General features: G+C 46.1%; 15 protein-coding genes across 24 annotated transcripts; 9 read left to right on the top strand and 6 right to left on the bottom strand.

The window, feature by feature from the left end:
• The first annotated feature begins 10,191 nt into the window (after nt 1-10,191).
• Nucleotides 10,192-35,715, top strand: LOC117895853 (band 7 protein AGAP004871). Its single transcript, XM_034803819.1, has 10 exons — nt 10,192-11,198; nt 13,563-13,598; nt 14,622-14,731; nt 14,856-14,928; nt 15,278-15,360; nt 22,551-22,754; nt 23,832-23,887; nt 25,419-25,599; nt 25,662-25,871; nt 35,692-35,715. Exons 1-10 carry the CDS (start codon nt 10,703-10,705, stop codon nt 35,704-35,706), a joined length of 1,464 nt encoding a protein of 487 aa, XP_034659710.1. The 5' UTR covers nt 10,192-10,702; the 3' UTR covers nt 35,707-35,715.
• On the bottom strand, nt 29,929-34,690 carry LOC117895850 (tyrosine-protein kinase Src64B). 2 transcript variants are annotated; one of them, XM_034803814.1, is made up of 5 exons: nt 33,969-34,690; nt 32,227-32,443; nt 31,913-32,166; nt 31,532-31,842; nt 29,929-31,465 (listed from the first exon to the last, which is right to left on the bottom strand). In XM_034803814.1, the coding sequence occupies exons 1-5, from the start codon at nt 34,228-34,230 to the stop codon at nt 30,851-30,853; spliced, it is 1,659 nt and encodes a 552-aa protein (XP_034659705.1). In that variant the 5' UTR covers nt 34,231-34,690; the 3' UTR covers nt 29,929-30,850. The 2 variants fall into 2 exon arrangements, with proteins under 2 accessions (XP_034659705.1, XP_034659706.1); XM_034803815.1 differs by having other exon boundaries at nt 31,532-31,839; nt 33,969-34,689.
• Nucleotides 35,716-57,553: 21,838 nt separating the features above from the next.
• LOC117895856 (nucleoporin Ndc1) lies at nt 57,554-59,595 on the top strand. Its single transcript, XM_034803822.1, has one exon. The coding sequence runs from the start codon at nt 57,554-57,556 to the stop codon at nt 59,384-59,386; it is 1,833 nt and encodes a 610-aa protein (XP_034659713.1). The 3' UTR covers nt 59,387-59,595.
• Nucleotides 59,596-63,423: 3,828 nt separating this feature from the next.
• On the top strand, nt 63,424-66,181 carry LOC117895851 (histone deacetylase HDAC1). 2 transcript variants are annotated; one of them, XM_034803817.1, is made up of 4 exons: nt 63,424-63,665; nt 64,088-64,200; nt 64,271-65,516; nt 65,586-66,181. In XM_034803817.1, exons 1-4 carry the CDS (start codon nt 63,623-63,625, stop codon nt 65,783-65,785), a joined length of 1,602 nt encoding a protein of 533 aa, XP_034659708.1. In that variant the 5' UTR covers nt 63,424-63,622; the 3' UTR covers nt 65,786-66,181. The 2 variants fall into 2 exon arrangements, with proteins under 2 accessions (XP_034659708.1, XP_034659707.1); XM_034803816.1 differs by having other exon boundaries at nt 65,583-66,181.
• Nucleotides 66,182-66,874: 693 nt separating this feature from the next.
• Nucleotides 66,875-128,690, bottom strand: LOC117895846. 5 transcript variants are annotated; one of them, XM_034803805.1, is made up of 21 exons: nt 128,498-128,690; nt 128,093-128,194; nt 115,613-116,163; nt 115,174-115,444; nt 113,664-113,883; nt 112,560-112,695; nt 110,614-110,898; nt 105,419-105,949; nt 105,159-105,355; nt 98,547-99,412; nt 95,421-95,635; nt 94,955-95,354; nt 89,353-89,600; nt 88,820-89,281; nt 84,991-85,194; nt 83,847-84,467; nt 81,975-82,156; nt 81,541-81,870; nt 81,216-81,477; nt 81,037-81,140; nt 66,875-67,496 (listed from the first exon to the last, which is right to left on the bottom strand). In XM_034803805.1, exons 3-21 carry the CDS (start codon nt 116,133-116,135, stop codon nt 67,065-67,067), a joined length of 6,489 nt encoding a protein of 2,162 aa, XP_034659696.1. In that variant the 5' UTR covers nt 116,136-116,163; nt 128,093-128,194; nt 128,498-128,690; the 3' UTR covers nt 66,875-67,064. The 5 variants fall into 5 exon arrangements, with proteins under 5 accessions (XP_034659696.1, XP_034659695.1, XP_034659698.1 ...); XM_034803804.1 differs by having other exon boundaries at nt 128,093-128,690; XM_034803807.1 differs by having other exon boundaries at nt 67,358-67,630; nt 128,093-128,690.
• LOC117895860 lies at nt 71,091-74,309 on the bottom strand. Its single transcript, XM_034803828.1, has one exon. The coding sequence runs from the start codon at nt 72,264-72,266 to the stop codon at nt 71,892-71,894; it is 375 nt and encodes a 124-aa protein (XP_034659719.1). The 5' UTR covers nt 72,267-74,309; the 3' UTR covers nt 71,091-71,891.
• On the top strand, nt 86,764-88,814 carry LOC117895852 (probable tubulin polyglutamylase TTLL1). The gene has a single exon (XM_034803818.1). The coding sequence runs from the start codon at nt 87,215-87,217 to the stop codon at nt 88,682-88,684; it is 1,470 nt and encodes a 489-aa protein (XP_034659709.1). The 5' UTR covers nt 86,764-87,214; the 3' UTR covers nt 88,685-88,814.
• LOC117895858 (CTD nuclear envelope phosphatase 1-like) lies at nt 103,665-104,619 on the top strand. Its single transcript, XM_034803825.1, has 2 exons — nt 103,665-103,803; nt 103,869-104,619. The coding sequence occupies exons 1-2, from the start codon at nt 103,757-103,759 to the stop codon at nt 104,608-104,610; spliced, it is 789 nt and encodes a 262-aa protein (XP_034659716.1). The 5' UTR covers nt 103,665-103,756; the 3' UTR covers nt 104,611-104,619.
• LOC117895862 lies at nt 117,861-118,335 on the top strand. The gene has a single exon (XM_034803830.1). The coding sequence runs from the start codon at nt 117,897-117,899 to the stop codon at nt 118,197-118,199; it is 303 nt and encodes a 100-aa protein (XP_034659721.1). The 5' UTR covers nt 117,861-117,896; the 3' UTR covers nt 118,200-118,335.
• A 432-nt stretch (nt 128,691-129,122) lies between the features above and the next one.
• Nucleotides 129,123-145,846, bottom strand: LOC117895857 (mitochondrial 2-oxoglutarate/malate carrier protein-like). The gene is made up of 3 exons (XM_034803823.1): nt 145,835-145,846; nt 143,760-143,766; nt 129,123-130,092 (listed from the first exon to the last, which is right to left on the bottom strand). The coding sequence occupies exon 3, from the start codon at nt 130,074-130,076 to the stop codon at nt 129,138-129,140; it is 939 nt and encodes a 312-aa protein (XP_034659714.1). The 5' UTR covers nt 130,077-130,092; nt 143,760-143,766; nt 145,835-145,846; the 3' UTR covers nt 129,123-129,137.
• Nucleotides 133,305-248,566, top strand: LOC117895848 (serine-rich adhesin for platelets). 3 transcript variants are annotated; one of them, XM_034803809.1, is made up of 10 exons: nt 133,305-133,945; nt 149,958-149,989; nt 178,654-178,730; nt 200,692-200,933; nt 213,763-213,895; nt 213,961-216,427; nt 241,401-244,525; nt 244,608-245,003; nt 246,214-246,441; nt 248,069-248,566. In XM_034803809.1, the coding sequence occupies exons 6-10, from the start codon at nt 213,964-213,966 to the stop codon at nt 248,198-248,200; spliced, it is 6,345 nt and encodes a 2,114-aa protein (XP_034659700.1). In that variant the 5' UTR covers nt 133,305-133,945; nt 149,958-149,989; nt 178,654-178,730; nt 200,692-200,933; nt 213,763-213,895; nt 213,961-213,963; the 3' UTR covers nt 248,201-248,566. The 3 variants fall into 3 exon arrangements, with proteins under 3 accessions (XP_034659700.1, XP_034659701.1, XP_034659702.1); XM_034803810.1 differs by lacking the exon at nt 133,305-133,945 and adding an exon at nt 164,921-164,987; XM_034803811.1 differs by lacking the exons at nt 133,305-133,945; nt 149,958-149,989; nt 178,654-178,730 and adding an exon at nt 200,368-200,421.
• Nucleotides 134,645-135,493, bottom strand: LOC117895859. Of its 2 annotated transcripts, none has more exons than XM_034803827.1 (2): nt 135,386-135,493; nt 134,645-135,269 (listed from the first exon to the last, which is right to left on the bottom strand). In XM_034803827.1, exon 2 carries the CDS (start codon nt 135,195-135,197, stop codon nt 134,769-134,771), a length of 429 nt encoding a protein of 142 aa, XP_034659718.1. In that variant the 5' UTR covers nt 135,198-135,269; nt 135,386-135,493; the 3' UTR covers nt 134,645-134,768. The 2 variants fall into 2 exon arrangements, with proteins under 2 accessions (XP_034659718.1, XP_034659717.1); XM_034803826.1 differs by having other exon boundaries at nt 135,339-135,452.
• Nucleotides 138,419-138,829, top strand: LOC117893484. Its single transcript, XM_034800114.1, has one exon. It carries the CDS (start codon nt 138,524-138,526, stop codon nt 138,827-138,829), a length of 306 nt encoding a protein of 101 aa, XP_034656005.1. The 5' UTR covers nt 138,419-138,523.
• Nucleotides 151,251-151,875, bottom strand: LOC117895861. Its single transcript, XM_034803829.1, has one exon. It carries the CDS (start codon nt 151,684-151,686, stop codon nt 151,354-151,356), a length of 333 nt encoding a protein of 110 aa, XP_034659720.1. The 5' UTR covers nt 151,687-151,875; the 3' UTR covers nt 151,251-151,353.
• LOC117893483 lies at nt 194,564-206,073 on the top strand. The gene is made up of 2 exons (XM_034800113.1): nt 194,564-194,629; nt 205,762-206,073. Exons 1-2 carry the CDS (start codon nt 194,564-194,566, stop codon nt 206,071-206,073), a joined length of 378 nt encoding a protein of 125 aa, XP_034656004.1.
• Nucleotides 248,567-250,596: the final 2,030 nt, after the last annotated feature.

Raw genomic sequence — 250,596 nt, 5'->3', positions numbered from 1 at the left:
ACCCGCCTGCTACACCGAATCTTATGGAGGGAGAGAGAGAGAGAGGTAACTCTCCATACACAGCGACAGCTATCCCTGACCCACTGGCTTTGCAGTTGACATACTTAGTTAAATCCCAAGCCAGCATTCCAAACATGCCACCCCACGCCCTCCCCATACCATTTCAGCATCCTTCAATCCGCAGGTTCCAGGAGAAACCCCCAGCCGGGGCAAATAAATAGCGTTTCACATTTCGCTTAACCGTTTTTGCATCCCCCCTACGCCACAGCCATCACCCAGCCCTGTCTTTGCATGCCACACACACACGCACACACACACACACACACGCCTTACTCTTAGCCTAGATTTAAGCCAAGCGTAGATGCAACCGCAATTTCCACAAACACACGGCACACGCTTACACATATTTCTATATATTTATGGGTACATCTATGAAGATTATTAGTCTGTAATTTGTACAACTGCCATGACTAACCGGTTTCTTTTTTTCTTTAAATTATGCATTTACCAACAAATATTATTATCACGTATCATGCTGCTTGTTGCCCAACAAATTCGACGAATCTGTGTACAAATTTTGCATTACGAAAATCGCAAATAATATTCAACCGAAAATCAAACAAAAATCTACCAAAATGAAACGCTAAATTCCAACAAAAATCAACCAAAATGAACCACAAAAATCAACCAAAAATCGATCAAAAATCAACCAAAATGAACCACAAAAATCTCAATCGAAAATCAACCAAAAATGTATCCAAAAATGAACGCTTCTTCTCTCACACATCTCTCCATCAACTGTAGTACGTAGACTTGGTGAGTCAATAGAATCTATAGTACTAACATTTTTGATAACTTTTGCCTCTGCATTTGCATACTTTTATCAGCCACTGTACATACAGCATATAGCATATAGAATTTACATAAATAATTGCTCCATCTAATTGCATTTTGTCGAGTGTGTAAGTATTATTTAATTTGCAATTGAGATTGAGTCTTAGGCGAAAATTCAGTTTTTGAGTGCATTAAAAATGAAATATTTACAAGAGCCCGAATGGCTCTTCAGTGTGCAGCAGGCCGAATGTGCGTATCTCTCTCTCTCTCTCTGTACTTCTGTGTTTGTGTTTGGGTGTGTGTGGCTGTGGGAAATGCATTTGCATTGCACACAGACATTCCATGGCCACAGAGATAGATAGAGAGAGAGGAGTGTGCGGTCCCTGAGCCACAACCAAAAGGAAATGGTCTCTCGGGTGGGTGTGTGTGTGTGTGGGTTTAATATCTGTTATATATGGCATGGAGAGCACATCCTGTGTCTGCTGCTCTGACAACTTCATTTGTGCCCCCCTCTGAGCCAGAGACTCATTAACCATAATGCTGACCTGTGCTGTAAATTACAGCAAAAGGAAAACCCTGCAAAAGGGACAGCCAGCAAAAGGGACAGCATATTTCATCATTAGTTAATTTGGGTTGCTATCTGCTTTCCTTCCTCTCCAATGTTTGTGGCACAAAATTTAGCATAAACTTGGCATTTAGCAGCGGGCCAAGATCCGAGCGAAAACAAAAGTAAGAAACAAATCAGACCCAGACCCAAGCTCAATGACAAAAGGCCAACAGAAAGGCCAACCAAAAGAAATTAAAAATGCCTGAATGAGCGCAGAGACTGTCCCTGTCTGTGTCCCTGCCCCCCTTGGGCATTGCTTGCCAACAAATGCAGCCAGTCTGGAGATTCCACTGGGAATACTCAAGAGCTCTCGGTTCAATGCACTGGCTGCTGCAGCAAAAGTTAAGGAAATCGCCCTCAGACTTCGGAAGACACATGGCAAATATATTATGTTCTTTGGAGAGCAACTTAGAGGAGGATACCAAAAGTTTAGTTATGAGTTTTCTCAGAAATAATACAATAAATGTCTGTGCAATTGTTCGCCTTGGATGGATTCAAATGATACGCAATGAGAGGTTCGTTCTTCCACAACTTTTCCACCGCTTGAAAGTTGAAATTTTAGCCCCAAGTTTGCCCAAGTGTAAGCATTATTGCATATCGATCAGCTGCTCCCATCCATGTGTCCTTTGCTGGCATTTAAATGCTGAATATTTGAGCATTTTCCAACGTTTTTGCTGGCCAAGTTCTTGCCATTGTTCCTCCGAGCGAGGGTCTTAACCCGATTAGAAAAAAACATTAAAAAAATGCCATTAATTAGGACAACATCAGAGAGTCGTTGTGTCGTGTTCCTTTGTTTAACTGCTCGCCAGTTTAGGCTGCCATTAAAGCATAATAATAGCCACTGTCACAGTGTTGCAGCAGAGTCTCCTCAGCCTCTCCCTGTCTGTTTCCCTGTCCCTGTCTGTTTGTTAGTCTCTGGCATCTGGCCAAGCAATGACAATATGCCCAAAGTGGCTTTCTCCTCCTAGTCACTGCCAGTCTGCATATCTCCTCGTGTCTCTCTGTTGCTATACAAAAGGCAGCCCCAGAAAATGACGCATTTGGGGTGCAAGTGCCTCGTGTGGCCTCATGCGGAAGTTGTTAATTTGACGCACAAAAGAGGCACAAATGGCGATGGCGATGGCCAGAACGGGCACAAGTGCTCGCAGGCGTGGGGTTGCTGGTGCAACAGGACGAAACACGTATTTGCCGTAATTACAACCATGACTGGCGGCCATTAGGCAGTCGCTTTAGCTCGTCGAAAGGCTCTAGACTTGCACTCCAAGGCGGCCTCTGCTGTGTGTTGCAACTTTTGCCGTACAACTTGTTGCAAATGCACAACGAGAGCCCAACAAACGGGGTCAGCACTGCCACTAATTGCTGTAATTTAATATCAATTAGAATGCAAGTTTCCACTTCCACTGCACATAATATCGGCCCATTCATTATAATTATGGAATGGAAACTTTCAGGCTACGCCGCAGAGTACACAAAGCAATAAACCCCCCATATAGATTTGCATATTTGAGAGCCCTTTTGTGTGGGCTCAAGTTGAGCTGCAAGTTTAACCCCAATAGGGCGGGGGGCTTATGGCGATACCAATGAGAGCGTCTCACGCCTTTCAAATATTTACAATTCAATTTTACAAGCACAACGATAACGAGAGCCCAAAAGGAGGCAGCAAACTGAACTGAGAACCGAGAACTGAGAACCAAGAACTGAGAAACATATTAAATATTCAGGCTTATGCAAGCATGTAAATGGCAAGAAGGAGCGAAATGTAGAGAGTCCCAGCCAGGAGCAAGCAGTCCTTTCGTGACTTTCACTGCCCACGGGAGCAACCGGTTGAAAGTTGTCGCCGTCAACACAGTTTCAGTTGCTGTCTGTGCCGGCTGGCTGGCTGCCTGTCGTCTAAGAACATGCAAAAATGGCCTACTTGCTGGCCAAAGGCAAGGGAATGTTGCCTAAAAGGGTGAGGCTGGGAACACAAAAGAAAGAGATGCTTGCTTGTCCCTTCCTTTACCTTCTCTTGCATGGGTCTTGGCGCTAAAAAGAGACAGTCAGACAGGCAGGCAGAGAGACAGCGAGCAGCGACAGTTGACTTGAGTCTTGACTCGAGTCTTTGACTTGCCACAGATGCACAGCAGCGGCAGCCAAATGAACAGTGTGGCATAATGAGGCAGCAGACACAGCCATCGCTGTGCATATAATATGCATAAAATATATTATTTTTTTGGGTGCTTTTATCTATTCATAAACTAGTTCGAGGCTGCAGCACACAATGGCTGCACAGTCCGGGAGAACATCTGTCAAGGCATCCGGCGGCAGTGCACATCCTGCATCCTTGTGCTGAAAACCTGAGCGGAAAGCGAAAGCGAAAGCGAAACAAGCAATTCTCGAACTATTAACTTGTCCACTGTCAATGGCAATTAGCATAAATTTACTTGTCTCTCTGTGCTCTCTGCCATTTGCCTGGCTCGACCCTCTGTCATTGTGTGTGCACAGGCAGGCGGGACCCTTGCTAGCAGCACACTCGATAAATACATAAATAAATTAAAAAACCCACGCTGGGCGTTCATCGTTCAGTACAAGTTGGACTATAAACAACGACGGACACACAGTGCCAGCGGAGCGGACAGGAGCAACAAAAAGCGGACAGCAAGCGGCAATCGGCACACCAGAACGTTGCATGTTCGCCCCCAAAGCGTGTGGCCATTAAATTAGTTTTCCGTGTTCTGCGTGTTCAGCATGAGTCCTGTGGAAAGCAGCAGCAACGGCAGCCGGAACGCCATCCTACGTACGGTTCACATCCATCCGTCCAACATCGAGTGTGTGTCCCCAGTCCAGGCTTAACGCTCGTCGCAGTTCCGCTTATTGTTGACGTTGAGCATTTGTGACCGAGTCCCTGACTCTTTCGCTTTGTTGCTGCGGTGGCTTAAGTGTGGAGTGGACTCGTTGAGGCCTGATGCCCCGGCTCTTTGTGGCAAAGTTTTGTGCCCGAAATAAACTTTTTAATAGAGTTTTCTTAGAGCAGAAGGAGCAGCGTCTGTGCGGTCGGGCGAGATTTAAAGCGCAAATTAAATAAAACGAAAACCGAAGGAAAACTTTGTGCACCCCAAAAAGTTGCTGCAGCCAAAAGTAGTCCGCGTGTCCGTCTGTCCGTGTGTCCGCGTGTCCGCTTCCTTGTGCGTGAATTTGTATGCAACTTGTGGCAATTAGCAAGTGGCATACGACCTTCGTTCCGCTCTCTGCACCAGCCAAGGCTCCACCATATCGGACCGCACGGACAGCCTGTGGCAGACGACTGCCAGCAGCATGCAGCAGCAGCAGCCACCGCAGCGACATGCACGACCCGCACCCCAGTACCAGCACCACAACCAGCTGCCGCTGCACCACTCGCAGTCGCAGTCTCAGTCCCAGTCCCAGCACCAGTCCCCGCACCAGCATGCACCACGCACCAACGGACGCCACATAATGCTCGGCGGCAGCAGCCAGAGCAGCCAGCGGGAGGCGAGCGTCTCGCCACGTCGCGTGGCGCTCGACACCACCGCATCGGGCTCCACCAGCGGCTTTGGTTTCAGTCGAGGTAAGCAGCGGCGAATCCTTACTCCCAGGCATTAACCGATGTGAGCTGCTGGCTTGCATTTCCCTTAAGCCTGCAATCTGCGAGCGTAATCCCAGCAGTCTCTTCCTACCTCTTTGAGGCGTCTTTAAATTGCTTGGCTTTTAATTCAATCTCCTTAAGCGACATCCACTCAGCCATCCCGAAAAGCAGGAGGAGCAGCGGCACTGCTGGTGCGCACTCAACTGAAATATGTTTGAAAATTGCCGAGGCGTGTGCGCCGGCGACAAGTGGAAATGGAGGGGAAACGGCAGTGCAATTGGAATTGGAATAAACTCTCGTGTCGTGTGGTGGTGTGGGCGTGGCTGCAGCAGGCACACTTCCGCCACATGCAGCGCCACATCCGTCCGCCATAATTAAGTTTAAAGCGCAATCCAACCCAAACCCAAACCCAAGCCCAAACCCACAAGCTAAAGCCATTGCTGGCCACAGCTCTGTGACAGCCAGTTGCACTTTAATTGATTTCCAAGCGGGATTTTCCGAGCGGGGGCGTTATCAGCGTTTGAACTGTTTGCAGCTGCTGTCGTGTGTTCGTGTGACACGGCTTTGATCGCGTTCTGGCCACACCACACACACACAATGTCCGCCTGTCCGTCTGTCCGTTTGGCTTTAATTAATTCTTGTCTGTGGCAGCAGCGGCAGCTGACCTCAGCAGCAGCTCAAAGCGAAAGCTGAGCCACAAAAGTTATTAATTATGGCAGAGCTGAGCTCCCAATGGGTTCTCTCTACGCTTATCGAAATCAACATGTAAACAGGAGTAATGACCGTACAATGAACTGAAGAGCGAGTGAAAAGTGAGTGAAAAAACCAGGCAGGATCCTGGCTGTGCAAGCTGAAGTTAAACGTGAGAGTTTATGGCCAGTGGCTGGGAAACCTCATTAAAGTTTGGCGTCCAACTTTTAAGCATTAAATTATAAGTTGAACTCTCGACACAAAAAATTGCAATTAAATTCAAGTGAAATTAAAGGACTGGGAGGAAAACTGCATAAACGAATGTAAAACACATGTTTTGTGGTTTACTTCCACTTTGCCATGAAATATTTACCGCAGCAAAAGTCAATTGTTAATTATTAAAAGAGTTTCCCATAAATTACCAACGAAAAGTGCCACAAATGTTTCACTCAATCGAAAAAAAAAACAGATGTGAGCCCAAAGGAAAGTTTACACGATTAAAAATGCAAATGAAAAAGTTAATTTAAATGATTTCCCTTCCCTTCGACTGATTGGAGTGAAGGAAAGCAAATGAAAACCATCCTTCTGGAACGGAAAACATAACTTAACTTTTGGGTAAACTTTTCTTTGATTTAAGCAAAACGAAAAGTCAAGAAATTCCCAAAGCAAAAACAAACTTTAACTTGGCCAAAAGAAACTCAACTAAAACGGAACAGCCGGAAGTCAAAGAAATTGTTTGGCCATGGAAATGAATCCGGGGCATAAAACATTATTCAAGTTTCACTGGAACTTTCACCAAATAAATTGAAAAAAAGACAATTAAATTGGAGTGCTCGGGAGATGACACTGGTCATGCCAGGCATATGTTTGTGTAATAAACTTTACGAGTATGTGACGCGCGTTATATGCCCCCACAGTCCAGCACAAACGAGAAATGAGACTGCGACAGCGAGAGTGACAGAGCAAGAGAGACAAACAGAAAGAGACATCAATATTTCATGGCTCGCTGGAGCAGAGGAGCAGGCGGTGCGGGAGGAGCGACATTATCGGGAAAACGTGGCAAAAGATAGTCGCAAAAATAAACGAGAGAAGGGGCAAAAGGCCGACGGGGAAAAAAATGAGCAAAATGACAGAGGAAAAAGGACAAAATGTTCGACACTCGGACAGGCGAAGAGGCGGCGGCGGAGGCGGAGGCGGAGGCGACACCGACGGCTGGCGCCGCTTGCCATTCATTCATTGTGCCGGCCCGGGGGAGGACCCAGGAGTGGGAGACCAAAAGAGAGCAATGCGATTCATCCATTGATAAAGTCCGACGAAGGAGCAGAAACAGAAACCGAATCGCAGGCAGTAGCCAGGGACGTAGAGCAGCCAGAACATTGAATTATTGGCAAGCATTTTCATTTCGCTTTTCATTTTATTGCCAAGGAATGTCTCCGTCCGTCTGTGCATCGGTGTGTGGTTATGAATTATTGATTGTCCGATAGATTGTCCAGCACTGACAGTCGTCAGTTGAATTACCAACCGAACGACTAGAAGGGAGTTTTCATATCCAGCCAACTAATGAGCGCCATTGATTGGCGGCTAAAAGTGAGCTGCAATTACAGATGGTCCGGGCACGGGCCAAGCCGCAGATATACGGATACCAGCAGTCGAACCAGTGGCCCTTTCCATGCCACATGCAACACACCCACTCGGAGAGGCAGAGACAATGAGGGAGTGAGTGAGGTAGGCCTCGGGGCCAATCAGCTTCATAAACTGAATGTCCATTATTCATTCATTCGTGTCGAATAAATTCTTTTTGGCCCCGGCCATTCATATTTTATGAGCTGGGCCATAATACCAACGAGAATATCCGAGTGGAGGAGTGCAAATACGCTCCTGTCTGTCCGTCCGTCCGTCCAGTCCATCTGGAATTCTGTTTCACTTGGGGGACTGCCTGGCTGCCAAAAAGCGAGCAAATTGATTCCGAGCGGCTTTAACACGATCCGAAGGATGTTTGTCCATGGCCAGTACGCATTCAACAATGCTGCAACAAGCCGCAGCCTACATACGTGCCCCACTTCTAGTTGTGTTTTGTGGCAATGTTCAAGAAAACTTTGCTTAACTTTTGACCCCCGCATGGCAGCAGGCTGCAAACAAACAAAGCGCCAGCCAATGTGTTTGTTTGGTCGAGTGTACAAAAACTTTCACTGCGAGACAGGGACAGTGACCTCATACACACACACACACACCACACACACACACAGGACAATAATTCGAAGCACACATGGGGAGAGAGATAAAGGGAAACCCTGCGAAGCCTATCTCTTCCGCAGGAGCCGGCAAAAGCGCAAACGTCAACAACTGAGAGTGGAGGCAGGAAGAGGCAGCAGACAGCGCCGCAGCGGGTATGAGAAATGGGAGCTGTTAGACAGGGATCTCATAGCTCTACGCCTGCCTGGCCCCTTGCCTTGGGCCACGACAATTGCATGGCTGGGGAGCCCCGTTCTTCCGGGCCTCGCTCTGGACATGCTGCCACACTTCCGTTTGCAGTTAAGTGCGACATATTTGCCTGCCTAATTTCACGCACACATAGAGCAGCTAGAGCAGTGCTGGACCACGTCCGGACACGCATAAATACTCGCAACAGCAACTGGAACTCGAAAGTTCCCAGTGACATCATTCGCTAGTCATTCCTCTGGCATTCCTCCACTCTGCGCTCAGCAATCCTTTACGCCCCGTTTCGCTTGGACAAATTGTGCTTACGCTTTTTGCGGCTTTAGGCATTCAGTTTAGGCTTTCAACGGGTAGATATCGGGGGAGTGTGTGGACTCTGCCTGCCCGCTTTTTATGTTTGTCTATAAAAATTGCCTATGGGGGGGCGTGACACACTTAAACTACAGTCATTTGGCTATGCGGCAAAGGGAGCTCAGAGCTGCTACAAGCTAAACTCCTGCTGCTCCCGCTCTAATGGCATATTTAACCTTTAACCTGAGGGTACTACACACGCGCTGAGCACCGAGCACATTGCGATTACAATCTAGGCCCTAATGTGTGTGTTTGCACGTGTGCCACACAGGCGCACACCTCGTGCCTCGTGCCTCGTAGCCATAATCCCAGACCGCACTGATTGCCCCATAATAAAGTAGCAGCACCGCCACGGAGTGCTGCTATTTGTCTTGGATTGGATTGGGGCAGGCTTATGCTAGCTGGCTGGCACTCTGGGCCATACCCAAATCAATTCGCACATTAATCAGCTGCCAGAGAGATTAATTAACTGAAGGGGGGAGCACACGAGAGTGGCCATTGTGTAGAGTGCTCCGAATGAATGTCAAACATAATGACAAACACTCAGGCGACGAACGACGAACGAGGAACGAGGAACGAGGAACGCAGTGTGGTGCGACATTTGACACGGGAGCCTCTGCTCCTCTAGGGGAACGAAAGAACTTCCCATCTCTCCCTCTTCGTTTTTCCTGCCGCTGCCTAATGAAGCGTAAATGGTAATTGACAGCTCAAAGCAAAGCTCAGGCGCTGCAGTTTGACCTGAAATGCTCGACAGTTCGACAGGCATCGAGCTTCGTTTCGAGCAGGGAAAGTTCATTAGAGATTCGCATCCAAGCATGCCACAAGCAGACACACACACAGCAGAGAGAGAGAGAGAGAGAGAGAGAGAGAGAGAGTCAGGATGTGCATGAATAGGCGGCTCATATCATTCCACGCCAGTTGGCAAACACAAAAAAACACCAAAAGTGGAAGAGAGTCTCTTGTCTGACTACAATCGGTGGGTGGGCACTTGGGTGTTGTGTTCTGTGTGTGAGCCACGACTGTTGCTCGTTGATGGTGTCATAAATTAGGTTTGTCACCTGTACACCTGCCTGCCTCCACCTACCTGTGGGGGGAAGGTGGCAAATGGCAGCTCGAACACTCATCGACAGTCGTTGGGCTGCTCGGCACGAATGGCTTCCACTCTTTGGCTTTTTAGTACAGTTGCTCTCAGGCGAACTAAAACTCTCGCTCTCTGAGCTGCTCTCTCCCGCTCTCTCTCTTGCACGCAGTTCCCCTGCGTAAAAGCTTCGCCCCCCAGTCGCAGCGTGAAAGCTTCTTCGTTCCTGAAGTTCCTGCCGGGATGTCCCAATGTGGCGCACAATGCGCAAGGTCAGTGCAAGCTGGAAAAGCTGAAAGCTGGCGGGGAAGCAGCCAGCCACGAGGACACGAACTGCATCTGGGAGAGTGGATGCTGGCGGCTGCCTGCTGCCTGCTGCAGCCGAATGGAAAGCTCTTTGATCGTTTCGGATTCGCACGTAGAGTAATGAGGCATCGACACCCGCCTGATAAGAAAGTTGCTCCGGTTGGTCCAGCGCGTACGCTCTCCGCTCTCCGCTCTCCCCGCCGCTGCGTGCGAAAGAGCTTTGGACAGGCCTCCTGTGCTGGCTGCCTTGTATATAAAAGGATGCTCGCTGGCGGCGCACTTTCAGTTGGATTCTGAGCGAGGCCCAGGCGGCAGCAACACTTCGAACAGCAGCCAAGCAGCAAAGGAAAACCAGGAATCAAAGCAGCGACAGAGACTCAGAAGCAGCGCAACGGCAGAAGGGAAATGGACCCAGCAGCAGCAGCGGCAGCAGCAGCAGCAGCAGTTGAGAGTGTGAAGAAAGTGCTAGGGCAACTAGCTCTCCTCTCAGTGGTGTGTGAATTTATGTATTCGTGTTAGTGCCAGTGCCAGTGCCAGTGAGTGTGTCCCTGTGTGTGGCTGTGTACATATAGTTGTGGTTGCTCCCAAGGAAAAGCATCGCCGGGATGGCGAGGATGTCGATGCTGATGATAATGATGATGCTGCCCGCCACTACCAGACTCATTTAGTGTGTTCAAATGGAAGACTGACCTCAGCAGGAGTAGGAGCACGAGTACGAGGAGTACGAGCAGCCAAGTGGCAAGAAATCGCACTGATTGACGCACAGCAGCAGCCAGAACCAGCCGCCGCACTGGCGTCGTTTTGCGAACGCGGCCTGATGCCCGACTCGATGATGGACATGGACCATCATCAGCAGCAGCAGCAGCAGCGACACCAGCAGCCGCCGCGCATGACGATGACGGCGAGCACGAGCACCTTTGCCCCACCGGCACCGCCAGCCGCCGCAGCTCCACCGCCCATCGATCAGCGGGATCGGGATAGGGATCGGGATCGGGATCGGGATCAGCTGCATCAGCAGCACAATCACCATCAGGCCTCGTCCCCATCCACGGGCCCCATGATGCAACACCCAACGCAGCCGCCACCGCAGCAGCAGCAGCAGCAGCAGTCCAGCATGCAGCAGCAGCAGCCGCAGATACGGGAGCGGGAGAACCACCAACAGCAGCAGCAGGCACCACAGCAGCAGCAGCAGCAGCAACAGCAGCAAATTCAAGTGCAACAGCAGCAGCAGTTGCAGCTGCCCGTCGGACATCATGCGCTGATGCAGCAATCGCAGCAGCAGCAGGCCATCCATCGGGCCGAGGCGCGACGAGGTGAGCATCTGGGAGTTTCGCACACAGTTCGCATAGGAACTTGGTGTTGCACATACTGACATATAGCCTGAGAGAGGGAAAACTGAGCGTTGGCTGAACTTGTTGCACGGTCACCCCGACACCCGCGGCGGTGCCGATCCAGGCCACATTTTTCATTCAACAAACTGCAAAGAAAAAATATATATTTTAAGGCCAACAAAATTCACTTAGAGCCGCCACAAAAATCTCAAAACTAAAATCTTAAATCGAAAATCGAAAATCTAAAATCAAATCTCTGCTTCTGCATCGCTCCGCAGGCTCATCGCTTGTGAATGTTACATCTATTTTACATCTATTTTTGTTTCCAAATATTCACCCACAAAAAAACGATCGAAACGGATTTCTTCAGCTCTTTTTTTTTAGTTCACAAAATTCTGACTGAGAGAGAGAGAGAGAATGATTGTGATTGTGTGCCTGATTGCTTGTGTGTGTATCTAGCAGCATTTTTATATATATGCCAGGAGAAAATATACAGCCAGGTTGGAGCTGTACATATAGCCCCGCTGACGTTCGTAATCTCTTCATTAGTCGCCGCTGCCAGCACATAATCTGCCAGCTTAAAAAAGCGTTAGGGCCTCCGCTCGCTGCTTGCTGCCTGTGCTCTGCGCATTTCGCATGCAAAATTCAATCAAAAATTACTTAAACATATAAAGAAAGGAAACAGCAGCAGCAGTGGCAGTGGCAGTCCTACAAGCAGATCCAGACACCAGAAACAGGACTCACAGTGGCTCTGTGCCCTGCCCGTTCCCCCAGCAACAGCAGTTTGACCCATTTTCCGAGCAAAGCTTTTGCCAGGGGCTGCTGCTGGCTGGCTGCTGCTGACGTATGCGTTGATATTGTTCGGTCTGTGAGGGTGGAAAAAGGGGTCGAGGAGGCAGAGAGAGGGAGTCGGAGAGAGAGAGCGAGTGTTGAGCTGGTAGAGGTAGAGAACTGCTGTCCAACAGCCGTTGGCAGGTCATTAAAAAATTATGACCACACATTGTTTTCCCGCCGCCACCCCCCCACACAGATTCCAGGCATATATTTAGCACTCTTTTCTGTGTTGTGCTGTCCTGTAACAACAATTCATTAAAAGCAGAGAAAATCAAGCCTCAAGCAAGCAAATAAAACACGCAAATACTCCGGGGGCAGGCAGAAAGACAACTTGCTTCAATTATTAATGGTTGATTCAATCCACAGAGGAATCAGGTCAGGCAGCGAGGCACAGGCACAGGCACGGACTCAGCTCGGTCCCGGGCCGGGCAGCAGGTGAAAATAATTAATTCCACAGCCATTGCTTCCATTCACCTAATTGCAGCAGCAGTCCGAGTCCGTGCTCTCGGCTATCTTCAGCATCGCTCGCCATCTGAGTGGCTGCCAATTTCCATTTCTCTCTTTTAATGGAGCGCAATTTAGCTATAAATCTATTAAGGTGCCGCCTCAAGGCGACTCCTCTGCCTTCTCCTACGCAGGGCACATCTCAATCGCAATTATTTCGAAATCAATTCCAATATAAAAGTTTTTTTCCCTTGCTGCTGCTGCGGCTGCTGCTGCTGCTGCTCTGTGGCTGTGGCTAAGAGGTTGTTTGGCAGCTTGTTGGCTTAGCCAGCGGTTCCATTCCGTTTTGCCTCGAAACTTTTTCCTTTTACCAGTGTCGCCTTTTCATGTCCATGACTGTGTGGGTGTGCATATCTGTGTGTGTGTGTGTGTGTGTGTGTGTGCCTGTGTGTGGCAGCTCGTTAAAAACACTTTGCTGACGTCGTTGTGGCGGCTGGCTGGGTGTTGGCATTGTGGCAACTTTGCGATGAACTGTAATTGAAACTGAAACTGAAAATGCAAAAGCAAAAGCAAACCGCGCTCCGCTAATTGCCAGCGTTGCAGCGTGTGGCATGCCCCCCAATGCTGCAGTGGCACTGACAGTAAATACCATTTAAATGTGTGGCATGAATAATTTATGATTTTACGCCTTTGGTTGTAGTTTTGTGTCTTTCTTTTGAGTTGCGTTTAGTTTGTGCATGAACCCCATACCCCAGCCCACCCCACCCCAACCCACACCCACACCCACAACCCGCTGCATGTCTGGCATGTAACCTTCTATGGCTATGTAGATCGCAGGATCACTTCTCAGTACACTCTCAACACTGAAACGAAATAAGGGGAGCGACACCAAGAACCAAGAACCAAGAACCAACCAATCAGTCAGTCAATCAACCAATCAAACAATCAGCTCCCAGCGACAGCGACAAATCCCACAACGAATTGGTGCTCTGAGCTGAGGAGCTGCGATCCAGCCAACCGACTCCCGATTAATTACTCTTTGTTATTCGATTTATCGTATTCTTGCAGATACACAAGCAAAACATTCCCACGGATTTCTCTATTGTAAGTCGCACAAATTTGGACATGAAAAAACCCAAAGAACCAAGTTCCAACCCCCAAAGCAACAGAAAAACCAAACAAAAAAAATAAAACAAAAATGAAAAAAATTTGAAAAAGAACAAAAAAAGATTCCCACATATTCCCACATACACAGACACACACCTACACACACACACACACACAGCAATTGTTCCATCTTCTACTATAACTTCTAAACTTCCAACTATCTATAACTAAAAACAACAACTAAAAACTATCTATGACTAATATTTGATAGCAAAACATTTCATTTTATTATATCTATAATTGTTATAATAATCGTACATCTCTCTCTAACTCTAACTCTAACTATCTCTCTCCTTGTTTGTGTTTGTGCTTCGATGTATTTTTCAATGTTTTTTTAACCCCCTCCCCCTCTATGGGCCGCCCCCCAAGTATGCTTAAAATATATATGTATGAATATATCCTTCCTGCCACACAACATTTTTGGACTTTTACGAGCAGGCGAGGCGTGGAGGTGCGCGGGGCCTCAAGTATCAATAGGCAGAATGGGCGACTTGTTGCCAAACACAACAACCACAATTCTCACATCTCTGGACACAGACTACAAACTACAAAACTCTATTTTTTGGCTTCAACTTTAAGGCAGGCGAACCACTCCCCCATACCCACCCACTCTCTGTATTTTTCCACCGACATTCAGTCTGCGATTTTTGTATGCGCCACGCGGACGCTTGTCTCCCTTTTTGTTGAGAATAAAACACATTTTATGCATTACTCATGCAAAAGAATAAAAACAGCAACAGCAACAAACAAAGAAAAACGAAAAACGAAAAACGAATGGAACGAATTGTGAAACGAAACGAAATTTGTGAACTTAAGCCTTAATTTGCAGCATTTGCTTTGAGCACTTGATGCCAATGTTGCCCAGCCCCACCCCCCACGAGTACCCGCTGTGTGTATATCCATCCATACCCCCCGAGTATACCGAGTTTAAGTGCAATTTCTTTTCACGTTCTCTCACAGCGGATGAGGAGATCAGCGACAAGGCCTCAACATGCGGCAAGCTTCTCATCTTTCTCTCCGTGGCATTGGTGATAATGACGCTGCCCTTCAGCCTCTTCGTTTGCTTCAAGGTAAGTGCCGAGTTCTGCTGCCAGATTTCGATTTAGATTCTGTAAATTTCTATATTTCACGACCTTCTCTGCTGCTCTGACACTTTCCATTTGTTTTACTTCACACTCCACATCCACGTTGCAGGTGGTGCAGGAGTACGAGCGGGCGGTTATCTTCCGTTTGGGTCGTCTCATGCAGGGCGGTGCCAAGGGTCCAGGTGAGTGCAGCTGCCGCAGAAAGGAAGGCAGTGTGGGGTAACTGGTGAGTGGGTAACGGGGTAACCGGGTAACGATGCCATGCAAACTTTAGTGCCGACGAATTTGTGTTAATTGCTGCACTTGCTCCAAATTAGCGCCGCCTCTGGGCCGTGTGTGTGTGCTGACTCTTTGCCGTGGCAGCTGCTCGGCTGCCGCATGCTGCTCCCATTCCGTGTGGGTGGAGACAGGCAGGAAGAGATTATGCAAAAGTTTTCCCGTGGCACCCATGGCAGCACCCCGGACACCCTCTCCCACACTGCCTTTCGCCCTCTGTAACAAGCGTTTAATGCATCTTGGCCACAATTGCAGGCATCTTCTTCATCCTGCCCTGCATCGACTCGTATGCACGTGTGGATTTGCGTACCCGCACCTACGATGTGCCCCCACAGGAGGTAAGTGCTGCCCTGCCCTGTCCTGCCCTGCCCCTGTGGCAGTTGCAGCAACCATTTTGCGGCTGCGGCTGCTGCTCTCTTTTTTTTGTGATATTGTTGTTGTCGTTGTTCTTGTGTTGTCCAAGCAATAACGATGCAAATTTTATTTATGTACTTTAAAAACACCCCGAAACCCAAGAACCCCCCAAAAACTACACACACAGACACACACCACACACACTTGACAAGCTAAAACGATGTTAAAAACGAAGTAAAGCAGAAACCAATTAAACTTTTAGCTGCAGCCACAAGTTATTCCAGCAAACACTTTTGTTAACACCAAAAGCACTTTTTCGTTTTTGTTTCTGGTGCAAAAGAGAAAAGACACTCGACACGCACACAGATACAGAACACACACAGATACACACACAGAAAGAGCAGAATCTGTTGGTGGGATCCGCCGCAAGAGCGAGCAGAGCGAGAAGCAGCAACGGAACATGGTCGGAATGTGTTGTGAATTGTTGTGTGGATTCTGCTGACAGCACACAGCACACTAATACACGCTACACCAATGCACACACACACACACACATAAAGAGTCTATGCAACTGGAGCGTGAATTACGCATACGCAACGTTGTTGCTCCGTGTCTCTCTGTGTCTTTCCTTCTTTTGACTATTTCCCCTCCCCCATCCCCCACCACCCTTTCTTTTTGACGTCTTCCTCCCACCCTCTCTCTATCTCTCTCTCTTTCTGGTTGTTGTACACATTGTTGTTGTTGTTCTTGTTGTTGTTGCTGTTGTCGTCGCATGTCACGACGTTTACGTTCGTTTTTTTTGGGTTTTTAACAGTTGGCTTTGGCTTTTTCCCCCTTTTTTCGTTGCGTTTTTCTTCCTGCTGCAGTCTCGCTGTCTCTCTCTCTCTCTCTCTGTCTATTTGTCTTCTTCCTCTCTATGTAAACGTATCTCTATCTACATGTCTAACTACACACATAAATCTACCATCTATATCTCTATCTCTATCTATGTCTATCTTTATCTGTATCTGTTAATGTATCTATGCCCAGCCCCAAACAACCAAACAGAAGCCACTGAGTTTCACCACTTGTATTACCACAACATTTATATCTACATTTTACATACATACTACATACATATTACATACATTTGTATGTATTTTATTCACTTTCTTTGGCTGATAGTTTATTTAATTTGCTCCTTTGCCTTACTCCAAGTTGTAGTCATTTCTCCCTGAGTATTTTTTCGGTTTTCTTTCATTTTGGTTTAATTTTTGTTGTGGCCAGAGGGTGTGCATCCGTCCTAATGGACCACTGCACTGGCAGGCACAACAGAACCACAGCCACCAGCAGCTCACACACATTTATCACACACCAATATACACACCAGCAACTTCCCTCTGTCTCTACGCTACTCTCTCCACTCTCGTTGTTGTTGTTGTTGTTGTTGGTAGTCTTTTGCCATATAAATTCTATATATATTTAAATACTTTTGTATGGTATCAACCCCCACCCCGTACTCGTACAATGTTGCAGATTTTTATTATTATTGCCATGGTAACGGTGCACTCAACCACATGACCACCAGCAACAGCATTTCCACTCCACCCACACAGCATTACCATCAGCACTTACACCACACACACACACACAGCCACACATCCCCCGCCCACCACACACACACACAAAAGATACTCGTGGCTCGCTCCATTTATTTTTGGGGAATTTTTTGCGGGCAGCGAAAGGCTTCCTCCCTTTGGCTTCACTTATTTGATCTCTTATCTGCCACCCCAACAGCCACCCATTCTGCCATCCATTTTTCATATTTTCTGTTACCTGTGTACATATTTCATTGTTGCATAAAGTGAAAGAAGAAAGGCCCCCGAACCCAATATGAAATATATTAACAAAAGAGCAGCAGAAAATTCAGCAGCCAAATGGCAAACTGAATTTAAGATCGATTGCGATGCTGCGATATAGCGGTAACTACTGTTTGGAATTTCAACATCTTTTGCTGACGTCACCCACACACACACACAGACAGACACCCACAAAAATCAAATATTACAATGCAGTTCTTTATTCGTTTTTTTCCTTCTTTGGGTTTTCTTTTTTCCCCCTTTTTGTGTCGGTTCTTTATGCATATTTGCGATTTCCGTCAGCGTTCTCTTGTTCCTCGGTTTTGCAATTTGAGTTTCAGTTTCCGTTTCTGTTCTGCATGAAGGCCACTGCAATGGCCCCTCACGATGGGTTATAGATGTGCCCCACATACCACCCAACCACTGCCCCAAAACACGACACAAATTCACTCAAAACACTCAGCCAAAATCCCACTTTAATGTGTCATTTCATTTCGTTTTATTTGTCCATTTGTTGTGTTCTTTTTGTTGGAATCCTCTTGGTATGGTAATCCGTAAATGTATTTAGTTTTTGATGTCTTTTTGAAGCATTAACTTCAAGTTATTACAATTTGCATAGTTAAAGCTCTGATTGTTTTTGCAATTAGAAATCGAAAAACAACAAACCAAAACCCAACAATAAATATGGCTAAATCAATGTCTAACCAAGCAAAAATATCAAAAAGTATCCAAAAAATCGCCGGAATGCAACTGAAAAATTCTCTAAAACTCTATCTGTCTCTCTCTCTCTCTCTGTCAGTCACATACATAAACATAAACATGTCTACAATAAATAAATACTTATGCAAAAATTGCAAAACGAATTGGCGGGGCGGGTGCGGTGTTCGAAAAAACTCTCAAGAAGGCATTGGCTCTATCTCTCTCTTACACTCACAAAACGAAACAACACACTCCACTAGCTCGCTCTCACTCACTCTCCATCTATCTCTATCTATCCATGTATCTGTCCACTTGTCTGTCAGCGTAACTCAGTCGCAGCTTGTGCCGCGTAAAGTTGCTGTTGAAATGAACGTCAAATGTTTGTTCACTGAACACAGAAGGGTGCAGCACTCACACAAACAAACACACCCAGATATGTACCTCAAACTTACGCACAAACACAAGCATAGAACATAGAGCAGACACACATTCTACCATGCCCCCAAACAGTTACAAATCACATAACTTTAGGTCTTGCTGAAACCCCAGAAAAAACCAAAGATTAACGTTAATTTGCACACCCAAAAACCTATCTATGTGTATCTCTCTCTATCTCTATCTCTCTCTCTCTGTCTAACTGTCTATCTTAATGTCTGTCTTGCTCACTCTTCTGCCACTAGGCAGCCACAAAACTGAACTAAATAACTATCCACATACTCGTACCCCACGCTCTCTCTCTCTACCTGTCTCTCTTTATATATAACTCTATATATACCTGTCTCTATCTCTCTGTCTACCTATCTCTCTCTCTCTCTACCTCTCTCTCTCTCTTTCTATATATATACCACATATATATGTATACTGATTATGTTTTTATGAGCCATGTGTAGATTGTTTTTACCCACAACTCAAAACCAGAACAGATCCCTCAGAACAAAACAGAACAAATATATTCAACAAAATGCACTTATTTGATAAGACCCTCCACTACAAACCCCACCTTAAACCAACCCCCACCCCGTGTTCGGTTAAGTGTTCGAATAATTTTGAGAGCATGCTAAATGAATATACTTACAAAAATATATTTCCATCTAAATGTCTATGCTAAAAAGCTTTCTTAAAACCAACCAAAAACCAAACAAGTACAGAACAAAATCCTCTTAAATGTTGGCCTTAACCCAAGGTTCAAGTAAATCCAAAAGGAGCAAGGAAACCATTCAATTAACAACAACATAAAACACACACAAAACACACAAAGACATAAGCAAAATGGTCACACATTAACACATGAACAGCTTTTAGTTTTGACCCAACAAAAACCAACCCTCAAACCCCTATAAAAAAAGAACAACAACAATTATTGTATTGTAAAATGAACTAATTAAATCGTTAACAATTTGATTTGTTTGAGCACAAGCGAAAGTGGACGCACGCCCCAGTAAAACGCAAACGAGTACAGAAAGAAAATACAGACACTGAATATACCTATATATATCTGGATATATCTGCTGAGCGATGGTATATCCACACATATATATGTGTACGTAGATCTGATACCAGAACACAAAGGGGCCAACTGTCGAGCGAGCCAGCAACCCATGTCGAGTTCATCTATGTGTGTTTTGCGTGGTTTAGGCTGTTGTGAAATGGAATAATGCCACACCCCCGCAAGCAGCTCCGCACGAAGGCTCCTCCACCGAGCAGAATCAAGAGCCAGAACCGTAGAACCGTCACCCGTCCCGCCAAAACGTCGCGCTTAGACACAGTCTAGAGTCAGTCCCAACCCCCCCAGCAACTGTAGACTTGGAGTGCTTAGACTCTGGGCAATAGATGCATCAATTAGTGACAAGAACTAGAACAAAGTCTCTCTCTTAGTCTCTGAATCGCTGTCGTAGTCCGTGCATCAATTACCAAATATTCAAAGAAATCAAAGAACTATTTTCAGTTGATTTCATTTGCAAAAACACAACAGCAAACACCCATTCGAATAGGCTGAAACTGTGCAAATTGTAATACAAATAAATAACTTTGATTATGTTTATTGAAAACTCATTAGTTTAGGCGTTACAGTGTATAAAAATCTCGTTCCATTGTCTATGGAATATTTCATTTCATCTATCGCTATTCTCGCTCTCTTTACATATATAAATATCATCTATCTCTATCTATCTCTCCTCTCTGTCTATTACCGCTCTCATTTCTATGATTTCACCATGAAAATTCCTGTCTTGTGTCTTTTGTGTTCACCCTCTGGCCATGCACAGCAACACCAACACACAGAGAATTCTATTTCTCGGTACAGACTATAAAATGCATTCAATAAGCGCCTTATCCAAGCCAAAACACGCAGACACTCACACAGAGTCACACACACTTTAATCACGTAGCCAACCACCCACTGAGTACCCCACTGAGGCACCCACTGAGCCTACCCACTGACTATTGTTTGCAATAATAAGCCAGTGCATTGTTCTAGCCAAATTGATTTAGAGTTTGTGCACAGACGGTTGCATAGAGGCTTTTGCTTATTCGTTCCTATTCATAGTGGAAGGAACTGTCCGTGATTATGTGCAGGTAGGGCCAGGGTTTTGTTTTGTTTGCTCTGCACAATTGCAGGGAAGATTGAATTTGTCGATGATTTGTTTGTTTGGGGCATATTTAAGGTGCATTCTGCTTAAACCTAATGAAGAAACTTCAAGCAAATGTGCAAACAGCAAAGGGAGATTGCCACTCGGGATATTTGACATAGTTATTATTCGCATTTTGATAAGGGAACTGCCAGAAAACACTGCATAGATTGTTCAATTAACTTTAAGCCTTTGACTCTTAGCTTTGTTATCCCCAGCAGTTTGACTTCTTCTTCCATTTTCTTGGGATTTTCGTGCACACTTCAGTACCATTTGGTGTTGGCTTTCTCCTTAGCAGCAGCTTAAATTCTCATTGAGTGCTGGAACTGCTGGAGCGAAGATTAAATCAAGAAGTTTCCCCCTCAAAGGAGCCAGAACAATGCACATTTAATCTTGGAATTTTCACGTTTATATCTGCTGTTATTTTGGGTAATACCAAAACGTGTTCTCCTCTGTGTTCCTGCTCGAGTTATTTCCCTGATGCACAGCGCAATCTTCTTGATGTTTCACATTAGCATAAGGCATATCTCCTCCACTTTGGCTTCCTCAGCTTCAAAACTTCTCGCATCAAGCATTCGCAGTGTTGCCCAACAAGTCTTCAACTTCTATTGCTGCTGCTGCTGATTTTTATGGCTAAAATGTTGGGAAATTTGCGAGGCCAAAAGTTTGAGGCAAATGGCAGAGCAAAGGAGAGCTCTTAGAGAGAGCTGCTCAAGCACAAGCGATGACACTAAACAACATTGACACCACTAGGCTAGGGGCCTTTTGGAGAGCACCGTAAAAAGCGGTCTAGACTACGCCGAACAATGTTTGGGCAGGTCGTAAAATGTCAAACGCTTTGTCTGTGGAGCGGAAACTTTTCCCCAGCGTATATTTGGGAGTGTGTAAATAGTTTTGGCATAAGTTTAGCCAACTTATGAGCGGGGGAAGGCTGTGCCTGTGCGGCCAAAGAGCCAAAAGAACACGAAAAATGTGAAAATTCGATTTGGGCTTCATGGAGCGCAGCGGACAGACAATGGGTGGAGCCACGGAGGCGAGTCAACTTGCCCTGCGGTGTGGATAACCCTACCCTAAGTGTACATAAACCCACGCCCCTACACCCTGCCGCCCACACGCCCTGCTAGAATTTAAGACAAACATTTTCTGCAAACAATTCCAAGACCTTTCTGATGTTTGAGTTTCGATTCGCTTTTGAGTTTTACTTCTTTTCGGCTTATGATTTGCGCCTGAACCTCCGACACACACACACACACACACGCACACACATGCATAACCCCAACGTGCCGTACAATAACTTTACTTATACACTGTAACTTCAAAGCTCTTGAGTTGCGCTTCACTTTGAGCCGCTATATCGCACATCGCCAGTCGCCCGTCGCCGTCGCCAATTGCAAATTGCTAGGATAACTCGAGGGGCTCTGGATAAAGTTCAACGTTGAATGCAACGACTTTGCACGACTTTTGCCACACACACAAAGCTATAGATACAGATGCAAATACAGCTACAGATATGCAGATGCAAATGCAAATGCAACACAGATGCACATGTCTCATAGATGCAATAATCAAAGTGGAAGCCCGCCCCTCTCCCCCCTGCTTTTGTGTGTGCTTCTGTGTGCCGCGTTTTGGCATTGTCCTGCTCCGAAATGGCAAAAGTTTTTGCACTCCCTGCACTTAGTTCTATTAGAGAAGAGCGGCGGCAGCCGACAACGTTCAAGTCAAGTGCAATTCGCATTCTATTTTATCACTCTCGGGCCCAAGAAGTGCACAATTCTGCACAGATACAGATACAGATACAGATACACCCTAGCGTTAGCCACTCGTTTTGTATCTGTCTGTTGTATATGCAAAGATACTTTTCTCTCTCTTTGTGCATATTTTATTTTGTGTTGTGTTCGGCAACAACCACAATTAACAATAAAACAATAAGAAGAACAAAAACAATAGAGAGAAGAGAAGAGCAAAAGGCTAAAAAAGCAAAACTATGTCCCTACCCACTGCATCTTGTAGGTTCTCACAAAGGATAGCGTTACGGTTTCGGTGGATGCAGTGGTTTACTATCGCGTATCAAATGCAACGGTCTCTATAGCGAACGTGGAGAATGCTCACCATTCGACCAGACTACTGGCACAGACTACTCTACGAAACACAATGGGAACTCGGCATTTGCATGAGATACTCAGCGAGCGTATGACGATTTCCGGCACAATGCAGGTGAGTTCAGACCCCCATGAAGCCCCGCACCAAGTCCACAGCTTGGAGTGCACAAGGAGTGCCAGACCCTACAGCACCGCGGAGCAGCAGCCTTCTTCCTCCACTAATTTACTTAGTGGCCTCCGAAACAGACAAACAGACAAGCAAACAAACAAACAAACGTACAAACTGGGGAAATCCGGCAATGATGGATAAGTGCAGTCAGAGAGGCAGAAAAGTCAGCAGCCAGCCGGGGGAGGAGCAACTCCCAGTGATTCCCTGACAGATGACATTCCACTCGCTGGCTCCTAATTATGCCGCAGAGCAGACAGACTCTGCCTTAAAGCCTTACAGTTTTTCCTCCAGTTAAATATTAATTGCAAAATTCAGCATCTGCCAAGGGCCATGCCACCACGTCGCACCCCGCCTCGCGCCCTCTCTGTAAGTTTTCGTGCCTGGCATACAATAATCTGACTCTAAAGCGCTTTTTCATAGCTGAAAATTGAAAAGTGAGGCTGGAGTGAGGGTTGGGAAGTGCTGCAGGGGATCTGATCCGCATATCTTAGCCGCCAGGCAGCCAGCGGGCACAGATGCCAACTTAACCCAAATTCTATGGCATGCCCTGGCATGCTGGGAGCGGGTGCTGTGGCTGCTTTATTCTCTTTCTCTTTATTTATTTATGCTCCGCGCCATATGAAAAATAGTTCAAAATCAGGCAACATCTCGAGCAGGCAGCCAGCCACGTCGAACATGTGCAAAATGCCAAGTTGCCCCCCAACTCCCTTTGGCTGCAGCTGCCAAGTGCTGCTGCATTTTCAGCTTTTTCCATTTTCCATTTGCCATTTCAAGGATGTGCTGCTGCTGCAGCGACCCACAAACAATGCGCTGAAAAATGCCATGAGGCGGAGGGGGGTGCAAAACCAAAACGAAACGAAACTGTTAACGACCTGAAAAACGCGTGTAAACAAAAACTAATGTATTTTTACTGCTATTTCTCACACGGCTCATCCATCCAACAACCTGCAAACCTGCAACCTGCAACCCAACCCCCAACCAACCAACAACCACCTGGCTCCACCGTCCTCCAATCACAAACAGGTTCAACTCGACGAAGCCACCGATGCCTGGGGCATCAAAGTTGAACGTGTTGAAATGTAAGTAGCACAGCTCCCCTCTCCCCCTCTCTCTTCTGCGCCACAGACCAACCTGAAAAGGTTTCTATGTCAAGCTATGAAAATATAAATAAACTTTTATAAACGTTCTGCCGCACATATATTCGGCCATAGCCGAAGCTGTCACACACTCTAAAGGGGAACTCTGTCCTCAAACTTTTTGCTCATAAGAGTTAAGATAAGAGTTTGGTTTTGAAAGTTAAAAGTGTCACCGCAACGGCAGGGGTTGTGTGTCGAGGACTCACTGTGGTGTTTAGTGTTTATTTTGGTTTCATTCCACTAACCTAGAGCCTGAGGATAGGCGCAAAACTGACACAAATACGAGTATTTGAGGAGCTTTCAAGAAAAAGATTTAACAGTTTGAAGTCGTTTTTTATTGACAACTCTTGGAAAATATATTTAAAATATTTATTAGCTATATTTTAGATACTTAATTGCTACAAAAGAGCTCTCCAGGCACATCATTTCATACCATTAATCAATTATTCCAAAAGTGATTACATTTCAGCTGAAAAGTTATCCAATTTTCACCTCAGGCTCTGCCTTTTTTTCCACCTACCAATCAAAGTTACCGCAAAGTTCACCCTGGGGTTCCTTTCCACATTCCACTCTGCCTATAAGGCATTCATCCAGGAGCAACCGTATTCCATTCCAACGTCAGTTCCATTAGCATTGTCATAGCATCGGCAAGGCCACAACACTCCCATTTTCCAGGCACTTTTCTCTGCTCCTTTATCGCAGTAATGATGGAGAAGCCATAGAGTGGGGGAGTGGGGGAGTGGGCTGTGGGAGCCTGCCACTGCCTGCCCTTTGTCTGCTGTCACAGATGCCCTGTTGTGGCAATTTATTATTTGGCCGCGCGGGGGCCCAAGCCCAGGCCCGGGCCAAGTGGCTACTTTGTCAGCTTCAGCTTTGCGCAGGGGGAAGTGTGACGTGGGGCGGCACGTCAAATGTCTCGTGCATGGAACGAACAACAATATAGCTGCTGGTGGCAACAATACCATGTCTATGCTGGTGTGTTGGCCATGTTACAACAGCTGCAACAACTTGACGCGTTGACGGCTCTCCTGCTGTTGTTGTGGCCATGTTGCGGCTGCTACCTTGCTGGCTCCTCCCCCCCAGCTGTTGTGTCCTACATAAATGGTTTTATTTTATGACAGTTGGTAAATTTTTCATTTAATATCTGTAGGTACCCTCATGGGTATCGGGGCCAAATGTGTTATGACATTAGATCAGCTGCTGGTCCATCATTATCCCAAATGGCCAATAAAATGGGAGTGAAATGGGATGCGGTCCAATCGATTTATAGCAGAGCCAATCCAGCAATCATTAATAACCAAATAAGCGGGAATATTTCAGCGAATATTTAAGATATTTTTCATATAATTTTAATGGCGTTTTCCGAGGACTTTTGAGCCAAGACCGGAAGCATTATAGTTATAAATCGAGCGCACTTGATCCTTCCTGTCTGCTAATCTCGTTTCCTTTTCTCTTGGCTGCTCGAACAATACAGCAAGGACGTGCGTCTGCCCGTGCAACTGCAACGCGCCATGGCCGCTGAGGCGGAGGCTGCCCGTGAGGCACGCGCCAAAGTCATTGCCGCCGAGGGCGAGCAGAAGGCATCGCGGGCGCTGCGTGAGGCATCCGAGGTGATTGGCGACTCGCCGGCTGCCCTTCAGCTTCGGTATCTGCAGGTGAGTGCAGTGATTCGTCTACCCATTGCTATGACTGTCACTTCCGCTCTCTCCTTTGACAGACACTCAACACCATTTCTGCGGAAAAGAACTCGACGATTGTGTTCCCCCTGCCCATCGATTTGATAACGTATTTCCTGAAGACCAATGAAGCCTCCACCCAGCGGAAGGCGGCCAATGCCAGGGATGCCCTCGGCTATACGCCGCCTCCACTGCATCTACCGCCTCAGCAGCAGCAATACCAGCAGCAGCCGATGTACCCACAGCAGCAGCCAATGTACCAGCAGCCTCAAGACCAGCAGATGCAGCAGCAGCAGCAACAAGCGCAGCAACAACAAATGCAACAACCGCAGCAACAGCAGCAGCAGCTGCAGCCGCAACAAACTCCGCCGCTGCAGCAGCAGCAACAGCAGCAGCAGCCGCCAATGCAGCAGCAGCAACCAATGCAGGCCCAGCCGTATCAACAGCAGCAGGAGCCGCAGCAGATATCCTCGGCCATGTAAGACGACTCATGGGTTCCCAGGGAATCAAAATCTAGTTTGTAAGACCCATAAGTGCGTTTAGGGGCTGCTAACCAACAGCAGCAGCAGCAGCCCCCACGAACAGCAGATGTAGTTGCAACATCAAGCAACAGCAACTGCAACAAAACCCAGATCTGCCCCCGACCAACATGTAGCACCAGGAAAGGCCACTCATGGATCTGAGGCTGGACACTGGACGTACATGGGTTCAGGGGGCACTAGTTGTAAGTGTTTTTGAAGCAGATTATTTATATATTGTAACAGGATATTGTAGGGATATCCTAAAACTGGCATAGATTAGCTAAACATTATTATGTATTATGTTTTTCGGTTGTTCGGACTTCAAGGATCTGTACTGGATCTGTGGCCCGCGCTCGTGAGAATTCTAAAACCAACCAGTTCTGAGAATACGGAGAATTTGCTGCAACAAATTTCCGGATAGTTAGAAATGGTTGGTTTGGTTTTGTATTCTCCCAGCCAAGGTCCCCAGTCTCCGCAGGCACCAAAGTCATTCTTAATGTTTCAAACTATTCCAATAACCAATCACAATAGTTGAATTCTTGTATTTAGAATGTACACAACGTGTACGAAAACGAATGGATGGTTGGGTTAGTCCTACGTGCACCTAGGATTATTCCAACCGAAACGAACTCCGATTTGATGTCCATTTTGGATGTCGCATCTGCTCCAGCTGCAGAGGTGGTAGCCATTATGGAGGGACGATCGACAAAACAATAAATAAAAGTAATACGAATTTATTGTACATACAATAAACAATACACCCAAAACTGTTCACCCAGTATACGTAGGGACCTAAACTCTATACACATATTGGACAGTCAGATATCGTTGCTAAATAGCTAATTCATACTCCATAAATACATTCGAGTACCAAATATATACATATTTGTATTAGTAGTAGAATATTGAAATACTATATCGTATCGCACAAAAAATAGACATTTTATTCTGAACAAAACATTCCCTCAAAACATAAAGATCCCAAACGATGTGTTAGACGTACACACAATTAGGAACGTTGTATGTAAAATTGGTGCATATTGTATTTGCATTATTATGGATTCATTACTATTCTTATTAATGAAACAAAGCGAACACCTAATATAACAATAATACATCTATATACAGATATACTATATGGCACATGTCTTACGTACATATTATGTACAATTTTGCCTTTGAACAATTTTTAAACGGAACGATTTCATTATAATATATACAACTATACATATAATAAAATAAACAAAGAAACCGTACAATAAAAAATTTCAACTTTTTTGGTATCCAAAAAAGCAAAAAACCCCAACATTCTGCATGATTTTGTTTTATTTTGGGTCTCTTGCCTGCACATCAGGTATGTTTAAAAAGCACAGCATACTTTTGGGGTTGGGTTAGTTTTAAAGTGGGGCATACTTTCAGGCTGGCACTGTCAGGGTTTCATATTACAAAATAGCTTAAAACGGCTAATCCTTGTGGTCCTTGAAGTCCTTGGAGGACTCAAACGATTCATGGGACTCTTCCGCTCACGAGGACATATAGCACGTCCTGGTCGGATGTGAAATGGCCATAATATAAAAATTATATCCTTAATCCTTGATGTCCTTGATGCCAAAATGATGCAGAAAGATCAGGATAGTTGTCCTGATTACGAAAAGGTGCGGCACGTCCTGATCAGGCAACAAATGGCTAAGATATAGAACAATTACATTTTGAGATTTCAAAAAAACCGCCCAGTTTAATAGCAGCCAGCTCTTGATAGGAAGGAGAAACATAAAACCAGCTACCTGCTGCTGATTTATGTTCGCCTAGTACTCGGTCCGAAAATTGCCATTTGAACGAAGCAATTTCCACAAACAATTAAACAACAAGAACAGTGGCGCCCCCAACCGTTAGCGGGAAATTCTGGAACTACGATTTTTTAGTTCCAGCCGTGGCCGTCATGATCGTGGGGCGCCACTGGTTTTTTCCTTCAACAACTGTTGAAATTGCTTCGCTCAAATGACAATTTTCGGACCGAGTACTAGGCGAACATAAATCAGCAGCAGGTAGCTGGTTTTTATGTTTCTCCTTCCTATCAAGAGCTGGCTGCTATGAAACTGGGCGGTTTTTTTGAAATCTCAAAATGTAATTGTTCTATATCTTGGCCATTTGTTGCCTGATCAGGACGTGCCGCACCTTTTCGTAATCAGGACAACTATCCTGATCTTTCTGCATCATTTTGGCATCAAGGACATCAAGGATCAAGGATATAATTTTTATATTACGGCTATTCCACATCCGACCAGGACGTGCTATATGTCCTCGTGAGCGGAAGAGTCCCATTAATCGTTTGAGACCTCCAAGGACCTCAAGGACCACAAGGATTTGCCGTTTTAAGCTATTTTGTCTAATAATATCTGAAAAAGAATCTTATTCATAATAAATATCTGAATAAAACCATCAAATTAATTTAGTTATTACATATTTTTCCATTTTATTATTTATTATCATTGTTAATTGTATTATTATTATGCATTACACACCAAACCGACTCAACGGACACATTTCTATCATCATTTTACATCAACTAAATTCTTCAGTTTTTATATCATACCTCGCATATTCGCATCGGGAACTCTTCTCGTCTATCCATTATACAAATTAAACGATACTTTCGATTTGTTAGTTCTATAATTATTCATCCTTCATTTGTTATGTGTTGTTTATAATATTATAATGCAATTACTGCATAGCACGCTTGGTCGGGGCGTTGCAGGCGGCACGTCTACCCAGGCAGAGGCTTAACGATTTTGAAAATCTTTCAATTTGATTGCCGCTGTATTTTGTATATAAAAAAATGTTGTGAAATTGTAGTTCTTGTTGATGCCTTGCGTGCCACCTGTACCACCGCCTGCCACCAGCTGCTGCTGTTGCTGCCGTTGCTCTTGCCACATTGTATTATTATGCAATTGAATTTGCCTTTACGTCTACAGTTTATGTCAAGTTTATATACAAAAATTCATCAACTACGCTAAACAATTTCAGTTTTGCCTTTGAATTATAACAATATATTAATTACTCGTAAATTATCTGCAATGATTCCGTTGTGGTTGTGGTTCCTACCTTGAATGCCATTTCATACAATGATTGGTTGTTCTTTTTCTTGTTCTGTGTGTGAAATGCCTCGAGTTCTTTACAAATACATTTATGTATACTTTCAATACGAAATGCTAAACTTTGGTTTTATGCTACAGAATGTGCACACAATGGCCAACACAATATATATATATATATGTATATAGATATGCTAGACGGTAGTCGGTAAACTAAAAAACTATAACAAAAGATATTAAATAAATTAGATCAAGTGCATCCTCAATTCAAGTGCATCCATCTCTGTGTGTGTTTGTTTGATTTGTGTAGCTAAGTGATTGATTGATAGATATTGATATCGATAGAGTAACGCTATCATTTTTGTTGAAACCCTTGAGATAGCAGTTTATCCATATGGCTATTGATCGATCGGTTTGCTGCACACGCAAGGAACAGCGGGTTCTGGACAGAGAGAGAGAGAGAGAGAGAGGAACTAAATGCGGGCCAATGCTGCAGGATTTTGCAGGATCTATGCTACATGGACAGTGCCCAATTATTGCGTGTGTGTTTTTGTGTTTTTGTGTGTTTGTGTGGCTTGTGCTTAAGTATACAAAAACGAAAAGTAATTAATAATTTTGGCATAAACTTAAATGTACTCTATAAACATTCATTGGTTTAATCGCTAGCAACGAATCTGAAATGCGTTTTCCGTTTGTAATGATTTGTACAAAATGCAATTTGTTTTCTTAGCCTCTCAACTACTCGGAGGAAGCAGCAAAATAGTATTCATATTTGTTGTCTGTTTCTTTCATAGATAGATAGGTCTGGTTGACATGGAAGTAGGAGACGGAGACGTGGGGCCGCCTTATAAGTAAATGCCATCATTGGAGTTTCATCATTTAGCAACAATTTCAAAATACACAAGTGTCGTGATTGATTGATTTGAGTTAAATAATACTTGGCTTAGTCGATATAAAGTCGCGTGTACACATGGAAAGTAGAGGGGGAAAAATCTATTCAGCAGAGGGCGGAGTAGCAGGAGTTCCAAAGAGTTTTGAGTTTGATTTGTAGATTGGTTTGGTTTGGTTTTTCCTTTTTTGTTTATACATAAAATGCACCTAAGGACCGTTTAAAGTAGCATTAGCGTTAAATCGTTAGAGGCTGCTGTGTATTCGATAAGAAATTCAATTTTCTTCGGCCCAGCTTCTGCTTTTGCTTCCGCTTCCACTTCTTGTTAAGCTTACAAAACTAGTTAAATACTTGCTATTTCCATAGTACATACATTTAGGTATATAAATTATAAAATAGTTTTGCGTGTAAAATATAAAATTTTGTGGTTTCTTTTTTTGTGTGTTTTTGCCTTTGTTTGGTTTTTCTGTTGGTTGTTTTTCTCAATTGTTGTTTGAATACGCTTAAACACATACATTTAGAGTAGAGTTTCATTTAGTTGCATGTCTGCTGGTTGGTTGGTTGGTATGCAACGATGCCATTTTAAAAAGTCTTACGAATTATAGTAAATATGCATATAAATGTATAATATATGTATAACTTTATGTACTATATATGTGTTGTATGTTTGCGTGTGTGTTTATGTGAAGTGGGGGGTGTGTGTGGTGTGTGGTGTTTGGGTACTCCTCTTAGTCTTGCACCTCTCGATACGGCACCTCGGACGTGACCGAGAACGACTCAAAGTAGTGATTCAAGAACTCAAAGGTCGGCCGCTTCTCGGGCACCGCATCCCAGCACTGCAGCAGCAGCTGGTAGATGTTGTCGGGGAAGTAGTGATTGGTTGGCTTTGGCATACGGAAGCCGCGCTCGATGTTCTCGATCACCTCGCGACTGTGCATGCCCGGATAGGGCACCTGTCCGTACGTGAACAGCTCCATCAGCAGTATGCCGTAGGACCAGACATCCGACTTGATCGAGAACTTGCCGTAGATGATGGCCTCGGGCGCCGTCCACTTGACGGGGAAGCGGGAGCCCTGCTTGGGACAGTACTCGTCGTCGGCAATGACACGCGCCAGTCCGAAATCACAAATCTTCGCCACATTATTATCGGCAATGAGAACATTGCGGGCCGCCAGATCGCGGTGGATGAGCAGCTTGGACTCTAGATACTCCATGCCGCTGGCCACCTGCGTGGCTATATAAATGAGATCCTCAAAATGCAAGTAGCGGCCATCGCCTTCGCGTAGAAAGTCCAGCAGGCTGCCCTTGGACATGTACTCCTGCACAATGTAGATGGGCTCCTCCTGCAAAAGGAATTCGATTCGAGTGTTAGAAAGTTGTTTGAATGGGAATTTAATGAGAGTTCCTACCTGCGAGCAAACTGCGTAGAGTGCCACCAGGCGATTGTGACGAAACTTCTTCATGATGGCCGCCTCCTGGAGGAATGCAGCCGTGGACATGGTTCCCTCGCGCAGCGTCTTGACCGCCACATCGATGCTGTTGCGCCACTTGCCATAGAAGACCTCGCCAAAGTTGCCGCGTCCCAGTTTCCGCAGCAGTTGAATCTCCGATCGTGGTATCTCGTACTTGTCTCGCAGCTCTGGCCCCAGATCCCACATCTGTGGCTGGGGCTTGGGGCAGGGACGCGACAGTATGTGACACAGGCCGAGGGCATTTTCTTCTCAAGAAAGGAAAGCAAACAATCATTAATGACTTCCACTCTTGAATCTCTTATCGAACTCAATACTCACTGCTGTAGGCCATGACCAGAGCCTGGAGCGAGGGAAATGTCTGATTGGTGGCTATGTAGTAGCCGCCATTGTCCAGCGGCTTGATGCGATAGTGCTTCACGTGGTAGCCGCGTCCATCCTCCCAGTCCTTCACCGACAACGAGTAGCCATTGGGATTGTGTTCGGAGGGGCGCACCAGGAATGTGCCACGTGGATTCTCCTCCGCCAGCAGCAGCTTGTCCGCCTCCTTGCGCAGCACGTTCTCAAAGAACCAGCTATAAAGAGGATCAGGATTAGAGGAGTTTACTTTGGAGAGGGGTTTCTCCCATGCTTACTCTTCGCTGTTGACACTCCGCTCTTCGGCCACAAAGTTCAGCGGTATGAGTCCCTCCTGGCGCGTAGTCAAATTGACGACGCGCCACCAATCGGACTCGGTGTCGTCGATGACCTCCATGCGGTCGCCCTTCATGAAGCTCAGGTCGGATTCATCGCGGGACTTGTAGTCGTAGAGGGCCACCACAACGCGCTTCAGGACGACACCAGGCACACCAGCTACGGAGACAGAGAGAGAGAGAGTGGATGGAGCGAGAGTTAGTGGCAATTTTCTGGGTGTCTGGCGTCGGGGTCTGTAAATTTGATTTGCAGCCGTAAATTTGCAATTTATGGCGACAAATTGGGAAAATTCATGCTGCTCTTTTTTACATTTTTGTTGTCCTGCCTGTCGCATCCCATCAAAAGTTAATTACAATTTAGTGAGTTCAAGTAGGGGTTCGTGTTGGGTTTTGGGGCGGCGGACAGGGTGCCAAATGCAAATTGGATAGCATACTTTCTGGGGCCCCGAACAATTTAATTTTGCCGCTGCCAAGCCACAAATTTTGGCACTGACTTGCATTTGGCTAATTGATTTAGGCCCCGAATGCAAGGCGAACGCATAAATAAACTGCAGTTGTCGACATGTACAGACTTTTGTTGCCTTGGCCACTTCGCTGCCTGCCTGCCTGCCCTCCATTGGGCCATGTATTTTCATCCATTCCAATTTTCAATGCTCGTGCTGACAAAGCCAGAGACCCAAAGAGGCAGCACAAATCACTGCCCTGGCCAAGCACTCAACCTCTCTCGGCGCATTTGATGGGTTTACACGACCTAAGCGGCTTTAACGGGGGCCCCGCCTATGCCATGCCATGCCAGGGATAGGAACTGCTGTCAGAGCTAATCGTTTGCATGCGAGGTCTAAGCGGGAGCAGCGAAAAGCCCCATGACAGGTCACATCAAAATAATATGCCATTCAAAAATAAAACGAATGTAGAAACTACTAGCAGTACATTTACCCATAAGATGTCAGTGCATTCCCCAGAGCATTTCTCATCCTCCCGAGTACATATTGTCTGTTGTTATTTAAGTTTTGCATTGGAATGATAACTTTTCCACTTGCTACAGAAGTCATAAAGTCAGACATGGCGCTGTCAAAGGATGGAATTTCTTTCGCTTTACTCTGTTTTTATAATACAATTTCCCCCACTCTATAAAAACCACACAATGTGGTCATGTTTTATGCAATTTCCCACTCTGCAGTGGCATTAATTCAGCACCAGATGCCCCCACCAGCTTATCGTTTGTAACCCTTCGCTCGCTGCTGTGGCACGCACCCTAGAAGCTGGTCAAGGTTAACGACTGTCATCGTATTACCCGTGCAAATATGGGAATTGCGTTGCCACTGCCACTGCCGCATGCCGCAAATGAGTTTCCTTGGGTGGGCCTCCAGAGAGGGAGGGACTGACTCTAATTATGGCTGTTGCAAGTAGATTGCTGTTGGTGTTGGTGTTGCTCCGTTTGGTTGCCAACAAACACATTACGAATAAATACGCAAACACAAGGCCGCAAAAGGTTAAAGCCAATCTCTGTGGCAGGCAAAAAGTCAAATTGCTAATTAAAAGCAGAAATTACCACCTGCCTTCCTATCCGTAAACCCCATCCCCGCCTATCCGATCGGGGAATTAAAGCCCCAAACTAATTACGAATGCATGATAATGCACGAATATTAGATGGGGGCAAAGGTCTCCACTCTACTTCCACTCACTTGGTGTGGTGCGGGTCCTAATGATGTCAACGCCTGCCTTGCCGCCAATTTTCAGTGGCCCACGATGATTGGGATCGGGGGTGTAGCGCGAATCCAGGGAGCCGCCATTGTTGTGCTTCTGAACAAGGCCGCCGGCGCCAACGCCACTGCCGCTGTTGATGTGCGTCTGGCCAAAGGTGTAGTCGGACTTCTTGTAGCCGCCCGTGGGATAGGCCAGAGCCAATTCCTGATCCTGCCGCTTGCTGCAGCACTTGTTGCCCATGATTGTGATGATGGTGATGATGCTTCGATGAGTTGTGATTGCTGTTCCCAACTTTTGAGCCTTCTACTGGGTATAATTCTCAGTATTTCTGTCTCTCGGTCTCTCAGTGTTTCGTGTGTTGTATGTGTTCAGCCTTCACACATATTTGGCATTTGCGGATCGTTGTTGTTTGTTGTTGTTTTTGTTGTTGTTGTTCTTAACAATAATTAAAAGTTGTTTGTGTGTTCTGCCGTATTCCGTGTGGTTTACTTTAGTAGTAGTTTAAACTATCAGTCAAGTGGGTATTCCCGGGGGCCTCTCAGCGGGTGCCGCACGGTTCGCATCAAAAGTTGCAGTTGGAGGGCATTGCCTTGTGTGTGTTTTTGTGTGGACTTGCAGGGGTTTTATCTGTGTGTTGCTATCTGAGTGTCTGCCGATCCGCAAAAACGCATCTCGGGTATAAAAAAGGTTGTGGCTCCGCCTACTGCCGCTGCAACTCCTCGTCGGACATCTGCTGCTGCTGTTGCTTCTGTTGCTGCTGCTGCTGGTTAGTCCTTGCGGTTGTTGGGGACATTGCTGCACCTGCAAAGTAAAGATAAACAAAAGCAAAAGCTGAAATTAGTTAACGTTAATAAATATTCATTAAATGTGCATTTGCCAGACAAAGGATTCCCTTCCACTGCCAGTGCCAGTCACTGACCCATGTCCATTCAGGCAGACAAGCCACAGCCGCAATGGCCAAGCAGCAGTCCTGCAATTGTCCTGCATCCGGTGGGTGCTGTCTAAACGTTTTTGGCACATTATTCCACTTGACTTGGCCCCCAGTGGACGTCCATCGTAGGACAACTACTCTGCAGACAGTAACTCCCCTGCCATCATCCCTGCACTGGACCCTTGTCGGCAGATGCAACAGCAAAACTGAACTCGTGCCAGAGCTTTCGCATAGAGATGCCAAGTTATTTTTGTTTATTATTTGAAATTCCTTTTTTAAGCGACTATTTTGGTCAATTTTCAGCTGAATATTGATTGTTCAGCCCTGCCTCGATCAGCCTGTTAGCGTGTAGCCCTGAACTTGCTAAGCTGTGGGAAAAGGAGTGTGTGCAAAAGGGACAGCTAGTGTTATCATTTCAATGCAAGCAAACTGTTAACTGGCGTCAAACCGTAGAGTAAGAGAAAAGAGAGCACAGCAAGCAGTTCAAAATTAAAAGAGAGCGCAGCACTCAGCAAGCAGTTCAAAATTGAAAGAGAGCGCAACACTCAGCAACGGAAATCACAGTTATCTGCAGTTATCAGCTCTCATCACTCTGCATCAGCCAGGAGGCAAAAACAGTTGCAGTTGCCATACCAGCAACTCGCTCTCAACGATCCCACAATAGCCACAAAACAGCAAATGCAGCAGCAGGCAGCAGCAACAACAACAGTAACTGTAGTGAAAGAGACAGCAGCAACAACAACTGCAATGAGCTGCAGTGGAAGAGACAACAGCAGCAGCAGTAACAACACAACTGCAGTTTGAAATGTTGCCAGCTGGGCAGGCTCAGGCACGGCACTATCCTCTCTCCACTCCACCCCCGCTTCCCATTGCTTTTGTCTATTGACTCAAGCCTGGCAGGCATCTGTTTATTGTTCAATTGGATAATTATGGTCTCCAATGTGCGGAGTGCGAAGAGTAGCAGTGTGGAGTGTGGAGAGTGTAGAGCAGATGAGAGATAAGTACGAGCGATGGAGCTGCAGAGAGGCGTGAGCGAGGCCAAGGCCACAAACTAGCACGAGAGTATGATTATAGCTGCACTTCTCTTTCGCACTCATCCGCTTGGACACTCCCCAGGCAATTTCGATTGTTGTTGCTGCTGTACTGCTGCTGCAGTTTCACATTTTAATTGTTATTGTTGCGCATTTGTTGTGTGTCAGTGTCTGCTGTGTCTGTGTGTGTGCAGCTGCCATGAAATTGTCCCTGTCTGCTGGTAGCTGGCAGCAGGGAAGGATGCATTTTGTGGCATTAGCTAATATCCAGTCATTGTGTCGCTCCGCATGGCAGGGCATCAATTATTAAAGCCATGTTTTAGCCAGAGACTCAAGTGAGGCTCAGCCAACTGTCATGCCGAAAGCCAAACGCAACTAGAATGGCCGAGAAAAGCCATAAAATGCCAATTGAAATGAAAATGGTTAGGAAAATGTCTTTGGCTGCTGTCTAAGCAGTGGCAGAGGCACAGGCACAGTGAAGAGCGGCAACAGTCCCCCGGGTTGAGAATTGTGCCAGGATAGAAACACTCTTTCTTTGGTTACCCGTATGACATTTAGTACGAGCAGTTCACAGAACAATAAATACAAAGTTCATCTACCCAGCCGCAAGCAGTGCTTTATTCTCGATAAGCAGCTCAGCTCACTGCTTGATGTATTGATACACGTGAATGTCCTGCCCCTAAGCAGAACGTCTGCCTTTATTGTCCTCGCTCGCCCTCAACTTGATAAACACAACGTGTAACGCTTTAAAATCCACCGTTACAACAACAGCAATACAAGTTTCGTATGGATTTGGCCATAAAAAAGTCAAAGTTTATTTTTCGGCGAGTTCATGAACCCAGCCACAACAACAGCGAGAAAAGTTTCACGGAGGTCAAGCAACCTTCTCCACGAACGACAGACGAGAGGAGACCAGACGACAGAGAGAGGTACGAATGGAGAGCAGCCAAAAAAGAGAAGCTGGAATGCTTGTTGGGAAATTCTATATCATTATATCTTTATGGTTCTGGTACTGGTACTCGTTTACACATAAAATGTCACTGACTGGATTAGTCCGCTCAGAATAGTAGAGAAAGAGCCATAATAATAGATAGTCTTATGAGAGCATTAAGCTCTGGGATGGTCAAAATCTTTTGATTGTCAAGAGTGTCCACTGCTTGGGAACTAAACTGCTTGCTACAATTTTAGGAGCATTACAAAGAAGTGAAGCTGCAAAGTTTTGTTGGAAATCATATCTGTAACTTTATGATATTTACTCAAAATATCACTGTCTGGGAATCACCAGAGAAGCATCAGCAAGTAGTGTTTGGGCATTATCTACTGTTGAACTTTTTAACTGCTTTTGGTCCATGAACTGCTTGTCACAGTTTAATCTCCCTTGCTTTTACCGAAAGGGTATTCACAGTAGATACGTTCTCTTTTGGTCCTAATCCCACAACTCCTGAGTAATGTTCTTTGGGATTACAGCTTGGCAGCTGTTTTGCTATTTCGCACTGACTGACCGGCCCCTCCTCCGCATGGCCACCTGTGTGTCTGCGCCCCACAGTCGCTGCCAATGACCGAAAGGTGGCGCAGTGTGCCTAGAGAGTAATTTATAACCCTTACACACAAACACAAACACACACACACACACACACACACACGCGCGAAATGTACCGTATCAAAAGCTCAATTTAAATGGAGGATGACGTGTGGGAGACACACAAAAATACGATCCGAATATTTCATAGTTGATGTGTGGCGGAGGAGCATGGAGAGGAGGAGTAACAGTAAAACGTTGCCCAGTGTTACCAATTCTCGGATTCTCTCTCTCTCCTGCTGACGACAAGCGGCACATTGAGAAGGTTTATGGGTGTGTTTGTGTTCTGTGTGACAGATATGGTTCACATGTGTGTGTGTGACATGAAATTGTAATTTTCTATTTCACTTTTTGTGCGGTGGGTGGAATGGGGGGCATAAAAGGAGCTTTACTAACGGGGGTCATATGTGGGAGGGATTTGTTGTTATTCTAGGCAATAGTTATGGTTATTGTTGTTGATGTTGTTGCTGTTTGTCGTTGATGTTGATGTTGTGGCACACACAAGCAATGAATTTCCATTGTTAGAGTTGACAAAACGAAATGAATACTTAATTGGAAATTGCGGCTTTGAATGCGCCTGAAAGACGGCCACACACACACACGAGCGAATGGAAAACCATTTCAAAAGTTATGGACGTGTGTTAAATGGAAAATTCGACTACCATAAACTGTCAAACAACTAATGATGAACTATATGCAAATCAAACAAGGAATGATGACACTGCTCTATAAATTTAAATCAACAGCAGTGGAGGAAAAACCCAATCAAAACAAAGTTCGTTCATTTGACAATCCCTTCAGCATTACTCACACATTTTAAACAATACTCTCTCCTCTCTTTGGCTGTCCCTTTCCACTTAGCACATGAACTACTATTGGCAGATTAACAGACAGTCGTCGTCGTCGTCGTCGTTTTCGTTTTCGTTTTCGTTGTCTGTCCCTAAATAGTTTTGGCCAATGCCTTCTTCCACCCGAATAAAATCAAATTTTATGCTAAAGAATGTGATTCCCCCAGGGGGTGCCCTTCGCCCCCTTGGGCAACCGCATGTCAAGGCAAATCCTCGAGGACATAAAGGCATTAACTGTAAATGCCGTAATGCCGTCATTTCCCGATGACAGCGAGGCTGTCCCCCCACACACACACACACACCGCAAGGGTCGTCCTCCCACACACAGATACAGAATGATATGAAAATGTAGAATGTGGCATACAGGGGCATAAAAACACAATAAATTCTCAATTTATTTATGCCCCAATGGCAGCTTCTTATTACCCAAAGACGGACCCCTAAAGATTAAATAAAACAATTGCCCCCTCCAGAGAATGGACGTTGACATGACAGGCAGCTCTTTGAATTGAATTTTGCTGCATAAAACATTGCATTTAACCTATTTGAGAGATGGATTTCCTTGCTTGAATATTCCATGAGGGAGCGGCAGGGAGCAACGAACGGTGAGAGTGCAATAAATAAATGCACACATAAATACATGAAATATATTTACTTACACAGGTTCTGGGTATGTTTGCAAATGTTCTGTTCATAGCAAATAAATAAATACATTCATATATGAATATCAACGGAAAAATGCACGGAAAAACTCATAAATTATGCATCAAAAACTACAGATATTAAAAATATTAAATTCCTTTTACAGTTAAATAATATTTGATCGAATTCATGAGCTTTCAATTGAAATGTTCTTTTTTATTGCAGAGAGTTGGAGTGGGAGAGTGAAATTGTTTGTATCACATTACAATTTAAATGGAATTTAATAAAAAGTTGAACTGAAAATGGAATTCCAGCCGTAGATACAGTTGTAACATGAAATTCTTCATTGTTATTGGAATGAGAAATGAAATTTCAACGACAAAATATCATAATCTTGCAACTTAATTAGTCAGTTACACAGAATTCCATCTGGAAATTCCGAATTAATTGAAGCAAACCTCCTTAATGAGATTAAAGCCAATGAATGGGGCAACAAAATTAAGCTAATATATTCATTCAATAAGCAAATTGAAAGCTGACAGTTGCAGAGGCGGGGGGATATTTGTATCTATTACCAAACAGCCAGAGCCAGAGATCTGTTTCTGTTTCTGGTTCTGCCCCTGTCTCTGTCCCCTCGGAGACCATTAAACAAACGAACCAAAAGCAATAATCATAATAGCCAAGTGCCTCGGCATGCCGCCGTTCCTCCCCGTTCGACTGTGGGACTATATTGTGCATAGTATACGATATTGACCGACCGACTTCAGGGACACTTTGACAAGTTCATGTGACAAAAATCAATCTCTGGGATGGCGTGTGTGAGCTAGCAGCCGCAGCCATATGGAGATTAAAGTTACTATATATAGGAACGTGCAGAGGGAGGGGGGTAGTTGGGTGCCGGCGGGGCATAAGAGGAGGGAGTACCGGGGCGTACAATTAAAAAATAGTCACGTAGCCAGCAACACACAGCGGGGTGGGAAAGATACAATCGCAGTGGGAGAAAAATGCAAAAATTCACTAGGAAAATAATCAAAATATAACCTTTTTTGTACAGGGGGTGGCAATTGTTGAGTGTACCCTACCAAAGGGAGGGAACTATGGCTTTAAAAAGCCAAGAAAACTTTAATTTATTCCGCTGAATGGATGCTCTTCAATCTCCTTAGATCTTCAAGTGGGAAAGCTGAAATCTCCACTAAAAAAGAGTATGCCCAGAGTCTACTATGCCTTGGTAGGGCATCCCCAATGAGTTGCTCATGATTCAAATTTGCAGTTTCCTTTGTTGCCCCCCTGCTGGTTCACAGCTGGCATCAAGGGGTTAAGAAATGCCGTTGCTGAGGGAGAGAGAGAGTCCAAAGAGTAGACCAAAGAACGTGACCCAACGAGGGGCGAGATTGCTTCTCCTTCTTTTGGGGGCGAGACACGATTGTAACGCACAATTTGACGCCTTTCTTTCTTGCTGTTCCTGTGGTTCCGTTATGGAAAAAGTAGGGCTAGGAAAGCAGAGGCTGCTGCTGCCTCGGGGGCTGTAGGTAGGGGGCGCCCACAAGGACATGGAAATGCTGCGTGATCAGAGGACATAACACTTGCTGCGACTGCCAATGGTGTTGCCACTGATGGTGCCACAGAATCATGATGAGGATGAGGCGTTGGGTAGGATGGGGATGATGCGGTTGGGTTTGTCAACCTCCGCGGGGAGAATGAACAAGCCAAAAGCAAACAGCGAAAAGGAGCGGCAGGCAGGCGGGAAGGCTGGCTGGCAGGCGTTTCAGGCAGGAGGGCGGCGTGTTACAACATCACGAGATGAGCTCATTACTTTAATGGGTTTCTGCCCCCGCAGCAGTCACGCCCCCTTGCCAGGCTTATGCGGTCGCGAGATGCGTTGCCCTGTCAGAGAGACAGACAGACATCCTGTGGCTTATTTGAGTTATTCTAATGAAATTTTTGGATTGCTGCCTGTCTCTGTGTGTGTTCTGGTGTGTGTGTGTGTGTGTGTGGGTTAAAGGTTATCATTTTTATTTGCCCAGAGGCAAAGATAGAGTTTAATGTGGTGGGGTCAGCGGCAAGGCTGCAGCCAAGAGATGTAATTAGCCCATTAAACAAACAAACCAGCAAACTCAAAGGAGTCTCGCTCAAAACGGAACAAGAAACATTAAAAGTAACCCAGAAATCGAATTACCGTGTGAGAGAAACAACAGCAGACGTCGGGGGAGAGAGAGAGCGAGCGAGCGGGGCAGACATCAAATAAAAGCAACAAAAACACAAGGAAACAGGAAGCTCGGCGAAAGCTACAGAGGGGAGAGCGCGTGGAGTAACGTACGTTGCGTGCCAGGAGCAGCACCACCGCCAGAAACGGGAAAAAGAAAACAGCAGAAGCAAAAGAAACGGCGAAACACACGCAAAGAAAAGCAGTATGGCAACAAATTACAAGTTAACGCTAAAAGGGGGCGTACAATGTGTTGAACGATGACGAAATCGAGCTCCATTGGGGGTGGCCAGCGAGCAAACGGACATGCCATGGATGACGTTTCCAAACTGCCCCTCGGGAGACAGCAGCAAGCACGAAAATAAACAATTAAAGTTTCTTAAAACAAAAGGAATCCCGGGGGAAATTATATCAAGGGAATCTAAAAGAAGTTCCACTGTGCGTAACGGCGTACACTCTCGCGCGATCGTCTTTTACTCTCACAACCAAAGCTCTCTCTGAACGCACTCTCTCTCTCTCGTTCTGCTGCACTGCTGCGCAAAGAGCTTGCACTTATTTAACAAATTACATTACGGAGTGGCTGTGATTTTTAGGCGGGAGCATCGACGATGTGCTTGTGATGTGATTATGCGCTACACTGAATAACTCCGCAGGAGAAGCTCCACTGTGTGCAGTGAACACCATTAATCAACACCCAAAACCCACATGAATTCGGAGGAAGTGCAGCTGCTGCAATGTTTAAGAAGTGCTTAAACGAGAACCACTTCAACTCCCACACTCTTAAGCTCTCTCCCACTCTTTCTCTTCTGTTCTGTTCTGTTCTCTGGTAACCCAAGTGCACTGCAGTGTGCTGCAGACTAAAGGAGAGCAACTCTCTACCCATGAATTTTGATGCTGACGAACACTAAAGCGTGCAAGTAACAGAACCCTCAATTGCTGGCTGGCGTCCTTGCACCATTACCACACCCACTCCACTCTGTACCCAGAACCCACCCCCGTTGGGACATGTAATAGTGCTGCAGTTGGTTGGGAGTACAAACAACCGTAATTTTCGTCAACAATGACTCTCCATAGCCAAGAAGAAACTTAATTGCAGGGCTAAGCAGGCAACGGAGGGAGGCAGGGGAATCGGGGAAGCCGGGGGAACGACTAACTAAAGAAAGCGTGAATTATTAAAACAATATTTGTACGCGATTAGATGTCAGCGACAACGACAACGACTCCACCAACCCCACAGGACTCTGGCGAAGTAACAGCAACAGCAGGCAGGAAATTACAACGCTCCGGGAAAATGTCGGAGAAATGGCAATAGACGGGGGCGCCAGGACGACGGCCGACGGCCGACGCCATGAGGTGGCAACATTTACACGCCTTTGTGTATGAGAACCCGTCAGACGACGTCAGCAGTTGTTGGCCGGGCTAAAAGGCCGCCAGTGACCAGTTAAGTGGAACCAAAGGCTGAGTCAAGTCCCGACGACCATGACGTCGCTCAGCGATGATGAGAATGAGCGGAGGAACACAGCACACAATGGGGGCAAGCATTAACGGCTGGATTCCGCCACACGCAATTCCAGGGATGTATGGCATAAAAAACTCAACAAAGAGCTCATAAATTAGCAGCAGAAATGTTTGTGGAAATAATCTATAAGCTGAATGGATATCCTGTTCCGGTTGATCCTGTTGAACTCGCACACGTAGAGTCCACTCCCTCAACCGCTCCTCCTCGCTCTCTCTTTCTCCTCCTGCTGCGGATGAGCTCATTTGGAAGCTTCTCGTGTTCGTGTTTGCTTTCCCAAATGGAAACTATTTATAGATCTGAACGGAATGCGGCGGTTCCAGTATTCCCAATGTGTGTGGGGTCTGCAGCTGGAACTTTAGCTGGAGTGCAGCAATTACTCAAAATGTAACCCAATCGAAATCTTGTGGCCAGCGGCAGGCAGTCAGTCCATTTCTCTTGTGGTTCCCTCTCTCTCTCTCTCCGGACCGCCCTCCAATTGGGTCAAGCGCGGCCTACCGCACCAGAGTGGGGATTTCGACACTCGAGGTGTGGGCACAGAAGGGGAGCTGAGGGAGTTGCACTCCAGCACACTGCCCTGATAAGCCATTAAGACTCCACGCAGCAGCAGCAACAGCAGAACGCACAACAGAAGCAGCAGCAGCAAAGGCAAGGGGCAGAGCCCAGTCGACGGGCTTATCGGACAAAATAAAATTTTCAACGCTGGCGAGTCATTAGGTGACCCGAAAACCCAAAAAAGTGAAATGTACAAATGAATATCGATGGGGTGGAGAGAGCAGCGTGTAAGTGGTGTCGATGGTAGGGGTAGTGGGAGTTGGGGTTTGTCCTCTTATCAGGGTTCGCCTACAGCTCTGGGACTGGGAATTGATAGCCAGTGGAGCTGGAAACTCTCGTGATCTTCGCTTTGCTTAGATTACTCTCTTGGGAGAGCACAAACGAAAGGATTGCTTGAGCTTCTCGTCTTCGTTCTCCTTCTATGTTTCCTTCTGCAGGACAGCAAACTGTTGAGGTGCGCACAACAAATAGAGGGCAGACCTTAATCTTAACTCATTTACTTTTACTGTTCCTTTTATTACTGCTGCACTTCTGTTACTCTCTATGAACTGCCTCTACTTCTCCCCCTCAGTCTTTGTGTTGTTTTTTTCCCTTTCCTTATCTGTTTCTTAAATCTCTAGTTCCCCGCCCCTCTTTAACTTATCGTTCACATTATATCAACCAAGGCACATATTATCGACACAAGAAAAAGTAATGTAACTGAACCTCATTCTTCTCTGTTTCCTCTACCTCTTCTTACCATTGCTAGTGCTCGCCATGTGGCCAGCATGCAAGAGCAGACTGCGATCAACACAGAGAGAGAGAGAAAAAGAGACTCACTGCACCGCAGCACGCCACGCTCTTCCAGCTGCCCTCTGCCTCTGCCTCTGCCGCGGCTGCTGCTCTTCCTCGTGTGAATTGCATTTGCATGCAAAAACACATGACATGCTCCACATTTGCGTGACATTTGTACCAAGTCGGTCGCACAGGGGCAGGGTGTGTGTGGGGCATAGCCAGTGCCCCCTACCAAGTAAAAGTGTAACATGCAACAGCAACAACTGCAACAAAGGGTGTCCAAAAAAAAGAGAACAGAAACGAACAGAACACTGAACAGAGGCGCAGGCAAAAGAGAAACGTGAAATGAGGCTGCAAAGCCTTTTTGCCTTTTATATCGCCTTCCATTGCATTTTTTTGGCGCAGTGGCCACATTGCACACGAGAGGAGGGGGAGGTGAGTAGGTGCAGCAGCAGCAGTATGAAAATTGGGGCAAAAGTGCACCGGCAACAAGCAAGAAACGAGTCAGGGGAGCGCCAGCAGAGGCCAAATGTCATTAAAGCCGCACTAATTGATGAGGGGTGGCCAGGCGCATATCAGAGGGGAGAGAGCAAAGCAGGAGAGGGGAGTGCAGAGAATTGATTATAATTTCAAATTGGCCTAAATATGCAATTAAATGGCCATACAAATTATACACCAATTCCCATGGAAATTTAATGGCTCTTTCGGCGCCAATAAGAGAGCGAGAGAGAAGAGTAGGGAAGAGCGGGAAAGCAACAACAGAAATGGGAGCGATGGGAGCATAAGAGCAGCAACAATTTCTGATTTGAATAAATGGAGAATAACGTACCACAGTTTGGCAAATTTTAACACATTTTCCAAAACGGAAATTTCACCAGCATCCGACTTTGAGTATTTAATTTCCTTACTCAGGGATGCAGCAGGAACAGGCAGCAGGAGCAGCCACCTATCACCTACCACCACCCCCTGCCATGGCAGACTGATGTCATTTCTGTGTACGTGCGTCGACACTGGCAGACACAACAGAAGGAGGCAGGCAGGAGTTGGAGCAGAGCACTGGAGACAGACAGTAGACATTGGCAGACACTTGGGAGGAGTCGAGGCAGCAGCAGCAGCAGGATTCCCAGTCAGGTAACGGTAACACAACATAACAGAAATAGAAAAACATCGCCCACAAAAGCTTGACAACGCGACAAAGTTTCACCCACCACCACCGCACTTTCCCCATCCACATATCACATAGGAGGGGGGGCTACAGGTATGTACATCCTGCAACACTCCAACAGCAACAGCAACAACCAGCAACAACCCCCGCCGCATTTGCATATGCGACAGAAATTATGAATGAAACGAGAGATAACACCAGAAGACGAGAAAGAGGAATAACACAACAGAAGAAGTAGAGACAGAGAAGCACAGCAAGAAAGCAGGCAAAAGAGAAAAGGAGAAAAAGAAAACAAGTGGGAAAGCGCTTTAGACGTTAAATCGACATTAAATGTACCCATTGAGAATATCAGAAATATCATTAAGAATATCCTAAAGAATTCCCTCCTTTTAAATAGAATTCTACTCCTGCTATGCCATATTTTCCGACTTTGTTTCTTCATTTCGGAGTAAAAATGTATACGATCGTTTTGATTTCCGATTGATCGTCAGATAATAGCAGCATCATTTATCATTTTCCAAGTTCTTAGAGTCCCGCTGGAAAACATTCAAAACATAGCAAATCGGCAGATAATAGCAATATTAAAAGTTCTCCCAAGAGTTCCGTTTCAGAACTAATTTGGGTCTCATCTAACGCACATTTTGCCTCTAATTCGGCACTCTTAAGCGCTCTGCCTGTGTCCGCTCTGGCGAGCTTTGACTGTACATCTCCCGCATGTTTTATATGGAAATCTCGCTTGAAACTCTTTCTCTCATTAGCAACAGCGTAGAGCTGCCGCTCCGGCTGCATCTTTTACTTCTTAGTTTTCTAGAGGCGTTTCATGTAGAGAAGGATGGGGGAATAGAAGATGGAGGCCGCAACAAAGTTTGCCACAAAGTTATAATGCCCTCATTAGGCCCGAGGAATATGCAAGGACAGGGATTGAGACTGCCGGGTCTTAGGGGTTTGTTGTGGCAGTCTCAGTCTCTCCTCCTCGCTCTCTCTCTCTTTGGCTTGACAACTTGAAATGCAGCGGGAGCATAGCTGCGGCACTGGCACTGGCAGTGGCAACAGAAACAATGCAACTCAGTTTTAAAAGATTAAAAAATTGTATGATGAGGCACAGCAGAGGAACAGCAGGACTCTATGACAGGATGCAGTCTGGGGGCATGCAACTTTTTAGCACTTTTATTGCAGTTGCTGTTGCTGGTTCTGCCACAACTCTTGCCCCAACAGCATCACCAGAGGCTCGAGACGGGCACAAATTGTCAGGTTGTTGACGAGGCAGGCAGTCAGTCAGCCTGTTGTGTCGGCCTCTGATGATGTTGCAGTTGCAGTTGCATCTTTTCACTCCCGAGTGCAGACATAAACAACAATTTAAGGGAAAACAATAAACAATGGTGCCGTGCATCATCAGCAAATACGGGAATGAAGCTTGTCACCGCCTTCCATCTGCCATTTTCCTTCTTCTATTTTCTATGTTTAGCCTCACAAATGATGTCTCTCTGCCTCTGCCACAGCTCTCCCCCTCTTGCTGCTGCTGCTGCTGCACTTGAACGAAATTAAACTACTCATTTAAGTTGTGATTACCCGTTGCGTTGCGCTGCGTTGCGTTGCCTCAAGTGGCAGCCAGCCAAAGTGTGCTTATCAACACCATACAAGCGAGCCGAGCGGGCGGGGGGGGACAGAGAGTGGGGCAACTCAGGGGGAGTGTGGCCAGAGTGCAAGTTTAAACAAATATTTTATAGAGCATACATGATGGCTGTTGCAGCGGCAGCATCAGAGAGAAGCTCCTTCTCTGTGCGCCATGAATTTCTAGTGTTTTGGGCGGGTGTGTGGGGGTGTGGCTGGGTGCCGGCGTTTCGGGCAGGCTTGACATAGTTTCGAGCGGGGCGCTTAGCTCTGCAGTTATCTAAAGCACAAACAGACGCACACAGCAGCAGCAGCACAGGAGACGACACCACACGGGTGCAGGTGAAGTTGATTTATGCAACAGCTTGCCACAGTTCAAACGATTTGTGCACTGAAAGAAATTTAGGCTAGTATTTAGGAAAGAATTTAAGCCAAAACATGAAAACTTTTGGTTAACTTTTACTGGCTTAAAAAGCTGTCTGGAAAATAAATGCTTTTATCTGTTAAGTCCTTAAATGTTGATGGATTTGTAACTAATCTCATTCAAAATCTAGCAGAAAGTTCTCCCCTTCATTCCTTTCCAAAATCCCCTCCTAAATATCCACATCTTTCCTCTCAGTGCTGAAGCCGCACATTGCCGAGGAGCATAATTTTATAAACTTAAGGCTTTTACACCTATTAAAATGAAAGAGTGTGCCACAAGGCGTTGGGTGTTTGTCTGCGGCTGTGTGTGTGTGTGCCACTCAAAAAACTAGCAACGCAAAATTACATTTTATCCCACAACGAGGCCAACGAGGAAGAAGACAAGCGATGCCAACCGGACCGATCGCCTCTCTCTGTGCCACCGCCGCTGCCGCTGCTGCTGCCTCTGCTGCAGCCGTTGCAATTTCATTAAATTTTCATCAACATTTCATGCTGCAGCTTGCAGCCGTTGCAACGCGCCGTCGGTTGCACTTATGTGCAGCTATTTTATGCATGAAACCAAATAACGATGCTCCCTCCTCAGGCCAACAGCATTCTGGAGGCTTCCCCCTGGAGGGGAGCCAACAGCAGCACCAGTGGCTGCAGCAGTGGCAGTGGCACTGGCAGCTCCATTACTTCATTAATGGCCAAAAAGGCAGAAAAATAACGAACGAGAAATTGGCTGCCGGCCACGCCCCACAGGCTGGCTGTACAGTGAAGCCCGTACTGTAGGGAAAAACAAAAACAAGGCAAAAGATATAATCCCCATAATTTCATGGGAACAGCCGCTTAACCTTCTCGCCTTACCCGTCGCGCTCTTGGCCCTTTGCCTCTTGCCTCATGCCCCAAGCCCCAAGCTCCATGCGTTCGTTGGCGTGTAATTAGTCATGAAATCGGAGACGCCAGACGTGCCGAGGGTTTGGTCTAGGCGGCATTGAAGGGTTGCCTCTCCACTGCGCCCCCTTCCACACCTTCATAACTTGTCGCGTGTGTCATCCACCCCCTCTTACTCCTCCTCCGCCCAGCAGGGGGGGCCAGGTGATTCGAACACGTTCCGACATAAAACAACAAAAGAGTTGCTCGAGAGAGGAGGAATGCATCGATGCAGCTCGCGCGTCTTGGCCTCTGGCAATGCATCACTGCCTCTGCCACGCCTCGAGGGGACAAGCACGAAGCCGGACTTGGCAGCACAGTCAACGGCATACTGCCAGCTGCTGCTGCGTGCGAAGGAGACACACAAAAAACATGGTAATTCAATTTATCTCAGAGAAATCCGTCAGCGGCAAAGCGGACAAAAATGCAAACAGAAAGAAGTCTCTACACAGTTGAGCAATGCAAACTGTGTATTTTCTATGATTATTTGAAGGAGAAGCTATCCATGGAAGACCACTAGTTGATGGGTCAAACAGCGAAGAGGAATAGAAAGATAACTGCATGGAAAACGAAAGAGAAGATTGAGACTAAAAGTCGTACAGTTCAAACTAGAAATAATTGAAAATAAATGTTCTAAATTCGAGGTTCTCTCTGTACTCTCCTTGATAATGATTCTCTATGAGTTTCAATGATTTTTCCGGAATGAATTATCTAAATATTGTAGCTACAAACTCAAGATCTAATCTGCTGTTTATCCACAGAAAAATCTATAAATCTTTTATAGCTTTGGGGTCTCCGTTTTTTATGTTTCCTGTTTTACGGTTGCCATTCTACCATTAGTCGTGGATATTGTCGATTTTTTACAACCATTTAGCAACATGTCAAAGTTATCATGCAAAAATGGTTATACTTTGGACTCCATAATAGGCCTACTACGCTTTTCATTTTCTGGCCCAAAAAGCACAACCAACTTTGGCGCGTATTAGAAACTAGACCTAACTCAACTCTCTCGCATGAAGGGGTTGTCCCCTGGCTGTCCAGCGGGGCTTGGGGCGGTGATTGGGCAAGTGCCGAAAAACTCGTTTTGGACTCCACTTCAAGAACTGGAGCAAACGGCTGCTGCTGCTGCTGCTCGAGTGGTGTCCGCCGCTACCGCTGCTGTTGCTGGTCCCTCTCCTGGGGTCTCCCTCTCCCCTAAGCATCTCTTGTGCTGTGGGCAGGTTTTTTTTTGGAATTGAGCACAGATGTTGGACCAAAAAAAAAAACAAGCAGCACATTTTCGCGTTTTATCTTTGAGTGCAAGCGACAGAAAGAGATGGCTGATGAGAGGAATGAGAGAAGGAAACAGTGAGAGAGCAGCAGGAGTTGGGGGGAAAAGGAGAAAAGGAAACAAGACAAAGAATGAAGAAATAGACTTTTTTGGCAGAGAGCGAGACGCAACGCTGAATGCAAAGATAAAGGCAAACGGACACCAGCAGATGCCACCTTCTTTCCCCTTTCCTTCTCCTGGAGGTCTCCTTTCCACCAAAAGTGGAACAAGTTCAAAAACGCCTGCAGCGGACACACTGTCAGCCAGGCATATGACAAAAAGTTGGCAGTATCAAAGAGTACACCCCGCCCCCTCTCCAGCAAAAAATAGAACAAGTAAAACTGAAATTGGGAAATATTCAAATTTCCATTTCCATTAGTTACCACTTTTCCCCATTTCCATTTGTGTGTGTTTCAGTGTGTCCCCGTGGCACTCACCTTTGATTCGGTTAGAGCTGGTTATCGTTGCCACCTGCAACGAGATAAAGATACAGACAAAATTGTCAATTAGATGATTCAGTTGAGAGAATTAATTGAGAATACATTTGATGGATATTCATAGTGGTTGTAGGGCATAAAAAATAACATTGGACAGAGGAATTCAACCATCAAAAGTACGATTCATAGGGATTTCGGCTAGATTTCTCAATCTTCTTTCTTCAGATTTATTGGTTAATTCTTGTACCCAGAAATTTATGAAGGTTCCCCTTTTCGAGTGACCCCTGTATGAGTATCTAGATAAAATACTCGCGTATGTACTTTTATGAGTGTTAGTAGGCCTCTGCCCCTCCCACTCCTCAAATTTTCCCTGGGTTCCCATATTCACATCCGCATCACAGGGGCCTCCTCTGCCGCTACTCTTTCGCTTATCAGCTGCTGCTGTCTGTGTGCCTGACGGACAGCCCTGACAGAGGGAAAACGGATGGACGGACGAAACGGATAGACCGCTTAAAGCGCAAACAAAAAGAGCAAATAGAAGCCAAAAGAGGAGCAATAAAATGTAGTAATAATAGCAACAACAGCAAAATCAGAGGGGCAAATGCTGAGCGATGACGCTGACGGCGACGCGGCGCAAATATTGATTTTTATGTGTGAATGTGTGAGTGTGTGTGTGAGAGCAGCAGCAACTTCATTTTTATATGTATGCAGCAACAAGAGCAATAGCAACATCAGCAGACGAAGCATAAAGCAAAACAAACCGCTCAAAGAGAGCCTCAAAGCGAGAGCGACCGCGAGCGAGAGAGCGAGATAGCAAGACGACCCAGACCCTGGAGCGCTCTGTTTGTGGCTGTGGTTGTCGGTTCTCTCCCTAGACCACGCTTAAGATAAGTATTTCAAACACGTTGAAACAATTGCCAAGCAGAGCGACAAACGACAATAAAGAAGACGCGTTAAAACAAGACACGACACAAGGCAAAGACAAAACAAAGCAAAGCAGACAAAAAGAATCAAGCAAATTATATGCAAAAGGCAAAGGCAGTTGTTGGAGAAGCAGAAGCAGAGGGAGAGAGAGGAGGAGCAATCACATTTACTGGCCGCGACCCCTACATACGTTTTGCCCCTGGCGCTGCCCTCTGCTGTGATACCTCTGCTTCCTTTGTCAGGCTCTCTCCCCTCCCAGCTGCTTACAGGCTTTTATTTTATTTTTTTCTTCTTCACGTGACCTGCTTACAAAGTCAGAGGGAACGTCTCAGGATGTGTGAGTGTGCGAGTGTGTGTGTGAAGGAGACTGAAGAGTGAGGAGTGAGGGCAGCATGACCCTAAGTCGTTAGAGCAGATGCATCACTTTCAGTTTCCGTCAGTCGCTCAGCTGGCCCGCTGCTCGCTCTCTCTCTCTCTCTTTAGCCGCGCTCACTCTCTTTCCCCCCCCCCGACCCATTTGAAGAGTGTACGCCCCACATAACAATTTGAAGGGTCTGACTGCTGCTCTCCTCTTGTGTTTATTTTAGATCGAGTACTTTTAGATAGCAAAAGAGAGAGCAGGCGTCATATGGCATGGGGACAAATATTTGGCGACTGAATGTCGAGAATGTTTGATGGGAAAATATCATCGAGTGCAAACACTTTGAATGAGCGATAGAAAAGAGCAACCGCTATAAAGTTTTTCAACTTTAATCAAAAGTTGTGTCGCAATTATGACTCAGGGAAGTTCTGCAAAATAAAATACAATTTTAAATATAAATATGAAAGAAATCTCTACAAGTGTGGCTCAAAAACATAGAAAATACTATTACTAATACTTTTATTTGCTCAAGTTTCCATGTCCTGTCTTCTGCGTGTCAGTGCATCTCATTTTCAAAGCACTGAGAACACTCCTCACAAAACCAAAACAACAAATCACAAATGAAACCAAACAGATCTCAAGTGCTGTCCAGATAAGAGACGACGCCGTTGCCTCCAGTCGACGGGGTCTCAAGAGCCCCGTTACATGGCAGCAAAACAACAACAAAATACACTGCCAATAAAACACCGTTTTTTCGTAGTAGTAATTCAGAAAGTATTCAGCGCGCTTTTCCGTCAATCCTTGAGCGCTCCACCCAACTCCCGAGACGAATCCCCCGGCCCCATAAAACACAACAAATGTGCAGCATGTTTAGCTATTTATGTGGCACAGTGGCAACCAGAGCCAGGCAGACATGCAATGTGAACAGTTTTCTGGTTGAACAGCTGCCGCCTGCCTCTTGCCTGCTGCCGACTGCCACTGCCACTGCCGGCTGCCGGCTGCAATCGATGCAAATGTGGGAAAATATTTGCTTGCAAATATTCGAAAATTATCTTTGCCACAAAATAAATTGCAAATTTACGGAAACTATTTGAAGAAATGCCACAAAATTGAAGAATAATGCCAGAGGAAAAGCGTTAGAGAGAGAGAGAAATCTAAGGTGCTTTTCCTGTTTGTTGATTTAACAATTATCTGTAGGTTCCCCGCCCCGTTAGCCGCCTCTGGCTCGTGGCAAAACCATATATTGATTTGCGAAATCTATGTCAAATTGATTACAGAGTTTGCTCCATCACGTAGCCTCCCCGAAACGAATGACTGAATGAATGAATGAACGGCCAACAAATTGGAACAACAATAATCAGCAAAGTGCAATGCGCCTCAAGTAGAGAGGGGAGAAGCACATTCTGGGGAGAGGGAGCTTCAGCATTTGTCTTCAATTCGATTTAGTTTCGGCTTCTGCTGTGTTTCTGCCTGAAGTGGAGCCCCCCCTGCTGTACCCAATAGACACTCCACAGCAACAATTCCAACAACTGCAATGCACTCGAGACAAAAGCATGCAACGCAATGCAGCAAATAGAGAGAGGGAGACACAGAGACAGTCGGAGTGCACTTCTAGCAGCAAAATGAGACTGAGATTTTCGCTATCAGAGCAATCACAGCGTGACATTTACTCACTAGAGCTGGACAATTCAATTGAAGAAGCTACTGCAAAAATACAACGCAAAAAAACTAGAACTCTTTTTGCGACAAATTACACAGCAGACAAAACTCTCCCGAGGGCGGAGACACCACATGGTGGCAGCAAGATAAATTGTAGCTAAAAGAAGATGTACGTTTAAGATTTAAGTTCCAACGCCTAAAGAAACTATTTGTCAAGGGGCGGAGCTGCCCCTGCAGCAATAGAAGAAATGTAGTAGGGAAAACTATAATCTTCAACAAATTCCCATGGAAAATACGCTCATCTTTGCTGTCATACTTTGTGGGGAGAAGCCTCGCCTCTTTCCCTATTTCTGGTGTGGCCCACATGGGGAGTTGGCTCCCTCCCTTTTCCCCTAAATTCTTTCTCCCCCACAAAGCGCATTCGTATAACTCAAGACCTATAAACGATGCGCATGGCATGTCTGAGTTTCTGAGGTTCTCTGGGGGTGATGATATACAACCAATTTATCACGTATTTGTCACGAGGAATTCACGTGCTGGAAATGAAACTGAGAATTAAACGAGAAACTTTATGAATGGGTGGGAATGGAATGAAGGTTTTTGGCACGATAATCATTTTGCTATTACTTAAACGTCAGGAAAGTTCTCAGAAATGTTTACATTAAGTGATTTTTGTATGGGAGTTTCATTAGTAAAGATATTTCAGTTGTGCTACTGCCCTTTCTGCTAGTTTTTCCACTCCCTCCACACATTCATCACTGTTAGGAGTTGAAATTCCTAGCAGTTGTCACTAATTATAAATGTTAGTGGCACCCAGAGGGGCACATCTAACTTTTGCTGGCAACAAAGTGGCCTTCTAATGTCTTAACAGATGCGGAAGAAGATGCCTCAGAATATGCAGCCCCACAGAACAAGTTGCAGAGAATGAAGAGCCCATCTTAGGGATGGAGTGAGCATTTAAGGGTTGGAAGAGGGATTGCACTGACACGCACACACAGAGACACACATTTCTGGTTTAACTTTTTAATTTCATTTGAAGGTTTCGAGTGCCTGTTTGTCTATGACTTCCATCTCCCCCCGTACTCCCCAGAAAATGTGAAGTTTGTCAAGTTCTTCAAGTGTTGGGGGAATTACACAGAGAAAGGCTAGAGCAAGCCAGCTGTAGGGTTGATGCCAAAGGAAATTCCTTTACATTGGATTCAACTCCATCTGTACAGCCCCAAACCCTTCCAGCTTCTGAGGGAAATCCCTCCCATGACAGTTATTGCGGCTCCGGGGTTTGCTTGCTCCACTTTCGTGTTTATATTTATCTGGTTTCCTCCTAGAGCCCTCTTGGAAGCTCTCTTCCTGCCTCTAACCATTTTCACATCCTCCTGCGGCACATTCACACCTTGTCGGGGGAGGCACAGGCAAGGACTCTATCTACATCTCTCGCTCTCTCTCTCCATCTCTCTCTGGGGTTCAATGTACTGAAATTTCATTTGAATATTAGCCTCTCTGCTTTACAGAGATTGCATTTGGAAATCGATTTGCCATTTTGTTGCCACTGTCACAGGCCATAGCCAGAGATCTCCCCTCTGCCCTTTTTCCCCCGCCAACTCTCACACAGCTTTAGCCAAACTTTCTGCCAACATCCAATATCAGCGCAACAGTCCGCACATCCCACTGTCTGTTTTTATTGGCCCTCCCCCTTTTGGTGTCTATATATTTCTCTCATTTTTTGGCAGGGATTAGCCAAACTTTACTTTACCATTAAAAGGCGAAACTTCAACTCGATTTTCTTGTTGTTTCTGCGGGTGTTTTTCCTCATGGATAATAGTTCCAGCAGCTGAGAGTTGGATCTACTAGTTTTATTAGTTTTTGCCACGCTTTTCGTATTTATTTGCAAGAAAATTACACCAGAGCAGGGAGAGAGCTTTTCGCCTCATAAACTTTTATTGTCACTGATCCTTGTAATTAAAAACTTTTCATTAAGTCGACAAGAAGAAGAAGAAATATTATACTTCAGGGTTTCGGTCTTCGTTCTATAAGTTGAGGCACGAAGTGGGTCGCTGGTTGCAGCTGCAGTAAGCTGCTCCAGTATGATGTTTACTTCAAGTTCTTACTGACCAACGCGTCAGGGGATTACTGCTACCAAGAAGCGGCAGGGGACTGGAAGATGAGGAAGTGGGTAATGGTACGAGTAATCCATTCGGAGAAGTAAAAAAATATCTAGTAAAGATACAAATTAAACTGTTCTCCTGCTATTGCTGATCCTAAAATTAATTCACTGCTTTCTAATTGAACTGCTTGCTAATTAACGAAAAAAAGAGTGTCATACAAGCTTTACTTTTTGCTCTTCGGTCGAATGCACTGCTTGTTTGTCGGCTTGTAAGAGAAACTGCTGGCTAATTGGTGCAGAAAATAAATATTTTTCAAGCAATGCTTTGTCGTTTGACGGATATAGAATGAAAACTAAAAAATTTACCCAAAAGGGATAAACATACAGTACATAGAAGGAATTGGAAGCCTGATTGTGTTAAAGTTTAAATCCAATTTATGGAAGCCAAACATAACAGAAAAAGGCTCGGCGCCCATCTGCAGCTGCAACAAAAAACCCAAATTGGAATGCCAAAAATGTACTCTCTTTTGCTCTCTTTTACATGCAAATGAACATGTGTGTGTGTGTGTATGTCGTAGCTCTCTAATTGGAGTAACAGGAGGCGGCAAAAAGTTTTGCCACTGAAATGTGCCTTTGCCTGCCCATAAAAGCTGCTTTATGAAAATCGATAAAATCGAAAACTAGCCAAAAGCAACGACAAAAGCAGCAACAACCACCCCACACAGCAACAGCAACAGAAACAGAGGCGGCGGAAAAAAAAAGAGTCCGGTTGAGAGTCCGGAAATGTGTGCGGCGGCCCAGGAGCACACGCGTCAATGTAGCGGACGGAAGAGGGAAGCCGGAAAGCGAGAGGCAGGAGAGCCAGGAGAGCGGTTAGAGTGTGAGAGAGAGAAAGCGCCAGGAGAGCGGTGGGTAAGGTAAGGAAGGGCCAATGCAAAAGAATGAATGGCAAACCGGAACACGTTGCCGAACAAAGCTTTCGAGTGTGAGTAAGGGAGCGAGAGTGAGAGAGAGAGAGAGAGAGCACCACCACAGACGGCGAAGCCAGCAGCGGCAGCGACTGCATAAAGTGCAAAAGCAAAGTACATTTATATCAAGGTGCGGGCAATCCCCATCTCTCTACTGATTTCCAATCTATATCTCTCGCTTGATCTGTGTGTCTCACCTTGCTTTCCATACACCTTGGGGCTAAAGTAGTCGGCGCGGTTATGGAATGAAACAATGTTTTGCTGCCCAGCGGATGTGCACTCGAGTGCCGGATAAAGTGGAGAGTATGCAGCAGGGGGGCAAACACAGTACAGCAAGTGCAGAGTGTGGAGAGTGGGAGCGTTTGGAGAGTGCGAGCGTGTGTGTGTGTGAGAAGGGAAGTAAGAGCGGAAGAGAGCGGAACAAACAGTGTTCGGGGGGCGGCCTCTGCTCGGCCTGTTTTCGAGGATGTGTGGGGATCCTCTCATCCATTGCCCTGCCTCTGGTTTCCATTTGCACGTTGATTTTTGCCGCCGTAAGCGTGCGAGTGCTTTATAGCCAACGACCTGTGCTAATGCCATAAATCTAATTGGCCCCCGGGCATGCCGCCTGACCGTACCGTGTCCAGTGTGTGGGGCTTTTGGGTTAGCCGGTCATAGAGCAACATCCTCATCCTCATTCTCATTTCTGTGTGTCCATTTTCATTTCCATTCTGCACTGCTCCACTCCTTCTGCCAACCGCTTGACCATTAAAACTGACTACAACAAACTTTTCTTCTTGCCAGGCGTAAAACTTAACGACATAAATTAGAACTTTTTCCCCACAGCAACGTCAGAGTCGTCTCTGAAACGTTTCCACTTCCCCCAAGACAGGTGGAACAGTGGAACCCCATAAAAAGTCACCAAATAAAAACAATTGGAAAATGCAATGTTGCGCCCTGCAGCGGCAAACAAACTTTGTTCCACAGCTGGAATCCAGCAGCGGCCAGTCAGTCACCTGTACAGCGCAGATGTAGTGTCAAAACTAGAACGAAAAAGCTAAACGAATATCAAATGCACTTCAAGATGCAACTAAAACGATTACTAACTACTAAGAAACATTAAAATTCCTATGAATTCCATGCGCCTTCTTAAGATCTATGGCTTAAGCTTGGATTCTTATCGTATTCTGACTGCAAACTCGCTTCAGATCTTCACTCTTTGGCAGTCTCTCGACATATTAAAAAATTCAAATACCTTTTGTCAGGGTATTGCGAAGAGGAAACTTTTAAATTGGCATCAAAAACTTTCAACTTTAAGCAAAGAGCGAGAGCGAAAGAGAGACACAGTGGACAATGGATCTGTTTCTGAGGTCAAACTGCAGAGCAGCAGCCTGGGTCGACTGCATCCATTAAGCAGATTGATGTCCATTCCATTTGGCATTAGAGAACTATGTCAATGGAGACATTACTCGTAATTACTTGGGGGGGCAAATAAATACAGAAAATCAGTTCATAAAATGTTTGACAATTGCTGGGCATCCAAGGGGGCTAAGTTTATGCTTTCAAATACAGAGGCTAGAGCTCAGTCAGTCCCATCAGAGGAGAGCAAGAAAGAGAATAAATTGCAAAGAAAAAATGTTTCGAAATAAAAGTGAATTGAAGTGTCGCCCCCAGTGGCTGCCAAATTATGTTGAGGAAATCCCCGACAAGATCTGGAATCTGCTGCTATCCCGCTACTACACTGCCACGCTGCTGTGCATCTTCTTCGACTTTTTGCTGCTGTTCTACTCGTGTTCCCTGAGCTACCTGCGTGGTTTACCGGAGGGCACACTGCTCGTATTTGTTCCACTGCTGATTGTGGTGCAACCAGGTGTGGCAGCCTATGGACTGCTGCTGTGTCTCATCCACAACAAGCAGCCAATCAGCTATCGGACACGGCTGCAGCGAATGTGTTGCCAGATGCCACTGCGCCTACGACTGCTCGGCATAATCCTCTCCGTGAGTATCCTCACCAGCTGGCTCTACTCTCGCTTCATGAACATCTTTGGCGACTATTGGCCACCCAAATATCTGCTGATCCACGGCTGCTGCTGCGGCTTCGCCTACTTTCTGGCCGAGCATGGGATGCATCTCCGCCGGTTCTCTTTAATCGGTTTGGATGTTGGCCTGCACATTTGGCAATCAATCTACGAGAGCACGTTCACGTCCCATAAAATGCGACTAGTCGTCGTGACAACGTTCGCCTCTGTCCTGATCCAATCATGCTATGGCAACCTAGTGCTAGATGATAACTGGGGACAAGGCTGGAGTGCTGGGAAAATGTTCTGGGCCTGGCTCCTCACCACCCTCGTCTTGAGCAAACTGCACATGATCAAGAATTTGTACGAGATGGTGATGCAGCAGCAATTGCCGCTGAAACTCAAGCCCCGAAAAGAGAACGCGAGCTACATGGAGAGACTCTGGGAGCCCATAGTATTGTGGGTGTGTCGCCAGCAGATGTGCCAAGTGCCGGAGGGCATGACCGAGCTGCAACTGTCATTCTACATGGCACTGGATGTGGAGTGCCTCTTCGGGTTCCGCCTGCTGGCGGCTAGCGAATTCTACGAAGCATCCTACAGTCAAAGCGACCCTCTATGCGCCACCATCTTTTCGCCGATTCAACTGCACACATCCTGGCTGAACTTGCGCGAACTGATAATGGGAATGGTGGACGAGTTCCTGGCCAACATGAAGAACGCATTGGAAGACAATCAGCGACTCGAGAAGACCCCAAAGAATGGACTTAGGGATGCAACAAGGCCCTCAACTACGAAGCGCGCCCAGAATATGCCAAAGTGTCCCCTGTTCCGGGATCAACTGATCCATGGGAATCTAAAGTTTCGATTCCGAACAGTGGGTGCACCCTCTTGCCAGCCCATAAAATTGTGCCCGACCTGTGCGCGACCCTCGGAGCCCATAGAAGGAATCGTTTTGCAGTTGAACGAGATGTGTCAATGCCCAAACGAGCTCCAAATGCTGGTCATCTGGTGCCGTGGAATCTGGGAATGCCTACACGTGCTCCCCGCCACGGTGCACTATTTCTGCGACACGAATCCCATGGAGAAGATTAATCATGTGCTGCGCCATGCGGAGCACCTGGACGATGTGCTGCGCGGTCTCGTACGCATCTGCATTCGCTCGCTGAAGGAGGACAATTGCCGACTGACGGAGCCTGATCTGGGGCGCTTCCTGGAGGCCCTACTCCAGGTGGAGCAGCACCTGTATGCGGCCCGAGATCTGCAGATATCCAGGGGCGGCAGACTGTGTGGAACACATCAGAAGCTGATCGAGGGCATCGAACACTGCATGTTCTCTATGCTACAGAAATTTTCACCCCATCTCGATTTCCTCGTGCAGGACGACGAGTTGCTGAAGATGCTCAAGTGCCGCATGGAAAGCTTGGGCATTCCCCACACTCACCTTCTATGAATCTTAATATCCCCCCAGTCACTCACACGCTCATTCCCGCTATATTCCCATCTATACACTCACGCTCTTCCCGCTACTCACGCTCCCACCACTATCTGCATTTTCCACTTGCCACGCACTTTCAGTTTTTTTTTCTCTCGTCTTTTCTTTTTGTTTCTTCTTCTTTCGTTATCAATAAAACGCGCATTGTTTGCGGGCTAAGTGGACGACACACGCACACCATTGCACTTCCACACACACACTGCACACAGAGAGCACAAAGGAAGAGCAAAAGAGAGCTCCGAACAATTGAATTTTCTACTTGCGCTTGTGCTTGTTCCTCTGCTGACGCCCCTCCCTTCCACTTGTGCTTTGACTACTTTTACAGTTGTTGTTTGGCTACTCCTCTCACCCTCTGCGCTCCTTCTTTTGATTGCCTTTGAAAACGCTTTGTGGGCAAAAAAAAAAAGAAAAAAAGAAGGGAAAGACACAGCAAGCGAAATAGAGAAATGAAAAGATCTCAACAAGTTTGCCGTTGGACGAGTTGAGCAGATTTACTCGTTTCGAGCATTTACGATTGCCATTTTTCAATGATTACCACTGGCAGAGCGGGGCAAAGAGTCGGAGTGAAGCCACAAAGCGAGAAGAGGGCGGAGGCCAAAAAGCATAATTGCCTCCCATTTCACCGCATCGGGGTGCTGCTACGAAGCGGCTGACGAATAAACCCTGAAAGGGTATGCAAAATGATGGCAAACTATTTGCGGGCTTTATCAGCGGCTAGCCACAAAGGGGAAAAGTGAACGAAAAAAAATCCACTCCCAGCCTCCCACACAGCAGTAACACCATAGAGGGAGGGAGGAGACAGACCAAGCTTCAGTGGAGCGAAGATAAGCTACAAAAATAGCTGAAAAATCCAAACAAAATTGTGGCTTGAACTTCAAAGCACAACGGGGATTGAGAGAGCAGTTGAGGGCGGGGTAGGGAACAATAAACAAGACACCAAAAGGTAAATAAATACATGCGGCATGGAGTGGGGGGGCGGCATAGCAGAAGCCGAAAATAGCAAGCAGGCGGCAGGCAGGGCAATGAAGAGAGAGCGAGAAAGAGAGCAGCAGAGCAGCTGCTGCGCCGACGCTGACGCCAGCTGCTGCTGCTGCTACTTCTGCTGGTAGACTATGGAAACAGGCTGCGTCGGGCCTCCCTCTCCAGCTCCACAACTAAATTACAGACAATTACAAAAGCAGCAGTCCCAATAACAAAATGCTCTTTGACTTTTACAGCAGCCTGCAGCGACCGCAGCAGAGCAATAAAAATGGCTTTGCTTTTATCAGCAGAGCAGAGTAGCAGACTGCAGGCAGCAGCGCAGCATAAATATAAACTGCAGCGGGAGAGCAGATCTCTCTCTCTCTCACTCTCTTCTTTGACATGCTAGATCTCTTGATACCCTCGCTTAGGGTATTATTATTTTAGCCAGATGTTTGCATTCCATGTCGTGTCTAAACTAAAGTGTGTTTTTACATGCGTAACTCCAATTGGTTAATCTGAAAGGGTATCAATAACTTCGGGGAGTTCCTTTCCTCTTGTTGTATTAGTTCTGCCTGCCATGTTGTTTACTTATGCTTTTTTGATGCGTTCATTGGCTCTTTAACGGCACTTTGTAATGCAGGCAAAGCAAACGAAAGAGCATAATGCCACTGCGGAGGTGTGAATGAAAAGGAGCGATAACCAGTTTCGTGACCGAAAGAGAAAAACAACTGCAAAAAATAGTGCTCACACTTACCTTTTTTTCTCTCTTTTAATTAGAATAAATCAAAATGGCAATCTTTGGGGGTTTTACTGCTGCTGGCAGCAACTATTAAAAGCAGCCCCGGCTTAGCCGCTAAACTCCGCGAATATTTACAGCTACGGCCATAAACGCGTCGCTCTGTTGCTGTTCTGCTGGCTTTATGTTTTTGCTTATTTTCACGGTCGTTAGGGGGGACTAAGAGCAACAAATACAACTATGATCAAAGTAAATCAAATAGAGTTTTCTCTCTCTCCCTCTCTCTCTCGCTCTCTCTGACACACTATTGAAGTTCAGCTGTGCACCGAAATTCGAGGCACACGGGCCGCTAATTGGAAGAGATATGAATGCGGGAGAGTAGTAAAGAGAGAGAGCAGCGCAGCGAAACTATAATTAAACACGTACGAGTGGGGGAAGGAACACCAAAAATATGTGAACAGGAGAAATATCCTGCGGGCGTTCCGGGTAGGGAATTCACAAAAAAAATGCTGAAGACAGGGAGGCGAAGCACGAAAACAATAAGAAAAGTATATTGAAATGGAGTGGGCACAAGGAAACGACGGCACAAGTATGAAGAAAACGAGTGGGAGTCAGGGAATCACAAAAAAAAAAGGAAAAGAATACGAAAATAGAGTCGCGAAGGAAGCAAAAAGTAACAGAAGTTGCTGGGCAAGGCGTTGGTCTATCGCGAGGGGGGGAAACGAGAGAGAACATAAAATAAAGAATAACTTGCTGGCAAGCGGCTGGAGAAAGAGAGTACAAAGATTGATGGGAGAGAGGAGTGAGAGAGAGCTGCGCAGGATATTTCCCGACTCTGTTAATGCCTTCTTTTAATTCTGATTTATTTTAATTAAATTTCATCAACGGAGTTGCGTTCTTTTCTTGTTACTCCGCTTTGTCACTTTATTTCCATTTTTCCCAATTCTTCTTTAGCTCATTTTCAAGTGTGAGTGCATGTGTGTGAGCGAGTGAGTGTTGCTGTTGGTGTTTCCACTGCAACTCCACTGCTGCCGCTTGGAACTTCTTTCTCTTTTTCACACACACACATGCACACACACACGCACACAAAACACAGTTGGAAACTTACGCGTCGAACTCCGTCTATTAAATTGAAATTTTCACAGCGTTTTCATTCAACTATTTAGCACTTGGTATCTCTGTTTATATCCAACCAGGAAATCACAAAACACCGGACCACGAATAGCCACAAACGCCGTTGGAAAATCTCGCTAAATTCTATTAAAAGCGCCAAACGACTTGATTTCTCTGGCTCTCTTAATATTGCATTATCTGTTTTATCACACGAGGCGCGGAGCCGCTGGGTTCTACCATTTATTTTATTGCATTTTGTGCTTGCAGCGGCGCTCCAACTTTTTCCGATCACACACGCGCGTCTTTTTACCGTAACTTTGATGTTTTGAACAGTGTGACTGCGGTTTTATTGATGGAAAATATCGTGTGACCCACCGAAATATACTGTCTCATCTTCCAACAATACCAAAAATATACTGAGGAACTTAACCCACTTAACCACCTACTATTTGAATGGGCGAATAGATTCCCTCCTCTAACATATCACTTTATTAGAAATATGAATAAATTGTCTAGCAGAATGGCAATTTTTAAGAACTCCTATTTATTGCAATGCTTTTAAAAAAATGTATGCCGAAAGGGTCCGCAATATAATGTCTTTTATCGCAAGCATTAAGCAACACCTCGTCGTCCAGCCACCTTGCTGGCGGATTGCAGGCGTTGCCAGAATTAATTTTAGCACATCGATATTTTTCAATCAAATGTATTTCAATTTTCGAAATTCCCAGTTACTTTTTTACCTTTTGCCTCTAGCATAGAGGCATTGTTGTTGTTTAAATGCGGCTTTAGAAACGAAATTGTAATATAAATTTATAAAAATAGGGCATACAAAGGTTGACAAGCTACAAGTTGTCAAAGGACGTAACATTCCAATCCTACCCATGTATCTTTTAATGCAATGTTTTTGGTTGACCTTTTTAGTTTTAACCTAATTTTGTAAACAATCCAATACAAAAACGTGATGAAAACAAGCCAATCTTTTGGAGAATTGATTATTGAATCGGATAAAATTATAGTTCTAGCGCTGAGAATTATAACTAGTTGTTAATATTAAACAGATGATCAAAGACGAGGAAAATGATTTTAGATGCACGGCATATTTACAGTATATTTTGAAAATTAAAGGGTACATTTCGGTATATTGCCGTGGGTCTGCCGGTATATTTTATCGATAATTCCGCGGTCACACTGGCGGTGCGCGCGAGTGTTTCTTTTGCAAAAAATAATTGTAATAAAAGGCGCCTGCAAAAAGCCGGTGACGCGAGCCTTTTGTGGCATATTTAATTGCAGTTGTGTTAAAGCAAACCAAATTTTAACCAGCGCCTACTGCAACATCAGGGAACTCTCCAGCACCGCCCCAGAGACACCGCAGCCCAACAAAAATGCAATCTCACAGCAAAAAGCGTGTCTGCTACTACTACGACAGTAAGTTTTTGCATAAAATAAGTAAAAATTAACACTTTCCCGCAGATAATTCTGATTCAATGACCTAAACAGTGCTTTTCGGTGCTGGGGGCTAATTTTTCCGGCTCCATTTGTCGGCGGATGATAGCATTTTGTGAATTTCAAGTTTTACGGCGACTGTACAAGCGCGTTTGGCCACAGCGCACTTCTGTGATGACAACCGCAGAGAGATTTTTGGTGGTGTGTGTGTATGCCGAAGTGTGCGTGTATGTACCTGTATGGCGGCTTTGTTCGGCGAAAGTGTATTCCGAACGGTTGTTGAGCGAAAAGTGCGCTGTGCGAGCGAACGCCTCGGCGACGGTGGCCGTAAAATATATTTTCTGCATAGCGTGGCAATTACTTGATTTTTCGCCAATATAACCCTTGGTATTTATGATCTCCAGGTGACATTGGCAACTACTACTATGGCCAGGGACACCCCATGAAGCCCCACCGCATACGCATGACCCACAATCTGCTCCTAAACTACGGTCTATACCGCAAAATGGAGATTTACGTAAGTCCCGAGATTTAGAGCCGCTAATTAAACAGAGAATTATAATATAATAATGTGACAACGCCCGCAGCGACCGCACAAGGCCACTGCCGATGAGATGACCAAGTTCCATTCGGACGAGTACGTCCGGTTCCTGCGTTCCATCCGGCCGGACAACATGACCGAATACAACAAGCAGATGCAGCGCTTCAATGTGGGCGAGGATTGCCCCGTCTTCGATGGTCTCTACGAGTTCTGTCAGCTGTCGGCGGGTGGCTCTGTCGCCGCTGCCGTCAAGCTGAACAAACAGGCCTCCGAGATCTGCATCAACTGGGGCGGCGGACTGCATCATGCCAAGAAGTCGGAGGCCTCCGGCTTCTGCTATGTGAACGACATCGTTCTGGGCATCTTGGAGCTGCTGAAGTACCACCAGCGCGTTCTCTACATCGACATCGATGTGCACCACGGCGACGGCGTCGAGGAGGCCTTCTACACCACGGACCGCGTGATGACTGTCAGCTTCCACAAGTACGGGGAGTACTTCCCGGGCACCGGCGACCTGCGCGACATTGGCGCCGGCAAGGGCAAGTACTATGCCGTCAACATACCCCTGCGCGATGGCATGGACGATGATGCGTACGAGAGCATCTTTGTGCCCATCATTTCAAAGGTAATGGAGACATTCCAGCCGGCGGCAGTGGTGCTGCAATGCGGCGCCGATTCCCTCACTGGCGATCGGCTGGGCTGCTTCAACCTGACGGTGAAGGGGCACGGCAAGTGCGTGGATTTCGTGAAGAAGTACAACCTGCCCTTCCTGATGGTCGGCGGCGGCGGCTACACCATTCGCAATGTCTCGCGCTGCTGGACCTACGAGACGTCCGTGGCCCTGGCCGTGGAGATTGCCAACGAGCTGCCGTACAACGATTACTTCGAGTACTTTGGGCCCGACTTCAAGCTGCACATCAGCCCCAGCAACATGACCAACCAGAACACGTCCGAGTACCTCGAGAAGATCAAGAATCGGCTGTTCGAAAACCTGCGCATGCTGCCACACGCACCGGGCGTGCAGATGCAGCAAATACCCGAGGATGCGATCAACGATGAGTCCGACGACGAGGACAAGGTGGACAAGGATGACCGCATGCCGCAGAGCGACAAGGACAAGCGCATTGTGCCCGAGAACGAGTACTCCGACTCGGAGGACGAAGGCGAGGGCGGACGCCGCGACAATCGTGCGTACAAGGGTCAGCGCAAGCGGCCGCGCCTGGACAAGGACAACAACAGCAACAAGGCCTCGTCGGAGGCGTCCAGCGAGATCAAGGATGAAAAGGAGAAGGGTGAGTGGCGCACGCAGCTCGCTCCCAAAGCATCAAACTTATTTCCTTTGTGTCCTTCCTTTGCAGTAGATGGCGCAGATGGTGAGGAATCGACGGCATCGAATGCGAATAGCAACAGCAACAACAACAGCAGCAGCAACAACAAAAGCGACAACGATTCGAGTGCGCCCGCGGGTGGTGCAGCGACTGGCGGTGGCTCTGGCTCGGGCTCTGGCTCCGGCTCTGGCTCCGGTTCGGGCGCCAAGGCCGCCAAGGAGAACAACATATGACGTGGCGGCCGCAATTGGTTATAGAAGCCAATTAAGCGACCGCCGAAGTACAAGCCGCCGGACTTCACCTAGCATCGTCTCTCCCCCCCGTCCTAGCTTAACATTCATCGCCCACACCACACACCCCAACCCTCACCCATCACCGATCACCGATCATTGCTTGAACCTTAATCTAAGCGCGCGGAGAATGTCGTGTCCCATGTCCTGGTCCACTGCGGACCGCTCCCCCTACTCATCGTAGGCTAAAATACAATTTATGTTGTAGGGCAATCGACTCCAGCTTCCTCATGGATCGAACATCTATAAGCTAGAGATAACAGAAAACGCGAAATATCTAACGCCTGGGCGTAAACCTAATCTAATTCAATAAATATTTATGAATAAGTAACTGCCGTATACGTGTATATGTTTAATTAATGCCTAAATATAGCTAGCTATAAGGTACCAAAAACTGCTCTGTGTGTGTTTGGGTTGCTTCGTAAATTTGGATGGAAATGTGACAAAAGAGTTCAGGGGGAGGCAGAGAATCTGTGCGAACGATGGACAGAGTGTCACTGGAGGTACTCGTTAACCATTAACTGATCTGAGGCTATTCTTAATTTAGACTACGAACCAAATTAGTAAACATTTCAGACGAAATTGCTGGATTCTAGTAGAGCAGCAAACATTTGTCAGCTTTTGCGGCTGCTCTAAGAGTATTTACAATGCGATTTTTAAAGAAGTAATTATTTTATGCGATAAATAAATCAATTTTGTGTCAAATTGCTTACTTTTTCAATGCATAATTGCATGGCATTATTTTTAAACTAATTAAACAAAGACAGTCTTAAAATCCACATGGAATAAATGCTGACTGCTACACGTGCGCCATCTATCGGTATGGCATTTAAACACAAGCCATTGCAGGGTGTATAACCAAGAAAAGGTAGCCAGCTATCGATATGCCAGTAACGATAGCACGATAAGTATCAAAATGAAAACAGTTGAGCGCGCAATTTGAAATGTGAATGAATGTATGGAACATTACTTACGTGCATGAAATGATTTGCTTCAGTTTCTCTGTAATTAAAAATAAACAATTATGAATTATTATCAATAACAATTCCTTTAATTTATAGCAACAATTTGTTCAACATTCGCTAACTATAAAATTGATAAACTAACTAACTAGAGCACTAACTAGCACTAGACTAGAGTTGATACGTAAGTAAGAGGCCGAGGATGCACTTGCCCCCCTCTCTGGTGGAGGTGTGTGCGACTGGCTTGAGTCCCAGCCCAGCTAATCCAGCGATAATATCGACTCGATGCTGTTGCGATTACTGCGCGGCTGCAGTCGCGGTCCACCCAAGTAACTAATTGGATTCGCGAACTGCCGCTGCTGCAGCGCCCCACCCACCAGATAGAGCAGCGGCAGCGCTTTCGTGCGATGTCGTGACGGTGGTGGTGGTGGTGGTGGGGGTAGGACTGGTACGGGTGCTGCTGCTATAGCTGGGGGCATTGTGGACCGCCCTGTGGACTGTGTTGTCGCATTGGCATTTGTGGCATCGACATCAAAGGGATGCCCTGTGTCATCGGGTGCTTTGTGGCGGGATTTTGCTCGTTGCGGCGGCTTCTGCTGCTGTTGCTCCTCTTTATGTTGATGCTCTTCTTGCGGGTCTTCATGTTGCTGCTGTTGCTGCTGCTCTTCATCATGTTGCTCCGCCTGCGCTGACTGCGAGAGATTGGGCATGAAAATGGTCAGGTGGGGGTGTGGCGTGGTGGGACACATACAAATGCGGGTGGGTGGGTGCTGGCACGAAGGGTGGAGGTTAGATCAAATATTTTTCAGGGTTTAATTCTATTTGGCTTTAGTCCAGTCAAAGTGACATTCAATGGACATGGAAATGGAAGCGAAGGACAACGTAGATGCGGTTGTGTGTGTGTGTGTGTGTGTGTCCAGAGAAGAGATAAAGTTTTATAATTATTCAAAGCTTTTGGCAGAAAAAAACGGGTGCAAGGGGGATGAACGGGGTGCAGGTGCTCAAGCTGTTGCTGCTGGCAAAATAGTTGCAGTTTGCTGGTGCTTCTGGATTTTGGCACCTGTCGTGATTTGGCACTTTATGTTGTTAATATAAATGCCAAGCACAAGTCTGTGCATGTGTGCATGTGTGTGGCCCGTGCAGCATCCATTTGGTTGCACTCTAAACCTGCCCCAACAATGGCGCCACATCAGTCGCTGCTGCTGCTGCTGGATGGTGTCTTGGTTACATGAAACCCGCCAGTCACTTCACGAAAACCTCCACTCATGCCCGCTGCCAGTGCCACACCCACTCTCTAACAGCTCCCAAGACAGCTGCTGGATGGCTGGCTGGCAGCATGGCAGGCCCCGAAATCCACTACAAGGCAAGCGGGCTAACGCGTTTCAGTCAAGTGCAAATGTGTTGGCCAGGAGGACATTTACATACAGCCCAAAGATGCACAAAGATGTTGCTGGGGAAAGCACCGACTAGGGACATACACTAACAGCTAAAGAGGAAGAAGTAATTCCAACAAAATCTCTGTGAAAACCCTGTTACCCCACCCTGCCCTAAAGTGTATCAAGAACGCATTTAAAATGTTATTTTTTCCACGCTGTTGGCGCTGCCTTTTGCTTTTCATAGTTTTCCATTTGCACAAGAGAACGGGAGAGAGAGAGGGTGGGAGGGGGAGGAGACCCATTTCAGTTTCATTTCTGTGCAATTTTATTGTTCTTGGCTGAAGGTTACTCGAGGAGCAGCACCGGCAGCGGCACCCAACAATAAGCAAAAACTTGCACTTTCATGCAGCACCAACACTGACACACTTCTGTAATCCCCCTGCTCTACCCCTGTGTCCTTTGGCAGCCATATTAACATTGTTGTTCAGACATTTTTCATTGCAGAACTGCATTTCAAATATTGTAATACTTTGGCCACGTCATCCCGTGCAGAGATCGCAGGGAGAGCGGAAAGCAGAGAAGAGAGAGCAGCGAGCAAAGAGAGAGGAGCGCGAACAGCAGAGCGAAGAGAAGAGCGAGCGAAAAGTAGCGGCATATTCCAATTTATTACCTGCCAGAGAAGCAAAACTTTCAGGCAAACACACACGCAGGCATAGCCCCGCCCCAAACTCCACTGCAACCCAACAAAAGGTACATTCATATAAAGGTAAGGCAAGCAGAAAGGTACGTAAAAGCCACAGACTGCTACCACGCTACCTTCCCACATAATTTACACTTTAACCCAACTTTCCTCACTCTCAACAAAACTACAGACAGGGCACGCATTGTCCTGGCAGTGGGCTGCGGGCCTGCCCCGCGCGTCAGTGGAATATATTTATTACACATGTTGGACATCGTAAGCACACAAGTTCTGATGCTCATTTGGTCTCTCTGCGATGGTCAAACAAGCAAAATGCCTTGTTAACCATTATGGGCCATGTTTTAATGTGGCAACCACACACAAACGACAAACACAAATAACAACAACAGCATCAGCATCAGCAGCAGCAACAACCAAACAGTTACAGCAAAAACAACAATAACTTTTCGCATTAAATGAATGCCAAGTGGCATTGAGACAGAGCGAGATGGAACTAGCTCCTGGCTTCCCGGCTGGAGGGAAAGAGCACGGGCGGCACAAACAAAAGAAAGAAAAACTTTGTTGTTTCTGGTGATGTTTCCTCTTCTTCGTTTTGTTGTTGTTTGTTTTTTTTTGAACTTTTCAACGCGGAAATTAATAACAAATTGCTTTAAGCCACCATGACGATTACGCTCTCTCCGTCCTTCGCTCCGCTCAATGGCCATGGCTACACACACACAATACACTCGGGGACACATGAAGAAGACATTAATGCTCGTCCTACAATGCTGTTAATATTATTATTATGTACATGGAAGCGGAGCGACTCATAAAGAGATTTGAGAAGGGAGAATGATATTTTGTGACTAGGACTTTCCCAGTGGGAATAACAGGTGGTCCATTTTGGTAATGAGGTTATCTTGTCGATGAGCATAGAGATCTAAGCAGGAGCTACGAGCTCTCAGTGCAAATGCTTTCCACTTTGTTCAACTTCAAACAAATTTTCTTCATAATTCAATTAATGTTCCATCAAATTTGATTGGAAATTAATATTCATGATAATATTTTTGATAATTATTGCCTTCCAGTTGTTTCATGATAATTATAAATATTTTCCTATTACCACAGCTCCAATTGATGGGAGTTTTTACTGATGAAAATCTGATTTTAATTATATTAAATGCATAAATGTAAGTCTTTAGATTGGGGAAACATTTCAGTGGTTTAATCATATATTTATCCATCAAATTGTATTGCTAAATGAAACTTAAATGTTAAATAAACTAAAATAGAAAACACCAATAGAAACGTGACCAATTAAAGTTCAATTATAATTAAGTAATCCAAAACTATAAAGTGTCGCTAGCAATTTCTCGCCAATTGTAAATCTACGAAAATCCCTCCGTGCATTTTTCTGGGCGTCTGTTTGTATGTGTTTGCCCTGGCAACGCCTTAAGTGAAGAGAAAGAGCGTGGAATAAACTTTGCCAGGCACAATAAACACTTCATTGCGCTCTTGAGTTAATTTGTCAAGAAAGAACGAGCCAACGAGCAAAGCGAGCGAGCGACTCGGCGCATACATGTTAAAAATTATTGAAAAAGTTTCAAGTGGGCAAATGGCAACGAAAGATATTGTTTGGCCATGATGGTTTTTCATTAAGGGATACCTCTACCCCGTCCTGCCTGCTGGACCATAGTAATTGGTGTAGACAGAGGGAGCGAGAGAGAGAGAGCACATGAATAATGCATGCACGAAAAGTTGTATGAAAATGCACGAAAAACCAGGAAACGCCACAGATTTGAACCCCACCAGAGACCAGTTCCAGCACAGCCCCTTCTGGGGAAACAAACAAAATGCTGGTTCGAAAAAAAGTTCTGGAAAAATAAGCAAAAAATAATAATTAGAGCAAGCTGCTAACCAGCGGAAGGGCAATTGGCTCCGTGTTCGTCTCCAGCAATTTTAGGATTTTTTTTGGGTATATTCATCGTTTGGCAGCAAGGATGATGCGATTTCAGATTGGAATTAGTAGAGGAAGGTACAAGTAAGGGATCAGCGGCGGCTAGAGACTGGCAGTTCTTGGGCGGAACAAGAGCTGCATGAAAGCTGCACGCGACAAACTGTAAATTGTATCCACTAGATAGTGGCTACTCGAAAACATTCCCAAAAGCAGAACAGCAGCAGTGCAGCAGCATTTAGGTTTTGTGCCATCAAGAGTTCTCTTTGCTTTCCACGCTGCTTCTCCCCTTTTGTTTCTATGCTTCGCTTTGGGATGCTCCACTTTGCGCTGCACTTTCCCCTTACACCACTCATCCTTTTGCCCTGCTGCTGTTCAATAAACTGCAATTCGTGCGCCACTTCTCCGTGCATTCATTTGTGGCACTCTCTTCGCTCCGACACTCTCCCAAGCGCTCAAATGCACGCACACAGCCTCACACTTGCAGTCACGGGCAGCGACTACTACTCTACGTTACGTTACGTTACGTACATTGTGCTTGGCATACATGGCGTATGAGTGACATTTAATTAAAATTTATGTAGTCTAAAAAGGCAAAAATTTTGTCTACACCACAGCGAACGACGACGATGAAGCAGAAAGCAGTTGCTGCAAGGAGGAGAGGTGTGGTGGCGCCACCACTCCCTGCCTGTGCACTGCCTGTTCAAATTTATGCAACGCACCATTTTGTTTGAGTTGTATTAAATGTTAGCAGTGTTCTGTTCTGTTCTGTTCTGTTCCGGTAATCATGTGTAAATTTGTTTTTACACCCCACAGAAACTGCATTGTCAGTGCTGGGAAAGGTTATCAAATATTTAAATGGAAAATTGCCACACGGGAAAAAGGCAGATCCAAGCGGATAACAAGTGCAAAATGTTGTCTCTTTTCACTCATGATTGAAGTTTAATTTACGTTTGTTTTGGAAATATCTCTGAGCTTAAACTAAAGTATAATAGTTAGGTGTAAAATGTACAATCTTATAATAGGAATCACTTGTGCTGTTCTATGTCAGACTTTTCCCTCCCATGCAGCACCGCCCTCACTTGCTGTTTGTGCTTTTCAGTTGCCTCTTCAAGCCCATTTCCATGCGGCGGTAGTGCAGGCGACGCTGCAGACTCTTCCGGAAGACGGTCTCCCTGGCCAGGATGGCCAGATCCTCGAAGCTGCATTGTCGTATGTTCTGCTTGGTGCGAGCTATCAGCTCGGTTGTCAAATGAATTTTTGTGATGGAAGCGCGTGCCGTCTGCCCGTTGCGGCGGCGCAGCTCCTCGCGGTGCTTGAACATCACATAGGCGGCGGTGGGGGAGGGCGGCTGCGGCATCGGACTCCCACTCGTCGTCTCAGTTGCCTCCTGTTTCTGTGGCAACTGCTGGGCCGTCGGCTGTGCGTTGTTTTTTTTCTGCATGAGACACATCTTGGTTGCTGAAGTGCTTGAGTGCGTTTGCTGGTTACGTCAATGCTGGCTCCTGAATTTATACACATTCGACGACACCTTTTCTGACCTGCCCGTCCGCCCGTCCATTCATGAGAGGTGCGGCGGCGCAGGTCATTCAAACGCCGCATGACCTGAGCTGCACTTTTTACGAGTCATTCGATTTTTTACAGCTGCCCCGCGTCACAGGGTTGTGGGCACAGTGGATTAAAAAAAAACTGTAATCCCATTCATTACCTAAAAAGTGTCGTAAAGTGTGCCCGAGTACCCTAGCCAAAAGGAGCGCAAAAAACTAGCTCTCTCTCTCTCTCTCACGCTCTTTTGACGCGCTCCGCTAATCCGGATACATAACCGGATTAAGTCAAACGAAACTGTTTATGGGTTCGCAGCAAGTTCTCCTGTTTGTTCTCTGTTCACCATCCATGCACTCATCGATGATGATGTTAATCCTTTGGCTGTGGCTATGGCTCTCTGGCCTCGCAATTAGCATCATAATGCAGCGACAGCTGATGGCGTTCCTTCGAGGTTCGTTCTATATTTTGGGAATTTCACATCAAAATGTCGGCTTGGGTGCGGACAAATGACCAGCTGACCCAAATTTGTAAACATTCAAGACAAATATTTGGCTTTGATCGCCGGCCACAAGCGCCGCAACTTCTTTATTATTCCACGGACGGGTACAGGGCACAGTGGTGTGGGATTTAGGTGTTGGCCGATTCGTAAGCCCATCATGGATTTAAGTAATTTAAATGGCTTTTGTTTTTGCCAGAGAAAGCCTCTGTTGTTCTCTGTTCTCCAGTTTGAGCTTCCGATCTCTTATGCTCCTTCTGTTTTGCAGTTTATGCGCCGTTTTATATCAGCCCCTCTCTTCGCGTTCTCTTTTTTAAAGAGAGCCAAAGAAAGAGTCCGAAGTGCCGCTATGATCAAAGCTCTTCTCTGCATTCTTTTGGTTCACTGAAGAAGAGCTTTGAAGAGGAGGAAAGCTCTTTGCTGCTCTCAACTTATCACATTTTCTTCCCAATGTGCCACGACTATGTGTTGTTTTTTCATAAAATTCCGCTTAAAGGCCAAAAGGGCGCTGTAAACTCATTAAATTGGCTTGACTGCTGCTATCCATCCGTTAGCTCTGGCTATGGCTTTGGCTATTGCTTATTCCATCGCATTTTTCAATAATCTTCAATGTGTGTGTGTGTGTGTGGGATACCAGAGACCCTTCTACCAGACTGGCTTTCATTATGAAAAGGGTTTTTCGGCTACACTATACTATCCTTCGCCGCCGTTGCTCCGATGTGCGAAAATCACAACATTTTAATCTCATAATCTGAATTTATGTGCAGACTCAATTTCGTTATACTTAACGACATTTTATGCGGTTATTTTATGCAGGCAACAGCATAACAGGGCGAAAGCTGAAGGAGCTGGCTGCTGCTGCTGTCCTTTTTTTCACTCCTTTGCTCCCCTTGCGGTCTGGCTGGCACCCTAAATATGGAGAGTAGCAGGAACAGCGAATGTTAAGTGCGCTCCACCCCAGTGTCCATGTGTCAGTGTGCCTGTGTGAGTACTTGAGATTTTCTATGGTCGCACAAAACACATTAGTTAAAAGTACTGACCAGCAAAGCCACTAACAAGCTGTTGGCCGCCTCTGCTGCTCAGTGCCCTCACCGTTACACATGGTATAGTAGCCCCTCACTCTGCACTGTGTTGAGTTCTTGCTGCTCTCTCCCCACATGTTCAACCTGCTCTCTCCCCCACAAGCTCAACCATCTCTGCTCCATCCTTTGCTTGTCCTGCTCTCCCCCACACACTCACATATTGAAGTGCCATTATGTGTGCTTTACTCTGTCCATCTTCTCCTCTCCCGCTGCTGTTGCTGCTGCTGCTGCTGCTGTTTCTCCATCTCCTTCTTCTCTTTCATCTTCTTGCTGTTGTCAATCTGGTTGATGGCTGTGCTTTGCTATACCCTTCCCTGGGGTATTACACGTATTATACTCCACAGAGATTTGCTACGCTGACAAGAAGGTTTATATAATATTTGCAAGACTTTAAAAGCTAATCTAGAAATGACTTAATCAAATAGAAAATCGATTTGCAAGAGTATCCAATGTGTCATTACCCCTCCAATATGTATATATTTTCTTTCTTCTCGCTGTCAGCATTTTTTGTTCGAAACTTTTTTAATAAACGCATTTAAATAAATTGATGTGTGCATGCACGAGTTGTCTTGCGTAATTTCTCATCATTTAATATGAAACAAGTTAAGGTCTCCCCTACAGCCCCTACTACCCACCAGTTCAATCTCAGTTTCTTCCTTGCCAAAGAACTTTTACTTTTATTACCTTCGTATATCACACAGCGAGAAAAATTACAAGAGAAAAACACAAAGAAAATGAAAGAAAAGCGTGCGAAAGTTGTGCAATTCTTAAAACTTAATAGATGCAACTTTGCTTTCACTCTGCTTTCAGTTTTCACAGTTTTTCACAACACAAATTATGCAGCGAGCAATTTCGGAACTTAACTCTAGAGTTATCAGAGATATACCTTAATTACAGTTTATGAGTTTCGAGCACAACGCGAGTTAATTAATAGTTCAATAATTGTTATTGGGCACAACTTTTGGTGGCGGTGAAATCTTCAATTTTATGCAGTTCCATGGAGTCCCTTAAATGAGTTTCGAAAACATTTTGGCACTTTGTTTTCCACGTTTCTTTTTTTGCTTCAATGCCCATTAAACCCTAAGGAATTCTATTCATTCCATTGATTTAATCTCCTACATTGATGCTTTAATTTACTTTAGTTCTTCTAAAATAAAATTCCTAACGTTCAGACGTTCTTTTAACTTAAACTCGTTTCTTCTATCTATCACTTATTCGTACATTTCGTTTTATATTTCATTCGATTGAGTTCCTTTCTTCAGCATCCTTTTCAAAGTCTTTAATTACTTTTCTAAATTTAATTTTTAGCCATTTCTCGACCACATTTATTGACTTTAAAGTTTCATTTAGTTTGAATTTCGTTTGTTTGACCAAGTTTTAGCCAATTTTTAAGAAATATTCATGTCAATTGCCAGACAGCTTTCTTTCTTTATACATGAGAATTCAAGGACTTCCTTCTTTCGCTTGCAATTTGTATTATTTGTTTTGTCTTTGTCTCTGTTTCGGTGCCTCTGTCTCTCTGGCTCTGTGTCTGTTTTTATTTATACAAATTGCTTTTGTTTTTTTGGCTCATCCTCTATCTCCGCTGGCTCTCTCCGAGCTCTCGTGCTTTATTTATTCTGCCTTGTTGTCTTGCCATCCATTCGCCTAAATATTTATGCTTTTATACATCTTTTTTGGCATGTTTTTTTGCATACACTCCGCTCCCTCTGTCTCTGCTCTTCGGTTCGTCAGTTTCTGGTGGTTGTCGCGCGTCTATTGACGCCATGATATCCATTCTGCTTGGCCCCCGTTTTGCGACCCCCATTGCTGTTGCTGCTGCTGCTGTTACTGTTGTTGCCTGTGGCAGCGGCCAAATCTACATCCGTTTCGGCAACGATTGGCGGACCCCAAGACACTTGTCGCCGCACAGTTGGTGGGCCTGAACCAGCTCCTGCGAGCCCTGCTGCTGCTCCTCCTGTTCCGCTTCCGGCTCCGGCTCCAGCTCCAGCTCCGGCTCCGGCACCAACTCCTCCTCCCTGCTTGCGTCGTTTGCTACTCTGCTGCTGAAGTGTAGCCGCTCTTTGTGGCAGTTGTCGTTGTTGCTGCTGCTGTTGTTGTGGCGGCAGCGGCTGCTGCTTTTGACTTTCATGTTGCTGCTGCTGCTGCTGCAGAAATGTTTCGTATTGCTTTTTATTAAAAACTTTTTCATTTCATATTCTTTGTTTTAAAACATTTGCCACTCTTCGCATTCTCTCTTTTGACGGCGACATTCTCTTCTCAAAGATACTCGTATTTTTCGGGATATTCTTTAATTAGTTTTGCTTCATTCTGCTGCTTGATGTGCTGTGTGCTGCGTGCTGTTTGTTGCATGACATGTTTTTGCCGTTGCATGCATTTTAGTCGAGTTTCATGCAGAGGAACAGAACATTTAATTAACGTGCACAGAACGGGAATTTAAAGAACGCGATATTTCCCAGCTGTTGGTACTGTTCTCAATCAAATTAAAGTAAGTCAAGGTTAAGCCCCAGTGCACGCCTTGAATTTCCCAGAATTAAGAGAGCCTGCGCCCATTGAAGTGTCCAAGCCCATGCCCAAGCGCTCTCATTGTGTCCCGTGCTCATTGTTCTCTCTACGCCTGATTGTTCTCCTTCTGCTCACTTTCTTTGTTGCGCCACACAGACTTCTTTTGTGCCGTGACTCGCCAAAGGCTGAATTGTCCAAAGGGAACACAAATCAGGTAAGAATAATCAGCATGAGCCATGTAACTGAGCGAGCGTTAGCATGGGACAGCACTTCAATTAGAGCTTTTAGTAAGAGATAAGCACATGCACATGCACTAAAGAGGGAACATTTCGCTTACAAGAACACACACAGGTAGCCCACAGAAAGCGAAAGCAAAGAGAGAGACTTAATGCAGATCGGTTATAGGATTTTCTCTTAAGTTGCTAATTAAAGAGGAAAGAGAAAGAGGTAAAAGAAAACGGAATTATTCATCCATTAAAATAACCCCTCGCTCTCTCACTCTCTCTCTCTCGTTTGCTCGTATTTGCGTTACAAAACCAAGCGAAATAGTTTTCGCTCATAAACAAACAAAATTGAAATTGATTTCCTTCTTTGAGACAAATTAAAATTGTTTGCTTACCCCACCAATAGCACCCGTTCCGTTCCGTTCCGTTTCGGTTTCTGTTTATTAAATTGTGGCTTGCGTTTTAATTTACACATCATTAGCTCAAGTCGACTCGACTTCTTTGCCTTCATTAAGATTTATAGAAAACTTGGGCAAACAGCAGCACCCACACACAAACACACACAGATAGAGTGAACGGAAGACTGAACGATAGCGGGTGGAGAGCAAAGCTCCCTCTGTGTGCTTTTAAAAGCGACGAAGAGGAAGACGAGGGCAAGGGCAGCGCCAGCGTCAGCGTCAGAGTTTGTTGTTGTTGTTGCTGCTTGGGGTTTCGTTTTTGCATTCTAAGCTCGTAATGAGTTTCACCGCAGCATTGTGGCGGCTGGAAAAGTTAAGTGCGTGCTGCGTTTGCGGCGAGGCCCAAATGAACAGCAACAAAGGGGGGAGGAGGCGAAGTGCACTGCATCAGGGGCAATGGGTGGCTCGGTTTCCAGGGTTGCCTGGCTGCTGCAGCGAAAGATGAAAGAAAAGCGGTAAGACGCCCACAAACATTTCGGAATAAAAAGAAAACTTGGCATGCATGACAGGAGTAACCTCAACCAGTGGTATGGCAGCAGCAGCAGCAGCAGAAGCATCCACCAACAGCAGCTGGGGCACTTGCACTTTTTGCTGCTCCTTAAACAAAAGCCACACACAGCTTCCTTCCACCTATACCAGCTTTCACTCACCCCACGGCCCACGCCCCCCTTTGTAAGCGAAACTTTTTGATTTTGAGGCAGGAAAAAAGTTTCTGAGTGCGCTTCAATTTCGGTTGCTTTGCAATCAGGCTGCAGCGAGGCTAGAGCGCCGCCAGTCAAGTAGAAATGTGAAGGAAGGTTAAGAGAGGGGAGGTGGGCGCTTGGCGTAGACAATGACTCACGCACTTTGCACAGCGTAACTTTTGCTATTTTTCGGGTGTCGCCTGTTCGGAAAAACTAAGAAAATTCGTTGCAAGATTTGAATGTGCATCAGTGTGGCAGGAGGAGCAGCAGCAGCATCAGCGACAGCGACAGCGGGAAAGATTTCACCCGATTGGCCTGAAGGAGATCCCGGGAAATTCAATTTGGTTGCAGCTTAAGCCCCTGACAAAGTACATGCTAAGTAAGCTCAAAAGTAACATGCCCCACGGACCCCCTCCAAGACAGTTTTGCAGCTCGTGCCAGCGCCTCGATAGACACTTTTGCCAGGCTAAAACTACATAAAAGCCAATAAGTTCAATATTTTGCTTTTCCCCCAAATTTTCCGGGGTTCGACGTTCGGGCAGGATTCGGTTCGTCTTCAGTCGAAAGTTTGTTTTGGGCGTGCCGAAAAGTCGATGCAAAAGTTGAAAGTTCTTGCTGCGTTTGTTGCTTAGTTTCGAGGTTTTGTCTTAAGTTTTTCTGCCCAAAAGGAGTTACTCCATGCCCATACTATAAATTTATATATACGTATATAAATCATGGACAGCACTTGATAAGCAAAAAGCAGACTGAAGCGGCAGCAGCCCCATTGTCCCATAAATTGTGGCCCCTGCAACAATTGTTATTCTATTCTTGGACTCAAAAGTTCATTCCTTTGGCAGGCAGAGTTCCCTCACGTTCCCAGTTTGACTGGCTTTTAATACTCTTAAGGAGTGTCAGACGATATGCAGAGCCGATTTGGCCATGTTTGGTTGTTCTTGCTGGAGATAAACAGAACCAAAGAGAACACCTTCAAGTGTATTCCCAACTTCGGTCTCCCAACCCTGAATTTCCTTCTTATTATTTTCCCCGTTGGTACCCGCAACGCATATTCATTTGGCAAATGTCTTTGGGCCCTAACAAAGGAGAGAGAATGCAGTTCAATTTATTTGTGAGGTATTTTAACTTTTGTGCTGCACCGAGCACTTTTTCTATTAAATAACATTTTAGACAATTGGCTGGGCTGCAAAAAAAAAGAGAACGGAGGCTGCTGCTGGCCAGCACGAAGAAATTGCTTAAGAAATTGTTCTGGCCACAACAGCAAAGGCAAGCCAAGTGTTCCAGTTTGAATGTTTTTTTACACAAAGGGAAATGAATTGGCCAATATACAAAATAAATAGGAAAATCGGCAGGGGTACGAGCCAAAAGAACCGAAACCACACACAAAAGTCGTTTGGAAAGTTTTGAAAGGATGCTGAGAGAAAAAAAGAACTATCAAGGAGAACTGTAACCAAAGCAAAACATGTCTAAGCAGCTTACTTCCAGCAAGTGCTATTGTGTGGGTCATACCAAAGTAATTCTTGTGCAGCGATGGAGGAGAGGGGTGTGAAGAGATAGGTTTATGGGATTGTTCCAATGGCAGCTTTATGATATATATGTATAATATGATTTTAGTTAGGTTTATTTTGCTGGAATTTATTTAAGAAAGAAATAATTTTTTATTGGAAGACTTGCAGGTTTCGTATGGGAATAAAATGATGTTGCCTGACCCTAGCGGCTTCTACTCCTCGTTTTCTAGTAAGGGTGAGGACTCCTTGCCAGGTTTTGGCAATTAGTAGCACAGAAAAAACTGAGAAACGGACCAAAAACCCCAACAACACCCGCTACAATGGCCCATCAAGAGTCATGCACCATTTCTTGAGCTTTTAAGTCGAGACTTGAGTAAACAAAAATCCCAGATGTGTTCCAGTTATCCCACAAATCGTTGAAAAATAGCTTCAAGTTTTTACCCCTTAATTTCTCTCCCTCCCTCTTGTTCCCCCTTTCAAGTTCCAATAATAAAACCCACAAATCTATGGCCTACACACTTCGACGGGGTGGTGTGCTGCTCGCTTTCCCAACCATTCATACACCTTGTGGTGGAATTAATGCACTCGACTTGATAGTGCCGTGTGTCCCCCCGTTAATCGGCTTAAACAATAATTGAGAAATAATTGAATTGGCTAAAGCATTGTTCTCCGCCACACACAGGCAGTCAGGCAGTGTTTATTATTGAGCCGGCCAATTGCATCTGGGCAATGAATTAAGGCAATTGTCAATAGTTTTCGTCTTTTGTTTCCACATAATTTGTATTTTTTCGGGTGCGGGTAGCAGTCATTGTTGAATTAAACAGTCATTCAATATCAACAATTAAAGCAGCAACTGGCTGTTTTGCCATTAAATTACGATTATATATTTTTATAATAAATCGGAAATTGTTTGCTGCTGAAGAAACTGCGTACACGATTTACTCCCCCTTCGTATATATATTTTGTTTATTTAGTTAAATTCAATTAAATGCAATTTAATTAAACGGAACAGTACTCGCAAGTGGATGGATGACCACAGGGCAGACAAGGAGAGAGAGGGAGAGTGTGGAAGAGAGACGCACGCACATCTCATGGTCATGTGCCTCACACGGAAAATAAACAAAATTTAAATTCTTTACCCAACAAGTGAGGAAAAACACATCAAACATTAGGAGCAAGAGCAAACATAACAAGTAAATAAAGGGTGGGCGCATTAAAGCATAAATACAGAAATTAAAATATAATATAATATAATGTGTAAATGATTCCACGGAGCTTTCAAGGCTCCATCTTCGCCCGTTGTGTGTGCGTGCCCTTGCTCATTATAATTCATATTATAAACCAGATTTATCCACTTCTATGACCCCAATCTATGACGAATATATATGATACATAATGTATACCTTAAGTACTGCTGCTGACTGTCCAAATAATTGGTTGTCTGTAGGTTGGGTTTTGGGTTGATGCAATTTCATGCCTTTTATGTACTTTTGCCTTACATTATGTAATGACAGACAGCTCTCGTCTCATCCTCTTGTGTTTTAGTATGCCATGCGTGGTGTGGTGTGGTGTGTGTGTGTTGTGGGTGTGTGCTTTGGGTGTTCGTGTTATTTACATGCCAATGCCAAGGCCGCTGCCACATGCCTCATGCAAATTGGTCTCGCTGATTGTGACAAGCGGCGCCATTTTGATAAGATTCTGTGGAGTCTCGTGTCCAGTGCTTACCGGTAATGGTGGGACGACGACCACCTCCACCTCTGCCTCCAGCTGGCCATTTGGCGTGGCGGCAGCAGCAGGCGGCGGCACTGCTGGCGACTCGGCCCCAGACTCTGTTAAGGGACCGTAAAAGAAAGTACAATTTGTTCATATTTTGTGGGATTTTTCAGTGATTTATATGGACGCACCAGTTGGCCCGGCAGTGTCCTCTGGCGTTGGCTCCGCTGTGGCAGTTGCTTCGGCCGCATCCTTCTGTGTCTCCGCTTTCGAGGGCGCGGCGGAGGCGTCCTCTTCATCCTCCTCTTCCTCCTCACGCACCTCATCGATGACGCGCGTGGCAATGTCTCCATTTTTGGTGGCTGTGTCAGGCTGCGAGGCCGTCACACTGCCATTCTTCAAGATGCCCACCAAGGGGGCGCCATTGCCCGGCTTCTTGTCCTCCTGCGGCAGCTGCGGGGCACAGACAGACAGACAGTAAATGCAACGTTAATTCAGCTTGAGGCCATTACTTACCGCCTTGTAGGTATAGGGCGGCAGACCGTTGCCCGAACCGGCTGTAACACCGCCCAGCAGGCCAGCCTTAACACCTGGCGACTCGTGCATTTTGGTTGCCTGCTCCTTTGACCAAATAATATCCTCGTCTGTCTCGCGTTCGATGCGCTTCTTGTAGGCCAAATGGCTGCGATACACCTCGAGCAGGCAGCACACAACAATGATGACAAACACGCTGGTCAACGTGAGGAACACGACCTGTGTGGAGTCCTCCTTCTTGCTCTCGTCGTACACGAATCTGGCTATGTAGGGCACTCGCTGCGGCGGCTCCTCCACCCAAGGCTCAGGTATCTAGAGATGGAGTGTGTGGTCGCATTCATTAGCTCAATTTGTCGCCTGGTTGCTTCAGATAATCCCAGCAGCAGTCCCGCTGCCATTCCCTCGAGTGTACTCACCATGCTCACATTGACCATCGGCTCCTGGGTGGGCTGTTCGCTCACATCGAATTTGGCATTGCATTGGGCACTGCGTACGCCCTGCGGATTGATGACGGTTATGTTGTCCGCACCCGACTTTGTGAACAGCATATACTCCTCGAGTGGCTTCATAACATGCCCGTTCACCTGTATATAGATGTCTGGGGGTAGGCCATGGGCCATAGGCAGAGGCAGAGGCAGGCAGATCCAGGTTTTGGTTTACCCAATTTGCGGTTTCGGGCGAGTATTTTGTGGGGTTGGGTTGGATTGGGTTGGGGAGGTTCAAGCTTTCATTAGTATTGGTCATTAATTCAAATTGAAATGCAAATGTCTCAGTGTGTGTGTGTGTGTGTGTGTGTGTATGCTTTGAGTTCAAGTGGAAATTGGAATTGCGTTTCGGCATCGAGATTCTTGAGTGTGGGAGGCGGTCTAGCTTGACTGAATTTCGATGTTTTCACTAGGCGAAGAGGCAAAGAGGCAAACGGCCGAGTCGTTCATGCGTATTTTATGCGTTTCCCCAAAATTAGCAATAAAAATTTTAATGCCCAACGGTAAACGCCTCTCGACGTTGCTGCTGCCACTTCTATGCATACTCTGATTGTGTTTTAGGGGGGCGTGGCACTGCCTACAGTGTTGGCAAATTAATGGAAACATGAACACTCTCTGGGGAGTGCAGCAGCGGCAGGGGTTACAAAATTGAGTGGAAAATGGGTGGATTGTAATTGGAAACATATGATATATAATTTATACAGGAATAAGGGGTAGGCATATGCCAATTGGAAGTGTTTTAGCTGGAGGAAAAGTGGCAGCAGCATTTGAATAAGTATATTTTAGTAGTTTTTATCTACTTTTTGGGATAGAAAAAGTCACCAATGAGCCCCATTATTACAATTTAAACGCCAATGAGGCCAATCAATGAGAAGTGCTGAGAAGTACAATATTATAGAGCTGTCTACCGCTCACTTATGCTGCCTTTATCCTACAGTACAGATCTTCAGTTCAGAAATCTGTAAACAGATAGCAAAGGATCAGCATTTTCCAGCTAATTTTGTGAAATTTAATTGACTACGAAGTCCAATCATTTCTGTTCCAAATCTGCACTAAAACTTTAAAGAAATTCCGATTAATAATGTCTATAAATATCTCCTGAAATTGCTTTCTCTTCAGTCAACCTGCAGCTACATTTCACACACCTTTCTGCCTGCCCTGCACCACTGTGCCACTGGGCTTGCTCCACCACTTCGGCATGTTTATGGCCCAGAAAAAAGAAACTATCGCATTTCGATGGCTCTTTAATGGTTTGATCAAGTAGCGCAGGATTTAACAGCTTTGCCACATGTGGCCTGGGCGTGGGCGTGTCGCTCAGTGCCCCAACAACAGCTGTTCTGTCAGTTGTGGTGCCTGTCAGTGGGGTTGGCGGAGTGCTTGGCTGAGTGAATTTTTAATCAAAGTGTTGGCCACTGTGCTGCGGTTGCTCGGATGAGTGGGGGGGTGCGGCGTGGTTGGTGCTACAAAGCAGCAATTTAAATATGAGCCACTGTAAATCTTGGGAGCAAAAACTCGACACAATTTATGGCAGCAACGAGAGCGGCGGCCACGGCCAACGGAAATGACTTTTTATGGCGGAGAAATAAATTTAATTTTTTGGTCAACAATGTGAAGCATTTACGCGAGCAACCCCAAAAAAGCCAGCCACTCCCCTTGGGACAGGGACTTGCTTCAGTTCATAAAGTTGCAGCATGCAACAGCGGCAGCCACAGCAGGATAAGGGGGCAAGGAGCAGGGAGCGCGCGCCACTTGATGAGACCAAAAAGAAATTAATGGCGGTACAAGATGAAATTTACGACTCACTCGACAGGCAGCCGCTGTAGCTCTTGAAGACGGCAAACCGCGAGTCCGTGCTGTTGATGCCACCGATCTGTACGCGATTCGCACCCTCCTCGCCGCTGGTCGTCAGCACTCGAGCGGCAAACTCCGTGAGCGGCACCTGCTCGCGATCGATGTAGAGCTGCGCCTGGGTGCCGTTGCGCACGTAGTAGACCGAGTGCCGGGCGCTGTTCAGGAAACTCCGATCGATGCGAGCGCCCACCGTTTGGCCCTGTTCGCGATCCTCCTCCAGCTGCAGGTACCCGTCCGAGGTGATGGCCAGCAGAAGGTAGTAGCTGCGCTCCGCTGCCGTCTGCAGCAGCAGCATAATGCGATTGGCACGCCGCAGGTCGAACGACGAGAAGGCCAGCTGCAGGCGCACATAGTTGACGCGGCCCGAGGCGGGCAGCTCGAACTTGCGCTGCAGCGTGGACTCGCCACTGAAGTCGGCGCCCTTCTCCTCCGAACAGAACTCGCCCAGGAAGCTGGTGTGCTCGCAGTCGCACGTGGAGAGCTGCTCGGCGAAGTGTTCCTGGCAAATGCCGCCGTTCTTGCACGGTTCCGCATCGCATTTGATTTGGCAATTGGGCAGAACACCTTCCTGGACTGCAGCACAAACGCAGAGAGAGAAAGAGTAACGAGTCGTAGGATTAATTGGCAAGGCTAAATCAGTGTTAAGTGCAAGTTCGGGGCTGGCTCTGGTCTGGCTCTGGCTCTGGCTTAATCGCATCAAAGTCAGGTTGCAATTTCCGCGATGCGTGGCCGCATAAATCATACGCCATGTGGGTTGCTCTGTGCCTGTGCTTCGGCCTTATCGCATTGGCATTAATCTTAGCGCGCCCCGAAAGTGGCCAGCTCTACGCTTCATTCCTCTCCATCTACATTTTCGTAGAAGCAGCACTTAACGGAAATTGCATGCATATTAAGTTAGCCAAAGGCCCGGCACAGCCACAGTTGCAACCACACACAACCCACAAGCGAAGGCGTAGACTCATGAATCGTAGAGCGGCAGAGAGCCAGAGCAAACGGCATTAGGCCCACAACCAAACCGAAAATTGCACTCTGTGAAAATTGATTTATACGACGGCGGGGGCCGGGGCCGGGGCTGGGGCCGTGCCCGTGTACTTACTGGGCGCTATATTCCTTTCATTGATTTCCGCCAAGTCGATCAACTGCGTACCAATTTTCAGTCCTCGCACACAGCCAATGTAACCCTCCAGTGGCGGTGCATCCACATTGGTGGGTCGCAGCAAATTCGCTGGATCGTAGCCGCCGACATGGAATTGAAAGTATTCGGTGGGCGGTGCGGGCGGGCGATGCGGCGACAGAACCTCTGCAAATAAACAAAATCAAATGAGTGAGTGGGTCGCTCGGTCGGTCGGTCGGTGTAGGGCTGGTGCCATGGGTATGGCTTCATTTTGGCTTAGCTGCTGGCCTGCCTGCCTGCCTGCTCGACTGGCTCTGGCTCTGGCCTGTCCGACTGGCCTGTCCGGTGCCGTTTGTGTGCGGAAATGAGCCTTCATTGGCATGGCTGGCAGCCCGTTTGAGGTTTAGGCCCATCAATTTCGAGTTTAAGTTTGTCTAATTGAAATGTTTGGCCATCCAAAATGCTATCTGGCATGGCCAGCAGTCACTAAGGGACCCACCCATGGGGAGCTCTGATTAACGCATTTAATTACAAAAGTGCTTATGCGTTATTCTGTATAAAGTACTTTGGACCATGTTTTGCAGCGGCCGACAGACCCCAAAAACGAGGAGTAATTATGATTGATTTGGCTGGGGCAAATCGCTTTGGCATTGAGTTCAGGGCAATTTGATTGATTTTCCACACAACACACACAGAGTCCATCCCTGCCTGCCCTCTTCCCTTCCCTCCAATTGGCAGCTCTCTGTGTATGGAAACTTTTCGCTCAAAATTCAATTGAAAGGTGAGTTACGAAACGAGTTCGAACAGCTCTGAAGTGCATTTCCCCCCACGAAATAGTGTTGCCAAAATGTAACCCAGAGTCATAATTGAAGAGCATTTGAGAGGCTTGAGAGGCTTTCGAAAATTGTCTGGAAATGTGCTGTTGATTTATGGCAATCGAATGACGAACTTAATTGTTTTGGATTTGTGGCTTGCTCAAGTAACATTATGGCTAAAACATTTATGGTTACGAACGCAGAGAAGTGATATTTCAACAATCAGCAATTGAGATTGAGAGATTTATTGATTGGGTCAAGAAATGTTACGGTGGGTTCTTCACAGGCGCTTAAAGTCAATAAAGCAACGAAAAACGAAGAGGAACGTTTGTGCGACGCTTTGTACGCGTCCGAACTTTTATACTCATCAAGACAGACGGACGGACAGACAAAGACTCTGTTTCCTTCCGGGTAAAAAAAAAAAAAATACCTTTCAATTAAGAAATGCTACAAATGTCGGGGCACAACTTAATACGCTTCATAAAATATACAAAGAATTTCCCTTTACACAAATGGCAGCACAAAGCGAGCGCTTTTAACGTTCAGTTTAAAAGAATAAATTATAAAAAAAATATATTGGCTGCATTTTAATGTTAATTTCAAATATAAAACGCGGCTAAACAAACAATTTGGTAAAAGAATCTGTTCGAATGGAAATCAAATATGCTGCCGCGTATGTTTTCCTCTTTTATCAACAGTTTTTCCACCCCACACCCCTTCACTCTATCTTTATCGAAATGCAGTTCCATTTACATATTAAGCGAGCAAAAGAGTTGAGTTGGGCAAGAGAAAATACAGAGAGAATAGAGAGGAGCATAACAAATAGAACAAAATACTTTTGAAATACATTTTCAAATATCTACAAAGCAACTCGTTGTTTTTCTGCCATCTATAGTTATAGTAGAGGGAGGGAAAAAGAGAGAGAGCGGGAAGAGCAAGCGCAAAACTTTATCCATTCACATGGCGTTTCGTTTTTATATTTCAACAGTTTTGAAGCGAGTTTAACGGACACACACACGGACACATATTGCCTGGCTGAAAAGGCAACAGAGAGTAAAAAATTTCAAGTGCACATAATTTGGCCAACACACACACACACGCGCGCACACACGCAGTGTGCACAGATTTTTAGTGCCTGTTTTTGAGGCAACATTTTTGGCATTTTTCGAAGCTTAACTTGCAAAACTATTTGCTGAACATTTTTGCTGTGCAAGGACCACGCTGAAGCCGCTGCCTGGCAACCAGCCGATGACAAAAGCGGAGCCGCCCAACACCACCCCTGCAAGCAAAAGAGTTTTGCCGTTTTTTTGGGCAACAACCTCGACAGAATTTGTTGGTTCAATAACTGCCAGTGCCTGGCCGTCGTGGCAACAGCCAGCCAGCACCCCAAAATGAATACGCCAGGGGATACGCTACTCGGTGACTGGACGCAGGCGTGGCGTGTCGCCAGTCTACAGCCAACGCTCGGCCAGAGCACAGCCACAATGTACGGACGTTTGCCGGGTAACACCAATAACAACAGCAACAACAATGCAGCTGGAGGCGGAGGCAACACTGGAGTTGGCAGCGGTGGCAACGGTGGAGCTGGCACTGGCGGTGGTCAGGGCCATGACAGGCTCAAAATTGGCTTCTGCACGGACCTGGACAAGTCGGTGCTGGTGAATAACTTTGAGAAGCGCGGCTGGCATCAGGTGAACGGCGACGATGATTGGCACTTCTATTGGGCGGGGGTGCAGACCTGTCGCAACATCTTTAGCGTGGACAGTGGCTATCGGATGCACGACAATCAGATGATCAATCACTTTCCCAATCACTACGAGCTGTCGCGCAAGGATTTGCTGGTGAAGAACATCAAGCGGTATCGCAAGGACCTCGAACGCGACGGCAATCCGCTGGCAGAGAAAACCGAGTCCAATAATTCGAGTGGCAATCGTTACCTGTACCTGGACTTTGTGCCCACAACCTTTGTGCTGCCGGCGGACTACAACATGTTCGTGGAGGAGTATCGCAAGTTTCCGCTGAGCACGTGGATTATGAAGCCCTGCGGCAAGTCCCAGGGCGCCGGCATTTTTCTCATCAACAAACTGTCAAAGCTGAAGAAGTGGTCGCGCGAGGCGAAGGGTCCGTTTCATCCGCAGATTGCCAAGGAGTCGTATGTCATATCCAGATACATCGACAATCCCCTGCTGATTGGCGGCAAGAAGTTTGACCTGCGGCTGTATGTCCTCGTCGCCTCATTCCGTCCCCTCAAGGCGTACCTCTTCAAGCAGGGCTTCTGCCGCTTCTGCACTGTCAAGTACGACACGAGTGTCACCGAACTGGACAACATGTACGTCCACCTGACCAACGTCAGTGTCCAGAAGCATGGCGGCGAGTACAACACGCTGCACGGCGGCAAATGGTCCGTCCAGAATCTGGCACTCTTCCTCGAGGGTACGCGCGGCAAGGAGGTCACAGATCGTCTCTTTGGCGCCATCTCCTGGCTGATTGTGCACTCGCTACGCGCCGTGGCACCCGTGATGGCCAGCGATAGGCACTGCTTCGAGTGCTACGGCTACGACATCATCATCGACAATGCTCTGAAGCCCTGGCTGGTGGAGGTCAATGCCTCGCCATCGCTCACCTCCACCACGGTCAACGATCGCATTCTCAAATACAAACTGATTGACAACATTCTCTCCGTGGTGCTGCCACCCGATGGAGTGCCCGATGTGCGCTGGAACAAAGTGCCCAGTGCCGATGCCTTGGGCAACTTTGATTTGCTCATTGACGAGGAGCTGGCGGCACAGGATGAGGCACAAAACAGCAGCACATCCACGACACACGCTAAGGCCTCGAAAATGGGCAGCCGCTGGAAGTGACGAAGGTAGAACTGGCCAAAGGATCAGTTAAAACGAACCGAAATCAACTTTGGCTAAGACTTTGCAGCAGAAACTTGTGTAAAATTAGTTAGTAGAAAGGCAAAATTAAACTTAAAGTTCCCATTTCCCACTCACCCTTTTCTGGGTTGCTCCAGGGCTTGTTGGCATACTCATCCAGCAGCAGCGTGCCCCGATCGATGCTCACACTCCGCTGATTCACATGCATGCGTGTCTCCTGCTCGCCGCGTATGATGGCCACCTGGATGCTCTTCAGGCTCTTCGAGGCCATCAGCGTATCGTCGAGTAGTGTCAGATTCACAATCTCGTCGCCGTAGTTGTAGAGGAAGACAATCTCCCGATACTGACTGATGTACAAATGCACAAAATTGTTGTAGTGATCGTTGGCATAGACAACCAGCGCGTTGGAGTCGTAGGTGCGTAGATTGATGAGCAAATTCTGATTTAGTATGCCCTTGAGTACATCCCGTTCGCCCTCGAGGCCGTGCATAAGTATGGCCGGTGTGGCGCCCACACTCAGGTAGTTGCGCATTAAAAAGGATTCCCTGTTGATGAAGGTCAGCGCCTTCTCGTTGATGTCTGCACAGGGGATAGAAAGAGAGTCTCGGATTAGTTGTAGAAATGATTAAGTAAAAGTCAGTCGCACTCACTTGTCTCACAGAACTCTCCGATGTGTGCCCAGGGATTGTTGCAAACACACTTGAAGCTGCTCCACAGCTCCTTGCACTGGGCACCGTTGCGGCAGGGCGATGGCACACAGGATGGCTTGCAGTCCTTAATAATCTCCGACAGATGCACTGACATGTAGCTGTAGATGTCGAGTATCTCACCGTTGACCACCAAGCCACGGAAGCAGCCAATAAGGCCAGCCTTAACGGACAGCTTCTTGAGCAGGTCGCTGCGGGGAAGAAAAGGGAAGAGCAGAGCAGAACAGACGGCAATCGGTTGGGGGATTACTTTATATTATGACTTGTCATAACTATTCAATAAGTTTGCCACTCCCCAGCTAAGCTGCAGCTGCAGCAGTTCGACTCCACTTGCACCAAAACGACAAACATAAAATAGCATCAGCAAATCGCAAGCCAATGGCAGATTCTCCTGCCCGATTCCATCACTGACTTTATTCAAATAAATCGCGACCCTGGCACTTTTGAGCTTTAAAGTTGCCAAGCTGAAAATCGAAGTGACGTTCCCCACCACGAACCGGAAAGGGGGACACCGAAGAGCCTCAAGCGGACAGCTGTGGCAAAAGTTTTTCGTGCGGCATTTTCTTTCTACACCCAACTCTACACTCACTTTTTGCACTTTTTTTTTAGGTGATGCCTTTTGTTGAGGGTAAATCTGTTTTGGCGCCGGGTTGGTGAGGCCCAAAAGGAAGCTTAGATTTGGCATCTCCTTTGAATAACTTCTGCTGTAACGTTTTTTTTTATATGATTTAAAAATCAGACAAGATAGTGCTTCAAGGTTGGGCATTTGGGCATCGAATCACCTTCTAATTACCTTCCGTAATTGCACTTTTATCAGCCAAAACTATACCTATTTAGCTCTAGTTTGATTAGCAGTTCGATGACTTTAATTGCAAGATAATCCCCAGTGGAGTTCCCTTAGGAATGTGTAAGAGCAGCGCACTTTCCGCTTCAATTTTTGCCCAATTTTTGCTTTAATTAAAGCATTAATGAACTTGTTCGTACAATTGGAATAGTTCAAACTAAATTATGAGAATATTATTAATATTATTATTATTATTATTATTATTATTATATTATTACTTTGCATTGCTTTCGAGGTTAAGTCAAGCTGGGTACTTGGGACTAGTCCAAGAGCTTGGATTGAAGAAATCTTATGCAAAAAACATCCACATTGATGTAAACAATCATTTAGGAACATATAAGTAAAAGTATTATAAAACAAACATGAACCGACTTATCTTTGACCAAAAAATAACCCAATTCCATGTGATTCCTAATTCTGCAGCGCATTGCCAAGTCGTTTCAGCTGAGCTTAACTTTTTCAGCTACTCCTTTACAACGATTTGACTGTTTTTTTTCTCGTTCTTTTCAAACATTCTCTGTAAGTTTTTCTCGAAAAACTGCAATCCCTGGGTCTGGCCAACTTCAATGGCCATTTTCCACGCTTTCCCTTTCGCTTTAGCGCCACCCCACCCCACCCTACGTTCATTTCAGTAGCCCAACAATGAATTGGCCAATAAAATCTCAAGTGTAAGCTTTTGAAAATTAAAGTGGCGGAAATGTCTTGTTTATACGCGTGCAGGCGGCGGCGAGGCGACCAAAAAGAAAGAAAGTTGCTCCGAATGTCCTTCTAAATTATGTAAATTTCATTACCAGAGACATTTCCCGCACTCACCCATTGCAAAGACCCCGAGACCGTGGTGTTGTCTCAAAGCAAAATTAAAATTCTTCACAAAAAAAAAAAGAAAAACCGAGAAGAAATTTCGCTCACTTTTGGGGTTTTTCTGTGTGCTGTGTCCACTGTCCACTGTCCCCTTTATCCGTATTTATTACGATTTTCTTGCACTTTTCTTACGTTTTTTTGCTTTTGCTTTTCTTTCGTTGCTTTTCCTCTGGGTAATTGTTTGCCAGCCAGAGAGTTTGCGTAATTGTTATTTAAGCGCAAAAGTTATTGAATGCCGTCAAACGAATTGGCCATAATCGGGTAAGTGGCACGATTTGCATTTGTTGCAGACAGCTTCACCCACTTCCAGCCACACTTCTGGGGCAGCCAGGGGGTGGAGCATATGTGTTTGTCCTTGCCACAAGCCTGGCGCAGCTATTAAGTCATTAGTTTTTGCAACGTGTGCTGCATTTCTTTTCCGCCGAGCATGTCACAAATGCATTTTTAATTTTTGTTCTTCCCTTTTTTTCTGTGATACGTCAACGGCCGCAGACGGAGGAGAGGACACGCCGCTGACGCGCTGCCTGGCGCTGTAACGAGGCCGGGACATGGTCGCGGGTCGTATGCAAAAATGAAATTTAGCGCTTTGCCTTGCAAATGATGTGCCGCCGGATGGTCTGACACTTGGCTAAAAGGATTTATACAACAGAAACAAAACCAAAAAAAAAAAAACCAGAAAAGTCGGGAGAATATTCCACGGAAATTAACGGCAATAAAACACACGAAAGGAAAGAAGTTTTTCGGCTGAATGTCAGAGGACACGGACCGGGCAGCAGGCTGGTAGCCAAAAGCCAGCGGGATCGCCCGCGATGTGCACATCCTGAACAAAATGCAGTCGTCGACGGTCGACGGGCGACGGGCAGGAAATCCTATTAACGTTGCAAACGCGCAAAGTGCGAAGCAATTAAGAATTTATTTAACGCCGTCACAAGCAATTAAGCACTTTTCATTCATTCATGGCCGCCGCCGCTGTGAGACAGGCGACAGCAGCAACACATTCTACCGGACCCAAAAGCGAACGAACAGAACACCCTGTCCAGTGTCGAACCATTTCGATGTCCCTCCCCCCGCCATTGGCAATGCCCAATGACGTTGTCCTGTTTCCTGCAGCGTGGAAAATAATTCGCATATTTGGCACGCCAGTTGAACGTGTTTTTACCCCTCATCACGCCATGTGGTGCAGTATCTGTGCTGGTAGCAATCGATGGTCGGTAAGGCAGGAGCAGGAAGAGCAGCGGCAGCAGTAGCAAGAATCTCTGGTGACACCAGCAGATGCTGTCGCTGCTGCTGCCACTGCCACTGCTGCTGTTGCTGTTGCCTCTAAACATGTCATGTTGTGGCACGGGCATGGGGCATACCGCATGCAAAAACCGATTACAACAATCATTAGCCGCATCAGCCATTGTAATTTTCCACCGACTTTGCCTACATTTTCCCGCACACACACAACACATCCTTTGACAGGAACAGGAACAGCTTTACCAGCAGCTTGAACTCGCGTTTAATGCGAGAAATAGTTTGGGAAATATTTAATAGGTTTTTATGTGGCAATTTTTGGAGGGATATTCAGGCAAGTAAATGCTTACAGAACCCGTAGGGCAATGCCAATTCAGAAAATAGCAATTCTGGGAAATTTAAGCTCTGCTTTATCGCTCCTTTGTTTTTGTTTCTTCATTAACACAAAATTAATCACTTTTTCCGCAAAGCAAGCGCACTCGAGTGGCATTAATGCAGCATTCACTTTATGGTTTAATACATTTCTTCAGCCGTGTTTCTCTTGGCTTCTCCGAGCGAACTGTCTCGGCCACGTCTCGCCGTGTCTCTGTCAATATGTTGATTAACTCGTTTATTTATGATTGCTGCCAGTGTGTGCCGGTGCCAGTGCCACTGATTTCTGCTTATTGGCTTACGCTGCATATACTTATAGGTCTGAGTGCAGGGCTGGGGCTTTCCCCAAGTGCATCAATATTACATTTTCCCCCCTCATATTACTTGTATGTTTTACAGCGCGCCTGCCTTTGCCGTATAAATAAATTGCAAAAAAAAATTGGAGCAGCGCAGTTCGAAAATGGGCTGGGAAATGGGATTGAGATGGGTGCTTGTACGCTGGATTGGGGCTTTATAAAGCACTGCACTTTACCGTTAATTACTCTGCGTGTTTACCGCTCATCGAAATTTTATGAATGGTTTCGTTGGTCGCTTACAGGTTGCTTTTTGCTTTTGCTTTTTTTTCGGGCTTAAGTGCAAATGTGCACACATTTTCCCAATCCAACCCCAATCCAAGTCCCTTCCGCACATATTTCAATTTGATTTTTACACATTTAGCAATAATTAAAAAAGAGAATAACCCAAGTGGCACACACACACACACATTCGAATGATTATGTGCACTCATAAACCCCTCAAAAGCTTTACCCACATTATCCTATCTATCTCGACATGAGCATTCCCCAGGAGCACTCCAAACGCCTCCTCCTGCTTCGTGTGTGTGTGTGGGTAAAAAAAAACTTTATAAATTATGCCAATCAAGAATAAGCGCGTTTTAAGTGCGCCAGAACTTCCACAGGGCGAGCGAGTGAGTTATTTGTACACACAGAAAAAAAATACCAGAGGGGAAATCCGCAGCCAGTCGCAGAACCAGTGAGTGGGTGGGTGGGGGCGGTTTACACTCGCTACTCTGACGCTTTGGCTTGATTATTGATAATGACTTTGAAATGAATTTTCCAGCAGCGGGGAAGTTAATTTAATTATGGCAATTCTTTTTGTGCCCTTGCCTTGGGGGCGGGGGCCAAAGGATTGTGTGTGTGTTCCCCATAAATATTAAAGGAAATGCGGTGGCGGTAGAGCCGCTGGCTGGCATGCCACTTGGGCATACAAATTATACTTTTGATTAAGCGAAACTTTTGTGCGCAAAAAACCATCAGAAAATAAATGTTAAATTATGAAGTAAAAGTTACGAGTGGGCGAAAGCGGCAAACATAAAATAGATGCTAAAATAGATTTACATTTTGCGGTAAATAAAAGTTGATGAAATGCAAAAATAAATGCAATAAAATGAATTAGAAGGCAGCGCATGGACGTTTGCTGGTGCTTAAGTAGTTTTAGAGGGGAAGCAGTGTAAGCAGTGCAAGCGGTTAAAGCAGTGATGTGCTCCAATTTACAGCTGCTCTCTTTCTATAAACTCCAGCAAACGCTTTAAAGAGAATCAAAGCAGTGCAAGCAGCGCTATGCTCCAATTTACATCTGCTCTCTGCTGTTCTGCTTCTATCAACTGCTTCAAAGACAATTGAAGAGACAGACAATCAGAAACTTGAGTTTTGTTTCGCTTCAGGTTATGTGCGTAGTTATCGCATTTCGCAAATGACATGGCGAATAGCGAATGAATGCCATCAATCTGTAATTATCTTCATAAGAGACGACACGCCCCGCCCCAATTATCAATCGAACTGTATCGCTCAGCGGTGCGTGGCCGCAGCAGCACCCCTCCCATCGCCCCCCAGTACAGCCACTCCGCGCGATTGGATTCCTTTGGCTGCACGCGGACGTACGGACGGAGGGACAAAAGTGTCATTGTTAGGGCTGCTTGGCAGCTAGTCGGGCGTTTATAATTAAAACGTAATTGCCGCAATAAATTGCACAAACCGCAAACTGCCAGTGGACAATGGCCAGAGGTGGGGTAGAGGCAAAGGCAGCAGCAGCAGCAGCAGCAACAAGCGACTGCAACCATTCCTCCTCCAATGGCGTTTTTCCACAGCGATTATTATTACAGCTGTTCCTGCTGCTGCTGCAGTTGGCCATAAAAACCAATGTCTGATTACCACCCTGCCCCATGCTACTCACAATGTGGCGCCGCCAATGTACATGCTGCCCTCGAATGGACCAAACTCCTCCTCGGGCAGCAAATCGAGCATCTGGTAATCGGTGTTTATCATGAAGCGCACATGATACTGGTTGTAGTCGATCCATATTTTATGCCATTCGCCGCCATTCAGCCGGCGGTGCGAGTTAATGACCAGCTCCCGCGTCGTGCCCGTGCTCAGCGTAAAGGTGAACGTGAGCTGGTCATCGCCAGTGAGGGCCACCATGAACGATGGATAGTGGGCACGTATCGGTGGCTGGAACAGCAGTATGGCCTTCTCGCCGGTGGTGCGAAACGAGAAGGCAATGTCGCCCTTGCGCCAGCCCGGCACCTCGATATACGACTGCGATGTGGTGAAGGTGACCACGTATTTCTGTGTATCTGTCGGGTATGGGAACATTAATTGTTAGTTATTAATAGCAGAGAGTGCAGCCCTCCAGTGCTCACTTGTCTCTACACATTCCAGTGGTCCGAGCGTGATGCGTCCCTGGGAGTCATCGTCCAGATCCTTTTGCTGCAGGAAGTACATATTGGTGATGCCCAAACTGGGCGGATCCTGATAGTAGCCCTCATCCGAATTCCATTTGTTCTCCTTCACATCGCAGTTGCATGATTGATTCGGATCCACGCACGTCTTGTTAACCGAGCAAGGGCAGGCGCCTCTACAAAGCCAGAGCAAAAAAAAGAAAGGTGAAAGGTATTAGAAAAAGTTTGCATACATTTGCATACATTTCAAATGGGAGAGTCGCAGCCAGAGCCGGCACCAGTGGCCGCAGTGGTATGTGGAATTCCTGCCGGCAATTTGACGAACCCGTTGAGTGAGCCTCCCCAACGACTGACTGCCCGACTGACTGTCCGACTGACCCTCCCAACATTCCACCCATCTCTGCCCCGCTGTTGGCTTTTTGTTACACCATTTATGCAAAAATGTTTCGTTGGGGCATCCAACAATTTTTGGGTTCGGTATCTGTGACAGGCAATTGCTGTGCGCATTCAAATCAAATTCAATTATTATGCCAGTGATGGGCAGGGCAGTGCCAACCCATAAGTAAATGTTATTACTTTCATTTGCAGCAAGTAAATTCGTCCCTTTATCAAGGGTTTCTCTATCTGTTGGCTTCTGTTCTTGCGGCTGGCCGCCACTCTATTCCACTGTTTGGGCTGCGGTTTGTGCCGCATCCGTTTCCGCCTCAACGTTGCAAGTTGCGAAACGAAGCGAAGCCGCAACAGGAGCAGGAGCAGCAGCAGCAAACAAACAAACGATGCTGTCAAATTTTGAATGAGTAAAGACCAAACGACGAGCCCCAATGATGGATAGCTCAATGGTTCTTCTGCGCCGGCAAAGAGAAGTTAACTCGTTTTTTCTTCGCATTTCTCTCTCTGGTTTTTGTAAACCAGAACGGGTGAGGGGCAGAAAAAGAAAAACCAAAGTCGAGCGCTGTTCAGGTTTTTTTGGGAATTGATTTAGTGAAAGCGGAAATTAGTGACGCAGGCTGGCAAAACCCGAAAGAAGAGGAGGCAAAAGCCAGGCAACAAGCGACTGGAAATTGCTTGCCACCAGATGTTGCCTACTTTGCTGCGCATGATGTATTGTCAAAGGGTTGCCCCCAACGCAACGCAGGAACCCCCAAGTCATGTGAATGAGTTTTTCAAGCGGCAAAGAAATTAGGCGTAAAGACTAAATTTGTGTGCCTCTCGCAGAGCCATTCGTTTTCAAACAGCAACACAAAAAGGTCTCCGTGCCTGCCATAAGAAGAAAAATTACCCATGGAAAAACTTGCAACAGCACAAAAAGAAAGGCAAAAAGAGTTGTTCGACAATCTGGCGGCACTGATGTGAAGATATATGTGTGGGTCTTCGCTCATAAACCTTATTAGCGCTCAGCCGGAAACATATTTGCCTGACACATAAATACCACCCACAAAAAGGGAAGCTCGACTCCTTTTGTTTTGCACTTTTGCAATTTTCCAAAGCGTATTTGTGGCGCAGCCATCCTCCTTCGGGTAGCTGCGTTGCCACAGCCCGTTTGTTCCCATTTGGACAGCCCAAAAAGGGCATTCTGGAGGAAGACTTTGCTTTGGTTTTTGCCTTTCGGCACCATAAAATTTCATGCACCAATGCCTGGCCAACAAATGCCGCAAATATAACTTGGCTAAAAGGGCACAGAACAGGCACAAACAGGCAGATGCTGGCAGGCAGACAAACATACTCCTGCACAGACAGAGGCACATGTGAAAAATCAAATTTGAAGAGCTAAACCAACACTAGATGCTGGCCATAGTTGACCAACAAGATGGAGCCATAGATGGCTGCTCAGTAGGCCCAGGCCCAAACGAAATCCATGACAAATTATGCAACAAGACACACAGACACAGACACAGACACAGCAGCAACGAGCAGATAGCCAGACAGATGGCTACCAAGTAGAGTGAACGACAGCTGGACTGGACTGGAGTTAGAGTGAGAGTCCAGTGCTCCAGTGGCATGGAAATCGATGCGTTATGCTTCATGAAAGTGAACGTTGCAACAACAGGAAGAGGCGGAACACATCACACATGGAGTCTGCCTGTGTGTGCATCTGGGAGTGATGCATCCCCCGTGTGGGTAAATATGTCAGTTAGCATTAAGCGCAGGTTCCTGCCTGGCATTTATATTATGCATGTTCGAGCAATTAATTTAAGTTTCGTTTACAATTGAAATGCCAGGCACCAAGACAATGCCAACACCAACAACTCTCTTCCCTCGCTCTCTGGCAATTTCTGGATTTATACGAGCATTGTTGGATTACCGCACGTGCAGAATCCACTGAAGCAGAACACACACAGACGCACATCCATGCATCCTGCTGCAGTGGGTGGACACGGAAGGGATGCTGGCTGGCTGGCGGGCTGGCTGGATGGCTGCACTGCCTGCCTGGGGGCAACAACAAGTTAAGCAAATAGACTGCAACATTAATTGTGTGGCCAGCGATGGACCGAAATCACCCGCCAGCCAGCATGTGCATAGCCCAGGACTAAGCCCAGCTACAGTGGCATCAAATCAGTGCAGAAAATGTCAAGATAATTATCGAAATAAAGGTGCAAGGAGCACCTATCTGAAGCTCTTTGCTTGTGCTCAAAGTACAACTAAATCAAAGCTTCAACAGACATTCTTTTGGTACTCAAAACTTTACTCTAAAATACTTTATAATTATTATATTTCTGCCATCGCCTTGCTCCTGTCACCTGTCACTTTTATCACACAACTAAAGCAGAACCTCCTCTATGCCACATTCATTAAAAATGCCCGTAAATATCTCCATTCCAATTAAAGTAAATAAACCTAATGAATGTCTCTTTACATAACCAAAACTTCAGCCACAAAATCCCATCAAATAATCTCCAGGCTGCCCACATTTGGCAACCACTGTGCTGCCATGTGCTGTCGTGTCTGCTGCCTGCTCTTGTCATCCAATTTTGTGTTGTTTGCGGTGACGTGGTGACGTGGCGGCACGTAAATCACAAATACCCCCTAAAGACCCACAGGCAGAAGCGAACTGACCTGAGCTACACATCCATCCATCCAACCACTTACCTCTTCACATTGCCAAGGAAATCCACAGTGAGATTCTTGGCCGAGGACGTGAACCAGGTGGCCGAATGCAGCTCCAGCTGGGCCCGATAGCAGTCGTATTTGATGTACTGCGTGCAGTAGAGCGAGTGCGAGATGAGCTCCTGCAGCATATGCGGCGAGAACTCGCGGTAGCGAATGTTAAAGCTAAAGTCCGACTCCCGGGCAGACCGCACATCCACCTGGCTGGGCAGATTATGCTCGACAATTGTCTTGGTGGCATTCTCCAGGCTCTGAAAATCACACTTGACATGCGCCGGCGGGAACACCCCATTGCCATCGATGTCAATGAGGTAGACATCCGATTTGGTGAAGCCGAGCAGCGCCAGCTCCTCGCAGGTCTTGCGGTACTTCGTAAAGTGACAATTCTTGCCGATGTAGCCCGTGTGCTTGCAGTCGCAGGTGACGCGATCGTCCTTGACGAAACACTTGCCCCCGTGCTCACAGGTGTTGGGCCGCTTGCAGGGATCAATGTAGTTGCAATTGTCCAGCGCCACCTCGCCCACCACACGCTCCGTCTTGACCACATGCCGTGGCTCAATCAGATGGCCATTGATCTCAATGTCACGTATGCAGCCCACCAGGCCCATGGCCGCTGACTTCAAGCTGCTGCCAATGATGAGTTTGTCGCCAATGTTAAAGGTCAGCCCGAACATCTGGCTGAGGGTGTGCCGATAGTCCACCGTGAACCGGATCTCGCCCAGCTTATAGTCCACCTCGACGCTGTGCCAGGAGGTGGCGCGATTGATTTTGATGGTCGTCGAATGGGTCACATTGTTGTTCACGTCGGGCACCAGATCGAAGCTTAGTTTGTCCGATGTGAGACGTATCTATGGGGATGGGTGGGGGCCGTTTTGTAATTTCCGTTAGTTTTACATTTCCGGTAGTTTCCATTGAGTTATCGTTTGTTGGGCGTTAGGATTCGCAGTACGGTTTGGGGACGTGTTTTATCAGGTCATTGTCGTCGTTGCACGTTCCAGCATCCAAAAACCAGAACCCGCGCGCATTAGCGTATTTCCAAATATTAGTTTTTGTCATCGTCGTCGGGCATCAGCGTTGCACATGTAAAAAGCGAGAGAGAGAGGGGGAGAAAAATCATAGAAAAATAGAAAATTCTGTTAGCATTTTGGGAGTTTCAATGGCGCTTTTGGGGTTTTCTCTAACTGGTGTGTGGAACGGGGGACGGAAAATAAATCAAAATTGCGAAAATGCCTAAAATGCAGCAATTCCCAAACAGCCAGCCGCACAGGCAAACATTCATCCACTCATCCAGCCCCCTCCAGCAGACACACATAGATACACACACACCCATTTCAATTTAAATGCCTTTGTGCATTAGCTGCGCTTAAATCATATTACGCATACGCCACGTGGCCACGTTCGGCTCCCAGCATCTGCCGAATCAATCTGCCAGCTCGTCCGGGTCTCTCTCGTTCTCTCTCTCTCTCGACGCTGTGGAAATTGTTGCCCATTAATTTGCAGCAAATCGTTGCAGCCATAAAAAGGGGGAGTGGGGCGGGTGGTGGGTTGGATATTATCCCACGATTGTCTCTCACTCTCTCTCTCTCTCTCTAGTATTTATTTGTTGCTGTCTCTATGTGCATGTCTGTTTGTCTTTTCATCCATTTAGCTATGCTCTAAGCTTGTTGTCATATGGGGGACTATAATTATTATTGGAATAAAGTTGAAATGTGTATGGGGATGTGTGGCTTTGATGCTGAGCTGCAGGAACTAGTTCTTTGAATGGGTTTTGAGATTATCTATTAACATTGATAAACGATATTTATCTTCTCTCTGTGATTGTTTATGGAATTGAAAGTCTGGAAATCTGACAAAATACAAACCAAATGTAGGAATATCTCTCAAATCGAACACCTGTTAAGGAACATACTGTTAAGAGACCCACTGTTAAGCCGCCTACTGTCAAGGAACCACTTCTCCTGTTAAGGGTTATCTTTAGCTCCCAAAAAACACAAATCTGAGTACAAAAATTCGCTAAAACTTCTCACAGAACCCATTCAAAATGATCGATGGCACACCATAAATACACAAAAATATTTATGCACAAACAACATTTCGCTTCTCTATCATAATCCAACTAATTTGACATCCATACATTGGTTTTTCACGCTGTTTGCTGTGCAGTCTATTATTATTGCAAATCGAAAAAAAAAAAAGAAATTGCTCAACATTTATGGAAATTTCATGAACTTTCTCGCTGGGTTTTCGGCTCAATGCAGCATCAATTTTTAAACTGAATGGAACATGGATACATACATATATGCACATGTAGTGGTAGATATGCTAATGTATTTGTGTATGTGTGTGTGCGTGTGCCATCCATTTATCTATGCTCATTGCGAATTGCGCTTTTGCGCCGCTTATGTGAAATGACAAACACTCAAATTTTATTGCATATTTCATTAGATTTTTGTCACTGAGCAAGCGTTATGTTTAAAGGCAAACACAGTTTTCACACACCCACACAACAAACCATCCACCATGCATGCACACAGATACACTAACACATCTACATTGTATACTGTGACAATATTTCAAATGATTTTTATTCGTTCTACGCCCGCGACTGTGACTGCGGCTGGTGCCGCGGAGTGTGTTTGTGTGTGTGCTGTTTGTTGCCTATTTCGACCATTTGCGCGCTGTCAATAAATTCGATTTTCGATTTGTGATTCGCGATTTATGCGGGCGCATAGTTTTTATGGCCCCAGCCCACCTCGCCCCCCCTCAGGCTATTCCCTTGTCACGCATGTGACATGACATTCCATGCTGTGTTGCATGCACTTGTTTGGCTGTTCATTCTGTACGGTACTGTACGGGGTATATGTACGGGAGAGCGGGGTATGTTGTCTACAGGTGACTGTTAAGAGAGAGAGAAATTAAAACCCCATTTACGGTTTAAATTGAAGCCGAATCCCAGCCGTAGAGCGAAGCGCAAGATCTCTCTTCTTGCAGTTCGTTCTCATGCTCTTTGGGGTTGTTCTGGTATTCATCTCACTCGCTCTTCTTTTTGCACAATAACAACACTGCACAACACTGGCGCTTTACCTTACTCTTCTGTGGTTCACTCTCTTCTTCTGTTCCTCTCTTCATACTGATCTAAGTGATTGACGAAAGGATTTTATGTAGTCTGTTAAATGCCATAAATCCAATCTACAGGGTACTCCACAATTCTAAAAACCAATTAAAACCTTACTGCACGTTTTTTACGCTAGCGAGCGAGAGAACACGCGACACAAAAAGACAGAGACACACCTACACATAGACAGATATCGCCTGCTGGCAATTTATTAGTTTGTTGAGAGCGTCAAAACGCGGCACGCAGGTGGCAATTTTGTGGCCGGTGTCCGACGGGGCAAAACAGTAAATAAATAAAATCTCTCGTAACTGATGCGTTTTTGAAGTGCCAACGCCAATGCAGATACACAGATAGCATGTGTGTAGTTAACAAATAGCTAGATAGTACCTCTGACTAACTGTGATGTTATTTAACTTAAAAAGGTACAAAATGTACGAGTGGTGCGGCGGCGTGTCGGTCAGTCATATTATAAAAACCTGACACAATCAATTTAGTATTAATTTGGGTGTCGCATAAATCGTGGCATGGCAGTGTCAAATAAGCCCTACGGGGCTCTCTCTCTCTCTCTCTCTCTAGATGCTAAATGGGCATAAATATTCATTGGGCATTACAGTAGCATTTTATTGCAATGCCAATAAGTCAGGTTCTGCAGCAGTTTATTTTGGACAGCCCAGAGTGAGAGGGAGGCAAGTCTTGCAATCAAAAGGAACAAAATCAACAATAAAATGCAAATAAATACACATCTCTCTCTCTCTCTATGCATATGTATGCATATGTACATATGCATGTATGTTTGTTTGCTTACATTCGAGTGTGTGTGTGTGCATATTCCCTTTTAGTGCATTTCCAAAATGCCAAGTAACCAAATAAACGTTTTCGGCCAGGCCAAGACGAGGTTTATTTGTTTAAATACAGATAAATGCTACGGACATTCATAGAAACATCAACACACACAGAGAGAGAGAGAGATGCGGGCGAAGAAGTCAAAGCACACTGAGCAAAAACATTTTATGCATTAAGCGTAAGGTTTTGCAATACTTTAGGCTTTTTTTGGTAATTTTTTCCACTGTGCATCCCACACACATGCTGGCATTAAAGTCAATTCTAAGAGTGGGAGCGGCGGAGAGCTTGCAGGGAGTAACTGGACACTGTACCCTAACAGGCCTTAAACTGTTGAATTGTTTTTGTGATCGATTGCACGCACTTTTATGCTTGGGCCCCAATCTGTTTTATTCTCCTCGCTTACCCTCCCACCCTCCCTCGCTGACGCCATTTTGGCTCTCTTTTTGGAAATTGCTCTCTGGTTATAAATTGTCATTTCATGGCAGCATTTAACTTGCTTTCAATTGTTATGCGGCGGCAATGACATAAATCTACAAAAATTGTTATTTCAAATAAATTGCCCGGGCTGGACGACATTCACAGAGGACAGAAACAATTTCGAGGCTATTCTGGTTAATATCCTGATGGACGTTCGTTTTTTCATTCGTTCTCTTCTCTTCTTTTTGTGGTGCAATCACTTAGATCTAGGCAAAAAAGGAGAAAGAGAAAGATGTAACCACAGAGAATGGCGGGGCATGCCGAAAAAGAGTAAGATAAAGCTGCAGCTGCAGTGTGTGAGTTATCTGCAGTCCAGTCTGCCATGGCTGTGTGTGCAAAGCAAAGAGCGCACAAGATAAGACTCCAAAGAGAATCAGCAAATATGGGAAGAGAGAGGGAGAAAGATCTTGCAAAAAGTACAGGCAAAGCCTACACCCACAGAAAAATGGCAGTACACATCGGGTTTTGGGTATAAAAATGTTGAAATTACATGAAAAATATTTTTGTAGCAAATATTTTAATTTTCTCTTGTTGCAAAACGATTGGAATACATTTTTAAATACAAGTGCAACCATTCGATTCTGTGTTTTTTTCGCTGGGTGTAAGCTAACACATGGGCTGCTATGCCGACTATTTGCTGAGAATGGGGGTTGCAGTTTGGGAATATCAAATACTGGATCTAGTTGGCTTTACTTTTACACGTTTAAATTAAATCTGCCATTTCTGCCATTAACTATTACAAATCCAATTCTAAAATATGTTTAAAACGATTTCCTCTCATGATTTCTCATGGTTTTTCTTTATGTAAGTAAACATTAACTTAAACATCACACATACTCATTTACACATGATGTTTCTCATATTTCTAGCTTCGGCACAAAGCCCACATGGCTTGCCCTGGGTCTTTTGTTTCTTGGAACGCTTGTGAGACCTTATGCAGAGGCACCTTTCCAGTGCTTGCTCCATATGATTTTTAAAACAGTTTGCAAAATGATGATCAAATATTTCGACTACAATCCGGTGAAACCAAAGCGTCGACTCTTGCACGTAAACAAGAAGATATTGGTAGTGGATTTGAGGGCATTAGTACATCTCGAATTCGTACGTTGTACATGCAAGCCACGGGAGAGTGGCTTGTGCGGTGTGCCCTTTGACTTTGAGATCGAAGTACCCGACTACCAGTTCACATTGCAAGTCTACAAGCGTCCCTTTCTCGATCACTTTCTAGAGAGTGTTGCCAAAATGTACTCGCTCGTCATATACACCGAAGAGAGGAGCAGCTATGCAACGACCGTTCTTGACTATTTGGATGCCGATCGACACATACTGGAGCGACGCTTGTTGTGTTATCGCATCTCACTTCTGTACTCTGGACCAAAATCTGTGTACATTTCGATGGGTTTTCCACATTTAAAAGAATTTTTAATGGTAGATGCCACCACCCTCGGCTGTTGCAATCATATTTATATCAAGAAATACACCGTCGGCGAATGGGATATGCGTTTACGGTACCTATTGATCGTCTTGGACTGCCTGCGCTTTGTCCAGGATGTGGATGCTGTCTTGAAAAGTAGCAAATTATTGGCATGGTGCCTCAAGTGCCTCAAATAAAGGGAAAGTTTATGTCCCGACTAAGCCTCATTGTAGTTTTCCCATTCAGAGAGTCAAATTTCACTCAGCCACGCTTAAATTTAATTGCATTCTCCACATGCCTTCGTATTTTTGGTTACAAATGCTCCTTGACTCTGTGTGTGTATCGCCCCCGCAATGGTGCGGGCAGAGAGAGAGGTTAAATATTGAGCAGGCATGCGATGCACTCACACACACACTGCACAGACATGCACACACACACATTTGATTTGCATTTCATTTGCCATTGCTTCGGTGGCTGGCTCGACCTACGTCCAAGGTGTAATTGTATTAAGGTAAGGCTTTGAGCTCTGCAGAAGTCACTCTCTGGTGGCCACTGCCTCACCTTGCCCAAGCCACTTCCCTGCCATTTATCTTGCCCTTTTGCTAGGTCCCGTCTTAAGCAGCATGTCAGCGTCAGCCATGTCCTGAGCTGAGTTCATAAGCTCAAGCAATGTTGCACGTACATTTGTGTACGGCTGTGTGTGTGTCTGCATCATGTATGGTTGAATGCTTGAACGAACACTTACCTCCCAGAAGCCATTTCCGGCACTGGTCGTTACGTCACTGTAGGCCAGCACAGCGCCTGGCCGACTGCTGCGGAAATCGAATTTAATATTAAATTCTTCGGCGTGATTTATGGGCCACCAAATGTGTGATGTCGCAAAGGGATATGTTATGGGTATGACATTCACTTCATTCTCCAGAAACTCTGCCTCCAGCACACCTGCAAATCAAAAGCAAATAAGTGAGTGCCACTGGCACACACACAAATATCTCCAAGACTCACCATGATAATGCATCTTGGGATTGCCTCGCTGCAGCTCGTACAGTATGGAAATGTCATTGTAGTAGACATACTTCATGCTGCCCACAAAATTGTTGTGCGATGCCAAACCCTTCTTCTTGTGCAGCTCGGGCCCGCCGCCAAAGTAGATCTCCGGATCGAAGAGCAAATTGCCGCTGGTCGTGGCCGGCAGCTCGAGCACCTTCTGCTGCTGATCGAGGATAATGCTCACCGTGCGCTGCTCATGCAGAATGGTCAGATTGTGCCAGTAGCCGCGCGTCAGATCATCCGTGAGCACTGTGGCCATCACATGGTCACCAAAGTCCATTTCCACGTGTATGGACTGATTCTTGATGGCCGCCGCTATATACTGATGCTTCAGCGACTCCCCGCTGGCATAGAACAACGCGGAGTCGTCAAAGTTTGTGCGAAACATCAGGCTGATGCGCATCGTGGAGGAGTGCACGCGATCCTTCCAGTCGTAGATACGATAGGACACATAGCTGGCACCACGCAACGTGATGATGGTGGCCGCTGAAAGAGTCGAAACGAGAATCGATTACATTACATAAGGCAAGTGTAAAGCTCTTATACGAAATCCAGTCAGAGAGAGTTAAACGTAATTCAACCTTTAGCATATTTGCAGCCAGCTTTACATTTTGTGCAGCTTACTCCATAAAAGAAAGAGCAAATTTAAACAACTTTTCAGTCGCTTAAAATACACTACAAGTGGAATTATGGAAAGGGCAGTTCAGAGTAGACTTTGGGGTGAAGATTGAGCAAGTTTTTGGTTGAATTTTAGTTGTACTTTAGCATAGATCTCTCTTTTGGCTGCAAATCGAAGCTCTGGCATCGAAATACTTTTACAATCTGCAGCTTTAATCGCTCCCCAAACCAATTTTACAGTACAAAATATCTTCCTCCAACAAACAAACATTTCCTTGCAGTGTATTAGCAGCTACGACCTGCATGGCAACCTTTCCTTCTACATGTTTTTTGATCCCCCGTGCCACTGGTGCATTATCTGCCAGCCACACACAAACTCCCACACACGCGGCTTGAAAAAGTGAACGGGGAAAAAAGAAACGTCCGAGTTGCACACCCACAAAAATAGATTATATTGTTTGGTCTATGGCAGCGGCCTTTGGGCATACGCCTGATGCTCTTGTCGTGGTCCTCTCGTGCTCGTCCTGCTGCAAAATGTGCAAAATCGTGTTACTCGCCATTTTCATTCATTCTGGCTGCAGTTTTTTTCGCCGCCGCCGCTGCAGATTCTGGGTGGAAAGCGACAGCAGCCGCGTGTTGGCCGGCTTATCTGACACGGCACACGTGGGCTACGTTTGGGCCACGCCCTCGTGATAACGACACACACACAGCAGAGATAAATGTACATCCACTTCATAATTTGTATTTGCATTTTGTTGGAGTAGCGAGAGAGAGAGAGATTTTGTGTCGCAGTGTGATAAAAACCGCTTCACCTTTATGCTAATAGCTGCAAAAGGATAATGAGGCAACTCCTCCTGGGACTCCCATTAGAGCAATCCACACTGTGCGATGGTCACATGACTCTTGGGCTTGCCGTTCTTCGTGCCATATGCCTGGCACAACTGCAGCACTCGCTGACCGCCAAAAACGCGACCAAAGACGATACGCTGCAGCGAGACCACAGCCAGGGGCTTGAAGCTAATGCTGTAGTTGAGCAAACCCTGGGGAAAGTGATGGTGATAGTCCCACGCATAGGAGAGGAAACCCGTCTGTCGTGTGTAGTCCAGCTGCGACTCACGCTTGATGCTGTGATGATGGCGCAGTGCATCCCGGGAGCCCAGCACCAGCTCTCCCTCCATCCAAAGTTCGGCAAAGATGCGCAGAAAGCGATGGCCCTGCACATCGTTGTAGGTGGCCAGACGCACAAATTCCAGCACCACCTCCGGACTGACCTCCGTGTACAGCTGTATGCTGAGGCGGCCCAGCGGCTGATTGTCGCCCACCACCAGATCGTAGTAGAGCACGGGTCGCAGCAGCGCCTGGGGATCAATCTGTCCAGTCTGCGGTGAGGGGATGAACGGCGTGTACTCGACCAATGTCTGCTGCGAGGCCTTCAGCTCGATGGGCGGCAGTGGCGGCACCCACGGATTGTGGCAATCCACTTTAGACTTGGCCATGGCCAAACGACAGCCCAGATCCCTGTTGTCGCGACTCAGCCGCTCCGCTTTGACACGTTCCCGATGCCGACTCGACGGCCCACGCTCGTACGTCGTATTGAAGCAATCGACAATGCCGTGGAGCCGCTGGCTCCTATTGATGCGACTTAGCAGCTGCAGATTGTGCCGAAAGATTTCCTGTTTCTTCTGCAGATCCTCCAGCACCGATGTACGCTCCAGTATGAGACTATTATTAGCAATCGGCTGCCGCGTATTGATGGTGGCCTTGATGCTCTTGCGATGCTTGCGATCCAACTGCGCCTGCCGCATCTCCACCAGCTTGTTGTAGATGCTCACCATATTGGCCAGCGGCTGTCCCGTGGCATCTCTGGACGCGCGACGATCCAAATACACTGCCTTCATGAGACGCCGAAACTCTGGATAGCTGGGCATTCGTCGCTTTGGCAGCAACTTGCGCGCCTTCCTGCTGGACAGCAGCACCTTGGCCACGTTCTGCGACTGCATGCGGGTCATGAAACTTGTGGGGGCGATCCGCCTGACCTCCGCAAAGGACGTGGCACGGCTCATGATGATTAATTACTCGTAAAATTTAAGTGAAATTCTATTCTAAGCAATTTAAACTGTGAAGATACACTACAAATATGATTTAAAAGTGTTTCAGAGAGTGGAAAAGAATATTTAGAAGCTACTGGGATGTCCGAAATACTGCTTGGAATATCTTTAAAGTTGTATTCCACTGCCAGCTTCCATTTCCAACCAAAATCTAACATTTTCTGCACTGCAGCGCTGCCTGTGCTGTCCATCCATTCAGCTGACAACTCCCCAACTGAGCTAAGCACGAGGCCACATCACAACTGACAGCACAGCACAGCACAGGCAGGACTCGGGTCTCTCCCCTCTCTGCTGCTGTCTGTTTGCCTGTCCTTTTCATGGTTGGGATTTCATTTCATTTATGCCGGAAGAAGCCCCAAAAATCTTGTAGTCCGAGTTTTGTGCTGGGGCTAATGATTTCCCTGCCAAAACCCAAAAAGCCTGGCCCAAACGCATTTCGTTGACACTTTTCGCACGAAAAATGTTCAATGGAAATGAGGGGAAAGTGCCGGATGCTGTTGCCTCTCTCTACAGGTCCTTCCTTTCCACTGGCAGTTGTCATTTTAGTTATTGCATTACAAAAGCGCCTGCGTTTGATTATGTTCCCCAATTCGTGTTCCGCCAGGACCTTCGTCTTTGCTCTGTGTCTGTGTTTGTGTGCGCTCTTAATGGCCTGACACTGTTTCCGTTCGCAGCAGCAACTGCCGGGGTTCGTCGTCAAACTACATCTGTGTAATTTGCTTGCACTTGCCATTCGGCGTTCGTTACGTAATTGTGATCGGTTGCAGCTGCAACACCAGCTTTGCCACTGCTACTGCCACTGCCACTGGCACTGGCACTGCCTGTAAATGCTCGACAAACTCGCACGTCACGCCGCTCGCTCTTTGTCCTTGACAGACGCCATTTAGACAGTCAGACAGAGAGTGAGAGCGAGAGAGTGCGAGAGCCAACGCTGTCCTGTGCTGCCCGTTAGCTCTCATTTTTTTTTTTTCTACCGTGCAATTTGCAGCTGTCGATTGCATCAATAGCTGGGTGTCCTGCCCCGGTACTTCACATCAAAGCCACTACACTCCCCACTCCACTGCCTCCTTCCTCCTCCTGCTGGTAAATTCACTGCCTCCTTCCTCCTCCTGCTGGTAAATCCACTTCATTTCAATCCGCTTCCACCCGCAAAGTCTGGATTTTGTTGGGTTTTTTCTCTCTCTCTCTCTCTCTCTCTCTGCGTGCGTGTGTGTGGGTGTAATTTGCATGCAAATTTTTAGCAAACATTGCGAACGATTGCAAAATTGTTCTCTAAATCTGTGGAGAATGCATGTTCCACGATGCTTTTTAACTGGCTATGGGACTATAATGTTATAATGAAGACGGTGTGGCAAAGTAAAAAGAAAAATAGATTGAAAGACTGGGATTGCAGCAAGTGATCTTGGACAGAGCTTGGTCTGTGGATGAAAGATCGATTTTTGATGCATGAAAAGTGACTGAAAAACTGAGACAGATCTGTGGAATGAATCATTTGGAAGATTGCACATTGAAAGCATTGCTGAATGCGATTATATGTACTCTGGGAGTGTAATATCATCGTGAAGTGATCAATTAGGAGCTTGCCAAGGCTATAAGCATATTTTCTACAGCTATACCTCAACAACTGAGCAAATATTATGAACAATTCCTGACATTAAGCACTGTAGTTGCTTATATGAACAACTTAATCAAGCCCTCAGTCTCTAGCTAAATCAATAAAGTCTCAACAAAGTAACATCTTCATAGAACCCTCCCACTCTTCGCACACCTGTCGAAAAGGGTAAACAAACTTCGCTTTCAAAGAGTACAAAATCAACGCCCAGCTACGTGCCTGCAACTGCAACCTGCCCCTTGTCGTGATTTTCGCATTTTACAATGTCAAAAAACATAAACGAGCTGCTCAATTTTTAATGGGCAATGCCCATATAATGGTCTCGCGTGACTTAATTGGGATTATGGCGGCCTGGAATTGGCTTTATGTCATTAACTAAATGTCGGATGTTGTTGAAGGCATCGAAATGGGTTGAAAGTAGGCGCTGCTGGGATGTGGATACTGGATATATATCGGAGCTTAACAAACTAATTTGGCGCACATTCTGCCCAGTCCCTGGGCATAGTCTGACGCTGAATCTGAGCACCACACGAACAGGAGGGCCCGGACCGGGCTGGGCAGTCAAAAAGTCAAACACTATTTTGCATAATTTATGGTCAGGTCATTAGCGTGTTTAAAACTGTAGCCAGAGCAGAGAGAGAGAGAGAGAGAGAGAAGCGGGTAAGCCATGGGCAGTGCCAGTGGCTAACCGCAAGGCAAACAAACATAGTTTATAATTAAAACAAAATGTCGCCCCTAGGGGCACACACACACGCTCAGACAGATACGAGCACAGAGATGGATGGCATAGCGATATGTACATGGATACTCACTGTAGATGTCACAGTGTTCGCCCTCGTAGTGGGTGCCAAAGCAGTCGCAGGAGATGCCACCGTAGTGGTTGATGCAACGGGAGCCAACAAAGCACAAATTGTGGCGAGAGTCGCACATATCGAAGCATCCCTCGTTGACGTTCTCATGCTTGGTGGCCACCAGCGGGGCAATGGGCAGCAGATCAGAGGCCGCCTTGCCAGAGCTCAGCACCACGTTGCGTATGCAGCCCACAAAGGATTCCGTAATGTACTTTACGCCGTGCAGTTTCTCCTCCGACGAAAGGCCTAAAGGGACAGAGAGAGAGAGAGAGAGAGAGATGTTGAGTGCTTGAGATTGTCTTTAGATTAATTAACATGCTGAATATTTGGCAATGGATTTTGTGGCTACATCTGAGCGTGGTTGCAGGGGGTTTGTGTGCTGGCTGGGGTTGTGTTTGCTTGTGTAGGGGCTGGATATGGTTGCCATTTCTGGACAGAGCCATAACATAATTCTCTTGTTTACAGTTGCAAAGTTTTGATGGGATTTTTGGCCGGGTGCTGCTGAGATTTAAATATTGCTTAATTAAAAAAGTTGTCTCCATTCGGTTGTTTGGTTTCCGCCCCAGCAAAAGAACAGTCTAAATAAATATGCTACACTGAAAGCGGCTTCCGAAACAGCAAGAAAAAGGGGAAACACGCAACTTTAGTTTCATTTGCGGCATGGATAAGGGAGCACACATTTGTGATTATGGTTCATAAATTCCTATGGACATGCTATGCCATGTTAAAAGAATTTCAGTTAATTTTTATGCACACTTCAAGCTGAGTTCTTATGTTACGTTAAGGAAATGCGGAATAGTTGTTCGGAGTTAATTGTGGCTTAAAATATTGCTTCATTTAACTTTACAACTAAATTTTGCAGAAAGTTGAGTAGATTTTTGTGCAAGAAAATGCATAAAAGCAGTCGAAATGCTGGACCCTTCTATATATCATACAAAAAGCGTTCTAGATCTCACATTAGTAGTGCTCCAAGGTGCCAAATCACAGTAAAATTTACGCTACAATTTCTTTTGTTCATTCTGGCTACAATGATTCTGTTGAAACGAGTTTTTTTCTGGATTATTCCTTAGTTTTACATGAATTTAATGTACCCCCGCACTCTTTTCTCTACTGGGTACAGCAATCACCTTGCAACTCATTTTTAAACACATTTTATTCCACACAAAACTGGGACTATCGATTATTGATTTGATCCAGAAATACTTTCAATGTTTTTCCATTCATTTTCTTTGTCCTTCGGGAAACCTTGTGGCATTCATGTTGCGGCTGGCCTCTTTCTTGGCCTCGCATTCAACTTTAAACACACGCAGCGGCTGCGGGGGGAAAACTAGAACGCACTTTCAGTCAGTGTATATGAACCCCGCCGGCACCCCATCACTCTGGCACCGCAATCAATGGCCCATTCTGTGTCCATACACGGCGCACAGTTTTTCCTGGGGTTTCAGATTTCGTTTCAGTTTTTTTTCTGTGTGTGTGTTGGTTGCTTGCTGGCAACGGTGAAATAATTAAATTTCCAAATAACGCACCAAAAGCACCTTTCAAAGTCATACAGAGTGGGAGAGAGCGTGGGGGAGGCCATGCCGTGGCACACACTAAATAAAGCAGCCCAGAATTCAATGGAAAATGAGCAAAAGTGTGTGCTGCAAATTCGATTTTCCATTTTCAGTTGCACATTTTCCAGCGATTTTTACCATTTCTATATATGTATGTACATATTTTTGGACCGATGTTTGGCTGGAGGATCCTGCTCCTCCTGCGCGTTGGTTTTTGTGTAAAAATCGTTGCATACATTCGGGCGTTGCCTTTAATATGATTGATTGTACCATACAGGTGTGCGAGAGCGTGGCTTATGAAGGAGGGGGGCACATGCACAGATAGACACACACACAATTGATTTGGACACTCACCTCCAACGAGCACAACCGACGGCAGATTCGTGGAGACGCCATAGTTATACTCGTGATTCAGTCCTTTCAGATAGACCTCCTCCTGACTATTGTCGACGCGTGCAATTAATCTTGCCCCATGGACATCGATGCGCACCTGTGCAACAGACACGATGCAGGGAGAGAGAAGGAGGGAGATAGGTTAGAGAAGCGAAACCAATAAACCCAAAGCTAGACTAAAGCAGGATGCGGGTGGCATGGCCATACACACACACGGAGCACACAGACAAATGATAAAAATTTATGAATTTATGCGTTTTGGCCAACGAGTTGAAGTTGCAAGTTTTTGCCAGCGATAAATTTGTTGCTGCTGCATGATGCTACTGCTGCTGCTGCTGGTGCTGCTTCTGCCTGCCTGCCTGTTGGGATCAGCTGAAATTCATTAGGAATTTGCGTGTTATTTATGAGTGCCTGTCTGTGTGGGGCTCGGGCACACATATCTCTGCATTCGTGCATTCCTGCGTTGTGCTGTAAGGGTGTGATTAGTAGTGGGGAATAATGTTTGTTTTTAAATATGGAACATACGTGAACCAACACTGGGCTGCAGTCTGCCTGCCTGCCTGCGCTGCTGCCTCCTGTTATTGATGATGATGATGCTGACGATGCTTGGAGGGTTTCGGTGTGTCTGTGGGGCATCCTACCATCATTCCGCATGTCCGAGGTGAGTTAACAAAGTTGGGAGCGTTCATAAATCAACTTGCTCGCTTTGTTATAAAAGTTTGATAAAGCGTTTTACACAGAGAGCAAGTCCTAGAGCATGCAGGGGGAGTGGAGGAGGGAAACACACACATTCCGCATTGCAATCTTGCTAATTGCTTGCTGAACGCATGGCCATGCTAATGTTGGCCAACAGCAGCAGCAGAATCCCAACAGCAGCAGCATTCACACGAATCCTGTATACCCTGACACTCTCATAAAGAGCTTAACTGCTCATCTGGTCATGGCAACCCCTTGGGGAGCTGGAGGAGTCGCATGCAACAGGAACTGAAACTGCATTCATAGTTTTCCCCTGGCAAAATGATATTCCCCACAGACTTGACCTGGTTTTTCGGGGGAGAGACTCACCATCACACTGTGCCATTCATCTCGATTCAGACTCTCGCCCACAGTGACACTCGTTGAATGCTTGCCAAAGACATGGACCACCTTCAGCTGGCCCTTCTCCACAATCACATAGAGTGCATAGGGGTCCAAATTAATGCGATCCGGATTCTTAACGTTGTGATAGACGAGCAGGCCGTGCGGTAGTCGAGTGCGGAATTGAAATGAAATCTCACGGCAAAGTCTGTGAAGAGAGAGAGAAATAAAGAGAGAGAGTGAGTCCACTGGGGGAATTGTTGCATTAGCATATGTGTGTGTGTGTGGGTGTGGGTTTGTGTGTGTGTGCGCCTGACAGAGTTGAAAATTTATTTGTTCTTTGCTCTTGAATGCGCCTGGTCCATCCTGCCGCTCCTGCTGTTGTGTTCCTGTCTGCTGGGAGCAACATGAGCTACAATTAAAACTACAACACAAATTGCCAACTTGGTCAAGTACTTTGCAGTAGCCAACTGGCCAGCAGCAGGCCACACTAACAACGATAGCAAATGCCACATGCCACTGGTACGTAGTATTTTTCGGGCCAAGTCATGTTTAATTTTATTTGCCTCCTCCTTCCTGCCTGCATGTTTGTCCAACGAACGGCTGGGCTGGCCTGGCCTGACTTCGCTCCTTGCTGCATGTGCCACACATTTAAATAATATTTTTTATCTTAATTTAATATGCAAATGTCACAATGTGCTTTGGCCCCACAAATTGAATTTTAAATTCTACATTCTCTGACCCAAGAAGTAGCCAGAAAGTCATTTTCTTTGGGCAAAGGTCGGTCGGTCGGTCGGTCTCTCTGCAATTGAGCAGAAAATTAACTTTCGGCTGCCGGCACCCCTCAAAATGTTTTTGTTTGCCTCCATCGATAGGGCGACCTTTTTGTACCTCAAGCAGAAAATCAATTTCGAGAAACTATGTCAGTTTTTGGCTAATTGTACTTGCAACAGCTTTTTGGACAACGTTTTAACCCCACAGGGAGCGGCAGATTTATTACTTTTTTGGCAGGGTAATTGTTGGGATTAAAATGTAAGCTTTGGGGATGGGAAAACACTCAGAACTAATCAACAGTAAGGTTTGCTGGAAGGAAGTGTTCTTTGAGAGGTTGGAAATAGCTCTTGAATCATGGATTTTATCTATCTGCTTCTTGGATAGCAATGGAGGAGTTTTTGTGTACTCAGCTCTTAGAAACTTGTTTAAAAAATGCCTACAAAAAGTAATTGCTCACTAAATCTTTCCTTAAATAACATTTCTACACACAAAAACCGCCTAAATCTTTCCTTTTATAACTCCTAAACCCATATAATCCATGCAACTCCAATCCTACCCTCACTGCCTTCCTAGGGTTAAAGCGAAAATCAAGTCCAGCTTTGAGCCAAAAGTCCAACAATCCGCCAAATGACGCGCTGATGTTGCATGCAACGTGTGCAGTGCAAAACGAGTGAAATATGCAAAGGAGTTATGGCGGGGGCATCCGTCGTGTGCATCCACTCACCTTAATTGAAATGTCTGTATGATGTCGCCGTCCATTTGGATGAACGTGTTGTTCTTGGCAAAAACGAAAGTTTTGCCTTGGCCTGTCTCGGCGAACGTCAGCTCAGGGCCGCGCTGCTCAATGGGCACCGGGGTGGTGCCATCGCCCGTTCTGCCATCCTCATCCAGCGCCGCCTGTGCCGGACTCTGGGTGTACACTGAGCCAATGAGCTGCGAATTCTCTGTGGTGCTGGGCTCGCGTGTGGTTGACTGCAGAAAAGGTGGCAATGTGTCTGCAAAAAAAAGAGATATTGTCAATAGGGAGAAGAACATGTGGGGGAAGTGCAGAAGAGCAGGGAGAAAGAGAGCGATCCACGGGGAATGCATAAATCTGGATAATGGTAAGCAAAATCTTTCTCTCTTCTCCTCCTGCTGCTGCCCTGAATCTCTATGATTCTTACGCGGTCCTCCAATGCAGTGAAACAAACACTCTGCCTCGGTGCTAAAACGATTCTGTGGATTGCCATCGCAGCCGCCCCAAATGAAGTTGGTGCACTCGTTGGTCGTTGGCTCGTAGCGCCACTTGTAGATGTACTGCTTGCATGGCCCCGGATCTCCGGGACCCGTACACTTCTCGTACAGCTTCTCCTTGGGCGCCTGCACCATCGCAGAGTTGTTGCCGCTGCCGCTGAGGCCGCCGCTACTGCTGCCGCCGCTGCTGCCACCCACTTGGCTGCCACCCAAGCTGGTGGCTCCCGCGCCCGTTTCAGCTGCGGCAGGCATGCCCACTGCCAGGCCGCCAACGCCGCCGATCAGGCTGCTGTTGCTGCCACTGGTGCTGGGGCTCACAACCAGTGGGGGCAGTATCAAACCTCCAATAGCGGCAGCCTCTGACGCTGTGATGTTGGGCAGACTCAAGGCGTAGGCGCCGGAGCAGCTGTAGCAGAGCAGCACTAGGAGGACTGGGGAATGTCGATGTCCCATCTTGAGTATCTGTTATTGTTGTAGGTAACTGCAAGTGCAAAAAAAAGAAGAAAAACGACAGTTAGTAGCTGTAACTAAAGCACTTAATTCTACCCGAACAACCCAGCAGACAGCTCCACAAATTTAGTGCCTGTGCCGCTGTCTGTTCTCCTTTCGCTGCCTTTTTTCTGGAATAAAAATCTATTCATTAGATTTCCTTGTAATTGCACAATAAATTCAGCGAGGCAATTTACGTGCCGAGAGAAAAAACGCCAGAGAGACCGAAGCGGAACAGAGCTATCACAGCTTATGATTGGGCGGCGACAAAGAAGAAGTTTACTATTGTCATGTGGCGGGGACTGTGGCGGGGTTGCCGCACTAAAATCCCATTTACATCATCGTGCCTCATCATCATCAGTCAATGTCTTTGGCTCCTTCAGCTTGAAGCTGGGCTGCTGGAAGTCTTCGCTGGGAATGAAGCGACGATGCTGCATTTCTTGATGGCATTTAGCGTAAACGAGAATGAAACGAAACGAACTTTTCTGCTTACACTTCCGCCGGAAATGTGACACACACACACAAGAAAATTCTTGCTCTAGAGCGGAGGAAGACACATGAGCTGCAAAGTTGATTTACAAGTAGCCTAGCACCCCCACCCCCCACAACCATCAAGCGAAAAAAGTGTCAAAAATTTCAAAATAATGATGCGCACAGTTTACACTAAATGGCCAAAAAGAAAGTGGGAGAAAGCTTGGCTTGGGCTTGGCTAGTGCCAAGCGGAAACTAAAAAGGAAATAGGAAATTAAGTTTTGCCTTTGGAGAAAACTTTTGCGGGGTTTTCTTCCATAGCTTATGGCTTAGTCTGGGCAGGGCCTCCCCGTCCAGAAGTTTTGGCTCGCTTCCATCATCAGTGGCAGCAGCATCATCAGGATCTCCGCCTTTCCTTTCTAGTTTTCATTTTTTTTTTTTTCTGCCATTTCCGTTCATAAGCAATTTTTAATTGTGGCTTTCGGTTGCCCTGGCAGCATGAAAAATGAGCGCCATAGCCCGGACCCAGAGTTCATGCAAATTAATAAACCTCAGAGTGTGGAGTGTGTGGGGGTGTGGTCGAGGGGGTGTCCTGGCTGCAGGTCAAGTCGCATGCTGGCACAAAATTATTGATGCATATGCCATGGGGCCTGGGCAGGACGTGCGTGCTATCCTGTCGTTGAGTGGGTCGTAGGGTGCTGGCTGCCTGGATGGATGGATGGCCCCCAAAATTGCATTGGATTTTTGGCCGAGAAGTTGCCTAGATGTTGCCGCCCCCAAACGCCCTCTATCGTGTGTGTGGTGGTGTGTGTGTGTGTGGCAGAGTGTCTTCTCCTTCCTTTATGGGGTCAGTCGAGCGGCAAAGTTTACCTAACTTTTCTGTGGCATGGCGGAAAGGAAAGGAAAGCCCCTCAACGCCGTATGCCAAGGATTTTGGCCCAAAGTGCATTAATGGAACAACACGTAGTGTGTGGATGTGCGGAAAAGTTTGGCCTGAAACGCGGAAACAGATAAACCATCCGTTACCTGCGTGGGACGCTAAGTCGGCTGGCAGGCAGGGCAGCAGTCAGGTAACGACACCCCAAAGGATTGGCCTGCAAGGAAAAATCACAGGGCCAGGCCAACAGGCAACCAAAAAAAGGAGATAAACAAGTCCATGCATGCATAACACATGGATGGCCTAAGCCCAGGGAAAGGCCAGACCAGAACAGGACATGGCCATGGGGTCCTTTAAAAACGCATGCCACCCCGGACATGGCAGACACTCAACAGTCAACCGGCAGCATGGCATCATCCAGCGGTACCGCCTACGCTCTGTTTTTGCATCGCCAGGAACTGCAACGTCGCCAGTTGCTATACACTAAGGTTTCCAGGACCAAAATACAGCTGACAAAGGAGCTGATAGCCAAGCAGAAGCAACGTTTGGGCAGCTGCAGCAACGAGGATCTGGAGATCCTCAACCGGGAGACACAGTTCAAGCGAACGCTACAGCAAAAGCTGAAGCATCGCAGCAAGCAGCTGAAAGCGATTGCCAGGCAACAGGAGAGACTTAGTTGACTTTTGGGGATTTCCCCATTTTCTTAATCAGTTATTTGTAGGTTTACCCACTCTAGACTTCCGGGGGAGGGAGTACAAGTTTAATTAGTTTTACCTTAACGTAAATGATGTGTGCTTTTCCATGGTTTAACTTAGCTTAGAGCTCAAAAGAAATAAAATTTCCTATGCAAATCAAGTCAAGTTGTCTTTCAAAGATGCCCTCTAAAATGGTAAGGGTATATGGGTTTCCCTAAACACCTCAAAAAACCCATTAAACATTCATTAATTGAGGAATTTTTCATTAATTTATGTACTATTTATTCATACATGCTGCATGAATTCATTCATACACGAATGCATCCATTCACATTGATCGTACACAGATTCACTCTGGTTCGTTCATTCATTCATATCAATTCCCACATGCATTCCACACCCATTCAACCATTCATCCACTTCAATTTTCGCCGAAAAAAGTTTATTCCAATTCCCCTTTCAAGGGTATTCCTTGATCGATGCACTCCTCATCGCGTCGCGTCGCTCTCGCTCTCGTTCTCATTCTCCTTTCCAGCTCCGTCTCCTTTTACCGTTTTCACAGCAAACGCAAAACGTTTTAAATTGAGCTCGCGTACGTTGTGCGCGCTACAGCAACAGCAAAGAGTACGAAACGGGAAGGGGAATGCGAACAACAACCAACTAAGTAATAACAGCAGCCTGAAGGAATACTCCTGCGCCCGCTCTCTTTACCCCTCTCCCTCTCCTTCGCACCACCCACTAAATTACACGTTTTGTGCTCAGGCGTCGACGCCTCTCGCGCTATAGTGGAAAAAAAGAAAGAAAAACGAAAGAGACAGAGACGGAGAACGAGCTAAAGAAAGCGCAGAAAAAGAATGCCAAGGCAAGGCAAGGCACGGTACCGGCACAAGGCAAAGTGAAGGAGTGAGGGAAGGATGGGGGGCGAGGGCAAATGAAAGCAAAGTGAAGTCAAATTAAATTAAATGACAGATGTCTGACATTTTGATAGTCGTGCGTGAGTCTTTTCTATAGATATGCATGTGGGTGTATCGTATCTGTGTGTAGTTATTTGCATGTGTTTATATTACATTCAAACACACACACACACACATATGGAAGCTTTTTTGTAATGTCAAGTGTCGCAAGGCAAATGCACATGCATGCAGGACAGCCATTAAGACGACACACCAGACAAAATGAAACGGGAATGCATTCGTTTTCGAAGATTTTTCGATGTTTTTGTGGGTTGGTAATTTATAGAGAAAACGCCACTACGTAGTATAGAAATACTTGCAAAAATATACTATTAAAGGTAATTTCTTTAAATTTATCTATCGAGTATAAAGAAAGTTTAAGGAACCTATTAAAGACTCAAGAGAATGCTTTCTACCGACCTGTGCTCGTACTTTCCATGTGATTAACTTTGATGTTACTCTTTAATTATTGTTTGTAATGACTATAAAATTACCATAAAATAAACAAATCCCGAGAAACTATCGTAAAACTCCAAAACAAACATATGCAGGCTGCTCCGCCTGGTGGTGGGACCAGGGCAATTGCCTCAGAGGAGTAACTGTTCTTCCAACTTGCATATACACGTGTGTGTATGAGTGCAGTGCAGTGTCGTGTTTGTATGCATGTCTCCCAAGTGTTGGTCGCGTAAGGGTAATGAATTAAAATAACTTGATTGCATGAAATTGAACGAATTGTTGCCCTGCCGAAGGAGGCGGCGGCACTGAAGGAACAACCATTGCGCTGTGTAAGCAACGGAGGGGGGCTGTGTGGGGGCGGCGGGCAGAGAGGGAAGTCGTGCTGCCATGACATGGGCCCGACAGCTTGAAGCGAGTGCAATGCGCGGAAATTGCAGTCCCCTCTTCCTTATGGGTACCTCTCTCACACACACACACACACACACACACACACACACTCTCTTTCTCTTTTGCTCTGTGTTTCTGTGTGTGGTGGGTGTGCAAAAATATTTACTGAAATTTGTATATTAAGTGACGACGACGACAATGGCAGAGAGCACACACAGCACAACAACAATGGCAAAGGCGAATGCCATTGTTGTTTTAGTATTTGATGCTGTTGGCAATGCCGTTGCCGTCACGGTCGCGTACGCGTATGTACAAGTGTGAACTTATGCCCCCACACACACACACACTAGCATACATGTACATGTGTGATATAATAGAAATCAGGATGCATGAATGAGCGCTCAGCAGCGCTGCTAACTGAGTGGGCGCCAAGAGGGGGGTGCAGAATAAACGGAGACAGAGCGTAAGAGTGGAGAGTAAAGGAAGGCGCAGGCATTTTACTGTTGTCTTCTGCTTCACTAGACACCAAAGCTGCTCTACAGTGGGGATTAGGTAATGCAGAAATACTGCACCGAACTTTAACTATGAATAACTTTTTGATATCCCTGAATAAGTTTAAATTCAGACTCAGAAGGCAGCTTTTAGTACCCTGTAAAGTTTATAGTTGATCTTAAATAGAATCATCAAGGGGTGAAATTTTATTTAAATTAGACTCATGTGTGAGAGTATACTTATGGTGCAGGAATAACCTTAATTAAAATTCAAACATTGGGATCCATCTATCCTTCCTTAATGTTTCCATTCCCTCACCTCCACTTTAGCCAATATTCACAGTACCCTTAGACAAAAGCTAAAGACAAGAATAGTCCTGTCATTTTCGTGCTGGCAAATTTAATTATTTTTTGCAAGCACTTTAAAAATGATTTAATGCCTGTCCCGTCCATCGCTATCCGAAACTCTAAGCCATTAAATGGAACTATAAATGTTTGCATTTAGCCAGAGTTTATGTCACACGACCAAAAACCCACTCGAATCCACAACACAATTTCCCAGTTACATTGCAGTTGTTCTCGGGCTTAGAATATTAAACGAAATTTACACGCCTCGTTGGCTTCGAGTCGAGTTTTCGGGGTAGTGGCTGTGTCTGTCGGACGGACAGCTGGATTGCTTCATATGTGTTATAATTGTCTGCTATTTGCCCATTGTATAAATAATTATTATTTAATTTGCTTGCACTTGCTGTGACAGCAATCAAGTTCTTTGTTAGTTGTTTCTTTGTTTGACAGGGCGCAGCGAAGTGCATTGGCCCTCAAACGTCAACGCCGAGAAATTATGCAAATTTCCGGATACGATACCGAAGCGCTTTTTAATGACCCATGGAGCGTGCCAGGCATTTTAAGTGGTAAGACTCGAGACTCGTGTTTACACACAAGCGTTTGATTCGTATAAATATATGCAACAATTAATGAACACATTACCCCGACGTCATGTCATAAAGTGAACATGGCCAATATTTTGCTCGGCTGCAACTTCTTTTCAATTTTTATGGATTTCCTGAGTTTAATGGAGTTGCTGTTTTGTTTCTTTTAATTTTGGTTGTTAAACATTGGTTATTTCTATATTTTTTGGTATTTTTATTTTATTTATCTCTGTGTATTTAGCTCGATTTATTTAAATCTTGCTGTAGAATTCGGGCACATTTTTTGTTTGGTTTGTTTGGATATTTATTTCGTCCTAACAGAAGAAATCGACCATTTTACGTTCACATTTTTCAAACACCGCAAACCAATTTAAACCTTTAATTTCATTGATTGGAAAAAAGTGAACTTTCCCACGGAAACATAGCCACAAATTGGCATCATTTGCACAATTTCCTTGTACTTTCTATAAACATTATTGCACGACCGAACGGGGTTTTTATTGCATATTTATTTAATAATATTTATTTAAGTGAATTTCCGCACCTGCACTTAACACATTTATTAGCTAAAATGAGCATGTTAATTATACTATTCTCGTATTCCGATTAAAAATATCATCTCCATCGTTTAAAAGATGATTTTTTTTTAATATAATTTTTGTATTTTGTAGCACTTTGCAATAACCGCATTAATTGAATTAAATGCGCTTTCAGTTATGCATTTTTATTAACTCTCCAAAAATGGCTTAATTACTTGCAATTTATACGAAAATTAAGTGGCTAACGAGTATGGCGGAACAATTTCAATAGATTTCAATCCTGCGGTTGGTGGGGCATACACGAATTTTGCAGGAGAATAAAACCCCCACGGGGGTGTTGCAATCTGCAGCACGAATACTGTTTTAAGCTACGATGGAGAGCAAGAGAGAGAGAGTGGGGGGAGATATCCAAACTTATTGATTTCATTTGCTTCCTGTTAAATGCATGTTTGTTCATGTTTGTGCCACTAACACGCTGAAATCATTATGGGAGAAAAAAACGAGAAAAACTCTCGAGAGCAAACACACGTCGAACACTGGGACGTGCCCGCTTTGGGGGCAGGGGGGGAGGTAGAGCTGCTGTTTGTGTGTGTGGGAGGACACACACTCGAGCGTAAAACCATTGCCGTTGCCCAAAATGAGGTCAAAGTGCGCTCGCGTTGGTGTTTTGCGTGACTGAGCGCGTGTGTGTGAGAGAGCTTCAAGGATATGTCGCTGCATTGGTATTGTGCTTTATTTTTTCACTATTTTATTTTCTGCTGACGCATACGAAAACAGCACCAAAATGGTACGATAGCTCTCCACATCCATGCACAGCAAAAAAATTGCTCAAAATTATCTAGATAATCTACAGGTTGTCATCGATTTTTGTTCAGTTTTTTAACACACAAAAAATATATAACAGAACCTCTGGATGAGCTCTTTATTGAAAAATTTCACATTTCTTTCAGTGCATGAAAGTTTGGATGAGTGTGTGCGAGTATTTGTTTGTTCATGTCCTGCGGCCTGATGAATCAACTTTTGACTTTACTCAAGTCACGAAACACAAACCAACGACTGAATCACACCGAAAAGAACGGCGCAAGGTACCAAAATCAAGAAGCAACCATAGTCCGGTACGGAAATCGGGGAGGGGCCAGGGGTCAGGACCGAAATCAAGTAGCAGCCGGAGCCGGTGTCCAGGATTATATTTGCGTGAAAATCAGAGACAATTGAACACACAGCCAACGTATCGACTGGCCAGGCGGCAGGGCCCGACGACACCCACAAAACAGGATACCGGATACCGGGGCCCCGGAGCTCGAACCGTTCCGTACCGAACGAAACCCGTAAACGACTTGATTAAACGAGAATTCTCTGGGGTGCGGCGGAGTGGTGCTGGTGGGGTCAACGAATCGTATGAGCAGTCAAAGAGGGAATCCTTTGAGACGGCATTGACCCTTTTTCGGTGACGTGCTAATTGCTTGTCCCAGGATAATGAATACTTCATTGGCCGTGGCCGGACAACAAGTAGGACTCCCTACGACGGGAACTAGGAGTGGGAGTGGGTAAACCGTTCTACCGATGCCATTTAATCCACTTGCTTTGACCTACGCGGTGCGACTAATTCCAGCGACGAATTACTAAAGCCACCGCCTAGCACTCCCGTTGGCCGTTCGTTAGCGTGCTAATAAGAATAAGAAGAAAACAGACACACAAACACGCACGCACACACGCATGCATGCAGTTGGGCACAAGGTATATTTAACTGTAGGTAAGGCGCAAATCACTAAATCATGCATAGGCATTAGGTACACGGAGACTGTCGCACCCTCAAATTAATATGCCTTGGCTGTGGAGAACACAACACACTGACATACACTGACACACATACACACGGATGGTTGAAGAGCCAGAGCAAAAGAGAGGGAGCAGCGAGATGCGAGACATGAACGGACATGTCGTGCGGTCTTGTAGCGGTTTTGTAGTGGGTGCCAGAGCAGGCCGGCTTTGTAGTGGTCACAGATGAGGGGCAGGGGAGGGCGACTGCAGGTTAGAAGACACTTTGTGGGATTGCGGGGAGGGTGCGATTTGCTGCGGCTTAGCCATTAAACTGTGCACATTATTAGTTTAAGTTTAGTGTGGACTTGGGTCACTGCTACGATTAACCGTAATAGGCGTCAATTGGAAAATTACCGTTGATGTGCTGCCTGCCACAAGTCGGCCGCCCGGCCGGCCGGCATGTCTCCCCTGTGGCTGTGTTGCGGGTGCTCCTGTGTCCATGTGTGTGCGCGTCGCTTCGCGTTGGAAAACAACAGGGGCCCTGACACTGCCTTTGTCCACGATTTTTCCTTGTTCTTGCGGTCATACTCTCTTGTTTACGTTGGGTAAATGTGGTTTTTGACAATTTAATTGTTTAAACTTGTTGAATGTCACTGTTACACGAGTTTTTTCTTTTGTTCTTTTCTTTTTTCGCGCGAAGTTTCGCAATAATGGCGGCAACGCAGCGTCCGATTTTGCAGTAGTGGTGAGAGTGGATCATCGATATCAAGAAATTTCACTAATCGATATTCAAGAGATGCGGTGATCGATGGTTCGTTTTGTGAAAATAAGCTATAATTCTGCTTGCACTGCCTCGGTAAAATCAGGCTTATTTTTGTATAGTTTCTGGGGATCTAATCTTATCCTCCGTTCTATTTAAAATCCATTTCTGGCATTCAAGTTCATATCGATGTCCAGATACACCTTGATCGATACACGGATCTGCTTGTTTCCCATCGCTACTCGTCGTATTTTGCCACCAAAAACGAAAAATTGCGCGACTTAATAAAATTTCTTATTTGAAGAGCATCTTGCAAGTCTGATGTCTAAATATTTGATGAAAATTGCTGCCCTGGATTGTGTGCCTCATTTAAAATTCAATTTATATTCGGGACAGCGGCAGAGAAGAACAGGACACAAAAAACAACGGAAGAAAAACGTGAGTCTAAAAATTTGCATTACTTTTGGCATTGATTTTTGCACACCAAAAAGAAAAAAGAGATAAAATTGAGACAAATGTCTTGGGTCGCCGCATCTATCCGGGGGCATCTTGGTCTCCATAATTCGTGTGGCAATTGTCTTAATTCGAAAATTGCAACTCTCGCCGGTTCGCCCGTAGACAAATTGTGGCCATGCACGAGTGTGTACGCATCCATCTGGGATCATCATGGGCATCATGATAATGATTGAGCTTTAAGATGTCGCATCACATGACAACAACAATGTGTTTATAATGCTTGGTAATGGTTAGGGTATGCAAGTGTACAGTGAGTGTGTGTGGGAAAGGTGGCGAAGAAAAAAGAGGAGAACTAATGGCTACCCTGTTGCTGGTAGAGTATGAGAACTAGAGCAAGCAACTACGCTGCGAGGCCGGATTTGTCGATGGATGACTAATATGTTTAATATTAAAGTGTATTTTCAAGACTAATATAACGCTCTCATGTATTTTTACGTTGTTTTCCCCATTTATGTATCTTATTTTAATGCACGAAACATGCATAAATCAAAGGAGAGGGTATCCGTTCGTTGTGACACCGCTCTCATATGTTTGCTCAGCACTGTCATGGCGGGGGTGAAGCCCATATTCACAGTTGTTTATCTCTCGCGCTCCTTCTGTTTTTCTCTCTCTTTTCCATCATGCCCGATGATATGTGAAATTTGCGGCGCGCCGGTTCACCGAGAAGAAAAAAAAAGAGGAATATTGGCGCTCGACCTTTGACCCTTGCGTTCGCGTGCGTTCTTAAAGATGGCCTTTTTTATTATTATTAATTCGACTGGAGCATTTGGTCATTTGCTTATTTGTTAATTGCATTTAATGTTCCTCGAAAAAAAAACACACAAAACATACAGAAAAGGCCAACAGCTCTGCTGCTGCCGCTGTCATGTGATCAAAGCGCGCTGGCAGAGCCAGCTGGCGGCGACGCGCGTCTGTGTCTGCGTCTGCGGCGATGACAGGCGACAGATCGGTGCTTATTAAACCAGTTATGGATGCAATTGTATGTGTGTGTGGGTGTTAGATCACGTGCGGATTTGTCTGCCAGTTAGGAGGCTATGACATGCCCCTGGTAATGACACTATTCGACATTTGTTATTTCAATTTGCAAAACAAAAGGCAACAAAAAACAAATTAAAAGTGTAAATTTGAGCACAATTACTTTGACAAGGCATATGGCATGCATGGAGTCATCCAAGCTTTGGATAAACATGATTTAGTTCCACTTAATTAGATATTATGTGAATGCCAAAATGTGTTTGAACTGATTCCAGCAATTAATTTTATCTGCTCCACTTGCTAGTATATTTGAGTAAAAACATTGACTGTAAAGGGTATTCCCATTAAGCGTTTAAGGTGGTTTTTTTCACAACTGGTTCGATAAGCAAATATATTTATGCACAAAAGTTATTTAATTCATTAAGCACGGGGATCTACTAGACATAATGTGAGCTTTTAGCTTATTTATGGAATTATTCATTTATGGAAAGAGATCAAATCAAAGACTAGGAGCCCCTAAAACTAATACAAAATCAAATAGCTTGTAGATTTTATAATTATTTTATGGCAATTTAGTCTTTCTGGGAAATGTAGGAAGTCTTCAAAGTCACCTACAGTTGTACCCATCTTATAGAACAATATTACAACAATTTCCTATATACTTTCCAGAGTATCCACCACTTCGACGCAAGCCTTTTTCTCCCTGTCCAACTCATCTTATTTGACTTGTATGCATAATTAAATTTTTCACTATTTATTCGTTATATTTTGCGTAAATATATTGTCACATTGTCCGAGCCGGACCGCGTTCAGTTTTTTGTTGACACACATCTCGGTTTGCCTTACCAATTGTCCGCTCATTAATCGCTCTAACCAAACATTAACTACATTATTGAGTTGCCATTTAGGAGGGGTAGAATGGATGGAAGAAATGGCATTTTAATTTGATTTTTGCCGCTTGATTTCCAATTAAAATTTCAACAATCAAAAGCCAAGCGATGCGTGTTAGTGCGAGAGGAAGTCATTGTCACATTGTTTGTTTTTCACTCGTTCGTTGACAAATTAATATTCCATTCCGACAACATGGGAACTAATTAGAATTTCTAGTTCAAATAACCCGACAAATCGTTCTGTTCAAACTGTCTTTGCACGGGGTGGAAAAACGCAAAAATTCCAAATGAAAATCAAACTTCAAACGCGAGAAAAAGCAATTACATTCAAGCATTGAGGCATTTTAATTAAATTTAAATTTAATTTGTATTTGAATTTTTCTGTTCGCTCTGCTGGAAATCTCCGCTCATCTCATCTCACTCGAACTGGTTGTGTTTTAACCAAATGTTGAAAAATCTCCCAGCAAATACTCGGGAAAAAACTCTGTGCCGCTATTTGCGTTTTGGCTTTACTTTAATCAAGCCGTGGGTCCGTGGGTGGAGATAACAATACCAAAAATTAAACGTGGCAAACAAAAGGCTACTTTTAATTGCCCTAAGAAGAATCAACAGAAAATAATTAAATAGAAACTGGAGCAAAAAGAGCTTTGTGCGCTTTTTATGATCGCTCTTATCTAGAGGCAAATATTACGGCGAGATTTTTTCTGTACTGTCAGTGGGATGGGGGCGAAATGCACCGATAAATTACACCACAGCCCCACAATTATCTAGAGCAGTGGCAGCCAGTAATCGAAGTGTCAAAAATGGGCGAGATCACAGTTTACTGCGAACTTTGAACCCTAATTAGCCGAGCAATCAGACAAGGCGCCAATTCATCTGCATATACCCGAGGAAATTTATGATCTAATTGAAATAAAGCATAGACGGGGTTTCCAACCTTCAATCTCTATAAACTTTATGACAAATTGTTGTGCATGCCGTGCCCCACACCTCCACTTGTCAATCAATGGAACGCTTGTAAATTACTTATAAGAGTGTCGAGTTGATCAATCGATCAGCGGCGTCAGCGATAGAGTTGCGCCTTATCAAAATAATCTGTAGAAGTGGCCCACTGTGCCATAATAAAAAAAAAAACAACGGGCAGGGTGCCGGTCGGTGTGCGGGGGCCATAAAGAGTGCATGCCCGGCGACAGATTTTGATTCTTATCTGAAGAAACTCACCTGAGTGCGACCTGGAGGCAGGCACTGTCGAGCAGCGATTTTCAGCGATTTACAACACGTCGCAGATAGAGATTTGTCAATGCCTCCGCCGTCTAATTCACACTATAAATAATTATCACTTGATTATTGATTTATTTATATTCATTGACATATTTTTGTGTATCACAAAAAACACCACAGAGACACACGATTTATTGTGTACAACGGAAACACTTTCAGACAGTAGTTGGAAGACACAAAAAATGTGTGGAGCCGTAGGTTATATATCTCTCTATATGTCGTCTTTGGACTTTAAATTAACACTTCCGCGGCCGCTAGGTTGATTCATGCCCGAAGCCTCAAGCCCGTTGTGTGCTCTGTGCTCTCGAGAGATTTTCTTTCAGAGATCCCCCGTTTGCGGCTTACTTAAGTGGCTTCAATTTAGAGACGCCGCCTCAGCCTCAACCTCAGCCTCACTTCAGATTCCAAACGAAACACACATAGGAATCCCAAACCCCAAAACGCAATCCCTGGCGCGGTAGCCGCAACCGCAAACCAACAAAATCGTAGCCGCTAAACTTTTGCCAAACGAACCGCTCGATCGTAATGTAGAAACGCAACTGACTCGGATCGGGCACTGGACCGGCTGATGGAGTCAATTTGATAAGCGGCCCCCACAGTCCCAGACCCCGACGGTGATGATCAACAAAGCAACAGCTGAGCGGCAGCCGGCATAAAGCTGAGAGAGAGAGAGAGAGAGAGAGATCTACGATCGTGTAATGCGAAAAATTAGGGAACTTTGTAGGTGGGAAATTATTGCAAAATGCCAGACATGCAACAAGAGCGGAGTGGGGTGCTTTGAGGATCATTGGATGAGAGCTTTGGGGGTTTATTTTTAAAGGAAACTTCATTCCAGCTCTTCCGAGTACAAACCAATGGAAAACCCACCCCTAAAACAACTCTGGTAATGTAATAAAGTGTCAAAATTGTAATTTAATTTGTAGTCCCATTTGTGTATCAGTTATTCGTAGTGCTCTTGGGATTTTGGATACATTGAACAATCCAATCAAATGCCCGGCCCATAGCTGGACTGGCCGAGCACAAACTTGTAGTACGCTTTGTTCAGCTGCTCGAGAAAGACAAAGGCAAAGACCGTGTGCGGACCAAGGCGGCAGAGATAGGGTGTAAAGCCCTTCCACATGGAGAAGAAACCCTCGTTGCGTGTCACCTTGTAGAGAACATCGAGAGTGCCGCGATATTCGCCCTTGCCGTCGATCACCTTTTGGTTCTGAATGCGCGTCTTGGCCATGTCCAGCGGCATGGAGGCGATGGTCGTCAGCAAGCCAGACATCATGCTGGCAGCCAGATGGAGCAGAAAGCCCTCGTTGATGTACTGATGAAAGTAGCCCTTGAGCTGCGAATACGATGCCAATTGGACCATGTTGACCACCATGGCACGTCCCACGGTGGGCATGCAGCCGCGCCACAGCGCAAACAATCCCTCCTCCTTGGTGATGCGGATGAAGGCATCGATGACGTTCTTGTAGTTGCGTCGCTGCGCCTCCGGCACCGACCTATCCGCCATCATGCGGATGAGTGAGACCTCGGCGGGATTGCCGAACATGGCACCAAAGGCGCCCGCCAGGATGCCCATGCCCATGCTGGCATAGACGGGCGGCGCATGATCCAGTTTATTGCGATATGCCTCCACCTCCATCTGATAGAAACCCATGCGCGCTGTCGTATAGGTGGCCTGCCGCATCAGACCCGCGCTCAGGCCATTGTAGAAGGCCAGGATGCCCTCGGCCTTGAACACTTTGGCAATGCAGTCGAAGGAGTTCTTGAACTCGCGCTTACCACTCGCCCCGGAGATTTGCATGCGTGTCTTGACCAGATCCAGGGGCTGCACAATGCAAGTGCCCATCATGCCGGCCGTGCCGCCAATGACGTACTTCATGTAGTTGGGAATTGTCTTCTTATCCTCCACACCGTAAACGACGACCATGATGAGGCTGACCAAAACGATTTTCAAATTTCAATTTCGAATTCCTTTGCTGTTTGATTTTTGAAAGGGGAATGACAACTGCAGGGCTGCTGCTCTGTGTGTGGAATCGATAGGCAAAGCGCCTATTGCCTTGTGCCGGATTTAGGTCGCTGTGGCATTGATTTTAATTGTGGCAGTTAACAGGCCAACACCTACCTTAGCTACGTACATTCAGCGCCAATTAACGGCCCTCTATAATTTTCTTCACATGCCAGATAATTTGTGCAACTTTTGGGCCACCCACAAATTAACGACACCCTGGCAAGCGGCTTATTATCTCTGCGCAGCCCAAGCCCAGGCCTAGCCCTCCAGCGTAACAGCAGAGTCGTCCCCCCTTGCTGCCATGAGTACACACAAAATTGTTTGGCATCGCTTGAAATGCAATTAGAGACACAAACTCAAACCGAAAGAACACTTTCCTCTCTGCCTGTGTGTGTGTGTGTGGATGCGCCCTCTCTGCCCCGTAATTAGACAAGCCAAAATTGTTATGTCAGTAGTGTGGAGCTGAGGGTGGAGGGTAGGTAGGGAGTGGGTGGGAAATCCAAACGTAAACCTAAAATTCATGTACTGCCAAATGCTCGTATCGACGACTCATGGCTGGCTAATTAGGAACTCATGTGGCTAAGAAAAGCATGAAAATGTGCACAAGGAAAGCTAGGGAAAAATCAAATAGCAGAGCTAGCTATATATTTATGTTAGTCGATGCAGGATAAAGGTTACAGGATACAGAGAGTCCTCCAAGGATGCAGTTTTATCGTTTCCAGGGGAGCTTTTATGGGCATAATTATGTGAAGGGATTTTTCAGACATGTTGGAGTATTGCAAAGAGTTTTCTTGGACTAGAATTTGTAAAGTTTGAACGTTTTTCCACCAGCTTTTGCTCTATTGATTGTTCATAAACTTCACAAAACGCCTGCAGACAGCTTCCAATGTAGTACCAATATTTCAGCCACCACTGTCGTGACACATAAAAACTTGCATGCGATAATTCAATACAAAATAAATATCATGTTTGCATGCCGTAAAGTATGCAGCATGAAATCTTCAACCGTGTACTGCGTAAATTGGCCGCAATGTGTAGGAGGGGCGCCACACGACAAGTTCCTTGACTGTTTTTGCCAATCCTTGAGTTGATTCCTGGAGTTCCTCGACCTAGCCTCAATGTCTTCCATTCAACAGTCCGCCTCTCTCTCTGCCATAATAAATTAAGAAGCTTTTGGGGCCACCCCGTGAACCTTGGGGCACACACTTTGGGCAAACTTGGCTAACGATGCAAATGCTGTTATCAGACTGCAGTGGATCGGGGGCGAAGGCAACATAAACAGCCTAATTATTTATGTGCATAAGTAAAAGTGGGCCAAACAGTCGAGAGAGCTGCTGCAGCAGCCACAGTGGCAACAGCAACAGTAGCAGCAACAGCAACAGCAACAATGCAATCAAACAATCAGAGAGACAAGCTCGCTGAACTGAAATGCCAATTGTGAAAATTGTAAATAAATATTTTAACAGACGACGACGACGGCGACGGCGGGGACTACAATAGCAACAACAAGACGGGAAAACTACAATAAATCAGATCATATCGGCAGCCGGCTGCTGCGGTGCGGTCTCTGTTTGCGGTTTTGGGGCAGGGCAGGAGGAGGGTGCGGCAAGCAAGGCTGAGGCGGCATCAACAGAATTGTGGCATCGACAGCGTAGCGTAAAGTAGAGGCAGCAACAGAAAGGAGGCAGCAGCCAGAGCGGAGGCCCTACAAGCGTGAATGGCATGGAAAATCCAGGGTGTGTGGCTCGATAAGGTAGGGCAGAGAAGGCAGACCAATTGGTGCACTACTAGGAAGAAACGGATCGAGAGAGAGGTGAAGAGGCAGTCAGACAGTAAGAGAGAGCCTCACCTTTTATTAACACACCTTGGAGGCAGGCCGGCAGCAGCTGAGCAGAGCGAGGCCCTACAAGCGTGGACGAACATCATGGGAAAACTAACCGAAAGAAAAACGCAAAAAAAAAGTTAAAAGCAACAGCGATAACAATAAGGAGAACGAGCAAGTCGATGACAATGAAGATAGCAAAGGAGAAAAGCAAAGGAAGGAAAGGAAGACAGCCGAAGAGCAGGAAAGCTAGCAGGAAAGATAGCCCAAAAGCAGGAGAGCCCAAAGAAGGAGGAGAGGAGGGAAGTGGTAGAGCGAGAGAGCACACAAAGAATCGCATGAAAACCGCAGAAAATTTACGCTCAGGCGAACTCTCGAACTCGAGCGGCTGAGGTGAAGCTTCTGGCTAAAAGAAAAATGACAATAACAGCTGCAATTTCAAGGGGGTAACAAGGGGGATGTGATGGCCCTCTGTGAGAGCCGAAGCGAGCGACAAAAAAGTTAACTACACGAAAACAACAACAACAAAAACGAAAAACGAGGCATTAAGTGGCGAACCGTTAAGAAGTCATTCGAAGTTGAGTTTAGACTAAACAAAAAAGACAAAAACAAAACCTGAAACCTGGCCCAGCCGAGCGCCCTGGGAGTGAGTGAAGCAGCCTTATGGTGCGGTAATTTGCGGAGTAAACAGAGCAAGAGCAAACGAAACAGAAACACAGAAACCAAAGCAGAGCAAGAGCAACCGAAATAGAGCTAGAGGGGAGTCAGAGAGGGGAGCTAGAGCTAAAGCTAGAGCCAGCGCCAGAGCGAGAGAGCGAGTTTCAGTGAGAGCGAGATTCGTAATTGCGCCAAGCCTGAGAGTAAAAGTCTTCTTGAGCAAATGAGAGCGGCAGCGAAAGTTAATGCAGATCAGAGAGCGAGCGGGTAAAGATCCACAAATAGATTAACACTTGACAGATAAGCAAAATTTAAATAAACAGAAGTCACGAGGGAATAAAAGTTTCTTAAAATATGTGTGTCATTCGATAGTTGCTGGAGTCCAAAAATATAATTTCTCTCGCTCTGTCTGGCAGTAAAAATTAACGCACAATGCTAAAGCACAGTTATTGTTAGACAATAAATCAATGCCCACAAAATTCTAAACGAAAGACTTGAACGATACAAACTTGCGATCATTTTTCTCTTGCGTTCGCTCTCGCTCTCTCTCCCTAGCGCCGTCGTAGCGCGCCGCTCTCTCTTGCAGTTGCTCGATTTTCGAACAGCAGCAAGCTTTTCGAACTTGCGGCTGCTGTCCAAGCGCGGCTCAAAGCCGCAACCGAAACTTGGGGGCCATTCATTCGTCTTTCATTCGTCGGGCGCGATCGTTCGCGTCGTTGTGCAGAAGAGAGTATTAGAGCAAGAAAGAGAGCAGAGCAGAGCAAAGCGTCTTCTTCTTTGCCGAAGAATGAACGTTTTTCCAAGCCGCAGCAGTATCTCCCGGTCCCGGTAGCTGCATCCCCCCCTGCCCAACGATCCGCGTGTGTGCGTGTTGTACCATTTGCATTTCAAAGTTTTGCGTTTTTCGTTCCATTTCGCTGTGTCCAAATTGACGCCGCGTTTGCATTGCACTGTGGATTGCATATCTCGGTGCGGTACGGTTTTCGTACGGCCTTAAAAATAGCCTTTTACAGTAATTACTGGGCGCAAAAAAAAAAATAGCCGCCAGAAACGTGTTTTTTGTGAACGAGTTACAGTTACAGCTGCATCTGAAGAAAAATATAAGAAAAATTTCACTCAAAAGTGTATTGCCGAAAAATAAATAATAATAAATTGTGTTTGAAGCAAAGAAGAAAATCTTCTACCGAGCAACGTCTACTATTTGTTCCATCTGTTAACATTGTGCTCATAATTTATCGTACAACAAATATGCAAATAGAAAGCAACAAATTTGTACAGCAAGTGGAATATTTCAAAGCTTAAAGAAAAGGTAAAGAAAAAAATAAACCAATGCATTTCTAACACACAAAAAAACAAGCCATAAAAAATGAACCTTGGGGGGAGCACACAAAAAAGAGCACGAAAACAACCTGCTAATGAGGCAAATTGTGAAAACCGTCAGAAGCCCGAACTGATTCTGAACTTGATGTTTTGGTTAATATATTCATTAGTAAGCATTTCTCTGTGGGACAGCTGACTGACGATTTGCATAACGGTTCAACCGAGTTGAAGAAAGCTTTTTTTGTTAGATCATCTCCAAGGGAGAATATCATCACGTTTTTTAATAGATCTCCCAATGATCTATCGATCTTAAATAGCACTTGCTGCACGATTGAACTTTAAACCGCATTCTTGGCTGTCTCTCCCTCCCTCGCTCTGTCTGCATTGGACGCATCTATCAGTGATCGCAGGGGAGAGTGGAGTGTGTGCGGGGCAGAGCTAGCCAATTTTCAATGGATCGCAGCCAGTCTTCGTGGGAACTCTTGACTCTTTCGGGGCAACTTTGTGGCATTTTGCTAGCCATCGCGGTTCGCGGTTCGGGCACAGATTTTGTTAGCCCTGGCCAAAAAAAAAGAAACAGGCTTACAGAACAGGAATTTCCACTCCTACAACAAACCAACCGACAATTGACATTTTTGTGTAATTGCCAAAAGAGCTATGGAAAAGAGTATCTGTTTTTGTGGAGTTTTTTTTTTGGTTTTATTCAACATCATTTTCTTTGATTTTTAATCGTCAACAATTAAGGTCAAACATTAATCGAACTAAGGAACTTTTAAACACTAAAATATTACACTTAAATGAACTCGAAAATGTTAGACAAATATCTCGGGTCCAAAGATGGACACCTTGGAGGTCTGAGCCTCGCCCTGCGGACGCGGCTTGGGCGGTGTCCTTGGTGGCTTTGCCATCGGAGCTGGGGAACTGTTTCGGCTGCTGCTGCTGCTGCTGCTGCTGCTGTTGCTGGCCGTGCGGCGCCTCCGCACGCCCTTGAGCTGTTCCCGGAGCTGCTCCTTGTAGACCAACTCACGCTTGCAGGCCTGCAGCTCCTCCACGCTGCAGTGCTTCAGATGGCGTATGGTGCGGGACACCAGGCCATCGATAATGTTGATCTTGGTGCGGGACAGCCGCGTGGGCTCCGCATGGCGTCGGGTCAGCTCGCTCTGGTACTGGAACAGCAGATATCCCACACTGGGACGGGCTCCGCGACGATGATTGAAACGCTGCTGCTGCTGGCTTTCCATTTTTGCAAGTTTCTTTCGAAATTCCTCGGAGTACGACGGCGATGCGGATGTGGTGCTGCTTGGCAGTTTGAGCTGTGAATGATGTCCTGTTGTACTTTACCAGGATTATTTATATCTGGGGGCGCTTAGACACTGGACTACCTGTTGCACTGTCCCACACCCCATGACCTGCTGACTTGTGTGTTTACCTGAAATCTTTATCACGGGTAAAACCACTCTCTGTCTCTCTTATTTGTTGATCCGCATCCGTAATAAAGTTATTAAATGTTTGACATTTCATGCAAATGCTGCTCTCTACCTCTCTATGTTTCCTTTGCTTCCCTTTTTCCCTTTTATGGTTTGACCTTTCGCCTCAAGATGTTGCAGCTAGGCAGCGCCTCATGTCTGTGGCTACTGTATAAGTGTGTGGTGGCCGGACTACTGCGCTGTAGGGGATAAGACTTGGCTTAAACGGCGACTAAGTGGCTCAGGATTTCGCATGCTTGACGGAAATTTTTCAATGGTTTTAAGACAGAGATTAACTAGCCGCCAAATATGGACAGTGAAAATTTATCAATGAATCTTTGGTGTTTTGTAAGGAATTATTTATGTAGATTTCCATGTAGGAAGTTTTTGGACATTAGTTATGAATATGTAATAATTAATGTGGGTTATAATGATTATAATAAAATCTGCTACAGCATTTATAAATGGAAAAAATCCATAAAAAGAAAATTACACCTTAAAATTGAACCAAAGTTATCAAAAGATTATAAAATCTACCAAATTGAGGGGATTATTCCATAAAACATCAATTTCTTATTACACTCTGTAATCCCAGCCCATATTTGATCTGCAGAATTAATAAATTTAAAATAAATAAATGGCAGAAAACCAGAAACAACAAAAAGGTCACCCAGCTGCTCATTTTGCAGCCAAAAATATGCCTCTCAAAAGTGTATTCTCTTCTGGCACACATTCTGGCTCTAAGAACGAAGCGTTCTGAATATAATTCTGCAATCTAATACGTAGATCTGATAGTTCTTCACTCTCCTACAGGCGCTTCCCTCTAGCCTGTTGCATAAATCTAACACAAAAAGGCCAAAATCAAACCCCTAAATCTTTGCTCTTGTCTAATGTTTATTTTTATCTCCAAAATCCCTGACAAGCTACGATTAAAACCACATTTCAAGCACCCATTGATAAGCCTATACATTTTTTCTGAGAACTTTTCTAGTATATTTAGCCTCAAACTTGAACCAGTTTTTGCCCACTCGAAAATCCACAATAAGTTGAACTGCAAATAAATGCTGTGCTAACTCCTGTGCCTTAGCCTGTGCCTGAAAACACACTTTTCCGTAATGAATTTTCCTTGAAGTGATAAATATATAAAGCCACTACGAAGGTCCATCCCTTGTCCATTCTTAACTGAAGGACGGACTGCTCTCCGGCTGTGTGTTAAATATTTATTTATGAAACGGCTGCCCGGCTCACAAATTGTGACCTTGTGCCCCACACCCACTGTGTCCAGCAAAACCCCATTTGAATGTGGGTTAGAAGTGGGTTTTAAAAATGCTTTTCATGTAATTGTAATTCCGCTTAATGTAATTGACACGCGGCAGAGGTCCAAGCCCAAGCCCCACTCCCTGCGCGAGTTAATTTCTACTTAATTATGGCCTAAATATATTTGTGGGGGAAAAGGAAAGGGAGGGAGCCGCTTTAAAGCTAAGTAAAATTTATGAATCTTTTGCTGCTGCACAAAAAGAATAATAATAATGGGTAATAATGCTAGCCATAATGTTAATAGCAACAACAATGACCAGTGAAAGTTTCCTTTTCGTTTATGTTAATTCTTCGCGTATGATTCAATGCTCTGTTTCGTTGCTAAATGCAGGGCCCACAAATCAGTGGCCGTGATGTTGATGGTGATGATGCCCAGCCATCATTAAAGCTGCCTGCTTGGGGTCTTAGCGCGGAAGGTGTATGCACAATGTAGCTGCCACGACACGCAACCAAGGCCCAGACCCAACTGCAGCTCCATTTCCATGCCCTGCTCGGGTCTGCTCTGCTCTGCTCTGCCGTTCATTGAGCGCGTTGAATTGGAAGCTGTCGACGGGCTGTCAAAACCAGAGCAAATGGCCAACAACCCGCATGGCTCTGTTAGCCTCTGGGCCAGGCTTTGACCTTAGCTACCTACCTGTACACTTCGAGTACCCTTCAGCTTGTAGCTGACAGTCCCCTTGAGGCCATTTTGTGTGCCATAAAACGCTGATGCACCGCATTTGCTTAAGCCCGGCGCGTGGTCTTTCCCAAAGTTCTTAATCCGGTTGCCAAAATCCTTTTGTTTTCGCTACATTTGCAGCTACTAAGTGCAATTATAAAAGGATTATGCGACAGCGACCCGAGCCCATGGACGTCTCTCTCGCTTCTTCCAGAAGGCACCTTGCATACATTTCATTATGACACATAATTTTTAATGAATTACCTGGAAGTGGCTTCTCTCTGCTCTCCTCTCCTCTCTGCATTTATGCTAATGATGCAGCTACCAGTGAAGATCTGTCCCACAGGTCATATACATATTTATAGACAAATCTCTTTCGGTTCCCATGCAAATGCAGCAGCCAGCACACACACACACATGTGTGTGTAGATTGACGTACTTTACGTGCATGTAGATGTCACTCAGGTGTGCTGCTCGCTTACTGGGAACTGCGTGGTGGAATGCATCTAAGAACAGCACAAAATTCTGTGGAATAGTCACACGATTGTTGTTGGTGAAAGGTTTTCTCTGCGCTTTTTTTGTGTGCCATGCAAATTTGAGTTTTTCTTTGCTTAGTTTAGGGTTTATTTTCAGCATTTATTTACACATTCTCAGTGCTAAATTTCATTAAAATATCTGTCATTATTCATACCTTTAAGCCACGAACTCCCTTCCAGAACTTTCTCTGTTAATTCACAGCAGATCTGTCACCTGCCTTAGATCGCTCTCCCACTCTCTCTGCCTCAAAACTGTGCCACAGACGTGCACGTTCTTGCCTCTTAGCTGCCCGCAACTAATGTCTAATAATGGGATGGTAAACCAAAGGCTTAAGCCTTTTGGGCAGCCAAAGTGGGTCGTTGGATTAGTCCTGGATTAAGCTATGAAATATTTTTGCACAAATATTGACAGAGAAAGAGCGCCAGAAAGGGGTTCCCTGACCTGCCACAGGTAAACCCATGATTACAGGTAACCGCGGGCCCAAATATAAGCACGTGTCCCCTGCCACAGTAGCATCAGTTGGCCTAGTGCTGTCCCGGCGAGCGGTTACTCCACTTTCACTTTGAGAAAAAAATAGCAACAGAACGCAATGGACCACGACAGATTTTACAAGCCCACTGTCACCTATCATCTGTTCCTGTATCGTGCGGAGCTGGCACGCCGCAATGCCCGCCAGCTGCGACTGTCCCGCACCAAGATCGAGATCACGGACGAGCTGATCTCGGAGACGGTGCGCAATCTGAAGACCTGCAGCATGGATGACCTGAAGGCGGTCAATCGAGAGCTGCTCTTCAAGCGGAAACTGCGCCACAATGTCTCCAAACTGAACAAAGAGGCCAAGCGGCAGCGACAGCAGCAGCAGCAGCAGCAATCTCAGAGCCAGTTGCAGCAGTAAAAAAATAGAAATAGCAGCCATCCAGCACGATTGATTTATTGTAAATATAGCTCCGTCCTCCTCTGTAAATAAAGATATATTTGATAAGTTTGTTTGTTGCATTGAAATTGCCTTGGAAACTTGTTTGAGACAAAAACTGGTAGCTGATTCAGACCAAAGCCGACAAGCTTTGCATTGGCTAACGGCACAGACCAACCTCTGAACCTGCACGGAGGACAAGCGGGGACGTTAACCAGTTGCAAATTTGTACGATTTTGGCCACCAAACTAATTAGAAATTGCAAATGCAATTAACAAAAGGCAACACAACAAAACAAAGGCTGCTCAAAATGCCAATGTTTTAATAAAAATTTAATTTGTTGCTGTTGCTTCCCTCTGACACTGAAAGCCAAACGAAACTGGTTCGCTGCATAAATTAGCAAAAAAAAAAAGCCAAGAGCCAAGAAACCAAAGACCAGATCGGAGCAGCAGGAGCTACGGCAGAAGTATGGGCAGCAGGGAGGTGTAGCGGTGTGTGGGTCAGTGCGGGGGAGAACAAATAAAAATAAAAATAAACAAAAAAGAAGTTAGCAACTTTTGCTAAAAACTCTAACGAAATAAATACAAATCAGCCAACAGTTAACAGCTTGAAAAGCGTTTGGGGGAAGCTTTTGGCTTTTGCCTTCTGCCTTTTGCCTTTGTTTCCCCGACAAGCGAACTGGCTCGGGGTCTGGTCTGTAAATTTATTTCGTGTCACTGTTCGATTTATGTGACTACAGGAAGGTTGTAATAAAACACAAACCCCAACCCCCTATGGATGTAGATTTCAGAATATATGTGGCCAGACCTCTTAAGATATTTATCTGCCAGATTTTGTGTGTCGAAATAAGTGCCCGAACATGACGGATTTCTTTCATGTATCATGGAAACTATGAAAAAGGGAAATAAAGATGCAATTGGTTTCGTTTCTGATATGAATATATAATTTGATCGATTTAATGGGAGCTTCTTATTGTTTATAATCATTTGTGCTTACAATTTTGAATAGCCATAAAAGATATTTGAGTTGGATGTGAGTTTTAATGCTTGGGGAATATTATTTGCTTGTTTCTTTGTTTCTTATTTAATTGGAAAGTTGATTTTATCAGATATTTATTGCCACACCTTCCAGTCCCCCAAATCGCGAAATTCTGAGAAGTTTATAATTTGTAATATTCTAGAAAAGTGTCAATGAAGAGGAATAAATAACCAAAACACCTGTCGCTTTTACTTGTAAAAAAACATCCCCAGATCCAGCTGTTTATTAACTTTCCTTACAACAATTTTAAATATTTATTAAATCCATAAATCCCTAAACTCCGTTCCACTTAAACTTGTATAACCCCTGGAAAAGCCTGCCCCACACCCGCTCGCTGTCTCGCTTTATGTTTTGATTGGAATTCTGTTTCTCTTTCTCTGTCTGAATCTCAATCTTTTGACTTCAATAATTCATTGTTTTGGCCGCCATGTTATGCTTTTGGCAAAGACTATTTGAAGGACAGGCAGGCTTAGAGCCGTAGACAGCAGACAGGCGGACAGATAGACGGACAGACCAGAGGTTACTGTTCTACTTGACAAATGGTTTTTGTGTGTGGCCTGACCCACAGCAGATACAATAACAACAGCAACAAAGACAAGCAACAAAAGCAATCGGCGACTACAACCAGCCACAGTAAAAATCATCGAATCACGACTTTGAGCTCTTTTGATTGACATGCACAAAAAGGAGCAACAACAAACACAAACGTTCACAGAACATTGTCTGATTGTTCATAATTAAAGCCAAAAAAGAGACACCCGAGGCCCACCGAATGACGACAGAAAAATAAAACGTTTCGCAATAATTCTTGGCGTCGCCAGTTGCCAGTCTCGAGGTGACACGAGACAACGACAACGACAAAGAATGGGGCTGCAAAAATGTAACCAAGAAATTATCTCATAGAGCCCCGTAGAATACCCCATGGAATACGCCCCGTTGGATACCAGTACGAGTGCTTATTAACGCATAATTAGCATGCTTAGAACAGCTCGGAGACTGGATACCCTCTGAGCTACACGCCATAGTGACACACACCACAGCTTGTGGTCACACCACAAACCAATTGACCAACCCACCAAGATGCCGTGGCAGCCTCCTCCTCCTCCTCCTCCTCCTCCTTCGTTCCTGCTCTGTTCGTGCTGTGCTTCAGCGTGTACCGTTCACTTTGGACCGGGCCACAACTATAGCAACAATTGTGTCGCTTTTGACATTTAGCCACAATTACCTTTGTTTTTTTTGTTGCTTATATTTGGTATGACTCGTTCGCTGGATATATCTCTTTTTTGCATCTACTATATAGTATGTGCGAGTATCTCCTTACCTCTCCTTACCCGCTTTGCATTTCCATAGCGCGAAACTTGTTATAATTAAAATATGCGCACTCTTTTAAGCCCCCTCTCCGTTAGCTTTTATATTTTCAAGGTGTTTTTGCAGGCAATTAAATGGTGACAAAAAAGTTTTCAATCGGGAAAAACAGGTGACTGAAATCGGTAATTGGCGTTGGAGCTTTGAAACTAGGGCTATTTTTAGAAAGTAGATCAAGATTTGGTTTACATGTTGTGGGGAAAGGAAACGTTTTTTACCATAAAGACAATATTTGAACAAATGGAATGTCCTGAAATGGGCTCCTGAATTCATATATTTCTTATTCGTTTCTTGCAAAAATGTACATTTATTTTGCAAAATGCTCAAAATTCCAATAAAAATATGATCCCTCATCTATGTATAAGAAAACACACCCAATCACAGACATAAATTCTAACTTATCGCACCAGAGATCTAGCATCTCTTCATTAGCCCATTAAAATTATCCCTCTCTAGTTGGTGGCTGTTTCTTCTCGAACTCTGTGCTGCCGCTGCAACCTGATGCCCCTGTGACTCTTATTGTTGCTGTGGCAAGGTGTGGCCATTGCACTTTTCTGCACTGTGCCTGTGCTTGTGCTGTGGGCGTAAGCGCTTGGCTTGCCGTTGACGTGGCCTGGACTGGAACTGAAACTGGAATTGTCTGCATGTTTCTGATGGGAGGCAGGCTGCTACGTCCCCAGTGCACTGCACCGCCTTTTATAACTTTTGGCATTTACAATATTTAATCATATTTCGTGAGGAGCGCAAAACAACGAGAAATGTCGTTCGGAGCGTAACTTATGGGTACTTTTGGGGGTACCCGTGCGCCCGAGACAATAAGAAATAAATGAAGGCGTAGTCGAAGTCGTAGATACACTTGCCTTGGCCTTTAGAATTGCCTAAAAAAATGAAAAGATTTACCGTATGAAGAGCTATGTAGGAAATATGCCAGATCCCGTCTTCTCTTCGCTCTTAATACCCTTCTCTTCTTGTTCGTGTCTTCGCCGCTCTCTTTCTCTTTGCATCTTTGCCCTCTGCTCTTTTTCTTTTCCACTGCTTGCATCTCTTTCGGTGCATTGCTGGGAGCAATTTAACCGTTTTCATTTTTTATGCATGTGCATTGCATTTGTGGCTCATTTGCATTTGTGGTTTTTTCTTGGTGTTGCCCCTCTGCCACTGCCGCTGCCTCTGCTGCCGCTGCCTCTGCTGCCGCTGGGTGGGTTGGCGATCCTTGTGTCGGTTGTGTCGGGTGGGTGGATGTCTGTAATGCAATTTGCTGCAAAAATGAAACTGAACGAATGCCGAGAGTCCGGGCATCGCGTCGAGCATTTGCCAGCATTAAATTTAATTTTATTAAAAAAAACTTTTTTTCTGTTGCTCTCCATGTGTCTTTTCCTCTCTCTCTGTGTTTTTGTGTGTGTGTGGGTGCTGCCTGGGAATTGTACAATTGACAACAGGCGCAAGTTGGCCATAGCCGCCTGCCGTTTGCTGCAGTTGAAGCTGTTGCCGCCGCTGTTGTCGTCGCCGCCGCATGTTGTTGACGTGCTTGTAGCTGCTGTTTGTCGTTGCATGTACTCCCCACTCCCACAGCCGCTCTCCTCTCCGCCTCTCTTCCTTATTCCCTCACACTTTTTGTTTTATGGCTGCTGCGGCTGTGTTTGTGTGTGTCTGAAAGAGAAGTTCAATGAAGTTTTGCATTGTGTGGGGTGGGTTGGGGTTGGTGGGAGTAGCGGAACGATAAACCCAACGAGATTGAAATTGTTGTAGTTACGTGTACAGTGGTATTTGTGTAAGTGGAACTATTAATGGGGATTACTGAGAGTTTTAGAGAAGGTTTCGTTTCACTTGGAAGGAGATTGGAACTTTAATGGAAGACCATACCTAAAAGGTATTAAATTTATTCGAATTACACAAAGTTTATTAGAGGCAATTACCACTTTATTCACTCTTGTTGCTCCTTGCACTTTCCCAATGCCGTTTGTTGTTCCTGTTGTTGTGGCGGCTTTTGTGGGTAATCTGCTGTCGGCATCAGCCATTGTCCAGGATTGTTACCAATTCTTTGTAACTACACTCACCCCACTTCACCTTTCTCCATATGAGCATGCTCGTATGTTCGCTTTTGCATATTCATTTGACGCCCAAGGACAGCAGTCATCAGCAGAAGCCGCAGCAGATGTAGCAAAGAGCAGCAGCAACAGTAATGGCAGAGGTAAAGCACAGAGAGCAGCGATGGTAAAGCAGCAGAGAACATTAATGGCAGGAGCTAAAGCGCAGAGAGCAGCAATGGTAAAGCAGAGCTCAAAGCAGTAGAAGCAGTGGAGAAGCAGCAGCGAAAGGCAGAGGTACAGAACCGAACAGCAGAGAACAATTGCTGTGGCAGCAGCGCTAGGGCAGAGGCCGTGGCAGAGCTAAAGAGCTTAAGCAGAAGCAGAAGCACCGGCAGAGAGACAGCCCAGCGACTATATCGAAATGCTTCTCATCATCATTTGCATATGTTACAGTTTATTTATTGTTGCGGTTGTTTGCTGCCGCTGCTGCTGTCTGCTGCCTGCTTGTTGTTGGCTCGCTCTGTGTTATTCGCGCGCATTGCATTACAACACAAACAGCGAAGGCAGAGAGAGAGAGAAAGAGAGCGTGGAGTGTGCAGAGTGGAGTGGGTGTGATGTGTGGACAGGAGTCTTAACCTCGCTCTTTCCTGCTCATGCATTTGCATTGTTTCACCCTCAAATGATAAACAGTTCGATTGTGTGTGGAGTGCGGTGTGGAGTGGAAGGAGGGACCAGAAAATATAACTCATACGCAATGCTCACCTCGCTCTTTGCTTTGTCTCTGTCTCTCTATCACTATCTCGCTTTCACGCTTTGCCATATTTATGGCAGTTACGTGAGACTTTGTTTCATGCGACAATTGCTCTTTGTTTCACAGTTCGTTCGGTTTTTGGCATAAATATTTATTTGTTTTTTGGTTATTTTTCACCTCCCTCCTTGGTTTTGTTATAATTTTTTGCAGCCTGATAATTTATGTTTCTTCGATTGTGCAAGAATTGTGCAGACATTCGATGGGCACCGTCACGAGCGAGCGAGCGGAGCGGAGCGCAGCGCTCTCTCACTCTTACGCCTTTAAAGTTTTCGCTGTAAGGTAGAGTTGATTAATTCTCTCAGCGAAAGTTGCTTCCTACAACGTTGATTTGAGAGGGGAACTTTTTAGCCTTTAACAGGGAGATTTCTGCCTGTATTATTAACGAATATTATCACAAATTTCACTGTTTTCCAATCGAAATCGCAAAAACAATAAAAATATTTAATCGGAATGTTTACAGCAACAAATAGTGAACCTTTTGCCATACTTTATATTATCATAAAGTGCATTCTTCTATTTGTGTTACGCACATCCACGCGAATACAATATGTGTGCATATCCCATCGCCCCACAAGTACCGGAGGTATCATAATACAATAGATTCTGCTGTTCATTATTGGTCAACAATGAGTGCCGGTGGTGTGCGCCCCTCTGCTGCGGGGGCATATCATTTTCGCATTTTGATGTCCGATTACCGGGCAGCAGCCATAACTAGAGCACAGCAACAATAGAAAAAGGTACAAAGGCAGCAGCAGCAGCAACAACTATTATGACAGCGAGTAGCTAGAGCAAAAGCAATTTGTTGCACTCACTCAGACAGGCACACACACAGACACAGCTCAGATAGAATTGTATCTATGTGAGACAACTCAATGCGTTGGGCACTGCCTCTGCCTCTGCCTCGCTCGCTCCTTCGCTCGCAAAGTTGTCGGCTATGAAAAATGGATCTGCTCCAGAAGATTTCAGTAATCTCGTTCGTCACACTTGGCCGCTCAAGTACAAATTTATGAAGACTCCAAAGCTAACGACCACTTCGTGCCCGCCTGCTCGTCCCCCCCTTCCGTTCGTCTCGATCTTCCCAACCCTTTTTTGAACCAGAGCGTAGGGCCATGTCCGAGCTTCTTTTATTAACTTGTAATGCTTGTTTCGTTTCGTTTCGTTCCCTGCGCTCTTCATTCTGCCAGAGATGCACTCAAGAATGTCATGGAAGAGTGGCCAAAGTGTCAGTTCGGCTGGGTTTGTAGCAGCATTCCCCCAGTGCCGCCGGTTATGATGTAAGTTCAATAAATCTGCCGCTGCAACAATGCTAGTTTTGTAGTAGACAATCGGTGGCTGTTGCCTCAGGCTCATTTGCATCGCGCGGCAATGGCAATCTTTTTGCGAAATCCCCGCGCCAAATGACTTGCGGGGCAAAGACTGTCTCCCTCTCTGGCTATAAAGAAAAGTGGGCGTCGGCGGGCAACACCAAATGTTGAAAGGCGGCCCCAGCGAAACAATTAATGTGACTACCGCGAATGGGCTTAATGAACCTTTTTGCACAAGAAACGAAGAAAAAACGCAAACAAACAGTGGAAATACGAAAGGGAAACCTGGCAATTGCCTTTGTTTGTCGCCCGCACCCACACCCCTTGCGATCATTATCCCTTTCACATTCGATTTAGCATTTAACGATGCACAAAATCATGCTCTTTCACTATGTGGCAGAGTCATTTCCACAGTCATTTCCATTCCGATTTCCACACAGACACAGCTACAGCCAGCCAGCCAGTCAGCCAGCCAGCCACACACATTTTTCAATTAATTAAACCAAAAATATTTTTCTTGTTTCTCCTGTCCTGTCCTGTTGCGTTCCTCTCTGCACTGCACTGTCCTGTCCCATTGTACAATTGACGTAAAATATAATTAAAAACTGTTCATGTCAATACGCAAAAGCGGGATCAGAGCAGCGCACAGAACTGGGTAACTGTGTGGCACTATGTGGGGGTGCAACACAAAAAAAAAATGGAAAATCGACACCAGGCGATGCATTCAATCAATGCATGGCAGACAAAATGCAAAATGCACTTTTATTGTGTTTTAAAACAAATTGAAAAGCCAACAATTCGCAGCAAAGCAAGAACACAACAAAAAAAATGATATTTGGAGCACAGCAATGGATTTGATGCTCTATCGATAAATGGAGAATAAAACCATTAGAAATTTATCTTTCAATTCAATTTTTATGAACAGATTCTGTTGTATAATCCCCTGACAACATGTAAAATTATTCCTTACATCTTTTTTTGTGTTCTAAAAAGTATACTCCAATATTAACAACCTAATTATCCCCCACTTTTAATTGAACTATTCCAAAACCCAAACTTTAAACACTAATTATGGCCTTCAGCAGACAACAGCCATCTACCATCTCTCGAGTTTCCACCTAATTACTATATTTCAACACAATAAAAACCCAAAAATATGACCAGCAATACCCAAACATCTCTCTCTCTCTCTTTCATCTCCCCAAACATGTTTAGATTGATCTTGGAGAATGTTTTCCATGGCCTCGATCCCCCCCATTCATGTTTATCATAATCCAAATTTATGGCTTAACAGAGCGGTAATACCCGCAGTATTCCCCCCACTGCCATATTTATGGCTTGAGCACAAAGCTCATCGGTGTATCGGCTTATGGCTGTTGGTTGGGTAAGGGTATATAACAGAATATTAACACAAAAAGGAAATTCGCATTGCTGTGTAATAATAAATATTGGTTTTGACTTTTTGTTTTTGTATTGGTTTTTGCTCTCTATCTCTCTCTCTCTTTCTGTTGATTGTTTTTTGCATTTAATCTTGCATTACTTTTGTTTCAAGCTTTGATTTCTGTCATGCAAATGGGCTAAGGGCGTGCCGTGCCATGGCTGTGGCTGTGGCTGTGGCTGTCGTCATGTCTGAACATGTTTATGCATGCATAGAGTTTTGTGTTTGCAGTTTTTACTTTCACTGAACGCAACACACACAGAAAAAACCGAAACGAAAATTGTTCACCAAAGTGCAACAAATGTGCGGGGGGTGGGGGAGAGAGTGGGCAATAATCGACCCCCCAGCTGTGATTAATGTCGAGCATTTGCCGAGTGTCACACTGGAGGTCTCCAGGGGGCAGGCAGCCGCTGGGCACATCTTTCACCTGCCTAACGATACGGCGCGAGGAGCGCTGCCACAAAATGCAGCATCAACGAACATCATTATGGTCGTTGTTGCAGGTTGATTTCTTTTGACGAAAGCGCAAACATTTTCCTAATGATGCCGGTGCAAATTTTCCAGGCTGCAACTAACTGTTCGCCGTGCAACCTCCACACCCACGACCCACCTCCGTTGGCTGTAATCTGGTCATGGCCAACGTGGATGATTGTTGACTTTTATGATTTCCATTTCATAGCATTATTATGGACGTGTGGCAAATCAACAACAGCAAATAGAAAACACCAGCAGCAGCAGCAGCAGCAACAGCGAGAAAATCAATAGAAAATACCCAATCGCCAGTGCACAAACTGAAAACGGATGAAACCGATGGACGGACAGTGTTACTCAACTAAGGGAAACTCTTTGTAAATCGAATTTAATTGGATGGGGGAAAAGGGAAATTCTCTTTTACGAAGTAGATCTTCTTCAGCGCCCACACCTATCGCTGTTTCCTTATCCCAATCCTTTTCTTTCTCTATTCTCTGGCTGTATTTGTGGTGTTGTTGTTGTCTCTGGAATGGTGTAGTACTGTACCTCTGGGGATGTGGCTGGTGCTGGTGCTGGTGCCGGTCGGGTCTGTTCATCTGTTGTGCGTATGCCATAAATCGTAACAATAACTACTTGCCACTTGGCCAGACAACGAGCAGACATCAAGTTGTAGCTGGTGTTTGGTATTGGGATTGAAGTTGGAGCTGGGGCTGGGGCTGGGGCTGGGGCTGGTTGCAGAAGGCGGCATACGGCATACGATTTCACTTGACTGACTGACGGACAGACAGACAGCCAGGGAGACATAAGCAAAGTGTTTGTGTTGGCTTGTAGCTGTTGTCCATATCCCTCAAGTGACTTTCTAAGCGTTGTCTGAATGCGCGCTGGCAACATGAAAAATGTGGAGCTCAAGCAGTGATGCAGTGGCAAGTGGCAGTAGCACACAAGCAGAGCGCCAGTTCGATTCCACTATCAGCGGCAATGGCATCAAATCCCCATTTATTTGATATGGGCCCTGCCCCCTCCACCATCCACAACATCTTCTTCTTCGACGACCATGACCATGTCCAGTGCTGTGTTCTGCTCACACAAATATTGTCGCACACACACACACACACACACAGAATGATAGAAACACAACTCATAAAAAGCCCATTTATAACTGTTAACTTGTACAAAAGTATTTACAGACGATTTAGCAGCTCAGAGAATTACGAGTAGGACAGCCAACGCGTACACAAACACAGCCAGACGCACACACAATTGCAATTGTTTATTTGTGTTAACTGCTCTGCCACCTCCTTCTATCCATAGACCACTTCCTATACACTTTGTCGAAAATATATTCTATACAAGGTATGGACTGTCACTCCCAATTACTCACAAGCGCTGTACAGGCTCTCTCCAGGTCCAGGCTGCGTGACTATAAATGAGATGCAAATAAATTGTCTCAAGTGTGGCTCCGTTCTCCCGCGCTGCCTTACCCTATATTTCCCATGCCTTGGCTGCCACCCTTTTAACGTTCTTCTTCAATTGCTCTGCCCACTCCACTACATCTCCCATTGGCAGCAATAAAAAGTGTTGTTATTTGTACAATGTTGTTTGTTTCTCTCTCTCTATGTTTGTGTGTTTTGTTTGCTATTATTGTTGCTATTATTACAGTTGTTTTTGTTTAGTGGCCAACACAGCTGCTGGATTCCCCCTTCTCTTCCCCCCTAACATTGCTGCTGACACGCAGAATTCAATGCAACACAGAGAAGCAGGAACAAAAAGTAACGGTTGTCCAAGTGCAAAACAAAAGCAAATATGTACAGCAGCGGCAGCAGCACTAGCAAAAATCATGGAGAGCGCAAAGTTCGTCTTCCATGGCTGAATGCAAGCAGAAGAGTTAGAGAGAGCGCAAAGTAAATGAGAGGGAACTGTATGAGCACAAAGGAGATGCAAGTACACGCTGAAAAAACGCGGGAGAACACAAGTAGCGGGATCCTATGAGAGGGAGACGGAGCAGCGAAAATATTTTGAGCGCGGGTGCCAGAGAGCGTATGTAAGTAAAGAGAGCAGCAGCCATAGAGATAGTTGAGAAGGTGGAGTGTGAGAAGGTCAAGGGTGCTCTCAGAAGTAAGGAAATATGACAGCAAAGTTATTATTAATGACTCAACATATCCTGCTAGACGAACTCTATCTTAGATTAGCAACTTCGTACGTGGTACTTAACCCTTTCCATTTCACTTCTTTGAGCAAAGTCAATGACGTCACAAGTTTGGCAACCTTCAAAACTTTAACTGCGCAGCCCTGAAAAAGATCAGTTGCGTGCCAGCCCTCGTTATTTTCTGCGAGAGCAAAAAGAGTGGAGAAAAGAAGATGCGGAGAAGAAGAACAGTTTTCATATTTTTTGGCTGGCGTCGGAAGCAATTACTGGGGCAAAAATTGTAAAAAACTAGTTTAAAGTAAAGAAAAATATAAAAACTGTGCCCAACAGAGTGCGGCAACATTTATAGGAAAATGGGTTATGAAGAACAATTTGAAAAGGTATAAAATTGATGTCAGTTCTCCCCCGCATCAACCCACCGGTGGCCATAAAATATTATGTTCAGTGGAGCCTCCGTATTGATTTTGCTTACAAATAATAAAATATTATTTTTTTTTCTGTCTCTTGCAGTGGAGCGTTTTGTGGCTGACGGATAGAGTAAGGTAAGTGCAACAAAAACGAAAAGGAGGCTGTTTTTATAGCTGCGCTTATTAAAAATAGCTGTAGAAACTAAACCGCTTGGACACTCACACAGCCAAACACACAGGCTTGTGTAGAGTGTGATGGAGAGAGAAACGAGACGAGGCCACGCTTGTTGTAGCATTTTTCAAGAATTGGGACAACAAGGCGCATAAATAACCGACATGCCACAACAAAAACGAAAAAAAAAAACTAAGCGAAACGCGGCAAGATACTGCACTTAGAATAGTAAAGAAGAAAAACACCAAAGGAGTGCGAGAGAGTGAGAGGGAAGGCTAAATGTGTGGTGAGAAGGGGGATAACCAGTGTGTGTAAGTGTGGGAGATGAACAACTGCGTGAGTGTGGTAGATGCTGTGTAGTTGGGGGAGAGGAGGATAACAGCGTGTGTGATCCAGTCTATGAGTGAGTAGGAGAGGAATACCTGCGTGTGTGTAAAGGAATTGAAACTAAATACGAAAGCGCGCGCTTCTCTCTGTTCTAAGAAGAGATGCAATGCGCTGTGTCATCTCTCTCTCACACTCCTTCCCCCTCGCTCAACCCACAGTGGACACAAAAAGAAAGCGTACACCGAGAGATACCGGTTTCCCATGGCCCAGAGGGGGGGACAGGTTTATTTTCCCGTTGGGACTGTGTGACAAATCAAGCGAGAAGCGAGAGCGAAGACACACAGCAACCTCCCGGCTTCTCCTCCAATTCTGCCTTCTCCACCACCTGCTCCCTGGTGCTAGAACAGTGCGCGCAAAACGTCAATGGCCCAGTGAAAAAGTGCAGCAGTGGCAGAGGAGGGGTGCAGACTGCAACAGCTGCGAAGCTACGCGTAATGGCAGCAGGAAATTGAAAAAAAAAACTTGCCGCGCGCTTACCTTTGGGCTGCTGCTGCCGCTGCCGCTGCGCTGCCTCTGTTGCATTTCCTTTTGCTTGCTCTTGGCGTTCTGACACTTTTCTTATACCCTGTAGGGGTAGACCGATTTTCAAAAGATCCGCGCTGTGTATGGAAATGTACTCTGATTTTATTCCTTTTCCTTAGCAAATCTACTTTAATTTTTGTTCTTCCCAGGGTAACCCTTTTGTCGATATTTCTACAAATTTGTTGCCTGCCTGACAGTTGCAAAATGCCTCTCCACTGGCTGCCCCCCTCGGGAGAGAGTGTCAAAAGTCAAACACTTTGGCCCGGCATTTCCCTGCGCTCTCCCGCTTTTTCGTGTGCTTCCCGACACGAATTCTTTTGATGATTTATGCCGCTTTATTGCTTATCACTTAAACTGCCTTAAAGTCCCTGGGACTAACCTTAAACCTATGAATGTATGTACATATCTGGCAGATATTCTATAGCTTTCCCATTTGCTGGAGCTTCGCCCGCCGGCGATGCTGCTGCTTTTCGAGCTGTCGCTTCATGTTGCTCCACAGCCTGTCGCGGTATATGCTCTCCCGATTCAGGGCACACCTCTGCTGGTAGCTGAGCTCCGCCGGACTATCGCCCGCCTCCCACTGACGCCGCTGCTGCAGGAGGATGAGCTCGTTTGTCAGTTGCAGCTTGGTGCCGGCAATGCGCATCAGACGACGCTTGGGGCGTCCCAGTTCCTGGCGGTGCAAGTACAGGGCATAGCTCACGGTCTCCTCACGTGGGGTGGCAGTTGGGCTTCTCGTATTGTCTGACATTGTTCTGGCCGTGGGATTGGATTGCTGCTCGATGCTCGTTGCTATGCAAATCGAAACGCTGTTCTAATGTTCTCTCGTCTTCCGTCTCTTGTCAGAGGCCAAATGATGCAATCAGTGCGTGTGCAGGAGACTTTTAAGGCAGGAGAGACTGACGCAGATGGCAGGTAGATTGATGCACACACATCTCCAGGTAGAGCTTCTCGGTTTGGCGAATTTATTGAACGAAGAGGCTCAGTGAAAGTAACTTCGAGAGCTCAATTAGCTCTTGGGTTGCCGGTCGGTCGGTCGGTCGTTTACCTGTAGCTAATCTCCCGGCGCGACTTGAACTGATTAAATTTTCCCATTTTCCAGCGTTGTTTCTCTTCCGTTGTCAAACGGCACGGGGCACCGGGCACTGGGCATGCTGCAGATGCAGACGCAAATGCGCTTTGCATGTTACCCGCTAATTGGCAACAGTTGTCGATGGTTCTTTTTTGCCACTCTCTGCCACTTATCCCTCCCGGTCTGCTGCAATTTTCTGCTACAGTTTTCCGCGTGTGTTTGCCTGTGTTTGGTTCTCCATTCTGCCACATGGCCTGGCCTGTCCTGGCCTGCATGATTAATGAACGCCGTTATGCTTTTACGATTCGATGCGAGGGGGCCCCGGCCGGCCATCTGCCAGGGCAGGGCTCACTGTACGCATGCGCCGCTGGCTGGCTGGCCGCAGTCAGATGTTGCATAAGTGTCTGCCGGTGCCATAAAAACCAAAAACAAAAAACAATAAAACACCAGCAAATTAGAAATTACTTTTGTGTGCAATATAAAATAACAAAAAAGCAGAAAAACAGAAAGAAAATGGTAACAAATTTACACACAATGGGCCGTTAGGCAGGAGGGGGGCAATGCCTCCGAGGCCCAGTGCGTGGCATTACATCAGCATTTGGCCAAGAGTCTATGCTACAAGCAAAAGGCCCCCTGCCACTGCGACGGCCTCATTAAGGCAGGTTAAATCGGAACTGTGTTTTCCAAGGCAGTGCGGAAATTCAAATGATGTTACACACACGTTTCTTTCATACATAATGTGCGTATGCTGTGGATCCAAATGAGTTATCTGCAAGTGATTTCCCTTTACTTAATGGTAAGCAGCTCAAAGCACAGAGATATAGAAGGGGGGGCAAGTGGAAGTGGTTGGAAAAACTGTTGCTAATTAACCCACATGGAAAATGGTGTGAAGTGGAAACTCTGTTTTGCAGCTCTCTTTGGGTCCACACAGCACACACAAAAAAAGAACTTTTCGTTGCAGCTGCATTACAATGTTATCCAAAATGACAATACGCAAAATGCTGCCAGTCCCCCAGTCCCCCAGTCCCTCCTTTTTTTACATGAAACTTTTCTTTTGCACAGACAAAAAAAAAACAACAACCAGTCGGAAGTGTGGAGCACATGAATCGACAGCAAGATGCCCTTTGTTCAGTTTATATTTGAGGGAATTTTAGCTGTATTCTTCTAGGGTTCAGGAGCCAAATTTGTTACTTCTAGCTACAAAATTATCCCATTGTAACCAGAGTCTGCAAGCCAGTAGATAGGATCACTCTTTATGATTCTGCATTTGCCGTTTTCTGGCAGCCAAAATATTTATATGGAAACGATTACCTCCAGCGCATATACCCCTTAACCCCCTGACTATCGGCGGCATAAAAAGAGACAAATTTTCAACTAGCAAAACTACATGCAACATGCCACAAAAAAAACGAAAGAAATAAAATATATAACAAAACGAATGGAAAAAAAAGGGAAAGGAAAATAAAGAAAAACATGAAAATGTTTTCCACATCAAAATGCACATAAATAATAAATGGAACAGGAACCCCGGACACACACACACACACACACACAGGGAGAGAGAAACAAAAGCGAATCGAGATGGGAGAGAGCGAAGAGAAAGGGGAATGGGGAAGCGGGCAAAATGCAGAACTGAGAAAACTGAGGAAAAACGGAAAATGTTGGCCAAAAACATAAAGAGCTTTTGTTTTATTTCGGACGACGACATCTTCTTTCTCGCTCTCGACAACTGTTAATAATAAAAAGCTGGGGCACACAGAAATTATGAAATTAATTTTGAAATTTTAATTATGCAACAGTAGTTGCAGTTGCAGCAACTGTGGCAGCCAGCTTTCCCCAGTTCTTGTAACATGCAAATTGACTGTTGCCGCACACACACATAGGCCACAGAGTGTGTCCCTATTGTGGTGCTGCCCTACTCCACAGTGGATTAGCACTGACCAAACGACCACAAACTCCTCCACGCCACTCGATGCTTTGATGCTGCAGCAGCACAGACCCAAAACCAATGCCCCCATTCCACTCGCCTTCAACAATTCAATTGAGGCACACACACACGAATTAGTGAGGGTTCTCGTGCCAGTCTCTGTTCAACTTTGATTAGAGTTAAGCCCTAAATTAGTTGCCGCCGCTGGCCCTGGCCCTGCGGCTCGTTGGCGACCTTTAGGCCGCGTTTTGGACTGACTTTGGGAAAGGTTTTGACTGCGGAAATTGGCTCGGTCTGTGGGCTCCATTGGTGATCTCATCAGATTGGTAACAGATGGCTGGAATATATATTTAGTTATTGCAATTATGCGGAGATTAGTTACCAAAGGAATTATTTATGGAGTAAATTATCAAATTGGAGGGGTTGGAAGATATTTACTATTTATTTATGATTAAAATCAATCGTTAAAGATGTTTTAACAGAGAAAAATCCCTTGATCCATCGAATAAGATCATTAGTAACTCTCATAGATGTGCTGTTTAAAGAGTAAATCAGTTCTTAAGGATATATCCTACACTTCCACATACTTATCCTATCTTCTACCCCATTGGTATCTCAATTTCCGCAGTGTTAACTTCCCTTAATTGTAGAGTGAACCTGAGGGGGGAACACAGATTGTGATGTCGTTAAGGCCACATATCACGCCGCAAACAATCGCAAGTGTTAATCGTTTTGATTCCGCCCAGATGTCAGCCAGAAGTGACTACCAGAGGGAAAGCAAAGGACAAAGTCGAGAACAAGCGTAACAGGAGCTGGGCCGGGGGGGCTGCTTCCCTTCGAAACTTGGTGGAATGCTGCACGCCGCCAACTTATTAGCGAACACAGTTTAATGGCTCCAATTAATGTCAACCCAAGTTGGTGATGGCCTGATGCTGCCACCGCTTGACTCTGCCGTTGCCACTGCCACTGACTCTGCCTCTGCTGCTGCCTTTGGGCCCAGAGTGAAATTTACTTGAAACGAAAGTTTTTTGCTGCCGGCCATTGATTGGGTCCGCTTCGCTGCACGCGAAAACTTTTTCGGATTGAACATTTGTAGAAATGCATAAAAATTAATTAACAAGCAGATGCCGAACTGAGCTTTTTGGCCAGAAATTATTATTAGCCAAAAGCTAAAGGCAGCAGCAGCAGCAGAGGAAGCAGCAGCCAGCAGCAGCAACAGGAAAAAGCAGCAAAAAAAATGCAAAGCAAAAAAGCATACGAATTTTTAATTGGCTTTTGTTGCTGCTGCTGCTGCTTCTGTTTTTTGTGTTTTTGTTGTTGTTGCTGTTGCTGCTGTTGTAGTACATATTTCCTACTCAATGCCGTCCATCGTCATCGTCGACTTCTCGCACATTTAAGCCTAATTAACTTTCTACTTAGAGCCCACTTTTGTTGCTGCTGCTGTTGTTGCTGCTGTCGAGAGTGGATCTACGTCTAGTGCTTCTCATTCTTCTTCGTCTCTGTCTCGGCCTCAGCCCCTCAGCTTCCCCCTGCAGCAAGCAGGCAGGCAGCAGCTTCTTTTTCTTTTGGTTTATTGTGTGTGTGTGTGTGTGCATTTTGCATTGTTTTGTTATACCCTGTAGCAATCGTGTGGTGTAAGGGTATGCTGGAAATGGCAGAGAATGAAATTAGGGAACTGCTGGATCTTGGCTTCTATGAGAAGCTCCTTCCCGAAAAGTCTACTTATTTCTTTTTAGACTCTTTCTACTACAAAAATATCTGCTTAGGGGGTATCATCCATGGGTTTCTTCCTCATTTCTTGGTGCCTTATTGTCTTGGCTTTTCCTTTGCTGACTTTGCTGCCTCCTCCTCCTGCATGTTGTTTTTATTTCTTCTACTTTTGCTGTTGCTTCTCCTGTCCTGCTGCTGCTTCTTTTCCCTCTTTGTTGCTTCTCCTACTCTTTCTGTTGCTTCCTCTGCCTCTCTCATTATTTTCTTCAACATCTCCTGCTTCTACACTGTCTGTGCCTTCTATTTCCTATCCTGCACCTCTTACTCATCTCGCACTGCGTCAACTTCTAATTTCATTTGAAGCCTCTCTGCTGTGTGCTTTGAAGCCAGGGCCAAGCGCAGCGCTGCAGCTTTTTAGACGTGGCCAAAAAGCAGGAGAAGATGCAGCAACACCAACAGGAGTGGTAGTGGCAGTGGCAGAGACGACAGCAGCGTCGGCTAACAAGGTGAAAAGTAGGTGAATGTTAAGCAGTCGCCTGCCAGCCAGCAACAACAACAACAGCAACAACAATGTTGGGAAAAAACAAGAGAAAAATGGCAACAAAACACACCGAACAATGACAAAAGAGTAAAGAACATTTAGCGCAAAGAAAACAACAACAGAAAACGTGCCAAAAAAGGGTTAAAGTCGAAAAGCAAAACACAAAAAAAAGCAAAAGAGAAACAAACAAACATATTAACGTGAAATGTTGTTGCCCCTTCTTTGGGTGTTGTTATCGCTGTTGCCCCTTCTGCATCGCTGCTGCTGCTAGTCGTTGTTGCTGCCACCTTCTGATGGCGCTGATAAGTTGCTGCCTTCTGCTCTGCTGCGGTCCCTCTCCGGCACAGCGTCTTCAGCTCCCTTTGGAGTGGCATCGTTGGAGTTGTTCTTGCTCACCCTCTGCATCTCTCTCTCTCTCTCTCTGTCTTTGCCTGCCCCTCTTACCGGAAGTGCACATTAAGCGTTTTTAATTTCCAGTTTCGCGCAACTTGAAAACTCTGTTTGCCGAGCATCGTGCGAAAAGAGAAAGGCGTGCGGGTGTTGGCATGGCTTGGCACGGCGGACTGCCTGCTCTTGGCCTCGGGGCACAAATCATTTGGGAGCCCCGTTCCGTTCTTGGCGCTGGCTGTCCACGCGCGGTTGATGCATAACTTTTGGCAGCAGAGGGGCAGAGTTGGAGGAGCAGCAGCATATGCCTTGCGATGATATAAACAGCGAACGTCTGTCGGAGGACCCGGATGGAGTGTGGGTGTGGGCAGCTGGAATGGAAAGTGTTGACCTTGAAGATGATGAAGTTAATGATAATGATGATGATAATATCTGGTGTGGAAATCGCGTGCAGTTTCGTGTTGGCTTTTGTTTGCTTTTACAGTGATTGCTGTGCATTGTGTCTTCCTGCAGCTGCTCACTGCTGAATCTCTGAAGAAAAGATGAATCAATATTCGTATTTTATTTGTTGCAACTCAAAAACAATGTGTGGCATATGTGCAAATACTTCACGCGGCGTCTCTTAACCATTTTGTAGCTGTTGCAATATTTTCTTTATGGTTTTTTCCCTTTTATTTCTGCATTTTTCGTGTGAATAATTTCGATTAAACCTTCGCTGTTCGCTTGCAGAACCTCATTTGGTGTTTATTTTTTTACATAATGGATACAGATTTAGCAAAAATTTAATTACTATTTTTTGTTGAGTCTCTGTCGTGGCAGCGACTTTGACATTAATCATCTTTTTGCAGTCCCCGCGTCTCCGTCTCTTGCCGCTCGTCTGCCTGATGGATGAGTGGCCGCCACTAACGGACATTAGCGTTCGCGACGAGCAAACAGATTTAAAAACTATTTACCCAGTAAATGTGCAACTAACTGCATTTGCTGAATGCTCCCTGAATTATTCAACGCATGAGGCAGGCTGCCTGGCTGCCTGCCTGCCACAGGAGAGGTGTAAAGGCGGGGCGCAGGCGGACTCGCCTGTGTTCTGTAAGTGGAGTACTCCTCACCGCCAACGGTGGAGTAGCTAGCACCCGGCGTATAAACGCTTTTCCAATTTTAACGATTCAGTGAAAATGTCACATAGATTACGTGACTTTGATGCGATTGACATAGTGGCGAGATTTATGCGTGTGCCACAGCGATGGGGATGGGCCAGTGGTTCAGGGGGTGCTCTTGGTGTTTGTGGGATATGGGTTTGGGCCCTACGATACGTGCGCTGCCAGCAATTAGAAAAAAAAAAAGAAACAAGAGAGAAATGTTCAACAAACAACGAAGACAGCGATGCGGCAGCGGCGCTCCCCCTCACAACTAATTTGTATGTCGCCGCCGCTGACGTGAGTGTGATCAGGCCAGACAGTTAGACGCATCGCTGCGCACTCGAAGAGAGGGTGTAGTGAAGAGAGGGCGTAATAAAGAGAGGGCAGCAAGAGAGCGAGCGTAAGAGGAGTAAGCTCTAGGCGTGTACCTGAGCAGAAGCGGGATGACACGTGTGTGTGTGTGGGTGGGTGAGCGTGCGAGTGCAAATGTTATTGCGAGTGAGTGAAAGATCACGACCAAAAAGTTGGCACCGAAAGGTGGCCTGGCCTGGCCTGGCCTCATCGTTTGCGACGGCGTTGGCGGTCCCCGGCGGCGGCGGCGACACATGAAAGTTTACGACCAACGCGACGACGCATAAACAAAATGGCAAAAAAATGTTTTGCCACATTGTTGCTGTTGTGTTGTTTTATTACCTTGGAAATAGAAAAGCGAAATTGAAGAAGAAAGAAAGAAAAAAGTGAAAACCCTAAGTGGGTGCGGGCTCCAAAGAATTCTTTAAGCGGTGCGCTCAAAAGTTCATTTCGTGTGGGGGTTAAGTGGAAGCAATCAGAGAGAAAGGGAGAGAACTTTCGATCTTAAGTGTTTTGCTACTTGTACTTTCTTTATGCAAAATCTTATAGGCATGGTGGATCTCGTTGGTTGAATTTTGCTTACTTTTATACGCTCTTTCATCATCAGCTTAACGCTTTTTGAATCGAAAGAACTTTAACAGAAGAAACACAATCGAATCTTCAATTTCCATACACAATTCCCACAGAAAGAGCAGCAGCAGCAACTCGAGTGTAAAACCGAGTTCAAATAGAAAGTCCAATACCTGGCGTTCTACTATCAAAATTTGAGCCATAATTAAATTTATAATTGTGTGGAGCTAAACTCTGGCTCTTAAAATGCCTGCCTGCCTGCCTACCTGCCTGCCTTTCTCGCACAAACGCAATTGAATTAATTTAATGTGAATTTAAGCAACAAACCAACTAATTTTCTGAAGGAAATGGCAGGCATCAACTCGGCAAAATGCCGAGACAATGAGAGGAGCACTGGAGCAATGCTCAGCGCTGCTCTTGGCTGATGGCCTACCAAAAGCATTATCGGCTTTTGTTTGGTCTTCTGCTGCCATTTCCATCCTCATTCTTTTTAATTTCGTTAATGGATTTTCTTGCTCTTTGTTTTGCTGTTCGACTCCAAAGTGAAATGTGTATTAATAATAGAAATAATATTCGTGTCAGTGCCTAACACGGTAGTATTTATTTATTGCTCTTTGTATTTTTGGGGTTAATGTGCAGTCGTACTCTAGTTACAGCTACTAAAGTATCTTTTGTGTCTTGCGCTGCAACACAGCGGCCTTTGAGACTTGGCCTAGTTGATATGGCCATTTCTTTGTGTTTCTTTGGCCAGGCACTGCACTGCGTGCGGCATGTGAGGCATCGAATGATATATAATTAGGGAAACAAAAAGCCAAATTGGCTGACCTGACCAATGACCAATGGCCATAGGGTTCACCCTTTACATTTCCCCCAGCCATAATGTTGGAAACAAATTGCAGACTAATTTGGTGGAGGGGCCGCGCCGACACTTGCTGAGAGGCACACACACGGACACATAGCACATTTCCTTTTGAAAAGTTATTAGCGTGTTGAGCGCCATTTTGTTGTATACAAGCTCGGGCTTTTCTTTTTGATTTAGCATTCGTTTTACGAGTTTATGTTTTTATTTGTGCTCCACAATTTTCATTAAAAGACATAAATTGTGCAGAAAAATGCTCTCCGCTCGCTCCTTCAACGCCAAAGAATGTCTGTGGCTGTAGCTGTAGCCGTATCTCTGGTCTGTGTATCTGCATCTATGGTCTGTCTGTGTCTGTGGCTGTGTCTGCGTCTGGTTCGAGGTCTGTGTCTACCAAAGGCGTAACCCCTCGCCGTATGTGCACGGTATGCTGTCTGAAGAGTGTTTTATTTTTCCAGCCTTTGCGCTTTTTATTTACAATTTTTTTCATTTTGTTCCCCCCCTGCTTTTCCATGCATTTTCCAGTGCATGCGGCGGGGCGGCAACATAGCCGTTTTGTATGAATGAAAGTTGCACGAGTGTTTGAACGTGGCCTGGCTGCCAACGAACGAATGAATGAATGAATGAGTAAGTTAATGCGAGTGGGGGTTGGGGCTGGGGCTGGGGCTGCGTTCCCTACAAGAATGTGTTGCAAATGGCTCAACAAAACGCAGCATATTAAAACATTTGGTGCTGCCTCCCTGCTGGCGGGGCATAATGCATTGCAATTGGTTTGTGTTTGCGTTTGCCTTTGCCTTTGCGTGCGCTGCTCGACATTTGCAATTCTTTGCATTACGCAAAAAGGAAATTAGACAAATGCCAGCGACAAATTGAAAAGCGTAAGGAAAATGGAATACAAATACACGCGGCTGCTGCTGCTGCTGCTGCTCAGTGGAAGAAAGAACAAAAGGATGGAAGGAAAGAAGCCTTAAGGCTGTAGCCAGTAATGGAATACATTACAATAATAATGCCTCAGCTTAGTGTGCACCTTGTGGGATTAACAGGTGGAGCAAAAGGTATCGATTACCGCAAAGACAGCTGGGGGACAGCTTAAGCTGCACTCCCAAGGGCTGACAGGAAGGGATAGAAAGATAAGAAACTGCACATGGAAGGCACCAACTCTCTGCCCACTTTGTAATTGTGTAATCTTTGCCCATAACTTTGACTTTTTAAGCTCTTTTCCCCACTATCTATAAGCCCACATCTGCCTCTCTCTTTCATTGTATGACTCACAAACGCTTGCGCCTATCGGTGTTTTACGATCATTTATGTAATCGATGGGCCATGTCGATACATTTACACAAAAAAACTCATAAAAAGCAACTTTCAAAGGTCAGCAAAAGAGCAACAAACATGAAAAAACTTTGCACAAAAATAATTGAACGAACAAAAGCGAAAAACTTAAAGCGGAAGCCAAGAAACCAGAAACCAAAAATGTCTCAAATTTCAATTGAAATTCAATCGACTAAAAGTGCAGCCTCACTCGAAGTGAATCGATCTATTTTTAGGTGGAAACAACACCTCTTGTACTGTACGAATTTAAACGGTGGGGTCAGTAGACCCCGGACCCCGAATTGAGTGAGACAGTGAGAAGTCAACAAGCTGCTCCGCTGCTTGATGCTGTCGTCGTCGTCATCTTTTTATAGCCATTGGATGGGGTCTTGGCTCTTGGCAGTTGGCTCTTGTGGGTCTCTCCATAACAATTAAAGACCTCTGCCTGACATTGATATTCCACTGTGATTGTCTATGCATTTCTTGTATGGATTGTGGATTGTGTGGTGTGTGTTGTGCTGTGTGTGTGTTTGCCTCATAATTGTGTATTTTGTGGCAGTTGTTATTTAAAGCTTTTGTGCCCAGAGAAGTGGACTTTGTGGTTTGGCTATGGCTGTAGCAGACAAATAATAGTGATCTCCGGTACGAAATTGTATCTGTTGCTCGATTTCAGCCTTGACTCTTTGAGCTGTCGGTTCAGCTACGTCTCTCTCTCTCGCTCACTCTTGCTGGCTTTTGTTTGGGCTCTCTATCTGCCTCTCTTTCTGTCTTTTGTTTGGTTATTGATTTTGAACAACAGGCAACAGCAGCAGCAAAAAAATGCGCAACAATGTGAAATAATTGATCACGTTCATGGTCCAATTTAGCCCATGAATGGGCAGGGGGTAGTGGTGGGCAGCGGGCGCCTGTTTTCAGGGTTGCCAAATGGCAACATTTTGCGGATAAATAAGTTTTCGACAAGGCCTCAAGGAGAGAAGGTCCCAGAACTTTGTTCGTGGATGTGTGTGTGTGCGCTCTCACACTCTTAAGTGCTGCTCTCCCTCTCTCTCTCTCTCTTTTGTTTGCTGTTTGTGTGTGTTTGCTTCAGCAATTAAGAGAGCTTAAAAGGAGCAACAAGCAGCAGCAGCTGGAGCCTCATCAATGTCTGAAACTTCATCCATGGCCCCTGGGCCTTCAATAAACATGTGTGTGTGTGTGGCATACTCCCACCCTGCCCGCCTCCCCTCCCTCCCACTCTTCTGGAGCGGACAGCTTCCGCATATGCTTCATAAACTGCTGCTTGTCTGCCTGCTTGGCCTGGCCATCATCTTGCATTTGGCCTATAAACCGAAAGTAAGACAAACAACTGACATTGCAGCAGCAAGCAAACACCACTCCATGCAACAGAATGATGTACCACAACTCTCACACACGCAACGTTATGATGCACATTGTAACCGCTCTTCCTCTACCTTTCCCTCTCTCTCTTTCTCTTCTTTGGCAGGCGTTGAATGTGTAAAAAAAATATTTGACCTACATCAAGTTTTCAAGTTGCTTGTTTTGTCGTCTCTTCTTTTGCTGCTTGCTCTGCCGCTCCCCTGCTTCTACGTCTTCTACTGCTTGCTGTTGTTGTTGCGCCTCTTCTTCTGCTTGCTGTTGTTGTTGCTCGTCTTCTGCCGTCGCTTGTTGCCGTTGCTCATCTTTTTCTCCTGCTTGTTGGTGTTGCTTCTTTTTCTTATTTTTGTTGTAGTCACAGCTTCTTTGCCATCAATGTTCATCATCATCTTTATCGCCTCCATCATCATCATCATCGGCTGCTACGCTTTATTTCTCTGCCTTCTTTTTTGTCTTTCTTCTTCTCAAACCACATTTGCGGATACTCTTTGGTCAACTGCTGCAATGTCTCCGCACTTCTCTCTCTCTTTCTCTGTACTCTTTTCAGCCTCTGTAACCATCTGTCTCTGTCTTTCCTCTTCCTCTTTCCTCTACGTGTCTTGATTGTTTTCAATTTTGTTCAGCATTTTCATTAATTTTTCAACCTCCTATCCACCTACCTATCGCCCCTCTGTCTCTCCGTCTGTCCTTCAGTCTGTCTTGTGTGTGTGTCAGTGTGTCGATACGTCTCGCCTTGCCCCACAGCGCCCACGCATCTGAAATATTGAAAGACTTTTTGGACCGACGCTGACCAGGCGAAGGCGAGGCGAGGCGTGTGTGGGTCTACGTCACAATCGACTAAATATTGCTCTCCCTGTCCTAGTCTCTTTCTATCTCTGTCTTTCTCTCTAAGTCACGCACTTTTTTCTCTTCTCTCCCACGTGCACAGCACAGCACAACACAGCACACACACACACACACACACACACACGCATCTTTCCTCCACTGATTCATAAAAAAATTTGAATTTATTTTCGGGTTTTACATTTTTTGTGGGTTCTCTTTTTTGTAAGTCTCGTGTTTTGGCTTTGCTGTTGGATGGAAATTTGCATATTGGACAGCGCAGAGACTGGCAGAGTGGTGTGGGGAGGGGGCGGCCGGACTGCTGCAGGGCGGGCGGCTGTCAGGGCTACTGAAAATGTTGTCACAATGAATTTGATATTTGTTGCAGGCAGGGGGGTAAACATTTTTTAAAGATTCAAATTGAAACTGTGGATAATGTGGGATAATGTCAGGGGTTTAATGTTGCTTCTCTCTGTCTTTTTTTTGTAGATTTTTCTCGTAGAATTTGCAACTTTCAATGAGATTTAAGTTTATTTTTGGGTGATTTTTTGTGTCGAATGACAAATAGAGGCAACTAGCAAGAAACTCAATTGAAATGTAGCAGAAAATGTTTTAAATCTTGTTCCTACTTGATTTTTAAATAAATAAATAAACTTAAGAATGGCTTTCCCGCTTTCGCTTAAAATATAATCTAAAAGTAGTTTTAAATCTGTATTTTATACAGATAAATACAGTCAATGCAATCGTTATGCCAAGAGTTAGGTTTCCAATTGAATTTCCCTTTTCTTGTTGCTGTTGTTGTGGCACTTACGAGCAAATAAACCACAATTTACAGTTACTTAAGTGTTTGGAGGGGCAACAAGCAGTTTCCGCTTTTAAAGTGTTTGCCCTGCAGCTTTTTCTTGGCTTGAATTTATTGTACATGCCCCGGAGACAAACGTGCAGCAGCCGCCGCCACACGCTGCTCTGCTCTGCGTTCGCTCTTGGGTGTGGGTGTGGGACTGTCGGGCGCTGCATCGTGTAACCAACAGGCAGAGAGTGCAAAACGGGGGAATGCGCTCCACTGCACACAGAGGTCCAAACAATTTTAGCCATGTTTCGATGCAAATAGCTTGCGAAAGGCCTCAAGAGAGTGAGAGGGAGTCGGTTGGCTTGCCTCATGCAAATGAGCGCAAAATTAAATAATTAAACCAACGCCAGTCAGGGCAGGCAAAACGACCAGCAGACAGACAGAGACACAGACAGACAGACAACAGGCATGACTCGTAGCCACTGCAGCGGCAGCGGCAGCAGTGTGGTTTTTGCTTGCTGCTGCTTGTTGTTTGCTGTTTGCTGTTGCACAAACCCGAAACTGGCACAGCAACTTTTTCTTTGAGCTCGGACTCTGAATCCGAGTCCGAGTCCGAGTCCGAGTCCGGACTTGTAACCGTTTCTTTCGTATGTGGAGCGTTAATGAATTGCCATAGCCAATAGCTCTTTAGCTCTCTGCAACTGTAGCAGAAGTTGGATGGAGGATGGCTTGAATCCGCTGCAGTGTGTGGGGCATGCGGTGTAAGTGGCCACATTAGGGTGCCGTAGCGTGGCCGGTGTTACCCGCTTACCGGATGGGAACGCAATTGGAGAGACTTGCTTGCTTGGCAATTAAAAGCGGCCAATTGTCGCCTAAGTTGGCCACTGTCCAGCACAAGCAAACGACAAGAAAAGTCTTGCAAAATGCCACAGAGACACAGATTGCAAATCATTAATACATATATTAGCATTAAATGCTGACTGCTCCACTTGGGTGTCATTCAACCACATGACTCACCCAACGCCACCCCACGACAGACTTACTTTTCGCACTCGAGTGCTAACAACAGAAAAAAAACAACAACAAAAACTTTTGACTTTGCACTCAATCTATAAACAATTTCTCTCTTGTTTTTCAGGTTAGTGGGCTACAACACATTTCGCTTTGGCAGCACACAAACTTTGACTTGGGTTCACGTTGCGGAGGTAATTGTTTATAATTGGAATTATACAGCGAGCAAGCAGGCGAGCGAGCGAGCGATTTACTGTGAAATTTAGTTCGAGTTTTCAGTTTAAAAGACAAGCAAATTACCAACAGAACCAACTAAAGCCACAAAACAACCAACAACAACGAGCTGAATGCTGTGCTAGTTTTTATGGGCTAGAGAAAAAAAAAAGTGCCGGAAATAATTGTCTTAAGTAGTTTGAACTTTGCGCATAAAACAAGCTATAGAGTGGATGCCACTGCAGAGAGGAGGAAGCGGGAGACAAGCGACCGGCTAACAACTAAATGAGAGTCGCTTTCAATGTTCTTCTGTCTGCAAGTCGAGCACAGTTCCAGCCAGCCAGCCACCACCTCGTTTCCCCATCTGAGCTCTAGGCTATAGATTGCGAGGTCAAACTAAAGAACTAAAACACATTTAACGCTCTTCGAAATGGTGCTGCGAGTATTCCCACGTAGAAACCCCAGGCCCACGTTGTAGGCCTAAAAAATGCTTTGGCTAATGAGTTATTCGTGGAATGTTTGAAGTTTTTAGAGATCATTTCCATATGAAATATAGCTGGGAATAAGATTTAAGCAAGGCTTGGAAGTTTTAGTGTTAATTAATTTAGATTAGGTCTGAAATTTTTGCAGTTTTATAGCAGAAAAACTTCCGGAAAGCTTTATTTTCCTTTGATGATCAAAATTTGCCCATAAAGTTACCAAGTTTTTGCACTCTTTAAGCCTCAAGGCAGGTTTATTAGCCTGAAAATAGTTTACTTCATAATATTTATATCTATAACAATTAAAGGCCTGAATAATTGTTTATTTTAATTGAATATTAATGAAAATATTGCCCCAAAACTAGCTACAAATTTCCTAGAAACAGCACGGGGGGGCATGGCAATCCCTTCCCTAGCTGAGAGTTATCTCTCTGACTGATCATATTTCTGGGGAAATACTCGCATTATGATAATTAGAAATGAAAGTAAAAATTGTGTTGTGTCTCCCTGTGCGTGGGGCCATGACCAGGCACAATGGCAACATACTCCGCCAGCAGCAGCTACCCAGACCACTTCATGGATTGGCCATGATTGAGCAGAAAAAAAACGGCAAGCAAGCAAGCAAACAAAAATGTTAAAAATATAAATAAACAAATCAGTGACAGAGAGGGGGCAATATTTTTAAGAGCATTTTCGAGAGCGTTCTTGAAATTTCAATGCAGTGAATTGTCGATTTTGCACAGTAGCCCCAAATAGATACGGCAACAGATACAGATACAGATACAGATACAGCTGCATAGACACAGATACACAGACAGACAGATATTCACAGATATGCAAAATATGTTTATGTTCAAAGTCATAATCGATGACTCCCCTGAAATTGTGCGCAGAGCAGAGCAGAGCTGCGAGCAGACCAACTTCGGGCTTCACTTCACTTTCTAAAAATGATTTCAGTTCAATAACAATTTTTTGTTCGCCGCTTGACAGATGGAAAATATTTTTGGCTTTTGATAAATGATGTTGTGGCGCAGCAGCATATGAAAAATCAACCAGACGCATATTAATACCCGTTACAAGGAGGGTAGATAGCAGACAGATGGAGGCGTTTATGCCTCATAAAATATATAATTTATTTCCACAACAAATGCAGAATTATAGGGAATTGTTAGGGCAAATTAAGCTCATTTTAATAGCCAGATTTTTCGATTTATCTAAAATTATATAAAATTATTACTGGATATTTAAGTGTCGACTCCAAACTTGTTCCTTTAGTTTGATATATTTTATATTGAAGACTCCACCCAGTTGGGGGTGGGGTATCTGTGCTGCTCTATCAAAATTGATTGCAAACAATTAAAAGTTAAATATTGAAAATTAAAAAGCGAGTGTCAAACGCTGGCAAAAAACGCTCTGGCCATACAAATGTATGCATATTTTTTTCGAATATATATCATAATTTTTTATTGTAATAGCTCGTTAATTTATTTGTAGCAATTATTAATGCAAACACGGACGTAGTGAAAATATTTATACTTTTATTTGTGCATACAATACTCGTATGTATTTATATTTTGCATTTTTCATATATTTTCCTCGCATTGTAGAACGCGAAATATTTCGTTTATTGTGTCCTGTGTCCCATCGTATCTTTTGGGGGCTGCTTTCTGGCTTTTGCGCTTATATCATGCATAAATCATGTCCTTAACGCATTTTTTTTTTGTCATCGAACACTATTATAATTACATTTTAATTTATGCAAATATGTGTATGAAAAATTAGCAACAGCTACGTGGAAAAACCTTTTGCTTTTTTTTTGTGTGCACTTTGTGCGCCTTTTTTGTGTGTGAATATTTGCTAAAACTAATGACAAAGTGCAAACAAAAAGCAAGTAAACAAATTTTAAACAATTTTTAAAACGTTTAGGGCTTAAAAAATTGCCAACCAAACAATGGAAAATGAATTGAAAAATTCATAAAAAATGTGCCAGGCACTAAGCCAAAGGTTATTCAGCAGAAATGAGAAACGAAAACATGTTGCAGAATTTGTTTGATAAATTCATAGAAATTGTGTGGCATTATTGTCACAGTAGCTGCAATAATAAGACTGTAAAAAAATATAAAAATTACAATAGCAAGAGGTTCAGAGGAAGAGCAATGGATGATCATTGAAACATGTGAGGAAATTTAAAGAACTCAGCTTAAGTTCCAAAGAAACCCAAAAAAAGAACTCAACTAGCATAAAAAATCATCCCAAAAGTCACATTCAACCTCTAAAAGCAGCTAGAATATTGTCTGTGCCAATAAGAGCTTTCCCTGGAATTCAATTGGTGTTAAATGCCGCAAGCAGAGGCTCAGCCACAAACTCCTGCCGCGCCATGTGTGCAGAATGACGCTGAAAACGGTGAAAACTGTGGCAGGGCCTTCAAACCACTTGAGACAAGAATTATTCCACTCAAGCGGCTGTCAGAGGAAGAGCAAGAGTGGGCCAACAGATTTCAGACAGAAAGCAGCAGCAGCGGCAGCGGCAGCAGCATGTTGAGGCAATTGTTAGAATTCAATTTGAGGCTTCTCTTCCTGTTACACGTCAAAATGTGCTGAAAAGGAAAACTTTTGTGGCCAAACAAGCTGCCAAGTGATGACCTTGTGGTGTGCTCAACCAGATGCAGAGCCACACAAGATACACAGACACAGACACAGATACAGATACACAGATATGTACATGTGTAAAGAGGAAGACGATTGCGAATGCTCGTATATCAGCAGCGCTTATCGAAGCGGTAGAATCAGAGTCAGAGTTTTGTGTGTGTGGCCATAAAAAACGTTTTGCACTTCCGTTTGCGCTGTACTGCTGTCAAAAAGTGCCAAAGTTCGTAAATTCGTATCTCAAATAGCGAACAAAGCTATCAAGTAACGGCCAACACCTGCCAGAACGACTCGAATTACAATTTTTCATATCATATTTCATAATCGATGCTGCATATACAAATATGTAGAAATATGTGTACACATCCAACCGTTCGAACCTGTCTCAATTCATAAGGCATAATGCTCGTACTCGGCATTCTGTCATTTTTGCGCACAATTAGCGATGATTTTCAATAGCAACCACAGGAATCAGAACAGTTTGTGGGGAAGAGAGAGGGAAATACTTTGTACATGTCTGTCTGTCCGCCTGTCAATATGGATTTATGTTTGTCCGTCACTTTGCTTCACCTCCTTCTTCGCTCTCCTTCTCTGTCTCTTTCTTTCCGCACTAATTGTCGTTAATGATGAAATTACGGGATGCCAGATATCCGACAATAAGATCAATAAAGTGCCAAATAGAGCGAGCAGACAAAAAAAGATAGATACAATCCAGCAAGCATGAGAGACCCCCACAATCGACTTGTCAATCACAAAATTTGATCAATGAGCCTCCATTTGAGCGAGTTTTCTGTGTGGTGTTTGTTGCGAGTGGGCGTCGGAGTGGAGTGTTTGTGTTGTGTTGTGTTTTGTGTGGGGCAAGGCTATGTGCGAGTTTTGTAATGCAAATCACTTTCAGTTTTTCAATTCCCTCTCGAAATAGTTTAGGCCTCGAAGTGCTGCGTGAGAAAGAGTGAGAGAGAGAAAAAAGTGAGAGAACTCAATCAATATTGTATTTGTAAAGCCAGGAAATAAGGTTAATGTAATTATAAGCGCATACGCAATCATGGGATTATTCACTCAGTCAGTCAGTTGCTGCAGGCAAGGGCAAATAGTGGGTGGAATGAAAGAGAAGGTTTTATTTTACGCTTACAGCCGGAACTCAATTATGCAAGCCCAAGTTGAAGACCAATTCTCTTTCTTTGATACTCTTTTACGCCGTCATGCACCCCACTCTCTTTACATTTGATCAACTGTTTGTGCGTAGGTTGCGTTCTCTCTTCTAGTAGACTAAGCACCATTGCATCACTCTCTTCCTTGCCCTCTCCTCTGCCCAAGCGCTCTCTTTTCTTTTTGGGAGCAGCGATGCAGCAAGCTAAAACGGGACAGCCTTCCCATAGGGGTCCCTTTCCCACAGCTTTGAGTGGGAGAAACTTGCATAGCGGAATTTTGAGAGCAAGACACCGCTTTATAGCCTTCTCTGTCTGCTCAAGATACAGAGTTTCGTGTCGTTATTTTTCGCATTTTCGATTCAGCTCGAATCGGTTTGAACCAGTTCTGAGTCATCCAACCGGCTTTTGGCAAATATTTTTATGGCTAGGCTGCACGCGTCGCTCAATTTAATTGCCGCCGACTAAACAAAACAAAAAGTGCAAAAATTTAAATTTTTTTATAAAATTTACATTGCTCCCTTCCCACCACTGCCCTCTCTCCGCTCTTCCTGTGTCCGTGTGGCTCTGTTTGCATTTGTTGTTTTCGCTTTCAGCTTTGTTTCGCTTAATGTGTTTTCTGGCGCTGTTGTTGGTTTAAGATTTATTTAAATGCATTAAACTTTAGAGGTCAACTTCCTTTCACTGGCGACGACGAACGACACGACGACGACGACGTGGCGTTGGCAGAGCAGAGCGAACACGAGATAACGGCCTCAGCCTCTGTCTCGTCTCCAGCAGTCTCGTCTCCCTTTTCATCTCCTGCTTCATCCACCGTTCCCCACATACCGTTCATTGAATACGAAAAAAAGTGAGGGCACAAGAACAGAAGGGTTTAGCGACCATTTTGATACCTTTTAATATAGTTAATTGATTTATTTAATGGTTTATTTAATGTAAAGGAAAGAGAAAAGACAACCAAACATATGGAAAGTGTTGACAAAACTTCAAAAGAGAGTTTCGGATACAACAGCATCGAAAAGGAACAAGATCATCTTCGAGATTCCCTTACTTAATGTCTGTCTGGTAATGCTCCCATTCCCTGCTGCAACCCCCGCATCGATATACTCAAAATCAGCCACAAAATGTGACATGTGACAAGTTGTTGGCTGTATTTCAATGTCGTTGAGCCTTTTTTGTTTTGTTTCAACATATTTTTCATGCCTTTCAACATGATGTTGTTGCTGCTGGCAACCGTAATTTTCCATCCATGCATATGACCTGCCCAAAAATTATTGAATGTGTAGCAGAATAAAAAGCTCATCTGGAGGTTCATTTAAATTGAAATCCTCAACATCAGATAACCGAAACCCAAGCCCAAAATGCGTGGGCTGTGCAGGGGGAGAGGGGGGGCTGTACATATCCACTCCACACATATTTACATTGTCGTTGTCAATTTTATGACTGGGAAAAAAAGGAAAATAAAGGAAAAGAGAAGCCCAGTGAATGAAACGAAAAGAAAAGAAAGTGAACAAGGAAGCATGTCAAAAAGTAACTGCATAAAAGTTCCTTGTAAATTTAATAAACTTTTATAGATGTGTCTGAAGGGAAAGCAGCGGGCGGCGGGAAGCTGCGGAGCAGCAGCTGCCGTTTATGCGTGCGAGTATATGTGTGTGTGTGTGAGCGGGAATCCTTGTTGCCCCTAACCAATATTGTTGTTGCCCTGCTGACTGTGCTGCCTCGGCATCGAGTGATTGCTCCATGGGGTGCACTTTAGCGTTGCCAGCCATGACAAAAAAAAAACAACCAAAATCAAGTGAAGAGCAGCGTCGCGAAAGGAGTGAGAGTGTGGGAGAAGAGTAGGTGTAAGAGTAGGAGAGAGCGAAGAAGAGTCAGTGGAGCAGAAGAACGTGACGACGGGTGATAGAACGAGCAGAGGCAAGGTGTGTGTTTTATGAGGTGAGGAACTGATGGAAAGAACTCTCTGCTGATATTTGTTTATTTTTAGCATGCGATCTGCATTGTGAGTGACAACAAGATAGCGAGAGAGCGGGTAACCAAAGCGTTAATGCCTTCCTCACACACACACACCTTGAGCGGGAGTACCGCAAAGCAGCAGAACCGTAGAGCGGGAGTACCGCAAAGCAGGAGATGGAGAGCGGAGGTGCAAAGCAGAGTGGGAGTGAGCGTAGAAGGAGCTTTCGCTCAAGAGAAAGAGCGGACTGAAGGGCCGCAGTGCAGTCTCACACACACAAACACTAGCAAAATAAACTTTTATTGTATCCGCATTTCAGTGTCACACGACGACATCCGACGACATTTTGCTTTTCTTTCGTTGTTGCCTTTCCTTTTTCTTTTGTGAGTCTTTCTCTTTTGCACTGCAGACAACCAGCCAGCCGTCGCTGCTCCGCTCCGCTCTCTTTCAGTTTTCGGTTCAATTTCAGTTCAACTTTTGCCGCATGCCCAGAGATTGATACTTGCGGCGAAAGTGATTTATGGACTGGCCTTCTCTCCCTCACGCTCTCTTACACCGCCACCCCAACCCTTTCTCTGGCTACGCAACCGAAAGATCCATGACGTAAATTGAGCCAAACGTCTGGCTCATGACAATTTGATAATAAAGCTGTCAGCTGTTCTGGGTTCTTCCTGAACATGGGAACTTTTGTTGTTGCAGCCACCATCCACATCCTTGGCTGAAAGTGCATTCACACGTTCCCCGCTTCCGCTGACAGCCGAAAACTAAATGTGCATCGCTTTTTGGTTCGTTCCGCACATATGTGACCCCCCGTAATGCCATGTGCTGTGCTCCTCCAGATATTGATATTGTCTTTTGGCTATAAAAATAATAAATTACAAGTGATGAGAGTGGGAGGTGGAATTGAACCTTCAGTGGGAACAAGAAAGATTCAAGTAAAATGGCAACGAATGGGCAAATACACTAAGAAGGAGACTTTAGTGTTCTCTCCATCAAATATAAGGGTTGAAAATGCTTTTAGAAAGTTTCTTCCAGCTGTAAACGAAGTCGAAAGACTTTTCGAGACCATCAGAGACTCCATTCCATGTACAGACCCATGGGAACACCTTTATAACATCTCTGAAAAGAAAATCCTCTGCCCGCGTTGCCTGCCAAGCGGTTTGGTTATATCTACAATACCCCACCTCATCTACTTGCCCCCAAAAAGGGTACACAAATAGCTGCACTCGTACTCGTAACTACATGCAACAGCAACTACAATATCCAATGTTGCAATTGTTGGAAATGCCAGAGCTAAAAGGAGCGAGAAACTGAAACCAGTTTGCCTTTGTGTCCGCCACAACAGAGCAGATCCCAGGCTTCCAGTAACGGTTGAGTAGGGTAGGGGGAGGGGGGCGGGCTTACGGGGGTGCCATGGGGAGAGACCTGCTCTATACTAATGTAATGCAAAATTATCGTGGCCATTGTGTGCGGCGGCGGCGGCGGCAAAGGCAAAGGCAAAACGAATGCAGTGCAACAAACGAAAATGACCCAAACGCAAAAAACTCGACCAACAAAAAGAGGGGGAAAAAAGCGAAGCCAAGAAAACACAACAGAGGAGTGCAACAAAAAGCGGCAGGCAGGCAGAGCAACAAGAGCTGCAAAGAGATGCTGCTGCCACGTTTCCACGGGCAATTGAAAGCTAAAATTGCATTTTGTGACTGCAGAGCAGAGGGGAAAGCCTCAAGAAGCTGACTCTGTAAATACAGTAAAAGCACCCGCAGGCGAACACCCAAAGGGAGGATAATTGCTGCCACAACAGAACTCTTAGAAGAAGCAACAACAGCAAAAGGAGAATGATTATAAAAGCCACAGGGAATGAGTTCTAAATTGTAAGCCCATGTAGAACCCATTCTAAATGCCTAAGTTTATGCCGGAAGCTCAGCCAATCAATGATCGTTAATGGAGGAATAATACTTGGCTCATAAAATGGAAGATTTCCTAATAGATCAAAGCTTATGCAAATTATAAATCAATGCAGCTAGCAGCTATGAGCTCTCAGCTATGATCTCTCAGGCATCTTCGAGATCTGCCCTGCCAGTAGGTGTCCGTTAACCAGAGCTTGTACGTTACCCGTCGGTGGGGGGTTTCTTTTTGCTGCTGCTGCAGCTTCAGGGCCTTGGATTGTGGCATCTCCAGTGGCGGATAGAGTTACCCCACGGCTTTGTGTGTGTCTGGCCTTCTGGCTGGCTGTTGGAGAATGGCATTAAAACTGGAGCCATGCAATTTGCATAGTACCCCCACAGAGGGCGGGAGCAGGGCCGGCACGTACACATAAATCAATCGCAAAAATGTTGGAATTGTATTCTATATTTCATTTCATTCCATCAACATTTTCTTGCAAAGTCTATGGTGGGCTTTTTTGTTCCCTTCCGTTGATTCATGCCAAACAATCCGCGAAAGTCCTGTGCCTGTGTGCCTGTGTGGCTGTAGCTTTTGTCGCCTTTTGTTGGGGCTTCAGTTTGGTTCGGTCTGTCCTCAAATTGCTGCCAATTTGTTTGCGGCCAGGGCTAGCTGCTGCCGCTACCCATTTTTGGGTCGTTTCTTTGCCACTGTCCATCTAGGGGTTTTGCAGTTTTTTATGCCCATTGGCAATGCATTTTGTATGCTGCTGTTCCAGGGCTTTCTGGCTCCGTGGCTCCTGGATTCACATGGGGGAGCCCTGACTCCTGGATACGCCGGGGCGGGAGCTCTGGGGCTCCTCTGCCTGTCGCTGTCGTTGTCATTTGAGGTCAGTTTTAAATGGTTTCCTGTCAGTTGTGGTCTTTGGTTTACCAGAAAACGGGACAACCAGCAGCAGCAGCAGCAGCAGCAGCAGCAGCAGCACAAATATTCAATAAAGTATTTATTCATATTCCGTACTTTCTTTTTTGTTGACTTTTCCGACTGTCTGCGGCCATAACTCTTGCGAGTTATCATCATCGATGATGATGCTGATGTTGCTGGCATTTTTCATACAACTTTTCCATGGAATATTTTTGCGTTTAAAGCGTTGTGGCTGCTGCACGCTCCAGTTGCACAAAAGAGACGTCTTGTGGCCTCCAAAAACTATGCAAGAGCCGAAGGACGCATAATTAAGCGCATTTTTCTGAATGTGGCATGAAAATGAACACCTCAAGGTGTTGTTGCAGTTGCTGTTGCATTGAATTCAATACGACAGTGTGGGGCACAAACGAGATTGCATCGTGCTGCCACGGCTGCCACGACTGCTGCTGCTCATTTACGTTTTATTTTATGCCACAAAAAACGACCACAAGAATTGCAACATCCGAGAGCTTTGCCACTGAATGGGACTCCAACTCTGACTCTGCTGCTGCTGCTGCTGCTTGCCACTGAATGTGACTCCTCTGACTGTGACTGACTGGCGGCGACGAATGTGACACCACACACCAGACCAGAGCACACGGCGGACCGAAGCGGAGCGGACCAGCTCAAGTGGAAATGCAACAGCAGCAGCAGCAGAAGCCCTATGCATTTTGTGCCACTCGCTTTTCTTGCTTTGGTTTTGGTTTTCTGTCTTTTTTTTGGGGCCAGGCACTTGAACATGATAGCAGCAGCAGCGCTTGGCCAAGAAGTCACTGATGGCGGCGGCAGCGGAGTTTTGTGGCAGCCAAACACGTAAGTGGCACATGCGCGGCGTAAAATTGCAAATGCCAGAAGCAGCAGCCAGCAGCAGCCAGCAGCAGCGTTAATAATACGCCTGTCTGGAGGTAGAGCTAGTTGAGAACCCCCAAAACCCAGAACCCAGCACCCAAAACCATAGACCTCGTACGTGAAGCGCTTGACTTTTTGTCTGTTCTGGACTGGATAGCCGTGCCCCGTCCCGTCCCATGTGGCGTATGCGTATTTTCTGTCCAGACATGTGACATGGCGCCGCACAGTCCCCTCCCCTACGGTTAGATCCACTTTCCGGTGGATTATTAAGCTCGTCTTTCGGGTCAGGGCCAGCCAGGAAAATGGACAAGGATGAGCAGCATTCTCCTGAGCATTCATTGATTTTTGATTGATGGCAAAGCAATTATCGTATTGAGAGTGGGAGTGGGAGGCGGGGCGGGGCATGTTTGCAATGATTTTACAGACGATATTTGGAGCAGACAGCACTAAAGAGAGCTTAGTAGTGGATTTGGGCGAACAAAATGCGGAGAGTGGGGGGAATGTGAAGTAAAATTGAGTTAAGAGCAACGAAGCGCAGATGCACTTTTAGTTAGAGGTAATTTAAGGTAATATTTGGCTTCTAAAAGATGGAAAAAGGTGCGCTAAAACTAACTTAAAATATAAAAGTAATTCCTTTAGATTAAAAGTACATTTCCTGAGTATTTTTTTGTCTAATTTATGTCTGGATCCATACAATTTGTTCGTATTTTAATTGACCAAACGCTGTAAAACTTCTCAAAAGCTTTGCTTGAATTTTTTTTGGCATCAGAAATAATTTTCTAATCAAAAATAAATATTAATCTGTTTTATTTCATGAAGATATATTTTTATTTAATTTTTTATAGCTAAAGTATCACTTAAGAGTCAATTTGAATTCAGCATCTAATTATCCAACAGGGTCAAAGAGTGAGAGTGCGAGTGAAATGTCATTCATTTTGTAGCTTGTCATGGCCCACAATCATTATTTGATTTCCATTTATCAGCTCTGGCTGCTGCTCCTCTGGCACACTCCTTGGGCTTCTATGCTGCTGCTGCTGCTGCTGCTCCCCACTCACTCACTTATTCTCTGCCATGATTAATCAATATTCCATTCAAAATTATATCCTTCTGGCCGGACGCCTCCACGTGTCAGCTAATGTTGCCAGATCTAAATGGTTGGGTCTGCCGCTGACAGGATGGTGGCACGGTAACGGTAATGGGAACGGGAGCAGGGGCCAAGGCCTCCTCCTCGTTATGGTGCTCGTCCGAAGAGCATAAACAGAATGACATGGCAGCCAATTAATGTCCTACCATGTCTTGGGTTTGCACTCTGTGTGCACTGCTTCCTCTGCACCTCTGCACCTCTACTGCTTGCTGCTCCTCCTCCTGCTACTGCTTCTTCTAGTGGACTGCTTGCTCCCCCTCTGCTACTGCTTCTCCTAGTGGTCTGCCTGCTCCCCTCTCTCTCCTCTCTTCTGATCATCACCGTCTGCTGTGGCAAATGGGCAATTTGTTGTCGTTTATATAAGGCGCATTCTGTGCATTTTCATTGTTATTATTGCGCCTGTCCCTGGCTCTTACTCTGCCACATTCTCTGTTCCATTTCCCATCTCTCTCCCTGTCCCTTGCCCCGTCCCTTGCCTTGCCTTGCCCCCCACTTCGGTGTCTCTTTCTGTGGCTACTGCCATCTTTCTTGCACTTCCTGCCACTGTGTGCCACTTGTGTGCCTCGTTCTGCAGTTGTGTATATTAATTCTGATGCTGCACATTTACATGCAAAGCGGCATTTGTAATTTGTGGACTCCTCTTGTGCCTCCTGCCTCATGCCTTCTGCCCCATTCTGTGGGAGTCGTTCCGTAATTGAGTTCACGTCATGTGCCTGTCGATGGGTGGGGCGGGGCGTACCGCTGCACTTTCTCGTTTGCTCCTCCGTTGCTTTTCTCTCGCTCAGTCTCTCAGTCTACCGTGAAAACTTTTGCTGAGCGTTGCACTTAAAATAATGTTGCACCATTCAAAAAAACAAAACCAACGCGGAATATCCCCGCGGGGGGCAAGCTTAGAGACAGACAGAGGCAAACACAAACAAAAAGGAAAAGATTTCTATAAATCCGCACTTATTCCCAAAACAATAAAACGCGCAACAATTGCGACCATTTGGTCTTAACTATGCAACAGCGGAGGGGGAAGAACTTAGGGGAGGACTGGACTGCAGCAACAGCTACTATCCTCCATATTAGGGAATGCCATAATTCAGCTGAGAGCCAAAGGAGCGGCGGCAGGCTTCTCCACCAGTCCACAGTCCTCCTGCTAAGCCTGCACTCTTGTAGTCATTTGCCTGGGACCCAGCGGCAGTGGCAGCAACAGTGGCATGCAACAGCAAGCAGTGTGTATGCCAACAATTTAGACAACTTCGTTGGCGAGCAAGCAGCGCGCTCACTCCGTTTGGCTAAATTATCAACAAAAATACAGAAAAAAAGACTAGGAAAATAGGGGAAATACCCCGAAAAAAAGACAAAAGGAAGCGATAACTTGCAGCGTGGACCTGGTGGGGGTGGGGCTAGTTTTTGGAGGCGTGGGCGTCTCTCACACACACAAACACAATAAAACTTATTTACGAGTCACGACGGGGCACGGCGGGGCTCGGTCGGGGTGTGTACTGTGTGAGTCCAGGGCACCAACGTAGTTCATTGTAATGCACTTAAGGGGTCGGAGTGGGGCGGCAGGAAGAGCAAGAGGAACCTCCTAGAAAATTTGGTCGGAGATGCGCGCAAATGATATGCAAAAATGATGCAAGCATGGGCAGGCTGAGGGGCAAGTTGAACGTTTCGGTAAAAGGGTAAATGAGTGCGCAGCATGCGGCAGGCAGAGGCAGGCAGGCACATGAATGAAAGCGCCCCGAAAGAAGGCCAACAGTCAAGCGAGGGGTGGGTTGGGTTGTGGCAGTGGAGTGGTTGAATGAGGGGCAGTGGCAGTGCTCTGGCGGCAGAGGTTCCTGGGTAATATAAATGAAAGCAACAAGGGGCAAGCCCCCAAAGAGCAAAAGCAACAGCAACAATAATAACACAGCAGGCAGACAGAAGACACAGCAGACCGGGCAGGCAAGGGCACAGCGAACACTGAAAGAAACCACAAATTCCCCCCCATCCTTTTGCAAAAGAACGGTAATTATCAATAGCAGGGGAAATTATATTGCACATGTAAATTATCAACAGAAATTCCACACACAGGAAATTGCATGGAGTGTTTTTAATGTGAAGTCAGAGATCAACCAGAATTATAAATTGTATTAGATATTTGTGCAAATAAAATCAGCGGGAGAGTTTTCTAGGAAAACGATAGAACAGAACTTTTATTATGTTCAATGCAAGCTTTAATCTGTTTGCTGCACTGCTTGTCAGCAGACAGCGAAGAGCGCGAGAGCGAAAAAGCGCGCTCTCTTCAAGCGATCTGACAGTTGGGTGAAAAGAAGAGACAGCGCGATCCAATTGCTCTCTTAAGGATTTGTTTGTGACATATAAAAGGAAATTTGCAAAATTAGGCAAAGAGAATTAAACTAAGAGAAAACTAAAAGCAAAGGTGCTTAGGACAATTAATTAACATATCCTGCCTTATTATGCCAATCAGATATACGAAATCACCCCAAAATATACCATTTAACATGTAAATTCCTACGACAAATCACAATTTTCAGCATAAAAACAAACCAAACTCACCTCCAATTCTTTCCCTCTCTTTCACTCTTCCTTGCAGACGCAAAAAGTGGAACAAAACGATTGCAGCACGCACTGCCGGAGGCAATTTCCCCTCTGCCGCCGCCGCATTTCCTGGTAAGCAAGTCCATTCCATTCCGTTGCTAATGAGTCGGGGGCCACGCCTCTTTAAGTTTTAATAAGTGCGCGTCTCCCCCTCCCATTACGCACATGCCCCATTAGCGATGGGTCTCAATTTTCGCTCAGTGTAGGAGGAGTGCAGGTTAAGGCTACAAAAGGAGGAAAAGAAGTAAAAGGAAAAGGAGTAGGAGTACGTTCTACGTGTGGCATCGCCACGTCACAGTACGTAAAGTTCTCAGTAGTCGGTGAAATTGCGCGTCTTGTTTATTGTTGGTGTTGCTGCTGGTCCTGCCCGCCTGCCCCATGATGTTTCCTCTTGTCCTGCCTCATGATGTTGCCTTTATTATGGCTCTTTATTGTCGACTCATGCTGCAGGGAAATTGTGTGAGCTGTGAGGACGCGCGCCGTTGCAGCGGCAGCAGCCGAGCAGCATCTTCACCCACAAACCAACCAACGACATTCCCCACGCTCCACTCCCCACCCTGTGCGACGATATTTATGGCCTGCAATACTTTGTACGATTATTTATGCCTTCTCTTCTCTTCGTTTCGTTTCGTTTGTTTGTCAGCCATATGAGGAGAATGGACTCACGATCCATTCCACCTCTTCACCTCCTCCTCCTCCGCAATGTCCTCCTGCGGCACATGCAAAAGTATGGCAAAGAAGGAGCAGAGGCGGAGGCTCATTAAAATGTATGCCACAGAAAAAAGAGGAGCGGAAGAAAGCGACAGAAAACAATATGCAATATCCCGGGCAAGGACATTGTGTGCGGCGCTGCTGGAGTGCCGTAGGTGGAGGTGGGCGTAATCGTGCGTGTAATAAACGATAATCCATTATATATCAATTTTTATCGCACTCGAAGAAAGAGCACTAAGAGCACATTCATTGTCCGTGTGTGGGATATCATTTATGGCCTTGACAGGAGTGCCCACTTGTAGGAAGAAAGGAAAAGTGAAAGAGTAAAGATTTTACGTTGCTTTAATACTGACTCAGCCAGGATTGAGGCAGAATGTTAATGGGAATATGTAGGAGAACTATTGGAAAACTATTTAAATATTTATAGCCATAAATATTAAATGAAATTGAACCTAGTTAACACAACGCATTCATCCTGACTGTAACCCCGTTCCATTAATTCGGCGCACGCCCTCCATTAAAAAGTAAATTAACCGCAATCCCATTCGCACTCATTAGTCGCTAATCAGAGTTGCTCCGTAGATACCAGGAAAGAGAGACAGAGAGAGAGAGAGACAGAACCCCCTCCCACCACCTGCTGTTGCTGATGACCGCAGAACCTACACACAAAAACCCCTGCACGGAAATGTAACTGTAACTGTAACAAATCCCGAAAATCACTTTTAACGGTAATGCGTCACGCCAAATCGCAGTTAGAAGAGTGGAGTTACAGTTCCAGTTCCAATTCTAGATTCTAGGGGGGCCGTCCATCTGCCGAAAATTCCACAGTCGAAAACTTTTGACAGTAACTGTAAATGCCAAGCGGGGGGGCTATGGCTGCTTTTTTTTTTTTCCTCCGGGCTACTAATTAGCAGCCGCAAAATTGACGCATCATCATCCTGTCGTACCATCATCCTAATTATCATCATCATCATCATCATGATAATGATGGTCGTGTGGGCAGAGCAGCCAGCCAATATATAGACACTCCGCCCCATATACAGTATCGGTCGTTGTTATAGCGCCTCGTTTAGAGAAGTTCTTCTGCCCGTCCCGCACCCCCACCCGGTGGCTGCGGTTAATTAGGAAGCAATATTTAACGTTAATGCGAAATAAATCGCAGCAGCGTACAAAAAGTCGATGACTGAAGAAAAAGTGATAGGGTGGCGAAGCGGTTGGGGAAGGAGGAGCGGAAGAAAGAGCAGCAACAGTAGAAGAATGAGGGAGGAGGAGGCAAAGCAGCAGAAGAAGTCGCTCACTTAATTATGTTGACGTTTATGCCGGCATCTGCCAGGCACCCACACACACACTCACTCACTCACAACAAGAACAAAACAGAAGAGCGTTGAGCAGAAGAATAGGAAGAGAAGGGGCAGAACTTTGGTTCTGTTGCGGAGAGAGCACATTACATAGAGATGTGCGTGTGCTAAGCTTTGCAAGGCACGAAGGCATGCAGAAGCTCGAAAGTGCTCGACGTTTTCGTGTGCCAGCACGAAACACGCACGAAATGTAGCCCCGGTCCATCGCTAAACTCTAGAACCTAAAAGATCCCCAGCGGTAATCATTATTAATGATGACTTTTAGTTTACAAGCTAATTATTTGTTACTGTTACTTGGCGCGCATTGGAAAAAGAGAGCGAGAGGCGTGGGGCAGAAAGAAATATGCTAAAGAGAGGGAGGGCGGAGAACATTCGCGGCATTTCGCTGATTATTCTCCCAGTCCATTCCCCCCTTTTTGATATCGCTTTAATTAATTTATTGTATAGCCAGCCACTGGCCTTTTTTTCTCGCTTCTGCTGTGGTTTCTTTCTGCTGTTGTTATTTGATCTCTTATTAATTACATATTGGTGTGTGTGTGTGTGTGTGTTTTGTTTGCATATTGTTGTGTAATTCGGACATTGTTGTGGGTGTCAGTCGTCCGTCAATATTAATGATGAAATTGTTTGCTTTATTTGTGCCCCGATTGATCTTTCATCGCCGGCTCCAGACCGACTCTTAAGCGGATCTGAAATGGCAAACTAAACGTTGCGATAATTGCCAAAATGTAAATATAAGCCGCTTAGAGCTCAGCGTAGTGCAAAAAAACGAATCACATCACAAAAGAAGTCGGCGGACCAAGAAGCCAAACACTCAAAAAAACGAATCAAAATCATGTGAAATATGCTCGAATCGGTATAAATCTTTGTATGTAAATTGAAAGCGCTACCGCCCACTGTATGGAGTCTGGCGCCTATAAATTAGCAGACACAATCGGCCAACAGGCAAACAATGAATGGATTTGGAAATCAATTCGAAATTGGGTCACCACTCGTAGAATTGCGCAGACGCAACGGAAGCCGCATAGCGATAGGAGGTTTGACTGGCAGGGAAGGTTAGTGCTGGAAGCAGAGCGGATGAGCGTGTGGTCCGTAAAGATATCTACCCATCTGATACGTGATGTGTGGAACGGAAGGTACATGTAGTTAGGTACTTTTAGGGTTTTTTTGTCAGAGATTTCCTCCTTTTACTTAAACCTACAGCACCCCAATTAATACTAAATCTAGTAATTACACAAATTGCAGTTTTGGCTAGTCTCATCCCTCTGTATTGTCTGCACTTATTTTCCCAGCTGTATTCCTCTTTCTGCTGATTTACCCACAAAATTCTTGCGCTCCATTCCACATGCAATAATCTTTATTATATTCTATTCTACCCTCAAATGCTAATGATGTAATGCGAGTATCTCTCTCTGCAAATGATGCAACTACTCGCTGCCACTCAGTCGTTCAATGAACTGTTATAATTTGCATGAATTAATTCTGACAAAAGGCACAACAGAAAATCTTCTACAGTAACCTCTACGAGTAACTGTACTGCAAATACAACTGCAATGACAATGACGAAATTATGTTTATTATTTGTTTTGATTTTCTGTTGCTGTTGTTGTTGCTGTTGCTGTTGCCTGTGTGCTTGTGCTCTTTTAATAATTACGCAAACAAACGAAAAAATAACAAAAAATAAAAGGTAAACAAAAAATAGCAACAATATCTGCAAAAATGTGCGTGGGAATTCGTGAGTGCGAAAATTCCAAAAAATTATTACAAAATTTACAACAATGCGAATGGGAGACAATGCTAAAGATGACGACAAATTAGATGCAGAAAATAGAGGGGGAAAAATTAAATAAAAATGCAATTAAAATGCACAGCAACTACGTTGTGCAGGGAGTGGTGTGGGGAGGGACGCTGAAGAGGTCGCTCAGCACTCACGTTGGGAATAATTAAAACAATTTTATCCGTGTGTATGTGTGTCTGACATAAAACAAAAGCGAAAGTGTTGAAATATTTATGCAGAAAATGCACAGAAAAAGTGAGCAAAAGCAGTGGTAAAGCAGTGGCAGAGGGGCAAAGCAGTGGCAGAAGCGGAGGTAAAGCAGTGGCTGAGGTAGAGCAGCAGCACGTGAGCGAAAGAGAAGCAGAGCAAAAGGTAGCCAACGACAAGTGTCTCCCAGTAATAATAATGGCAACAGCAACAACAACAGCCATAACGAGGGGGGAAGCAACAACAACAACAAAGAGAGTAGAGGATAAGCAAAACAGAAACACAGAAAAAACGACAACGAAAGCAAAAGCAAAGTCGAATTTTAATTCGAATTTTTAATATCACGACGGACGACAAGTTGTAGTGCGGATTGCACGTACACACGTACATGCGAGGGTGGCTAGAAGGGTTGTTGGTAAATGGGAGACTAAAGTTGTAGCTTGTTGAATTAATATTGGATTGCAAGTCAAAATTTTTCAATGTGCATGCTGCATTTTGTGCTAAAAAAAACTCCAAAGTTGGTTTCAAAACTTTCCTTTTGCCCCTCGTCATGTGCATTTGTATTTTAAACGATGCACGAAATGTGTGACTAATTTTGCAGTTTTTTTGTTGTTGCTTTTGCTGTTTCTGCCATTGTTGAGGCAGCTACTGTGGACTGTTGTTGGACTGTGGCTGCCGCTACTGTTGTTGTTACTATGCATCACGACGCATGCGCCACCAGCACCACGAGCACTGCTGGCGTCATTTGGCCAAATGTCTGCCGAGCGTCTGCCTCTAGCCTGCCGCTGCTTCTGCTGCCGCTGCTGCCTTTTGAAGGTAATTAAAATGGAAATTGCATTCACAATTGTTGTTGTTGGATGCGACGAGGGTTGGGAGGATTGGCAGAGTGTGCCACGTCCGTTGCCTCGGATAAATGCGCTAATAACTTTATTCAGTTGTTGTCATTGTGTATGTTGTTTGCCATGGTTGAGTGTTGCTTTTGTTGTTAATGTTAATGTTGTTAATGCTGCTGCTGCTGCTCCTGCTGCTGCTCTTCCTCCTGCTGGTTTTTTGCTGCTGCTGTAACTGCTGCCTGGCATTGCAACATTTTGGCTTAGATGGCTATCAGCAGCAGCCACCAGCAAACAGCAGCGAACAGACAGACAATCGCGCGGAAATGGCAAATGATGTTGTTACCAATTTAGTTGTTTCTTCAGTTGCTTTTCGAATTGTTATTGCCTGATGCCCTTTATCTTGATTTTTGGAGTTTGCAGTGAAGAAAATTAAGGTTTTGGCACATTTTTCAGCGCTTATTTAGATGGGAAAGTGTATCTAAAGCTTCGTCTTCAGCAGCTACCCTTTCTTCCTCGCACTTTTTGTATGCATTTGGTCAAGTGCGTGTGAAGGGCAAACAAAGCGAATCGCTTATCTAAGACGCAGACAGAAAGAAGGCCAACAGGAAAAAGACTTTTATTTCACAGAGTTTTAATTTAATTTTCATGTGGTCATAAAAAAAGTTTGAGCTGCGATGTGCTTCGCGAGTGTGGAGCAGGGTGATGGCAGGGGGTCGGCAGTGAACACATTTTGGGCATCAACTTTTCTGTGTTTTTTGCGTGCGTTTCTTTGTGGCATTGCCTCCAATAGTTGAACATTGTCATATCGTCACTTTTATGGGCGTTACGGCACTTGAAAAGTGCAAATCGAAATGTGAATTAGTGTTAACCTTAATTTACATGTCCGCTGAGAGTTGGTTAATGGGGAGTTACGAATTACCGAATTACCGAACTTATGCAACGCCAGCTGGATTGGGGTCAAGGCATGAGAAATTTAACAGAAATAAGAGCACTCTTTGTGGCTTATCTTTTCATGTGTGGATTGAAAGCCAAAGATAGCTTACACTTTGTGGATATATATTCAAAATCTAAGCAAATTCCAAGACACTTTTAAGCCGCGGTCCAGCCACAATTAGCCTCCGCCAGAACACATGTAAAACTGTGAGAATCACAATAAATGGCCACCAAAGCAATTAGCCACAGACAACCGCCGCCCTGCTCAAAAAACAATTTGTAAATTATTTATTAATAAACATAAAAATAGCAGCGGGAACAGCAACAGAGAGAGAGAGGGAGAGAACAGCGATTAAGCTGCCATAACAAATACACAAAAGTCAGCGGAATGCCAATTAAAATTCAAGCCACATCGCCGCTTAATGTCATAATTATTAGCCAACTAAAGAGATTTACGTATTTTGTTTCATAAAAGTTTGTTCCTCCTGTTCTCCAACCCGCTGTTGCCCGTTATTGTGCGTGTTGGCCGGAGAAGCAGGCAAAGCAACAAAAAAACGTTGGCCTGGCATCGATTATGCAGGAACAGGAAATGGCACGCAGTGGCGGCAACAGGAAGGGCGGTGGGGTGCCACGTTAGCCAGACAGTTGACACGTCAACTTCTCGGCGTGTTAACGAACAAATCTATCTCGTGGTCATAGGCAAACAAATATGGCCATAATTAAAGCATCACATGCCAAAGCAAGTCACGTAACAGAAATAGCAACAACATTTAATTTGCGCTTATTAGCGCACACATTAATGTGGCGAAAATGAATATTATTCAAAAAAGAAAGTCCGACAAAAAAGTTGTGCTAAAATTGTGGCCAACAATTGATGGAATATGCCGTGCTGGCACACGGTGTGAATGCAATTAATCGATTACTAAAAATGTAGTTAAAAGGCCAACAACAAAAAGCGTTTATTAATTGTTAATATTTAATTTTGATGCCATAATTCTGAGCTAAGCCATGAGGCCTGATGTTCAGTGATTTTTTGCGATTTGGAAGTCAGCAAATGTTTGATAGTTTTTTGTGGGATTTATGGTGGATGAAAGGAAGCAAGCAAGGAAGCCCCAGTTGCAAAAAAATATGTAGATGGATGGATAGACAGTGGGACAGATTTTGTGTACATTTCGTGGGCTTGTTGATGGGATAAATATCCATAGATATTGATGGTTTGAGGGACGAATCCATAGACGAAGAGCTAGACTGTAGTTTATATTATGATTAAATATATAATAAATATAATTGCCCAAAGAAACTTTGCCCCCAGCGATATCCTTTGTCTGCTTTTGCCTACTTTCGTGCGCTTCAACATTTTTTGCTGTTCGACTTTAAATGCAAAATTTTAAATTGAAGCGGGGCGAGGAGGAGTGCACGTTACGTGGGTAATCTGTTGCCAGGAAGCCACCTGTCGTGAGCATTGACCTGAGGTTTATTATGCTGCTCCACGCTCTGTCTCGCTCCCACTCACTCTCGCTGTCTGTCTGCGTCTGACTATGGAAATTTAATCAAATGAAAGCTAGAGGCAATTATCCTTTAAATACAATTAATTAATCACGCAAACAAACACACACATGCAGGATATAAAATACACAAACACACAGGACATGCACACAGACACACACACACACCAATATGCCCCCAAACGGTATTCACACATACACACACAACTACAACTGTTATTTCGAGCGTAAAGTGCGACGATTTTTCGCCCATGTCCTGCTGCCACCCGGCCGGCCGGTCCATATTAACATATCCTGCGTGTTTAAGTTACGCATAAAATTATATCCTGATTGAATTGCCCAAGCAGCCGCCAGTGCCGTGCCCCGGACAACACACACAACATAAAATATGCGATTTTCAATAAAGTTGCCATCAGAATTTGTGCTGCGCCTCGTCCAGCTCTACCTCTTCGCCCCATTGTGTGTGGCAGGCAGCCAGGCAGCCAGGCTGTAGGCTACAGGCAGTCCGGCACCAGAATCCTTGGCGTTAAAATGCGCACCCACGAACATAAATCACGTGCGTGAAAGGAGCGCAAAAAACGAGAGAGGAGCAACGCGTGAGAGAGAGAGAGAGTGGGAGAGGCGGCGCCTCGCCTGGCAAACGGGAAATCAGCAGAAGCAGAAGCTGATTTTTGTTGCTGTTGCTGCCACGTACGTTAACGGCCTATCGGCTGCACTGCATCCGCTTGGACTGGACACTGGCTATTGTTCGGTTCGCATTGCGAACCCTGCCCCATGCCGTTGCCCATTCGCGTTGCCATTGTTGCCGCCACACGTGTCAATGGCAGTGGCAGCGGAGGGGCGAGCGAGCACATTTTCACTGTCGTGTTTAATTAGACTCTAAGCCCAGAAGGTGCATTGGCATCGTCATCAACGCGGCCAGGCCCGGCACCTGCCACTTGCCACCTGTCCAAGTCCACCATTCCAGACGCCTGTCCCCAACAGCGCACCTTTTCCCCGCTGCGTTGTAGGCCCCTGTTGAAACCCCAACACAATAACCAGCCTAATGCCAAATGTCCGCTGTCCGCTGTCCGTTGTCCGTTGTCCGCTTTAAGCTCAACTGTTTGGTCTGAAGAGTAAACTGAATGGAGAGTGGAATTGGGTTTGCCGTTGCCCTTTGCTGCTTTGTTTGTTGTGCAAAACCTTTGAGGAATGAAAATTGGTTGCCATTGAATGTTGCTTGCAATTTATGGGCAGTAAATGAGAGATGGATGTGTGGTGATTGATGGAATTAGTGGAATTATATTAGGGAATGAAAGCTAAAGTGATTGGAAGCCAGAAGGTGGAAGCTTCTTCGTGGAATTATGCACTCTTTGGATTACTATTTAGAGACTTTGATCGCTAATAAATGATATTTGTTTGATAGATCTATGAGTTTTTGGCTCCTAAATACCACTTTAATCATCACATTTAGCGGCCAAATATCGTATGCAGAGTACCGTTTAGAAACCTCTTCAAATCTCCTACGTTTAGCCGTTGTATTCCTTATTTTTCTAGCATTTTCTTACATCCTCAGGGTTCTTTCCTTTCCTTCCTTGCGTTCACCTTTTATTTCCATGTGCTTTTGGCACCGCCTACAACTTGCACCCTGGACACGTGATGATTTTGCACCTAGCAATTAAGCAAGTTGCCGCTGCTGTCCCTAAGGTCTTAGCCCTCCCAGTTCTTCCTGCCCTTGCCTAAACTCTTTCCTAAATGATTTAACAATCTTTGCCGCTCCGCCCGCCCCTCATTGCGTGCCGCATTATTATTTAGTTGCCAAACAAAAGTGCTGTTGGCTGTTGGCTGTTAGCTGATGGCTAGATGGCTGTTGGGGAGTGCATATATTAAATATGAGAAATATGGAAAATGGAAATGGAGAATTGAACAACAAATTGGGCGATTTGTTTGGCCAAACGCCTCGTTTGTTGCGCCCCGAGGGCAGGCCGGGCGGCGGCATTCTCTCTGTGCATTTTCGCCAACTTTTAAGTGCAATTTTTAACGTTTTCATTTTCATTTTTGCTTTCGTTTCGTTTTGTTTCTTTTGCTGTGTTTTGTTTCCTTTTTGTGTTGTTTGTGGCGTCATTCTGTGCCCTTTTGGCATTTGTGTTCTTGTGGCCCTGCAGCGATTGCACATTTCTTATCATCTAAAGCCCATAAATGTCCAATGGCTGCGTCCACTGATGGCTCTGATGGGCCTACTCGAGAGCGTTTATGGCCGCTTAAAGTGGCTGAAAGGCAGGAAGAGCCAGAGCTGGGAAGCATCGCCACATAGCGATCCCAGAGACAGCGACAGAGCCAGCGATGCTGGCAATGTTTGACATTGCAAGAGGGACAGAGGCAAGGGCCATGGCCCATAGAACGACTCGCATGTCGCCCTGTCATATGCGCAAATTAGTCGTTAGTCGATGGTTTGGGGGCCAACGAATGGAGGCTGGAGTGTGGATTGGGGGGAAGCTTGAAGCTTGGTTGGAGTGAGTCGAACTCTACGCGAGTTTAATGACTTTGGCGTTAGATGGAGACGATGCTGGCGCTGCCTGCCGCTGCCTGATGAGGCGCATGATAATGGCCTATGATGGCCGCGTTCTTGTCAAAGTCGTGAACCGGGGCAAAAGCAACGGCAAACTGCAACTGGAGTCTCTGCCACATCGCTGCACATGAAGCAGAGAGACAGAGACACAGACACTGAAGTGGAAGACAGTTCCGGGGCGCTGTGCTGTTTGCTTTCTACATAAATATAACCATAATTAGCATGTCGCTGGCTTTTGAGCTGCTCTTCTTGACTCTTGCAACGCTCTCAGAGTGTGTGTGTGTGTGTGTGTGTGTGTGTGCAGCATATTGTCAACGCTTATGGGTTCCTTGACTCTTGCAACTTGCAATCTTGCGGCTGGCTGGAGTTCATTTGATTTCCATTTTGCCATTTTCTCAGTGTTTGCCGTTTATGATTTGTGTGCCGTGTGTTCTGTGGAGTCTTAACCTTACCCTGTAAGAAATATGCAATCATTGGTGCAGCGCAGTCTGCCGAGTGCTTTATGGCTCTTCATCGCAATGCAGCTTTCCATTTGAATTCCGTTTGCTACGTTTTGCCGCTTAATTGTGCAACTTTCAAGACACAAAGCGAGAGAGAGGGAGAAGAGCTCTCTCTTCTAATGAAACTTCTTAACTGAAAAGCCAAAAACTGTCTGGCACAAGGCAAAATGTTAATTGCTAATGCCTCAAATTAGCGCACAAAATTGCGGCATATCAAACGACTTGGCAAATTGGGAAATGGCAGCGGCAGGCAGGCAGGCAGGAAAATGCCAGGAATTGAAATAGAAATAAGTTGCGCCAAAAGCTGTGACTTTAATGAGCTAAAGAAATTGATTTGGAGAGGGAAATATATGCATGATGGATTCTCAGAGATTAAGGTAGAGAAGAAGACTTTAGCCATCATTTAAGTCCATTTTCTGGCGCTCTTTTCATGCCAGACTAGAGCAGAGTTTCCTCTCTGCCAGCTGCAACTTCAAAGACTTCCAAAAGCACGCTCTAAATGCTCCAACATTCATTTGGTTTCCCCATTCCTTTCAACCAAATCTGAATTGATTTCGATAGCATTTTGCATCACTCTCTGAGATCTTCCTCATTCCTCATTCCAAATATCCATTCATTCGTGTCTGGCAATCGAGTTTGCATAACCCAAGCCAATCCATCTAGCCGATCTCTCCATAGATCTTGCATACGTAATGATGCTGATGGTAATGGTAACATTTTACAGCTCTAATTGACATGGATCTATGGAGACCCACTTTGCCTGCACTTTCCTTTGGCCAAAATCGAAACGAAACCAAAGCGAATCTTGTCCGCAATTGTTGTGGCTGGTTGTGTGTGTGTGTGTGTGTGTGTGTGTGTGGAGTTGGTGTTTGTTGCAGTTGCAGTTTCACTTTCTATGCTGTCGCGCGACACTTGCTGCTTGGCTGCTGTGGAAAGTGCAGCAGTTTTTCGCCTCTCGGCTTGAAGTGTCGTTAACCCAATTTGAAAGCGTTTGGCCAGGAGACGACTGACGTCGGGGCTGTCGTCATGCAAATGCAGCGACAACAACTTTTGCTTTCGCTTGAAAGGAAACCAGTTCAAAAGTTTGCTAACATTTAAGAGTCGATTGCAGCATCCACAGAGCACAAAGAAAACGAAAGAGAGAGAGAGAGAGAGCAGAGCGATCCTCATATGGTTAGAGTCCACTGTTTGAATGTCTCCTTGGGGGCACTTAAGACTGGGAGGGAGCTGAGCTCCACCCCTGGCAGCAATTAAGTTGATAATTTTATCATAAACTTTTAAATTTCTCCTGAACGAGAAACTTGGGCACTGCCATAGCCGTAATTGCAGCACTGGGAGGATGCAAGGACCCAGGACCTGCACTAATGCTGCAGAGCAACCGCATGGAAATTTTGTTGCCAAATTGTTTACTGCAATTTGTCTTGGCCAAATATTTGCAGCCAGCAACCACACACACACACACACACACACACACACACGAGGCAGAGGCGGGGGAAATGTTTTGTACAAAAATACGAAAAATATGAAATGCCAGCAGAAATCATCTAAAAATGTCTTTGTCGTCATTTCCCGCTCTCTCTCTCTCTCTCTCTCTCTGTCTCTCTCTGTGTTTTTGGGAACAATTAGAGATTGGGCTGGCTGTCACTTTGGTCTAGACTTGGCCATAAATTATGCAGGCCGGGCCCAAAGCAACAGCTTGCCTCTGCAGCAGGCCAATGCTCTTAGGCAGCAATTTTTCTTCCCTCTGCTCTCTGGCAAAATTCTGAAAGTTGTGAGTGTGCTGCTGCTGCAGCTCCTGGGGGCCACTTGAATGTTGAATCAGTTGCAATTTGCATGCGGTGGAGGGCAGGACGCTACTCCCGCCTACGCCACTTGACCAAGTTGGGCTCCACAGGAAAATGCGTTAAAAGTGGCCAATGGATCCATAATCGTGCTCTGACAGGGAGGGTGGAAGAGAGAGGAACTTGAAGCGACTGCAACTTTCGGTCTAGATTCGATTTCTGGCTTGTTGGACAAGTTAATGGCTTTGGGGGGCTAACACAAGGGTATCCACACTTTCGATACACACTCAAAGCTCGTTGCAGGGTAAAGTTTTTTTGGGGGTTTTCTACTCTATTTAAATTCTTTTTTGTGTGGATTGCAGGTGCACTTTAAGTGTGCAGCCGGCAGCCGCATGGCAATTTCCAACATGGAGAAAAACCCGGCCAAAAGTGTAAAATAAATTGGCAAATATATGCGGGAATATTGGGTATGAAAAGCCAAATGAAATTGATATGCCATTGAAGGTGGGTGGAAGGCAGCCAGGAGCAAGGGCTGTTAGCATTTTGTGAGTTGATTTTTGCCAATTTGTGTGTGAAAAATGCTTGCAACAAAATATTTAACTACATATGCCAAAAAGGGGACAGAGCGAGAGTCTACTAACGAGGAAGGAAGAGCGAGGAAGCCAAGGAACGGGTATCCTATATCTCAAACGTGCACCTTTTCATGTACTTCCATGAAAGATACATATTGTAAGAGCTGTAGATACATAGATACATGCAGCATAGATACATATGCACAACATTTTTAATGTCAAAAAGTCAGACATTGACTGGAGCTGGCTCTGCTGCCGCTTGGCCAATAAATTCTGTCTCAATCAATATATGGCATAGAGTGGCTGGAGTGGCTGCAGCGGCAGGAGTGTGCAGGGAGAGATAGAGATAGAGAGAGAGCTTGCTGCAGGCACACGCTGTGCATTAGATAAATTCTTCCAGCAATTTTCAATGGATACACAAACTGACAGTTCAACTGGCTCTTTTTTTTTACTGGAGAAAAGCAGAAAAATTTACACAAATGCGAGACAGCCACTCGCTGCTGCTCCTCTTCCTCCTCTTGCTGCTTGTTGCAGTCTCGCGTCGGCCCCCTGTCAAAGAACGTATCTTATCTTCATTTGCCGAGAGAATTCCCAGTTGTTGTTGCAGCAGCAGCAGCAGCAGCAGCATCCGCAGTCTGCCCCGCATCCTCTGCTCTCGCTCTTCGTTGGCATTCCTGACGTTTTCTATTAGCCAGCGAGCGCTCGCTCTTTGTAGCCTGTCCAAAATCATTTGGGCTATTTAACTTTTAAGACTAATTAATTACGAAACGACGAAATGAGCAATGTCCGAGAGCTGCTTGCTGGTTTCTGCTGCTGCTGGGATTTCAGTGTTAGGTTTTTCCCATTTTCTTCTGGGTTCCACGTCTCGAACTCGGACTTTTGCTTCGTTTTAATTACTTGTTCTCTCTCTTTTGCTCTCTCTGTGTCGGAGGCCTCTGGTCTAGTCTGGTCTGGTCTGGTCTGGCGCCTCGAGTGGGCCACCGCATCGACATCGATGTCGACTTTTGGTTCATGCGGTTAAAAGTTAAGCCCCCGTGCCTGTCCGGCTGCGCTTCTAAGTAGCCGTAGCCGTAGCCGTAGCCATGGTCCATCTCTGGCACCCATCTGCCTCCCCGCCTCCTCCCTACATCTTCATCAGCATTGCCATTGCCATGTAATTGACGCCGCCGTTGCCAGGGCGCCTTGCTCTTACCTCCCTCTCTTCTGTGTAAGAGTGTGAGAAATGTTTGCTCCCTCTCTTTTCCTTCGAGTTCATGAACTTTGCTGCTGCTTCTCTTTCTTCTTTTCGTTGTTGTTGGTCTTAAATGTTCTCTCACTTTTGTGCTTCGGATTTAAGTGTTTCTTTTTTTTCGGTAGCCGAAAAACATTTATGTGAATTAAAGCTGAAGCAAATCAAGAGATTTATTCTGGTTTTAAATTGTATGTTTTTAATGGGAAATGCGCGACATAGATCTAAAGATTAATTACGGCATGATAATACAACGCGGCAACTGGAAGAGCCAGTTTTTGTTTATACCAAGAAAATAAAGCTTTAAATATATGGGCAATACATAAATTGTATTTGCAAAGATTAGAAAACATTTGATTAATTATTTAATTGCGGTATTTTGGCTAAATTTTAATGTTTTTATTTACCCAAAGGAAATGGAACATTGAAATTATAGAGAATATATAATACTGGGTAACTGCAGTGCCTAAGTCGCAATCCATAGCAAAAGGCGGAATTTAAAGAAAGACAAAAACTACGCAAAGCAAAGCAGTAGAGTCCCGTTCCGTTTGCCATTCCTTTAATGAGAGAGGGAGAGCGAGAGCGGGAGTCTGTCTTAGCATTAAAGCTGTTGTTGTTGCTGAGAGCGCGATTAAAAGCTTCCCCCTTTTAGAAGCAATTACTGAGAGAGCAATGGCATGCAATTTGCAAATGGCGAGAGCGTGTGCGAGTATTGCGTGAGAGCAGTAAAAGCTCATTGAAATAAAGATCAACAGTTAAGATAATTTGTGACGGCCAAAAATAAACTTAATTCTAATAACTTTTAAAGCAAAACACACGCTACAAACAGTTTAAATTTGATCAAAAATCAAACATTTCTTTACAAAAACCATCTTTGGGTTCTGTTATCCAGTGATTGTTTCTAAACCCGTTTTTCACCTTTAAACCGTAAGTTACAGTACTTTATCGTTGCCCATGGGCTGCCGCCCTGCTGTGTTCTTCAGATATTTTTGGCTGGCTCGACTGCATTGTTCGTTATTTTTTTGGGTCTGAGCTTTTTGTTGTTGTCATTTTTAAGACGCTGCTAATTTATTTGGTTGTTAATTAAAAATCAACGATCATAATGCCAGATGACGCTTGCCGTCTGACTGCCGCCTGATGTTGAAGCTGATGATGATGATGCTGATGCTGATGCCTCCCAATTGATAGATTGAGAGATTGAGAGGCATTCAACTTGAACTCGGCTATTAGGCAAACGAGATTTTTTGGGACTGGTTGTTGTGCCGCTGCCGCTGCAATTTACAGTTGTTCGACAAGTCCAACAAACCGCTTGCTCCATTACCACACCCCGTCCCCGTTCCCCCCTCTCATTGATTGCCGAAAGCCAATGAACGACGTCAACTACCACCAAAAGCAACAACATCATAACTTGGCCAAAAAAACAATCAATAAAAAGCAACAAAAACAGGCAGCCAAAAGCCGGCTCAGGCAAGCTAAAACGCTGCACAGTGACCGACCGCTAACAGCTCTCACTGCACCGCCGCCCCACCGCCTACAGCTGTAGCTGATCCTCCTCCTCCGCCTCCTGCTGTAGCTGCTCCCCAACCTCCTCCTCCTGCTGCTGCATCCCCTTATGAATATTTTGCACACAAAATGGCGTCGATTAGCGTTAATCAATTTGCCAAGTCCGTTGTCGTCTCCCCAGCCCCAAATCCAGCCCCTGCTCCTCGTACGTCTCCCGTGCTTGTTGCTTCATATTCTCGGACACAGATCGTAAAAGTGGCACAAGGTCTGGTTATATTTTCGGGTTTTCTGCTGTTATTGCATGCCCGCCCGTATATCTGCCAGATACAGATACAATGTAAAATATCAGATGTATCTTATGGCGCACACACACACACGCACACACACATGCGTACAAAAGTGTAACGGCCAAAAGCGGATCAACTACTTTTGCGCTGGCGTGTTAATGAAAAATGCGTTGGCCCGAAGGCAGAAACGGTGACAGCAGCAACAGCAACAGCAAGCGCACAAGCGGAGGGGTAACAGTGGAGGAGGCGGAGGTGGCAGACATGTAAGGGAGAGTGGAGTGAGAGGTTAGGGGGGTAGACGCAGCCAAAAGCCCCAACGGAGTTCATCAACTGTGTGGAGAGAGAGAAAAAAAACCTTGTCGCCACAACGAAACGTGTTCCCGGTACTCTGTAGCGGGGGGAACTAGTCTACTCCAGAGACATATTCCCCCCTCTGTACGCGTGTTGCCCCCAGTCTTCTTTTGGCCACGCACGAAAGTTGTTATCGCTGCCACAGTTAGAGGCAACACTATGATGGTGGGTCCGTGTCTGCTGCTGGCTGAGACGATGCTACACTTGGGAAAAATTGGGTTTCATTTATTAAAAATTATTTCAGATAGTTTTTAGATCTTTAGATGATATGAAAATCTATTTATCGTGGTACAAGTATGGATAGAAATAATATTAGGAAGTACCACTTCTAATACTCCTTATTTTCAACTATTTTTTCCCTGTGCAAAACCAGTGACAGTAAGTTTCAGGAAAGTGTAACACAATCAGTAGCATCGTCATGTCTTTATCGGTCAGTGGATGTCCACTTGGTGGCTCCCCCCCAGGAGGCATTAAAGTCTGCCATGAAAAACGTTTTGTATTTTCTTTTTCTTTTTCTTCTGCTTCATTTGGTTACATTTTGATGCTGGTTTTCCCCAACGCCTTGCTGCCGCCTAATGTTTAATGTTTGCTTTTAATTAACAAATCATCACATGATCATTACATTGTGTGTCGGCAATGGAACAACCATTGCCATCATCCTAATGAATATTATGATGTTTCTTGAGGCCATTTAATTTCACAATTTGTTTGTACGCATTTTTGCATGTTTACACAGCATTTCTCGACTTTTCGAGCAGAGTAAATAACAAATATATTTATTTATTATTGAAAGACGCCTTTTAAAGGAGTGAAATTTGTAAAGTGCCGAATTTTGTTCTTATTTGCGTACAAAAAATACATTTTGTTTGCTTGAATATTTGCTGGCAGAGTGCATTAAATTTAACTAAAAGGTAAACAGTTTTCTATGGCTTTTCCTTTACATTTTTTACACTTAACAAATTGATTTTTCTATAATTTTTCATCACCCGCTTTCCTGTTCCGCATTAGCAAGCAAATTGAACACTTTGCTTGGGCCACCGATTCGAGTCGTGGCTGCCCTTTTGGGTCGATAAATCAGGCAGTGAAGTATTTTATTGTTATCGCGGTGATGCGCCCGCCAAGCAACCCATCCTCAAATCCGAATGGTTTCCGCTCAAACTTCCTTTCACCTTTCGGTTTCAATTAACTGCAACGCCAAATGGCTCAGAGACAATCTACTCTACCCGAACAAAAATTCGTTAAACAAATTGAAAAGCGTGGGAGATGCTGTTACCCGCTTCCTATCTAGCCCCTCACTCCCCCCACTGCGACAGCAAATATTTGCCATCAACATTTCTGCACGCTAATTTCCTCGGCAAATTTTGGGGCTCTGACATCACGCGCGCAACGCATAAAGAGCGAGGGGGTGCAGGAAATAGCTAATAGGGGAAGTGGGTGAGCGTGAGGGGGAGGCAGAGGGGAAAGATAGATATTTTAAAATGTAATAAAAATAAGAAAGGACTCAGAGATAAAAGTATCAAAAGCTCAGACACCCTTGCAGAGGGATTTCGACAGATAAAATAAATAAATACAAATAATAATAACATTCTGAAGGTTTCCTGATTAGCAGAGATTTGATTCCCGTTCCTCTTGGCGTTACAAACTTCGTGTATAAAATAATAATACCCTCCCAAGGCAAGTGTACACCAAAAAGAGAGCACAAAACTGTTGCAGCTCAGCAGACACAGAGTGGTGGGGGGGATTTGGGAACAGAGCAGCTCTGAAATTTCGTCACATATTTTTGCGTAAATTGCCGGAAAATCGCAAATCATTGAAGATAAACATCCAGAAGAAGTCAAGAAATGAACAGAAGCCAAGAAGGGGGCAGTAGGGCTAGAGATGAAGGGAGAGCCAAGACACGGGCTAACACAAGAAGACAGCCAGACTGAGAGAGCGAGAAAGGGCAACCGCGGAAGCAAATATCGAACAATGTTAAGCAAACACTCACTCAGCAGACAGGCAGGCAGGCAGACACACAAACACATTCACAGAAATTCGGGCAAACTGTCAGTGTGTTTGTGTGTGGGAGTGCGAGAGTGCAAGGCAAAGGCGAAAGGCAGGCAAATAAAAAAAAGAAACAGCAGCAAGCAGGCTCTCTAGCACTCTAGCGGGTGAAGGGGTGGAGGCAGATCAAACAGACAAAACGTCTGGCGGCGACAGAGCGGCGTAGGCAGAGGCGGCTCAGCACTGCGGTCGATGCCTGTCGACGCCGCCGTCGAAGCCAATAAAAACGGGATGAGAGTGGGAAGATGGAAAAAGGGAGAAGCGTTGCTTCGTGCAGAGAGAGAGAGAGACAAGACGGGTGAAGCATTGAAGGTACAGGAAGCGCTGTCCAGATTAGAAGTGCAACAGAGCCATGAGTCGGAGAGGGCAAGGCAGAAGAGTGCATTGGAGCTTGAGTCGAAGAAGGAAAGGGAGAAGCGTGCAATTGGTGCTGTCAATAGAAGAGGCTGGGTAAAGAGAAGAAGAGTTCACTGCAGCTTCGGAAGCTGCCGCGAGAAAAAAAAACACACACACACACAGATAAAGCGAAAGGGAGAGTGTGCAAACGTTTTCGCAACGCTTGAATTGTCAGCAAAGAGAAGGCAACTCAGAGGGAACTCTGAAAGGGCACCAAAACTCGGTGCAACAAGCAGTGCAGTGCCGTGAATCGCGACTCTGCCGCTTTCAACGCATCTCCCACTCAGCGTAGGAGCAGGAGGGTGAGGCTAGGTACCCAACATTAGGTATCCCTTCATGCATAACTCCCGGACCAGAGTCTGTCGTTTATAAATATTTATAAAGCTAACTGAAAGGCATGGATTATGCTTCCATCCTTGAGTGACTCAACCGCCCGACCCCAGCCGACGACCCGTGCAGCTAGCTGCTTAGATTTTGCGTGATTTTTGTGCGATTTTTGCGCAGAGATTTGATCCGTTTTCATTCGTAAACTTTGAGGGGTACAGTGAGGGGTCGCTGCAAAGGACAAGGACTTTTCTTGGCTAAGTTCTGTACAGCGTTAAATTCCCTTTGATGAAAAATCCTTACAAAAATCCTTAAAGCAGGGAATAATTCTTATAATTATCCGCGGATTTAATAGTGCAAACAAATTTTAGAACTACTTTCTGGTCTGTGAAACTCGACTTTAAAACTATCTTGGATCGAGTTCCACTGAAGCGTGAAGAGTTCGCTCATGAGAGATTTCCCTGTCAACGATTCTTTTTTGTTCCGCCATCACCAATATGTATCCACTTCGACTTGCAGCGTATCTAATCAATTTCGAACAATATTTGGGCAGCCGTTGCACCCACCTTGAACTGGAGATTGAGACCGAGATTGGGGCCCGAGATTGAGGCTGAGATTGAGCCCGAGTTTGAGATTGTAATTTGTATTTAGTCGCAGCTGCTAGCGCTCCTTTGCACTCCCTGCCACCACCACCACCGCCGCCGCCGCCGCCGCCGCTCCTTTCCAGCTCACTTCACTTGAATTGAGATCCTGAGCAGAGCAGAGCCACAGCAGAACCGAACAGAACAGAGCGTAGCTTTGGCTTTGGCGGCTGCTCTTTAGTTCCTGATGCTGACTTGGGCCATTAAATTGAATTTAGTTTGATTGCATTTGATTGTAGCTTATCAGAGAGGGAGCCAAGGCAAGGCACAGAGATTTATGCTTCGTTAACTTTTTAGTGCAATTGTAGCAAAGAACAGAGAGAGAGAGAGAGCGAGCGACAGACAAGGAGAGAGAATGGATGGATGAAACGCGTCTGGGATGTGGCTATGGCCATGGCGCTGGAGCGAGGAGGAACATTTGCATAAGGCTTCACAAATTTTTAATTAAACCCCGCTGAATGATTGCTGACAGTCGTCAGTGAGTGTGTGTGAGAAAAGAGTGTTATAAATAGCTCAAAGGCCTTGATGATGGCTCTGATTCCCATCGTCGTCGTCTCCTCATCCGTCTTGGTTGAGGCTGGTGCTCCCTTTCGTCGCTCTCTGCCACTGAGGTGGCGCGGTGGCATAAAGTGCGCACTCATTTTGCCATTAGGCAGCAGCAGCAGCAGTGGCAGTAGCAACAGCAGCAACAGCATCGCTAGAAAACTCTCACTTTGGTCTATTAATGATGATTCGCTAAGGCCCGGTCCCGGCCCCCAGCCTCAGGCTGAAGACCCAAACCCCAAGTTGAAATATCATCAAGTTGGGATAGAAATGATGCCGCGTTAATTGCGGCTGCGGCCTCCAAGGCGAAATGCAATTTTGCCTTCACTTTGCTCGTTGAGGCGTTAAACTGACAGTCGCCAGGTGCGCTCTGCCGCTGCCTGTGCCTGCGCCTGCACTTACCTTTGCTTATCGCCCTACCTGGCGGCAGCCTGGCCCTGACGCGTGATGCGTTTTGATAATTGCACTGGGACTGTGGCCAAAGTTAGTTAAATATTATCATATAGACAAGTGGCGCATATAGATAATGTCTACGGTGAAAGCTGCCTTGGGTGAAACAATAATCATAACATTGGATTTTGCGTTGTTCCAAGGGAAAGAAACATATGCCTAAGAGATTGATTGAATATCACCTAAGAGAGCCTCAAAGAATTATTCCCATGGTAGCTACACATCCCTCCCTTTAAGGAAAGAGAACAAAATGTTTCTCTTCATTTTTGGTTTCACTGTATTCTCTGTTGCTTTTTACTCGCACCGCTGCACAATTAAAAGCTGTCAAAATTTCACTTTGCCCGCCGCTACCTGCCTCGTTTCGCTCTTCACCGCTCGCTCCTTTTACATTTTGCTTTGTTTTCCGGCATTATCATCATCATCATCGGCAGAATGAACATCATTATGGCCATGCCGAAATGCCTTTTGATTGTCTTTGCACAATTCAGCGCCAATTTTAAAATCATTTTCACACACGAATGCATCTCGAGAGCAGATAGAGAAAGAGTGAGGGGGCCCGGCCCGGAAATGTTTTTGGCCAAAGAAATCAACGCTTCATCCATTCCCCTTCCCCTTCCGAACACAGCAACCATCGCTTACACCCACGCACCCGCAGCACGTTGATAATGAAGTCGCGCACTGTCGCTATCCCTTTCCTCTCCCTCTCTCTCACCCACTCTGATTTCGCATACCTCTGCACCATTGCTCAGTTTACCGCTTCCCCCCGCCCGATTGAGCCGATAAGCACGAAGCGCAGCACAGCGCAGAGCAGATGCTCCCCTCTCGCACCCGCGTGCTCGTAGCATCACCGTCATGTTTGTTTATCTACACAGCAACAAATACAACAAATACAACAAGAGCAAATTCAAATGCAAATATAAATAAAATAAATCCATTTTAGTTGGTACTTATTGTACCCTATGGTAAGAGTGTAGTGACTTTGATCAGACGTTGGCGATGCAAGAGAGCGAAGTACACATTGGCTTTGCAGTTTTAAAGCTCTTCACTGTACTAAGCTCACTGTACGCAAAAAGCACACTCTGAGAGAACGACTGATCTACTCTCTCAGCTTCGCTGCTGCGCAATTACCGAAAACTACCGAAGCAAATGGTGGTGCATTCTGCCGGAGAGTAATCAATTGTGTTTTCGGCTTCTACAGTACTAATCGTAAATCGGTATCGGCAAGATCGCGTTACTATACCATAGCGCTTTGATGGCAATGATTTCACTCAAAGGGTATGTAACGCTGCGGGGTCCGAAGCTGCATTAATTTCTGTTTTTCTGCTGGCGTTGTGCGTGGCATGTGCATCGGCTGCTGCTTAATTGCGTGCAACTTTCAGCGGCCAAATTAAATGTAAAGATTGCATTTTCAATGTGCACTAAATAACGCCAAAAATTCAAATATCGACTTTCAGTAGAGATGGGGGGATTTGGTGGATATGTGGGGGAGAGGAAAAGCACTCAACAGCACTAATAAGATAACAATTTATTTATGTTTACTTGCAGTCAAAAAAAGCAACAAAATCAACGGCAGCAGCACTCTACCAAAAGAGAGATAGCAAAAGTAACTGCAAATACTGTAACAGGCCATTGAACGCAGGTACAGCAACAACTGCAAGCACAAGCCAGGCAGATTTAGTGAGAGATCAGCAACGGAATCGAGAAAGAGAGCAGAAACCGCAAGCGCATCGATTCAAGAGAGAGAACAAAAGCTGCCTGAGAGAAGGTGCGGGTCAGCGATTAAGAAGGTAAGATAAAGACAAAGTAATATAAAAACTCGACACGTTTGTGCATGCATGAATTTCTCGGTGGAGGGTTTGCTCTTATGAACGGGACTTTCTGAACTTTTCGTTTAGTGCAGCAATGAGGCTTGGGAATCTGCAAAATATCAAAGCAGTGGCTTATGAAAACTAAAGTTTTAGTGGGATTATTTTCTGGAACTCGGAAAGTAACAGATTTTCTTAATATGGCTTTGGGTTATATTCTGTGAGGTAAAACATGAATCGAAACCAAGCAGAAAAGTGCCCTTTTATTGCTTTGTTTTGATGACTTTTTCCCCCGTCTCAAGTGTGCATTCTGTAGACCCAATTAAATCACGTATTTACAGAGTTTTTTCATCAGGTGTTATCAGTTTAATGTTATTTCCACATATGAGTATCTCTTAGGCATCTTAACGCGCAATCAAATTTGTAGTTAGTAATTTGCATAAAATATTTATATCTTCCGCTAAAAAGAGTCAAAGTGGAGTAAGAGAGAACTGGTTCAATGGCATTCCGAGTTTTATGCCGCCCCTCTACTGCTTTGAAATGCAATAAAAAAGGTTAAATATCTTTAAAAAATGCAATCTTGCAATCAATACACTTGCATTACATAACAAGTTCCTCTCATCTCCTTTTACTTTCTCGAGTCTTGAGTCTTGAGTCTCAAGTCAAAGTTGAGTCATTAACAGTCCGCGCCGTAACCATGGCAGCTCTCAGTTTGAGTGGTGCGGAAGAACCTCCAAAGTTTGCGATGCGGTCAGCTGAGAAGTGGCTCTCTGGCCACATAATAATTATCGCTTAATAGGCAACACTCTGGCGAATGGCTGGGCTGGACAGGGGTTAGGGGTCACAGTGGAGCGGATACCGCAAGGCCAATCAAAGCGTCATTGAAACGGAAACGGAAACTGCAAGTCAAATGGTAGTCGGCCACAGGAAATGAGGCGCACAAGTGGCCAAGAAATTCTCGAAGAGTGTGAAAGAGCTGGTAAGAGTGCGGTTACTATACAGCGACCGCAAATTAACGCCAATCCCACACCGAGAGAGCCAACACCATCATCATTCCTGCGGCCGGGGCATTCCTTAGTGCTATTCTGATGAATTATTAAGCGAGTGCCACGAATGCAGCAGCATCTCGGAACCATCATCATCATCAGCATCTTCTTGGCCATCTTCTTCGCTGTTTGCTTGTCTTCTTTTTGTTGTTGGCCAAAAAAAAGTGACCAAGGCAACGTTTGTCAACGTCATTGGCTTCCGTGGTTCGGGTCCGTGGTTCCGAGGCGACTCCTGGCTGAATGAGCGCTCAAATGAACACCGCAATGAATGTGCGCCGCATGACAAATACGTAAAGTTTCTTTTGAAATTAAGCAGCATTTGCTGCCAATTCTTAACTACATCAGCGCCTGTGCCAAACTTTGTCCTCCTCTCCGTCCGTACCTCCCCCTCGCTCTCTTTCTGACACTTTCTGTGGGGGCAAGAGCTGTGCTCTTGAAGTAGTTTTTCTTTTGGCTGGAGCTGTAGAGGACGAGAAGAAGGAGAGAGCTTGCTCATTTCAAACTTTTGACACAGAAACTAATTTTGGCAAGCGGGCGTCAACCAGTCAACCGAGATGCCAAAGCAAAAGAGAGAGGGAGAGAGAGAGAGAGTGAGACAGAAGCGGAAACGGAAACGGTGTAGGAAAAGGAGCCACCCAAAAAAGCAAGCCAAAGAAGCAAGTTCCAACTGCAATCGCTCTCTGGTTTCACTGGTCCCCTCTCGTCTTTGGTCTCTCGTCTCTGGCTTTTCATTCTTTTAGTGATTGCAATATTTCATTGCCTTTGCGGTTCGTGTGTTGCATACTTTTGAGGCGAGATGTCGCTGAGGTTTTGCCTTAATTAATTGCCACAGCTAAAGCTCCCACACACCACATTTTCTTCCTTCCTTCCGTTGTGCCACCCGTTTTGGTATGCATTTTTCCCTTCTGTGACGCTGCGTCTTGCATTTTAAAGCATTCCCCCACGACTTTGAATGGCACTTTAATTGTCATTTGATTTGATTTATCCCCCCAAACTTAAGCTTCAAAGCCTCCGCCAGTCACTGGGTTTATCTTGTCTTCCGTTGGTCGAGCAAATTAACGCTTCAGATATGCTGCGACATCTCACTGGGAGGACTGACGGACGGGAGTCGTTGGTCCAGTGGTCCAGTGGTCCAGCGGTCGGTGGTCGGTGGAGTGAAGCTGTCAAATCAAACTTCCCGGGACTTGTGCAGATTTATGACATTTTGATTAGGCGATAAGTGTCAAAGCTGCATTAGTACCAGTAGCCCAACCCTCAGTGGGAGCCAATTGGGGTGGCGATGTCCAGCTAAATGACAAGCACTTGCCTCATGAATATGCCACAATTTGGAATGCCAATTTGAGCTGGGGAATATACACCTTAAAAATGTTTCAATTACGAGCAAAATTTGCACTCGGAAAAGTGCTTCCAGTCCATGCATATTGAAGGAGAGAGAGGAGAGCAAAATTCAAACAAATTTCCTTGCAAAAATAAACCATTAAGGCCGAAAAGTGTACATTTGTGGAGTGTGTTTGCCAATCATATTTTCTGGAGCAGTACGGTCTAGAGAATTCTCTAGAGAATCGATGGTGGGAGGCTTGTTGTGTCAATTACATGGCTAAAATGTTCACACCTTTCGTTAATAATGCAAATGTGAAATGCAAATGAAGGAAGGAGCTACAGCAGCAGCATTTGCCGTTGCCGTTGCAATTGCAGATACAGATACAAATGCAAACGTATCTAACAGATACCGGAATAGAGCCAAAGAGCTCAAGCTGATTGCATTTCATTTTCAATTTAACTTACTTTTATTTCGAGTAGTGGAAGCGTAGAGTGGAGTGGAGTGGAGTGTAGCTAGCTCCCGGTTTGCTGCAATTACCATCGAATGAACGTGGACCGAAGACCTAGACCCTGGGCGGCTACCCTGTGAAAGAGATAGAGAGGGGATCTGGGGGGAGGCAGGAAAGGAGTGGATTGGAGTGGAGTGGAGTGGAGTGGAGACCGACAACAACAGTTGGAATTACATTTTCAATATTTTCTCAGCTGGCAGGCAAGGCAGGCAGGCACCAGCAAGCATCATCATCATTTTTTTATTCGCTCTTCTACGCTGCTCTTGCCCTGCCCCCGCCCCCCGTGTCATTGCCACCGCCCCTCCATCCCCTGTTTCTTGCCTAGATTCTTGTGCACTATGGCCATAAATTTTTAACTACAACAAGCTCTTGAATGCAATTACTTTTCAATCTTTTTTTATTTTTTCGCCTTATGCCCCTCTCCTGTCTGTCTGCCTCTGTCTCTGTGTGTGTGTGTTCTATAGTTTCATCGCGAAAATTGCTTATTTCAACATTCAAGCTGAGGAAAAAGTTTCGTTGCGTCTCGTTACGCTTAAAAAAAAGAAAGAAACACGTAAAATAAAAAGGAAAAGTTTGCCATAATTTTTCCAAGAGGTCTATCACTTTCTTCGCCTTCAACTTGCCCTTGCTCTCCTCGCTCTCCGCGCTCTCCCTTTCCCCTTTTCACTCTGTCGCTTTGATTACTTTTATTTTTGCTCTCCTCTGGCCTCCTGTTATTTATTTTAACCCGGGCAAAAAGTGGCTCAAACTTTGTTTTATTTGATCAGGAATTTGACATGATGCCTTGGTTTATGCAAAAGCAAAAACTTGCGACACTGAAATCTATGCGACACTTCCACTTCCACTTCCACCCATTCCATTTTCCTGCACACAGAAAATGCACTTTTCCCAGGCAGTTATGAAAGTCATTTCGCTGCCAAACCAAATAAAAAAGTAAATGTGCCAGCAGAGAGGCAGATTAGCTGCGAAAAAAATGATAAGTATCAGTAGAGGATTAGGAAGATTAGTTTGGGGGGGCAAAAAACGAAGATAATTGTATTATTATGGGGGTTGGGAATGCTCTCATTATGCACACGAAGAAAAACAGCTGAGTCCTTCCTCTTGTGAGATCATTAATGAATCCTGGAAGGCGAGAGGCAGCTGCTTTGCGACTGGGCCGCCTAATCCTCCTCCTCCTTGGGCTGCACGGTTCACCCTTTTTGTTTGCCAGGATTCGTGCTTGCTCATGTCCAGCAGAGATTCCTGCTCTGAGCAGAAGTTTTCTGCATTTTCAGCTGCTTGGGAAACTACGTTGTGTAATGTCACTTAATCTTTTTATACGCGAACCAGAGCACTCCGGCACACGGCACACGGCGCTCGACACACTCTCTGGCATGTTGTTGCATGTATTTTTTGTTGCATTTGTAAAGTATCTGTGAGTGGCCGCGAGTGGCCAGGCGGATTAGTGCAACGGATTAAGAATGAAAATGTTTGCAAAAATGTTTGCAAAATACGAAAAGTTTATGGCTCGGTTGCCAGATTAAGAATGAATGTTTTTTATTGCGGCTGCTGGCTGCCAGGGGCATAAGTCAAAAGTGCCACACAGGTAGGGCCACAGGTATGGGTTGAGGCACTGAGGAAAGGTGCGAAAAAATGCATTAGGGATCAGGTAGCGTGTTCAGTTCCTGAGTTGTATAAAAAGTAGAGCGAGTGCTGCAAAGGACATCAAACGCTCTGAGAACGTTGGAGAAGTAACATACAAAAGGAACTTTTCTCCGTGATCTATTGGCAAAAATATCAAGCAATATTTCTTCGAGTATTAGCTACAAAAAGTGCAAAAAAAAATCCAAAATGCCACGCTACCAGAAACTCATCAATGAAGACAGCAGCATGGACAGCACCTCCACACGACCACAGCAGATGGAGTCCAAGCAGCAGCAGGAGGAGGAACAACAGCAGCAGCAGCATCGCCATCAGTACCAGCAGCAGCCCGCGAATGTGGGCTACCATTTGTATCTGTATCGCCAGCAGCTGGCACGTCGCAATGTGGAGTACATGCGTCTGTCCAAGGCCAAGTATTGCATCACGGACACGCTGCTGACCAAGACGGTGCGGAACCTGAAGGCCTGCAGCGTGGACGAGCTGAAGACGGTCAACAATCAGATTGTGTTTCGGCACAAGCTGAAGCATCAGATTCGTCGCCTGCGCAAGCTGCAGTTTTTGGGCATCAAAAATGCCAATCCGAAGATGGAGAGCACGGAGCTGTGAGAAGAGCAACAGAAGCGCTGCACTGGGCATGACTTGAGCTTAGACAGGAGGAACGCAGAGGAAGCAGCTTCCAGATGGACCACAGGAGCTGTCTTGGCTTGGCTCTGACCTGAGCATAGCCACAGGAGACTTTCAGCTGTCAGCAGGCAAAAGCATGACCTTTAATGCCTCTGTCAAACAGAGGTCATGACCTGCGTGCGTCCAAAAACATAGTTTAAGTGGCGGGCACTGCATTAATCTATATTTAAATCACACTTTATTTAATTATTTAAGATTAAGATTTACACAAACATTTCAATACATTTACTCTACCATTACATGGAAATAATATTTTTCGTAGTCACAAACTTAGGCAGGGGGTCGTAGGGTCAACCAAAATTCAACTATCAAACTGAGGGCAATTTGTGGCAACAACTAATTGAGTTCTCTGTGTGTCTGTGTGTGTTTCTAAGTCTGTTTTTGTTTGTAAGCGCCTTGACATGTGTCAGGACAAATCATCTTTTGTTGCTGCTTTGAAAATCCTTCCCACCTTTCGACCGCAAATCCATTAGCAATTCACGAGCGTGTGTCTGTGTGTGTGTCTGTGTGTGTAATTTTCTCTTTTGAGAGCACATTGAACTGGTAGACATTTTGCTGTATATATTTTTAGCTTTATAATGCCAGAGCCAGACATTGAAATTTTCGCCTCTTTTTGGGTTCATTTCGGTTCGATTGAGGATCGTTCCAGCAGCAGCAGCAGCAGCAGCAGCAAGCAGCAGCATCGGCAGCAGTTTAATTGGAAAATCATTTTGCACAAAGTGCTTTACACTTAACTTAACACCGAACATAATTATTTTCACTCAAAATAATATTAATAAATGGAGTTCCCTTTCCACACACAAACACTCGCTGCCTGCCACCCCTTTGGGCCATAATAAATAAATGGCGCACATAATGCGGCCAGTAAGTCAATTTTATTATTGAAATGAGTTGTGCAATGTTCAAACAAAAACCTCAGGCGACTGCCCTGCCGCCTGCCTCTCGCTCTCTCTCTCTCTCTCTCTCTCTCGCTCTCTCTGTCGGCACTGTGTCAAAGTGAATGTGAGTGTTAACAATTAAAATGTATATGTGTTTACAGCCTTACATGTGTACATGCCACATAGGATGATCGGGGATATATATATATATATTCCAGCAATTATGCACATGTCTGTGTGTGTGTGTGTGTTTGTGTTTGTGTTTGTGTTGTGCGTGTTTGCTGCAATTTGCCAACACTCAAAAGTATGCTATGAAAAATGTCGCACGCACAAACACATTAAATTTTCCACCCAATCAATTTTCCTTGCCAAAGGAATTCAGTCAGAGCGAGAGAGAGAGAGAGAGAGAGAGAGAGAGCAACCACTGCCATATGTTAATTTTCTATAAAATTGATTTATTTACGAATATATATTGCTAGGACATTTAATCGTTCAAACTTCCTGCAGCAAGCAGCAAATTTAAATGTAAAATTTAAGCAGAAGCAGAAGCCGCCACAGTGGCACGCTGACTTCTTAGACGACGACTTTGCTGACTTGTCGAGTCGATTAGTGGGCTTCATTATGTGCATCATTTTCATTATGTTTATTACAGGACAGAGAACAGAAGGAGAGGGAGAGAGAGAGAACACCCACGAAAGAGGGGCAGCAATAGCCCCGTGCCACAGCCAACTGCTCGAGTTAATGCAATAAATAAAATTCCAACTGCACCATGGGGCATGTTTAGCCGCATGAAAAGCGACAGTAAGGAAATGGTGTGGGGGGAGGGCTCGTGGCTGCATAAGAAGTTGCCGCCTGTTTATCTTGGTGATCCTCTCGCACTCACTCTCTGCCTTTGTTTATTCTGGGCTGGGCCTCAGCCTGCCTGCCTGCCTGCCAGCCTGCCTGCTCCCTGTCACTGGTTGGCTGTTTTCTTTCGAAAAGTTGTGGCCCCTGCTTGTTGCTGTTGCTGTTGTTGTTGCTGCTGGCCGGTGTTTGGTTAGACCAGAGCAGAGCGACGCTTGGCTGCCTGCTTGGCCAACTGCCCTAATGAGTTTACAAAAAGTTTTGCTTTAACAAAATGCCAAGGAGCAGTAGGAGCAGCAGCCGAGTTTAGCGACTGTGGAAGGGGGAGGGGGGTGGAGTGCCCCAGCATGTTATACAAATTGCAAGGGGGACGACGGACCCTGGACCAAAACTGTCATCAACGTGTCTGCTGTACAGTCACATCTCCCTGCCCACTCCCCCCTCTCTCTCTCTCTGTAGGACTGTGTGGCAGTTTCAGAACGTGCATGTGGCTGGCTGGCTGGCTGGTTGCTGCCCCAACAACTTGGAGTTGCCTCCCCATTTGTTTACCTATCCCATTTGCCGGCAAAGTTGCATTGTTGCTGCCTGGTTACTTGGCGACTAAGCGAAAGTTTTCGCATTTATGTTGCAGCAACAGACAAAGACAGAGAGAGAGAGAGAGAGACACAGTTAGAGTGAGAGTGAGTGGGCGGAGAAGAATATGCATTTTAATTAGTTTAGCAAAGTTGCAACTGCACAACTCGCAGACACCGGAGGAGTCGGCGTCTGCTGGCTTGGTCTGGTTAATTGCGCAAATTTAATGGCTGCCTGCCTGCTGCTGTTTGCCAGCGTCTTCCCTGTGTCGCCTGCAACTGTCATTGCACTTTAATGTGTGTGTGTGTGTGTGTGTTTGTGTGTGTGTTTGTCAATTTGTTTGTGTGTGTGGCTGGCAAAAGTTTCCCTCAGCCTACAGCCCAGCCCGCAAATGCAACACAAAACTTGTTAACATTTCACATTTCACCAAGTAGCAAATTCAATTAGTTTTGTTGTCATCTGTGCAAGCAGCCCAGCCCCCTGCCTGACAGAGAACATTTTAGCAAATTACTTTAATGCCACCCCAAAAAGTTGCCACATTAATTTTGAGCCATAATTTACTCAACTATTCTGCTCATTTCTGTCTCGGAACGCGTCTCTCTGGCACACACATAAATTAATTTGTCTAAACATAAATCCGTTAACTGTTTGCCTTCACGTGCAGCATTGTGGCCAAAACGAGGCAGCAATTGATGGCAGCAGCAGCAGCAGGCCAGAGCGGGGCCTCATTAGGTTTTTCAATAAATTTAATTCAATATAAATAGAGTGCCTGCTGGAGTCGAGCGTCGTCTGCCCGTCTCGTGTCTCGTCTGCCAGTCTGCCAGTCAGCAGTCAGGCACTTCATCTTCGTCTCCTTCGGGTCTGCCCTGTGCAATCCCTGGGTCTGCTCCTTTGGAGTCCCTTTTTTGGTGTGGAACAGACAGCAGTGGCTGCAGTGCAGGAAGCGTCAAAGTTGCACACGTCGCCGTCAGCGAGGACTTAGAGCAGCGCCCTGCTGTTGCTGTTGCTGCTGCTGCAACTCCTCTTGCTGCAGCTCCTGTTGTCTGAGACTGAGGCTAAGGCAGCTGCTGCTGCTGCTCTTCCTGCTTGGTATAAAGCTGCCTGCTGTTGCGCTTCTTCCACTGCAACGCTTGCCGTGTGCAGATGTCTGGGATTATGCACTGGGAACAAATGTGAGACTCTCTTTTTAATGGGGAATTATTTAAGTATTTTTGAGGCACATTTAGGGAAGCTTTAGAGGCAGATGAAACATGCTTAGGTGCAGAGATCAACTCCATATTTCTGCTTCCTCAAATAAGATAAAAATCAACCCATAAATATGTACATTTGCTCTTCCTCATTCCTCTCAATTTCTAACCTCTCAGACACTTCTCACAGTGTCCATAAACTGTTTCTTCTTCAGCATTTCTTTCGCTAAGATTCTCGCTGCCTGTGTCTTCCCTTCCCTCCCATATTTCCCTCTTTTTCTCAGCTTGAGCCGCGCTTAGTCGAGCGTTGGCAAGCGCGTAAATTTGGCGCTTCAAAGCGGTGATTATGTCGTCGTCTGCTGCTTTACTCTCTCGCTCTCTCTCGTGCACTTATGCCTGTCCCTCATTTTCTTGTGTTCTTGTTCTTGTTTTTGGTGCCTGCCTGCAGTGCAACGTCGACGTCATCAGTTGAATAAATTAAGTTGCTGGCAAGCAGCTAAATGAAATTGTTAATTTGAAGTTGCACAGCAGAGCGGATACTTGATGCTGTCTGCTGTCTGCTGCTGCGTTGCCAGAGTTACACCTGAGAGCACGAGGAGGAGCTGCAGGCTGTGGCCGCTAAGCCGCTTATGGCCTGATCTCAATCCAGTGAGCACAGAGCCACATGCTGGACATCACTTCAATGGCAGTGCCACGACCAAAAGAAGATTCTTTGCTGCTGCTTTTGTCTCTGTGCCAGCAGCCAGCCCGCTCTTCAGCTACAGCGCAGCAACTGTTAACTCTTTGTATCTCAATTTGATCTCCTCTTTGTCTCTCTCTCTCCCACTCACTCTCTCAGTGGCATTCAACGCTGCCACTCTCGTCTGTAATTGCATTTTAAATGTTTGCCTGTAAATTGGCAAATGATTACTTGAATTTATATTAAACTTTAACCCTCAGCCACTTAATTAGCTCTCAGCTCTCCATCTGCTGGCTGGAGGAACTTCAGTTACAGTTTCGTTTTCGTTTTCGATTTCGATTTGGCGTTAACTACTTTTTCATATGACCATCAATCTGTGGCGCTTGCAAGTTTTCGTGTGGGTGGGCCCAGACAATAACAAAAAACGAAATGAACCAAGGAAAAAGGGAAAGAACTTTTGTGCAACGAAAGAGAGAAAGAGCGCGCGTGAGAGAGAACTTGAAAATATATTGAAAAATGCAGTAGTTTTCCCCTGCTGTTTTTTTTTCTTCCTGCGATTTTCTCTGTGAAAACTTTTGTGCAAGTTGCTGCCACCCCCTTTGGGCGTCCCTGCCCTGTGCCGCCTTAGCCTTTGCTTAAACTGACGTAAATTTATAATGACAAATTGCATTTGGAGCAAATGCAGCGAATAAAAAAACGCACAGCGAAGGGGCGGGAAGGGGAAGAACTCCGGGAGAACTCTCTCCTGGAGCTGCGCGGCCAATTGAGCGTGAAAAATTATGAAGCTAGAAAGAAAATGGATTGAGCGGCCGCCAGGAAAAACGATTAGGAAGATACATAGGCAGGGCAGAGGGGGAGAATGCTTAATTACAGTTTTAAATCCGCTTAAATGTAAATTCTTCACTTTGATTTTTGCATCTCAGGTTTGAGTGTTGATTAAACCAAATGAATAATGAATTTGACAGCGCACACAAGTTAAAAGTGTACTTAAAGATGGGCTCGAACATGAGCTAAAAAAGCTAAAAAAAAAGAGTAAAAAGATGGCCTTAAATAAGAGAGAATGGATGTCTGAAATAAGAGTAAAAAGATGTCTGAAATAAGAGTAGAAACATAGTTCAAAAAGGAATTCATAGATGGCTTGTCAAAGTATAGAAAAATGTTTGTAATATGAGTGAAAGATGCCTCTACATAGGGGCAAAAAGTTAGCTTTAGTTATGCTTCAAATATGGTTTAAATAAAAGGTAGAAGCTGGCTCTAGTTACAGGAAAAATATGCAGCAAAGATGGCTTGAAGAAGACTAAAACTATGCCTAAAATTGTATGCAAAAGATGGCCAGAATATGCCACAAATAATAGTGTGAAAATTGATCTGCAGAAGAGCTGAAAGAGGCAAAGAATGACCTCAAACAAGAATGAATACGTTGCCTCAAGTCAAAGTCAATTGAATTATTAAGCCAGAAATTCGATGCAGAGAAGTGTAAGGAAAGTTGAATGCTAAAGGACAGGGCAAGTTCTCCGCTACAACAAATTCAACAGCAAATTTTCAGTTGTAAAACATATTTTAATTGACAGATTTATGTGCGTCAGTTTAATTTTTGTGCAATTAATTTACATTTGAAGCCTTGAATAATGAAAATGACCTAAAATATGCATCGAGCGCAGCGATTATTCCGCATAAACTGATAATCTAACCCTAAGGCTAGCAGATTGATTGGCTTTTTGTGTATAATAAATATAAAAACCATAGGGAAATGACCAAACATCCATCAGGGAAGGAGGAGGGTTCGCTGCTCCCTTTTGAGAAATGTAAAAAGCTGTGAAACCTGAAGCCTGCAAAGAAAGGAAAGGAAGGGACAATGGACCTAACAAACAATCTTCTAGCCAGCATATCAGTCAGGCCAGCAGTGCAACGGCCAAAAGTGGCTTAAATTTCACTGCCTTCTGCCTTCTCCCTGCTATGACAGGGCTATGGGCCATGGGCTGCTGCTGTTGCTGGGTCACCACCATCGCCGCGTCAGGGCGATAAAGCAAAAAATGACACGTTTTTAATTTTACTTCACACCTACACAAAGGCAATAGCAACAGCAACAAGGAGAAGGAACTGTAATCAAAACTGCAAGAGAGCAACAGTCACAACACAGCAACAATAACTGGCAGCGGCAGCGACAACTTGGCAACAAGAAAAACTGAAGGTGGCAACAAGCAGCCAACAACAACTGAAAGGTGACAACAATGCAACTAACTGGAGAAAGAACGCAGTACAAAATGTGGCAGCTGGGAGTGGGAGGTTGATGTTGAGCAGTGGACCCGACCACAGACGACCCTAGAAACCAGAACTCGGAGCTGCCAGAGCTACCAGAGCTGCCAGAGCACCCAGAGTTTTCAGAGCTTCAGAGAAGGAGAAAAATTAGATTTATCACGAGTGGTTGCCGGAAAAATTGTCAACATTTATCAACATTTTTCAAGCGGGGCACCTCAAGAAAACAGCAACAACAGCAGCAGCAGCAGCAGCAGCAGCAGCAGCAGCAGTAACAAAAGGAAAACTAAACTCTGGCGTTGCCAAGGCTAAGCCAAGTCCAAAGTATGCCAACACCTCTGGCTCGGGCTTTAGTTTGGTTTTTTTTTGGCCGCGTGGGAGTGCTGCTGCTGCTGCTGCTGCACCGCACTGCATTTTGATTAATATCCGCAACGTCAAGCCATGGCCGCCGCCGCTCGCTCTCTCGAAAGCTTGCAACACACAAATCCATTCAGCAACTCTCCTCTCGCTGATGCCGAGCCGCGTGAGCCCGTTGATTGTAAAAAGTGGTCACGAGATGATGATGACAACAAATTCACTCTGGGCCACAAATGAAAACAAAGTTGGCAAGGAACGGGCGAGCGCACACTTTTGCCTGTCAGTGTGCACAGAGTGTAGGTGTTGGCCAGCAATCTCTTTATGCACAACACTCCACAGTCTCCACTCTCTCTCGCTCCATTCTCTACCCAAGTGAAAGCCAGTGAAAAGCGGAGAACTTTCCCAAAATGCGGTTTATGTTCTCCATTTTTTTTGATTGCTTCAAATATTTGCTGCAGATTGAAAATGTTCGCTTGAAAAATGGGCGGGACAAGCCCTACAATTATCTAAAGTGTTGTCCGGAGATTATTTAATTAAGACGAAAAACCTGAAAAATAAGCACAAGTTTTAATCAATTTTCCATGGGGTTTCATGGGTTTAATCCGCCCGAAACATTCCATCAACTCTTTTCCATCAGCAGCTGCTCTGCTCTCCAGCTGAAAGTGAGAGGCAAACAATGGAGCCAAACCCAACCCCACAGCCCACAGCCCACAGCCCACCCTCACCCCACACACACACACATAATCGCATTTTGAACTTTTTCAATAATAAAACTTTTCTAAACGGATTTCCCGCTGGACGGTTGCGCTTTAATAATTTTTGCCGTTTTATCTTTTAGTTTTTTGCACAAGCAACAAAGGATCAGGAGCAACAGGAAGGGTCAAAGTGCATCAAAGGCATTAATTTAAATTGGATATTATGTGCGCAACGGCAGCAGGAACGACGACGACACCAACCACCAACACTGAGAGGTAAGTCCGCACTGAGAATCACTCTTCATGGAGCCCCTTAACTGGTGGAATATTTACTCTTGCAGCTCATGTATGACAAATCCAAGAAATCGTGGAGTCAACGGCTCAAGACACTCGGCAGCAGTCCACACAGCGGTGGAGACGCCTCTCTAGGCACTGTCAGCGGCATGCAGGCCATGCAGCAGCTGCAGCTGCACTTGCAGCAGCAGCACCACCACCAGCAGCAGCAGCAACAACAACAGTTGCAACAACAGCAGTTGGCCCAACACTTGCCACAGCATCATGGCCATCATGGACACCATTTGGCCGCGTATCAGCTGCCGCCGCCCGTTGCCGCCGAGTTCCTGCCCAGCGCGCTGTCGCGCTCCATGAAGTATGCTGAGCCCTGGATCTATGGCACTGTGCGGGGCATACCCGCGCGTCCCTCCTACGGCTATCATCATCAGCACCATCATCATCCCCATGCGGCGGCCATCTTTGCCACGGATGGAGGAGGAGGCGGCGACTCCCCCTTGAGGGGCGCCCTGGCCGTGGTGATCTGTTCGTGCGCCGAGTATCTGAACGGAACGAAACGTGACGTGAAGAAGGCGAGCGTGTGCAAGAAGTGCAAAGGTTCACGCCTGCCCCTGGCCACCATGGGCGGGGGCACTGTCAGGCTGCCAGCTGTCAGCAGCAGCAGCAGCGGCAGGAGCAGCCGACCGATGGCTGCCACAATGCGTGTGGTTAGTGCCACAAAGAAATCACGTCCCTCCATTCTGGATCCACAGAAGGATCCCTATGACCTGATGCGACGCACGCGACTCCTCTCGCCAGAGCCGACGAGTGCCAGCAGCAGCAAGGACTCCCCCAGCAAGGAGGGCAAGTCACGTAGCCGCGAAACGGCCACAATATCCACGACGAGGGGTCGCACCCGGACCAGGGCACCGCTGCCACCGTCAAAGGGAACTTCGACTGCTGCCCCTCCAGCAGCAGCAGTAACCTCTGCGGCACCAGAGCCCGCCGACTGCTGGCTGATGGAGGACAATGATGCACTGCTGCGGGGCAGCGGCCTCACCACCGCCAGAGCCTCCAGCACTGGGAGCAGTCGCCGCTCCATTCTGCGCTGCAACGTCAATCCCTACGACCTGATCTCAATTGAAAATGGGAAGCAGAAGCAGCAGTCGGGCAAGTCCTCCGTCTATGCGGATGACTTCGATGTGGCCGATGCCCAGCTGCACGACGACGAGCAGGAGCGCCAGCGGAGCGAGCAGCGCGAGAAGCAGGGGAAGCGCAAGAAGTTCTACGGCAGCAATGTGACGGCCATAGCCGGCCAAAGGATTAGCCTGGGCAAGGAGAAGCCAATCGATCCATCCGATTCGAGTGACAGCTATGAGCGAATCATTATCGCCTCCTCCGGCTCTTCGGTGGACCCGCTGGCGGCTGCTCCCCCTGTGGTGGGGCCGCGACGTCCGCCACGCAATAAAAAAGCGGATGAGGCGACAGGCAACAACCAGGAAGTGCCTGCAACTGCCACAATGCCTGCAGTAAGTCCCTCAAAGGCGACACCCACGGACGCTGCGAATGATGCAGAAGATGATGATGAGAATGATGATGATGATGGCAATGATGGCTCCGCGGCCTTTACGCTGCTCACTGTGACGCCCACAATGCCGGCCATCAAGTCCATACTGAAGCGGCGTCCATCGACACTGGAGTTGCCGCCAGCTGGCGTCATCCTGCTGCCCGAAGGTGGTGTGTCGACGGCGCCACTGCTGACGCCTTCGGGCAAGTCACAGTTCTACATTCCGACGCCAACGAAGGCGACAGCTGCCACGCCCACGAACACAGCTGCAGCAGCGGCAGCAGCAGCAGGAACGGCGACATCAACGCCCACGTCCACGACACCAGGAGCGAATGGTGTGACGATGACGCCAACATCCACATCCACAACGAGTTCACGCAAAAAAGTGCAATTTATGGTCGAGGATAAAATCATAGCCACGACAACGGATACGCCGGCGACAACTGATGACAGCAGCGATGCCAGCCATGCCTTTGTTGCCACAGTCGCTGCTGGATCTGGATCTGCTGTTGCTGCTGATGAAGCAACAACAACAAGGACCAACTATGAGTACTACAATCGCAAGAGAAATGCAGCGGCGGCAGCAACAGCGGCTGTAGGCAGAGCAGCAGCAGTGGCAGCGGCACAGCAGGAGACATTTGCGGCTGACGTTGATGATGAGCATAACTTTACAACTTCCGCTGAACCAACAGCAACATCAGCAGTGGCAACAGCTACAGCAACAGCAACAGCAACAGCGTTGCACATTAAGCCGGATAGTTTGCATTATGAAGATGTGCTGCTGCTGCCTCAGCTCTCCGGGCATCAAATATTTGACAACAGCGACAGCAACAGCAGCAGGAGCAGCGAACCAGCAACTGAAATGCTGCCAAAATTATTATTGCCAGCGAAGGAGGAGTACGTGGAAGAGGATCCAGCAGCATGCCACTTGGGCTCGCGGTTCCCGCATGTTGTCAGCGTTTTGCCAGACGGTAAGTACAGCAGACCATAGACCATATAGAAACTAGAAGCTAGAACCAAACCATTCCAACTGTCCCCTGGTTGCCATTTCCACGTAGCTCGCTTGGCCTTGTGTTGGCTTTTAATTATGAGGCAAAAGGAGTAGCGCCAGGCAAGCAGTTTTTCCGTTCCACATAAGCAAACTCATACGAAAGGGCACAGCCCCAAGCCCAACTCCTGCCAAAAAGAGCATGCCGCAGTCGTTAAATGAATGCCACATGGCTGTGTCTATTCTTTTGCTAGTCTGTCATTCCGTTCGTGGGTGGACAGTGTTTATTTTTGAGTGAAAATGCAGCAATTGTTTGCTAATTGCTCATCAACCGCACGGCACGGCACGGCACGGCACATGGCATACATATTACGTATACGCAAAGTTGACGACGACACTTTATGCATTAAACAAATGTACCGCCCTCCCCCGCCCAGGGGGAGAATGAAAATGGGAGTAGGAGTGGAAGTGGATGTGGAAATGGTTGCGCCACAGCCGGAGCCAATTGAAATGGTGACATTTGAATGGGGAACGATGGGGTCACACCTGCTGCAAGTTCACGGAGGGGTTAACACCATAATCAAGCATCAGAATGAACCCCCAGTCTCTCTCTCTCTCTCTCAGACCTACAGTCGGCAGACCAGACCCTATTGACACACAGTCTGACAGTCAGCTACTCTTACCTCCAACCGCTTCCCCCTGTGCCGCTTTAAGCGACTGAAACCTGAAAGCTTTCCGCACATATCCATCCAAAAGGTGGCCTGCCACCCACGGCACGTAGCTACGCGGCAAACAGAACGAGGACTACACGACTACGACTACGACTACGACTGGCGACTAGGAGGCAGAGTCAACGTGACATTTGCACCCACAAATGGCTGCAAAGACCCACAGCGATATGGCACCAAAACTATGTACTTCCCTTATGCAGGGGCAGAGGAGAGGCTGCCCCTTTTACCCCTTTTGCAGGCACAAGTACTGGGGGGCGTGTCGCACATGTTCGACTTCATTCAAAGCAAATTAACAGGCGACACAGAGGCAGGCAGTCAGACAGAGAGAAGGCGCGCGAGCGAGTGAAACTTTTCATTCAATTAAATTTGCAAGTAGGGAAAAGTTACAGAGAAAAACGTGGCGGGTCCAGCAGGGCAATAAGTGCGGAGGGTTCTCGGTTCGATTAAAGCATAAAGGAAATAAAGAAAGAAAGATGTGCGATCAGGGTGATTAATTTTCTCCTTCCTCCTCCAAAAAGAAAAGACTGCACATTCCGGAATGTGCCCAGACAATGCCAATTCTTACGAGTGGAGTGGAGACACTTCAAGCGTGCCTCCCGCCCAACCACAATTGCCACGACTCTCGCTTATGGCTGTCTATTAGAGCTACAGCTGCTGGGGGCAGCCGCAGGAATGGTGGTGCCCCATTGGGAGCGTCATAAAGGTGACATGCTCGTGGCGCCCACGTGTCTCTTCGCGAAGACAATTACAAAGTTCCTCCTTTGCGTGGCTTTCGCTCTCTGCGGCTTCATGTGCACCTCATTCCACACAGCCGCCTGCCGCCCGCCTGCCCGCCGGCCTGCCGCCTGCAATTTGTTGCATTGTTTGTCGGGGCGACAGTGAGTGCTCCGGCTTTGGCTTTGGCTCTGGCTCTGGCCAGGGGTTTAAGCACTTGGAAGTTGGCAAACTATTTTTGATTTGATTTTTGAAATTTGTTCGCTTTGGGCGCTTAGCGTAAGTTGCCGTTGCAGGCGCCGCCTGCCCCCGCCAACCCACCTAGAGCCCACTCGGCGCATTCTCCGCACCGTAATGATTTATGGCGCACGTGTTGCATTCACCGTCTGCCACAGCCACAGCCGAAGCCAAAGCCAAAGCTTTTGCAGAGAGTGGGTCGCCAGGTTAGGCACAGACACACAGCCGGGCCAAATCACAGTGAAAGGCATTAAAGTGATAGAGTCTGGCCGGTCTGGTCGACGGTGAAATTTGCATTTCTAATGCCACAACGCCCCCGTGGCAGGCGGATCCCCCCGGGTCCCAGGGTATTCCACTTTTGAGTCATGGCCATGGCCTGGCCCCGGCCCCGATCCCGGTCCCGGCCTGGGTCCCGCGTTTTTGTGGATTATTAATATTTCATATTTGTCTTTGATAAGCGGAAAGTGCGCAAGAGACATCCAGCCCCAGCCATAGGCAGTTGAATGAGTCTCGGAAAAGGCTGAAAATGGTTTCGATTCGCAGTTGGGATCGGGATTGGCATTGGCCATTAGATGTGTAGCAAAGTTGTTCTCATTCCATGCCATGAAATTATTTGGAATTTGTAATGGTAGACAACAATTTCTTGATTTAAATTTGGCACAAACTGAAATGGATATGCCAAGAGGGATTCAGGAGTAGATCTCAGGGGAAGGGAAGCCATTATATTTCTGCCATTAAATAATTGCAAATTTAGCGATTTTGCATTCTTTTTTAAAGGTGCTCAGCTTGTGTTTGGTATAGAGATTGTTGTTGTTATTTGAGTCTTTTTATTGTAATTATTATTTTATTTGGATGCAACAATGAATGGTGATCCATTCTTTCGGTTTCTTATGGTGGAAATTCTCTATATTTTCATTGCATAAAATCAATCGAAAATAATTACTTAGTGGCTTTAATGTTTGGTAATTTCTGGCATTTCATTACCAAATGCCAAAAAGTGTACTCGTATTTCTCGTATCGCGCATTTAAAATGTTTTAAATTCTAATCATGCCGTAATCAATGATAGTCCCCGCCCTGCTCTTCCACTTTGCAAAAATTAATAATAAATTGCAGCACGGCAGCATTAAATTGTGCAAATCATGAAATAATTTAGCATGAATTTACGCCAGGCGGGTGGTAGAGCGCGGGAGGAGGGGGGTGGTTCAACGAGGAAGCGCAAGGAAAAGCGAGTGAAACATTTCCAATTAACACGTTGCTGGCCGACACAGTAGTATTTCAAAGGAATATCTATCCAGTAGCTGGAGGTATGGGGATATTAAGTCATTAGCATTTTTCGCCCTCTCTCGCTCTAACTCCAAACTCCCACTCTGTCTCTTTATGCCCTCTCGCTTGCTCGCTCTCTCTTTCTGCTAGCCCTGCTCTTTCGTCCACTCAGTACAATTTTCGCCTTCCTTCCTCCTTTGGCTCTCCGCGCTCTCTCGTTCATTGCTCATTGCAATTTGCTTCACTAATGTTTCTTCTCTGTTTTCAAACGTCTCTCCATTCATTTAATGGCGTCTGCTTTAAATTCCTTTCTCACTCTCACACAGAGAGCTCTCTCTCTCTCTCATTGCCTGTCTCACTTCAACGAGCTCCGTCTCTCGCTGGTCTGCTGGTCCATTCCTTTTGGCTGTTCTCAAATGAAGTGTGAACGAGAGAAAAGCGTTTGCCGCTTTCAAATGAGATTTTTAAATATGACCAGCAATTGTACGAGTAATTCCAAAAATGCCAATACCAGAGAGAGAGAGACTCAGACTGCGACGCAGAGTGGCAACCATCTCCATGCTGTACATTTCGTGGCAGGCAGGCAGCGCAACATTGTTACAGTTTTTGCATTTTATATTCCCCATGCTCAGCGGAAGTTGAGCCTCATGTCTTCATGTACTTTGCATATTTACACTAATAGAAATTGTGGCAGGCAATTGAAAAAGGAGCCCAGTGCCAGTGCCACACAGCAAACTTTTGCCTGCCGCACAGAGACGGCAGCCATTGCTCCGTGCTGTTGGTTGCTGCCACACTCCTACTGCTGCTGCTGTTCCTGTTTTATGTGTGGCAATAAAAAGTGTCGCAGGCTCTCGGGGTGCAGGGCCATGGGGCAGTTTTTACGGCTCTTGTTGGCCCGCCGCCTCCTACTCCTCCCTGTCATGCTGCTGCTGCGGCTATTTTATTGTTGCGACAACAGCAGTAGTGCTGCATTTGTATGCGTATTTATCTGTGTGTGTGTGTGTGTGTGTGTCCAGTGTCGTCCATTCCTCAAACTTAATATATCCTGTTTCCTGATTTTCATGACGTACTTTGGGATGGCCCTAGAACTGCGCTCGCTCTCGCTCTCCCTCTCCCTCTCTCTCAACTATCCTGCCACTTCTTTGGTTCGCTGTCTCGCTTGCTCTGTTAGTGTCCAGTTCTGGCCACAATTTCTTGGTTCTTGTTTTTATCCGTCCCTGTCCCTCTCTGCATCCCCCATGCCTGTGAAGGACGGCGCTTATGCTGTGTGCCATTTTCTGCATTTAAGTGCAATTCTATGCAAGAATGTGCCGACATGCATATTTGTGCTAAAGCCATTCCCCAGCCACTATCCCTCGCTCGCTCTCTCTCTCTCTCTCCCTCTCTAAGCCACTCATTCCGTCTTGCTCTCCCTCTCCCTCTCTCTCTTTCTCGCTCGCTGTTGGTCATAAAATGTTCGTTTTGCTAGCTAATGCATACAAATGCCTGATGCGCTTTTTGCATTACAAAAAGAACAACAAAATCAGTGAAGAGGAGCAGAAAAAAACGAAAGCAAAGAGAGAACCAAACAACAAGAAGAATCGTACAGTGTGGGATGGTGTCTGTGTGTCTTGCATGCGACATTTCACTTTCATCCACTTGGCATTCAACAAACCCCAAAATGGAAGAAAACAAAACACAAATGAAGTCCCATCGAATCCCTTTTGGCCAAAAAACAATAAGCCAAAAAGGCCTCAACATTATGTGGTAGTGCCACTGAAATTGAGATTCAACAGTAAAGTGAATTGAAGTGAAGTGCAAAGAGTTGCACACAGAAATATTAAAATAGACAAGAAAAGAGGTTGACAAAGAGGAAGTAGGAAAGTCATTTATGCAGGCAACGTCTCTTTCACTGATCAGCTAGATTCCGACTCTCTGCTTGCAGGTACAGTAATAACGAAATAGAGAGTAAGAAAGAGAGAGCAAAGAACAGAGAGTGATGCCAAAGCTAAGCGTATGCGAGGGTGGCTTTTGATGTTCTCATGAATTGCAAGATTCACGGCGATCGTATCCATCGCTGTTTGGCAAACTCGCGAGCAGACCCTCGAAGAAAACGAGAGCGTGAACCAAAGCGTGCGCTCTCTGAGCGAGTGACTCTCATACATAAGAAGCCTGAAAGACAGAACGAGATGGCAAGATACAGGGGATCAGGCAATGCGCTAACCAAATGAAATAGTGAGAGAAAGAGCGTAAAAAGACATTTCGTCAAAGAAAGAGAATAAAGTTAATCTATTCTTGTGCAATTTATTATCCACCACAGTAAAACCTCTCCTCCTACTAGAAACAATTATTATTCTTGATTAAGAATTTACCTTTTCCATTAATCTCGCTCGAAGCTCAATGATTCTCCTTCAATTGATTCAAATAATTGCACCTCCCACACGGCACAACTGCAATTTCTGTGCGCTCAAACTTTCAGCCGCATTCCAAATTTAGAAAAAGTTTTTGGCTAAGCGAAACGGATTTGCGGAATGCCCGCTCGATTCGAACTTAAATAAGAAATTAGCCAAAGCCATAACCGGAGCCAAAGTTTGTGACTGCAGCTCGAACAGGAGAAGAGAAGAGATCTCTGGGGAGGAGGAGCAGCAGGAGCAGGCAATTGTCAATGCGGTGGGGAGGTGAGCTCTCAGTCTCTGTCTCGGTCTGTCGTGTGTGTGGCCTGCTGACTGTGGCTCCTCTGGCCGCGGCCATGGCTAATGCTGATGTTGTGTCTGCAATCGATTTAGTTGTAAAATAAATTAAATTTTCCCCTCGCAACGTGTATCCCGTATCCCTGTGTGTGTGCAAAGCCACAAAGTTTCCGAGGCAAGACATAGACAGGAAAAGACAAATGAACTGCCATTGAGAATGCTCTCTGTGTCTATCTTTCGCTCTCCCGCTCTCCCTCTCGTTGGTGTTAAAATATCGAGTGTCACTATCGATTTCTCACAGTGCATGTCATGCGAGGGCGTAAGCTAAGGGAAAATCCATCACAAGGGGCTTGTGTGCCTGTGTCCCTGAGGTAACAAAATATTTGGCATAATAATAAAAGTGCATGATGCATGCTACGACTCCTGAGGCAGCAGCAGACAACCTCCCGAACAATAGTCAATGGTCAATGGTCGATGGTCAGGTTGCAATTTTCCGATTACCAAAGGGGAGCTTTTCCCCAGCTACTGTTTCCTGTTCCTTGCGCCCTTCCACCCATTGTTCGTTTCGTTTCGTTTCCTCTGGCTGGACGATGATATGGATGTGGCATGTGGCAAGTGGATGTGCAAGTTCAAGTTGCACACAAAAGTTGCCTTTTGTTTTTTGGGGTTTTTAAAACAAAATGAAAATGAAAATTTTTGGCCAACATCTCTTGAGAATTTTATTCTACGACAAAGGCAAATCATCAAAAACCGCAACGTTGTCCGGTGTATCTATCTATCCATCTGCCTGTCTGCCTGTGTATCTTTTTCCTCTGGAACATGAAATGCCACTCGAAAAGACAGGGAAAGATGCACACAGATGTGAAGCTTATAGAGAGAGAGAGAGAGAGAGAGAGAGAGAGGGGGGAGAGCTGCTGCCATGATTGTTGTAATGAAACGTAACGAAACAAATCAAAGCATGCGGCACGTGAGTGGCTCAGAGCTGGTGCTGTGGCATCTCTCCTACTGCTTCCTGCTGTTGTATCTGTTTCTGCATTGAAAATTATAAAATACTCGAAACAAGAGATCCATTCCAGACCCATGCCCTTTCCCCTCAAACCTTCCACTCAACACTCCCCTGTCTGAGCAGTCGTCGAAGTGTATAAAATGCTTGCATATTACTTGTATTTCTTTGGCTCCTTTACTCCTCCCTCTCTGCAGCTCTCTGCGGTTTATTTTTCCTATTGATTGGCTCTCTATAGAGCAGTCCCCCCGTCTCCCTGCTCCTGCTCCTGCTACGTGTGGGGGTCACAGGAAGCGACCCCTAGGCCAGCATTATTGTGAGAAAATTGTTGACCAGGCCAGAGGCAGACCCCAGACCACAGACCAGACCCCAGACCAGACTCTTAACTTATTTCTTTGGCCGAATTGGCAGGAAACTTTCCGACCGGAGAGTGCAAATAGTTGTAGGTGCAAATAGTTTTCGATTTTGTTGGACTTTAATTTGCCAATCAAATGAAAATTGAACGGGGAAACAGTCCTCGGTGCTCTGCCTCTGCCATCGATTGATAGCATTTGCCGTCAGTGGAATTTTCGTTTTATTTTTCGGGGCAACTTTCCAGGCTGTCATTACTGTAATTATTATCGGAAGCATCTTCTTGGCCGTCTGACCTGTCACTCACGTGCATTGCTCATGGCATTGGCAGAGCTGTCTGTGCCTCAGCAAGTCATTCAGTCAGTCAGTCCATCAATCAATCAGTCAATCCATCAGCTGCAAATAACAACTAACTTATGGCACACAGCGCACGTCGGCGACATTTTGTTGCAGCAATTTGCCCAAAAAAGTCTCGGAATACTCTTCGCAGTTGCAACTTCTGTTGCCAACGACATCAGTCAGTCAGTCAGTCAGTCAGTCATTCAGTCAAGCAATCAGTTAGCTAGTCCAAAGGCCTGGCCTAAATGTTGACACTTTCATTTTTGCAGCCACATGCTGTTCCTGGCTCCTGCTGCCTGCTGCTGCTGCCTGCTCCTGTTGCAAGTTGCAGCTGCGACAAATATTTATTCATATTCATAGGAGCAAACACAATTTTTGTTTATTTATCGCGCCTCGCTTCGAGTCCTTCCCTCCTGCTCTGGTGACACTTTTCGCACTCGTTGCACTGCGGCAACTGTGGCACTGTGGCAACTACCCCGCCGCACACCCTCACAAAAAATCAACTGACAACAACACGCAATTTATGGCATTTATGTAAAAAGCGAACAAACAAGTGAAGCAATTTTTGTGTTGCATACAAAGCGGTGCCAGAGCTGCTGCTGCTGCCGCTGCTGCTGCTGCCCCCTTGCTGCAACCTGTCAACTTGCCTCGTCAAATGTTGTGGGGCGGGTGTGTGCTGTGGGTGGCACTGCTGCTGCACACGGATGGGTCTGCTGCTGCGCTTGGCATTGTGCTGAAAAATCAATTAACTACACTTTGAAATGTTACGTGACTCGAAGCGTAGCCCCCATGCCACCCCTCCCCTTTGTGGTACTATAAACTGTTGCATATACGCATATAAATACATATATATTGCTCTCGTATATATTGTAATATATTTTGTGTATGTATATTTTTGTGCAACTAATATTGAAATTCCGACTGCGTTGCGTTGGGGTTAAAATCTGACGTAGCTGCAAGGTAAATATTTAGTGGAATCGGCTCAGTCAATAGTCGGTGGCAAAAGAGGGCCCCCACATTCCCACTCTTCCCTTTTTTTTTGTGCGCACCAAAATAGCCATGACGCCGACAAGTGCACTTGACAGGGCACTCCAGAGGGGCGCCAGATGGCCCAGATGGGCGTGGCAGCAGCAGCAGCAGCAGCAGCGACGGCGTCAGTAAATATTACCGCGGCAGACAAGCCACCAGGCGGAGAGAGGGGAGGGGGTTTGGGAGCGAAAAAAAGTGCGGCAGTGCGTTTATAAAAATGCAACTAGTTTCCCGGCATAAAAGTCTCCACGAGATGGCTGACTGGCTGACTGACTGAGGCCGAGGTTGTGGCACAGGGACTCACTGGTGGAGCTGGTGCGGATGCGGATGTGGATGCTGCATGCTACACATGAAGCCCAGCAAACACACACAGGGAGACAGAGAGGGAGAGCTAGAGCAACAGAGACAACCACAAAAGCCCAGGCAGGCTCTCTGTGTTAGTGGAAAATCTTCTCTTCCCTTTCGCTATCTTTTTTTCGCTCTTTTTTTTTGTGTATTGCGTGCGAACAAGCGAAAAGTTATGAAAACAACTGAGTGGGAGTGGCAGGAGCAGGAAGGGAGTGCGGCAGGGAGTGCGGCAGGGAGAGCGGCAGGGATAAAGTAAAGGCAAGCACACGGGAATGCAGCAACGCCGCAGAGACAACGAAGAAAATGAATTTTCATTTGCCTTGCTTTCCACACAGTTATCCGCAGAAAAATATGCAACAGCGACAGAGAAGAAGAGATTGAGAGCCAGAGAAAGAAATGAACTAAAATGGAGAGCAATACTTGCCACAGAGCAGCAGCAGCAGCAGCAGCAAGAGGCATCCACAAAAGCACGAGCTTAGCGTGCACTCAATGGGTAACAAAGGGGGGGAAGAGGAGCGCCTGGAAAGGGTAGAGGCAGATGAAGTGGAGGAGGAGGAGGCCAAAAGCCTGTAACAGGCATTCCATTCCATGCCAATTCAAATCAAATCAATTCCTTTGACAGATTGCATTGTGCCACATTCATCTCACCCACTCAATGTCAACTATTTGCTGGGAGTTGCTGCTGCAAGGAGCAGCTACAGCCACAGCTACAGCTGTGTGTAGGTGCAACATACAGCAAAGAGTACGTGCGGGATATGCTAATGAAAAATATAACTCTGTGGAGAAGGAGCTGCAACTTTTTTAATGGATTTTTCGGAGTGGAAATTGTAGGCAATTAGACAGGCAGAGTTTTGCCATTCTGACTAAGAAATTGAAGGAAATATTTGTAGAATTTGTATGCTTCATGATTATAACCAGTCTCTCATTTATTATACATGATATTTTCCATCTGCATGCTCCAGAGATAAGCTCTGCAAAGCGTTCAAATCGTTGTCTCTTACGCTTACACTTTTTCGACTCAAAGCGAAGATTAGAAATGCTTTCGGGTCAGTGGTAGATAAAAGATCAGTTGTTCTTTTGACTTTTTCTGATGTTTGCTGTATATTTCTATCAATTTTCTAACACCAGCAAGGCCTACATGTTCATCTCTTAGACTTTTCAATTAAATTTTGCAGAAGTTACATTAAGAATCGCCGCTGGAATTAAATCAAGAATTATTAAATATCTACCATGTGTATATCTATGTAGTTGTTTCCTTTGGTTGCTCTTCCGTTTGATGCTGCTGCTGTGACCCACAAAATATGTCACTATTCAGTTGGAATACACAATACCCTAACACTCCCACACACATGTACATATGCTTCCAACTCTTTCTGGCATATTACTGCTGAAAAACTGTGGCAAATACCTCCTTCTATTAATAGGTTTTTTAGCTTATCCTTTTCCTTTTTTTTTTGTGTGCCTTCACAAACAATCTTCCAAAAACATTTCACAGCGAGTGCGAGTGACTTTCCCTCTTTTATTTTGCGCAACATTTTGTTCCATTTCCAGGCACTTGTCTCACTTTTGCCTGTTTAGCTAGTTCTCTAGTGTGTGTCTGCGTCTCTCTCTCTCTGCCTCTCTCTGTCGCTCCCCCCCTCTGTGCACACTTAACACAACAGCAACAAATGGGGAAAAGCGGAAAGGGAAGCGCTCGGCAAACAATCTAGCGAGTGGGTGGGGTTGGGGCGGTGGAGGGAAATCCTACAAATAGGAAAAGTAAAAGTAACGCAAAAAAAGGGATAGGAAACCTAGCTGGCCCCGCGTTACAGATAAAACAAAAATTATTTGCATTTCACCTGCATGTTGGCACCTGATTGCGGCCGGGTTTCCCGGCTACCCCTACCTGTCCTCCTGTCCGCTGTTCTGTCTCGTGTTCCTGTTTCTGCCCTGTCCCAAATCCCTCTTCCCCGCCCGCTCCCTACTCGTGTGTGTGTGCCCAAAAGTCAGAGCGACAGCCAGACTCCAATGTCGATCCCTGTTTGCGGTCCCTTCAGCCCACAACTGCCGCTTGGTCCCATTGTGATTCTCATTTAGATGCTCGCTTTCCACGGGGCTCAGAAATATTTGTCAAGCTCTACACGAGCTGGGGTGGGGCATAGACAGGGGATGCCATTTGTGTAGGTGTTTAGCAAACACACGACCAGAGAGTGGGTGGAGAAGGGAGTGCGGGTTGGGGTGTGAGAGCATCCTGCATGGCTGTTTAGAGGCAGAAGAGCGCACTTCACTTGCAACAGCAGCGGCAGTAGCAGTAGCAGTAGCACGTGCATGCACCTGCCACCTGCCACCCACAGTGGTGCCCCTCCCCTTCCTCCCCACCCCTGGTGGTGTCATGTAGACTGGCAGAGGCTGAAATGTCAACAGTTTACACTGCGCTGCGCCCATTTTCCGCGTGGATCTCAAATGGGTTTTACTTTTTTCGTGCCGCTGCTTTTGACCCCTCCTTGACTTGCGGTGGCACGGCCCACACCCACGCCCACTCGCTGCCTGCCTTTCAGTCTGACGAAAATGACAGAAAATGTTGTCGGCAACTTCAAGCAAAAGTCACTTTGACTCTCGGGCCTACAAAAGGAGACTCAGACTCGCAGAGAGAGAGAAAATATTAATCGCGTGCGCGCTTATCTGATTTGTGGCTGCCATTCCGCCGGTTGGACAGCCTGCCACCAGGTGGTGATTCTGCTGCAGGCAGGGCGGCTCCTGGGGGCGGAGGTTTACTTCAAAGTTGATGAAGTGCCAGAAAGCTTCCGCGACACTTGACACCGACTTCCGTCGCCAGCACTTTCAATTCAATGCGCTTCGAGTTGGGCAACACACTCCCAACGACACTCGAATTGCTGCACACACACACGAGTAGGAGCGCGAATCAAAGAATGGCAGAAGGACACTCTCAGTCTACCCCTCCGCTTCTCCGCCGCAGCTGGGCAGAGGCATAAATAAAGGCCGAGGCAAATACGCGGGACGTTAAAATATATGGCTTACAAAACGTGGGCGGAAGTGCCGGCAAAACAAACCTGGAAATGAAAGTACAACTAAGAAAAGTTTGGACGGCGCAGCAGGAGTAGGCCTAACGAAGTTGGTTATACCCTGAAGGGGAATTTAGAGGGCAGAAGTTGGGTGAATATGAGCCATAGCTTGCGATTTGATTCGTGGCCTTTGGGTTCTGCCTAATGGGAGCTAAGAATACTGCAGCAAAATCGTATTAATTCCTGATTGAAAGTTCTTTGATAGGTTCTGCTTATGGTGAATGAAAAGCCAGCTAACACAATGGATTCCAAGGTTCATTTGCTGGCAATTTCCACTGCCTTTTCCCTCCAAGAAACCACAGCTAGAACTACCTTTTCCTAGGCTAAATCCAAGCCCCACTCCAACCTCTAAGGCTCTCATTGTTCCTGCTCTAGAAATTGACTTGTTCATCTAAGAAATTGTGAAACTCCCTTGCTTCCTGTAGGGTGTGCACAACAAAATGTTGTCCACTTGAGGCAAATGGCAACAAAAACAGCAGCAAAGCAAGAGTCTCGTTCTGTTATTCCTGGCTACAGTTTGCCTTCCCTTTTGCCATTACGCACGTGATTCATATGCAGAGCTCTTTATAAAGTGTCCTTTCAGCTGGGCTGGGAGTGGGACTGCGCCTGTGTGTGTGCGTGATAGGTGTGCTGGAGCCTTGTCACAATAAATTTAGTAAAAGTGACAAATATTTTATGCTTAAGAATAATTGATGAAGTGGCTGCAAAGCGGCGTCAGAGAATGTTATGTGTACACACCAAAAGCGGGGGGGCACACGATCACGTCGTGGCAAGTTCTTGGCCAGGTTGGCAAAAGCTGTAAAAGAGAGAGAGAGAGAGAGACAGAGCCTGGGTCTGGGTCCGGGACCTGGCAAATAATAAAGCGCTAAATCATAGCCACGCTTAGTACTTTCAACTGTTACAGCCTCCGCCTGCCTCCTGTCTCCTGCCCTCTACTCCTACCCCAAAACGACTGAGCAAACGGGAAGATTGCTGTCAGTTAGCTCATATGTCCTTTTGGCCATGACCATGGCCACATCCTGGTGCGTAGGCCATACAAATGTGTGTCTCGCAAATGAAAACGGCGCAGGCAGTGGCAGTGGCAGTGGCAGTGGCTGGGCGGACGGATATTACGACATATTGCTGGGGTACGGTTTTGTGTGCACACAAAAATTGCGCCATGGATTATGGCACTACATTACAGGACCCCGGGACAAGCAGGAGGAGCAGGGCCACTTTGCTCATGTCTTGCATATGAATGATGAGCGGCATTTAATCATTGTCTATGACTCCGACACGACCAGCGCGACACCTCCGTGCCTCCATGAAGCATTCTCCCGCACTCCACACATAGCCCACGCGTGTGTTTGTGTTTGTTTGTGTCTCTGTGTGTTGGTTTGTTTGTTTGTTTGCTCGTGTGCTGCGCTTGACATGTCCTTAGGTCTGTTTGCGCTGGAATTTAACGCGGACAGAAGAGCGTCGGACAAAGCACAGGATCACAGCGGAGCAGGATTAGAACTTGCAGCAGTTGGCTTTAAGTTATGTACTTGGTAGTGGAAATACAGGCTCGGAAAACCGGGAAATAGTTATCCCAGCAGCATCATGCGTAGCCGTAGCCAGAGTCTCTTCCCTGGTGCCAGTCCCAGCGGCCAGTGCAAACAGCTGAGATTAATGCGGCACAGCCTCAAGTACAAATCCAATTAGGTGCTCCGGGGCGCCGCCTATCCACTGTCCACCAGTGTGTCCTTCGGGGAATCCACGCTCTGTGCTCTGGGAAACCAAGACTCCCCTGCAGTGTCTCCTCCCGTGTGTCCTCCTTCGACACACACAACATTAAGGACACTAATTCCGGGATTCTGGTGAAGCAATTTCAATTTCCTTGGAACAGCATATGCAGATTAGAGAAACCATTTACGTGGGGGGCGGTGGGCGTTGGGTTGCTACATTTTTGCGCCCTTTTAACAAACAATTATTTGCCATGAATAAATTAGCAGGACGCTTAGCAGGCAGCTCCCCCTCCTACACCCCCTCCCTGAGAGCTGCTGATCAATTTAAAAGAAGAAATAACATTTAAAATTCAAATGCAGAAACCAGGCCGGGGGAAGCGGAGAGACTAGGGCACAAAAATTGAGCTAATAAAAGTGGGCGTGGACGTAGGCAAAACCTTGGGACATGGCAGCACATATGCAAAGGGGGGGGGGAGAAGAGGGAGCAGGAGCCGCCTCCATGGAGTGCTGCGAAGCAACCGCGTTGTCTCTCTCTCCGTCTGGCTGTCTGGCTGTGCCGGCACTTAGATGCCCATTATGCCTCCAGGCCGCAGACAGCAAAACGTAGAACCAGTAGAAGGTACTGGGGAAGAGGCAGGGGGGTAGGAGCAAGCGAGTGCCTGCCTTCGTCGTTTGTCGCAGGACAAAACAAAAAGCGCCTTCAGCACATGCCCATGGTATATGCGAAATTAATTGTCTGTTTGTTGCCAACAAATTTGAATTTAAACCGCATGCAAGACGGAGGACACCCAGAGAGCGGGCAGCAGGCAGGCAGCACCCGAAAAGCAATACGAGAAATGTGTGAAATGTAAGCGGCAGCCAAGCAGAGGAAACGGTTCTGCTGGCTGCCACACCCGCAGCCAGCAGCCAGCATCAGAATCTCTCTCTCGCTGTCTCTTCTCTGTCTCTGTGTCCGTGTCTTGGGTTCCAGTTTTGTAGTTGCCGGCGCTCTATGGCGGCTAGTCCTGCTTTAGCTGCTGGTCCTTTGGCTCCGTCTCCTGCTGCTGCTTCTCCTTCTAGTTGTAGTTGCCCCGTATGGGTGCGTTTGTTTGCTTATGGCAACAACTTGAAATTGTTGGGCCTTAAGTTGCTTGTAGCTGTTGTGGCTCTGTCTCGTCCTTGCCTGCCTGTTGTTGCTGTTGCCACTGCCACTTGCTCGTTGCCGCTGTTTCACAGTTAGCCATGCGGTTTGCTAACTGCGCCGAAAAGTTGCTGCGGTGCTCACAGAAAGAAACTTTCCACGCAATGCCCCTGTCCTGCCCTGCCCGGCCCGCTGCTCGAGCAATTGTGCTCGAGCTGCCGCCAAGTCCTGATCTGCCACACAAAAGTCCCGTCCGGCCGCCCTGCCCCGCCCCTCACACGAAGCGGGAGCAAATTAATTGCTGCTGTTTTCGGCGCTTATTTGTCTTTGAAATTTGTTTCGTTGCCCAAGAACTGGACCCGGGATACGGCCGGAGTGTGTCCTGCCGTGGTCCTTGTTCGCTGCTCTGCTCTGCTGCCATTTTGTTTGCCTCTCGCCTATTTGCTATTTAAATTTAATTTGCATTACTTAAAGAATTTAAAAAGCAAAAATTTCTCATGCGTAATGCGAAAAGGCAGAAGCCTAGGAGGCTGCGGGAGGAGGAGGAAAGGAGGTCCTTGAGCTGTGCGCACCACACACACACACACACACACACCTCTTAGCAGGCTCTTCCTTTGGGTCTTGCTTTTGAGCAGCTTTTCTGCTTGAACATTTTATTTTTATTTTCATTTACTTGCTGCGGCCGCCTGCTTCGAGTTGTTTTTTCCTTCTTTTCGTTTTTTTTCCTTCAGTAATTTCTGTTTATTTTCGGCAAGTTTTTACGGCCGCAGTCCGTGCCCGCATCTTCTTCTCATAGTTTAACATTTTTCTTTTATGGCAACAGGCAACCGCTTAAATTGTTTAAGATTTTTTAAGGGAGAGGCCACACGCACGCACAAAGCAAGGTGACGTCTTCACCACGGGTCAAGTCTCTTTCGGTCAGCAATAAGTTCTGTCTCCATCCCTTTCGCTCTGCTTAACTCTCCGCGCGTGGTGAATAAGGCATTGGTTCTCCCCACAGCGTACAAGCGGACACACCTTGTACGTTAATTCCCCTTGCGCCGGACAACCGTCTAGCGTCTGGCGCATATTAGACCACAAAATCAATTTACATTCCTAAACTGATTTTCCAGCAGTGTGCCAGCCGCGTGTGCGTGTGTGTGTGTGTGTGTGTGTGTGTGTGTGTGTGTGTGTGTGGCAGGAAAATGATTAAATTAAAATTATGTTCCACCCCGCCAGACAGTTGTCGTTGCGCTTCTTCCTTCTTCCATTAGAGCTTGGGGCCCGCGACACTTAACCGCCTGCCAGCACCATGTGGGAATTGCTCTCTGCTCTGACAATTAACCCACTGGCAGCCAGCATTCACCCCACTTGCAGCACTTCTATTCTCCTGTTTATGGATCCACTGAAAAGAGTTTGAAAACTTTAAAGATTGCCATTTGAGGGATGAATTGTTTGGAGAGAGCAAACTAAAGATGGGATTAGTTGTTGTTGCTTGATTTGAATCACTTGAATGAAACACTTAAGCCAGGACACAAAAGTTTTCATGACATCAGCCAGGAGTGGGTTAAGAGCGGACTTGTGCCTGCCGCAAGAGCCCAGAACCGAAACCGGAGACCCGAGACCCTCGACTCAGGCACGTAGACAGGTGATCGAGGTAGGGGCACCTGGCCACATGGCTCATATCCTGGCGATATGGTCGTGGTGGTGTGTTTCGGTGTGTGTGTGTCCTGGCGGCGGCGTGTGTCCTTGGCGCTCGCTGCCTCACGTCGTCGGGGCCATTTAAGCCTTAAGCAGGCCACTTAGTGGCGCGAACATAAATCTGTGCACCAAATCCGAGCAATTAAATGCATCGTAATTTAGCCACGGACCAGGACACCGCAGCACACCACTTGCCGTGTGGCTGGGTGGCAGGAGCCTGCCAGTCGCTCGCTCGCTCTTTAGTGTGCAATTAAGGGGAAGTACGCAGACCGATTCGGAGTGGTTCTCCAACCATACCCCCGCCCCACTGCCCCACTGCCGCACACACACACACGTGCAATAATCTGTGCCTTGCGCTTTTATTTTCCGACTTTGCCTTTGCCTTTTTGCCATTTTTGTTTCGCATTGCCGCCACGCTCCGCAATTTCTTATTAATTGACGCGAATTTATGTATTTGCCACGCGTTATTGTTGCCCCCAAGAAATTAAAAAGTACAAACAGACAAGGCCATCAAGAGGGGGGAGCGGGAGAGGGAGGGGAAGAGCCACATAAAGCAAACAAAGCATATTGGCTGGCAGGGGGTAAGGGGGAGTCGGGAAGTAGTCTCCAAGGCGGAGACAAACAACAAACGCATTTTTATGGCACTCGGCAATTAGAGTAAGGAGGGAGGAGCGGGAGAGGGAGGAAGGACTCAACTCCCCTCCAGGGCGAACTGAAAGTGTAGGCTTGGGGTGTGGCTCATAGAGTCAGAGGGGGAGTGGGAACTGGGGAGTGGGAACTGGGTGTGGGCGACCACCGTGGGGCGTTTCCTAATAATTTGTGTGCTTTTTTATTGTGTACTTTGATACACCGAAGTGTAGAATCCCCGAAATATACCCTAACTTTGTGGGGGCGAAACGCGCTGCTTTGAAGCTAGAAATTCAGCCGGAAATCCACGAGGACTGGCAGCCCACTCTTCGCTGACCTTTGCACTTTTTTTGTTGCTGAATTTCTCGGCACACACACACAAGTTTTGATCCCTTTTACTTGGAAGGTCAGCCAGCCGCATGGCAGAGGATTTCCTCTTGATTTTTGTGAGTCCCTTCCGCATTCCAGCGAAAACTGTGAGAGGCAGCAGGCCATGGAGTCTGCCCCTTCATAGAGCATCTCCCAGTCGTGGTGGCAGCTCTCCACCCACTTGGCTGCGGCTCTCTCTGTGGCTGCGGCCCTAATGTTAAGTTAACGTCGACTGACTGGCCTGTTGTTATGGCCCCGTTCGGATGTTGGCTATTAGAGGACCATTAAATAATTGCTGGCCATTCAAGGAGCAACAGCAAGAACAACTTTGCCCGTTCCCTGCCCCCGCGCGCTCACTCTCTGGTTTCTTTTTATTAAAGGCATCTAATTGCAGGCACTTTGTGGGCAGCGATGCGAGTGGGGGAGTCGTGGTCAGAGAACTTTAAAAGCAACATCAACTCTTATTTAATAAATGGATTGAGAGTGGGAGAGGGGCAGCAGGAGGGGCAGGAGGAGGAGCATGAGTACTGCCAGCAATAAGCGTGTTAGCCAGGCCAGCATAAACACAGACACACCGAAATAATCATAATAAAGTTAACGTGCAACGAGAGGCAACCGCACACATGCCAGGCCCCCCTCTGGCAGGAGCTGGTTGGAGCGGGGCACCTTAGTGGCAAATCCCATGGCCGAAACCAGAAAACCCCAATGGGCACTGGTTAGGGGAGACATGCAGGGAGAGGCGACCCGGACTCAACCGCAAAACAGTGCAAAAGCCGAGCAACAAAATGCAGTTGCAGGGAGGGAAACTCTCAAACTCTCAAACTGCCATCGCATTTGCCACTCGTTTTGCCAGTTGCGAAAACCAAAAGTTGCGTCTGCCTGCCTGCCCCGCTAGGTTTTTCAGGGGTGAAGCTAGAAAATTAATTAAATAATATTTATTTGTTGTAAGAATTTATTAAGCACAGGGATGAGCACGAGGTCGAGCACGAGGTCGAGCACCACTGCCCTGCGGAGTGCCAGGAGTTCCGTGCAGCCAACAAGGTGTGAAAGTTCTACGGAACGGAATAGATCCAGGTGGGGGCTTCGGGCTAAATCCAGCCCAACAACAACACACTCAAGCAGAGTACAGACCAGAAACTGTTAACTTAATTGTTAACTGCTGCAGCCAGAGGAAGGAGAGTGGAGTTGGCAGAGCAACTACGAGTCAGGAGGATGTGCAGCGTTTAGGAGCTACTTTAATTGTTGTTGCTGCTCTCGTTGCGCCACAAATTGCAAATGAACACGAAACTAGAAAAACGATAAACGTTTGTCAGGAACAGGGGCAGGGGCAACATTTTGCCTGGCACCGTGCAAGCGAATAAATTGTGCTTCGAATTTAATTAGTTAAATCGACATTAGGGTTTGCTTAGAAAATTCTAACGCTTCCCTGCTGCTGCCCCTCTGCGCTGCTACTAATTTAGCAGTTTAGATTTAGAGATTTTTGGCAAATTCTTGGGGGATTTAAGGAGGAACCACTGGCAGATCCAAGGAAGCTTTTGTAACTGAAGACATGAGACTCCATTGCCTTACTTTAAAGCGCTTTAAATGATAGCTTCCACCTGACAATTGATCAATCAGCCGACAATTCATGAGGCTTGTGTCCAAGCAAATCGTTTCTGGTTCCAACTAAAATAAACTCTGCTGTAACCCCCTCAAAGTGAGGCACAATATTCTCTCTTGCTTCTACCTACAGCACTTTTCCTACCTTCAATTTCGGCAACACTAAAATGTTTCTCCTTTTCCCTGCATATGCCCAAAATGCTTTTCCTTTCTGAATTGTTGCCCTCAACAAATCGTTGATTTTCTGTAGATTTTTGTGCAGCATTCAAAGCTGAAATCTCTGCCCCAAAAAAGAGAGGAAATTCCCCTTCTGCCTTTAAATTTAAATGTGCGTAATGAAGAAGCTCGCTCCACCCAATCCACTGGAGTGATTCCTGGAGTTTCCTGGTTGCCAAAAAAAAAAATGTTTTATTTCCCCTTTATTTCCTACACTCTGCTCCACCCCCCGCCCGCACTTGGCTTGCATTTTGCACTTTTGCCTTCCTGCCAAATGGCATCCTCTCGAATGCTCCTGCTCCTGCTCCCGTTTCTGGCGTTTTTCCGTTTTTGTCTTGTGTGTTTTTTTTTAGCAAAAATTATCGTAAAAGAATTTTACCTGAGCTACGTGACTGCTGAACTTAATATCCGTTTGTCATAAGCGTTTCTAATGCTCAAGCCACACACACACACACATGTTGCACTTGGCCTGCCACACACACACACACACACACATGTCAGAGTATTTTGACGGGGGCACGTGCCTGCCCTGCCCGTGTGCCTGCCTGGAAAGAGAGGGAAAAAGCAAAAGCCAGCGACATTTTCAGCTAAATTAAGTATTTTTAGTATTTTCTAGAACTTGTCTGCCAGTTGTCTCTGTATGTGTGGGTGTGTGCGGGTGTGCGGGTGTGTGTGTGTGTAAGAGTAGAAGCGGAATTCTGTTGCTGTTGTTGTTGTTCGTTGTGTTGTGTCCTGGCAATGCATGCGAAAACTTGGCAAGTAGATTTTTGAAAGGTTGCTGCGAGGTTGCTGCGAAGCGGCGCTTTAATTGCATTTTGCCGCGTTGCCTTTGCTCCGGCCAGGAACTCCGCTCTCCCTCGCTCTCTACGGTTGGGTTCCTTTAAATAATGCAGCGCTTTGTCTGCGCTCTCAGTGCATCAGGTGCACCAGGAGTGGGGGGAGCAGATGGAGCTGAAGCTGGCAGTCGGAGCACGACCTGAAGCTGGTAGCTTTGGTGTATGCCACGCCTCTAAAACGCTTGGCCATAAAAGAGTGCTCAGTGCTGCTGCTTTCGCGTACGTATTTCTCTTCGCTTTTGCTCAATTTTTATGACATAAAAGCGCCGAGACTCTGCCATTAAAGAAAAGTGTAGCATACTTCTCCGCGCCGGAATGAAGCGAAACGGCGACGGGCGCATGGATGCTGAATGGGAATGGGCACGGAACGGGAATGGGAATGGGAATGGATGGTGGGAGAGACAGAGACCCAACGGAGATTCTTTTTTAGCGAGAAATTTTCCAACACATTTGGCAAGCAAGCCAGCAAGTAGAGTGGGGCAGGGGCAGGGGCAGGGACAGGGCACAGGGGCCAACTGGGGGAATCGGTTTGTTTTTGGCCAGTTTCTCTGCCAGTACGCGCCCTTTTTCGGCCAGAGTCATTTTCATTTCGTTTTCATTTTGCCTTCGCTGTTTGTTGGAGAGCAATTCCTCCTCCCCCTACTGCTCCCCCTCCCCCTGTTGTCCTTGTGCAAATAATTTCACTGATAAAGGATTTTCAACGCATCTTATGCCCGCTGTTTGCACTTTTTGCAATATGTTTGCCGGCAGTTTGTTTTTGTTCGCGCTGTCCGGACTGCCTGCCTGGCACTCCACACAAATATATCTATAGACTATCAGAGAGAGGAGAATACCTATGGACAGCAGTGGGAGTCGGCGGATGCGCCTGTAAGTAGTTTACGCGCATTTAAAAAGATGGAAAAGCTGCTCGAAAAATGAAGAAAAACATTGCCAAGGAGCAGGGAAAGGCGAAGGGCGAAGCACTCGAAGAATAACGAGGGGGGGAAGACACAGTAACAGCAGGAGGAGGAGGAGCAGTTGGAGGAGGAGGAGTAGTAGCAAAATCTGTGGAAGGGCCAAGCGATGGCCAAGACAAAGGAGCCCAGGGACCCAGGACCAAGACCAGCAGCAGCAGCAGCAGCAGCAGCAACAGAACCCAAGACAAGGAAATTAATGTTGCGCAGGCTACCGGAACGTGCCACAACAGCAACACAAACAGCATAAAAAGCTGCTGCTGCTGCTGTGCTTTTGTTGCAGCCACCTTACGTTGCACTTGTTTGGCAGTTGTTGCTGCTGCTGTTGCTGCAACTGTGGGGCAGCAATGGGCATTGTTTGCTCATTTCAAAGCCAAAATGAAAACTCGAAATCAACTCGTGCATTTCTAATGCGAATTTATATGCTCTTTTGTTGCCACACCCCAACCGCCCCTCTGGGAATTTCCATCAACTGCTTTCTGACATGTCCTGCTTGTAAAAATGTTTTTTGGCTCCTCTATTGAAATGAGCCAGAATGTACACAATGTAAGCAGTAAAGTCGCCCCTGGGGTGGGGTAGGTGTAGACACCCCCCAAGCGAATCGCAATTCCAATCTGTATTTGTATCTGCATCCTGGATACTGGATACGTTTACGTATCTCAATCCCTGCTCAGCCACTATAATTTCTTCTTTTTTCTCTCGCTGCTTTCTTTATTTTTTTTGCTCCTTCGCCTTGCCCTTTTGCCCAGAGACGCCTCCACATCGTTGCAGAGTCTCTGCTGCTGCCGAATGGAGTCTCGAGTCAGTTTGTCAGCTTGTCAGCACATTGCTGGGTGTGGGTCGGGGTGCGGCTCCTCCTTCGATGGCTCTCTGCTTTTGTTACTCATTTATTTTGATTTGTTTACCATTGCGATTTATATTTCTTCGTCTCGCTCAGCAGAATAGCTCAAAGGAGGAGCACACCAGAGCAGAGCAGAGCGGAGAGAGAGATGCACAGACGGATAGACAGGGAAAAGCGATGGCCGGCAGGAGCAATAAAATTAAGCTCGGATTTATTGACCCATTTCAGTTTGACTTTGCTGCCACTTCGTGTAACCCTCTGCACAACAACACAACGGGCAGCCATGGGTTTCTGCTCTTACTCCCAATTTGTGCCGCTGCTGCTGCTCATCCTCCGCCTTTGGATCGCAACTAAATTAAAATGTTTTTACTAATCCCGACAAGTTACACTTTTAATTACTTTTTCTTCTCAAATGAACAAAGCCGCATTTGGCCAGCACAGCGGCAAAGGCAAAGGCAAAGCAGCACTGGCATCCTGTAGGGATACAACAGGATACGGCACCTCAGCCACCGCCTGCACTTTCATCTTTATTTCCATTTTATTTACATGTTGCCTTGGCCCTTGTTCAAGCAGCGCCCAAAAACTATTGCCCAAGACACACAGTTGGGGGGCAATGCATTGATTTCACATCTTAAACAAGATTCCTGATTGAAAGTTGCCACAGCAGGAAGCAAGTCTGCCTCGCAATTACATGTAAATCGTTGTTCAAACAGTTTTCACACACACGCAAAAAACAAAAAGATGTTTCTGCTGTGGGTGTGCGTGTGTGTGTGTGTGGCTGTTGTTTTCTTTGTTCAATAAGTTTTTCTCTTGAAAATATTTACCACATGCAAAGTTTTCTTCCCCCTAAAAATATAGATGGATGGATAGTATTTGCTTTTGGTGCATTTGATGCAAATTTGTTTGTTTTATTTGGGATTTGCCTCGATATCTGGGCAAGCGAGACAATTAGATAAGTGAAGGAAGGAGGGCCGCCCGCCGCCCGCCGCCTGTTGTCAAATTTCAGGTTTCATTTGTTGGCACAAAACAGGATTACGATAAGACGGGGCAGGCGGCAACTACAAAAGGCGTTAATTAAATATTTTTGCACAAAGAGACAAGTCGACAGCCAATTACAATAGTGGGAGAGATGGATAAAGATAGAGGGAGCGAGGGTGGAGAGGGAGCAACTATTCTCCCAGCAGCGACAATGCCAATGGAATTCTCAACAAAAATCTCATTAAGTGGAAATCGTAGAGAAAGAGAGCAACCAACGGCAGCAGCAGCAGCAGCAACGGCAGGAGTAGCGCCAGCAAAAAAGGGACCAGAAAAAGGGTGTTTGTGTTGTAGATGAAAGCCGAGTTACCTTTTTAGCCAACAAAAAGAGTCCCAAGAGAGAAGGCTACACTAACAGAGGGTACTTTGGGTGTTTAGAGAAAGGAGCAAAGAAGGAGATTCTACGGAGATTCCAAATAACTTTTAATGGCAACTTCCTTCATCGTTTCCACAGTGTTTGGGGGGAGCAACTCTTCAAACAGTTCATTAAAAGTCACAAATCTGTTGACAAAATGTGTATACTCCTATCTATGCATCCAGCAAGGGTATCCATCCATCTACTCCTCGCTTTCCCCTTGTTGCTCCATTTGTCGCCGCTTTGCATAGAGTCTCGGAGGCGGGCAACAACTGCTGCGACTGCGACTATTGCGACTGTTTCGGCAGGCAGCTAATGCGATTAGCAAATCGAAGTGTTGTCGATTGAAATTCAAGTGGCTCTAGCAATTAATTAATTTCATTGTTGGCTAAGCAGCTGCCACAGCTGCTACAGCTCCTGTTGCTGTCTTTTTGGCTTCCTTCCGCTCTTCATGTTGCTGCTGCTGATGATGTGCCATTCGAGTCGCAATGGGGTTCAGAGTGCACTGACTGAGGAGGAGCTCGAATCTCTCCACGTTGATGACACTCATTAACATAAAACGCAAAAGGTGGCCGCAACCCATAAAACCAGCTCACTTTTCACACTCATTAAAAGGCTGCCTGCCTGCTGCCAGCAGAAGGATGACGACGCTGATGATAATGATGAGGATAGGGGCGCTTCAAGGACAGCTTCAGCCATTTGCCGTACTCCGCAGTCTCTGTGTCCCTGTGGGTGTCCAAAAAATCGTTTCTCTGGGGAGGGGGACTGTCCCCTGGGCTCGACCCTGACGCTGACGTCAGCAGCGGCACTCAAATTTCAGCGACAGCAGTAAACCCTTTTCGCAGCCGCCGCCAAAAAACATTTAAATGTAATCTATTATCTTAATTCCAACACAAATTGTTTGCCACACTGAGACAGTGACTGAGGCACAGCCACATCCTCGCCCCCGCCCTTGTCCTCGTGCCTCTAGCCTCGTCCGCGTGGCACGTCTTAACCCGGGCTAACGAAAATAAAAGCCCATTTACAAGCGCCGACTTGTGCCACGGTCTCGAGTCTCAGTTCCAGTCAAGGACTTGAGCTTGGCTGGCAATTCAAATGCCAAAGACAAGGGACAAGGGACACAAGCAGCCACAAGAGCCGCGCGGGCGGCACCCGCTGAAAAGCAAAGCTTATCGGCCGCAACGTAAATCACCCAATTTACCATAAATAAAGATACGTACATATTGTCAGCTGAGAGAGGGGTGGGGAGTCCAGGGGAGGGATGGCAGAGGCAGAGGCAGAAGCAGCAATTGGTGGCCACAAGCAGCCGCAACCCAGCCGAAAGGCGACAACCGAAAGCCAGCAACCAAAGGAGTTGCCACAGCAAAACAAAACAAAAACACCTTATCGGCGGGGGCTAAAGCACATCTTTAAGTGGCTGTCAACGTGGGGCATGCCACCAGAGAGGAAGGGGAATGGCAGAGAGCGAGAATAGTGGCATTTTTCGGCGGGGTGGCACATAAATCTGCATTGAAGTGAAACGATTTAGTGGCAAGTGCTGGATGCATAAATAGCTAAACATTCGATAGGTGGCATGGCCCCAATTATGCATAAATATTTAACCCACCAAACGGCAGGGAACATAAATTCTAGCTGTAGCCAAAAGACAGCCAAAAGACAGCCAAAAGACAGCCAACAGACAGCTAGAAAGGCCAACACTGATGGGCGTAGAAGGCAGCCTGGGGGTGTGGGCGGGGTCTGCTGCTTTTGCTACCATGATCAGGCAGGTCTCTGGCTCCGTCTCTGGTCCTGTCTTAGATTTACTTTACAAACAGCAACATTTTGCTAGCTGCGACACGCCACTCACCAGTGTCACCATCTACTCCTTTGCAGGCACAGCCACGACAGCAGCAGGAGGAGCCCAAGGAGGAGGAGGAACAGCAACCCAAAAGACGACAGCAGCAAATCGCGATTATGACGATGATGACGAGCACAACGACAAGGATGAGAGCAACGACAAGAGCCACACCAACAGCAACAGCAACAACGACAACGACATGAATGGCCATGGGTTGGTGGAGGACGCGAACGAAGAGGAGAAGGGGAAGGTGGCAAGGCAGAAGGATACGGCCAGGCCTGCGGCAAGTCAAAAGCGTGCAGCACAAACGACACAATCGCGAAATCCCATCAGACGGGCGCACAGCGAACGGCATTTGTCGACCGCGCCCAACACGGTCGCCTCCGTCGCTCCCTCCGCCGCCGCCAGGAACTCTAGCTCCGACTCCAGCGCCAGCTTCAGCTCCATTTCGAAGACGACAACAACGCCGCCGCCGCCGCTGCCTCGCTGCTCTGCGTCCTCTGCGAGTGGGCCACAGAATGTCATTTTAAATTTTAAGGACACAATGGCGCTGCGCATAAAAAGCAACCGCAGCGACTCGAGAGATTTATTTCAAAGGCGGCCAACGGAGCCGCCGCCCCCACCGCCGCCACCCAAGGGGCCACTGACGGAGACCGCAAAAGGATTAGAGCTGCCGCCACAAGGAATCAATAAGTCAGCCGCGACTGCGACTCCGACTCAGGCTCAGGCTAAGGCTAAGGCTGAGACTTTGACTCCAATTGTGACATCGACTCCGGCACAGCCACGCCAACAACAGCAGAGGACTGTGGTGCGTGTGGCGCCCTTCCAGCAGAGCGGCGAGGGAGCCCATGAAGTGCATCGCTTGAAAATCTCCCACAGCGAGGATGATGACACGGATTTGGGCGTGCAGCTGCGTCGCAGGCCCAGCACCAGGCTGCATCTCTCCGCCGCGGAGGAGGAGGCGACACCCAAGAAGACATCGATACTGATTAGCGGCGATGATTGCTACTCCACGATGAACCTGAGCGCGGATGCGGCACAGCCGCTGTACCAGTCCTCGGTGGTGGTCAACAGCCAGGCGGTCAGCACGGGCGGTGTGTGCATCAATGTGAGCAGCGCCGAGGAGGAGGAGCAGCAGCTGAATCACCTCAACACGCTGCGCACGCAGCAGATGATGGGTGGAACGGGCACGGGTCTGGGCATAGCCATTATCCCGATTCGCAGCAGCGAGATCAACCTGCAGCGTTCCGTGTCGTGCATCTCCTCCACCTCGAGCAGCTCCACGTCCAGCAGCGGCAGCTCCAGCGGCCGTGGGCGCACGCTCATCCGACTGGACTACGACAGGGAGCGGGGCACGGGAGCGGGCACCAGCACCACGCCCATCAACACACCACCGGCAATCAGCTCAACGCCAGCCACACCGCCGCCGCAGGCATCGCCCAGCGACAGCTCCAGCCCGATGCCCAGTCCCTTGGTGCAGCACGAGACGGAGCTGCTGAAGATCCTGCGGAATCCCGTGGAGGCAGTGAAGCGCAACCTCGTGCCGCATGTGTGCGGACTGCGCTCTGGGACTGCCAGCGACACCGCCGGACGCACCAAGAAGATGCAGGATGCCGTGACAGCAATTGTGCCGCGGAGTAGCCCGAAGGAGGGCAGCTTCATCGCCAAGCTGCTGCAGGATCCGATGCTGGGGCAGGTGGCCGAGGGCCTCGAAACGGAGACGGTGGCCGAGCTGATTGAGAACTCGCTGCAGCGGCTGCAGCAGGCACGCCAGGCCATCGACATGAGCGGCACCAAAGACCACGACGACATGAGTCGCCTGATCAGCGCCTCGCTGCAGCGGATACGCGTGGAGCGGACAACCAAAGAGGAGGATCGCCTCTCCAATCGGGGCAGCATTAGCTCCGCCAACAGCTTCGCCTCCGCGCACAACTACGAGCTGTTTGACTTTGCCGGCGGCAATGAGTCGGACTGCTATCAGAGCTGCTCCAGCGTGCTGACAGCATCCGGGATAATCGAGGAGGAGCCGCAACCTGCCGAAGTGGAGGCCGAGCCCGAGCTGGATGCCGCGACACGCGCCAAGTTCTATCAGCTGCTGGTGGATGCCACTCTGGCCGAGATCGAGCACTCGACGCACACGGAAACGGAGGTGGAGGAGTCGGAGCATCACTACGAATCCATTCGACTCAATGGCGATCCCATCTACGAGGAGATCAACGAGAAGCCGCCGCCACTGCCGCTCTCCGCACCGCCCCTGAACGATGCCGAGCTGGAGAAGAAGGCAGCCCGCTCCATCTTCGAGGGCGCCTCCAAGTACGACATTCTCTCGTACCTGGTGGACGCCAAGGAGCGGGGGCTGGCGCGCGAGGAGAGCTTCGACTACAGCAACAATCCGAAGATCATCGAGGAGGAGGCCACGGACACGCTCGGCGAGCTGGAGAAGCGTGTGGAGGATCGGGACAGTGGACAGAGCAACATGAACTCGTTGTCGCCGCCACCGCAAAGCTTCATCTGTGGCGGGGGAGGCAAGTGTGGCAGCGATGTGGAGCGGCAGGACTCGGGTGTGGGTTCCGAGACGAGCAAATCGTCGCGCAGCAAGTACCAGGCCACGCCCACCGTCCTGCACCTCTGCGAGGACTGCGACGGAGCGGTGGAGATGCAGGTGGGCGAGGCAGGAGTGCTCTATGCGCCGCTCGTGTGCCGCAAGTGCGGCAAGAAGCGGGTGGAGCGCAAGGAGATCATCACGGAGATTGTGGAGACGGAGGAGAAGTACGGCCGCGACCTGCAGATCATTCTCGAGGAGTTCTGCCACCCTATGCTGGTGGCCGGCCTGCTCACCCAGGAGCAGCTCTCCGCGATCTTCCTCAACACGGAAGATCTGCTCGAGAACAACCAGACGCTGGCGGAGCGTATGCGCGACGCTCTGGACATGTCCCTGGAGCAGGGCGACGACGATCTGCTCACCGTCAACATTGGACGCATCTTTCTCGACTTTACGCAGATGTTGCACGCCTTCGAGAGCTACTGCGTGCGGCAGGCGGGCGCTAGTCTCCTGCTGGCCAACCTGGAGAAGGAAAAGGAATTGTTGCGCATCTTCCTGAAGGTCTCGCAGATGGAGAATGCCGTGCTGCGGCGCATGAACCTCAACTCCTTCCTGATGGTGAGTGTTCTGCGCTCTTTGTATTCATGGCCAACGCAAGATGACCAATACCCTAATCGATTCTCAATCCCCCATCCAACAGGTGCCCGTCCAGCGCGTGACCAAGTATCCCCTGCTGCTGGCGCGTCTCTACAAGGTGACGCCCTCGCAAATCGACGGACGTGAGCTGCTGAAGCAGGCCCAGGAGAAAATTGAGCTGCACCTGAACCACATCAACCAGGAGGCCAAGGATGTGCCCACCAAGCTCTGGCGCCGCATCAGCTCCTCCAGCCCCAACCGGCGTGCCTCCTGCGAAATTGATATGATAAACATCAAGCTGCGCAAAATGGCCATCGATGTGCTCGAGTGGAATCACGATGAGGTGCGCTTCGCCATGGAGGGCAAGCTGCTCTACACACAGCCAACGGACAGCAACTGGAAGAAGGCGCGCACCATCAAGCTGACACCGGTCAATGCGCTGCTCGTGACCAATGGCAAGGTGCGTCGGTCCCACAGACACTTTTGATTAGCGCCCCACCCCTGCCATGGGGCAGTTCTTTTTTGCTCCCCTTCTGCGGGTCACGTTTGACAGGCGACAAGAGACGACTGGCTGGCCTGCCTGCCTGGCACTTGACATGAAGCCATGAAGCTGGCCCATGGAGCTGGCGGGGCAATTAGCGCGCGGCGCTTGCAGCAAAAGCCTTGCGGATTCCCATTCCCATTCCCATTTTTCGTGCACATCGAAGGCAGAGCTGTCGGAGCTGCCTGCCATGGCAACACTTTTCCGTGCGATAAAAGATTTCAACAAATCAGTGCCGAAGCAGGAGCCGGAGCCCGGCACACCCATTGAACCGAAACCGCAGCCCAGCCTGGCCGGCAGAGCCCTCGTTTTCGTTTTCGTTTTCGTTTTCGTTTTCTCTCATTCGTTTTTCGCTTCTAATGAAAAGTGCTTATCCCAGCAACAATCTCTCGCTTTCATGGCGTTTCGTGCTGCCTAAAAACAAAACCATTTTAACACCAGAACAAATCAGTAGAGAGGGAGGGAGAGGGAGAGGGAGAGAGAGCGAAGTAGGAGCCGTAGGAGAGGTGACACCAGCAGCATCCGGCTGGGCTTCCTGTGTCTCTCTCTTTCTGTTGCTCCCCAATGGTTATGGTTGGGGATCTGGGGACGTAATCGACATGGACGCAGTGCGTATGTCACATGTTTTGTTTAGTTTTTTTCTGTGTCTGTCTGTGTCCATGTCCTGCTCTAAATTTCTGGCCAGCTTTTACCCCCGCTACGCCTCCGACAATTGCTCAATTCTAGAACGGTCAACATTTCGTTTCGTTCCATATTTTGTTCCCCCTCTTTTTTCCTGATTTGAGATTCCTGGCTGCTGCTGCTGCTGCTGCTGCTGCCACTTCCACTGCTTCCTGCGGCAGTTGCTTGGGCTTGACACGCTTTGTGCGCTCTGCCAGCCGCTTATCTGGGGAGAGAACAGACCAGAACCAGAACCAGACCAGAACCCTACTTGCCAGTCTCCCACTCCCACTCATATTTCAGCTGTAATTTTGTTTAGTTTCGCTTTACACAATTTTCTGTATATTTTTTTGCTTTGTATTTTTTGATTCAATTTTTTGTGTTTCTTTTTCATTGTTGCTGCTGCTGGGATGCCTTTTCCCTCTTCGATGACAACTACGACTACTACTGCTGGGGAAAAAAACAACAGCCAAGTGCCAATTACAGGGCGGAGAAGGCCATGTCGGATAAACTGAATTTCCCGAAGCACACGGGCATACGGGAGGCCTCGCTGCTGCTGGTGAAGGAGAAATGCGGACGCTACACGCTGATCCGTGAGCCGCTCTATCTGGACAGATGTGTGGTGTGCAGCGAGGCGGATTGGGATGATTATTTCGAAGTGCAGGAAATCTCATCGAAGGACACATTCATATTCAAAGTGAGTAGTAGGATAGTTCCTGTGTCTGCCCATATCTACACGAGAGTCCTAGTGCTGGTGTCTGCCCGTTGCCGGCTCTTTGTTTTCCACTTCAACTGGCCATGGATAGATAGATAGATAGATAGATGGCCCGGCCCGGCACGGCCCGGCCTGCCTGTGGATTGGATTGGGATTGCTCTGTATTCTGTGTTGCTCCGTTTCAGTCCGTGTTCCGTTCGCTTCTGGCCTCGTTCGCCCTCGTCCGTATCCGTGAGCCTCTGCCAGTCGAGTTGGCTTTTGAATTAGTAAGCGTTTGCCTTTTGACTGCACAGCGCCAATGTTTGGGCTTCGTTAGTTTCGTTCTGCCGCTTGCCAGCTTAGTATTGGATTTCGGCCTCGAATATCCGCTTCGAGTGGTGGCAAAAATGCTCCAGTATTTGCTGCTGCAGCTTCTCCTGGTCTCTTGGAGTGTGGTTAATAGAGCGGCAACAGGACAATTAACCAACAAACAATATGGAAATACAGGAGGGGTTCTAGCAATCTCTGGGGGATGCATGGCTCGCTCGCTCCTCCTGGAATGTAATAAAAATCATTCACAGAAAACTCATTCACACACGCACACACACACGTGTGTGGCACATCACCTTTTACCTTCGAACAGAACAAATTCTGATGCTGATTTTCTTGGCTGGGAAGAGAGGAACGAACCTGTGGCCCATACAATGAAGAGTTTACCTTCTTTGTGTCTGCTCTTCCCCCTGCTGCTGCTGCTGCTGCTGTTGGGTAAAAGCAAAGTAATTTTAATAACAGACAAAAGCACAAGAAGCGTATGCAAAAATCCATTTCAAATATCTTCTTGTCCAATGGCTGCAGGAGGCAGCCCCAGCCCACAGCCAGCAGCCAGCCAGCCAGCCAGCCATTCAGCCAGTCTGTCAGCCAACCAACCCACCAGCCAGCCAACAAGATTTTAGACATGCAAATTTTCGTGATTCAAACGGGGCTAAGCCCCAGTCCTGAGATCCGTGTCCCGTGTCCCGTGTCCCATGTCCGTGAGTCCTGAGTTCTTTGGCTGCTGCTGCCCCCGCGGGCGGCCCTTTCAAGCGCGCTCAGGCAGCGCACGTAGAGAGCAGAGCAGCAGAGCAGCAGAGCGAGCGGCTGCCAAAATGAATGACATTTATTGAAATACGTTATATATAAAGAATGAAACGACGACGACGACGACGACGGGAACGCACAGAAGCGCAACAAAATGGTTGCGTGAAAGGGCAAGGATACAGGATACGGGAAACGGGAAACAGGAGATGCTCCGAGGGGGGGAACAGAGGCCATAGGCTTGACGTAGGCCCGTTGGCGCATAAATTGAAACGTTTAGTTCCGGCCAACTGAACAGCTGACAGACAGAAAACACACACACACACATGCAAGCACATTCACACATATGCACACACACACACACGCACACGCACACATACGCACTACTCAACACCGAGGAGCGGAGCGGCTGTCAAAATGACAACCACGAAGGGGCAGCAGAAACGAGGAGAGAGGAGAGGAGGAGCCAGAGCGTGCTCTCCGGCGCCCAGTCAATCAAAAATACGCCTAACGGATTTACACTCTCTCTCTTTTTTTTGTTTTTTGTTTCGAGCAGGCCGAGGATGGTGTGCGGACCAAGCAATGGTACACACAGATGCAGTACCATGCCCAGGGCATGGGGGCGTGGCGCAAGCGAAGGAATGCCCTGGCCAACATCATGATCAATGGAATGCTGGCACGCAGCTAGCACAGGAGCCCGACCAGGGGGACAGACACGCGGACAGACGGGGCGACAGACGAATGATGGATAAACAGATAACAATAACAATAACAATAATAATAACAACAAACAATAACTACAAGTGAAACACAATTGGTTATGCATTTAATAATGTATTTATGCGCTATTAACCAACCAAGCAATTTCGTAATTATTATTTAAGTGAAGAACAATTGAAAGGAGCAGAGCGAGCGCAGCACACGCATAAACGCATAAAGTTAGTGTTTACATCCATAATAATATCTACATGCATATATCTATATACACACACAATACCATTACCAATACCAATATCCTACATACAATGCAATAAAGTAGAATACATTAATTAAACACTTGAAATTGCACAACAATAATCGAGATTCCTCCCTGCCGTGCTGGCTGAATGGCTGGCTGGCTGAATGGCTGGGCTACTCCTGGCTGCCCATTGATTTCACCTGGCCCCAAGAGGAGCAGTCTTCGGCCTGCCACCTATAAATCTTATGACGCTGTATTATTTTTAAATTTGGCCCAAAGAAAAGATTTATGAGCCAAAGAGAAATTAGATGGAGAATCGCGCACGCCGCACGCATGTCTCCGGGTTTTCGGGGTGTGTGGAAGTGGAAAGGAGAGCTGCTAAATCACAAGGCCTCCTGCCTGGCCGTAAATATTTGCGGAATATAATATACATGCTGCATATAGATGTATGTACAGGGAGGGGCTGTGACTGAACGAGTTGATTAAACCATTTTAAATCCCCAGAACTCATATTTGGTCAACAATAAAAAGCACTCTAGTGGGTAAGAGTGGCCCTTGTGCTAGGTCTCGACTAGGTTTGGGTACTTGGCTTTATTGTTGTTGTTGTTGTTGTTGTTGCTTTAATTACACAAACACAACTGAGCAGATTATTATGGTTAAACACGAAACGGTAATTGTTATGGCCAGCAATTGCTGCGACAATTGTAATGGGCAAAAACACAAATAAATACGAGTCGGAGTCCGAGTTCGAGTAGGATTTGGAGTGGAGTGGAGTGGAGTGGAGTGTGTGTTGTGTTTGCCCAGGAGCAGGAGTTAGGGGTCTTCCTGTTTGGTTTAAAGCAACTGCCATATAATTGTGGTTTCTAAATCTAAGCCCTGGCAGCATTTTACTAATGGATTTCACATAGTTTTGGGTCTACCCCAAAGAGTTCTCCATTGGCTTTTGTGTTTATTGGTTTATGGGGCACATGTTCGACCTGTCATTCGTTTTCAGTTCCATCGAGATTTGTACACTCGTCTGATGAGAGTACCTTCTGGCACTGTGTCCTTTTGTTTTCTTTGTGGCACACACAGATCTGTAGAAGGAGCAGTTTTGATATTAGTTTTGGTTGCGGCAATGTGAAAATAATTCACCGACTTGCCTGCGGCGCCTCAAAGCTTTTGATGGCTTCCGTTGCAAATTATACTAATACGCCACGTAAACAAGTTCCAAATCCTTTAAAGCTGGCCCAAGCCTGCCACCAGGGTTAGCAAGAAATAGGGAAAATTGAAAGAAAAAACCCCTGGCAAAGGCAACAAACGAGAGGAAAAATATTGTAGCAAAGGAAAGGCAGAGGCAGATGCAGAGGCGGAGTCTGAGGCAGAGGCAACTGCATGCTGAGCGCAATTATGCTGGACAAACATTTACCAGTCAGGCAGCAGTTACCTTTACGTTACCCAGTGCCAGCAGGATGAGGAAGGAGCTGCAGCCTCAGCTACGACTTGGAGGTCGGTACTTAGCATGCACCTTGGCACACACACCAGGACTACCCCTTACGACCTCTCTCTCTCTCTGATGGCACTACTTTCGGTGTATACTTCGATGCTTGCCAAACACAGACTGGGACTGGGACTGGGACTACTGAGAGTCTGCAGCAGTCGCAACCCCAGCTGGAGACGTTGACTAGGTCGTGAACGTGTTATAACAATAGGGTGTCACGGTGGAGCTGGTGCCGGGTGCCTGGTGCCTGGGAAATGTCAGCCGAGGATGCGACTAGCTAGTCGCTGACTAACACTAACGAGCAGTTAAACAAGCTTAAGATTTGCCGACGCAAATAAAAACAAGAGTCGCAGGAGGAGTAGGAAGAGTAGGAAGAGCAGCAGGAAGAGCAGCAGGAAGAGTCTCCCTGCTGCCACCACAAACAGCTTCCCCCCTTGCCCACGTCTGGGTGGCATGTGGCATGAGGCACGGGGCATTGTTGGCAAGCGGCGGATGCGAAACGGAAGTACGGATCGGCGTGCAATAACACAACCAAGGCACGTAGCACAAACACCGTACATTATATTGTATAAGCAGACTTCATTACGGTATTTAAACAGGAATATCCACAAATTCTGACATGCCGAATGTGCGCTGCTGCTGCTGC

This window comes from Drosophila subobscura, chromosome J (genome assembly GCF_008121235.1).
Source record: "Drosophila subobscura isolate 14011-0131.10 chromosome J, UCBerk_Dsub_1.0, whole genome shotgun sequence".
In the NCBI taxonomy this organism is placed as follows: Eukaryota; Metazoa; Arthropoda; class Insecta; order Diptera; family Drosophilidae; genus Drosophila; species Drosophila subobscura.
The sequence above is the reverse complement of the archived record's forward strand: the minus strand, read 5'-3'. Positions and strand labels throughout refer to the sequence as shown.

Bases quoted from the DNA above. Each gene is read 5' to 3' on its own strand.
- LOC117895850 (XM_034803814.1), bottom strand. From the start codon at position 34,230: ATGGGCAACAAGTGCTGCAGCAAGCGGCAGGATCAGGAATTGGCTCTG. The intron at 31,843-31,912 runs GTGAGTATTGAG...TCCTTTCTTGAG, and splicing joins TCTGGTCATGGCCTACAGCA to AAGAAAATGCCCTCGGCCTG. The intron at 31,466-31,531 runs GTAGGAACTCTC...TTCCTTTTGCAG, and splicing joins TCTACGCAGTTTGCTCGCAG to GAGGAGCCCATCTACATTGT.
- LOC117895851 (XM_034803816.1), top strand. From the start codon at position 63,623: ATGCAATCTCACAGCAAAAAGCGTGTCTGCTACTACTACGACA. The intron at 63,666-64,087 runs GTAAGTTTTTGC...TATGATCTCCAG, and splicing joins TGTCTGCTACTACTACGACA to GTGACATTGGCAACTACTAC. The intron at 64,201-64,270 runs GTAAGTCCCGAG...CAACGCCCGCAG, and splicing joins ACCGCAAAATGGAGATTTAC to CGACCGCACAAGGCCACTGC.
- LOC117895856 (XM_034803822.1), top strand. From the start codon at position 57,554: ATGTTTCGAAATAAAAGTGAATTGAAGTGTCGCCCCCAGTGGCTGCCA.
- LOC117895860 (XM_034803828.1), bottom strand. From the start codon at position 72,266: ATGTGTCTCATGCAGAAAAAAAACAACGCACAGCCGACGGCCCAGCAG.
- LOC117893484 (XM_034800114.1), top strand. From the start codon at position 138,524: ATGGACCACGACAGATTTTACAAGCCCACTGTCACCTATCATCTGTTC.
- LOC117895861 (XM_034803829.1), bottom strand. From the start codon at position 151,686: ATGTCAGACAATACGAGAAGCCCAACTGCCACCCCACGTGAGGAGACC.
- LOC117895857 (XM_034803823.1), bottom strand. From the start codon at position 130,076: ATGGTCGTCGTTTACGGTGTGGAGGATAAGAAGACAATTCCCAACTAC.
- LOC117895852 (XM_034803818.1), top strand. From the start codon at position 87,215: ATGAATACGCCAGGGGATACGCTACTCGGTGACTGGACGCAGGCGTGG.
- LOC117895848 (XM_034803809.1), top strand. From the start codon at position 213,964: ATGTATGACAAATCCAAGAAATCGTGGAGTCAACGGCTCAAGACACTC. The intron at 244,526-244,607 runs GTGAGTGTTCTG...CCCATCCAACAG, and splicing joins ACCTCAACTCCTTCCTGATG to GTGCCCGTCCAGCGCGTGAC. The intron at 245,004-246,213 runs GTGCGTCGGTCC...AAAAAACAACAG, and splicing joins TGCTCGTGACCAATGGCAAG to CCAAGTGCCAATTACAGGGC.
- LOC117895862 (XM_034803830.1), top strand. From the start codon at position 117,897: ATGGCAGACACTCAACAGTCAACCGGCAGCATGGCATCATCCAGCGGT.
- LOC117895858 (XM_034803825.1), top strand. From the start codon at position 103,757: ATGTTTAAAACGATTTCCTCTCATGATTTCTCATGGTTTTTCTTTAT. The intron at 103,804-103,868 runs GTAAGTAAACAT...TCATATTTCTAG, and splicing joins TTCTCATGGTTTTTCTTTAT to CTTCGGCACAAAGCCCACAT.
- LOC117895846 (XM_034803804.1), bottom strand. From the start codon at position 116,135: ATGGGACATCGACATTCCCCAGTCCTCCTAGTGCTGCTCTGCTACAGC. The intron at 112,696-113,663 runs GTGAGTCTCTCC...TCTGTTGCACAG, and splicing joins ATGAATGGCACAGTGTGATG to GTGCGCATCGATGTCCATGG. The intron at 85,195-88,819 runs GTGAGTGGGAAA...GTTTATTTGCAG, and splicing joins CTGGAGCAACCCAGAAAAGG to AGGTTCTGTCGCCGCATCGC.
- LOC117893483 (XM_034800113.1), top strand. From the start codon at position 194,564: ATGCGTTGGCCCGAAGGCAGAAACGGTGACAGCAGCAACAGCAACAGC. The intron at 194,630-205,761 runs GTAACAGTGGAG...GAGGAACAACAG, and splicing joins GCAAGCGCACAAGCGGAGGG to CAGCAGCAGCATCGCCATCA.
- LOC117895859 (XM_034803826.1), bottom strand. From the start codon at position 135,362: ATGGGGTGTGGGACAGTGCAACAG. The intron at 135,270-135,338 runs GTAGTCCAGTGT...CATCATTCACAG, and splicing joins GGTGTGGGACAGTGCAACAG to CTCAAACTGCCAAGCAGCAC.
- LOC117895853 (XM_034803819.1), top strand. From the start codon at position 10,703: ATGCCCGACTCGATGATGGACATGGACCATCATCAGCAGCAGCAGCAG. The intron at 22,755-23,831 runs GTGAGTTCAGAC...AATCACAAACAG, and splicing joins CGATTTCCGGCACAATGCAG to GTTCAACTCGACGAAGCCAC. The intron at 23,888-25,418 runs GTAAGTAGCACA...CGAACAATACAG, and splicing joins AAAGTTGAACGTGTTGAAAT to CAAGGACGTGCGTCTGCCCG.